We start from the raw sequence: 202,702 nt of genomic DNA, 5'->3' as shown, positions 1-202,702 counted from the left end.
GCCTGCTGCACTACATAACTCAGAACATTGCCAACCACACTGGCACGAATGGAATCTTGGAAACCCAAGTGGCAGTTTCAGCACCTGAGAGGAACATGAGAAATGGTCAAATGACTGAAGCTCCAAGTAAACAAACTCAACTAAAGTCAAATTCCAGGTTTACTGATGCACAGAAAGTGGCAGAACACAAGAGGGGAGGGAACAGTTCTAGCAAATTTCGGAAGCATGGAGTAGATAAAATAGTAGATGACAAAGCACCACGACGGCTCACTTCATTCCAGCTCCTCCAATCCAAATTCATGAGATCCACACCCAAACCACCAACGACCAACCAACGTGATGTGGGGGCTCTGGCTCCAAGAGGAAGAGGGGGAGGCTGTTGCCCCCAGAGTCAAGACAAAGAGCCTGCTTTGGACAATAGGGAGAGTTTTCATCCTAAAGGAGGTCAAGGGCTGAAGAGAGGAGGCAGTGTGAAAAATATTGTGGCAAAGTTTGCTATGGCTGAGCAGAAAGAAAGGAGAGTGGATGTACTGGGGCAACAGTCCATCAAGCCTAGACAGATTGGAAAAGGGCCCCTGCTATCTTCATTAATGGAGAAGTTCGAAACCATGGCAACCATCTATAAAGGAGGTGACTTGAGATGTTCCAATGAAAGGCCTTTGGGAGGAGTGAAACCTTCAAGTCATATCAAGCAGATTATTAGTTGTCGTGGAAAAGAGCAACAGCAGGAGCCATGTCAAACTGCCTATTCACCAAGACAACTGAAGCAGGTGACGACGACATCTACTGGACTACAGACAAAACAAAACGACTCAACCACAGATGGAGATAAACAAAGACCAGAGCAACATGGCAATGTTACAGTTGCAGATCAAACTGTGCTCAGACAAAGACAACCAAAGCAGGTCAAGATGACGTATGCTGGGCAGAAACTGATAAGAAACGATTCCACCACAGATGGAGATAAACAAAGACCAGAGCAAACTGAAAATGTTACCGTTTCAGATCAAACTGCCCACACACAGAGACAATCGAAGCATGTGAAAATTAGATCTGCTGAACAAACCCTGATAAGAAATGATTCAACCACAGACAGAGAACTACAAAGACCAGAGCAGCAAGTACAAGATCAAAATGTCCACGGACAAAAACAGTTGAAGCAGATCAAATTTACATCTGGTGGGCAACAGTTAAGATACGATTCAACCACAGATGAACAAGAACAAACACCAGAACAGCAAGTTAACGTTTCAGTTTCAGGCCAAATTGACCATGAAAACACATCTAAATCTGCTGAGCAACAGCTGAAAGGAAATAATTCCACCACAGAAGGGCAAGTACAAAGAAAAGAGCAGGCAATGAGTGTGACATTTTCAGCAAGAGAACATTTTACACGAAGAGAACTAAATCAATCAACAGCTAAACAAGTAATGGACCAGGCTTCAGATCAAAACAAGGTTCAGTGCAACTTACAAAAAAGGCAAGTTTCTGATGACACTGAACAGACCTGTTGTTCGGGAGAAGATAGCATAATTAAGAGTGCAGTTCATAGCCTGCAAAGTACAGCTCAAATTTTGAAATATGCAAGTCTGCAAAAACTTCTCCATTCGATATATGTTGACGAGTGGTCACTCCCAGAGACACAAAGACTTACACCTCAGATGGAGACCCCAGTGAAGTGGCATGAGGCCATTACTCTGCCTTGTCCTTCTGTGTGGAACTGTGCTGAATCCTCTGCTGACCAATGTTTAGTACTGCAACCCAAAGCCAGGACCACAGAAAGCCTCCTATCTCTACATCCAGAAAAGATAACCACCCAGTCAAAGGAAGCTTCTGATGTGGTCACACGATACTCTAACAATGAAACAAGTACATGTGGATCTTCTAATAGTGCTAGTAATGGGAATGGTACTCTCAAACTCCCAAGTGATGGGTTTTGTATGTACACAGCACAAACCCCTGTATTAGACAGGGAGGTGAGACAGCCAGATGCATCCGAAGTTCATATCGTTGCAACAGGTCTGCCCAAGAACTCAATTCCACAACCTGATCAAACCAGCTTGTCCCCTCTTACAGAACCACACCCAGGATATATGACCTCTGCAGTTACCATGTCTGATAATGATTTGACTGATCTCAATGCTGGAACAGCGACATTAGAGTATTTAAAAGCTCTTCAGTCACGTGTTCCTAACATCAAAGTGCAAGCGTTCGATATGGCATCACAAGACAGTCCAACAGATGAAAAATGTCAGGAGATGGAAGAGGAAGGGGAGGGAAGAGAGGATAGAGGGACCCTTGAGCACAGAGACGGCATCAATGCTTTGCATAGTTCTACTCTTTCTGAGGTCACCAAGAGCAAATCATCATTGGAGGGCAGCAAGAACTCAGGCCCAATACAATCTACTACAGAGACAGACCAGCCTCAAACAGGCGGCCACAATGAGAGACCAAAGTACAGGACCATAAACTACGGCGATCCCTCAGTGAAACAAACATATAAGCCCAAGATTATCCGTTTCACAGACACATTTACTTTCTAGATTAGTCATGTAATTCTAATCTAATTTTCCTTGTACTCTACGCTCACACAGTGAGGCATGTAATAGTATATTCAGTGGGCCTCATTTAACCACATGTTTGTACTTAATACTTATTTTATTATGACTGAACAAAGTACAAAATGAAACATGCAAATGCAACAGATATTTCATCAATCAAATATAAAATAATAATAATAAAAAAAAATGTATTGCATTAACTTATTTTATTATAAGTCTTTAAAAGTTTATTGCTTGATAAAATATGTTGAATATTAGAATAAGAGAACTGTAGCAATAACCCCATATAACCTACAGGAGTACTAAGCTGGTAGGTTGCTCTGCAAACATTAGGTACCTCTAGATACCGTAAGTCATGTGCTTGTCAAGGTTGAAGTGTTACATCACGGACCAGGCTGTGCAAAAGGAAACAACAACATTGTATTTAACAACCTAGCAGGATTTGGTCATCTGACCCAATCTGCACGTCTCAACCTTACAGTCTATGGTCTCAACATGACATCCGGTCTACTTGCAATATTGCAACAAGAAGGTTACAAAATGTTCTCCCTGACTGTTTCAATAACACAACAGGTTGGTTAAATGCTGAACAAATAGTGTGAGCAAACACACTGCAAGGAAATAAATAGGCTAGCAAGTACTTGCAGCCATTATATACCCAATGGCAGTTGCATTGGTGCGGTCTGGCCTTAAAACTGTTTTGTTACAAGAAGTTGCAACTAGTTGCATTGGTGCCTTAAGAGTTTTTTTTAGGGAGGCATATTTCCTCTTTATATTTTCATTGACAGAATATGGAATATTCTTTTGTTATTGTCATCATATTTAGTAGACAGTGAACTAACATGGTGAAGAATCTCAAATTGTTAATGCTAGATCATCTTGTGATCATCTGAGCATTACATGTTACTAATGTTAAACAAGATGAACATTCATTGCACAATGAATTTACATCTTGGTAGACTTCTGATTTAACATGAGAAACATGTTCAACAGTGACTTGTGAGTTTTTCCAAAACACAGATCATACTTAAAGATACCAGTGCTTTACATGTGTCTGCTTTACAGTATGTGGTGTGTTTGCAGCAGTATATAACCTAACCCTAACCTACATATCTGTGCTTCTAATTCTGTATGCTTTTATTTTTGTATGTTTGTAACATCAACCTGAACATGGACAATAGATGAAAAGGAAAATAGCCGTACAGTTCAAATATGGCATATTTACATAAACTAATACTTAATTCATGTGTATTGTATAGAAAAAATAGTAAAAGAAAAAACATACGACATGTTTTCCATAATTACCCACAAAACATTGATTTTATGCGAAAGGCTTCAAGGCTTGTGCAGTTATTTGTGGAATTACTATTCCTAAGTGACCACATCTGATGATGGACGCATGGTTTCATGCTGCAAAGTCAGGCATGACAGTGATAGGCAGTTGTGGAAAGTAAAAAAGTAAGTACTTCGTTACAAGTGTACATTTACTACTGTATAACTAAGTACAATTTAGAGTACATGTAGGCCTATTTTACTTATGTATTTCCATTACTTGATACTTTATACTTCTACTCCACAACATCTGAGAGGCCAATATTGTACATTTTACGCCAACAAAATCATTATGAAAAGTTTCTGCGTAGATTTTAATATTAATATTACAAAACATATCTTAACCGATTATGCCTTCCCCTATTTGTAATTGGCTGAGCTACAAGCTCAGAACGTGTCACATCGCAACATGATGAGCTTGAAGATCAGGCATTTTTGAAAATGTTGTAATTGTGGAAAGAATTTGTACTTTCCCACATTGGTACTAAGTATTTTTACGGCAATTCTTTTGTAATTTGACATAATAAACGACTCAGTAATGTTATGAATACAGAACTTTTACCGTATGTCTACATTGTGGTATATTATATTATTATATTCTTATAAATCTGAGTGCTTCTTGCACCACTGCTGATTGGAAAATCTCCCGTCGTTCCCTGCTACCCAGAAGATTAACTACCTTGGAGGAACGAGTGTCATTAGGCCTTACTTCAGTCTTCTGACAAGAGGAAGATGAAACACCAACATCCATCTTCCTTCTATCCACATGCTGTATCCCTGAGGATTAATATAATCAGGGGCGTCACAAGGGGGGGAAAAGTGGGACTGAGTTACTAGGGCCCAGGGAGGGGGGGGGGGGGCCTTCATAGCAGATATACTAGCTCTGAGCACGGCACGTGAGCTTGTAGATATGCTATTTTTGAAAAGTTGTGAAAATGTGTGCAAATCTTTGAATATATGTATTTTTTTAAGCAAACATTTGTAACGCAAATGTAGCTTCTGGGGGGTCCCTGGAACTAAATATTTTGAGATGGGGGTCCGTGGCCAAATACATATCATTTTGGGGGTTCTTCACGTGAAAAGGTTTGAGCACCACTGACATAGAAACATAGGTTTTTCAAAAAACTTTAGAAGGATTTGAAATATTCAAAGACTTGCACACATTTTCACAGTTTTTCAAAAATAGCAGATCTACAAGCTCAATTACTGCTATTTTTCAATAGTTAAAGCACAAAATGTGAGTGAATCCCTGTACCCAGGGCCCAGAATTTGGTGTGACACCCCTGCATATAATACTGGGAGGATGACAGACACAAGAAGAAATAGGGCACTGGTGCAGTGGTGGACAAAGTACTGAACCCCAGTACTTGAGTCAAAATATAGATGCTCCTGGACTGGTCAAATATTATAGCCTATACTCAATTACAAGTGAAAGATGCTCTGTCAAATGTGTACTTTATTGTACGAATTGAAGTACCAGAGTACTTGCTTTAAAAAATATGTAAGTATTCAAAAGTACATCAATACATTGCTGTACTGAACGTTTGGCATTTTCAAAAGAAATTCAAAGATTTCCATTTTTTCAAAGAAAATATCAATAATACAGTGGAGTGAAAGTATGTAAAAAAGAAGAAAAGAATACTATTTAAGTCAAATGTATTCAAAATTCAAATGTACTCATAGGCTACTCAAGTAAATGCACTTAGCTACTGTCAGCTTCCAGACGTGTGATGTGTGGCACCATTGGCACTGTTTCTCAATCTCGATGCAGTTCAAGGGCCCCCAGGCCCTGCTGGATATTTAGAGCTGTTGAAATATGTCTTATGTTTTTGAAAATGACCAAAGGGGTTCAAAAAGGATATAGTTTGGAACATATTTGGTCTTAGATGAATGAGTGTCTGTAAGTCCAAACATGATAAATACAGGCAGTGGTGTAAAGTAACTAAGTACATTTACTCAATTTTTTTATTTTTACTTCGATTCCACTACATCTCAGAGGCACTTTTTTGTACATTTACTCCATTACAATTATCTGAAAACTTTAGTTAGTTACTTTGTAGATTTTGATAATTATAACAAAACATGCATTACACTTAGGCCTACTTACTTCAACCCTATATCCATTTGAAAATAGCCAATCTACAAGCTCACAATTCGTGGTTTGCTATTTTCAAAAGATTTGTAATTATACATTTTATACATTTGAAAACGTAATGAGTAGTTTCTACTTTTGGTACTTTAAGTACATTTTGATACCAATAGGCCTACTTTTGTACATTGAATGACAGCCCATGTTGGCTTGAACCCAGTGGCGTCAGTTCAGCAAAAGCTAAGGTATGGCAACATGACTGGTGTCATGACACCAGTCATGTTGCCATAGCAACAGGCATGATGTTGATCACTATCAGTGGATAGTATATTTACCGCCGGCACAAGTACCGTAAACAACTGTCTGCCACACTTGAAAAAAGAAAGTGCTAGCCTACATTGCACCTGTGCTAACCTACTGAACCGGGGAATAAACCATTTGTATGCACGTGTGTCGTGTTTGATACCTTGCAAAGTGACTTTGCACAGGTGCGTTTTCTTCTCCAATGGTGGTTTTCACTGTTTACAGTGAAAAGGTTTTTCTCCAGTGTGGATACGCAGGTGACTCTTCAGAAACTCTTGTCACACTCTTTACAGTGAAAAGGGTTTTCTCTAGTGTGGATACGCAGGTGGTCGTGGATCATCAGTTCATCTAACCGCCTAAAAGTCTTTTCACACTGTTTACAACAGTAAGGTTTTTCTCCAGTGTGGATACGCAGGTGAGTCTTCAAGTGACCTAACTGACAAACTCTTGTCACACTCTTTACAGTGAAAAGGTTTTTCTCCTGTGTGGATACGCAGGTGACTCTTCAGGTGACCTAACTGACTGAAACCCTTGTCACACTGTTTACAGTGAAAAGGTTTTTCTCCAGTGTGGATACGCAGGTGACTCTTCAGGTCACCTAACTGACTGAAACTCTTGTCACACTCTACAGTGAAAAGGTTTTTCTCCAGTGTGGATACGCAGGTGGCTCTTCAGGTTACCTAACTGACTGAAACTTTTGTCACACTGTTTACAGATATGAGTTTTCTTATAGGTCAGCTGACTAGTCTTTACTTCTCCTGGTTGAGTTAGATTCTTGGACAATTTCTGATGACTGAAAGATTTTGATTCACCTTTGTCTCCTTGTTCCTGGCTGTTTACAATTCTGGCGATTGGCTGGAAGGATTCTGAAGGGACCTGTCGCTGCGAGGCGTTGTGAGCTTGTAGATCTGCTATTTTTGGCTAAAGTTCTCAGAATAAAGACACAAGGGTTCAAGTGGTTATATAAAAAAGAAGAAAAAAAGTTTCTATCACACAAAGATTTGGAGGACCCCCTGTGGTAACTCTGAGGACCCCTTAGGGGTCCCGGACCCCCTGTTGAGGACCCATGGCCTAATGCATATCAAACTGTCTGGGGGCCCTTGAAATTAGATTCAGAATCAGCTTTATTATCACATCACACAGGTTTACAGACTTAGGCCTAACAAAGTGGGTGATTCGTGCATATGTTACCATTGTAGTGTTATTTCCAATCGAAAAAAGAAAGGGAAGAAGAAGAAGAGGAAGAAGAAGAAGAAGAAGAATGTATAGTGAATTAGTTGAGGGCTTGAGAATGACTGCCTTTTAATGAACGCTGCACTATAACTGGTGAAGCACTGATGAAGGCAGTACTTTAGAAACGGCTGACGTCAGGTGAGAAAGTGAAATCAACCTGGCCCCTCCATGTGGGAGTGGCTTCACTCCTTTAACCCCTTCACTCTCAGCTGTCTGATACTGTGTGTAGTCGTACACACACACACACACACACACACACACACACACACACACACACACACACACACACACACACACAACACAGGCTATACCAGTAAGACACCTAAGGGGCGACCTCGCCCAAAATCTGTCTTGGCCATATATGGATTCTGTCGTCTGACATCTTTTATGCCCATGGAGATCCGGGCCCTTTTATGCCCAGAGATCCCTGCTCGGTGTATCTTCTTCTTTCGTGTATCATCTGCCATCACCGTGATGTCACAGTGATGTGTCAGCCTTTTAGTATATGACATCACTGTGTGTGATGTCACCTGTGATGTCACAGTGATGTGTCAGGGGAACCACAGTGTCAGGCGTTATATACAGACAGACAGAGATACGGTCAAGCTGTGACGGTTCACATACTAAACTGCGACCTACGGTCGCAATGAAACTTGTCTTAGTTTCCCCATAGTTTCTATTGTACAAGTTTCCCCATAGTTTCTACTGTGTCTGTGTCGCAGCTCGCGGCAAAGATTACGTTGCCCGGCCAGTGAGAGAGAGAGGGCGTGTCTACTTCACATTCCAGGCTTGATTGACAGGTGCCCTGAGCACTGTAATTTACTCCCTGGAACCAACCATCCAGACCAGATTGACAAATGAAACCATGTTGTCACGTTTTCTCTATGAAAATGGAATTAGTTATCGATTTTCCGTTTGATCTCAAATGACGACAGTGCTGCTGCTGTGCTGTTGGACTTGAACGCAGAGTAGACGGAGTCTCTCTATCGCTGCAGCCAGCAGGAGGACCAACAGGACAGGTGCATGCTATGGCTGGACTCTGGATCAAGAGTGAATAATAACAAGATTCAGGGCAGATTCGTTGTTGTCCCACGCCAGCAGCGCGGGTTTGTTGTTCATCGTCAGTGGGTCGCTATTTATTTACTAAATCAACACTCCAAATATAACTCTTCGGATTACTTTGCAATCGGTACAGCTCAGAAGAATGAAGTGATCGCAGATTCGCAGGCAGCTTCGCGTGTTCCACAACAAAGTCTCTCGCATCGAGCACCACCGCACTCATGGAGAAAGTTGCAACAGCGTCTCCGTTCATATATGGGCTAAACGTTTGGCCCACTACTAGATAGTAGTTGTGTTCATCATCTTGCATGCAGACAGACCAGACCAGACCAGGCTGCTGCATGAGACTTGAGCACGGATTTCCCACCACCACGACCGGACAGGCACACGCACACCGGCGGCCGCCTGGGATCGGGTTGCAATGGAGAGGAACGGGACCCTGCCGCCGCCGCTGCAGCAGAATAATGTGCTCAGCACCCAAAGCACTGCCAAGGACCGGGTGAACAGGTAGGCCATGAGCCGCTAACAGGCTAGCAGTGGATGGATGGATGCACGTCTTTAGTTGTAGTTAACTAAACACAGAGAGTTAACACTTAGGAGTTACAGACCCGTCACCCGTAACACAACGCACTGTTTCCCCAAACAGTGGGTCGGGACCCATGTGTGGGTCGCAGACACATTTTATGGGTCCGTTTAATTTTTTTGTTTCCAGTGTACACTGGGAATAAATCACAGTTTACACTAAATAATACAACCAGATTATTAATCACCGATAAACTTTCCGTGTTATTGATTTATTATGATGGTTATTCATGTCCCTGTCAGTCCAGACTCCAGATGAAGTGACATTCATTCCTCCTGTGAACCTGCTGTGTATCATGTAATTTATAATCATTTGTAGAGAAGTTGTACAGAAAAGGTCCCAAAGTAGAAAATGTCCCACAAATGGATAAACTGATAATGTCAACGAAAGACGTATGACATCCACCATGCTCCATGGACAACATGGGATAGCCACCTATAGCTCTATTATTGTACAGTACACACTTGCTTTGTGTAGGACATTTGACAGGGGAACATACAAGTTGTATAGCCTAGTGTTTTCACATCCATGTCAGGTTAAGTGTAGGACAGTGTTGCAGTATATAAAATGATATAACTAAGTGGCTTAAATTGTCTTATTGTCTTATCTATACTGTAGATAACTACTGTATATTGGCTAGTAACATTTGTTTCCTTCTGGAGAGTTTAAGCAGCATGTCAGATTATAGGATTACATAAGCATCTTTGAGGCTTTGGGTTGAGCCAGAGTCTCCCATGGCTTTTCACTCAGCCTGGAATCAGATTGCTGATGACTTGGTTCATTGTCACAACAGACAGACTATGCACAAAATTGCAATTATATTTAAAGAAAGAAAGAAAGGAAGAAAAAAGTGATCTATGGGCAAAATATTATACCAGATTAGTAGGGCTGTCACAAATTCTCACATTCATGAACATTTACTTTACAATTAATTACAATTGATCATCATACAAATACGTGTTGTGTGATTATTGTTTTTGGCATTGAAATGAACTGGAACATGTGAATAAAAATTACATTTCTGTTGGAAACGATTATGACGTTAATGCAAAAGTAAGTGCAGTTATCTCAAAAAGAGTGTCTCTACTCAAATATCAGCGATACCTGATTTAAGATGGTCATCATGACAAAGACTTTGGACAATCACTTTGGACAGTCTTATGAATGATTTAATGCTCTGACGGCATGTGACTTTGCTTCCTCCAGTCTGGATCCGTATGGCTTTGAGCGGTCAGAGGACTTCGATTATGAATCATACGAAGAGATGATGTCAGAGTACCTGGCTGTGCTCACTAGGCGAGCTATCCAGTGGTCAAAGCTACTCAAGGACAGTAGCAAAGTGGAAAAGAGTGGCAAATGTGAGTGTGATAACCATTTAAGTATGTTATTGTTTTTCTAGAGTGATATTCCTATGCATTTGTTATATTGTTATTAATGTACTGACATATTATCTTGCTTATTATATTGATGTGTATTACCTGCTTATTGTAAGTCGCGTTTGGATTAAAAGCGTCTGCTAAATGCCTAAACTCTAAACTCTTAAGTACATGCGTACATTATAGCTCTTTCACAGAATAAAATACTGGATTCTAAAGTGAGTTATTGTATCACCCCTTCAGTAAAGCGTTATGTACGAAAGGGGGTCCCCAATGAACATCGGGCTCTGGTCTGGATGGCTGCCAGTGGAGCTCTTGAACGGCTGGAGAAGAACACAGGCTACTATCAGTCTCTCCTGGTCGCCGAGCACGACCCCAAACTGGTGGAAACGGTCCGCATAGGTCAGGCTTTGTTCGCTCACTCATATAGGGCTGTCACGATTATGACATATACATGACGATTAATTGTCACTCATATAATTGCGATTAACGATTTAATTGTGTTTTTGTCGTTGACAATTACATTTCTGTTTGGCCATTAGGCTTTGAAGTTGCACATGGTAGATATGACACATAACCTAAATATACAAAGAAATTACTGACATATTTGACAACCTTATACTTAAAAAATAACATGATAGTGGAAATAGCTGATCTACAAGCTCACAACGTGTTGTGAGCTTGTAGATCCATTTCCACTACTTTTTGAAAGTGTTTGAAACTATATTAACATTTCTCAACATGGAAACGATTATGCAAAATAATTGCGATTAAACGATTATGTAATAATAGTGACAGCCCCACTCACTCACTCACTCACTCACTCACTCACTCACTCACTCACACTCTGTTAAAAGGTCTTTCTCTCACACTCGGTTCATTGGCACTCACTCACACACTTTCAGTCTCTTACTTTTGCTCTCGCATGCACAATGTCTTTCTCTGCGCTCTCTTTCTCTTAGATCTGAACAGGACATTTCCAGACAATGTCCTGTTCCGCAAGACGTCTAACCCATGCCTGCAGAAACCTCTGTATAATGTGCTGCTAGCATACGGACACCACAATCCAGCAGTGGGCTACTGTCAGGTAATGCTGAGCTCTTCAAATAGAAAAATCCATCTTAAACCTCAATTCATAGAGTCCACATTTACTAGATTGGCTAGATCTTGATACCTGAATTGGTCTTCCAAAGTCCTATTGTGTTAGTGGGTCATCACATTGAGGTGATGTAAAGTGCCTGCCCTGCATGGCCATGTAGGCACATTTCTGTTTTTCTGAAAACAAAGAAATATTAAGTTTGATTGTGGAAACGCTGTCAACCACGCACCACAAAATGATTTGCTCTTCATCATAACAGTTCTCTGGATACAGGACCGTTTGTACTTTCTTGTTGGGTTTCTACTTGACAGTCCTTTTTCTTTTTTTACCAAATTGTATTACATCATGCATTTTTCGAGTGAAAGACTCAATGCATCGCATTTAGACAGCATACAGCATGAATGAATAATATACACACACACACAGTGTACAAGAATTCAACCCCAGAACAAAAAGGTGGAGCGCCGTGCTGGGTGGCCTACCCTGGGCTGTGTCGGTTGTGGGTTACAGCCATCACGATTAGAGGAAGCTGTGGGGGAAATAGCATGAACCTTTTCTGCATTGTGGCGGAAGAGAACATCATCATGAGATCATTTGTAGCTAATTTGGTGGGGGGTGAAAACATGTTTCTGCAACAAGCAGTTAACATTAAAGAAAAAAGAGAGACTTGAAATGATCTGCTTTTTATCTGACATTTTGTGCCTATTATAGATCATACAGAACGAATTAGGACATCGAATTAGGACATCCAAGTAAACAGAACAAACAAGCAAACCAATCTTTTTCTGAGTGTAGAATCTTTTAGAACAGTTTACTATGACAACGCACCAGATGGTCAGAGCGTGGTGGAAACCGTGGAATATGAACAAATTGATTATCTGCAATAAACAGTGGTATTTGTTGCATTTGTGGAACCCCTATGGGTGGATGTTAAATCGATCTGTGTTGTTTAGAGGCCACTGAATGGGTGATTCAAATTTAACGTAGATTGGTAGTTCACGATTTTTGGTTTTTAGGTGAATTTTGGACAGAGTAGGAGTAATAGCAAAAAGTGTGTTTTGAAGTAAATGCGAAAAGATAGAACATCAATCTAGTTAGGTGGAAATCGGCATATATGGAGAGGTGCATCATGATCCAAGGAATCCAGGGGGAAAAAAGTTTGATTATTTGACATCTGGTTATAAAGTGGCCATGTATAGCGCCACCATGAGGTAGATTTGAATAATTTGGCATGGAGTATTTTCCATCTGTCTACTGTTAGTGTGCATGCTAAGTTTGCAGACCTGTCCAGCAGTGTTTGAGATTAGCTGCGCACTAGTCTCGCAAGGCCAGACTGTCGACTCCCGTCATACAGTCTCGTGGACCGGGGGTCTTATGATGAGGACCCGGTTAAAGCGAAAGTGAAGCCTCCTCCCCACTTCCATTTCGTTTTTAACATCACATACATTTATCCTAATATAAATAAAAATGATCTAAGCGTATTTAGCTTGCTGCTTAGCATAAATTACATTTTAGATACAAATAGATACACACATACTATTGCATATGACTTGTATAAACAAACCACCTGTGTGCATATATCAAATAGGTACATTCTTTGGGTGATAGATTCCATATACTGTTGATAAATGTACTGTAGAAATAATGTTGTTCTCCCTCTTGTTCAATTTGTTTTCCTAGTAGTAACAGCTGGGTAGTTTCTTCTATCCTGTCACCTGTTGACTTGGATGAGGTCCTGAAATATAAAGTGGCTACAGCAGTTTGTTCAGCTATTTGCCTGTATGTACTGCCACCTAGTGGTTATGGTTGCATCTGCAATGCTCACCTATAAGTCACAACATTTTAACCTGTTATAAGCATTAGCCTAATTGTTCCTCTTTTCCAGTTCAATTACATGTTATGCCACTCTTACTATTTTCGTATTAACGGATGAAGCTCTTTCAAAACATACAGCTTGCTTTTCTGCCTATAAATATAATGTTTATCATTAAAATCCCTTTCTAGAACACAGTTTACATACCTTTTCTTTTCCATTCGGGTTAGCATTAGTTACTTGGGACAGAATACGGCTATGTTTTGTATGATAACTTACAGTGGGTTTATTTAGATTTTTCTAATGAAGAGTACTGGGAAGGAATCATTTTAAACTGTGTTTGTTTCTTCAGGGCATGAACTTCATCGCTGGTTACCTGCTCATCATCACTAAAGATGAGGAGAAGTCTTTCTGGCTGATGGAGGCTCTTCTGGAAAGGATATTGCCAGGTGTGTGTTGTGTTGTCTTACAGCACCAATAACCGTATCGCCGTTCTGGTTTTGCTCTGTGCTATGAATAAACCTTACAGGAGGTCACATGGTCTTTATCTCTCTGTAGCTTAAGACCGACGTGTCTGTCTTATCTCATTCTCTCACTCAAACACACACGCACAGTTTGACGAGGCAGTCACACTGATCTGCTTCTTGTAATTAATTCAACTACCTTGTTTATCATAAAGCCTATGAGGTATTCTTTAGAGGTACTTGGTGTTTAACCAAAGTATTGAAAAATAATGAATACATAGCTACAGTAGCTGTCTAGTCTCATCAGTGTGAATGTAGCCTATAATAATTGTTTAATCTGTAGAAACTACTTTAGATCTGTCTCCTACGGCAGTTTTCAGGCCGTGACCCCAAAATAATCATATTTTAACTGGGGACCCCCCACCCTGACAAGCACTAAGAGTTGAGGCATTACATTTTGTATAACACGTTTCTATTGTGAAATTAGCAGATCTACATGCTCACACATGTTGTGAGCATGTAGATCGGCTATTTCCGCAAATTCTGCCTTTAATATTTGACGATTTGGCCAATGTTTAATTTATCATTTAACAAAAAACATTGCATGGATGCACCTGGGATGCATCCTCAGTGATGTAGCCCAAGCTCATTTGTTTGCAAAATGAATGTGTGTAGATAGATACTTTTTTTTTTTTTAAACAAGATAGATACCTTTTATCCCAAGGGGGATGTGTGTGTGTGTGTGTGTGTGTGTGCCCCCAAATACACAGCCTATGAAAACAGAAAATATATACGTAAAGTGTCAAAAGCAGTCAAGTGTCACATCACAACACAAATAGCAATACTTAAAGCACAACTTATCAATGCAGTGCCAAACAAAAAGTGTCCAAACAGTCAATGCTTTCAGCGCCTCTTTGACTACGGAGTCCACGTATGGTATCGTGACGCCCCACAAGCCCTGAAAACTAAGCTCCAAACAGCCCAAAACCCACTAATTAGGGTCCTGCTTAACCTTCCCTATCAGACTTGCCTCACCGCTACTCACCAGTTAAGAGTGGGGTGGCTCAGAGTAGATGACAGAGTACAGCAACTTGCAATGGGCCTGGTGTACAAGATACGCTACACCACAAAGATACCCATGTACCTGTCAAAATACTTTATAAACGTTAAGGATGTCTATAATTACAACACCAGAGGCAGCGCCACAGATCACGTTCAACCCAGAGTCAAATCAAACAAAGGGTCAAACTTGTTCTTCTGCTATACCACCAAAATGTGTAACGCCTTCCCGAAGGCGTTAACCGCCCTGAAAAAACACTTACCGGTGGCAGCCGTTCACAACTGGCAATAACAAACTTAGCCCAGCCTTACCCTCCCCTGACCCTTCTTTGTTTTTACCTACTGTTTGTTTTTTTGCACCGTTTTATTTTTTCCTTTTTTTCCCCTGACTATATCTACTGCATAGTACGGTGTTCTATTTGTCTGTCATTCAATGTTATATGAATATGAGATACTTCAATGGTTTCCTGTGGAAATAAGCTTAGTCTTTTCTAGGATCTCCTTTTAGTTGACCGTGTACCAGTGAACTGTACCGTCATGAAACTGTACCCTTTTCTATGCAAACTTCTAATAAAGTCTTCAATCAATCAACCAACCAATCAATCAATGCTAGTCTGTGCTACACAAGTATCTCACAGCCATGTCAAACACAAGCAATAATACTCAATACTACCAACACAACCCAATAATGCAGAGCCAAACAAAAGTGTCCATTGGTCTGTGCAAAAAAACACGAAAAGTGTGTGTTTGTGTTTGTGTGTGTGTGTGTGTGTGTGTGTGTGTGTGTGTGTGTGCACACACACGTGTGTGACTAGACTACTATAGCCCAGAGATGCTGGGGTTGAAGACGGACCAGGAGGTGTTAGGGGAGCTGGTGAAAGTGAAAGCCCCTGGAGTGTGGCAGACCATGGTGGAGCAAAATGTCAGTTGGACCCTGGTCGTGTCCCGATGGTTCATCTGTCTCTACGTAGATGTCCTCCCAGTAGAGGTGAGAGAAGGATGTATCAAAGTTGTGGTGCCCCCTAAACCACTGCTCCCGATGAGCAGGTTGGTACTTTGCATGGTTGCCTCTGCCATTGGTGTGTGAATGTGTACCACATAGACTCATTAACACATAGGGTGCCCAGGATTATTCATGATCGTTGCCATGGAAACCTGCCATTTTACCTTGTTTTGAAGGTCCAGGGAAAAAGTAATCAGAGTAAATGTATTCCGAGTATGTCCTGTTTATTTTCACAATAGTATTTTCTTTCACTTTCAGAACAGAAAAATAACAATCAGTGCTTTTGTAACGGCCGGTAGAGAAGGCTGTGTTTTAAACATGAACGTGATTTAAAAGTTAGATTAGGAGATAAATGCACTTTTGTGCAGCAGCATAACACTAGTCAACGAGTGAGCTGGATTTCCCGGTCATGTGATACTCCATTGCATTTTGGGAATTGGAGTGTTTCTCTCCACCGCGGTTGCCTTGTACAGTAGCTACAGATTAATATAGTTTACTGTACAACGCGTCGTGGGCACCGGGAGACATCGGAAAGAGTTTGACGCGTTGGCACGTAGTGGACCTCCTATGAGTTAAATAGTGTTCTGTCATGGTTGAATATGAAGTACATTGTAAGTCCCATTTGAATGGTCGAAAAGATGAGAACTAGCGCTTTTTAAATCCATAAAACGTATAGTTCTGATACTTGCTTCTGATTGGCTCTGTAAGATACTCAATAAACATACCTGGACAGCAGCATATATCGGTATCACTGTGCCAACATCGTAGCTTTGCGTCTCGTTTGTACCACTTCGCTAATATTAGTGGTGGCATGTCAGAAAATGTGAGATAATCCTGAGACTCCAACATGTTAGACAATATGTAAAATGACTACATCAGGTGAAGTAGTATTGCGGGTGGGCATGCATGCATTCCCGACATGCATCGTTACTGACTTGTGCGGCGTTAGATTATGTTATGGTTAAAACGGTCTGTTCAGTACTGTTATACTATCCTAGATAAACTGTATGATTTAGTTTGTTGTACATTCTTTGGTACCTTCTCTTCCAAAGACAGTTCTACGGATCTGGGATTGCCTGTTCTATGAGGGTTCAAAGATCCTGTTCCGTGTTGCTCTGACGCTCATCCACCATAACCAGCAAGTGATTCAGCAGGCCAGGTCACTGCCGGACATCTGCCAAATCTTCAAACAGATTGTACGCGGACCATTCGCTGATGAATGCCATACTTTCATGCAGGTAAACTAGATAGGACTTGTGCCATAAATATCAGGTTGTAGTACGTCCAGACATACTGTATGTATTCGTATTTCAATAAATGTAAAGATCCTTATTTGTACTGGGCGATCAGGCTGTCCACGACCTGATAAAAACCTAGATCTAGATGAGGTACAGTTTCATCTTATTGGAGGAGGATGTAAATTGGTAAATTCAAGTTCACAACGAACCATGATGCGACACATTGTGAGCTTGTAGATCTGCTATTTTGACAATTTCTTTAAGTAGTTAAAACCTATAATCCCATTTGCCTTTTGTCTTTCCTAGACAATCTTCACTGAACCAGGAAGTCTCTCCATGACAACCATAACCAAACTGCGGGACATGTGTCAAGCCCGCATCGTTGCGGAGGGGTCCTGATCTGAACCCTAGCCTGTCAGTCAAACGCAATACACATTCCATTTTTGTCTCCTTTACACTCCTTTGGCTTTGATTGGGTGACCTTGGAGTTTTGGAAAGACAGATGATTCTGACTTTGGGATAAACTCCCAACACCTCATTTGCACACTTTTTTAAGATTATGGTTGTGAGTGACCGATGTTACTGTCACAGTGATTGCTGCGTTTAATTTGTGTCTTAAATACACATTCAACCAATAGCATTGCATAACTGTAAATTGATTAATGGTATATACACAAAGCGATGACTATGCATTGTAAAACTTGTAGCATCATTTTCTATTTGAGAAGCTAAATGAATATTGCATAGATTACATTTGGGTACTTTCTAGACACTTGGAATAGGTATTTTCACTGTGAAGTTTGTCGTAAGTGGATCGACTTTATTTTCTATGAATCTGGTATCATGCATAAATTTGCACTTTACTCCTGATAGTGTGCTACAGCAGAGATAAAGCTTAGCAGAATGTTGTATGTGCTCTACGTAGTTGATGCCCTCAAGGGGGAATTATACACAATGTGACATCAGATGCAATGAATCAGCTTTTCAGATTATCAACGATAATTTCACATCTGAATAATTCTTTGTCTAGGTTACAAAAGGTGGGTGTGAAGTGCTGCACCTCCCTCCGCTGAATTGTTTTTTTCCTTACATCGGCTTTGACGATGACGATACCGATTATTATGTGCCAACAGAGTGTCCTTGTCACATTCTGACCGTGGAGGTGGGGGAACTGCTCTGTATTTTTTGCAAATATGAGCCGGTTGTGTGATTTCACCGATACTGTGAACCTGTCATGGTCCAATAAATTAGCCACTTCAACCTTAAACGACTTTGCTCTGAGCCTGTGGTATCTGAATATGAATACCGGTAGATCCAGAATTTCTCAAATAGGAAGAGTTTTACTTAGAGGGGAAAATCACGTCATAATCATAGAACATGGCTGGAGGGGGACTTTATGTGTGGAGTTGTATTGTCACAACTATGTTTTTCATTCCTTTACAACATTTCAGTAGCCATTGATATTCTTGGGACAGTATCAATTGTCTTGGATCACATGAAGGTTGCCCTCCAGCCAGCAACATGATAAGCACTCTGGCCTTCTTTCTGGTTTGGAGAAATGGCTATGGCTCCTGAACAAGCTTTGGTGCACACTGCACTGTAGTGAAATGCTGACCTGAATTACTGGTTATCTATACACAATTAAAGTGCTGCCCTCTTTCCTCACAATAGCGTCACTGTTCTTTGTCTGGGTGTTGTTTACAGGAAAGGCCTCGTAGCCTTGGTAAAATTAAACACGTAAGAGCTATGACAATATACAGTATTTTAAACGATAAAAGAATTTAGGCAGTCACACTGATCTGTTTCTTGTAATGAATTCAACTACCCTGTTTATCATCAGCCTATTAAGTATTCTTTGTATTTAACCAAAGTATTGAAAAACAATGAATAAATATATGTTGGCCACTATTGAAGAAATTATAAATGAAGTTTCTTTTATTGGCTTTAGTAAGATGCAAAATAGAAAACAAGATCAAAGCATTCTCTATAAAAATAAAAGATCAAATCACTACAATTGATATTAACAATCATTGGAGAGGGGAAATCAAAACCAATAATTCACTCTGAAGAATGGAAAAAAGAAAAATGGCACAATCCAATTCTATTTAAATAAATGTATAGTCTCTTATTGTATATGGCCCCAGCCATTCAACAGCATTTACACATAGCAGCAACAGATATTGTATGGACTTCGCAACTTAAACCAAAACCAAACGGTGAGAAAAGCCTCATTGCATTTACAGCAAAGTTATATTGGCTTTTATACATAGGCTTCCCTTTTCATTGCAGGATATGGGCCTCATTATTAAATGCAAAAAATACAGAGAAAATACTTTTTGTACAGTGGGATATTCATTACACTTGAGAATCTTTGTTCTAACAACTCTCAAACTAACAAAAATGTTAACTTCTTTCCTGTCTATTGTAATCAAACCACTGGCCTACTGGACAATGTCTACAGTAGTACAGTACTGGATAAGAGGCAAATAATTATGTTTTGTAGAAAAACTGTCAATTTTGCCGTTCAATTCTGACCTGTTTTGAGTATGACTCAAAACGATATAATTCGATACAAGATTGGTTACTCATAACCTTTCTTCTCTCCCATTTTATAGTCACTTTAAAATGTGACATGAAAATGTCTATTTACAAAAAGTATTTGAAACAATATCAAATAGAAATTAAAGCATGTGAAAGCAAATTAAATATATTTAAATGGGACTAGAACAGAGCCGAAGAGACAATCTAACAGGGGCAAATTTTGAACAGGAGCAATTTTGAGAAATAATATATGATTATTAGGGCTCATGTGGATAGGACCACTTTGTCCTTGTACATTTGAGCCTACTCTACAGCCTAAAACAGGGGCAACTAATTTATACCAAAAAATGGTTAGTAAAAAGCAAATATTGGGTTTCTCTTCACCATCCATGTACAGCAAGTAACAGAAAGTCAACACAAATACTCAAAGGTCACATAGGCAGTGCAGACATGCGCACACATTTGCATACACACATACACCCCAAAAAACACCGAGCATCAATCGCTTTCACTCACTCATGCATGTACTCACACTATAACCTATTCTTACACTCACGCAAACATCATGCGCCAGATACACACAAGCAGGTTCAACTGCACTACATTTGCACGTATGACAGTTCAGCTTTACACCTGAATGGATCATTCAGTCTGGTTTACGACAGGGATACTTGTGATGTGGCAGCAATAAGGAGAGTGGTCATGTCCATTCAGATGGTCTGGTATCCAGCATGGCTCCTCTTCCTGCCAATAAGGTACGCTATGAGGACAATGAGCACCAGACCGGCCAGAGCTGCTCCCACAATGATGGGGATCAGCATTTGGTCTTGGTCCATCTGACACTCCTCCGCTGAAGGAGAGAACAACAGAAGAAGTGTATTTTAAGTTGTTCAGCGAAGAACATATTTTGCTGCACATGTACATTTGTTGAGTACATGTGATAATCTATGTACATATATATTCCCTCCTGGTAGAATACCACCAATCCTCAGTTAAAGTTTTGGCAATGAGAAGCTCCCTTCGGAACAACTGGATGTTGAATGCCATGCTCAAGGGCACATTTGAGGGCACACAGGTGTTGATTGATTGAAAAGCATTATTCATATACTGTACACTTAACTAGTAAATTCTTTCCATGTTTTTCCAGACCATCACAAGGCAACTCACTGATAACCCTTAGTAACAGGCATTGGCAGCTGCTCAAAGTGGAAAGAATAGGTAAAGAAGACTAAACTAAATGACAACGTGGGAAAAGAGCAAGAATCTCTTGTGAATTGTGCGAGATTTGTAAAGAGGTGAGAGGATGGCTGTGGCCAGAGAAAAGCAGATCTACCTGTAGCAAACTGATTGGTGGTGACCCCAAAGGGCTGGACTTGCAGTCGGAAGGTGTTGAGAGAGAATGCAGCTGCCACAGCCAGAGTCTGCTCTGCGCTGCACATGTAGGAACGGCCCAGCGTACTCGGCATGTAGTTAAGGCTGTTGTTACTGGCTGAGAGTGGAGCTGGAAAAAGGGAGAGAGAATGATCAGGAGTCGGGACAATTTGATGCAGTCCAAAAACACCATGTACCTTACTAAATGTAAGCCAGGTTTATATATGACATATATGATAGTAGATTACCAGTCATATCAGGCCAGCCAGCAACCAGAGCCATGCCACTCAGGTGGTACCTTTTAGAGGTGGTATTCTGAAGATGGAACACCATGAGGAAGGAAGGGGGAGATGAAAACACTGATCAACATTAGTATGTATAGCAGGGGTCTTCAACAGGGGGTCCGGGACCCCTAGGGGGTCCTCCAAATCTTTGTGTAATAGAAAGAAAAAAAATCTCCTTTTTAGCCAGATTCTTAACTAGATTCTGAGAACTTTAGCCAAAAATAGCCGATCTACAAGCTCACAACGCCTCGCGCTGCGAGGCGTTGTGAGCTTGTAGATCGGCTATTTTCGGCAAAGAGGTTTGGTGTAGAGGGGAGAAGTATTGACAGTTCAAGTGGTTAAATATCTGAAAACACAAATTGATATGAATCCAAAATACACTGATGATTGTGCTGTCAAACAATGCAACGATATGGAACCTATGACAAGGTTGTGGGGGTCCTTGCTTCATCTCTCTCTCAACTAAGGGGTCCTTGGCCTGAAAACGTTGAAGACCCCTGATGTATAGTATAACAGAAGTTTGGCTCACTGCCTCACTCACACGCACGCATGCACACACACAAATTAGAGGCCTAACATTACCAGAGTGAAGGTAAAGGTAAGGTTGGTGGTTGTGTCCTGCATTAGCACTAAGGCTGCACTGCTGGTACCACATGATCCTGTAACAGTTGTCAGATTAGGATGCAGGTTCACAATTTCCTGCACAGTCTGGCAATGGATAGAGAAAGAGAGAGAGTAACAACTATTATGGTCTTGTATCAAGGCAGTCCATATGATACTGCAACTGTCACATTGTATTTACTGATTTTCAAAACGGTTGGCAGATATTATTTGAAACCTTTACATATTTGTTCACAAATAGAAGCTCTACACGCTCACAATGCGTAGCATCACAACTCATGAGCTTGTAGACTGTCTATTTTCCTATTGTTGATAATAATAATTTGGGATTGTTGCCCAAACGTTGGGCATTACCTTATTCTGAGATGCAGAGAAAAAAGACACGTTAAGCTGCAGTCCCATGTAGGCCAGGAGACATACTGTGCCATTGCTATTGGTTAATGAATATGTGCCCCGTTCAGGTGGTCCTGGAGGGGTCGGAACTGGGGCTGGGGTGGTTGTTGTCACAGGAGGAGGGGGAACAGTTGTACTAGTCTGATCAGCGGTGCAGACACTTTCTGAGGGACACAAAATGTTAAGAATTACAAATCTGGCTTACTTAGAAGCACATACAGTACATACTGTACACCAACCAACACAGACAAAGACACACACAGGCAGAGTGTCATACCATTAGGACTCAAATCATCCCCGAGCATATAAGCCTCCATCTTCACATCAGAGAAGGTGACGGTGGCTGTGCCCACTGGAACACTGGCGGCGCTTACACAGCTGTAGGTGGTGTTGACCCTCGCCCAAATCCCAACAGACGTCGACACCACAGTAACCACATCTACTGTAGATGGGTCAGAATTAGTATCATTAGTTACAAAGATACCTGCGGTGCGGATCATGAGCAATGTAACATAATAACAATAATAATAATAATACACATTACGGACTTAGGGATACAAGTATTATGCCAAATCCATGTTTCTTTTTTTAATTAATTTCAAAAAACTTTATTTTTAGAAAATAATTATTTCAAGAACATGTAAATCAAAATAATATTAATTTAATTGCTTGTGACTTGTGATGTCCTCACCAGAGCTGTTGGCCTGAGGGAAGACAGCAGTATCACTGAGGTTGTACTGGACTGTCAGGTTGGCCACAGTGTAGAGGCTCCCATTGGTGGTGAAGCCCAGTCCCAGGGAGTGACCCGCTCCGAACACGCTCACCAGCCATGGCGAACTGCCGTCGCTGCCGCATGAGCTCCTCTCCGTGTCCACCGTGGTGGAGTCTGGGAGTGGCACCTGTGCAGTACGCTGACGAGATGAGGGGGGAAAACTGCGTTGGTTTTGAAAGTCGGACATGATACGCATCGCTGTTGATATTGCATTTCACTAATTCACTTATTGAGTATGCAATAGCAAAGTGGGGCTGTCAGGGGGCTCCAGGGAGGCCAATTGGGAAGGAGAGGAATGTGGAAAAACTAAAACAAACATACACACACACACACACACACACACACACACACACACACACACACACACACACACACACACACACACACACACACACACCTGTATTGGTTTAAGAAACACAGGATAAGATGTTGATTTCCTTTATATTATTAGTTTTTTTTATTAAAATTCAACTCATATGATTAGGCATATTGTACCAGTTTTAAGCACTCTCGAAAGTCTCGATACAACCTGGTGTCCCTATTTTGGGTGTTCTAAAATGTTCGAACATTTTCAAAAAATAGCACACACAAAAACGAATCCAGAAGCTCACAACATGTTGCGATATGCGATGCATTGTGAGCTTATGTCGGCCACATTTGTTGGAGCCTTTGCAGGAAAGGTCTGGGAACCCCTGCACTATGACAGGGTACAGCAAGAAGGTTTAACATACCGTGCCACCGGTGGCATCATATGTGATGGAGAGGACAGCAGAAAGCTCCGCTTTGATGCAGGTGGAGTTTCCCTCCCTCACTTCCAGTGTAACAGCCTGGACGCAGCCTGCAGACACATTCAACACATGGTGCATAAAGTTACTGAACAGCCTCCATGACTGGATGCCAGAAAACATATTTAGATGTGACAAAGGCCACTCATTTTATTAATATAACACTAGGTAATACAATAAATAATTTACGACAATATTACTATTACTAACCACACTGAATTGATTGAATACATTATTCGAAGTTTGCATAGGAAAAGCACAGCACAGGACAGTACAGTACAGTACAGATCCAAGGTCTACACACTGTACAAGATCTACTCTGTAGTTTATACTATTGACCAGCAGAGAGCTGTAGAGAGCTACTAGTTGAGACTAAAAGGCCAAACATACAAACATCTTCAAAAGAAATGATTAGCCTCTAACCTCAAACTCATGCCTGTACTTAAAGGTCTTCAAACAAGTAGCACTCTAGCTTATGAGTGGAATTTGAGTTGAGGAAGTCTTCCTCTATTAGTAGACTTATGTGAGAGTTTCCAGAAGTACTTTGAATGAGTGATGAAGAATGAAGAGTGAAGGTTGTAAACAAAATTATAAATAAATAAAAGGCTTCCTCCTCTCCCACTTCCCCCCATCCTTTCCAAGCATGGCTCAGACTGGCAGAATTACAAAACATTATTTACAACCTCAGCTTACTTTCCCTGGCACTCCTACACTCATAACAGCTATTAATAGCCTATCCCAGAAGATGCCAACTCACTCCTGTGTTTGTAGCTGTTTGTGGGTTTAAAGCGTTGGGTGAACACTTTTACATTAATTGATATTAAGCATTGTACTGGTATGTGTATACAATGGTCAAAGATGGTAAAGGGATTAATTTCAGAAGGTTTCTATTCTCAAAAATATGTACAAAGATGTTCAAGCAACCATTTTTTTGTTTTATGTTTCTGAGTGTAATCAGCAATATTATAATACTATTTGTTACCAATAGGCTATTCAGTCCTCTGTTCTCTGTTGTATCAGATGTTTCACTTTGTATGAATTGAGTACAACAGGACCATAAACAAGCCCAAAATCTTTCTTGTGGTCTTCATCCTTTTAGTTGACCTTGTATCAGTGAACTGTACTGTCCTGTACCTTTTCCTATGCAAACTAATTAAGTATTCAATCAATCAATAAATCATTACCATTTGCTAATAATCTCCTAACCAAAGCGTGGGATCAATACGTTTTTATTTTGTATTTGTGTTGCCTGGTTTACTTTACTGTATGACTAGCCCAGCAGTGGTTCTCAGACATTTTCATGTCAAAGGAGTCAAGGACCCCCAGATCCCCATCTGAAAATAATGTGTGCCATGCAGAGGGGGGCTCCTCTAGACAATATTTGTGTTAATTTAAAAATTATTCAAAATTTGCAGTCTTTCAAAAATAGCAGATCTATGAGCTCTCAGTTGTGTTAAAGTGGGTAAACTAATGTGGAGTCACAGCAATGAAAGATGGGGAGAGAGAGAGGTTATAATATTTTCTCTTTCAAACAGAGAACGCCTAAACTTCTCTCTCCCTCTCAGTCTCCCCTCTGTGTCTCACACAGCTGCTGCGTGCTGGGAGAAAATATTCGGTTCGGGATTTCATATAATGGGGGATGAGATTTCCAATTTTCGTGATTTTCATGAGGTCGGGGATTCCCTATACTGGGGTTGACACTTCCAATTTTTTAGGTCGTGATTTCCGGGGTCGACACTTCCCGAGTGACTTTTCCGCGACTAAGGTCGACTTGAAAAGAGGTCGTCTTATCTGGCTACCATGTGGCTGGGGTCCCTTTGGAACGAGCCCCCCAGAACTAGCCCATACAGTGGTCCATTCTGTCTCTCTCCACCCCCTCTATCTAACGCAGCAGTAGCCTAAGCCCTAAGAAGTAAGTCATCAGACATCGTTAAAGGAAAAATTTAAGACTGTTAAAAGTATATAGGCTATATATTTTTAGCAGTCATCTCCCTTAATCTATAATAACTTAATAACGTTGTTATTGTGCTGGGGTGTTTCCTTGCAGAACGACACATCCCCTGGCCGTACGTATTTCTGTTTTGTTCCACTCTTTATGTTGACATTAAATGTCAACAGAAACAGTGGAGGGACATTTTTGTCAGGGGGAGCTCAGCCAGAGCTCTTAATTGCTCCCTTTGAACTTCAAAGGGGTTGTGCACTATAAGGTAATTGATTGATTGGGCCATAAAAGTGTCACGTGACTCACGTCCTCGTTAGTGATCTCTCTAATCAATGAAATCATTAAAGACAACTACCTTTTTGATGCCTGTCATAGAGGGGAGGGGGAGGTGGGAATGTTTTGTGTACACACAAGCTTTCCTATTTTTCCTTTAATAGGCTACAACTGCATTGAGAAAATAATGTTAGGCTAATTATAGGCATAAATATGAACCGAATGAGCAAACATCGCAGTCCTACGCGAGAGGCCCAACAAACAGCCAGCACAATAGAATCCCTCCAACATGCTGTGTCAGAGCAGAGGGCAGAATGACAGGCTCACACTGTTTATCTGGACACAAAGCGACGCTGCGGTCACGTGAAGCGCTCTTCGGGACAATGCGCGTCTCTGCCTGCCTGCCTGTCAGACAGACTGACAGTGCCTCTCTCTCAATAACACACAGTAATCGGCTGTATTTTAATCTTTTACTGTCATATAATAAGATACGATTGCCTAAAACTTATATTTAGGAAGAAGGCATGTCGACACCTGCAACAAAGCCACCACAGACCACATAAGGCAAGGCTCGCTCCCATTTCGTAATACATTTGCAAGCTTTTCTGTAAAATGTACAATAGATCGTGGCACGTAAGCCTACTTTTATACTGTCGCCGTCACACTACTAGACGTCTACATTATGACGTCGTTTTAAATGATAGGCTACAATGACGTAAACACACACACAGACAAAACACTCACCTAGAATCGGAAACCAGACGATGAGAGCGAACAAAGAGCCTGTCATGATGTTTCAAATCAAATCCTTTACGGTGTTATTAATATTAACAATAAAAAAAACAACGTGGCCCACTTTACAAACGCAGGTAGATCAGATCAGATCAGCGCGCACTTGACGCGTCGCTTCTTCCTGTGCCGTCAAATCGTAGCTCGGTCGATATTACAAAGTAACGGTTCTTAACGGTTTGTTTGTTTTTTATTCCGTTCTGGTTTAATGTAATTCTAGGCGTCTTCGTGGTCTCTGGCTGTGGAACGGCATGCTGTCTAGTCTAGTGTGTAGCAGCAGCAGATGCGATCATGGTTCATGTCCCGGAGAAAGAATGTCCGAAGTCATGTGAACCAGTGGCTTTAGAAACACCCAGCAGCACGGTCACGTGAGGTCTGAACAGTGCTGTACTGTCAAAAAGCACAATGCTTTTATACAGGCAATATAGCATGTAATGTTTTCATATTACACCTACACTCATCAAACCGGTTAATGTACTGTGTCAACGTCTCTATAATCTAATAAGTTATAACATATATAGATATAGCTAATCTTCTCCTCTAAATGTATTGTAAGCTTCGACCTGCTTGTACGGGGGTTTTAGATGATCTAAAGATGCCCATATATTTTAGATACCAAAATATATGGGCATCATTGTAGCCACACAATCACACCCGAAATATTGAGATGATTAGTAAATTGAAATCCCAGACGGGGTAGATTATATCCCTTGTTCCCTCTTGTGCTGCTTTCTGATTCAGGCCCCAGCAGCAGCATGTGAGCCGTCCCATGAAACCGGTCTGTGCAGTGGGGAAGTCAGCTGATGGCTTGCATCAATTCACGAGGGTGTGCAGAAAAACCCCTGAGGGAACGTTGTGAATGTCCAACAACTCTTATCGGGACCCTGTCACATTCTGCTTGCATATTTGATGGGTTTAAACGGAGAACATGACACTGTTATGGCAATTAGTGTTGATACATAATTACACTGAGAACAGCATTATTACCACATTGCTGAATTATCAGCAGTGTTTTTACTTTATTGAAAAACATTTAATACCCAGTTCCTACTTAACTTTATCAACATTATGCATTGCCTAGTGTCAGTGTGATAGTTGCAGGGCCCTTGGCTTTCACATGGGAGTGTTAAATAATGCTTTATTCTTCTTAGCATTAGCTTTTTTGGACTTATCAGCATATCGATATCGGTATATTAAACATTTGAGACCAAGCATCCAGTCCACATTGAGAAAAGGCAGTTTTGTGACATCCAATAGTATTATGAACCAACGTGTTTTGTAATCTTTATTGTGCATTACACCACTGGAGTCTTAACTGGCAAGCTGTAGACTCTAGAGAAATAGTAGCACAGTTGACACAAGGTCTCCCTTTGTTACTAACGGTTTGAGCTGCAGCTGTCCTAACTAGGAATAATTTGTTGTACCAAATAATTACTCCCAATTCAAGAGACAAAATCTAATTAGGCTGCAAAGGATAGGAGACATTCATTGCATTGCCAGCAAAAGGAATTAAGAGCAAACAACCCACAGAGGTGGGATTCCTTACGGTAGTCATACTCACACAGAAATAAATTCTCACGTAATTGAAAGCAGTTTGACTCACTGATCGTCGGCCATCCAGTCATTGATTCATTAAATATCCATTTATTCATGATCACTTTTCTCACTCTTACAAAGAATACAATCTCATCTACAAAAATTCAGCTCACGACACTGGACATTTTTGGTCAAAATATTAGATCGCTAAAAGGAATACCCGAGTGGCTTGACCTCTTTTTTTAAGCTGTTGCATCCCAACCCCCCCCCCCCCCCCAACCAAAGACCTCCTGCCTCCACCCCACAACCCCTCTGCCACAGTTCATTACATTGTAGCCACACTCCTGTTTTCCTTGCCATTGAGTCCTTATCTCCAAACACTGTTTCTGTCCAAATCAGATTATGATTGCCAGACACAGCTTAAAAGAAAAAGGAGAAAAAAGAAGAAGAAAAGCAAGTGGCCATAAGAACTACAAATGCTGGCCACGAGAACTACAAATAAAACTAAAGACAAACCAATACAGCGGAAAATAACTGATTAAACCAAGATGGATGGAGCAAAAAAAAAAAAGAAAAAAGAAAAAAAAGAACATAACATAACATGGGAAAGTGCTAGTTATTTTTTTTAGATGAGTTTAACAATAACAGAACTGTGCAAGTCACATCAACTGACCATCAACCCGGACCATTCCTCCAAACCCATCTCAGACCAGTTCTACTCAGTCAGGGGTGATGTTGGGTGGAAACAGTGCAGCCGAGTCTGGCCTCTCTGGGGCACTCTCTGATCCGGACATTGGGTCCAGGATCCCGGACATATGAAAAGATGGGCACCGGAGGAGAGTCGGGTGGCTGAAGGGCTATATGCTGTTTCAGAGGGGCAGCTCAAAGCTCGCCATGAGGAAAGCATGACAAGTGGTGCCACCTCAGGCAACGTAGTGGTACTGGTTAGGAGTCTCCTTGTCACGTTCCATGTAGTCTCTGTCTATAAGTGACTCAATCCTCTTCTTTAGATCACCCGGCTGTGGAGAAGAAATGCGAGACATTAATGGACTGCATGGTAAATGGTGCATTTATATAGAGCCCTACATAGATTGTGCATTACATTCATACACATTCATACAACGATGGCAGAGGAAATCGTGCAAGGCACCAACCTGCACATCGGGAGAAATTAGGGGTTCAGAGTCTTGCTCAAGGACACTTCGATACTAACTCTGGGGGAGCCCGGGATCAAACTGGGGACCTTGCGGTTCTCATCTGGACGCTCTACCGGCCACTCTACCCCTGAGCCACTGCCACATGCAGGCCCAACTCATGGTATTTTTTATCTCATCTTATTGAAAATGGATGCATGTAAAAATGGTAAAGACTGTCACCACACAAGGACATGCACACAGCCAGCCAGCATCTTCACCTCTGAACACCACATTGTGGTTTGTGTGGTTTCATCCATAAACTCATTCACACACATATAAACTAGCCAAAGTGAGCACAGGGATGCAATGCTGTTACTAGACTTGATGTCTTATTAAATTATACCACAGTGAAGATAACTTTCCATGCGTACAATAGTCAACCGTTTCTATTCTACTGTATTCTAGTCTGTGTGAAAAAAAAGAAAAAAAAAAAGAAAAAGAAAATAGGGTATGTTTAAAATTTGACAAACGTAAAAACGTCCCCCCCCCCCAATTCAAACCTTCGGCAAGAGTTTCTCTCTGACCAAGACCTGTCATCCACGTCAATCATCCCCCTTGGATTGCTGCAATTCCCTGTACACTGGAATTAGTCAGTCCTCCCTGTTCTACCTACAAGTGGCCCAAAATGCCACAGCCAGGCTCTTGACAGGTATCAAGGCTATGTAAAGGAAGGTAGGTATACATTCCATGCCATTGCATGTGCCATAGAGTACTCAGAGGCAAACTGGAGACGGAGGTTTGATGGAATGCATTGAAGTCAAAGAGAGCCAGCAGGACTAGCTTTTGAACAAATATTGTGCTGATTGATGACTAATACAGTCTGGACGTCATCCTGAATGACATTCAAAATGGAGTAGCTCTATAATTAAAAACAGCTGTGTTTGGAGGAATGCGCAGCAATGGGAATCAAACAGATGAATGTAATCAAGGTTCATTTATATTCAAGAAGCTCTGTCTATGTCATCACGCAGCACATTTTTGTTCACAGGAAATAATTAAGATTTTTCGAAACATATTTTTCATTTCACTAGGTCTTTAAGAAGAGCGATATTAGGAGACGAGTAGTCTCGCGTAGCCAGACAACTATTCCACAATCTCTGAATGCTATATAGAGTCTGGAACAGCAGCTCCCGAACGGCGAGTAATGGAAACGGGCATTACCGTTCAAGAAAATATATTTTAAAATGTCATTTCTGCTAAGCAGCAAGCTAAACATGCTTATATGATTTTTATTTATATAATGATAAATGTGTGCGATGTGAGACTGAAACGGAAGTGACGTGGGGGATTCACTTCCGCTTTCATCTCGCACTCATTTTTATCTTTCTGCTTTGCCAGACTGTATGCTGGGAGCATTTGACCAAATCGCGGAGGCAACCGTCTGGCCACGCGAGACTAGGAGACGAGGGACAGGAGGACTCAGAGATGCTTAAAGACGTCAGTACCTTGACAGGGAACTTCAGCTGGTTGAAGAGCTCCGACACCAGCAAGTTGTGGCTGAGGGTCTTCCTCATCTTCATGATGCGCACCACAGCTGCATCGATTTGATACTGTCTGTCCTGGAAGACGCGTTCTGTGGTGCTCACCTGCTCTTCCACCTGGTGGGAGGACCAACACATCACACACAGCATGAACAGACAAGCATTGCGTTGTGTGCTTGTAGTTTTCTTGTTTTGACTTTTGTGTGACACTGTTGTACGACAATGTATACAATATTGGCTTAAGTGGTTAATCAGACTAATTGATTTAGTAAATGATATATTTATGCATGTATGTACTGAAAAACCTGATGCTGAGGAGAGAAGGATGGAGACAAACATGGTGTCCCTACCGTTTCTTTCATCTGGATCTGGTTGATCTTGATGCGAAACAGTTTGTGTTTGAAGTCGTTGTTGAAAACGAAACGGTCTCCGTCCTCCACATCCTTCCCCCGGGGGTTCTTATTGAGGACGCGTGCTTTCCCACAAGCGAGAGACTGCAGGGTACGCTTGAGCTCTCCTTCCTCTGCAGACCACAGAAAATGGTAACATGAAATAGATTCAACTCACATGCAACTGCCATCAAATGGGAAATAAATTAGAGAAGAAAATTAGAATACATAATTCAATATAATGGAAAAAGACAAAGTACGGCACCTATGCCAGTAGCAGATAGGATCTCCTCCACGCTGAATTCCTCTCCCTCGTTGAACATTAGCAGCACCAGGGTCTGGAATAGTGACACCTGAAGCTCCTTCTTGCCCTGGAGAAGAACGGAATGAAACAAGTGTGGTCCAGGTCCAACTGCCTTTATAATGAACAAGAAATACCATAGAATTTGATGTGTTGTGACATCACTCGCACCTCTTTGAACTCTGTTTTGAGTACTGCATGGCCCAGCGTGGGCTGCCACTGTAGCTTCCTGCCGCTGTGCTTCCCCAGGTAGAACAGCTTAAAAACCTCCTGGAGCTTCACCATCTAAAAACAGAGACAAATTAATTAACATAATTGTGCTGAAACTTTGATTCTACCACTTTTTCTAGTCACATGTTCAAATACTGGATTCTGATTGGCTAAATTCCGGAGGTTATGGCAGAACAACCGCCGCAGTTGTGTGAGGACGAGATCAATGCGCCTCAGTGTACATCCGGGGACTTCAGGAGGTAGTCGGAACACCTTTCCCCCAACCAACATATGACGGTCGTAGCGGTCCTATGTTTACTAACGTGCGTACGACGTCGCCGATTTATTTGGATCCAATGCAATCCGCCAACTTTAAAGCCCCTTTTCTCTGAACCTATGCCTTTCTGGAAGCGAACAGCCTCTATTTACGGCCGGAACGGTCCTTCTAACTGACGTTAGCTTAGCTGTATGCTAGACATCTTTCTCTGCATGGAGTTGGCGTCATCTGGTGGTGAGTAGAAGATGTTGTTTGTGGAACTATTTGCTGTCGTCGCGGAAGTTTTATAGGCAATAATGATTGTAACTTAATATCCTTGCAAGTTACAACTATGTGTTTTCTTTCATGTATACGGAAAAAAGTGGTAGAAAAGCTATTTACCACTCGGGGTAAATAGCTTCGCAAATAGCTTCGCCTCGTCCGATCACCCCCTCACACAGGACATTATCAGAGCATAATGTCCTCTCACTCGGGGTAAATTGCTTACATACTCACTTGGGTTAACCCGTTTAGACAGGGAACGCACTATTACGCATTATTTTATGCTTTAACTATTAAAAAATAGCAGATATACAAGCTCACAGCACGGCACCAAGTGCCATGCTGCGAGCTTGTAGATCTGCTATTTTAGAAAAATCGTGAAAATGTCTTTGAATATTTTGACCTGATTCTATAAGTGTCTCATGTTTTGATGTCAGTGGTGCTCAAACCTTTTCATGTCAAGGACCTCCAAAATGATATGTATTCTTAGTTCCAGGGACCCCCAGAAGCAAAATTTGAGTTACAAATGTTCGCTTTTAAAAATATATATTAACATTTTCTATTGTTTACAGGGTGCAGGCAAGTTAAAGCATTAAATAATTCTAGGCCTAAATGCAATGGCCTAGAATTGCATGCCCCAATCATGGGCATGGAATTTAGCAATGGGCATTGCTTGACTACACAAGCAGCTATTTTCATCACGCAACACACAAATCGTACAGTATGATGAAGTATAAAATAGGTGGTTAATTTACAATACATCAGGCTTAACAACAGTAGTGTTCGATCAAGGACTTCAGTGCAGTTGGCACTAGGTTTGGGCCTTAGATGTACAGACAAAAGCTTACCTCTGGGGGCAAATGGACCTCCATGGGCAGGTAGGAAGGCCAGTAGCCCATAGTGAGGATGTTGACAGTAAGTTCTATGTTGCTGGGCTCACTCTGGTTCTGAGTGTACTGGGAGAGAAATGAATGGCTAAATCAATAATGCATTGCAAAATTGAAGTATATCATAACCTCAGAAGTCTGTAAATTAAGGCAGGTGTGTTTTTGTCCGCACACCTGTACTGAGTGGTATTACCTGCTTGAACTGGATCATAATGTCTTTTGACAGCTCCATGTCTTTAAACATCCCCTCTAGTTTGCTTGTAAACGCTGCTCCACATTCTAGAGAAAAGAAAACACATATCATAGCTTATGTTATCATCACACCACCCCAGTGTCGGTTTAATGGCTAATTTATACTCCATTGTACAAAGAAAGAAGAACTACAAGCTCATGTCTATTTTCGGCGAGTGACACCGCCTTACGGCGATGTATAAATAAATCAGGTTTGAGATTCTAACTTGCAGCAGACTGCTATGCATAACATATTTGAGAACATGAACAAATATCTCATGAATGTGTGCGCATGTATAGGGTGGAATAACAACGGCACTGAACGTGTAGTGTACGGAGAGGCCAATCCCCTTGTTCCTCCTTGATTTTTTGTTGACGTCTATGTCTGAACTTGAATTGTCAGGAAACTGTTGTACTGCTCAATCACCCAATAAAAACACAAATAAAGTCATAACACTATGAACACTGTAGAAGGAAGGTACTGGAACAAACGCAGACTGTTTAAGCCATTTTCTATTGTTTACAGGGTGCAGGCAAGAGTGACAACGTTTCGATGTCAATACATCTTCGTCAGGTCATGACGATGAGTACCTTCCTTTTACAATATTCAAGTCCCGCTCCTGAGATGCACCAGACTAGCCTAAACCAGGCTAGAGGCGAGGTGGACACTCTTCATGCTTAACTATGAACACTGTACCTCCTATGCCTCTCAAACACTGATAAGGAGGAAACGTATTCATTATAAGATGTTATGTTTATTCTGAAATATGTGGAACTGAATATTCACCATGTTTGAGTTTGGAAAGCATTGACTTCTCAGCATCAACCGAGGCACTCTTGCCAACCAGTAGTCGTTTGGCCAAATCCTTCTTGTAAAAAGCCTCAAACACATCCTTTCCTAGATGGAGAGAAATAAAAAGAAATAAAAATGCAGCAAAATGCCATATGCATGTGGTCTGTGACACTACTGTAACAGGGAAACAAACACCCTCACAAACATGGTCCGCATTTATATAGAACCGCATTGTGCAGTATAACTGCTGCATTCTGATAGAACTATGGACTAATCAAATGTTACAGATTTGGATAAAAATGCTTGTGTGATAGTTTTGTGCATTCCACATCCTGTTACACTTGCATTTGGTTCATCAAAAAGTAAAATAAGTAAATGGAAAAATAAATAACAGTGTGTACATGCATCATACCAAATTACTACTGACCATGTATGAAGCGGAAAATAATCATGATCTTGTCCAGGATTCTCTCCAGCTCTTCCTCAGTTGCCTCCTTGTTACCTGCACGCAGCTTCGAGTCCACATACTTGGCTGAAAACAGAATGACAGCCAGAGAATATATTATCACATGTTTGGTTTTATACATTTTTTATAATTAGCAAGTCTACAAGGTCCAAATGAATTTTGTAGCAGTTCTGAACTCAGGTGTAGTATTCAGGGATGCAAAAAATTAGAAAACTAATTTACTGGAGGGACCTATCACAGAATCTGTTAGGGCAACAGTTACCACAGGGAGTATTGCGTATAATTCATTGCACAGACAAGGCATCCCATGCAACATTTCTGTAATTTTTCCTCATAAAGATTTAGTGCATGTGTTCTATTTGATGTCCATCACACAGTTGTCATGCGACTTACACCCCCCAAAAACACAAGTCTGTGGAATTCAACTATTCACATAAGTCACACAAACTGAAATGGAAAGAGACACATTCGCATAAAATACAGTTGTTCGCATCCCTGAGCATGAGAAAAATCTCTTAAGTTATCCAACTGGTGTGGCTTTCATTTAATTTCTCTCTCGTTACCTACCAATGAGTTCTGCAGGTTTGTTGGGCCTCTTGTTGATGAAGGTCTCAAATGCCTCCTTCATGGCATTGATGAAACTCTCATTGCGTGCAAAGCAGCCCTGGGCCACATTGTCCATCTTGTCTTTGAAGTCCAGAAGGTCCTGCACCATGTCCTTGTCCTTTTCTGGAGAACTTACAATGTCTCCTCCAAAAGCCTGCATGCACACAAATGAATGGTATTTTGATGATGATAGATTAGAGCAGTGGTTTTCAACCTTTTTCTACATCAAGGTCCATTATTTAGTGGGCATTTGAGCGAGCCACGGACCACCTTTTGATGAGATTTAGCCTCAAACGACAAGATTTTGTCAACAATTCCATGATGTAGTGTATTGATGGTACCATAGGAGAGTAACAGGCAAACGTTGACCAAAATAACAATGCTTCTACATTGTGTACACTTGTAAATTGAGTGATGCAGATGTTTAACCATAATTTAACTCTTGTAACCGTAAGGGTTTTACACTCGTAAGGGTTTTACACTCTCGAGGGTCCATTTGGTTACTGACTCTCCATCATTGTACTGGGGACCACCTGGAAACCCTTCAGGGACCACTGGTTGAAAACCACTGGTTTAGAGAATAGTGCTGTGTAGAGTGTGTGTGTGTGTGTGTGTGTGTGTGTGTGTGTGTGTGTGTGTGTGTGTGTGTGTGTTGGGGCACAGTATTCATGTACCTTGATGTAGTCCCTCCAGAACTGCAGCAGTGCGTGGAGTCCTCCCTTGACCTTACTGAACAGCTGATACAGGAGAGCCAACTCTGTCACACGATTCCCGTCCAACAGAACGCCCAGACCTGATGGAAAAAACATAATAAAATAAATAACATTTACATAATTTATTCTTTGTGTATGTATGTTCAGTATATATCTGCATACTGTATATAAACTACAGTATGTAGTTAATTACAAATACATTATTTCAATTCTTCGCTTAACAAACTGGTCCTGTAGGCATACAGCTATGTATAAAGAATGACAGAAGACCTTTTTTCCCCATTTTCTTCTGAAATAGCTGATGTAAAAGCTGACTGTCTATTTTATTCAAATAATAAAATTGGGTTCAAGTATTAGATTTAATATTTAATGAAGTGCTTGTTATGAAATCTACTCAAGTCACATGAAACAGAGTTTATTTATTTTTCGTGAGCTTGCTGTCAACTGTGTGTTCCAAATCACAAATACAACCATATAAAACATGTTTATACACAGCCCCTCTTGATGTAGCCCTGCCCACACGAACAAATTTAGTCTCTCTGGCTTACTCATAACTGAGCACAACATGCTGCAAGCGCACAACATAAATATAAAGGAAGTCTCTTCAGCATCCTTACCCTTTTGCAGTATCGCCGTCATGTGTTCCCCTAACAACTGTTTCTCAACACAGGATATTAGTGGTTTTCTGTGAAGAGAAAATTTAACGGTATCAAAACGCAAAGTAATGCAAAGCATGAAGCATCAAATCGCCGCCGTAAATGTTTAATCTTATAATTGTTATATGCGTTATTGTATTGTACACGTCACATTTTAAAGTAGACTAGCAAATAAATATTTAAAATGTAAAAGGGTCAGTGACCGATGACAGAAGGGGTAGAATGCATTGGGTAAATGTAATTGGGCTACAATGTCATTTGGACACAATCTGCATGAGAAACATGTTAATGACAGGAGGAAAGGGCACTGCAGAGTCTTACTGGGTGCTCTGGTCAAGGTAGCTGATGACACGGTCATTCTCCTCCTCTAAGCGACGTGACACGTGATGCAGATACTCAGGCACCTGAATGCACGGACAAACACACACACGCGCACACACGCGCACGCACGCACGAAGCTGAGCAACCCATGCATTGATACAACCAGCAGCTGTTTGAATGTATACTGTAAACAAGGTGTACCTGATGAATACTTATATAAATCAGTGCAGTAAAAGAAAGAAAAAGTACATACAGTAGGCCAAAGAATATATAGGCCTCACTCACATCTCTTTCCTGCATCAACCTCTGTCCCTCCGATGCATACAGGCGGTTGGTCTCTACCAGGAATCTTTCCTCAAAGGACTCTTTATAAACCTGGACAAGAATGAATATGTATAAAAACAATGGTACAGACTGGGTCCTCTAAAGCAGTGTTTCTCAATCTTTCTTGGCTTGAGTACCCCCTTTCCCAGATTTTTGAATCCAAGTACCCAGTTTACCCGACAACCATGGTTTCCCTTATAAAACTGCAATTAAATCCATAAGTGGTATATGATACTATGACGATAACCCCCCTTTTCAAGAATATAACATCACAAATAAGAAAGGGAGTGAGAGTTTCAAACGGTGCCTCCTGAACAGATTTATTTTCAAAACTGTGGCAGTTTAATTTGGGTTAGAACTATCAGGCTCACAAGTGTCATCATTAAACATAACAGTAGATGTTTTTTCTACTTCTAATTCAATTGTAGTTGATTATTTAACTATGGATAATATTATCATGATTTATTCTTCTGTTTTTCTTTTTTGGGGGAGGTACTGCAGGAGTACCCCCTGCAGTACCTCCACGTAACCCTAGGGGTACACATAACCCCATTTGTTTTTTATTATTATTCAAAAATATTTTAAATAAACATTCCCAAAAAAGCTTGAATTAAACAAAATCCGATGATTTCTTTCAGTAATTTCATGAAGAAATCAAAGAAAAATAAAATAAATTCCATAAATTAGAACACGAATGTTTACCCACTGCTCTAAAATGACAGTATAGGACATGCCGATAATGCTGTTACCTGCAGGTCTGACAGCATGCCTAGTAGGCTTCTGATCAGACTGCGGTCCACCGTCTCTCCATTGCGCTCTAGCTCTATCTGCTCCAGAATGCCATCCACTGTGCGCTTCTGAACACCACCGTCACTTACAATGTGCGTACGAAACAGCTCTAAACCAGTGTCCCTGCAAGAAAGACACAAGCATACACACTTCCATTAGCATTTAAGTTCCAAACACTGGAATCACAAAGGTTTGGTCCACACTTATCACTGGGCTTGTGACTTACCAAATGGATGGGAGCAGAGAATTCTGAAGAACATAGGTACGATCCAAGAACAGAAAGATGCTCCGGATCATGATCTGATACAGGAAGAGAAGAAAAAAGAAATATGTACATGCTATGTTTTTTTTTGCAGTTAGCTGATAATGTTTGATTGAAGCAATGCAAATAAATATGTAGTTTTAATTTGAACTGTGCAAGTAGCTGATAAAATAAATATTGGCGTCTTAACTGTTTGCCTGCAGTGGTCCTGCCAACAGCGATTCATGCGCTTCAGGAAGGAGAGGCTGTCCAAAGACTCTGTGGGATCCTTGCTAAGGAAAAGTATTAACAGTCTGCTCTACATTCTCATGTGGACTGAGCAATTTGCAAGTTATCTTTTAACAGTATTAAAAACTGTTTAGCTCTGTGTTGGCTACATGAAAATAAAAAAAACGATTTCTATGTAATCTTGTTAATAAAAGTAACGGGTACGAGAACATTAAAAAGAGTGGTGTAACTTAAGAGAAAACTGGGCATACACTTTGATGGTTTACAGTGAGCAGAAAATGGTGTTGAAGAAGAGAGGATTGGTTGAAAATAATTGTATACGTATGGTATTAGCAAGCAATCCATGACAAGACTGCACTGTGATTTTATAGCGTTCATGTTTTCAAACTTTGCATAGCTGGCTTGTATTGCCCCCTTGTGAAATAACTACTGTAGTACTACTGTAAATTGCAATTAGTGGAATCTAGTTGCAAATCAAATATGAATACATTTCACATTTTATGTGACTTGGCAAACACAATTCCAGACACAAACAAAAAAGGATATTCTCTGAACTGGTGGATCTGGGCCTGCACATGGTCTTCACAGACCTGACGTAGCTGTTTGTACAGTGTGGGGGAGACCTTATAGGAACAGAGGTTCTCCACCGCCTTGGGGTGTTTCCAAAAGAGACAGATTATATGGCATGACAAAAACATAAAAACAGCAACATTGAACAAACAGAAGAGCGAGTACATGTTCAGCTATGGCTGGGCAATTAACTGAAAATATATCAAAACCGACATTTAAAACCAATAAAGACTTAATCTTGCTCATGTAGGTTCATCGAGAAGGTGTTTTCTAATGATATATTTTTCCTTATACTATACCAACACAAAAAAACATTCTGATAAGATATTTCACGATCGACTTGATTACTAGATCGATCAACAACTCAACCCTGTATTATACTTTGTTATACAATTGTGGTGTACAAAAAATGTGAAAATAGCTGATGTGAAAATAGCTTTTTAGGTGAGAACATTGAGAATGCAGAGCCTAATCATAACTGTTTGGCTGAAGATCTAATACTACATGTCATATTATGGTTTAAATTTGAAGGAGAGCTGGTCAGTTACTAGTAGATTCCAATAGCAGTGATGTCATTACGTGCGCGTCCCGCGTCTCTGACGCATTCACGTTGCCTAGAGACGCATTCACGTCATTGTCCTGGGGTCCCACGGACGCATCGCCTCCATTGGAGTCCACGTTAAAATAATTTACCACGTCACGAAAAAAAAAAATATTTTAAAAAGTCCACAGACGCCACCATTGTTCATGGGTGAAGGCATGATACTGTACCCTACGTTATCACAAATGAAATCCGCGTAGAAAGTCTTAAAACAGATGATAGAACTAACGACAGTGTGTGTTTGGAATCCACCAACGCCATTTTGTGCGCCGTACATGGTCACAGAATTCAATGGGTGCCTTAGTTTTAGCGTAGCACCGGGCCGCTCTCTGACCATAGTGGCACAGCGTGTTAGGTGATACACCAAGAAGGGTTCCCCCACCGAACGTGGGTTTGGCTTGTCGAGCCTGTTATCGGGTAAGCGTCACGTCATGGGCTGCTATAGCGGCCGGGGGCCGGGAGGTACAATGCGTCATCGATAGTTGTGTGCTTTGGAAGTGCATGCGTGCTGCGGAACAACGGTGGAACGCGTGAAACACTAAAAAGTTTGGTTACCTTTTTGAAAAGACAAGGGGAGAGCTAAATACAATGGGCTATATGCAGCATGGTTGTTACATCATGCTCGGGAGGGAACACTTCGACAATGCAGACGGAGCCAGGCACTTGTCCATAGTGCATCACATAAGACCCAAGTGCAATCAATAACTTTGCACGTCTGCGACTAGCTCTGGTCCATAGCGTTAGTGGAGTTCTCCTCCACTAACGCTATGGACCAGAGCTAGTCTGAGACGAGTTGAAACAACTCCAACGCGGGCTGTTGAAGCAGCGCGACAACCGTTCTCTTCCACCCAAAGTATGTGGTGCTTGAAAATATGAATGATTCCATCGATAATAATCCGTTTGGGACACAAAATCTACAAGCTTGCAGTGCAGCACTCAATAGCCAAAGTATAAAATAGAGGGTATGCGCATGCATAAAGTGAATGGCAAATCGAGTGGCAAAGTGAGTTTAACGTTGTTTAATGCAATCAGATAGGACTTTTCAGTTTGGATGTACAGTATGGGCTGTCAAGGCCAGAAAGTAGTTTTTTGCCACTCAGTAGGCGTCCCCGCATAACTTCCGGGTATGATGATGATGTCACGCGCATAGACTCTATAATTCCAGGTCTTAATGGGTTCAATGGCTTTCATGTCCTTCAGGAGAAACAACCTTACCTGGTAGAGCTCCTCCAAGTTGTACTTGATGGAGGTACTGTTCTGAATGGCGCCCACAGCATCTCGCAGCTTCAGCCAGGTGTCCTCAGTGTAGTTTTCAGCTAGTTTTGGCCTGTCTGTTGCATAAGAACGAAAAGATGTTATTGTTAACTGGTCTGGAAGTGATATTGGTTAAACAGAAAAAAGCCTTTCTTAAAATGTTAAAGTTCTATATTCTGCAAGTAATCATTGCTATTGTGTTTTTTCATTAATAGGGGTCTCCTCATCGGGAGTTCATGTCATGATTGGATAAAACTGGTATCCCGACCTGAAATTTTGGTTTATTAATGCAGCTAAACCCTCACATATTGACTGAATTAATTAAAGGTGTCATGTCACGCCCCGAAAATGTACATTTTTTCATACAGTAGGTCACATGGTTTTTGTAGAAACGGTTTGAAAGCGGGGCAGAGCCGGGACCATACCACAGAGTCAGACTGATTTACGTTTGTTCTGGCAGCGCAACAGATCACGAAAACCAGGAAGCGGCCTCAACATAAAATGTATTTTATTACTAAATCTGTGTATATAAAAATTATATTACCTCTCAGATATCTTAGTTTTTGCAACCAAGCTTCAAGCCGGCGGTCGGCAGACCTCCGGGGGATAGCGATGTTCAGAATTTCAACCAAAAAGCATAAACTAACTACTTTACATTAACAATGTTGCTAAAACTAAGATATCTGATATAATTATAATAATATGTTTTATATACATAGATTTAGTAATAAAGAACATTTTCATGTTAGGTGACTTCCTGGTATTCATAGGGGCCTTTTCCACCAAAAGAACCTTGGTTCAAGAACCAGTGCCGGTTCAACTTTCTTGGAACCTTGGTTCGTTCTTGCGAACCGGCTTGCGTTTCCACCAGATTGAACCATGATTGAACCAGAGGAACCAAGGATTCTGTGGTTCCCGTTCAGAACCAACTTTTACAGTTCGGAACCAACTCGGTTCTCGGTGGAAAAGCTCACCTCTGGTTCATCCCATAGGCAGGAGAAAGAACCAGAACCGCTTCTTTGCCGGTGGAAAAGGCCCCATAGTGCGGGCAAGGGGGACGGGCCGGCCGACAGACAGTACAGTAGAGGCGCACCGTGATGTCATCAACAATATTAGCCAAACAGATAGCCTGCTGATTTGCCTTTTTTTTGTGTGTCATAATAACCACTTTAAGGAGTTTACTCCTTCAGTAGAAAAAATATTGTCATACAGTACCATTTGACACTTTTAAAGATTTGATTTAACAACAGAATTCTGGACATTATACATAAAAAAAAAACATCAAGACCTCACAGAATGAACAGACACTTCAATGCAAAAAGAAAGTAAACGGTAGAATATGAATATGATATAGCCTACACAGGCTGAGAAGGCTCTTTTATGAACTATGTATAGCTACAATGAACATGGAGATAAAGTTGGTTAATCGTTAGCTTGGCAAATACAGAAGGAGGTAATGTATAGCTCTTCCTGAAACCTACAAGAATCTCAAGACTTCTTGTACTGTCTTAATAACAGAAAGGTTCACCATTTTATAGGAAGGAAAACATCCTAGAAAAAAATACCTGAATTTCCCTTCTGGAATCAACAGTGGTTTATTTATCTTATCTTATACCGGCCTCCATAAAAAGGGGGACTTGGCCATGTTGCACAATATATCCCTATTTGGACATGGCAAGTGAACCCTAGCTCCTTCTTGGATTCAGAATTATGCTACACAAAGAAGTACACACTCTCTAAGGAAATAACAAACAAGGGGTACTCTATTATAAAACATGCTTGTTGGATATGGTTCAATAATCTTTGTACATTGATGTCTTTGGTCCATAATAATCCTGCATTATCAGATGCCATGAGGGATGGAATTACTCACATATTTTGTAACAAATGTATAACATCTGGGAAATTGTATAGAGATGGCATAGTTTTGTCCTTTGAACTGAAGGTACAGTATAACGAGGTGGTTGGTTAATAATGCTTGAGTGTCATTAATTGGATACAATTATAACACAGATACAATTGGCTTTGTTGTGTCCTTTATGTCTGCCTGGCTGGAACAATAATGGAAATCGTCTACAAAGATGTACTCAAGGTGAAAAGGGTGCTGCATTTTTATATACGATATAAGCTCACAGTTAAAATGTAGATTATATCTGAATAATTACATCAAGATTACTGGCTTTCTGACAGCCTTCGAAGGGAGTCAAGGCGAGTACACAAAATAATTAGTTTTGTCTTTCTTTATTTAGTTGAAGGCACACCACTGATATGATCAATGCACTGACACAGCAATTTTGGAGACCAGAGTTATTCTCTGTAAAAGAGTAATGTAGGCTAAATATGTGTATTATTTTATTACATAATATTCTGAATGAATTGGCTATGGGTCCAAAGCACATTTCCAAAACCTATTGAGATACAATACTGTTATGTAGGCTACTTAGGTAACAGAGTAGAATGACATCATGTCACTAGTAAATACTACATGTTGAATACAGGACTTCTACTCTTAAAAGAGTATTTCTATATTGCAGTTGCAGTATTGATACTTTTACTTGAGTAAAACATGCGAGTACCTTTTCAACCACTGATTGTGGAGGGGAATTTGTGATCATCATGACCTATTTATTATTGACATGCCCAAAACAGGGACGCCAGGGTTAATGTGGTTATCTATAAAAGGCATCCTAGGCTGTTGCAAGCCTGTTAGCTCCTCGGGGTAATAATAATAATAATGTTTACTGCATGATGAGATCAAAGCAAACATTACCTTTGAAGTTTTTGATCACTAGTTTCTTGGAGGCTCCGGTCTTCCCGGAGGCCACAGCAGACACAGTCCTGGTCACCCCGTTGCTGTTGTGCTCCGTCAGAGCCTTCTTGTCCTGTCGGGTGTCTGCATCCATCATGTATGTGTATGTGTGTGAGGTTAGCGTTAGCCGGCTCGCAACAACACAACGCCACTGTCCCACTGCACGTTCTGTGACTGCTTGTCAAAGTCGCCTGTCCCTTCTTGCTGCCACCAACAGCTTCACCGCACTGTTGACTGAGCTCTTTGACTGACAGACAAATAAACAAGTCAACAACAACACACAAGCAACGGCTAGCTGGCTAACAAGCTCACGCTAACGTTAAACGGCAGATTTTTTTTTTGCTATGCTAACCAGTTAGCCTAATGAGTTAGCCCCCTTCCACAGCGCTTAAAAGCGAGGATTTCAGAATTACTTTTCCATTCTCTGTTGCTACTAGCTAAACATCAGCTAGTCCAATGTTATTTTTTGACAGTAGCAATCCAAAACAGTAAAAATCGACATATTGTTTATTATAATATCATCATGGCACTCCATCAGATGCTTTTAGCCATAGTAGCCAGCTAGCATAACAAAATGGCTTGTCTCGAGACAGTTCAGTTGGTCAAGTGCATGCTGGGGGAATTGTATTTGAGTTGCGTTCACAACATTCTCACACATTTTAAACCTGCACCTTAAAGCTTACTTGTGGTCTTTATCCTTTTAGTTGACCTTGTATCAGTGAATTATACTGGCCTGGTACCTTTTCCTATGCAAACTTCCAACAAAGTATTCAATCAATCAATCAATCAATCAATCAAAATTGAATAATAACTATATAACTAGTAAGACGCCTCAGGGCAACAAGCGATCTCACCTTAAAGGGAGGTCGTGCCATGTGATGTACATACAGTATATCGGGCCAGTTACCCATATATGGAGATCCATTTAGGGCTTCTGTTGATGTGACATTACAGTGAAGCCAGAGTGTGATGTCAGAGCCATACAAGTGTCAATAGCTCGTTAGTGATCTGATCTCTCTAATCAATGAAACATCAGAGACAACGACATGTTTGATGCCTGTCATAGAGGGGAGGGGGAGGGGGGAATGTTTTTGTGTACACACCAGTCAAACCCAGGATTATTTTGGCGAACGGAAGAAAAATAAAGCCTGGGCAAGCCCCCCTATAACTGTGCTGGTTCATGACATTTTAATTGTATATAAAATAAATGTAGCCGTTCAGATATCTTATTTTACATCAGTATTGTTCATTATCCATTATATGTAAATCGCTATGATTTATCACTTGTTTTCCACCGCGGATCACTTCCTCATTTACTAAAAGCGCACAGCAGCAGGAGTCACGTCCCCCTCAGCGTCATTTCGAGACGCCGGAGGACCCGGCGAGATCTGCCGGCCAGCATAGAATGTCCGCTTTAGGTTAGACTAGTCTGCCCTACTCGTATCTCCGCCACCGTTGCCCCTATCCATGCCAAACTTTGCACACACACTCCTTGGCTGCCCTCATTTCTCACATGGCCCTCTTCTAGCGCCACCATGAGGCTGATTCTTGCTAAACACATTTTTGGACACTGCTCCTACAGATTTTGTCCTAAAATCACACAAATCGGTACACAGTATCTCTAAAGTCATGTCATCAACATGGATCTGTCCCATTTCTCATATTCCCTCCTGATTGGCTACCATTGCCTTCTAAGGTTTGTGTATGCGACCTGACGGTCGCTTATCTCCCGATTAGGGAGATAAGCGACCTGGTTTAGGTGTAGTATCTGGGAGCGTAGTCGGACTAATGGGACGTCAAAATATTGAGATTTCACTGTAGTATCTGTGCTAGAATGAAGTTAATGAGATCAGACTGTCCAGCAACGGAGCTAACTAGTTCCTCACCATGATCATTGGCATCCATTGTGCTGATATCCTACACCAACTATGGCAAAGATAGCAGAGAAGTGGACACTGGCTACAAGGACCTAGGTTTCCTCAGGAAGAAGAGCTTGCTCTGTCCTTTACTGCAGAGGGCCTTAAAGTTGTCAGTTCAGTCCAGTTTATGGATCATGTTAGCTCTGGTCCATAACTCTAACAATATGGTTCATGTGTGCTACTTGTACTGTAGGTGTCCACCATCATCTCGACCTCCTCCCTCAGATAGATATGGGTGAAACCACGCTACACATTTCCATGCTACGTTGTCATGCCATCTCCTCTGCCTGAACTGTTTAGTTTTAGTTCTACCATAATATTATCTCTCATATGACTTTTCACAGCAGCCATGTTGATGGTAAACACAGCTGAAGGTAATAACATTGAGTGTCAGTGTTTGTTTCATTTAGGTTTACTCTGTTTCAGCATGGACAGCTCTTGTACAGAACCCCAGCTCTCTCAATGACTACAGACCATTTGCTCTGTCATCACATCACCTCTCATCATCTTATATTTACAAGTGGCTTAGAGGCCACGCCCACTTCAAGCACGGACATGAAGCCTCCCCAAAACGGACATGCTTGAAGCAAGCCTGATTCGCCCCCTGTCGCCACTGGGGGGCACTGTTCACTAATATATGAGACAGCAATGTGTTCACTGCTCTCTGGCCAGCCTGACACACACACACACACACACACACACACACACACACAAATAGCTAATAGTTAGCTCACAACTTTCCACTTTTCTCTTTCACCTCAATCGCAGTAACATCCGTATACACCACGTCATCGCATCACCATTTATTTTTTCAAAACTTTTTTTTTCCCAATTTTTTTTCTCAAAATTTTCTTTTTCTCTCTCAAAAAATTTTTTTTTCTCAAATTTTTTTTTCTCAAATTTTTTTTTTTCTCAAAAAATATTTTTTTCTCAAATTTTTTTTTTCTCAAAAATTTTTTTTTCTCAATTTTTTTTTTCTCAAAAAACTATTTTTTCTCAAAAAACTATCTTTTCTCAAAAAAAAACATATTTGGCCATTACACACACCACACTGCCGCAACATGGCGGTGAGGGCCGCGCAGCGGCCCGAACTCTAGACTTTTGCGGCCCGAAGGGCCGCAAACTTCTAGTCATGAAGATCTTTGAAAGACTGAAGTCCCTTGGTGAGAGACTCCCTTGACTCCCTGCCGTTTGCATACCAGGCAAACATTGATGTGGATGATGATACCATCGTCATACCTGCTCCACAGCGAGGTGGTGTGACAGTGACTACCTCAATAAGGTAAATGTAATCTAATATAGGATAGGCTGAGGGGCCCACATATCTGAGCCCTAACCTTTATACACTGCTCAAAGGGAATAAAATGTTCCCTTAATTCTTTAGGCTTTCTTTGAGCAGTACTTCTATACTCAAATAAAAAAAAAAAAAAATAAGGGACCATTTTGTTCCCTTCATTTCTTTGAGCAGTATACATACTAAATTGTCAATCAGCCTTGCAGCCCATGGGCCCCAGCCAGGTAGTCAAAGGCCCCCAGGGCACTGACACCATTGTTCCATGGATTAAAGTCTGCAGCTAAGAGGTCTCTTGGCCTCATGGATGTGAAATATTAATACATTTATGTTGATTGAGGGAGGAGTAACTTACGTATTCTCAGAATGCAGGCAGTGGGTACCATTTAGGTTCAATAGCTATATGATATGGATGGTGGTGGCTATTATGTAGTTCGTAACAAGCTCCCTAAGTTAAACTCTAGGTATAACAGTGGTTCTCAAAGTGGGATCCAGGGACCCCTGGGGGTCCTTGAAGTGGTTCCAGGGGTTCCCCTGCTAAATTCTGTGAAATTGCAAGTGTGGTTGCACTGACCCCAGGAATCCTCTGGGAAATGAATTCCGTCCCACATGAAGAAGAATTTATGTTACATGTGATTTCACTCCTGTCTTTCCACACTAAATTAGGAACAAAGACCTTTAAGCTCTGTACCTCAGAAAGGGAAGGGTACAAATGGTTCAGTTTTTTGCTCACTCTCAAGAGTTATGGGGGGCCGTAGTCGTGGTGGTCCTTGTTGAAATTAAAAAGGTTTGAGAAACCATATTGCTCTTGAACATACCCCCAACTGCACCTGCAGCCCGCAAGCGCCAATGAGGAGGTGTTTTACCCGAGCAGGGCATGCAATGCAAGAGAGAACTCACTAATTAGCAGAATTTGCCAGTCTTCCCAAAGTGAGATTTTTGGCCAGTGCATCATGTTTATTGGGTGATGATGTGTGTACTGTACAGGGTGGGACAGTGAGGAAACAAGACACGCCCATTTGTGGTGATCTTTTGGCCTGCCCTGCAGTGCATATCTGAGCCCTAACCTTCTGAGCCCACATATCTGAGCCCTAACCTTTATACACTGCTCAAAGGGAATAAAATGTTCCCTTAATTCTTTAGGCTTTCTTTGAGCAGTACTTCTATACTCAAATAAAAAAATAAATAAATAAGGGACCATTTTGTTCCCTTCATTTCTTTGAGCAGTATACATACTAAATTGTCAATCAGCCTTGCAGCCCATGGGCCCCAGCCAGGTAGTCAAAGGCCCCCAGGGCACTGACACCATTGTTCCATGGATTAAAGTCTGCAGCTAAGAGGTCTCTTGGCCTCATGGATGTGAAATATTAATACATTTATGTTGATTGAGGGAGGAGTAACTTACGTATTCTCAGAATGCAGGCAGTGGGTACCATTTAGGTTCAATAGCTATATGATATGGATGGTGGTGGCTATTATGTAGTTCGTAACAAGCTCCCTAAGTTAAACTCTAGGTATAACAGTGGTTCTCAAAGTGGGATCCAGGGACCCCTGGGGGTCCTTGAAGTGGTTCCAGGGGTTCCCCTGCTAAATTCTGTGAAATTGCAAGTGTGGTTGCACTGACCCCAGGAATCCTCTGGGAAATGAATTCCGTCCCACATGAAGAAGAATTTATGTTACATGTGATTTCACTCCTGTCTTTCCACACTAAATTAGGAACAAAGACCTTTAAGCTCTGTACCTCAGAAAGGGAAGGGTACAAATGGTTCAGTTTTTTGCTCACTCTCAAGAGTTATGGGGGGCCGTAGTCGTGGTGGTCCTTGTTGAAATTAAAAAGGTTTGAGAAACCATATTGCTCTTGAACATACCCCCAACTGCACCTGCAGCCCGCAAGCGCCAATGAGGAGGTGTTTTACCCGAGCAGGGCATGCAATGCAAGAGAGAACTCACTAATTAGCAGAATTTGCCAGTCTTCCCAAAGTGAGATTTTTGGCCAGTGCATCATGTTTATTGGGTGATGATGTGTGTACTGTACAGGGTGGGACAGTGAGGAAACAAGACACGCCCATTTGTGGTGATCTTTTGGCCTGCCCTGCAGTGCTGTGCTGTTCTGGGCTGTGCTGGGCTGCCTGGGTTAGCGGCATCAGCTGAGGCAAGAGCCAGAGAGGAGAGCCAGGAAGCTACTGTGCACAGCATCTTCCCTGGGGAAGGGAAGGGAGGTCGTGGGCAACCATTCGGGATTAATTAATCATATCCACTGTTTGTCAGTGGACGCCGGTGTAATGTTTTGACAGCTTCCTCAATCAAATGATCTGCTAACCTCCCCGTTAGCCACAGCTGAGCTCTAACTAGGTAGGTAACACTGGAACACAGGCTGACTCTGCTAATGTTAGCCTAACTAGCCGAAATATCGAGATTGTGCCAGGCAGTTAGTGTGTCGTCTACATTATTTTATGCCTAAACGTGGATTTATTTGTTACTGGAAAGAGCCATTTAACTTGACCACATAATATAACAATGTTTAGTTGACTTAGTTCATGATGCGGACAGCAAACGTTGATGCTAACTTCAGTTGAGCCTCTGCTAATTTAACTAGCATCCAGAAAAGAGTTGTTAGCTTGCCAAAATAGTTTAGTCACCCGTAGCTAGGCAAAGCATGCTTGTCAAACAAGTCCAGTAGAAGAAAATTTGCTACCAGGTTGAGCAGTTGGTAAATCTACAACCAGATAAACTTGCTGTTATAAATTGACTAAAATAAGAGAAGGTACATTGGAAGCACTATACTTCCTTGCCTCTGGGGCAGGGAAAGGATAGTAGTGAAAGTGAAATAGGGGATGTAGGTGAGTTGAAATCTTGCTATTTCTACTCTGTGGGTGAAAGGTAGCCAGTTCACCTCCCCTGGACAAGATATGAAATTCTGCATTGGGCAGTTACTGTAGATTAGAACATAAACGCTTTGCCCTCCCTCAACACCTATTGCTGAGGTAGCCTACTCTTAAAGCTTCTCTATGCAGACAAGAAATATAGAAAAAAAGCTTTAAATAGGTGGTATTGATTTGTTGTTGGATTTCCTTTAATAACACTTGGTGTTGTGACTTATGTTTTACTTTCTACAGTGTAGATGCCTTGGCGGAGATGAGTGTGAAGGCCTTTGAGCTGGTCCCCGCGGTGGAGCGAGACCTCCTGATGGGTGACAAGGCTCGCATCAATATAGAGTGTATCGAGTGCTGTGGCAAGCACCTGTACGTGGGCACAAACGACTGCTTCATCCACCACTTCCTCCTAGACGAGGTCACCTCCTCAAAGGGGAGACTGGCTTATGCTGCTCAGAAGCTGCTGCACAAGTACTTGGGCCTGAAGAAACCGGTCACTGAGTTGCGTGCCGCTTCAGCTTTGGAGCGTCTCATAGTCCTCTGTGATGGAATAGTGTTCCTCGTTGATATGGTGACGTTGGAGATGGTGCCCTCTGCGGCGGGGGGCGGGGCAAAGATCAAAGGTGTGGCAACGTTCTGCATGAATGAGAACCCAGTGAACGGAGACCCGTTCTGTGTGGAGATGGGTGTGATTTCATCCAGGCGGCGGACAGTGCAGATCTACATGGTCTATGAGGACCGGGTTCAGCTGGTGAAGGAGGTGACCACACCTGAGCAACCCTGTGCCATCAGTCTCGACGGTTACTTCCTGTGCCTGGCTCTCGCTACACAATACATGATCCTTAACTACAGCACAGGAGCCTCGCAAGATCTCTTCCCTTACAACAGTGAGGAAAGGAGGCCAATTGTCAAAAGGATTGGCAGGGAGGAGTTCCTCTTGGCTGCACCTGGTGGTCTTGGTGAGTTACTTCAAAAACATGTTGGGCTTGTTCAGATGTTAGTTGGGATTTGATCACATGTAAAAAAAAAAAAGAAAAAAAGCAAATGTTAGTAAGCGGTTAGGCTACCACAAGTTGCCAGAACAGCTTCACTGCACCTTGGCATATATTGTACAAGTCTCTGGAACTCTAGTGAAGGGATCATGGAACGCTATAGACCAGGGGTCCTCAAATACAAATCTTGAAGGTCCACAAATATTTTTTTGAAACAGGCCCGGGTCCGGGGAAAAAAGAAAACAATTACATAAATATATATATATATATATATATATATATATATATATATTTTTAAATATATTTATATTCACTTATTTTTATTATGTCGGTCAATCTTAAATAGTAGGCTAAGATACAAAAAAGTACCAACCAGGGGTTGACACCATTATTGTTCATCTTACATAATTAGGGATCCCTTTATTATTTTTTTACAATGGCTGATGTGTTTATTATTATTATTTTTTTAGTAGTTTGTTGATACAGTAATAACCTCGCCCACCAGGCTTCATGCAGTAATGGTCTTTTCCCGTTTCTTTCTTTATTAAAAGGGTCCTTAAATTATGACTTCACTGTCATCTGGGCTGGGGACTCCTCCAAAATCATTTGGGGGCCTTACTTGATTGAAGAGAAACAACCCATTAAAGCAAGGAGAACAGAATGTTCAATGGAGCAGAGATATTTTGCGCAAGTGCTCTGGTTTCTTTTAACAAACTTAACAAAACTTCGAATAATTTATGCTTGTGTCGCAACGTGAATATCGATTTGAAAACAAGGTGTCGGCGCGTCAGAGACAGGGGAGCACACACTGAACGCGGACGGCTGCGCAGCGTCACATCGTGGTATCGACGCACGTTAAAGTGCCGCACGGTAACCCCAACTGGATGCGGCGCGCTGCCACACAGCACATCCATTTCCCCCGGTGGGGAGAACCATGGGAGAACAACATCCATGCAGAAAGAGAGGCAGCCATCACGGGCCGTGGCACGTCGCGACAAACTCTGGAGATAAGATTACAATCCTGCAAACGTATTCACGTTGATGATGTTTTGCGTGAATGAAACCCCACTGATTTATAACTAGTTGCATTGTTGGTGGCTGAAGCTTCTTATTATAACTCTATGGCTGAAGCTACTGCTGTTGCTTGCTGCTCCGAAAACTTCCGCGGTCTGTAGCAACAGCCTATCAGCGCATCGTTGTCAAAGACATGACAGCCCATAATACTTTGTTGCCTGGCATCAGCCAATCAGCACGTCGTTGTCTCTCTCTCTCTCGCTCGCTCTCTCTCTTTCACACACTCAGCGCATGCAATGAAAGTGAATGAATACGAGAAGTGGAAACAAAAACGTGGAGATGTTTTTCCACTTTTTTTCTTCTTTTTTTTTTTTACTATAATTCGTCCTGGGTCCGGTTGGCGGTGCCTCGCGGTCCGGACATGGACCGCGGTCCGCCTATTGAGGACCCCTGCTATAGACCATATCACCGAGTCCATCTTGGATTGCGTCACCACATGGGGTGACAACTCGTCTGAGTCTGCTGCCTGCATTACAAACCATTGTAAACAATGGAGTGATGATCCCAAAATATGAGTTCTGTTCCACCCATTTCTTTTGACCAAATTGACAAATGGGCAGATGACAACTTCAACATCCCCAAAAGGGATGACTGTGTACAGTACAAAGACTTGCTACAGTACAAAGACTTGCTACAGTATCTGAGTGTGTAGTGACGGCGGAGCAAGCACTGCACAGATGGCAAGTCTTTGTACACAGTAAAGTTGCAACCTAACTTACCTTGAATATTGTGGTCTGATGGACATCGGTATCGGCCAATATCAAAAATCGGCAGGTATCATATAAAACCGGCCGAATCGGTGACCGGCAGGTCACTGACATAAATATCGGTTTTATGCCAATTGTGTCTATGGCACTGCACAGCATGATGCTCTGGTCCTGTGACTAAAGTAAACATTAGCAAGTAGCAGCCAGTCTACTTGATGGCAGCCTACAGAATACAGATGGTGCTGGTTACCTTTGCAATGTAAGGATATATTCCATAATCCTGTGTCAATGTCGTCTCCAAAAAGGAGAAAAAAAGCATGTGTCACCTGCTTTCCTCCTGCCTAGTCTAGATGGTCTTATTAGACTGGATATTGTGATTTTTCTTTCTTTCTTCTTAGCTAAAGAAATCGGTATCGGTTTTGGCAGGTCAGACCTTCATAAAACCGGCGGATCGGTATCGGCCAAGAATTTTGCAATCGGTCCATCTCTAGGATGTACCCTTCAATCCAGTTACTGTAGCCCTTATGGGGATGTTGACGTTGTCATCTGCCAATTTATCAAATTGGTCAAAAGAATTTGGTGGAACATAACTCCTATTTTGGGACCAAAGCTTCATTGTTTACAAAGGTTTGTAATGCAGGCTCTGACGTGTTGCCCACAGATATAAAAGCTAGATACCTCATCCATGGCTTTAGTTCTTTGGCGCGACTGGTAAAACAGGACTGGTGGAAGTGCGTAACTGTGGAAGTCACTCTGCCCCCTGCAGTTGGAAAGAGGTCTGATTGGTCTACCTAGCATTCATCCTTGAGAATTCCGGAAGCTTGCCAGTCCTCTTTCTACAACGCCCCAGAGCAGAGGAGGCGTCTACCTTTCTATGTCTGTGGTGTTGCCACCCCATGTGGCGACGCAGTCCAATATGGCCGTGGTGTGAATATGGTCTAAGCTAAGATATTCCCTCATTTGGTGTTTTGACGATGGTGGTGGAGAGTGCCAACACGTCGGCACACTATCTCCCAACACCACTGTAAGGATGAAACAGGGTAAGGGTAGAGAACATGTACAAAAAGGTATTAATACTTTTTAGTGTTTACCTTCTGTACATAGTCTAACTTTGAAATCCTGTAACTTTGACCTCTTCAATTGGGTCATGAATTATGCTGTCACTACCGTATATTGCTTTAAGCACCATGATTGCACTCACAATGTCTATTTGAGTTCTAAAATACAATATCCTTTATAGTACTATACTTAACATAGACTGATGGCAACTATGCCAAGGAAGGACCCCCAAAGAGAGCCATAGCCGCTGGCTGCGTCCCCCTATTGCGAAATATATATATTATATATTTTTTTAAAAGTGATCGGTTATTTTATAAATACTGAAAATTCTGTACAAAAATAACATGCCCAAAATAGGAACGCCAGGTTGACAGTAACTGGCACAATAATCTTTTGTACTGAATTTGAATCGATCTACTCTACTGTATAATTTGTTTCCTTCATTTTCCTCTCCTTTCCAAATTGGCCCTCGAGGCGGCCACCGATTTGAAAACCTGTGGGCTAGTGAAAATTGTCATTCCAAAATACGTTATCTTCATACACAACTCACAAAAACATTATCCTTTTCTCAACCCCCCATATACACCATCAGGAATGTTTGCCAATGCAGAGGGAGTGTCCCAGCGTGCCCCTGTGAACTGGGCAGAGAGTGTGATCGGTGCAGCTGTGTGCTTTCCTTACGTGGTGGCCCTAGATGAAGGCTTCATCACCGTGCACAGCATGCTGGATCAGCAGTTGAAACAGACACTCTCATTCAGGGATGGACACATTCTACAAGACTTTGAAGGTATCCTCACACATTTTGTACTTCCTAATTACTGTGGAAGGGCCATTTGAAATTTCAAATTGGTATGTTTCCCCTTGACAGCACTGTGCTCTTTCTGATTTTCCAAGACAAATTAATCTTAAATTTGAAACCATAAACCATAAATAATGGCGCTTCCTCTGGTAGGCCTTCCATTAGTAGTATTTAATTTAATCCTGAGCCACAAAACAAGAGATTACATTTCTCATTTGGGTCCCGGGCTGAAAATAAATCACCCTGGTCGTCCCTAAATTATTTACTCTTACATTGTAACGGATCTGTTTCTGTTCATGTTAACATGAGCACATTGATCTCTTTTTGCCCTTTTTGTCCATCCAACAGAAAGATCCATGGCTTGGATAGGAACGTATGTGTAAATGGAGAGAGAGAGAGAGAGAGAGAGAGAGAGAGAGAGAGAGAGAGAGAGAGAGAGAGAGAGAGAGAGAGAGAGAGAGAGAGAGAGAGAGAGAGAGAGAGAGAGAGAGAGAGAGAGAGAGAGAGAGAGAGAGAGAGAGAGAGAGAGAGAGAGAGAGAGAGAGAGAGAGAGAGAGGTGGTTTGACCTGTGCATTGTTCTGCATGTGTGTTTTAGGGAAGGTGATTCTGGCTTCCACTAAGGCGGTGTACATTTTAGTGCCTCTGCCTCTGGAAAGACAGATCCAGGACCTGCTGGCCAGTCACAGAGTGGAGGAAGCACTTACCCTCACAGAGGGAGCCCAGAGAAACATTCCCAAAGACAAGTTCCAGGTATAGATTGGCATAATATGTGCTACTGTAAGCACAAGCACACCGACGATCCTTTTGTTGTGTTAATACATGAATTATATAATAATACATATTTTAATGTTGTCTCCGCCAGGCCGAAGGCATGGCCGAAACCGTTTTGCACCGTGTGTACATGCGTGTGTATGTCTGTGAACAGCTAAAATGTGTTTTTTTATATATTTATTTTGTCCAAACATCACATAGATCTGTACACATTATGTCAGTAGTCATGTAATCAAGATGGCTTTGGCTCCTTCCAAATGTTTGTATTCCATTCTGATTGGCAAATATTGAACATTGTTGGCCCACAATAACCTAACCAACTTGTTGGAGACCTGTGTTCCGAGGAGCATTTTTTCCTATTTATTTTTTGTTTCGTTTTGATGTTACGTTATGTTTATATCTATTTGTGCATGTATATAATATATCTCTGCTGTGAGCAGAAACCACCCAACTCCAAAATGTTAACATTTTAACATTATAAATAGGACTTTTGTTATTTACTGTTATCTGTTCATTTACTTTTACAGATTTTGCACAAAAGAATCCTCCAGCAGGCTGGCTTCATACAGTTTGGCCAACTTCAATTTTTAGAAGCAAAAGAACACTTTAGGTAAGGGTTTGAATCAGTGTATGGTTATTTTAGTTTTCTATTCTACTTTATTCTGTTCTGTAATTAAGATTTTCATTATCACAACGGTTCTTTGGAATGCCTTAATTACCTCAACTAGTCTGTAAACTCTCTCAACTTCTCTCTGCTGATCAGATCTTGGATAGCTCAATTTGAAATGGCTGCTGAATATGAAATAATATATACAGTTTACAGACTCAGTCACCCCATTTATTCCTAGATTATTGCTATTATTATTATTTCCCACTCCCTCTCCCCCCTCATACTAACTAAATGGTTGTCTGTCCTTTTTCTGTTTTCATGTTTGTATTGTTGGTAGTGGTAATGGTGTAAATGTCTATATGTACTTGTTTTGTTCCTTGTTTTTGTCAGAGCTGCAGGACATTATGTACTGAAACCAAATACCACCAACCTGGTTGTATGGCAATAAAAGTAACTTGAACTTGATTAGATCAGTCCAAGTGGTTTGGATCTTTTTTACTCTTAGAAAATAATAATTAAAATAAATCTTGTGTACTGTATCACAACATATTATTAATAACTCAAAAATATTAAGTAATTAGGCCCTCCCTTTCTTATTTTCAGGAAGGGTCAGTTGGATGTGCGGGAGCTGATATCTCTCTACCCATTGCTGCTGCCAGCCTCGACCTCCTTCACACGCTGTCACCCTCCCCTTCATGAGTTTGCCGATCTCAACCACTTGGCTCAGGGGGACCAGGAGAAAGTACTACGATGCAAAAAGTTCCTCATCACATACTTGGGAGAGGTAAACCAAATCGAAAAGTACTGTATTTACACTTCTGATGTAACTCGCTTTGTAGAACATAAATATCGTCGTTGTCGGGTGGAAACCTTGTATGTCCAAGACCGTTCTTTGTATTTATCATTTTAAAAATGAACTAAACTAGTGAAAATAGCAGAGCACACAACGCCTCGCGGTGCAAGGCGTTGTGTGCTTGTAGATTGGCTGTTTTCACTACTTTTGTGCGACAGCCATATATGATGAAGCAGGGCTTTACTTACAAATTTGAAACTTGGAGATACGAGGTTTCTGCTCGACAGTGACGATATCTTGCTGTAGGTGCATAATTGTGAATTTGCACATTGAATATACTGTATGTTCACAGTTCTGTCCGTATCTGCATTCCCAGGTTCGGAGCACAGAGGTGGCCAATGGCTGCATTGAGGATGTTGACACTGCACTGTTGAAGCTCTATGCTGAGCAGGACCACGAGAGCCTACTGGACTTGTTGGCTTCCGACAATGCCTGTCTGCTTGCAGATAGCGCCCCCTGGCTGGAAAAATATCACAAGTGGGTATTGCAATTTGCAACTGCTACTTATGGTCTAAGATCGGGCCATTCATTGCTGTCTCAGCTAAGCCGTAATGCCGAAGGCCAGAGATGATATGTTCGCCCTTGTCCGTCCGTATAGCGCCACCAGATTTCTGCAAAACACATTTTTTTAAATGACTCCTACAGATTATGTTATAAACTTCAAGAAGATCTGTGTCAGATTTTTTAAATGTCATTCTGGTTGGCTACGATTGGCTTCCAAGGTGTGCAAGAGTGACCTGTTTTGATCAAAATGCCACAAATCATGTCCGATTGCCGTGCAACTTTTCTTGCACACTCGCAAATCATTGTGGCGCTACAACAGCCCATTTCATGTTAATTCTTGAACTATACTGTAGGTTATACAATCAAAACCTTCTTTTCCCAGGATTCCTTGACATTGCAAGCATATAGGCCCTGGCCATTTGTGCCATATTACATATTATGCCATTACACATTTCAAAACAAACCTTTTGCTACCACTACTATAGATTCCTTCCAAAACTCACACAAATTGGTACACATTATCTCTTGAGTTTATGGAATCAAGATGTAAAAGTCTACTTTTTCAGATCCCATTCCAATTGGCTATGACTGCCTTATAAAGTTTGCGGGACCTGGTTAGGGAACCCGGCCTGACGGAGACCTGTGCTCGTTTTCTGTTTTCACTTAATCAGGTTTTGAATTTATAATAAAATTAAATTAAATAGATCATGAGAAAGATAGTATTTTTAACTTGCAATTTCTTTCTCCATTCTAGATATTTTGCACTTGGACTCCTCTATCATTATAATGGACAGGACTCGGCAGCACTACAGGTATAAAAGGAAATGGTATCGTCTTAACAGGTCCTACAAAATCTGCAGTACCAATGTGACATTCTGTAATGACTTCTCCCTCTAGATGTGGATACGTGTAGTAGATGGAGAACTGCAGGACACCACAAGATCAGACTTGTATGAGTATATTGTGGACTTCCTTAGCTTCTGTGCAAATCTGGACTTTGTCTGGAAGTATGCAGACTGGGCCCTGCAGAAAGACCCCACGGTATGTAACTCAACACCTGAATGCATTTTGAAAATGTCATTCTAATTAAAAAGGGAGGGATTATCACTGTTCCTTTTAGATTGTCTTTTTTGCATCCTAAAATATGACACATGCAAATGTGCAAGTCAGTTTCACATGTGCCTGCCTTGCACTAGTATTCAGACCCTTGAATTATCACATCTTATTCAATTACAAAGAAATGTTAGCATGACCTTTTATTTAAAGACTACAAATGTATTTAAGATTACGTTATTGTGACCGTAGGTCACTATTTAGTCTGAAAACATCCACCTCATGCTCTTCTGACATCACAATGATGTTGCAAATGAATGGCCAAGACAGAATTCATTTGCACTGTCAGTGCAAATGTTCTGACATCACAATGACATTGGGCTGGCTGTCATCTTCTCCCTCTTGCTGACGTTGGCCTAGGCAGGGTTTGAATCACTCACCGTCCGGACTAGGACAATGCCACAACAATACCTAGAGAGCTCTGCCAAAAACTGGATTGTATGGGAGGGTGGCAAGAATGAAGCCTCAAAAAGAAAATTACTCATGGGTTAGGTTTCAAAGCATTATTTGTGGTGCAAACCTAATGCTGCCCATGCTTCATGAAATGCCATACCTTCAGTGTCGTATGGGAGGCTTTTCAGCAGCATAGAACTTTGCATCTTGTTTAAATGAAATCAAGAATGAGTGGAGCAAAACAGATGAAAATAAATCTAAAGAAACTGACGCTTGGGCTAGCGTTCACTATTCAGAAGGACAATGATCCCAAGCACAAGGCCAAAGCAACATTTGAGTGCCGTGATTCAAGAGCAAAAAGTTGAATGTCCTACAGTGGCCTGGCCCCAGGCAAAGTCCCCTGATTGCAATCCCATTGAAAATCTGTGGCACTATTAGAAAACGGCAGTCCACAAAGTGGCATCTTCACCAAAGAAGAATGAACAATTATAACAGCCAAACTGTACAAAGCTGGTACATAAGTAATGTGAAAAGACTACCAAATATTCATCTATGGAGTTTTGAGTATGCAAGCAGCACATTTAAATGTCCTTTAACTAGAGATGTTACCGATCAATCGGCAATGGATCGGATCGGGCCGATCAAAGCGTGATCGGCGATAATCGGTGGTTTAGATCAAAAGGTAAATTCACCGATCCAATCGGATCAGTGCATCCGATCAACCAGCCGTTCAGTATGCCCACTTGAGGCCATTTTGGGGTATTGATTTCCACAGTGCTGAAGGAATAATTAGTTACTGCTATGATAATAAATACATAGTAATGCTGGTAAATAACTATAAGGCAAATATATAAATGAATTCATGAGTGAATTAATTAATTAAAGTTAAAACATTAACATTTAGAAAATATAAATAATATATAAATAATAACTTGATCGGATCGGTGATTGATCGGTATCGGGTGATCAAACTTTTGTGATCGGTGCTCGGTGATCGGTTCCAAAAGACCTGATCGGACCATCCCTACCTTTAACATATCTAAAGTTCTAAACTGCTCATTTCAACTTTGAAAATGTACTGTTGGAGCATGAGTTTGCAATAAATAAAAATGCCAATTGGAGGGGTACCTGGTGGCTCAGCACAGATCACATGCACCTTAAGAGTGCAAAGACCCAGATTCGACTCTGACCCTAGTCTTGTCTCGCTTGTCTCCTCTCTCTGCCCTAGTCTTTCCTGTCTCTCTAAACTTACATAAAATGGCAGCAAAAAAGTAATACTTGTAAGACAGAATTTTAAACGGTCAAGCTGTATGACACGTTAAAACAAGAGTGTTAGCCTGATTATGCTTTTGTTTCTATTGTGTCTCAGATAGGTGTCCAGATCTTCACCAAGAGACCTGTCAGTGAGAACCAGTCAGGTGAGCTGAACCCTGATGACGTCATCACTTACCTGGGGAAGCACAGCCTGGCCCTGCTGCTCTACTTGGAATACCTGGTGCTCGAAAGACGGTTACAGGTATAGGAAACAGACACTTAACACTGTGCTGGACATGTATCTGATGCAGTCTGTTAGTCAGAAATCTGTTTGGATTCAAAACTTTATGAATGTTAATAAAACGTTCTCTCCATCTTTCTGGCTGTAGAAGGAGAAGTTCCACACACACCTGGCTGTGTTGTATCTTGACAGGGTCTTGTCACTCATGTCCCAGTCTCCAGCACCTGAGCAGCAGGTGACTAGGGCCAGAGAACAACTGCAGGCTCTGCTCAGGGAGTCAAATCTTTACCGTGTACAATTGCTCTTGGGTGAGACGACTGTCTTTATAAATGGCTAAAGATCTGAAGACAAATGCGTACATTTTGGACCAAGGTCCGATGATGTCCTGGAGATCTTAGTGCAGGTGTTCAGCCTGATTGTTTCTTGTTCCCTCTGTTCTGTTTAGGTAAGCTGGAGAACTCCCAACAGCTGCTGCTAGAGCGCGCAACACTACATGGAAAACAGGAAGAGCACAATAAGGCGCTGCAGATCTTGGTGCATCAGCTCAAGGACTTCCACTCAGCTGAGGCTTACTGTATATGGGCCGCTACTTCTAAAGACTCTAATTACCGACAACACTTGTTTCACCTCCTGTTGGGGGTCTATCTAGACAGAAACCTTGATGGAACCTCCAAGATAACTGGTGGTGGTGGAGAGCTGGAGATGGCTGCAGTGGATCTGCTGAACCGCCATGGGGAGGTGTTTGATGCGGTCCAGGTACTAAGCATGCTACCTGAGGGCTGGTCACTGCAGCTTTTGAAGCCTTTTTTGGGTCGTGCTGTTCGGGCCAGTATGCATACCTGCCGGACCTCCCAGATTGCCTTGGGGCTTGCACGCTCTGAAAACCTTCAGCTACAACATGACAGGGTGAGCACAACTCATTTATGATGTGACTAATTGAAATGGATGACCTTTATCTAACCCTTCTATCCTATGGATTTTCAGATTTTGTTATAGCTTGATTATTTCGTGACCTTTTTGTAGGATTATTAATCAGTCAGTCACTTAATTTCCAAGGTTATTTTTATTGTTTAACCTTCCGTTTTCTCTATGTGAATGCAACATAAATGTATTTAGTAGCCAGTCCCTTCACTCATCACTGTCCTGTAGCAATTAGCAATAATACACAAGGCCATAGTATATTATGCATGTAATCATGATATACCACAGCTTTGTGTATTATAGCTTAATACAAAGGTCTTCAACAGGGGGTCCGGGACCCCTAGGGGGTCCTCAGAGTTACTACAGGGGGTCCTCCAAATCTTTGTGTGATAGAAGCTTTTTTTTCCATCTCCTTTTTATATTAACCGCTTGAACCCTAGTGTTCATATTCTGAGAACTTTACCCAAAAATAGCAGATCTACAAGCTCACAACGCGCGTTGTGACTTGTAGATCGACTATTTTTGGCAAGAGGTTTGGTGTAGAGGGGGAAAAGAGCAGACTAAGTACAGAGTGAAAGGTCAAGTTTATTAAGTATTGACGGTTCAAGTGGTTAAATATCTGAAAACACAAATTTACATGAATCCAAAATAAACTGATGACTGTGCTGTCAAACAATGAAACTATATGGAATCTATGATAAGGTTGTGGGGGTCCCTGCTTCATCTCTCTCAACTAAGGGGTGACGGGTCCTTGGCCTGAAAACATTTAAGACCCTTGCTTAATAGATGGATATAGCTGATATAACGGCCTCACATTTTTATTGCCTTTAGAAGCCAGTGATTTCCAACAAGACCGTTTTAACCTCAAATAGTTGCTCCATCTAGAGTACCAGTAGGTTACCTTGATTACACAACAGAGACCCTAAAGTCATTCCAGACAGTGCGGAATTCCAGATCATCCATGTTATAAAGAATTAGCAAAATGTAAAAATAAAACGACTTAAAAGATGTTTTCGTTTAAATTAATATTTAGTCAATTAAATGATGATAATATTATGAATCAACTGAATATAATGTTTTCTAATATGCCATTTCTCCCAGCTGAAAGAGCGGAAAAATCCAGTGTTTGTGTCAGAAAAGAAGGGCTGTCACCTGTGCCACAACACCTTCAGTGAACCTGACGTGGTATGTCTGCCAGGTGGAGTGCCTGTCCACACACACTGTGCTGCCCAAAGAGTGCGAGACTCTCCCACCAAGAGACTGTTAACCAATAGCAGCAACCATACATGAGACTCCATCTACTAAAGCCGCAGTGAGGTTTGGCTGTGATTGGAAGTGCAACACACAAGTCTGTGACACGTTATGTTTGTGGTGGTTGAGGATTATGGAGCTCACAAAAAGCACAGAACGCCCATTACCCTGGCGAATAGAAGCAACCATGGAGGTCACTGTGTGTGTGTGTGTGTGTGCGTGCGTGTGTGTGTGTGTTAAGGCTGGGACGATATGAAAATTTGTGACAATATCGTAAATCGCGATTATCGTAAATCACGATTTCTTTTATCGCGATAATCAAAATCCATCATCCTGGGGCGGAACATTTGCCAACAAATAGCAGATCTACAAGCTCACAACGCTTGTAGATCAGCTATTTTTTGGCAAAGACATTTCATATCCACGGCTTTCCAACGCCCTATAGTGCATTGCGCAGACGTTGTACCGAGCTTCCGGCGCCGCAGCCGAGTGTGATTTACAAGCTCACAACGGGTTGCATCTGCAACGCGACGTGAGCTTGTATGTCTGCTGTTAAACCGGAAGTGTGGTCCAAATAATCTCCAGTAAACTCCCGCGGAAACAGGTGGATAGACTGAAAAAAAGACTGAATCAAGTACGTACAGTATATTATAAGTACCTTTTAACAATTATGGAGAGTTTAAGCGGTACCGGATATGCAGCTCGTCAAATAAAAGGTGAATTGACCCCAGTGCATGATGGAGGACGATATCACGATAAATTAAATCTCCACAATACAATTATTGTGAGTGTTTTTTATCACGATAAACAATTATTGTGAGTGTTTTTTTATCACGATAAACGATAATATCGCGTATCGTCCCATCCCTAGTGTGTGTGTGATGAGCTATTTATTCCAGTGCCGCTCTCTCATACACCCCTTTCACACTGTGATGTAACAAACATAAATAATTTGCTGCACCTAATCTGCATTCATAGTGAAAAGTATGTCTGAAATAAGGCTTTTGCTAAGCTGTCCTTTTCTGTGCTGGTATCTTTCATAATTTGATCATAGATGTTCTGTTTACAGTAACATGTATTCTGTCCCAAGGACAAGGACATCGGAAATACACATTTTCTTAACAAAACTACATAATATATTGTTTTCTGTCAAGGTGACTTGTTCACATTGTCTTGTCATGCCTTGCCCAATACATAAAACAAATCTGGATTAATTATGAAATGCATCTAAGACTCAAGTTAACATCATTCATCATGAAACTTATGTTTCTGTCTGTCAATTTCAGATCGGTGTCACTCTTCAGCCTAGTTTACACTTTGTAATTCAACAGTGTTGCTTGAAATGAACTGATTCACAAGTGAAAAACAATTTATCACAAAGTTTAATTTAGGCTTATTACAGTACATTACTCTGTTTCTATACTCTCTCTACAGGCCATGCTTTCTTAAAGCATTTATAAGCCCCACAGTGTCGTGCAAGAAAAGCTGATCTACAAGCTCACAACGTGTTGCATCGTGATGCAATATGAGCTTGAAGATCTGTTGTTTTTTAACTTCTGCACCCAGAACATGCCCTAAATGGGGAAGCCATGTTAAAAGTGGTTCAGAAATAATGCACTCGGTAGAGTGCAGACCTCCGCCAAGGCCTAAAAATCTCACTGGTTTGCTTGTTTTGAAAGTGATGGTGGAAGGAGAGGTCATTGGGTTACAAAAACTACAGGTTACAGTATGTGTCCTCTTGGGAAAATTGTGCACAGCAAAGTTAATTGCAATCTAGCTATTACTTTTTGAGATTTGGTGGTCAGACACTAATGGACAGGTACGAACGTAACAAAGTGAAAATGAAATGAGTCCTGCTATTTATGGCGGACACTATAATGGGCAATCCTATAGTATATTAAATGCATTACCTCAGTCAAAACTAAGCCTTATTTGGGGTTCAGATAAAGACTAGGAAGGTTAGGATATACAGCAAAGGAAATTATCTCAACGTGTAAACACAGAAAACAAAGATGGAACTTTATGGTTGATGTTCTTTTAATGATAATGTGAAACCTGATATGAACTTACATATGAAGTTTACAGGTCTGGAAAAGTTGAAAATAACATGTTTTAAACCATATATTATAAGAGATTCTCCCAAAACACACACACACACACACACACACACACACACACACACACACACACACACACACACACACACACACACACACACACACACACACACACACACACACACACACACACTCTCACACACTCTCACACACTCACACTCTCTCTCTGTATATCTGGTTGGCTTGGACTTTTATGTTCAATGCAACCAATGCATCTTACTTGGGGATGTATCAAGAAAGTGGGATCAATATGATGCTCCTGAAAGGCGTTTTAGCACAAGCATTCTGAGAATCTTTTGGTGGAGGCCTACACTCACCATACCACTGTTATGGTTTGAAATGTGTCTGCCAACCTGTGTGGCACATCTGTATCTCTTTCTCACAGCGTTTCTCTTACTCGACTATGCTTAAGCAAAAATGCTCTAAATGTAGTCACTGTATGCCAACAAGCGGAGTATACATTCATTTAGCTTTCCATCGGTCTAGCGTAAAAGGAACGTTTCATAATATAGTTTCACAGACTACAAATTATGCTTTCATTGTTGCATTTGTTTACTGTGATTGGCTATGGTCGTACCATATCCATACTTGGGGAAAAGGGTACGTCATTTCTATTAGAATACCATATATGAATTGTCTGAAATATCTACCTACTGTAGCATGGATAACCATTTAACAATAATAGCTGTAATCATCTTTCATTAATAGCCTAAAAACTGTTGTATGATCAGGCAGTGTAGACTGGCTGATCCACAAACCAAAAACAAAGGTCACAGATAAACTTAAGGGTTACTCCTACTAATCAAATAAAGAGTACTGTTTTTGGGTAGATGCCCTCTAACTAATTCACCGAAATAATTTGATCTAATATTTGTTGTAAAAGCACAGTTCTATAAACACGATAGTTATCAACAACAAAGTTATCAACAGAAATGACCTTTCCTCTTTAGACTTGAAAGGGTGTCTGTGTGATTTATCCGTTTTGCATGATTTTCCTTTTCTTGCACAATGGTATGTCATCAGCTGTTTCCAGTCTCAGTGGTGGCACTACAGTATCTCGCACAATGGCACTCCATACAGACTTGAGTAATGGAAATGAATTGTTGAAAATAATGTTAATGCTATGCAGCTGCATGGTGAGGTGGGAAATTGAGTCTTAAAAATGTTGCTTTCCAACTCTGTGCCAATCACCCATCCCAAATTCCCTCATAAATCAGCTATCATCTCAATCTTGAAAGTATGCAGGGGTGGTCATGTCAAGTCTAAAAGTTGTGTCTATCGTCCTATTTTTTTAAGGAATGTTTGGCGAGTAAATAAGAAAAACAATGGGGAGCAAACGGTTTGTCTGCTTTGTTTGTCATTCAAACAATCTTAATCGGTCCCTATGTTTAACAATAGTTATGCAGCCCATGCTGTCCATTTTAGCCTTTTGTCAATTGTACCCATTTATAGATAGAAGTCTGCCTAAATCTGGGCACATTTCTTGGAAGGTGGTTCTCAAATTGTAGATTTACTCAACATGACAAATTCACAGCATAACAACATGGCTTAACATTCTAAATGTAGCTTGCTGAACAATCCCTCCAATAACAGCCTATCATGACTTTAAATACTTTTTCAAAGAATAAATGTGGGAAGATTAAATGTATTTTATAAATATATCTACCAGTATGTATGTATATACTGTATTTATACCTGTTTGTTGCTTTGTAAATCAATGCCAATGTGGTTGGAATGTACAAACTGTAAAGCCGTCCCATTTTAATAAACATAAACTGTATGCTAACAACCCGTAGTGTAATAATTAATAAATGTTGTGCATAACAATCCATTTCTAATCAAGATAATTTCATGAGGAGGAGAGCTGCAGTCAAAAAGTAAGGATTCATCACACAGAAGCTACCACTACTGATTGAATCATGTGCCACCTGTTAGGAACCTGTTTGTGTTTTTATGGTCAATTGACAAATCTTTAGAAGAATCTTAAAACATCTTAACACACATTTTGCCAAGGTCCCTAAGGCCTAAGCAATTCATTTCGATTTAGTTGTGGATGTGATGACACATGGACAAAGGGTAAATTGCAAAGCCACTTTGAGTCCACTTACTCCTCTATTAAAGTTCAGTATGCTATATTGATAATGTAATTACAGAACTTTGGCTGGCTGATGCATAAAGCACATATGCATCAACTTATTGTTTTTATATACTAGTATTAGTTACATTTTATATACATGGTAAGGGTGCAAAGGTCTTTGAATATAAATAAATAAACTACCGGTAGTCTAGAGCAGTGGTTCTCAACCTTTTCAGGCCGTGACCCCCAAAATAATCATATTTTAACTGGGAACCCCTCACCCCCCCCCCCCACCAGCACTAAGAGTTGAGGCATTACATTTTGTATAACACAGTTCTATTGTGAAAATAGCCTACATGCTCACAATGCCTCACAGCCTCGTGTTGCGAGCATGGTTGCGAGGCGTTGTGAGCATGTAGATTGGCTATATTCACAATTTCTGCCTCTACTCTAATATTTGACAATTTGGCCAATGTTTAATTTGTAATTTTAGAGGGATTAAAAAGTCCTTCAATTGTCAATTTAGAAATGTGTAGATACCCTCTATGCATCTCAACTTTATGTTGGTTTTGTTTTGCTGTTGAGTGAGAAAACAACATGGCACATTAAGTTAATCATCTGGGGACCCCCCAAAATCATTTACAGGTTGAGAACCACTGGTCTACTCTAGTGGATCTTGAGTGTTTTGTTTTTAGAGGCTACATCTCCCCCTACTGAATATTCACTGCAAGTGCAGGCACTTCGCTTTGACACAACAACAAACGCCATCTTTAGCCGGCAGAGAAAACTAGCGAGGCAGGAGGACACGAGTTGTGGCGAGAAGAAAGTAGGTCACCCGTTTGGAAACGACATACTTAAAATACAATCCACAATCAAATCGTGTGATTTGGATCGACCAACTCCCCGACACATCGCCATTGTGTTATGGTCCAATGTGCTTGATTGGTTGGTCAACTCTAACACAGTTTTCTTGTGTGAGTCCTGGTTGACGAGACTGATCGCCTTTCCCCCACCAAGTATCGGTTGCAGCTAACGCAGGTAAGACCATGGGTAACTTAATCAACTATTTAAAGTTGTTATATCTTTAGCTGGAACTTGACTATTATTACCTAAGTTTTGTGTAACTGTAACTGGAGATCATAAATACGAGCAAGCTTTTTTTTTTTTTTTTTTTTTTTATATGGTGCGTGACGTCTGACGTGTATGATAATCGAACGTTATTCGCTTTCATATAACATAAATCGTGTAAAACCACAACCAACTGAACCAACCAACCAACAAATCCAAGTGTGGCCAAATGTTAGCTGCATTAGTTTGTTAAAGATTAATCAATCATCATTAGTTTGTAAAGATAAATGTCAAACGGGTCCATGATCACAGGATGTTGTGGTGGTTGGGAGGTGTGTCTGCTGCTGTGTAGCTCTCACAGGACTGGTTCTCAAAGTGGGGTCCCCAGCTAAATGATAGTTAGGAACCAAACACCCTCATTGGTCTGTGTAGAGGTGGATGGTAAGGAATAAGACACTGGAGAGCATGGATTCACTTCACATTGACTATTCTTTGTTAGTTCAGCTTCTCAGCACAACAGCATGGCATACACTACATGTCACTTCCTGTTACAGCCTTCTTCATAACACCTAATAGGCAGGTAAGGTACAGTGACACCAAGTGGTGCAAATAAGTAACTGCGTGCATTAGTTGTAGAGAACTGTAGGACACAACATTTCCTCTCTTTGTAGAAAAGGAAAATTCCTCTAAGGCAAAATATAAAATCAGAACCTGCACTCAGGTATAACAAACATTCTTGTCTGTACTGTGAATATGTTTAGTAAACCAGAAAATAAAACATGGTAAACATGAACTCAAAATACACTGTTTCAACTTTCACAGGTCTGAAATAACAATACAACTGTAAGACTTCTTTTTTTTCAAATACTACATTGCATCACCTTCAAAATAACACAACCAAATGAGATATGTTGACATGCTATGTTAGGAAGACAAATAGCTAATCAGTCACATATTCTTGCATCCAGTTAGGCTTCTTTCTGACACGTGATTGTTTAGGAGAGGATGGAGAGGCACTGTCAGGTGAAGCAGGAATGTCCTGTGGATGTGCAGCTGCACAGCGATCAGGAGCTAGGTGAGAGGCGTTCCATCTTCGGCCATCCTCCAGCAAGTATGTGCTTTGGGCCACCTTCTTTGTGACTCTCAGTGGAGATCCAAACTTTGGGTGAGCTTTGGGCACATGTAGAGGTGTTTTCACCCGCACACTATCCCCTTCTTGAAAAGGCGGAGTGCGTGCGCCTCTTTTTCCATCCGTATAAGCCTTCATCTTGAGTTGACGGCTTGTGACTTTCTCTCGTACCTGTTCATCTGAGACAGGGTCAGCAGGAGAGGGCGGCAGGACAGTCAACTTCGTGCGCATCCTCCGGCCATGCAGTAGTTGAAAGGGAGACACACCTGTAGCTGCATGTGGTGTGGCACGGTAAGCCATCAGGAAGGCAGTAATGGCAGGCTTCCATGGTACAGATTGTGTAATAGCCATCTGCACACTCTCTTTCAGAACACGATTAAAACGCTCTATGGCGCCATTAGCAGCTGGGTAATAAACAGATACTCTGTGATGTACGATGTCCCGTTCAGCCAGGAAAGCAGCAAAGTCAGCAGAAGTAAACTGTTTTCCATTGTCCGTGACAATGGATTCTGGGTTCCCTTGTCTGCTGAAGACTGAGGAGAGGAAGGATGTAACATCCTTTGTAGTGATATTGGCAGTGAAAGCAACCTCTGGCCACTTGCTGTAGTAGTCGGTCAGAGTGATGGCATATCGGCAGTCCCATGTAGCAGTTTCAAAAGGACCAACAATGTCCATTGCAAGCTTTTGCCATGGCCTGTCTGGGAATCGAACTGGTTGTAGTGGAGCAGGGTGTGGCATTGCAGTCTTGTCGTTGGACTGGCATGGCTGACATGACTGAATAGTAGACTGGACAAGGTCATCCATCTTAGGCCACCAGTAGTACTCTCTCAGGCGTTGCTTGGTACGCACCACTCCTTGGTGTGTCTCATGTGCAAGAGCCACCAGAGTAGCACGCAGTGAAATTGGCACAACCAGACGTGTTCCTCGAAGCACCAGTGAGTTTCCCACTGACAGTTCATGACGTACACGGAAGTATGGGGCAACGACTGGACTCAGCGGTTTTATCTTTTGTGGCCAGCCACGAGCAATCTGGTCACGGAGTTCAGAAACCTCTGGGCAAGAGTCAGCAGCAGCCTCAAAGTCAGTAATGGGCAAAGCAGCAAGAGCATCAGTGATGTAGGCAACCATTTCTGGCTCAGCATCCAAGGCAGGGTCAGCAGCTCCAGGAAGTGGTAGACGGGAAAGGCAGTCAGCAGTGTAGTTCTCTGACCCTGGGCGGTAAATCACATCATAGTCATAGGTCAGGAGCCTGGCAGACCAGCGTGCAACGCGCATTCCAGCACGACCTATGCCTTTAGTAGTAAGCAGCGTAGTGAGGGCCTGATGGTCAGTACGTAAGGTGAATTTTCGCCCCCACAAGTATGTGCGCCACTTCTCAACGGCCCAAACACATCCCAGAGCTTCCTTCTCTACAGTCGAATATTTGCGTTCCACTGTGGTGAGAGCCCGGGAGGCAAAAGCCACTGTACGTTCCACGCCATCAGTATGATGCTGGGTGAACACGGCTCCCAAACCGTAATCAGAGGCATCAGTGGACACCACTGTAGGCAGGGAAGGGTCGAAAAGAGCAAGGGCAGAACTGTTCACCAGTAGTAGTTTGATTTTCTCAAAACTTTTCTGTGCCTCACTCGTCCAGTGAAAGTCAGTGTCTTTTCTAATGCATGCCCGCATCGGCTCGGATTCAGTTGCATAGTTAGGAATGAACTTTGAATACCATGACACGAGGCCTAGAAAAGAGCGGAGGGTAGCAGCATCTGTCGGAGCTGGGGCATTCAGGACAGCTTCGATGTGCTCTTTATCAGGAACGATACCTTCAGCTGACACCACGTGACCCAGGAATCGTAGACTTGACTGATTAAAGCAGCACTTTTCCTCATTCAGGAGCAGACCTGCCTCTTGCAGGCGGTGAAGGACTTGCTTCAGACGAGCATCATGCACTGTGCTGTTGGCTCCATAGATGATAATATCATCCAGATAATTCTGCACACCTGGCAGGCCTTTGAGGATGGTAGCCATCATCTTCTGGAATGCAGATGGTGCAGAGGAGAGACCATAGGGCACACGGCAGTAACGGAAGAGTCCTTCATGGGTAATGAAAGCAGTCAGATCCCTACTTTCCTCATGTAGAGGCACCTGGTGGTAGGCACTTGCGAGATCAATAGTTGAAAACACTGCGGCTCCATGCAGAGTGGACAGCAGCTCATCAATGTGTGGAATTGGATAGCAGTCTGTAATGACAGCCTTGTTTGGCTCTCGGAGATCCACACACATCCGAATGCCTCCTCTCTTCTTTCGTGTGACAACGATAGGAGACACCCAGGGAGAAGCATCAATTCTCTCTATCACACCAGCAGCCAGTTGTCTGTTTATCTCTTCTGTGACTGCATCTCTCACAGACAGGGGCAAACGACGCAGTTTTTGTCGAACCGGGGTCACAGAGGCAGAGACTTTGACCCGGTGAACAAAATGTTTAGCACAGCCAATTAGTGGGGGAGTGGTGGATAGGTGCATCACAGGAGCATTTTGAACAGGGGCAGGAGGAGGAGGAACAACAGCACCCCCTACAATGTGAATGTTCAGTGCAATCATCAAATCCAGACCCAGTAATGGGGTCCCCTTCTCCACAACGAAGAAGGTTGCTGCAGCAGTGACATCATCCCTGGTCACCAGTGCTGAAAGGCATCCCAGCACAGGAATGGGTGACTTGGTGTAGGTAATTAAACGAATAGCAGGTGGTGAAAGGGGTGACTCACCAAAATGTTCCTCAAATACACTGCTAGGCAGTATGGACACTGGGGATGCAGAGTCCACAACCAGGTCCATGGCATGGGCTGGTGAATCTGAAGGCTGGATCTTGACATTGCATTTTATTTTATCAGATTTACAGGCAGTCTCTTGAATGCATAGGACAGTCATTTCAGGCACCTCCACTTCTCTCACTTGATGATGGGTAGGAGCAGAGCGACACACTCTGGCAAAATGTCCTTGCTTGTGGCAGGATTTGCAAGTAGCCTTAGCAGCAGGACATGAGGGAGAATTGGCAAGGTGACTGTCAGATCCACATCTGAAACATGTACGGGAGGACTTCCCAGTGGCAGCAGTAGTAGGTGCAGGTGTGGATGGTTTATGCTGAGGCCGTGGTCTGTGTGATTTCTTTTGCACTGCTTGTACTTTTAAGCTAGGTTTCTCTCCAACCATGCATTTAGCTTGTTCAGCTGCAGACTCAATCTGTGTAGCAAGCGTGATAGCATTGTGCAGAGTGAGGGTAGGCTCCAGCAGTAGTCTTTCCCTAATATGGGCATTTGTGACATATTGAATAAGCTGATCACGCAGCATCTCATCAGTCTTATCACCAAAGTCACATGTAGATGCAAGCTCTCTGAGAGCAGCCACATATTGGGTAACAGTCTCATGTGGGCCTTGTGCTCTTTTTCTGAATGTATGACGTTCCACCACCACATTAGTCATTGGTGTGAAATGTGCCCTTAATGCAGTAACAGCAGTATCATATGTATCACCTGTATCTGGCAGTGAGTGGAAAATCTTCTGTCTTTCTGTTCCAAGGCAATGAAGCAGGACAGCTCTCTTTCTTGCAGCAGGCCATGCATTCCCAGTTGCATTTATGACCAGTAGATAGTTGTCAAACATTTGCATCCATGTCTTGAATGGTATTGTAGGCTTCCCAGGGCATGGCAAAAATGGAGCAGGACAAGGCACATTTACAGCCATCTTTGCAAAAAATGGTCAAAAATAGTCCTCTGTAGTCGAAGTATAGCAGGTGGGTTACCTCGTCGCCAATTTGTAGAGGTGGATGGTAAGGAATAAGACACTGGAGAGCATGGATTCACTTCACATTGACTATTCTTTGTTAGTTCAGCTTCTCAGCACAACAGCATGGCATACACTACATGTCACTTCCTGTTACAGCCTTCTTCATAACACCTAATAGGCAGGTAAGGTACAGTGACACCAAGTGGTGCAAATAAGTAACTGCGTGCATTAGTTGTAGAGAACTGTAGGACACAACAGTCTGTAACTCACTCAGTGTTAAATTAACATTGATTTTACAATATAAATTGGGGTCCCAGTGATAGAAATGCCATTAAAATGGGGGTCTGTTTAATGGTCAAATGTGTCAAATTAATGTCAAACTGGGGGCCCTTGAAATTAAAATGTTTGAGAACCACTGCTAGAGCTGTGAAAATCTTCTCTCATGGGGTCCCTGGCATATTTTTCAAATGGGTCTGTGGGCTAATAAGTATCAATGTGGGGGTCCTTGACATGAAACAAGTGTGATGGTGTAGTTCTCATAGAATTGTAAGTTACAGATTTACTTTCACCATCAATCCAACACACACTCAGCGACACACACACACACACACACACACACACACACACACACACACACACACACACACACACACACACGTTTGTGCATTCTCACAGACAGTGTAAAATGTTTAGATAGGTCCTTTGTTATGAGATCAACTTTTCTGTTGTGCCGTGCTATGTTTGTAAAGCCCTTTATAGGCATAGCAGCCATTCAGAATGTGTGACATGGTTTCTGTAACAAGCCCTGTGGTGTGATGCAAAAACAATGAGGTGCATGGGTGGATGGGGAACCAGAGGGAAAGGTTGAGTCTGGTGGGAAGGATCTGTAACCTGGCTTTTACAGTAAAAGTGATAATGTCCTCAATCATTGAGAGCAGTGTTCCTGAGAAATGAATGGGAAACAGGGTGATCAGCATAGGGAAGACATGCATGTTTTCCCTGGAGTTAAGAGTCCAGTCCAGTGTTGTTGTTGTTATTGCTGATGTTGAAACAGATCCAACAGGGTCCTCCTGAGGAACAGGTGATTGTGTCTACTGTAGGCAGTAGGCACTGCTGCTCTAACATAGGAATACACAGAGGACAACACTAGCTGGAGCACTCATCCAGTGTCATTTGGACTATGCATGCACCTCATGGTACTTTAGCACCACAAATGGACTAAATTCAAAGCTTCAGACCTCTCAAAACATACTGGTCAGGTTACTACTTGGCCCCAAGCTAGCACTCAACTAACCTGCTCATTATGCTAGGGTGGGATGGCTCAGGGTAGAGGACAGAGTACAGCAACTTGCAATCGACCTGATCTTGAAGATACTCAAGAGAACAGTGTCACCTGTACCTGACAAACTACTTCAGTAGCGTGAAAGAGACTGGCACACCAGAGGGAGTTCCACTGATCTCGTTCAACCCAGATTTGGCGCAAACCACAAACATGATGGGATTAAATGTGTTCTACTATTATGCCACCAAAATGTGAAATGTCCCTACCAACAAACAAAAAGTGTGACTCCTTAGTCTTAAACTCCTTCTACACTGCCATAAAAGAGCACCTTAAAAAAAGTATAAGCTTAAAGGAGTAGTTCACCCCCAAAATGACTTTTTTTCTATTGATTACTCAGGCCATGGAGAGTAGAGTTCAATAATATTTTTTGTTTTTTGTCACAAAATTTTGATTCGAGTAAATTTACCCCCATTGATTCCGGATGGTGACCCGTTTCGAAACGGGTCACCATCCGGAATCAATGGGGGTAAATTTATTGTTATCACATTTTTGTCTTAGGAATGTGACAAAAACCAAAAAATATTATTGAACTCTACTCTCCATGGCCTGAGTAATCAATAGAAAAAAAAGTCATTTTGGGGGTGAACTACTCCTTTAACACCAGAAATGTTCTTTAAATCTTTAAATGTTTGATGAATTGAATACACTGCACCATAATGGAAACAAGCAAGCCCTTTGTGTCCTTTTAGCATCATTGTATAATCGTACCACAGTACTATTTGCAAACTGTTAATAAAGTATTCAATTAGGCAATCTCACACACACACACACACACACACACACACACACACTAGGGATGGGACAATATGAACATTTCATATCGCGATTATTGTGACCAAAGAAATCGCGATTTACGATATTATCGCGATAATCAAAATATCCCCAACCATTATCCTGGGGCGGAACATTTGCCAGAAAATAGCAGATCTACAAGCTCACAACACGTCGCGTTGAGACACGTTGTGAGCTTGTGGATCGGCTATTACAAGTACGTATATTATTAGTACGTTTTACCAATAGAGGATTTAAACGGTGCCGGATATGCAGCTCGGCAAATAAAAGGTGAATTGATCCCAGTGCATGACGGAGGAGGATTTCCCGATGAATTAAATCTCCACGATACGATTATCGTGAGTGTTTTTTATCACGGTAAACGTTAATATCGACTTATCGTACCATCCCTAACACACACACACACACACACACACACACACACACACACACACACACACACACACACACACACACCAAGGCTTTAATAGGTGGCTGAATCTGAGCACTCCCGTTTGATTCCTCTAGAATGAAGAGAGGTGTTCAAAGGAAGGAGGAGGAAGATGGCGGAGGCACCAGTGTTGAGCCTCAGGGTGGAGGAGGAGGAGGAGGAGGAGGGAAACGCTCCTGCAAGCAGAGAGACAAGGAGGACGAGGAGTCCCTGGAGGAGCGGGTCTGCTGGGAGTGTCTGCCACAGGAGATCCTGCTTCACATCTTTAAGTACCTGCCTCTGCTGGACCGTGCTTTTGCCTCTCAGGTAGGGGTGCAACGATTAATCGTAATTGAATCGATTATTAAATTAGTTGCCAACTGATTTAGTAGTCCTCATCGAATCGGCAACTGATGGGTTATTGTTTATATCCCATTAGAAAGTAATCCTTTCCCAGAAGACTCAGCTGCCACCCACAGAGTAAAACCACAGTCTGTCAGAGTCAAAGAATATCCCATGTAAATATCCCATAATGATTAAAGATTACTCCCACACAAGAAAGGAGACCACACCAGTGCAAGTCCGTTTTTCTGTTAGTTGTATTGAAAGAATAGTTCAGCGTACAGTACAGCAAGTCAATAGTTCACCCATAGTTGCTTTCTCCTGCCCTAATAGACAGTTGACATGATTGTATATAGTTACTGTAAGACAGTAGGATGGGTCCTGTCATAATGATGTAATATCGTGACCAGTGATCACCTCATGGGCGGAGATGACCTTTATCAGTGGACAGAACACAACAGAGTTGTTGACATGATGGTGTAATCTTGTTGTTGATGGCTTAAAGATGGTTTACCAGTTAAATATCAGACACTTGTACAGTGTCAAGGCTGTTGGAATAACAATGTTAGAATGACAGGGTTTTTGTTGGAACATAGAGTGACAAACAGCACAATTAATAGATGATCTATCATGTACAGTAGTTTGACCTTTAGACAAAATTGGTACAAAATATTTTATTAATATTATATTAATGTATTAATACTGTGCAGGAATATAGGGTCAAGAATAGGGATGTTAATCGACTCATTATTTGCGAATCGACGGGTCGAGACCGAAAATCGAAGCGTCGATCGATTTTTTTCACTTTTTTTTATTTTATCTTTTGGAGCAGCAGCTGAGAGGAGAGCACAGCGGCACATTACTTTAAGCAAAACAACTTATGCAGCTGCACCCATCATGTTTAGAACTTGCATCAAAGCCCTAATAATGATAATAAATGATTGTTCTTCCTTGCGTTAGCTTGGAGTCTGTTCTTGAGAGACTAGAAGCGGATTGACAAAGTCCATGGAAAGTAGCGTTAGCGAGCAGGCTCAGGCTGGCACCCAGGCTGTGTATCACACATGGAGGTTTGGTCTGCCTTGCTCTCCCTCCCCCCACTCTCCACTCTCTGAACGCGTCCTTTGCGTTGTGTTATAATTATAGTCAATCTTGACAAAATCATCGCACACGACGGCAACGCTGCCATTAACAAGCAAGCTTTCGTTTCAAGCATGCACAAGGCAGGAGGTAAACACATCCAGTCAGCGCACACCGCTATGAAGCGTGCACACGATCAGATCAGCAGTGTTACTCAACCAGAAGTCAGCGGAACTGACTAACGCCGCATGCATGCGAATCTGCGTTGGATGCATGCACTAACACAGACATGCACTCGTCTCCGACACAGACACTAACACCGGTCCTCTCACATTTGGAAAACATTAACGTTTTTGAACAAGTGATTAAAACATTTTGGGGGGAAAACCTAAAAAAAATAAAAAACTATTTTTCAACTCATCTTATTTGAGTCGCGTTGAGCATGAGTCGAGAATTGAGTCGATCTTCGATTTTATTTCACATCCCTTGTCAAGAACCAAAAATATGACTATGACTTTATTTTTAAATTACCTACTTTAAAAGTGTACTGTTACCCTTTGTGTAGCCAAATGTGTAGCTATTTTTGAATCAAATGTATGTCAGAAAAAAAGGTATTTATTTTGTCGACAGCTGAGCAAAATGTAATAAATTATGTATTTTTGAATGTATTATTCATCTTCAATTTATTAATTTATTTCTTGTCTAAAACATGTCTAAAAGAACCTCAAATCTAATTAATAAGGTAATGGCTGAACAAGTGCCATAATCCGATTAATCGTTTAAATAATCAACCGATTAATGGATAATGAAAATAATCATTAGTTGCAGCCCTACTCTCAGGCTGAGAGTAGGGCTGCAACAGGTACCCATTATGTCATTATTATATCAACAGAGTGCTGCGGGAATTACATGTTTTATGTTGGATAACCTGGTTGGCATTTTACTCCCACCATGGGTTCCCACCGTGGATTTACAATGGAGTTTTTGCATTGGGTTTTACATAAGCTCTGTAACAAACAAAGGCTTATGTTGTTAATTCAATGAGATAATCACCAATAAACACAATTTGTATGATTTATTTGCCATTTGCACATAAGTAGGCTACGCAGGGGACTATGTTTTTAGATTACTATTTCTAGGTATTTGGTGTATTGCCTTCTGCTGTGCTTGCTTATTGTCACTCTGGATTAAGAATGTCTGCTAAATGCATAAAATGTATAATGCCCATAGTATGAAACTCTTTCATTTTGGTGATGCACCGTGCATGTTAAAATCATTCTTTCATTTAAAAGGAAAAAAACAAAAGGTAATTTGCTTCTACGGCTGCCCTCCCGTATAGGTGTGCCGTGGCTGGAACCATGCTTTTCACATGCCAGAACTGTGGCGATGCTTTGAGTTTGAGTTGAACCAGCCAGCCAGCTCCTATCTCAAGGCCACACATCCAGACCTCATCAAACAGATCATCAAAAGACACTCCAACCACCTACAATATGTCAGCTTCAAGGTGAGACGAGGGACGGAGTAGGATGAATGAAAATAAATGGAGGGATGGGATAAAGTGTATGACATAGTGGGAAGGTGATAGAGGTTAAAGGACAACTTTGTTTTTTTGCAAAGAGGGTTCATATTTTAGATTGTAATAGAGCAGTGAAGTCATGACGCGACTTTCTCATCCCCCGGTTCATGGAAGTAATTTCTCTATGGAGAATAACATTGGGTCATCTTAAAATCGTCTCATATAAGCATTTTGTCGGGGAGGTGGCTCTGTATGGTTTATTATAGTCATTCACTCATATTTGATAAAGCCTGTTTCTAGCGAAAATGTAACTAATTCGGCGACACTAACATTTTCTCATCAGTTGATTCTTCATATCCATTTGAGTCAAACCGCTTAGATCATTTGTTCATGTTTGGAACACAGTTCTTATATGACGCAATATGAAAAAAGTATGGGAATTCAGAATGGGAGGAAAAAAAACGTGAACCAGGTAGGATGGGTAAATGACGTCAGACTTCACTGCGAAAAGAAAAGATGAGTGTAAAAACGATTTTGATTTCAATGGTTGGGGACATGCGTACAAGGGTCTAAATATGTCTTTTTATACACAAGAAACCCATTCCCAAGATGCACCGCAATCTTTCATAGGCAGATGTGACTTATGGGGGCTAGTAGTGTTACTGTAAATCAGGGGTGCCCACACTTTTTTGACTTGAGAGTCACTTTTAAAATGACCAGCTCAACATGATCTACCCATCCCAAAAGTTTACCTGAGGGGCCTTTGAAATAACAGCCCTGGCGTTAAATATAAAACGCACTTGAAATGGGAAATAGTGGGAAGAAAGGTCTTCATCCCATTCTGTATGGAAGTGGTAGCTTTTCCACTCCTGAAAACAAAGCAATTTTGCCTACTTTAGAAGTCATAAAGTGACAGATGCCAAAAAGAGAGGTCTTGTATTCTTTATATTTAAATCTTATAGGGGCCTGTCATGTGGACTACCTGAACAGACTGTGTGATCTACTGGTAGATCACGATCTACCTTGTGGGCACCCCTGCTGTAAATAGTAAAAAAGAAAAAGCTAAAACGATAAATGAAGACATGTTAACGTTCTTCTTTTCTCTAATTACAATCTAAAATATGAAAGCGTGTTGTAAAATAACAAAGTTGTCGTTTAAGGAAAAGGAAGGGACATTTGCAGTCCAGGGTGGTCTCTCCTCAGTTTAGTAACTCCAACACTGAGTGGATGAGGAGACATTACTATTTTACTGTATTGTCTTCCCCAAGGTGGACAGCAGCACAGAGTCAGCTGAGGCAGCATGTGACATCCTCTCTCAGCTGGTGAACTGTTCTCTGAAGACTTTGGGGCTGATCTCAACAGCTCGGCCCAGCTTCATGGAGCTACCCAAGGTAAGCTGCAACTGACGCCATCGTCAACACATTAGTATGTAAACCATCGTATGAAAAGTCATCCATCATGTCTGAGTACTTGACCACATTAACACTTGCATCCCTATTTTGGGGCGAATATTTCAGATATTTAACAAATGAGGTAGACAATGTAGATCTGCTTTTTGTTATTTGCATTTACAGCCTGAGGCACATTAAGTCCTTGTTATACAGTAGAATCATTATTATTGCTTATCATAATGCAGTGTACCTCTCGTGAGCTAGGCCAAACAAGAGACCAATTTGAGGTAAATGGGATGACCATAATCATACAGACTGTGGAAGAATAGGCGAGATGAGAAGCAGAAGATGCTGCTGGATATTCAGATGTAGGGAGAATACACAGGCCTCTAGTTTAAGGGCAGCAACGTGACATTTATGTTTATCAATAACACAGTTGATGGGTTGGGAAGATTGACAGCAGCGGTAAGATACAGCTTGGTGCTAGCAGACTAAAAAGGTGGCCCTAATGAAAAGGCACAAGCCACCACAAAAACACTGGCTTTTATTGTATTTTATAAGGCAATTTGATTATCAGTCTGTGGCTGTGCCCTATCCAGTTAAAGTGATTCAACAAATAAAGGAAAGCTGGACATAATGTCAATTACGTCCAGGAACGTGATAAGAATTACGGCGGTGCGACGCCACGGCCCCGTTATCACGTCCAGGGACGTGTTCGCTGGTTACCATGATTACCAGGTAAACAGGTGCTGCGGCGGCCGCTGGTGAGTGAAAAAAAACGTCATATCCCATGATGCAACTCGGCCGCCATCATCAGGAAGCGTGTAATCCTGTAGGCTCCTATTCATTGCTGCTGCAAAGAAACGGTTTTATCTCAGAATTGACTTCCAAAAAAACGCTTCGATCGCCGAGAAACGTTTTTTTTCACGGCGACACTGGGCCGCCACGGTTAATTTCTGTGTGAAAGTAAACACTCCGGTCTACATCCGGATTTAGTGAATTTCTACAACATGGACACGATCGTGGCTTCCGGGGCTCTACAAATTAAAGCGCAGTGATTATTTGGCACTCTGTAGCCAAATAATTACAAAAGTAATGGCATCCCAAGTGTTAATGGGTTCAAATAATGAGTCACAGACGTGTATTGTTGTGTGTGTTCAACAGTCTCACTTCATCTCAGCGCTCACAGTGGTGTTCGTCAACTCCAAGTCACTGTCCTCTCTGAAGATTGATGACACGCCCGTAGATGACCCCTCCCTCAAGGTCCTGGTAGCCAATAACAGTGACACGCTCAAACTGCTGAAAATGAGCAGCTGTCCTCATGTTTCACCTGCAGGTATACTGACACTCAGGGGCGTCACAAGGTGGGGGGGAAAGTGGGCCTGAGTTACTATAGGGCCCAAGGTGGAGGGATCTTAATTATTTTATGCTTTAGCCATTGATAAATAGCTGATATTCAAGCTCACAGCGCGGCACTGAGTGCCACTTTGCGAGCTTGTAGATCTGCTATTAGTTCCGGGGACATATTTCGAGATGGGGGTCCGTGGCCAAATACATATCATTTTGGGGGTCCTTCACATGAAAAGGTTTGAGCACCACTGACATACAAACATAGGTTTTTCAAAAAACCAAGGATTTGAAATATTCAAAGATTTGCACAAATTGTCATGATTTTTCAAAAATAGCAGCTCTACAAGCTCGCAGCGCGGCGCTGTGAGCTTGTATATCTGCTATTTTTCAATAGTTAAAGCACAAAATATGAAGTGACTCCTTGTACCCAGGGCCCTGATTTGGTGCGACACCCCTGCTGACACTGGAGATTGGAAGTAAAGTGGAACGTGATTAACTCTTTCACTTAATGGTTTTCACTTTCACGTGTCTCAGTTCACACATTCATTAATGTAAGAGTTTGTTGGACAGGAGCCTAGAATTCCACCTGCATCTATTTGCTACATGGTTGTATATGAATAATTAGTTGTAATTACATAATCTTCAAAATCGAGTTTTGTGCTGTTGAAACTATTTCTCATCCTGGATGCCTGACTGTGTCTCAGTGGCAACCGGTCTACACGCCGGAAAACCTTCTCGCTTAGATTATTCTCCGCCGACCTCGCGCTGACCGCTTGGTGGAACGGTTCTAGTATTCTTGTATTTGTTTTACTGAGGATAAGGTTAGATATAACTTTAGGTAAAATATAGGTTATTTTGTGTGCCCAGTAGCCAGAAGGACAATGCCAGATATGGCTTGGCATTATCCAATGTGTTATCCAGTGTCCTGGGCAGTATGACATTATTGACATATCATTTCTCTGGTCAACATCCTTTGTACAGACCTGCAGTGGAGCACATCTCATCACGTGCATTAGTTAGTTCATGGGATATAAACAAAAACCCATCAGTGAAAATACACATTTATATTTGTATATCTTATCAGTGGTTCGCTGATCCGACCAATATGTCTGAGTCATAATGTCATGCCTAAACTGTAAACTGTAATGTCGGGGGCTTTGTCAGTGCACCCGTTGTACTTGTCTGTCTATGCCCATATATGGAGATCTCTGTATCTGTCGGTGCTTGTCCCTTTTATGCCCATATATTTAGATTGCTGATCAGTATATACCCAATTGCTCATATATGGGCATGCCTACTTTTGTGCCCATATATGGAGCTGACTGATTTGTTTCTGCCGAGATCTCTGTATCGGAATGGGAATACCTGAAAAACTAAAAAGAAATACAAAAATAAAAACAGTAGTGCTCATTTGTCATGAACAAATATAGCTGAAACATGTGGGTTTAGGCTTGTATGCCTTTTTAACTCATTCGCTGCATTTTAAAAATCTTTTTGAAGTGCCAGGATGCCCCCAGTCTCCCTAGACTTCCATGTAATTCATAGTGCACGGATCATGCATGCTCATGCATAGATCATGCACCACGTATGTGCACACCGTACACGGCTTTCAAACAAAAAAATCCGCTTGGAAATCCGTTCAGGCTTTCATGATCAGCAGCCATTATGTTTTCTTCAAATGTAAACAAACATGGCTGCTATGTTTGAAAGATGGGGTTGGTATGGGGGCCAAACATGCAATTTTGCGATCGCGATCATGCCACATTGCCTAGAAGTACGTCCAAAAATATTTAAAATAAATACATAAATAATAAATTAAAAAGAAAGAAAAAAATGCCCAAAACTCGGGTGTTGCAGCGGCGGGGTACGGAAATAACTCTGGAAACTCGGGAGGGGGCAGCAAATGAGTTAACTCTACTAACATTTCCTCTAAATCCTAGGTATCCTGTGTGTAGCGGATCAGTGCCACGGACTGAGAGAACTGGCCCTCAACTACCACCTGCTGAGCGACGAGCTGCTCATCTCGCTGTCGTCGGAGAAACACGTGCACCTGGAGCACCTGCGCATCGACGTGGTGAGCGACAACCCCGGCCAGCACTTCCACACCATCAAGAAGAGCAGCTGGGACGTGATGGTGCGCCACTCGCCCAAGTTCAACCTGGTCATGTACTTCTTCCTGTACGAGGACGAGTTCGGCCCGTTCTTCCGCGACGAGATCCCCGTGACGCACCTCTACTTTGGCCGCTCCGTCAGCAAGGACGTCCTGGGCCGCGTGGGCCTCAACTGCCCGCGCCTGGTGGAACTGGTGGTGTGCGCCAACGGCCTGCGGCCGCTGGACGAGGAGCTGATCCGCATCGCGCAGCACTGCACCCAGCTGTCGGCCATCGGCCTCGGGGAGTGCGAGGTGTCCTGCAGCGCCTTCGTGGAGTTCGTCAAGATGTGCGGACACCGGCTGACGCAGCTCTCCATCATGGAGGAAGTGCTGGTGCCAGATAACCGCTACGGGCTGGACGACATCCACTGGGAGGTCTCCAAGCACCTGGGCCGGGTCTGGTTCCCAGACATGATGCCGACCTGGTGAAGATTCCATACGGGTAGAGGGGGAGATGTTATGTGTATAGGTCATAGCTGTGTTTCTGTCTGATTTCTGTCAAATTTCAAGGTCTCCCCTTAACTCTGACAGTGTACAAATGGAACCAAATGGACCCGTCAGGGTTCATTTGGTCCGTTTGTACACTGTCAGAGTTACAGACTTATATGGGTCAATTTAGACCCCCCTAAAGGAACCCACAGAGTCCCTGGAATTCACCTTGAGAACCATAGGTTGGGGTTTTGTATGTACAGGTATGTGTATGCATGTGTTACTTTTGAGTGAGTTTGTTTGGATCTTTCCCATGATCCTTACCTCAAAGCAAACCATTTCTTTCTTTGTTTTCCCCCGATTCAGCCTTCTGTTCTTTTCTAACCATCCTAGAACTGCCTGTCAACAGTCGCTACTTGTTTTGATATCATCATATGTGGAGAATAACGTGTTTGAGAAGACATGGAGCATAATCCTAGTCCTACCTAACTTCACACAGCAAAATCCTGCCTGTTAATTTAACAATGAGAGTGTAAAGATGAAACCATAAGGTTTATATTAACACCTAAGATGTTGCATCACTACACATTAAAAACTAAATTGTATATATGTAAATAGATGTATTTAGATCCCATCCATACCATTAAGCACTTTGGTCTCAGAACCCTTTGGAAATGGACACATTAAGTAGGCAAATGGGTATCTTTACAACACAGTAATAAGATACATTTCATTAGGGACAGAGTGATGTTCTTCAGTGTTCTAGAACTGACTAACTTTGACCGTAATGTAAGTCAGTGACCGATATGTGTGTACTGATGCTTTCCTATGTTTGCTATATTTCTGTGTTGCCCAACTAGGGTTGCAATTGGGTGGACATTTTCCAAGGGGAAGATATGCTCGGGGAATTTTGGGTTACAGTTAACAGTTTGTGTTACGTTTGTGACATTTACTGTCATCAGTCACCATGATGATATGGTCATATGAGCATGTTTGTGCCGTCCACTGTCCACAGACCCACATGGGATATACTTTGTTTTAATATACATTGGTGCCGTGACCCGGATCGGGTTTCTCCGTGGGAGGAGGTCAAAAGGGGGGCCAGTGTAGCAGAGCTACTCACTGTCTCAGCCTGATGGCCTCAGAAGTCTTAATTATTTGGCAAATTAATTCATATGAATTATTAATGGACTGGTTGCTATTTTCATATTACATGGTAAATACAGCAATATTATATTCTCATTTGTTCCCATGGAAAGTTTCCACCTTGAATATTCCTGGAATTTTGCAACCCTATGCATTACTTTCTCTCTACCAGTATACATGTCAAAGGTGTTCTGATACAAACAAGGCAGAGCATTTATTTTAATTCTGGAAATGTCATAATATATTTTATATAGCTATCCCACTGATGCACTTTTTTGTCTGTTGGAGGATCACACTTTTGGTAAATGAAGCTACAATGACATCAAGGCGTGAAAGCAAACTTCTCTGGTTGTCAAATCATTTGTCCTTTGGCACACATTGTAAAATCTTCTGTGTTAATTTAACTCCCATACAGGTCCATTTGGTTAAAACTGAACTTTCAAGTTACAAATGGATAAATGAACCCTGAGGATTTTACTAACTATTGTGTCGGTCTTTGTTATCCTAAAGAAATACTTAAATTGAATATTTGTCTAGTGATGCGCTCAGCACTGAGATGAGTGGATCAAAGTAGTTCTTTTCACATCCTGAATGTCGTTAATATTTTATACTAATTTGTATAATATTTAGATTCCGCTGAAAAGAGATCTTGCTCAACAGCAAAGCAGTTAGTCCTGCTAATATCACATGCAGAATAATCTGTTGTAACACTAAAGATTGCTACATCTATGCTTTCAACATTGAAGTCTCATCAAAATGTTTTAGGTTTGCTTACTGAAACCATTGAACATGATGGGTGAGAAATAAGGCATTACGTAGTACTTAAATGGTTTGATTAATTGCACAGCCCCCAAATACAAAACAGATCATTTCTTATCGATACAGTTCCAGACTGACAGAGCTTTATTATGATGTACTACAGATTCAGTGTGGCAGTGTTTGTCGTTTTTGTGGAGAGAGCTGCATTTTGAGAGAAATGCCTGCCTAGCATGTTAAAATACCTGCTTAAATCCATTTCATTTAGCCTAAAATAACTTTTAGGCAAAATTTTTAGAAGAGTTTTAAATTAAAACTATTCAAACTGCATCAAGAAAGGATCGCTTTACCTAGCAGGCCTTGTTTATCACAGTTTCTAATGCCAGTTCATTTTATAATTGATATCCTCATTTGAGATGCAGTTTTTTTATGATGTAAAAAAACACACACCGTATATAAACCCACATAAAATCAGTTTAGAAGTTTGAATATGGACCATTTATAAAACGTATACTGCTTAAATCATCATATTTATTTGTGTTCTTAGATCTATGTACGCTAAATGCCAGATGTCAGAAGCTGCTATACAAGTAAAGGATGTTGATAGATTCATATGCTTTCCTTTTGTTTACAAATAAAAAAATTGTGAATATGACTGATTTCTGAGCTTGTTCTTACTGTTGCTAGATAACAAATTAGGAATGTGGGTCAATCAATGATGGTAATGTGGCTTTATATGCAATGTCATTTAAGTACCAAAAGTAAAGGAACCTTTTGTGCGTTTAAAGTATTTTGTGCTTTTAAATTACTTTGGTAATTCTGTGACAGTTTTATAGCATTTGACATGGCTTTACTTCTATCGCCTCCCTTAGGCCAAAATGTTCATTTGCACTCAAGATATTTCAAAATCTAAAAAGCGGATTCCCATGAAATATGCTGAATGCATTCATGCTACTTAATGAACCATAACCATTTGAGTGACCCAATGTTTGAGCTTTCATTTATCAGTGTAGCACTGTCTTCAAGTCAAAACTTCACCTTTGTGCACAAGATGTCTCATAACCCAGGGGTCTTCAATGTTTTCAGGCCAATTAAGGACCCCTTAGTTGAGAGAGAGATGAAGCAGGGACCTTTTCATAGATTCCATATAGTTTCATCGTTTTGACAGCACAATCATCAGTGTATTTTGGATTCGTATCAATTTGTGTTTTCAGATATTTAACCACTTGAACCGTCAATAATAAACTGGACCTTTCACTCTGTACTTAGTCTGCTCTTTTCCCCCTCTACATAAAACCTCTTTGCCGAAAATAGACAATCTACATCTGCTATTTTTGGCTAAAGTTCGCAGAATATGGACGTTGGGTTCAAGTGGGAAAGGAGGGGGAAAAAGTTTCTATCACACAAAGATTTGGAGGACCCCCTGTAGTAACTCTGAGGACCCCCTAGGGGTCCCGGACCCCCTGTTGAAGACGCCTGTCACTTATGGATGAACCCAACTCAATTTGGTGACCCCATGACCTTTGCAAAATGACTTGACTTTAAAATGTGACGCTATAACAGCTTCACTCAACCTACACCATAACAAAATAAATAATACAAATTTACTTGAGTAAAAGTACGAAAGTATTGGCATCAAAGCAGATCTACAAGCTGTGAGCTTTGTAAGTTTAAATAGGGCTGAAGTGGTTAACATATGTTTTGTAATAATTCAGATCTACAAAGTAACTAGTAACTAAAGTTTAAGTAATTGTAGTGGAGTAAAAAGTACATTATGTGCCTCTGAGATGCACAGTAGTGGAGTAGAAGTAAAAATATTGAAAATCAGAAATACTACAATAATACAGTAAAGTAAAGGTACCTTAAATACATTATGGATGAAATGGAAATCTTGGTCTACATTGCAATTTCCATACAAAACTTTGATGTGAGTGAAAATGTATGTTAATTCAGATTCAGCATGATCACAGATGTTCGAAAAGACAGCTGCCACACTGAATTATTTAACTGATTACAATATAAAACGTCAAATCTAAAAATGCAATTGCCTATCTAAAATAAAATAATGTATTAAGAAAATGCTCTTAAAATATAATCATAAGTTAGAGGTTTGAGGGATACCAGTAGCGCTCCTGCTATCTTCTTTCTCTATAATCATAAGTTAGTTGGGATTTATTGAAATAAGAAACTTAAGTTATATATCAATCCCTATTTTGAAATTGAAAAACTGCCATATTTCTCAACAGTTAGGTTAGGTCGCAGTTACTATCAAAACCTCCACCGGCTGTCTGTCCGTCAGTCCGTCCGTCAGTCAGTCTGTCTGTCACGTCACGTCACACTTTTGCCCTACTCCGCCATCGTTGCCCCGATCCATGTGAAATTTTCCACACACACTCCTTGGCTGCCAAACCACAACCTTCAGGACCCCCCGACCCCCACGGACCCCCAGGGACCCCCTGCCACCGCCGGCCAAATAGTGCAAAAATGACAAAATCAACACCCCAACTGGGCTGCTCACGGGGAATTCCCGGGGACCACCGACTCCTGCTGCTCCAACAGTCCTTCACCTTCATTGGTTTAACTTTGCCCCGCCCCTCCCCTCATTGTCCAAAACTTTATTTGGCTTTACTCATCAACCGTTTGTCGTGCAAACTTGTGGGTGGTGTCAATTGACTTGATTAAGAGTCCTTCACCTTAATTGGTTTAACTTAGCCCAGCCCCCTCCTCTGATTGGCCCAAACTTTATTTGGCTTTACTCATCAACCGTTTGTCGTACAGACTTGTGGGTGGAACCAATGCCACTTACAGGCCTCTTTGTGTATACTTTGACCTGACGGTTGCTTATCTCCCGATTAGGTCGTCTTACTGGTATTATTGAGATCCGAACAGGCTGTATACCATAGTTGCAGAGGGCCACATTTCTTCCTACAAACTTTATTCGGTAACAAATGTATGCCAAGTGTACAAAAAACAAAACAAACAAGCAAACTTGTTTTTACAAAATTGACTTAATAAAAGATACACAAACTATAACATAACAAAGATACATTAAATAGCATGGCTTCCTGTAACTTTACCAAATAAACCAATAGTGCTCCCAACATCCCAAACAGTGAAGAATGAACATAATACCCTGTGTTCGAAAAATGCAGCCATCTCTGAGTGCACCCACTGCAGTTTTTCATTCATAATTTATACATAATTTATACTCTGTCGTACGACGTGTTAATGCGTATGTTACACAGGAGAGGTACAAGGTATTGAAGAATGAAGCAGGTCAACAATGTAAAGCTATTCAGTGTATAGGTTGTCAGCACTGGTGTGAGAATGTGCTCACTCAATACCAAAATCTTTAATATATATGTATTATAGCTTCAGAGGAACTGGAGGTGGGTTCTTCATAGGAATCTCTGCATACTCTAATACAACATTTGCAATGGAAAATGCTCACTTAATCTTAAACCTTAAAACCTTGTCCTCATATAAATACAATACATTTTACAATACAATTCTGTTTACTGTTCTGCATCGTTACATGGACTGTAATGAGAACAGTCGACAACTAACCACCATACAGTATATGACTAAACTGAAACATTTTGTATTAAATTAGATAGACATCACACCATGATACAGTGTTTAGCTGCACACTGTTCACATTACTGAACAATCACTGTAACACTGTTAAGATATATAGCTTGATTATGACCGGTCCTTAAATTACCGAAAACAATTAGAAATGATTATTATAAAAAACAAAGTATAAGGACACACACACACACACACACACACACACACACACACACACACACACACACACACACACACACACACACCAATACATTATGTGGAAACTGTCTCCGCCAAACTGTGTACATTATGTGGAAACTGTCTCCGCCAAACTGTGCACAACACACTCCCTGGATGCACTGGCGCCTGATTAATAGAGCAAAGGGGAGCAATGGCTCCCCCACATCTGCCGGTCGGGGGAGCCCGGCCCCCCCTCCCGCCAATTCAGAACCTCTGCATGCACATTCCCACTATGTCAAGGAACAAATGCCACCCTTTTCACATTGGCCTGTTATAGCGCCACCAGCAGGTACATTTTTGGAACAAAATGCCTAAAATCATGAATGCAGCGTCCGATTGCCTTGAAAGGCCAGAGAACACATGGCACCCTTTTCACATTGGCACATTATAGCGCCACCAGGAGGCCACAATAACCTACCTGACCTGGCGGAGACCTGTGCTCGGAAGAGCGCTGCTTCTAGTTTCTCATTATATAGGCAGGCTAAATAAATTCCAATAAACTGTCTGCTTAAATTGAAATGAGACCCACCTAAGCATAACCCTAATTACATTAAATAAATAAAAACAACCCCAGTTTTAGAAAGAAAATGGTTAGAAAAGACTAAAGCAGTACATAAGTGCTCCATAATTATTCACAAAATAATAATAATTCTAAGCTTAATAATAATAATATTATAATGGAATAAAATGTTATTTCATGACACAATCTAGACTAGAGAAGGCTATAGATAGGCTAGTCGTCTGGCAAGAGAAAGGCAAGCCAGAGAAGATTTGGTTTCATTATCATGCACCTGTAAAAAAGCATGAAAACTTCCCCCCCTGCCATTTCTGTTTCCTCATGTTCTTGCAAGCGAAAATAAATTAATGGTTGAGTAATTTAACATAAGAGGTATAAAATGGTGCAATTTTCTCAAATGGAGAACATGTCCATTGGAAGAGAGAACATGTCCTCTGGGCAGGAGAGCTAGTCCACTGCCTTACGTTAGTTAGATTTGTAAGTTCACAGGTTGTTGTGACAACTGATGAAAACCGTCAGGGTAGAGGACTCCAAAGATCCATATTATTATGACAATGCCCAGCACAGCTCCATTCTCTTGAGCACGCGGAGAAGCTGAAATCGTTAATAGTGCATCAGTATATGTACAATTTTACAGATTACTTTTCTGATACTACACATACATAAGACAAAAAAAGGCAATACAATGCATGCACAGTAAAATCCTCTCAGTGTTATAACTGAGTGTACAAATGTAACCACATGCTGCCATATAAGGAACCATTTGGGTGCATTTGTATACACTCTGAGATATAAATGGATACATTAATCGAATGTTGGAATACACCTAACATTATACCATTCAGTTTCTCACCGTTCCTTGCATGTGTTGAAATGGGGCCTGAGGTGACAGTGGCCTCGTCACTCACTGAGGTGCTCTCTGTGTCAGCCCTGCGACGTCTTCTATTGGTAGTGCTGGAACAGTTCTAGCCAATGAGAGAATATACTATCATGTATAGTTTTCTTAAATGATTTTGGAGACCTTTACAGCACTTTGCTAAAAATAATGTAATAATTCCACAGGAACCACCCTTTATGTATCTCATATAAAGGAGATACCCGCACAGAGTACACAACTTTGATGTTGGCCTACCAAAGGTATGGCACCCAGCCCATATCTTCAAAGCCTGATCCAACCCTACAACCCACCCCTCCCACTGACTCAGATCAGCCAACACAGGGAAGCTGACAGAACCTTCGCTAAAACATGCGGGACACCGCGTCCCAGACTCCTCTCCCTTCTAGCTCCCAAACTGTGGAATGAACTCTCACTCTCTACCGTATCTCCCGCCTTAATCTGAAGACTCACCTCCTCAGACTCCACCTTAGCCTGTAGCACCTTGCAGGCTTATTCAAAGGATAAAATGTAATTAGATAGCATGTTATGTAGACAGATGCCAGGTCATTGACCTGACATCCTATAGTGTGTATGCTTTCAACGTACAGATTAATGATTTTTTGCTGTGACCGTAGGTCACAAGTTACTATGAGAAACGTCACAGCTTGTCCGCGTGTAGACGTGTGTGTACACATTTTTCCAGTCTATGGGTTTGCCGCTCTGACATCAGTTCTGACATGTCACTGTGACACTGTGGTTCCCTTGACACATCACTGTGAAATCACAGGTGATATCCCAGGTGACATCACCCATGTAAAAGTCCATATATGGGTATTCCCCAGAATCCCTTTTATGCCCATATATGAAGATCCCTGAAGATCCCCTGGCCAGATGGCCAAGACATGGCATATTTTTGTGGCTGGTTAAGATATTGATCTCCATGTATGGGCATAAACTATATTGTATGTTGTGATGTCATGGGAACCACTCTAACAGAATCCCTTTTATGCCCATATGGAGATCCCTGATGTCATCAATATTAATCCCATATCTAACAGATATGGGAATGCCTATATATGGAGGAAGACAGCCTATATCTATGTGGCCGGTTCGGACAGGGATCTCCATGTATGGGCATAAAAGGGATGTACTATACATTACATGGATCTCCATATATGGGTAATGGTCTGATATAAATCACTGGCCAGATGGCCAAGAAATGGCACGAGCGCATGTCGCCCTGAGGCGTCTTACTAGTTTATTCTATTGTTACACTGATGACAGGTTCTTGGTTTACTTATAATCCTAGAATACAATTTCTATGCATTTGATGTATTATCTTGTGCTGTCCTTGGTTGTTGTAAATTGCTCTGGATTAAGAGCGAGCTGCTAAATGTCTACATTGTAAATTGTATAACAGTAGTATTCTTCTCACTAGCATTTGAAAAAGGATCACTATAGACACGATTTAGACAAGATTTACAGTATAGAACACGCTGGTGTATAGGCTAGTTTATATTAAATGTTAATACAGAATAGTAGGGACTTCATGGCCACTGTTCAACGTGTTAAAAAAGGGTTAAACAAATGATTAAACTACACCACAAATGGATCTCTGTAGCATAGCAAATGCAATCTTCAATCAATACATGTTCCAGAGAACTACTACAGCAAGGAGACCAAAGTATACCTGAATGAGGGTGGAGCACGTGCTGCTCTCACAGAGTCTGGTGGCACAGTGGATATAGAAGGTTGACAAGGACCTGTTCTCATGCTGGACAAATCTGAAGGTCTCAAAACTGAAGCGAGCCTCCTGCTGCAATCCATTCACATGCAGTATTGTTTGGTCACCCCGATCACAACTGTGGGAGGACATTTAAACCTCCTTTATGGGTTTTATGTAACAAACATCTGCCATATTAGCACACAGCCATATTGGTATGCAGTGTTTTTATCTACTTTTAAAACTAAAGGTTAAGTGAAAGACCGGACTCGATTTTCCCCTGCTCCAAATTAACCATAAAACCTACAAATACTAGTCTAGTTCACTAGGGCCAAATTAGATTTTCTATATCACAGAAAAGGTAGTCATTTTATATCAGCCTGATATCTAAAAGAAGTCAGCCGTTCCATTAAATGAAGGTTGATGCACTTACCCAAGAAAGAGGTTATAATAGGTGCTACTCATAGGAAAGGGGGTAGGCGTGGCATAACATCGGTCCAACACAACATTGAATCTGTGGGGGAAGTTTGTTGCCATCAACAAAAGGTTATATCAAAGAAATAAATAGAAACACCCATTATTTACCATGTTGTTTGGTGTATCAAATAAAAGTACAATCAGAAGCTAGATGTTTACAATTGCAATTACTTTTTACATATACAAAAACATAGTTAATAATGTACATTTACTGGATTAGGCCAATATCAGTAAATTATTTGGGATGTTTATTTTTTGAAAGCTTAGACCAGGGGATCTCAAACCTTTTTGAGATCCCCTGTGAACACTGTGAAAATAGCCGAACTACATGCTCACAACGCCTCGCACTGCGAGGCGTTGTGAGCATGTAGGTCGGCTATTTTCACAATGTTCGCCTCTTGCTTACTTAATATTTGACAGTTTGGCCAGTTTGGTATTAAAACGGTCTTGAAAGTCCTTAAATTGTCATTTTTTAAAGGTGCAGTTACCCCCTGTGTACACTTATACTGTATGTTGGTTTGCCAACGCACAGTATTTCCGTTGAGTGAGAAAAGAATTACATTAAGCTAATCATCTGGGGACCCCACAAAATAATTTGGGGACCCAAGTTTGAACCCAAGTTTGAGAACCACTGGCTTAGACAGTCAAGCTTTTAGCAGGTGCTGAATGTAAATTAGAATCACCACAAATATGTTTGTTGCCGGAGATTGGCAGTTCACAGTCACACTGGCACGTGGTTGGACGGGTGGCCTTTGGCCGTCCGGCATGGTGGCAATAATGACAATAATGTGAGTGTGAGGTACCTATTTGTGAGGTTGGAGGCCTTCACCTCTACAAAGACCCTGGTCTTCAGCTCCAGGCCTTCGCTGGGGATCTGCAGTGGGTTTGTGTAGGTGTGTTCCTGGAAAAGTACACGTTTTCTACTTTTCTTATCAATTCCTCCTCACATTTAGCAAGATTTTAGTTCTAAGGTTTTAAGATCACACGATCTTAAAAGAGATTTCCATACAAAACAATCAGTGCATGACACTTCCAATACTTGCATAATGTGAACATATTCTAATCTTCACTGTGCTCAGATATTCTGTATAAAATGGGCTACAGTGAACAAGAAAAAGTGATTTGGTGCACCGTGTTAGACACAAAAATAAGAGGAATCGTACTTTTAATGTTAGCAAATGAAATGTAACTGTGATTTGTGGAGTTTCTATTGCAATTCAGAAATCCACTTAAACATTGCTGATAAAGCAAAAGCCTTTTTCCTTGTATTTCCATAAAACATTAATCTGAGAACTTACTGAGAAGAGTTGCATGCTCAATGTGCTGACGAAACTCCCATTTTTGTCCTGTACTGCCAGGCTTACTGAGGCTCTAATGGGCAGAATACATTATATTAGATTTCTGTCTCCAAATACATGAGTCCGATTCCAGGGACTGATTTATTTTGAATACATTTTCAATTCCTCTGGCCCCATTCCCTTTGGATGATCAGAGGTACCATATACAGTATGAGTTGCTGGAGGGCCACTTACATCTGCATCTCACTCTTTTCAACCAGGTACAGGAGTGGATAGCAGCAGGAGAACTTGTACAATATCGCTTGGAGGTAGGAGATGTTTCTGCCACTAGTATCTAAGGAGTTTACCACGCCTTCGATGTTGAGGTACTGGATATTGGAATAGTCAGAGAGGGCTCCTTCACCCTTTTGCTTAGTGACCTGTTAGATAAAGAGAGATAAAAAATATGTATTAATATTTTTTACTTCTGGTATAGGCTAACTTTAACCGGAAGGTAAAACATTAACAGCCTATGTATGAACAATGGAATGTTTGGAATGCACATTGGATCCAGGGTACATTGCTAACATTCAATACAATTGTCAATCATTTGTTGTTGCACTTGTGGTTCTTGCATGTTGAATGTCATCTGAACATACCGTCAAATCGTTGGCGCAAGTTGTAACGGCCCTCAGTCCGATTGAATACCTGATAACAGGTGGGTCCGCCGTCCAGTCAGTGGTACCTTTGCACTCAACCCTGTCCTGAGAATTGAGGGCCATCAGCGATTCGTTGTATCCATTAAAGTAGGCTGGACACAACAGAACCTCGAGCTCCACACTCTCAGAACCACAGAAGACATTAATGTCTGTAGGAGCTGAGAAAAGAGTACAAGTCATCATTTTCATTCATATAACGTACAGTATGAGTTGAATCAGTATAATGGTGTTATTTTTCCTTTTAACCCCATTAAGTGTCTCTTTTCTGGGGTGAACATTTGCCGTAATTTGTCAATATACAAGCTCACACAACACGTCAGCTATTTTCCAATGGATTCTTTTTGTATTTTGGACGTTAGGGATAAATTAAGAAAATAGACAAAGTTCTATAGCAATACTATACTCAATGAAAAATAATGTTTGCAAAATGTCTGTGATACTGTACGGTATATGCAAAAGGTGAAATTCTCATAGCTTCCCCAAAACACCCGGGACAACGCTCCACATGTCCAAAACTCTACTCCAGAGGTTCCCAAACTTTTTAGCCTGTGACCCAAAAGAGAAATATTGTTTGCCTGGGAAAACAGCAGAAAACAGCAGATCTACAAGCTCACAATGCGTTGCTTCACTCTGGGTTGTGAGCTGGTAGATTGGCTATTTTCACGACTACTTAAACATGTGTTTCCTAATTTTTTTAATTTCTTCGATTTTTCTTTTATTTATTCATGAAATTACTTAAACCATTGCATTTTACTTTTATCATGAAAATGTTTTGAAATAATAATAATTAAGGGACCCATACAAATGTGTCCGCGACCCACAAATTGGGAAACAGTGCTCCACTTCCTCCTGCTCCCAAGCTGTGGAACAAACTCCCCATTGCAATCAAAACTGCAGAGCACTATTTTTTCCGTAATCTGAAGACTCGCCTCTTCCGACTCCACCTTACCCCTTAGCACGTCACTCTCCCTGTACCCCCCACCCCCACCTTATGCTTGATTGATGCTAGCGACTAGGGGTGTAACGATATAGTAACTGAATCGAAAAATCTATTTTAATTTGCAATGATCTACAATATCCTTGTGCAAAAGCATACTGTATAACGCACCGTTTTGGCTTTGTAACATCTCGGTATCGTTTTACAAGGCAGATAATTAGTATCGAATCGTTTTGCAATGCAAATAATTGATTGTATGGAAACTAAGTACTTGTGCCTTGTATTTAGAAATTTTAAGAAGGAAAATGAAAAAGAGGGGTTTAATTACTTTTCCATTCCATATAGCTACTCTTGGTCTATCAATAAATGTGTGTAATCTCTGTGTTCATGTCAAGGTGCGGGTTTGCTAGAGAATCACAGTGTTTAGCCTACTTATATCCATAATTTTCCCTTTTCCCTTAAAAACATGCACTATTGACACGTTTCACTCAAATTTAATTTCTTTGCTAGATAGTTACTATATCCATTTTAAATCATTGAATCGAATCGTATCGTATCGCCATGAACCAATATCGTCCATGTATCGTATTGTCAACCATATATCGTGATGCGTATCGTATCGTTGTAAAAATGTATCGTTACACCCCTACTAGCAACTGATCTGACTACCTTGTAGTCAGGCTCATTGATTCTCATGTTTTTGTTACTCAGGCTTGTTTTTCTTGACCACAGAGTTAGAATGTAATTTAAATAGCATGTTATTGAAACAGATGCTAGGATATTGTCTTTTTTACCGGGTATCCTATACAGTTTAAATGTACAGATTAGGCCTATTACGTTGATGATTGTTTGCATGCGTGTGATTACCTTTGCTTATTGTAAGTCACTCTGGGTAAGGGCGTCTGCTAAATGCCTAAATTGTAAATTGTAGGCTTATGCTAAACACTTATTTTCTGCATAATAATAATAATAATAATTGAAAGCTCTAGGAAAAATCTGGTGAGGGAACCGCCTTAACTTACTTCCGGATATAAGACTTTAAATATGGTATACGCCACGGTATGCTCAATAATAACATACACCTCATTCAAATTCATCCCTAGTATTCCCTGCTGCCCCTTTTCTTTGCACAGATTACTCTGGACTGCCACATAGGCAGATTTAATCAGCCAGTTATGCGCTGATCTGGTAAATGATTCGAATGTTGCTTTGCCGTGGAATTTCCCTTCAAGAATATGAGGTATCAATGTATTTAAGCCATAGTCTTAAATACATTCATGGCATGGTCTCGCTCAAACCAAATGTTGAGTGAACATGATATAGCTTGGACATAATCCTGGGTTTTCTTCCAAACACTTGCCTGTAGAACCAGACTGCAAATCCCTTTATGTGTTCAATAACAGAGCAGAAGCACATTTGACAGTGAAAGCAAATACTTCTCAAAATGTCAACGTTGTCACTGTTGGCTGCTATTGGGTTGCAGGGTAATAAAGAGAGGAGAGGGGGAAGGAGGGAATGGAAAGTCAGACGTATAGAGGAAAGGCTTTAGGTTTTTACTGACCAGGCTGCCTGAAGGAAGGGTGTGTGAGGCAATCATTCTGAGCTTGGGAGAGATGGAGTACTGCAAGAAGAGCCAGCCACATTGTCCTCAGACTAGTGAAAAGAATCAGGGTAACCCATATATGAGACATCTGTCTGAGAGAGATTAGTATTGTGCTCTATACATCAAATAGAAGCTATATCATGTAGTAGAGTAGTAGTAGTAGAAGAAGAGTATGTTGAACTTGCTTTATGCATTGGCTGCACTTAGTCACGAAGCATAAACACAGTAGCAACAAAAACACCAACACCTATATATCTACCGGTATGTGTGTGTGTGTGTGTGTGTGTGTGTGTGTGTGTGTGCGTGCGTGCGTGCGTGCGTGCGTGCGTGCGTGCGTGCGTGCGTGCGTGTGTACTGTGTACATGTACATGTATATACTTAAGTTAAAAATATCTTTGTTATTTTTGTTGAGCAATATGTTGCTGAAGCATAAATCAAGCTTTAGTCTATTACAAACATGAATAACCAGTAAATAAATTACACAACAGTTGATTCTGATCCAGCAAATTGTTTGGCTGAGGGCCATGTGAGGTGAGGTCATTATAATAACATCACTAAAGTAAAAACAAAATGAGACTTCAGGAGATGGAGGGTGGAAAGGTGATACACAAGAGCCACAACATTGTCTTCAGATTGGGGGAAAAACGTAAGGTAACGCCAATGAGAAATCAATCTCACTGTGTTTCTATAGAGCACTGATTACATAGGTTAGACTTTTAAGTCACATTGATAGCAGCCATATCAGTGTTTAGTAAAGAGTATAAACTATTGTATATAAGCAACAGAACACTATTTGATGTTATAACACACTCTCTTCTGTTCTATTGCTTCAGTAACATACACCACCTTTCAAAACTAGGCTAAAAGGATTCATGTTAAAAGCAATACATCTAAGTCACAAAACCCTATACATGAAAAAGAATGATTCTGTAATAAAAGCTATGTATATAAGAAGATAAAAAAAGAAGAAGAAAGGGACGATCCCAAAACACTTCAATCAAGAACAATAACAAACAAGGAAGATATCCACATTGAGAAGATTAAAGAATTCATAGACTGCAGTGATTGCAATAATAATTCAAATACAATAATTAGAATTGGTAAAGACTGATGTACGTGTACAGTATACTGGTATATGTATTAAAGAGATAAACATTGTTTTCTAGTCTGCTGTTTTCTGCAAAGCATGGAGGCTCTAATTGTAGACACATAATACAGCAGCCTACAGTATTTATTTGTACTATTTTAATTTAGAGTAAGAAATATTCACCACCGTCTTTCCTTGAAACCCAACTAACTCTAGTGTAAGGCTCAGATTGGAGAAATGGTCTATTGTCCTGTAGGTCTGAATGCTGCTGCACTCCGTGATAGCAGAGAGGCCAAAGCAATAAAGCAATAATAAGACTATAACTATAGCTCTCTATAAGCTAGCTGTGGTATCCCACTAGATAATCCAAACATGTCAAATTAAATAATCACACAAGTAAAACGTGTCTTAATGTGTGAACTATTAATGGCTAACTTTACTTGTTACTTTATTTTCCAAGGTGAACAGCACGTACAGCTGTACTTACCTTGTGTTGATGTCCACTGTTATTATCCACACTTCCACCTTGCTGTCAGTGTGGAGCTCTGCTTGTCACTCTGCTGTTGCCATCATAACTTTAAGCTAGGCTATATATACTGGCCTCTTTTCCAACAAATTAGAAAGTTTGGAGGAAGAGGGGGAAGGAACCAACATGAGCTGCTTAATACTATAGCCCAGAGCAGGATCATCTGACAGAGAGGGAACAATGGCTATTGTCTTTGGTGTGGTTAGACATACGGTACACTATCATGTAACATCACATTACAATTTACCATTAAGGAAAGTTATGACATAACTTGTGACAAAGCAGTTGTGACATAATATTTTACTCAAGTACATAGCCGCAGGGAATTCTGTTTCCCCAAAAAGTTAATATTACAAGAAAGATAATACAGTTCTTATTTCAACATTATTTGTTAGATCTCAATCTCAAATACTGGGTCATGAGGGTAAACTTATTTGGATTCAGCTTCTCAACATTGTACTAGCAACAATAAGAACAAATAATTTCACACATAGAAAAGTGTGCTCCTCAGAGCACAGGTCTCCACCAGGCTGGGTTGCATACCCAGGGCCCGCAAACTATGGAAGTCATAGCCACTTGGAATGGGATCTGAAAAATCAAACGTATACATCTTGATCACATGACCCCAGGGATAATGTGTACTGGTTTGTGTGAGGTTTGGACAAAATCTGTAGGAGTAGTAGCAAAATGTGTGTTTTGAACGAAACCCAAAATGGCGGAAAATGTGGCGCAAAAGTGGCCATTATTGTATATAGACCGATTTCTCAGAGCAGCAACCATAACAAGCGGCACATACTGTACAGTGTGTGTGTGTGTGTGTGTGTGTGTGTGTGCTCGGCTATGTGCCGACATCGCAGCAACACGGCAGCGCTCTGGAAAAAGGAGGAGACCGAATCCAGGGATTTTAATTGTACAAGCTACCGCCAAGAGTTTTTGGCCAAAATGTTAAGTGGCCTGTTGTAGCGCCACCATGAGGCTAATGTGAAAACTTTTAGGTGAAGATTCTTCCTTGGCCTACTGTGAGTGTGTGTTCCTATGGTGCTTCCCTGTCTTCATAATTTCTAACTTTTATTTCTATCTGTGTATATAAATCATATATCCCCTATTGAATCTCTTAATTACAATATTGTTTATGTGAAGCAGTTTGTTGATGCTTATTTATTGAAATGATAAAAATTGCTATTGTCAAAATTCATTTTGCACTCTGGGTGTCCATGATTGTATAATTAATCAAGATTATATGGTAATATAATCAGTCATTTGCTAACATCTAAGGAACCTTGGGAGACCCTGTCAACTAAGTAGGGTTTAAGTGGTCAAATCAAAGCTGATGCCCTTTTTTGTTTGCCCTGTCCTTTTATTTTTCTCATTTTTATGATTTATTTTAACATTCATAAAAAATGCATTCCAAATGTTTTACATTTGTATATAAAGATAGATGTTATAAATGTATTTATTTTACGCTGTCTTCATCCTCCGTGTCTTCATGTTTTACTTTACTTTAAATTGCCTTGTTGTTGAAATGTCCAACAGACAGGGGCGTCACAAGGGGTAGGAAAGTGGGACTGAGTTACTTGGGCCCAAGGTGGTGGAGGGGCCTTGATTATGTTATACTTTAGCTATTGAAAAATAGCAGATATACAAGCTCACAGCGCGGCACCGAGTGCCGCGCTGCGAGCTTGTAGATCTGCTATTTTTGAAAAGTCATGAAAATGTGTGCAAATCTTTGAATATATGTATTTTTTAAGCGAACGTTTGTAACTCAAATTTTGCTTCTGGGGGGGTCCCTGGAACTCAATATTTTGAGATGGGGTTCCGTGGCCAAATACATACCATTTTGGGGGTCCGTCACATGAAAAGGTTTGAGCTCCACTGACATAGAAACATATAGGTTTTTCAAAAAAATAGCAGATCTACAAGCTCGCAGCGCTGCTATTTTTCAATAGTTAAAGCGCAGGGGCCCCGCAGTGAATCCTTGTACCCAGGGCCCAGAATTTGGTGCAAAACCCCTGCCAACAGATACACTTGCCTTGCATTACAGAGAGACACAGAAATATACATTTCTTCCTCAGGCTATCAGAGCTCTGAACAAATAACTCAACTGCCAGGTCAAATGTCTTTAACTGGAAAACCCCACTCACACCATTAATATATTTTTGGACAAACTCATTTCATTTCTTTTTAATGTTTGTCTCAGAATTGCTTTAGTTCACAACATAACATTTACAGTTTGCACTACGTATAGACTTTTGTCATCCGAATGCTGCATTCATTTATAGTGTATATTATGCCGGTTGCTATTCATCCATTCATGTAATTTGGCTTCTTTTATTTTTTTCTTCTTTTTTTGTGGCTGAAACATTACGATATTGTTTTCTACCTCACTGCCTCAGTAATCCAGGGAAGGTACCATTCGAAATTCGAAATATGATATACAATGTCAATATGTAAATTGTAAATCATATGCCAGTCTATGGTCATTCTCTACCACAATGGCTGCACATATTGATGCTGTTTTTGTACACTTATCAGTTTATTTAAATGTTTTACATTTTACACACATGCACTTTATTAGTTATTATAGTATCCATATATTCTAACTTTCATTACCTTACTTACACCTTGTTGTTTTATCATTTTGGATATTATTAGCAAAGCCTGGCAATGCCACTCCAATAATTCACTGCACATGAATGTGTGAGCAAAACAGAAGTTACACGACCCCTTTATTGTCAATGGCACAATTTTGATAACATATGATGCTCACTATTTTTTAGGTCATACAAGAGCCACTTAGATGACGCTCGTGTTCACAGCTCTGTTGGTGCCAGGGGCTACTCTTTATGAAATGAGGTTTCCTGGACCCCACCTGCGACGTAAAGAGGCACACCCAGTCACACAAAACCTCCTAATACTGTGAGCGTCACTTGAACTATGGAGCCCCTCATCTCTTTGTGACAGTAACAGATTATCTCAGTTATTGGCCTTAGTGACATAAATAGTCAGTAGCCTATTTTAAGAGCTACCTTCGTTATTGGTGTTGATACATTTAGTAGTTAGTTAGTGTCCAATATATTAAAGAGTGAAATCTCAGTACTATTAATCAGGGTATGAGCCAATGAGCCAGCCAATGAGGGAGCAGAGTTCTCTGTGAATGTGTTGCACAATCAGTCACCTGTGCTGTCAGGGTCAATACATGTTTTAAGGTAGAGAGTAGAGGATCATGTAAGGACAGCAGTGTAATTGATTTTTTGAAGTTGGAATTATTCTAGAAATTCTGATCTGAAATTGATCTCTAAAAACTAAATGAATTATGCTCACAATCTTTGTCTTGGCATAATAGAATCTTTCTGCCTCAGATTAGTCAAATTGTTCCAGTTTGCTCTTCTAAAGCAAAGTGTTTGATATTAATATTACTGACATTTATAACTAAACAAAAACAAATGGCCTGTACTGTATTCACTCTCAAGTCAATATATTTTTATTTTCCTACTTCAGCTTTGGACTTTTTGGTTGGGCAATTGTGTTTTTAAAAGTCCTTATTTAGGAGCAACGTAGAGTTGGGTCTTGGGTGTAGACACTGTCCATTAATTCCAGTGAGCCTAAAAGCACAAAGGCATTTTTGACACCTGATTCATTGAAAAGCATCGGTGCTACCTTTCGGAAGCATAACGTCACCACAGAATTAAAGACTCTGTGGCACAGTTGGCTTTTATAAATTAGTTCCTGAAATGTTATCGGCAGGTAAAAATGCATGCATTTGAAAAGCTATTGTCTTTCAGCAAGTGTTTCAACAATAAAACATACACCAAACATCTTCCAATCCTCACAACAGCAAAGGTCCATAACTCCTTTGATAACTCACTCTCTATTTACCCTTGCAGTGACCCTTGCTATTTACCCCTTTGTTTATATTATACGAACACAAAGGTAATTCTATACAGAACTCACTCCCATCTCACATAAAAAAAGCAGCCACCCCCTTGCCACGTTTAAAACCATTTTTAAAACCCACCTATTCAGACTCGTATTCCCTACCTAATCCCCCCCCCCCCTCCCTCCCCCCCGCCGCCCCCTTTTTTTCCTGAGACCCGCAGCAAGCTATTCTTCCTGAGGAGGCTTAGGCCATTCAATGTGTGCAATAGGCTCCTGCAGATATTCTACGAGTCAGTAATGGCCAGTGTCCTCTCTTTGTTGTGGTCTGTTGGGCTGGGTAACATCAACACAAGGGATGCCATGTTAACAAACTGAACAAGCTGTTGAGGAAAGCTAGTTCCGTGGAGTTAAACTGGACAATAATAAGGTGTTTGCAGTGTGGAGGATGAGGAGGAAGCTGGAAGCTCTGATGTGCTAATGAGAATGGGGAGTACATTCAGCCCACCCTGGCCACAATATGCCATGTGAATGGCATGAACCTGTAGACACCGGAAGTGGCGGAAGTGCTGTGGTTAACTGAAGTTACGTCATGCGTTGCAGTCTGTTTAAATACGCCAGCGAAACAAAATAGTTTGTAGCTCTTAATAGGTGTCCTTTGTCAGAATCCATGTTTTTGTTTGGATATTGTTTATTACGAGTGCAACCGAAGGGTCGGGAGAGTAGAATAGTTTTTTTCGCCAGCAGGGAATTCACCGCACTGTGAAAAAACAATAACATCCGATCAAATTCTGCCGGTGGAAGTAGCACCGTTCAATGCCGTATCAGCCTATGGTCGTAACCAGGCTGTTCTCTTCGCAGATGAGTAATCCTGGCTACGTGAGGCTACATTCAGCCACAGACCCATCACGACAGTCTGTATATCCATTCATAGGCGATAGCCAAGTCAAAGACTCTGGCGTAATCATGGACTCAGACCTAAATTTAAACAGCCAAAATAACACAATCACAAAGTCAGCCAAGTATCACCTCAACAAATATAGCATGGGTTAAAGCAGGATCTAGAAAAACCTCCATGTGTTCATCTTCAGTAGACTTGATTAGGCTACTGTAACAGTCCCTAAAAAGAAAGTAGAGCATATCACTCCAGCTCTTAAGTCCTGACACTGGCTCTCTGTGTGTTAAATATTTGTTTTAAAAATACTATTGTTGGTCTATAAAGGTATAAATGGTTTAGGGCCAAAATACATAATTTTTTGATTGCACACAATAGCCTGATGTCGGCTATAATGTGTTTCTCAAATAAACACGAAGGTACTGAAGGGGGTACTCAAGAAAATTTACCCCAAAAAGAAGAATAGAGGTATTAATCATGCTAATATTGTTCATAGTTAAATAATTGACTACAATTAAATGAGGAGGGTAAAAAACATGTACTGTTATCTTTAAGTTTTAACCCCAGCATCCCTATTCAGGGTTCACCAAAATGAATAAATAAAAAAAACGCGTCATAACGTTGGGATGCGTTGTTGTGAGCTTGTAGATCTGCTATTTTTGGTGAAAAGAGTTGGTGAAGAGAGTTGGGGTAGATCAGGGGAAGGCAAACTTTATGATCAAAAGAGGATCTTTTTGGCCAAAAACTTATTAAATATATGTTTGGAGCCACAAAAAGATGTTTGCTTTATATATTAATTTGTGCTTTTTCTGGTCTTTCAATATTACTTTTTTACTGTTAATTATTTGTATTGTTTGCTAACTTCTCAAAGCAGATCAAGTACACCAATAAGCCAGCATGTGTTGGTGGTGAAAGCAAACAACATATCCAAGCATTCATATATTCTTTATTTTCCTTCAATAATTAGTTTCTTATTTTTATCTGGTCTCTAGGCAACAACTGTTTTGTGAGAATGTTAGATCAGTGTTTCTCAAATGGGGTACGCGAAGGTAGTACTCAAGAAAATTACCCCAAAAAGAAGAATAGAGGTATTAATCATGCTAATATTGTTCCTAGTTAAATAATTGAATACAATTGAATGAGGAGGATAAAAAAACATGTACTGTTATCTTTAATGATGACACATGGAGAAACTTGATATGAGCCTCAGTTGCTAACCCAAATTACATGGTACCAGGCAACTGGGATGGCTTTTAAAGTTGAAGTTATTGACATGAAAACCGTTTGATTTTATATTCTTTGGATGGGGGGCTTAATATTATATAGCGTCATATACCACTATTTATGTATACTATAATTGCAGTCTTATAAGTTTTATTTTATTGCCGGGTAAAGGGGGTAATTGGATTCAGAAATCAGGGAAAGGGGGTACTCAAGCCAAAAAAGATTGAGAAACACTGGATATCACTGTATCTTCCCAGGCTGGCCTCCCGCCATTGCATTTCCATGTCAACTATTATACCTTTAAAATAGTACATGTTTTACGTCAACTGTCTTCTGTTATAGTGAAATGCTGTGATATTTTAGTACACTACACATTTTTGATCTCATATACTTGCAGACAGATAGATTAAACTTCCTGTCTGTACCTTCTGTAATGTTTAGCGTCATCCATCACTTCAGCACTATATGGTATAATTGAACTTTAGTTCACAGGGTGTTTCCGTTCCCTATGTTTACATTCTTGTATAATGTAAGTATCTTTTTCACATGCATCCTCTGTTGTGACATCTTAACCCAGTTGTCCTACTGACCAAAATCAATACCAAGGAAATGATTCAGCTTTCCCAAGTCTTCTATTGCAGTTTTGACATCCATCCACGGAATATGATGCTGTGGGACGGATTTCCATGGAATTTCTGTGGAATCTCTATATAAATGTATTGTACTAGCGCAGCGTTTAAATATTGGGCCCTTTCCCTGTATTTTGACACTTGTCATGACTTTCCTCACCGGAAACATATTCATTTACACATCAGTTTTTTCCCCTCCTCACTCTAGGTAATGTCAGACGTCTCTCCACCTACGTACAGTATTACAGTTTTTGATTGATTGATTGAATACCGTATTAACAGTTTGCAGATTGTACAGAGATACGGTTTACAAGGATTGTTAAGGATAACACAAAAAGCCCTAGGGGCTTGTTTACAGCCTTCTGTATTCAATTCATTAAGATGTAGAATTTGGTACCAAATATAATCTAACAAAATATTTTCAAATAGGAGTCTGTGGCCTAGAATGTATCAATTTAGGGATCCTTGGCATGAAAATGTTTGAAAACAACAGTGTTACCGGTAAACCATCTATTCCTCACTACAGATGCACTCTACTGCAAATGTCCTATTAACATACAAACACCTAGCCATGTCAAACAGGGTTCGCCAATTTCATTTACCAGTACCGTTCTGTAGAGCTGAGGTCTCTGAGTAGCACTCAGGCAATCTTTCCAGGCACCATTTTCAGACCTGATACAGTTAATCTTCCTGTATGAGGCAGTGTCAGTATAGGGAACTTCTAAGTTTGTTTCACTGAGTCCTGTTATTTTTTAGAAAGCACACAGACATAGCCATAGCCATAGCTACACACTGGCTATGTGAATGATAACGCAAACCTATACCTGCCTGGGTATGTGTTATTGTTCAGACTCTCCCCATTACTAACACTATCCCTAACCCTAACCACACGCATAGCCACGTAGTCGGAGTGATGGGACGTGAGACTGACCTGTGCCCCTCTACCTGCCTGTGAACTCTGGGTCTATTGTTCACGCTAAATCTGTGTGTACTTAGAGCTGCTTTCAGTCTTTCTGTTTCTAGTTTGGACTAACTTTCCTTGAGTTCACACATCACAATAAAGGATAGATTTGTTTATTTTACTATATATTTTTTTAAAGATATGTTTTTGGGCTTTTATGCCTTTATTGATGGGATAGTAGACTGACAGGAAACATGGAGAGAGATGAGGAGTGACACACGGCAAAGGCCGTCGGGATCAGGAATCGAACCAGCGACACGCTGTCAGGATACACTGAGTCTATGTGGTATGCGCCTGGACCGGTAGGCCTGCGGGCGACCCTGTTTATTTTACTATTGATTGTCATACAATCTACCACATTCTTACTTTTACTTTTTTTTACAAAATTACAGTGACCTAGAATCTCATGCCTAATTGTCTGGATACTGTAACATCCCTGTGGCAGTGGAGCAGAGCAGATCTAGGTGCCTTCTGTGGTGGGGTGGCAAGGATGTCTATATGATGTATTGTATATCATCTCACAAGCACATCTACAGCAGGTCAGGTAGGTCAAATGTACTAGCCACAGGCATTAGTGAGTATCAGGTGATCTAATCCTGTTGCTCTTTCTGTTACAGTGATATGGTTCCCATGAAAACAATCTGGATATATCCAACTAATCCAAGAAGCTATGGGTTAAAAATAAATGCCCATATGATCTCTGCAGCATAATAAAAGCAGCCCATCGTGAGTACAGCAAAAATATCGAGATACAGCTAAAATGAAATGACCCTTGTCACACACAGCAACAAGAGACTGTGTACTATATAATAGCCAAATACAAGAGACACATTGCACTGCTATAGAATGTAATGATTGCAGTATAACACAATAGAATTCTACAGTAGCTTTGTGTTTCCTTCCAAATTGAAGACCTACAGTATGTAAGCAGCTCGTCACTATGACGGGGATGGGGAGTCAGCTACTGTATAGACAGCTACGAAAAGTTTTAAACGTCAAAGTAATGTGTTGCTCTCAGGTGGTTAGGGAGGACATTCCACAGCATAGGAGCAGCTGAGCAGAAGGACCGGTCTCCCATGGTGTGGAGATTATAGTCTTTTTTGAGTTTTTGAGTGAGTTTGAATTTCCAGAGCGGAGGGAGCGGGTGGAGGTCGAGGGTTCAATGAGTGCCTTTAGATAGGGGAGGTTGGTGGCTGCTGTGGCTGCACTGATGGGTAAGGAGGAAGACCTATCCTGAAGGAGACGGAAGCCAGCGTAGGAAATATGAACATGTTCATATTTCCGCATTCTCATCAGGATCCTAGCAGCACAGTTCTGGATGTACTGTACTGGAGCTTCTGGATGCTCTTGCTAGGGACCCCGATGAGAAGTGCGTTGCAATAGTCAAGCCTTGAGGAGTCTCAGGCGTGAATGAGTTTTTCAGCATCTGGCAGGGTGAGTGTGGGACGGAGTCTAGCTTTGCTTCTGACGTGGAAGAATTATGTTTTGCACAGGTGTTTAATGTTAACATCTCTCTTTCATTTGCATTACAATGAGAGTTTCTATGCCAATTCTATACACTAACAGAGAAATCATGTTAAATTGTAGTTATTATTATGACGTGAGGTGAGTGGGTGATGAAATCCTCGCATAAATTGCAAATCAGTGCCAGTGAGTCCACTCGTCTGTTGCAGTCGAGTCTCAATTGCTGTGTGGTCAAAGGTCCGCCTTCATTCCCATGAAAGCAGACATAATTAGCAGCATTCATTGCATTTTTCTGGCAGTATGGGGCATCTTCTGATTCTGAATGAACTACCAGAAACATACTCACTGCAAGGGGTGTCGAAGTAATGTTTGAGAAGTAAAACATTTATGAGAAGTCACACAGTTTGCACCATATGTAATCTGCTTTAGAGACTTTTTCCTGTATCTAAATCTATGGAATGTTTCTGACATCTTATTTCCCGGCTTGATGCTTGAGGGTTTTACTGTTGTAATGTTTCTGCAAGCTGCGAGCTGTAAAGTTACAGATCTGTTCCTGTCCAGATGTCCAGGGCTCACCTTTTCTCATCAGATGGCCCTTAGGGTCAAGGGATGGGCTCTGAGTTTTTCTCTGCTATTTTAAGATTCTTGTTGCTTGTTTGTACGTGTTTTTGGGATGGGCTACTTGTATAGGGCATATAACAGTGAGACCTTGTTGTATTGTGAGCCAGACCGGGTCTTCCCATTGCATTTCTCTGCTACATTGAATAGTAAGTCTCCTATTTTGGTACCAAAATATAATAACTGATTCATTTACACTCTGAACTGTTGTCTTTGCCTTATTGTGTCTCTTATTTTGACCGAGTCCCATCCAGATTTCCATGACAGGGGAAAAGAAAAGAGATGTTTACTTGGCTATCGTGCTTCTAAGGTTGAATATACTATGAAAAAGTATTCAAGTTAGTTGGTCGACAAAGACCCAGTGATTGTTTACTAGTACGACAGAATATTTATTATTCATCAGTGTTAACTCTGTATTTTCATATTCTGTTTAGTTGTCTGATAAGAACTTGTAAAGTTTTAGTATTTCATCCTATATGAAGCCAGTTAATAATTGATCTCTTAATGAATTAAATACAGAGGACACAATAGAAACATGGGCCTTTTGTGTTATCCTTTTAACAATCATTGTACATCGGTACTAATTGCAGAATGTTAATAGTATTTAATCAATCAAAACCTGAGCCTGTTATTGAAACTGGATTTTAGATGGTGGTTTTATACTGTGTAAATCAACCCTGTGAGACAGATTTCTTTGACTCATTGATGCAAAGTAATTCACAGACTGTGAACCATTAGTCTGAAACCTAGTGGCTAATGTATTGACAAATATAAATGCCCAGAGTTAGTAACACTGGTGAATGTCTGCATCTGTTTTCTTGTCACTTCCAGCACCATGGCGAACGCCCTGGCCAACGCAGCCTGTGAGCGCTGCAAGAGTGGCTTTGGAGCGTCTGAAAAAATGCTCAATAGTAATGGAGAACTCTACCACGAGCATTGTTTTGTGTGTGCTCAGTGCTTCCAGGAGTTCCCACAAGGAGTCTTCTATGAGGTAAGTCAATTAAAAAAAATAAAGAAAAAAAAGCGAATTATTAAATTATGTAGCCTATCTTTGTCTGTTTTTAAATGTGGAATATGTTTTGTTTCTGTGCAGTTTGAAGGCAGGATGTACTGTGAGCATGATTTCAAAATTCTCTTTGCCCCTTGCTGCCATCAGTGTCGTGAGTATCACACTACTGCAACTGCACGCACGCAGGCACGCACGCAGGCACGCACGCTCGCACGCACGCACGCACGCACGCACGCACGCACGTACAGAAAAAGTACTCAAAACACTCATAGAATAATTTAGAAACCAAGGCATAAGTTGAGAAGACCTCGCCCTAAAGGGTGAGGTTGTGCCAATTCTTGGCCATCTGGCCAGTGATGTATATCGGACCAGTTACCCAAATATCGAGATCCATGTACTGTATATACTGTAGTACATCCCTTTTATGCCCATACATGGAGATCCCTGTCTGAACCAGCCACACAGATATGGGCTGTCTTCCTCCATATATGGTCATTCCCATATGATATTGATGACATCAGGGAGCTCCATATATGGGCATAAAAGGGATACTGTTAGAGTGGTTCCCATGATATCACAACATACAATATATTTTATTTCCATACATGGAGATCCCTATCTGAACCAGCCACACAGATATGGGCCATGTCTTGGTCATCTGGCCAGTGATATATATCCATGACATCAGGGATCTTCATATATGGGCATAAAAGGGATTCTGAGTATTCCCCAGAAGTCCATATATTATATGGACTTTTAAATAGATGATATCACCTGTGATGTCACAGTGATGTGTCAGGGAACCACAGTGACAGGCGTGACCTCCAGAGATACACGGATACGTGGACGGAAGACATCACAGTGACATCAGAGCATGATGTCACAGTGGCAAACCCATAGACTGTAGAGATGTGTACACGTCTACACGCGGACAAGCCGTGGCGTTTCTAAATGGCTATGGCTCAGCCATAACCACATAAGGAGTTCCCAATGCATTCAGCTACGCCCAACATGTCATCATGGCATCAGGTGCAAACAAACCAGTCTGCTCTGTTGGCACAAAAAAGGCATGTCCATATGGCAATTGGGCATATACTGTAGCTCCAATTGGAACCTCTCCATCCGCTATTTAACTCTGACATGAGTCACGGCGATAGCAACAACGGTGCCGTGTTATTCCGGAAGTTGTGACAGCAGAGGCATTACTACCTCCCCTGGTCAGATGTTGAATTTAATCCAATACAATGAAACCAGATGTAATTCATTATGTGACCAGGGATGGCAGCACCTCAGTCTTCCGGGTGATATAAACACAATGAATAAGAGCGGGAAAATTATGAAACTGTCTGACTAAATATGCGGTTTAAAAACTTGTTTCAAACTGTAGATTTTCTTGGCCTCTAAAAAATTTAACATCTGAGAGTTAAACTTTTTGGATATGATGTGCGGAAAAAGGTAAGAATCATGTATCGGAGTGAACATTCACCGGAGATTTCCTATTTTGCTAGCTATAGCTTGGAACCTCATCGTGGATCGGTGGTGCGAAGTAGGTGTGAGCCCGAACCTCTAGATACTTAAATGAGGTATTTTTGTCATTGTCCCAGGTGACTTCATCCTTGATGGTCGTGTGATTAAGGCCATGAACACTAGCTGGCACCCTGAATGCTTCTGCTGTGAATTATGCAAGGCTGTGCTTGCTGACGTGGGATTTGTTAAGAATGCTGGCAGGTAGGTTGTTTTTTATTTGTATTTTTATACACAAGCAAAATCCCATGGCAACCCCATAATGCATTACAATAACGATCACAATACGAATTTTGGAATGTTATAAAGACTGGACTGATGCTGTAGATATTGAACGATTTAACCACTTAAGCCATATGTACTTTGTTGATTAGTGAAAATAGCCTATCTACAAGCTCTGCTATTTTTGTTATTTTTGAACATGTGTAAAAAACAAAATCCATTTTTGCCTATAATGATGTATACCCGACATAGCGGTGCCAGGGTGAGTGGTTAGATTATCACAAAATGATGTAGTCACTGTCTTGGCCCGCCCTCTTTAGGCACCTCTGCCGTCCATGCCATAACCGAGAAAAAGATAGAGGTGTGGGAAAGTACAACTGTCATAAGTGCCACGCCATCATTGAGGAGCAGCCACTAATCTTCAAGAACGATCCCTATCATCCTGACCACTTTAACTGCAACAACTGTGGGTGAGTCTTACCAGTCCACTTGTCCATACATAGACCAACAGTACGACTTCGCCTGTTTTCAACCTGTATAGTTGTCCCCCTGACTCATAGGAGGGCTGGGGACAGACACCTCAGAAACCCGTACCAGTGACATCATCGTTATGCAGATTTCAAATTAGATTTTATTATTAACATGAGAACAATGGCTTCCATATGTCATGCTACATCCAGGAATAGAAACGATGGCCGGCGCTGAGTCGTCCTGACTGTGATGTTGCAATGTTTGGCCCGGGAACTCGCTCGCTTTAGCTCGCTCGGTTGTGCCTCTCGTTCGGCACGCCTCTGACAGTGTCCAATTGGAAACAGCGTGGCTCCCAGGAGGCCACGGGCCCTCGGGAACCGGGTGGACCCCAACAAGTCCCGTAGAAATCATGTTTTTCCCCACACACATGAATTAAATAATCACAACATATACTGTAACTCCCACATTCCACAACGTGTTTATTGAAGCGGCCAGCTGCTTAAAAACATTAAAATAGCTTAATAGATCTGCTCGAAACAGTTTGAAACATAAAAAAAGAAGAAGAAAAAAAGTGTTGTGACCCATAAAAGATTGGCTCTAATCGTTTGTCCTTCTTTAGCAAGGAGCTGACAGCTGATGCAAGGGAACTGAAGGGAGAGCTCTTCTGTTTGTCCTGCCATGACAAGATGGGTGTACCAATCTGTGGGGCCTGTAGGAGACCCATCGAGGGACGTGTTGTCAATGCCCTGGACAAACAATGGCATGTGCAGGTTGGTGAGAGAATAATACTAGATCATTCTTCTTGTCCATGCCTAATTCATTTGATGGACTGAAAAAAAAAGAAGAAAGAAAACTATAAGCAGTGCTCTTCCGAGCACAGGTCTCCGGCAGGTCGGGGAGGTTATTGTGGCCTCCTGGTGGAGCTATAATATGTCAATGTGAAAAGGCCGGGGTGATGTGTCTTCTGCCTTTCATGGCAATCGGACACTATTTGCATGATTTGAAGCATTTCGTTCCAAAAATTTGTTTTGCAAAGGTCGAACTGCTGGTGGCGTGATGCTATTAAAGGCCAATGTGAAAAGGGTGGCATTTGTTCCTCCAAGGTGGAGTCAATAATTGATTCCAAAATGTGCTTATTTCTTTCTCTAGTATTAAGTATTAAGTATTGAGGGTCAGCCTCATTTGAGTCAGTAAAAATTACTACAATATTGATTTTTTCAAGGCATAAATAATCAAGAATTTAGTTGTTTAGGGTATTTAGATGTATTTAGGTAATGAATCAGAATCAGCTTTATTGTCACATCACAGGTTTACAGAAGTAAAGGTAAGGTGGGTGAAGTTTGTTTTGTGCATCGAAATGTACTGTGCATGATAGCCTACTTCGTTAGTAAAAAGAATAATGTCAAGCGTGTGGCGACCGCATAATCCACATAAGGTAGACTGACACTGGTATAATCCGCAAAAAGGTCCATGTGCAAGAGCAAAGAAATAAGTCAAGTCACTTGTCGGTATAATCTAAATCTAAATCCGAGTCACTTAGTAGGTATAGGTCCAAAGAAAAGCAAAGGTCTGATACCAGATCAGTGTCAGTGTCTATGTTGCGTTTATATTTAGGTATCATTTTAAGAGAACGGTCTAACTAGGGCTATATTGTTTATAATAGAGCATGAATTAACTGGAGACCTGTGCCTTGTGGCAGAGTGACATCTGTAATGAGAGGTGGTATTCTTAGTGGCAGGTCAATGGTGGTAAGTACCTGAATGCTTCCAGCCCTGTCTAATGTAGGCTGCTGTGTGCTTGTGTGTGTTTACAGCATTTTGTGTGTGCTACGTGTGAGAAGCCTTTCCTGGGTCACCGCCATTATGAGAGGAAGGGCTTGGCTTACTGCGAGACTCACTATAACCAGGTAAAAATCTGTTTTGGATGTGTTTAATCATGGTAGAAGTACCGGTAGCTTGTGTCATGTAATCGAAAAATCTTGATAATTGACACTAAACAATCTGATCTGTGTGTACCTTGAATTACCTCATAGAATCATGTGTAATGTCTGCTTTATAAACATATAATCTATAATATCTGTGTTCAATTCTCACCCATAAAGCTCTTTGGCGATGTGTGCTATCACTGCAACCGTGTGATTGAAGGCGATGGTAAGGATCAACCTGACAAAACTATAGTTTGCATATTATTTGTATGCAGTACTAGGGCTGAACGATTTAATAATTTTCAAACAGTTATTTATTATTATATTAATTATAATCATAATATGCAACGGGAGCGAGACTTACCCAGTGTTTATAGCACTGCAGCAAATCGCCAAAAACAACCGATCCAACAGTATCACAACACGTGTAGATCTGTGTTGTCTATCTGTCGGGCAACACAATCGGAGTAATAAATGAGCATATTGATTAGTTGTTGTTGTCCTCTCCAGAAGCGCATTAAAAGTTATTTCCATCAGACCAGTTCCAACAAAGTGATCAGATAATGAATCTTCGCGTAATCATTATAAGCAAAACATCCTTAAATCCTTAGACAGAGATTAAAAGCCGGCGTTCAGTTTGCCGTAAACTAAACTTTCAAAGCAGCCAAAGGTACGGCTCCTCCATACCTCCAAAACCTGATCAACCCCTACACCCCCACCTGTTCACTCAGATCAGCCAACACAGGGATGCTGACAGAACCCTCGCTAAAAACCCCATGACTAAAATCCACTCGTCATAGACAATTTGCCCACCTGGCCCCCAAATTGTGAAATAAACTCCCTGCCGCACTTAGACTGTAAGAGACTAGCTTCCGCCGTGGACTGAAGACTCACCTCTTTAGACTCCACCTAAATCCATAGCACTACTGTAACACTCCCCTTTCCTCGATGACCACACATGAAGCTAGATATTTTTTAGGTTTTTAGAGATGTTTTTTACTGATTAGGTGCGTGGTCTACCTATTTTTTTTCTAGATTGATATTCCTATGCTATGCATTTGTTGTATTGTTGTTGTTGTTGTACTGACATATTACCTTGCTTAATATATTGATATATTGACGAACATAAGTCGCTTTGGATTAAAAGCGTCTGCCATATCCATATGTATGTTCGTATGAGTACAGCAACACCAGCGCACCCTGCATCGCCCAATCACACTGGGTGTGATTTTAAATGTATTACAGCAGGGGTTTTCAAAGTTTTCAGGCCAAAGACCCCTTAGTTGAGAAGGAGATGAAGCAGGGACCCCCTCAACCTTTTCATAGATGCCATATAGTGTCATGGTTTGACTGCACAATCATCATTGTATTTTGGATTCATGTCAATTTGTGTTTTCAGATATTTAACCGTCAATTCCTAATAAACAAACTAGACCTTATACTCTGTACTTCTTATTTCCCTCTACACCAAACCTCTTTGCCAAAAATAGACGATCTACAGTAGAAGCTCACAACGCCTGCGAGGCGGTGGCGGTGTGAGCTTGTAGATCTGCTATTTTCAGCTAAAGAATATGGACACTTGTATGGTAAATCACACCGGTGTGATGTCATCTCGGTGTGATTTACAATACAAAGCCCAAAATCAATCCTCCAGTTCTAGGCAACGCAGGACTTTTTTTTTAATTTATTGAAAATGGGTGGTCTTCCCCTTTAATATAAAATATATCTATCACACAAGATTTGGAGGACCCCCTGTAGTAACTCTGAGGACCCCCTGTTGAAGACCCTTTTATTACAGAATGTGCAATGCCCTCCCCGAACATTTGAGAGCCCACAGTCTACCTACGCTTTTAAAACATGGACTAAAACACACCTTTTTAACAAAGTATTTTCAAAGTTTATAGTTCATTGTTTTCTATGCCTTAAATTTAATCAGTTTTTAATCAACTTTTTAGGCCAAGTAGGGTCTTTTGTTGTCGTAACTATTTTTTATGCCATTGTTTTTAAATACTGTAGCACAAGGGATTTGTAAAAATGGAAAGTGCATTACAAATAAAATGTATTGTTATAATTATTATTATACTTATTATTATTATTAATACCCCAATACATTTTGAAGTGAAGCTTGACTTTAAAAATGTAGTGGTCAGAAAAAAAATCTCCAAATCGTTCAGCCCTATGCAGTACCTAGTCATCGCAATACAGTTGTATAAAGCTGTCCTCATAGGTTATTATTCACTTGTAAATCATTCCAGCTCAACTGTTATTATTTCTTCTGTCAACCAGTGGCGTCTGCCCTGAACAAAGCCTGGTGTGTCAGCTGTTTCTCTTGCTCTACCTGCAACACAAAACTTACCCTCAAGTAAGTTAAAATGGCACAAATTCCTTCTCTCTCTACGACTGATCTGATCTTGACCTTTATTTGGATGTTAATCCAGAGTTGAATTGGTCCTCTCTGTTTTCTGTAGATGTTTTGCTTCACTAGTCTACCTACCTCCTTGCACTTAAATTCAATCAACTTCTCCTCCCTTGTTTGACTGCTGTCCTTGTGTTTCTATTTTCCTGTCTGACTTATCTTCCTCTCTGATACTCTTCCTTACCTCTATGCCTGGAACCTACCCCAGAGAGAAGCCAGTGTGTAAGCAATGCTATGAGCACTGGGTTGAAAAATAGCAAACTGTCTTAAGTTATTTTCAGAAGTTGAGTGTGTGTCGATAAGCCTTCCAATGATTTTAAACCACTTTAATATCAGAGATCATGTATTTGCTTGTGGATGTAAGGTTTTATGTTCATGGGTGAATGTGTGGGTGTTTGGGTAAGATATAAGCTAGTTCTATTCAGGTATTGATATTGTACTTTCTTTCTCTTTGTGTTTGTAGGAACAAGTTTGTGGAATTTGACATGAAGCCCGTGTGTAAGAAATGTTACGAAAAGTTCCCTCTGGAGCTGAAGAAAAGGCTAAAGAAACTGGCAGAAGCTGTGGGACGCAAGTAAACCTCTGCTCTCTACACAAATCGGGGGTGTCGCTGCACAGTAAATTCCAGGATTTGCTGTGTTGTAAAAAAATGGCAATTGTGTATCAAAATGTCTTAATTATGTCACCTGTCAGATGATATGACATTGTCAATTTCTTGGGGATATAAAAGTAATGCCAAACAAATAGGTAGGCCTACTATATTCCTTCCATTGAAATTAGCCTCGGTGAACATTGTTTGACATGCCTCTTAATTCAGATTTAATGCATTCTTGTATTTATATTTTTTACAATTTAAAAGCTGATATAATATATATGTTATGCATTCAGCAACCCTTTTGGTAACACTTCCTGTGTCGACCATGTCTATAAGTATTACAACATTAGGGGTGATGTTATTTTTATTCACCATAAACATTCACTATTTTTGGTGCGCTACTGCCAACTAACTATCACACTAGTATGCTACTTTCATTTCAATGTACAGTATGATGAACTGTTGTTCCATTTTTACTGATCAAGTATTCCAAATAATAGTAAAGCAATCCTACTACACATTTAACAACACTGTCTGTCTCAATACATTGCACTCCTCCTCCATGGCCTACCTTACAAAAATCTACAATTGCAATTCCCTTCATGTTAAATTGTTTTTATTACATAACATATTGGTACTCAGGGACGTGCTGGGCCCCTGATTCAGCCCGGGAAAAAAGAGTTGCAGAGGCCCTCATTGCGCGCTATAAAGAGAGATCTCTCTCTATAGCGCTGCTGCTTCTACTCAAAGATTTGCCATTTCAGATCATGACAAAGTGACAAGCCAGTGGGCCAATTACATGAGTTATATTTCGTCGTTGTCGGGTGGAAACCTTGTACGTCCAGAACCGTTTGTGTTGTATTTATCATTTTAAAAATGATTTAAACTAGTGAAAACAGTAAAAACTAGTGAAAACTTTTGTGCGACGGCCTTGTATGATGAAGCAGGGCTTTGCTTTGTGAAAAGATTTACAAATTTGAAACTTACATATACAAGGTTTCTGCCCGACAGTGACGATTTAGTTTGTTGGCTGCCCAGCCCCCAAAATGGAACGAAGGCCGACGTTTTTTTTTCTTTTTTTTTCCCTAATAACCAGCCTTGGCCGGCCAGGAATGAACCGGCCGTTCGGGAGTTGTCCGGCTTTTCCCAATGGCCAGCACGTCCCTGTTGGTACTCCTTACATTTTGGTGGGTTCTCCGGCATTTCTTCTGTTGCTCCTGCTTTTTGAGCGGTGGTCACAACGCTCCTATACGTGGCGGTGTGTGTGGGTCTGTATGCGTCCGTGTCTGTAGCCTGCAGGACCTTTTATGACCACACATGTTAAGGGAGGGGCGCTGTTGTTCAGGATAGGCCAGGCACACTCACACACAAACGTTCAGGCCAGGCCAGGCGCGCGCACACACACACACACACACACACACACACATACACACACACACACACACACACACACACACACACACACACACACACACACACACACACACACACACACACTCTCTCTCTCTCTCTATTGGTGAGCAAGTGTGGCTCTCTCACTCACTCACTCACTCACTCAATTCAATTCAAAAATTCAATTCAATTCAATTCAAAAATGTAATTTAATTTAATTCAAACACACACACACACACACACACACACACACACACACACACACACACACACACACACCTACACACACACACACACACACACACACACACACACAGGGAAGGGTGGGTCAGCAAGTCTCCCCTCCCACATGCACACACACACACACACACACACACACACACACACACACACACACACACACACACACACACACACACACACACACACACACACACACACACACACACACACACACACAGGGAAGGGTGGGTCAGCAAGTCTCCCCTCCCACATGCACACACACACACACACACACACACACACACACACACACACACACACACACACACACACACACACACACACACACACACACACACACGACCACCGCTCAGTTCACACGGGTGTGATTTTTTACATGCAAGCACCATTCTATCCCTCTGTGCATACCTCATAACCCAAACTCTGTACATAATTTGCTTGCACATATCCTCGAACGGTTAAGGACTAGTGTAAAGAACGTACAAAAGCAATATTTCACATAACATTAAATTATATTAATTAACATTATAATTGAACAGGGTGAACATTCTTGTAAGTATCTTTTCCATGGAAATTGTGTGGAATTTCTATATGAATGTATTGTACTACCTGAGCTCAGGTAATTGTTCTGCACCATTTTCAGACCTGATACAGGTAATCTTCCTGTATGGGGCAGTGTCAGTATAGCCAACCAAGTTTCTTTCACTGTGTCACTGTTATCTTTGAGCGGTGCCTCAGTGCTCCAATGCTTGACTGTATATCTGCGGTGTGTGTAGGTATGTGATGTCTGTATGCAGTATGCAACAGCTGCAATACCGCTGGGTGACCAAGTGGCGTTCTTGAACACCCTTGACATTAATGGACAACACAAGAATTCATATAGGCCTATATAGCTTAATGAAATGAACTGCTCAAAGGCACCGCTCACTTCACACTGGGTGTGATTTCTTTTTAGAAAGTACACAGACACATCAGGCATCAGTGAATGATAACACAAACCTACCTGCCTGTTAACTCTGGGTGGGTCTATTGGTCATGCTAAATCTGTGTGTACTTATAGAGCTTATAGAACTAACTTTCCTTGAGTTCACACATCACAATTTAGGGTAGATTTGTTTATTTTACTCTTGATTGTCATACAATCTACCACATTCTGTACTTTTTGATCATCATCATAATTACAGTGGCCTAGAATCTCATGCCATGTCTGGATACTGTAACATCCCTGTGGCAGTGGAGCAGAGCAGAGTCTAGGTGCCTTTTGTGGTGGGGAGGCAAGGATGGCTGTACCATCTCACCATCAAGCACACCTAACCTACAGCAGGTCAGGTAGGTCAAATGAACTAGCCACAGGCATTAGTGTGTATCAGGTGATCTAATCCTGTTCTTTGTGATGTGGTTCCCACAAAAACAATCTGGATATATCCACGATTCCACAAAGCCATGGGTTAGAAAAGAAATGCCCATTGTGATCTCTGCAGAATGATAAAAGAAACCCATCATGAGAAGAGCAAGAATATCGAGACACAGCTAAAATTAAATTACCCTTAATGTGGTGTGTATTACGAATTTGACTCAACAAGCTGAAGGACCTATAGGACTCCACACCATGCTGGATCTTGGACTTCCAGGTCTTCCAGGTGTTGAGGATGGGCCCCTCAACACAGTGTCCTGAGCGCCCTCCTCATCTCCTTATACCACCCATGCCCCAACTTGGTGAGGAGACTGAGCATGCCAACAACACAACAGTGATATGCCTTATCATCACTGACACGGAAAGATGGCCAACAAAGAACCTCTCTCCCAACATTGGCCTGACCAAGTAGCTGCTCGTGGACTACAGGGAGAGGCTTTACCCCGATCTGCATCAATGCGTCTGCTGTGGAGAGAGACAGTCATTAGCTTGTAGTTTCTTGTTCACATAATGGGGCTTTTAAGCTGTGACATCATTTTGTAGTCAGACCTCCAAGCAGATTTATTATCAATATCTGTCCCTCGCTATTTCAACAGATCCGAGACAAAAATAGCAACTAAAGTATAATTCTACCACTTTCCTTTCAACAACAAAGAGAAGAAAAAATAGTAAATAGTAAAAATAGTAAGAAGATTAAAGGGCGCTGGGGCCTTTTGGCCCCAAAAGTTCTCCTCTGCCTACAAAATGATGTCAGACTTAACAGCCCCATAATCACCATGGATCTCTCCTGGGATGAGCACACTGGCAATGTTGTGAACAATGCAGAGGAATGTCAGAAGAAGTTCTGCATGGGCCCAAGATCCCTATGGCCCTTCTACCGAGAGAAGACTGCATGCCTGGCAAGGGAACTGCACTGCTCTAAACCAATGGTTCTTAAAGGACAACTTTAGTTTTTTACAACATATTTTAGATTGTAATTAAAGAATATAAAAGATGAGTGTTAAAATTATTTCATTTACTTCTTTCTAATGTTTTAGAGATTCTTATTTCAGTGGTTGGTGGCATGCGTACAAGTGGCTAAATATGTCATTTTACACAGAATAAGCCCATTCCCAAGATACAACGCAACCTTTCATGGTTGGATGTGACTTATGGGGGCTAGAAGTGTTACTGTAAATAGCAATAAAGAAACTGCTGGCTTATTGTGTCTAAAAGATATATTTAGCCACTTGTACGCATGCCCCAATGTGTACGCATGCCCCACATTTTAGCACGGTAAACACGATAAAACAATAGAATAGCAAATGAAAACATTTTAACACTCACTTTTTCTTTTCTCTAATTACAATCTAAAATATGAACCTTTGTTGTAAAAAAACAAACAAAGTTGTCCTTTAACCTGTGGGTCTTGACCCCCAGGGGGGTCCCCAAATTATTTTGAGGGGTCGCCAGATGATTAACTTAATGTGCAATGTTGTTTTCTCGCCCAACAGTAAACAAACCAACATCATGTTTAACTTAAGTGTAAAGAGGGTATATTATATATTTGTCTTGATGCTACAATTCAGAGGAGTTTGAATTTCTGAACAAATCTTGAAACATAATGCCCCCTTTCTTATAAAGAAATTGCCTAATGACATCCACAAAACTAGAAAAATATTGTTCCTTCGAAACAATTGTGGGCTCGCTTCAAGCCAGAAAACAATGGCTATAAAAGTACAAAATGTCAAGATCGCAGGCAGTGCTCTCTTTGACGTTACTGACGTCAAAGATTGGTCCATTTTGTTCCAAAAATGTGTTGTGCAAAAGTTGACCCGCTGGTGGCGCTATAACAGGCCAATGTAAGAAGGGTGGTATCTGTTCCTTGACCTATTGGGAAGTGCTTGCAAGATTTCACGCACATTGCAGGCTGTGTTCATGATTTGAGGTGTTTTTGGCTTTGGCCACTTTATCGCTGCTTGCAGCTATATTCATTATTATTATTATTTTTTGTGTGTGTGCACTTCATAGGCATATTAGATAAAGGTCCTTAGATTGTGTGTAGAATGTTTCATGCAAATTGCAAAAAAAAATCCTAACGGGTTTAAGCGTTTCACAAACTGCTCAAAATGATATAGCGCCCCCCTTTGGCCAATTGGGGTAAGATTGGTTTTAGTGATATTTGGACTAACACTCTACATCTTTGCCAAATGCCATGAACATGTTACTTTGCATGTATGATTTAGAGGCAGAAGAATAATTTGCATAAAACTGCAATATTCATTGAATTTATTTAAAAAAGCATGTTTCAATTTTAAAGAAATCCGATCTGACAGATCTTTAGATATCGGTCCAAAGTTCACGTAAAAAAAGTTTTGTGCACGTGGAGCGAAAATTCCAGAATAAAAGCAGGTTTACGCTTTTTACAAACTGCTCAAAATGGCGGAAAACCGAAGGGCGGAGCTTACTTAACAACGACACAGATGTCTTCCGCTCGAGTCAAAGCACGCGTGTAACAAGTTGCATGTCTTCAAACGAAACGAGTCATGACTTATGCCCGTTTGAAGTTTGAATTTTCAAACGCTTCGTATAGTGCCCCCCTTTGGCCGATTGGAATAAAATTGGTTTCAGTGATACTTTGACTAACCCTCCACATCTTTGCCAAATGCCATGAACGTGTAACTTTGCATGTATGATTTAGAGGCCGAAGAATAATTTGCATAAAACCGCAATATTGATTGAACTATTAAAAAATTATATTTCACTTTAAAAGAAATCCGACCAGACAGTTTGACCGTATTGGTCCAAAGTTCATGTGAAAAACGTTTTGTACGCTTAACGCAAAAATTCCAGGAGGAGATAGATTTTTACTGTTTATCATATAATTCCAAATTGTGGGAGATCTAAAGGTCAGAGGTCAAAAGTCAGAGGCTAAAAGTTGTTCGGCATGAGGAGACGCATACGTGTATACAGATTTCATGCCTGTACCTCAAACACAGCATGAGCTATACCTGTTCAAAGTTTGCACTTTCGAAGGCTTCCTACAGCGCCACCATTTGGCCGATTGCTATAGAAAATAATAGCACACTTCGCCACTGTAAACTGAACACATTGATGTTTTTATTTTCATTTTCTCACTAAGTATGTAGGAGTAGAAAGGAACCGAAGTTTTGAGGAGAACTTGCTCTAGTATATAAACTAGAAAATGTGCAATTTGGGAAATTGCGAGTGTGGTTGCTCGCCCCGCCCCCCTCCCACGAGTTTTGCAAGACGATTATGTTGTCACGTCGCTCCCGAGATCGTTTGTGTTTCATTTTGAGAGGGTCGTTCCCCCTGAAAAACGCGTTTTGGCACGAAACGGTTACGTTTGGCGCGTTTGTGGCGCCCCCTAAGGGTCGAAGTGGAAATGCTTTTGGGGATTTGTTGAATATCCCACCCGCGACTTGTGGTTAAAATTTTGTGTTGACTGGATGTTTCGTTTGTGATTTATGGCTGATTTTTGCAAAAAGGGCCCCTCACGCTAAATTTGGAAGCCTGTTACGGACGAACGGTATGGACTATCGAAATATCGCTTGAATATGTTTATCGCATGGGTCCAGAGATCATCTGTACCGATTTTTGTGACATTTGGAGAAAATATGTGGGAAAAGGAGCAAAAAGTGTGTTTTGAAGAAAATTCAAAATGGCGGAAAATCTATCCTGACGCAAATGGGCGTGGCCTATATGGGGAGATGCGTCATGACCCAAGGAATCCAGGGAAAAAAGAATTTTAATTTTCCGACCTACGGTTCAAGAGTTACAGGCCGAAACGTAAAGTGGGCTGTTATAGCGCCACCATGAGGCTGACTGACAATATTATTTTTTATTTATTCCTTGAACTGATTATGCATCTCCTCTCCAAGTTTTGAAACTGTAGCCTCTATGGTTTGCGAGAAAAAAAAGAATTGAATGTGAGTTTTTGCTATTCCCATTATAAGTCAATGGGGAAAATTAATTCACTAATAAATTAATATCAATTAAACGATACAACCTTTCTCTTAGCAAAATAATAGCACACGATTCCCGATGAAGCCGGTCGATTTGACATATGGCGCGAGTGTGTGGCGCAAAAACTGTGGGAGGAGTAGGGCGTCAAAATAAAGTTTATCTACCGGAAAAATAAAGTTTCCCTAGGACTATAGTGTGTTGCCCTGTAAGGGCAACCACACTAACTAGAAAAGCAGTTCCTGCAGAAACTGCGTGGGCTCGCTCGAAACTGTTATGAAGTAATAGTAGAAAATGCATTTAAGCGCAAGGGTGTAAAAAAAAGTTTTTTTTTAAAAAAAAATTTTTTTGAAAAAAAAAACAATTTTGAAAAAAAATATTTTTGAAAAAAAAAATTGAAAAAAATTTTTTTTGAAAAAAAAAACTTTGAAAAAAAAATTTTTTTTTTTGAAAAAAAAAAGTTTTTTTTTGAAAAAAAAGTTTTTTGAAAAAAAAAAGTTTTTTGAAAATTGGTATGGAACTGCCGATGGAATTAGATCTACAAATCATGGAGATGGGACTGGTTCTAGAATTAGATCTACAAATCATGAGGATGTGACTGGTTTTAGAATTAGATCTACAAATCATGTGGATGAGCTACAAATTATGGTATGGAACTGCCGATGGAATTAGATCTACAAATCATGGGGATGGGACTGGTTTAAAATTAGATCTACAAATCATGTGGATGTGACAGGTGATGGATTTAGAGCTAAAAATTATGGTATGGAACTGCCGATGGAATTAGATCTACAAATCATGGGTATGGGACTGGTTTTAGAATTAGATCTACAAATCATGTGGATGTGACTGGTTTTAGAATTAGATCTACAAATCATGTGGATGAGACAGGTGATGGATTTAGAGCTACAAATTATGGTATGGAACTGCCGATTGAAATAGATCTACAAATCATGGGGATGGGACTGGTTTTAGAATTAGATCTACAAATCATGTGGATGTGACTGGTTTTAGAATTAGATCTACAAATCATGTGGATGTGACAGGTGATGGATTTAGAGCTACAAATTATGGTATGGAACTGCCGATGGAACGGACGACTACCGGCTCCGCCCCCTCCAAAAGCTGCCTCCGCCACTATCACAGCGTGCCGCTATTGGCTTCATTCACTTCAATGGGAAATACGGCGGATTGTACACACATTTTACACATTAAATATTAATTCCGTTTTGGACCCAGAGCTTCGAAATCTCTTCCAATCCATCAACAAGGCCTGGATCTGCATTGGAAAAAATATTTAGACCTTTACACTTTTAAAACAATACGACATAGGAATATATAAGGTCGCAGCAGAGGAATAATGGTTGCTGGACCACAGAAAGCCGTTTCAAACCAATTTAAAAATGAATGGACTGTATTGGCCTAAACGACAATAACCCATGACTACAAACACCTTATTTGTTATGTTAAATAGCAACTGATATGTAATGTACGTCTGTGAATGTCTGAATGAACAGGGGTAGCGACGCGAAGTGTTGTATTTCAACTCTGCTTTCGACTGCAGGCTGTGGGTAGGGGCGTCACAAGGGGGGGAAAAGTGGGACTGACTTACCAGGGCCCACGGTGGAAGGGCCTTAATTATTTTAGACTTTATCGATTGAAAAATAGCAGATATACAAGCTCATAGCGCGGCACTGAGTGCCACGCTGCGAGCTTGTAGATTTGCTATTTTTGAAATCCCACGATGAAGAACATTCATGTGGGCCCACAGCGAATCCTTGTACCCAGGGCCCAGAATTTGATGCGACACCCTCTCCCTCTGCGGCTCGGCACCTAAACTTGTCAGGAATCGCGAACATTTCACGCCAGAGATATCAAATGTTATAGATAAGATTTATAAGCAATCGGCATGATAAGAAACATGTAGCCTACATTTGAAGCAGTTTATTCTGGTTGGTTGTTTGTGTAATGGAGAGTAATAGCCTCTAAACTAATCAGTGAAAAGTGAAAACGGCTCTGTATAGGTCCAGCAGACAGGCGATTTCCTCATTCTGCTGTTGCGTCCTTATATATTCCTTTGTCGTATTGTTTTAAAAGTTTAAAGGTCTATATATTTTTCCAGTGCATATCCAGGTCTTTGTTGACGGATTGGACGAGATTTCGAAGCTCTGGGTCCAAAACGGAATTAATATTTAATGTGTAAAATCCGCTGTATATCCATTCAAGTGAATGGTGCGGCTGTGATTCTCGTCGGAGGTCTCGGCGGAGAGGTGGGGGCGGAGCTCCCGGTAGTCATGAATTAGATTTAAAAATCACGGGGATGGGACTGGTTTTAGAATTAGATCTACAAATCATGTGGATGTGACAGGTGATGGATTTAGAGCTACAAATTATGGTTTGGAACTGCTGATGGAATTAGATCTAAAAATCATTGGGATGGGACTGGTTTTAGAATTAGATCTACCAATCATGTGGAAGTGACTGTGTGTGTGTGTGTGTGTGTGTGTGTGTGTGTGTGTGTGTGTGTGTGTGTGTGTGTGCGTGTGAGTATGCATGTGTATGTGTGCATACATGCGTGCGTGCGACCGTGCGTCCATGTGTTCCCTGGACCACACTTTGAGAACCAGATAAATAGCCGATCTACAAGCTCACAAAGTTACACAGTGCAACTTATTGTGAGCTTGTAAATCATGTGAGACCACTGACTCAGCACTGTAATTAAAGTTAATAAGGAGCACCTTTGCTTCTGAGCTGTAGAACTGTTTGTTCAAGATATGGGCCATATCCATTGGTTTGAATAGGGAGCGCAAGTGTACGAACTGATCGCTCTCCCGGAAACACGAAAAGTTGAAAACACATAGTCTTTGCTCGGGGAGTGGCTCGGTGAGTGGCTCTACGAACTTTGCGATTCTGATGTTAAAAGAATCAATAATGTGCGCATGAGAGCAAGCTAGAAATGTTTGGGGGAAAATAAAAAAATTCCGAAAACCAGAAAAAAAATGACTTCGACCCGGCACTCAGAGGGCCATAGATGAAATTCTGTAAGTCTCTGTTTTATTTTAGTCGCACTTTACGAAACACGACGAGCGTGGCGACAAACGTGCCAAAAAACATGCATAAATTTTGAATATTTTGGCCGTGAGGACAATACATTCACAGTAAATCTGGGAACAAGAAAAAATCGCCTCCACTCTAGCCTCACTCTAGGAATGGTTTTCCCGCCAAAAATACCCCCAAAATACCCCAAACCACTCTACCTTTGGACTGCGATTGTGGAAGAACGGTATGACGTTTTCGAATACCGTTTGAACCATGAAGAAGTCCAAAGGCGTGTGAGCGTTTTTCAAGTTTGAATCGCGTTCCTACGTAAAAGTATGCCAGAGTAATGAGGCTAGAAAGTTTTGTGAAAAAGTGAAAATTTGAAAGTCAGATCCCATTCATTCTCTATGGGATGAAAGATTTATGAATAAAGTTAAATATTTCAAACAGTATAAACTTTTAAATAATTTCGAAAACAACAATGAAACTTCAAACCTTGCTGAACATTTCAAAGTTGGAACGAAGTTTTTATGTTAAAGTATGAAAGAGTTATAAGAGCACAAAGAATTTGCACCAGAAAAGTGGGCACTTTTTTGCATAGACTCCCATTATAAGGAGAAAAAATAAAAGTTTAAAAGTTAAATATTTCCGAAAATATGAAATATTTTGAAAAGAAAAGTACAAGCACACATCACTGTAGAAAGCTGAACATGTTGAAGTTGGAACGAAGTTTGTAGCACAAAGTGTGAGGGAGTTGAAAGTGGACGAAGAAAGTGTGGAGAACCTTGGAAGTTTTAAATAAATATAAACTGGGGTATAACAAGCTGGACTCGCCTTCAGCGAGCCCACAATAATGACAATATCTAGAGTGTGCTCGCCTTATAGGCGAGCCCACAATAAGGACAGCAGGTTGGAAGTGTTGAGGCCGGGGCAATCATCATCACTTTATGACCATAGACCGTAGAAAATAGAAATAGCATATAACACACCATGGCTCTATCTATCCCATATGCCATATCATATTCATATCCCATATCATCCGTGTTTGAACGGATGTTATGAGACACTCCCTGTGTGGTAGGCGAGGTTACTGAGTCCCTGTGTGTGGGTGGACCCCCAGCCCAGTGAGTCCATGGTGCATCAGCAGACACAACAAGCTACTGGCCCTGGGACACTTGCCTGTTGCCAACTTGCCAAATGAGCAAAACAACTGCATGAAACAACATTTACGAAATTGCGGTGCAAAGAGGTGATGCTGGGCGTCGCTGGAATGACGGGCAAGTACGTTACGTTTGATTTTATTCTATAAAACTGGTATACTAAACCTAGTTTTAGTACTTGTGGCGTTAGCAAACGTAAGCTGCTAGTCTAGAGTAGCTAATTTAGCGTTAGTTTAGTCTCACGTCACGCTCCAGTAGCCTGTAAAAAAGGGAACCATCAAACGGGCGCTTCCCGTTTACTATTTACGATAACTTGAGCCAGCAGCATGCAACTAGCAGGCGTGTGGTTTCACAGCAAGCTGTAGTCCCTGTGCTTGCTAACGTTAGCCTGCCGGCTAGCGATGAAATCCTAGCATAAGGATGCAAATCAGTCGAACTCATTATCAGTTGAGTCTCGAGTGGTGTGTGGTCAAAAGTACAAAAGTATTGCCATCAAAATGTACTTATAGTACCAAAAGTGAAGTGACCCATTTTCAAATCTTTTATGTTATTTTATTTTATTTATTTTTGACTCATTGATTTCAACCAGTGGTACTTGAGGGCGTTCCTGTCAGGTGGTCCCCAGCTAAATGATGGAGAGTTGGTAACCACAGGTTCCCACGGTCATGAAATTCCTGGAAATATTTTGAAATTAGAAAAATATTTTTCCAGTACTGGAAACGTTTTGGAATTGATCAATAGTCCTGGAAGGTCCTGGAAAAATAGCTAGTATGCATTGTCTTTGGTTATTGATTTTGTTAATATACCTCTGAAATGACAAATTAAACATTGGCCAAATTGTCAAATATTAGAGGCAGAAATTGTGAAAATAGCCGATTTTGCGAGGCGTTGTGAGCATGTAGATCTGCTATTTTCACAATAGAACCGTGTTATACAAAATTCCTCAACTCTTAGTGCTCGTCAGGGTGCCGGGTCCCCAGTTAAAACATCAATTTTCCCTGAAGTTGTTGTAACAAGCACACTAGCCTGATAGCCAAGGGAGAGGTTGACCACATCTCCCCCCAACATTTTAGGGCTTAAAGGAGTAGTTCACCCCCAAAATGACTTATTTTCTATTGATAACTCACGCTATGGATACTTGAGTTCAATGATATTTCTTTGTATTTGTTGCATTCCTAAGACAATAATTTCATTATAGTAAATGTACCCCCATTGATTCCGGATGGGGACCCACAAATGCATTTGGGTCCCCATCCGGAATCAATGGGGATACATTTATTGTAATCAAATTATCATCTCAGGAATGCGACAAAAAACAAAAACATCTTATTGAACTCCAGTCTCCATGGCATGAGTAATAAATAGAATTTTGGGGGTGAACTACTCCTTTAAGCGGTTAAGCATGAAAGAACCTTGACCCTGACCCAAAATCACAGTTGCCTACCTCAGTACCAAAAAGGATTGGAGTTCATCTTCTAACCTCATGTGTATTAATACCATTTGGGTGAATGCCTGCATCTGTTTTCTTGTCACTTCCAGCACCATGGCAAACGCCCTGGCCAACGCAGCCTGTGAGCGCTGTAAGAGTGGCTTTGGAGCGGCTGAAAAGATTGTCAATAGTAATGGAGAACTCTACCACGAGCATTGCTTTGTGTGTGCTCAGTGCTTCCAGCAGTTCCCAGAAGGACTCTTCTATGAGGTGCGTAGCTTTATTTTATTTGTTTAAATAGCAAATTATTAAATTACCGTTATGTAGCCTATCTTTGGCTGTTTTTAAAATGTGGAATATTTTTTGTTTCTTTACAGTTTGAAGGCAGGAAGTACTGTGAGCATGATTTCCAAATGCTCTTTGCTCCTTGTTGCCATCAGTGTGGTGAGTATTACACTACTACTACACACACACACACACACACACACACACACACACACACACACACACACACACACACACACACATACTGATAAAGTACTCTGTACACTTAAAGAATAATTTAGAAATCAAGGCATAACCGTGGAGAAGTCTTGACTCATACATCTTCCTATATTAAAATTAGCTTAAGGGAAGACCAGCGGGCGGGTGGTCACGTTCATGTCACTATGCCATAACCACATGCAGTTCCCAATGCAGCTACGCCCAAAGAGTGTGTTGTCTAACCTCAACTTGTCTTCATGGCATAAGGTGCAAACAAATCAGTCAGCTCCTTTATATGGGCACAAAATGAGGCATGTCCATCCATATAATAATGGACATGCCTCTTTTTGTGCCCATAAATGGAGATCTCTGATGTCATCAGTATATGCCTTTTGGCATAAGACCGACAGATACAGAGATCTCCAAATTAGTCGGATCGGTGGTGCTTTGAAGGTGTGTGAGGGCCACAACAGTAGTGGCCTGAACCCCTAGTTACTCTAGTTAAATTAGGTATTTTTTTTCGTTGTCCCAGGGGAGTTCATCATCGGTCGTGTGATTAAGGCCATGAACAATAGCTGGCACCCTGACTGCTTCTGCTGTGATATATGCCAGGCTGTGCTTGCTGATGTGGGATTTGTTAAGAATGCTGGCAGGTTGGTAGTTTTATTTAAATATTTATATACCATAAAATCCCATGGCAACCCATAATGCATTACGATTACAATCGCACCTCAAAAGCAGAGACACAATTCGAGTGATGCTGTAGATGTTGAATGAGTTAACCATTAAGCCATACATGTATGTACTTCGTCATATGATGAATAGGGAAAATACTGTAGCTGATCTACAACATGTGTAAAAAAGAAAAAGCGGTGCCAGGGGGAAAGTGGTTAAATTATCACTTAATGGTGTACTGTCTTGGCCCACCCCCTTTAGGCACCTCTGCCGTCCGTGCCATAACCGAGAGAAAGCTAGAGGTCTGGGAAAGTACATCTGTCAGAAGTGCCACGCCATCATTGAAGAGCAGCCGCTTATCTTCAAGAATGATCCCTATCATCCTGACCACTTTAACTGCAACAACTGTGGGTGAGTCTTACCAGGCCACTTCTCTATACAGAAAATCTACCATTGGGTTAAAGCAGGGGTCTTCAATGTTTTCAGGCCAAGGACCCCTTAGTTGAGAGAGAGAGAGAGAGAGAGAGAGAGGAAGCAGGGACCCCATAACCTTTTCATATATTCCATATAGTTTCATTGTTTGACAGCACTATCATCAGTGTATTTTGGATTCATGACAGTTTGTGTTTTCAGATATTTAACCACTTGAACCGCCATTGCCTAATAGAATTGACCTTTTACTCTGTACTTAGTCTGCTCTTTTCCCCCTCTACACCAAACCTCTTTGCCTATTTTTGGCTACAGTTCTCAGAATATGGACACTAGTGTTCAAGTTGTTGATATAAAAAGGATTGGAAGATTTGGAGGACCCCCTGTAGTAACTCTGAGGACCCCCTATGGGTCCCAGACCCCCTGTTGAAGACCCCTGGGTTAAAGGACGACTTCACCCGTTTTCAACCAATCTTCATATAATTGGTCCGCACTCATGTTCATGATAAAATGGTACCATTTACATCGAACTCGGTCTGTCTCATAGGAGGGCTGCGGACACTCCAGAACCCCGCATTCCAGTCATTGTAGGCGACGTAATCGTCGGGCAGATGTCAAATTAGATTTGTATTAACGTGAGAATATTGGAAATTTGGCATCTCCCCAGTCTCTACTTCCCAAACGAAACGTAACACATTTTTAATAAACGTTTACTCAAGTTGTGACCCATAAAAACAAGTTCTCCTATCCAAAAGGGGTCATGGCCCTATGTTTGGAAACTCCTGCTGTTGGCCATCCATCTCTGAATCTTGTAACATTTCTGTACAGAGAAGCCATCTTCTCTGCTGAAGGATGGAGTAAATCGTTTGTCCTTCTTTAGCAAGGAGCTGACATCTGACGCAAGGGAACTGAAGGGAGAGCTCTTCTGTTTGCCCTGCCATGACAAGATGGGTGTACCAATCTGTGGGGCCTGTAGGAGACCCATCGAGGGACGTGTTGTCAATGCCATGGGAAAACAATGGCATGTGGAGGTTTGTGAGAGAATAATACTAGATCATTTGTCTTGCCCATGTCTAATTACTTTGAAAAATAATTGATTCCAATATTTGCTTATTTCTGAGGGTTAACCTCATTTGTCAAAATGTCAAAATGACTACAATTTAGTTATTCTACTAATCGTTCTACGTATCGTTTTAAGAGCAGGTGTCTAACTAGGGCTATATTGTTTATAGAGCGTGAATTAACTGGAGACCTGTGCCTTGTGGCAGAGTGACATCTGTAATGAGAGGTGGTATTCTTAGTGGCAGGTCAATGGTAATGTTAAGTACCTGAATGCTTCCAGCCATGTCTAATGTAGGCTGCTGTGTGCTTGTGTGTGTTTACAGCATTTTGTGTGTGCTAAGTGTGAGAAGCCTTTCCTGGGTCACCGCCATTATGAGAGGAAGGGCTTGGCTTACTGCGAGACTCACTATAACCAGGTAAAAATCTGTTTTGGATGTGTTTAATCTTGGTAGAAGTAGCTTGTGTCATGTAATGGAAAAATCTTGCTAATTGACACTAACTGATCTGTGTGTACCTTGAATGACCTATCATGTGTGATGTCTGCTTTATAAACATAACATTTGTTTTCAACCCATAAAGCTCTTTGGCGATGTGTGCTATCACTGCAACCGTGTGATTGAAGGCGATGGTAAGGATCAACATGACCAGACTTTGTTTAGAATATTATTTCTATGCCGAACTAGGGCTGAACGATTTAATTGTTTTCAAACCGAAATCACGATTTGAAGCTACGTGATTAACTGAACCTTTGAATGCCTAGTTAGTAATGTTCCATTGCTTTTTAAATGTATTACAGAATGTGCAATGCCCTCCCCGACCACTTGAGTGCCCCACAGTCTAGCTAGCCCCACAGTCTAGCTAGACTAAAACACCTTTTTAACAAAACATGTTCTTAGTTTTATCTTAGTTCTTTTTTCTATGCCTTGAATGTAATCAGTTTTAATTTACTTTTTAGTCCAGGTAGGGTCTTTTGTTGTTGTAATATTTCATTTTTTTCTGTTTATTATTGCCATAAATATTTAATTGAAGCTTGACTTAAAATAATAATCGCAAATAAAATCGCAATCGCAATATTGGTCTGAAAAATCGCAATTAGATATTTTCTCAATCGTTCAGCCCTATGCAGTACCTAGTCATTGCAATACATATTTGTATAAAGCTGTCCTCCTAGATTATTATTCACTTGTAAATCATTCCAGCTCAACTATTATTGTTTCTTCTGTCAACCAGTGGTGTCTGCCCTGAACAAAGCCTGGTGTGTCAGCTGTTTCTCTTGCTCTACCTGCAACACAAAACTTACCCTCAAGTAAGTTAAAATGGCACAAATTCCATTTCTCTCTCTACGACTGATCTTGACCTGTATTTGGATGTTAATCCAGAGTTGAATTGGTCTTCTCTGTTTTCTGCTGAGGTTTTGCTTCACTAGTCCTACTAACTTCTTCCTCCTTGAACTTAAATTCTACTCTTCTCCTTCCGTCCCTTCTTTGACTTCCCTACTTGTCTTTCTATTTTCCTGTCTGACTTCTCTTCCGCTGATACTCTTCCTTACCTCTATGCTTGGAACCTACCCCAGAGAAAAGTTTGTGGAAATTGACCTGAAGCCAGTGTGTAAGCAATGCTATGAGCACATGCCTGAAGAGCTGAAACGCCGCTTGGCCCGACGTGAGCGTGATGCCAAAGGCGGCAAGAAAAAACCTACCATCTGTCTGTAGCTTTCTTTATTCTTTTTCCTCTCAGCACTCTTTCATTCCATTTCCATCTGTTGGTTAGTGCCATCTCTACCTTTCATTGTCATTTATATATTTTTTTATTTTACATGCCGTAGGAGACAGAACATTTGTTTAGTCCTTCAAAAACATCATAAAGCTCCATTTCAAGTTTTGAATAATAGCAATATCACATTTGATCCATGTCCAGAGTACATACTGTAGTACAAAGATTTGGAAATGTCCACATTAACTTTCCAGAGAACGGGAAGCTCATGGTCCTGGCTGATGCATTTCTTGACACGGAGGCAAAACTCTGCACAACACTGCTGCAGTTGTAGATGCAGAAGTGCCAAAACTAAAGTCAATAAAAGCTGATGGAAAGCATGCTTTGTGAACTATTTATGATAGAACATAATATTATAAAGACATGTCTGTCTGCCTTAGGGTGGATCTTAAATTACCTTTTTTTGATTTTCTTGAGTCTCACCCCCCAATTATGTTCCAATGTACAAAAAACTGCTTTGGTTAAAATTTGGTTGAATTTCAAGCATATTTAGAGGTAGCTCAATCAAGTCAAAGATGGTACATTTTATTGGTCAAAATCGAATTGCACTGCAGGCACATTTAAGTTATACATTACACATTATTCTTATACTAAGCACAGAAATTATATTTTTTAAGCTTACAAATCTAAACACAAATCTGATTACATGTTTGTCATATGTCAAACCAGAATTAATGTATTGTAGGAAATAGCAAAGCAAAGAATGACAAATTGCTATTTTTCATTTAACGTGCACAATGACATGTCTTTATTGCACACTCTTCAATCATACTCACAACACACAACAAGCACACAGCCCCACTTCCTTGTTTACCCCCAAAACCCCCGAAAGTCACTGCAGTATAGCAATTCAGTAGTTACTGATCAATTAAAGTTTGTTTACGGCTATCGGGAGGGATACTTGTGCCGATGGTTCTGCACAATTTGCAGCAAGTATTGGAGTTGGGACTCATCTTTAGTAATGAGACCACAATATTCTTGTATTAGGGCAACCCCACGCTCTGCATGATCATTGACAACATTCATCGCCTTCACTACAGCCAGAGCTTCTTGGTAGTCCACCCTGGGCTCCCACTCATCGGGATCAACGTCAAGGAAGTCATCTGGGAGATCCATCATTTTGAAAAGCACTTCAATGTTCTTCCTTGCAATTGTTCCAAGGTCAACAGTAATTATCTTCATATGCCCCTGTTCATGATCTTCATTTCCATCTTTCATGGCTCTCACCATCAGCCTCTTCGTTTGCACGCTCACTTGACTGTCAAACAATGCAAGTCCGACGATCTCTGGAGCCAAATACCATAAGTGATTGGAAAACCTTTGAGAAGCAGCTTTAGACACCTCAGCATTTATTGATGAATATTCCAGCAACGATTTTAACAGCTGCCAAGTCATTTAGTGGAGCGCTGACAGCAACAGGTGCCATCATCCATGCCTTCACATAATTGCAAACTGCAAAAATGCACAAATCCATGCATGCTTTTTCTTCCCTGAAGGTCAGTTTGAATTGGCCATGAAACATCCAGATCTTCATACAATAAATAACCTTTACCATCCAACGGGCATGATGGGTAGCTCCTGGAGCTCTGAACCGGATACCTCGAGCAGCGAGGTATCCGGTTCATCAATAAATGCTGAGGTGTCTAAAGCTGCTTCTCAAAAGTTTTCCAATCACTTATGGTGAACAGGGGCATATGAAGAGAATTACTGTTGACCTTGGAACAATTGCAAGGAAGAACATTGAAGATTTTTTCCAAGGTGCTTTAAGTGGGAGCCCAGGGAGGACTACCAAGAAGCTCTGGCTGTAGTGAAGGCGATGAATGTTGTCAATGATCATGCAGAGCGTGGGGTTGCCCCAATACAAGAATATTGTGGTCTCATTACTAAAGATGAGTCCCAACTCCAATACTTGCTGCAAATTGTGCAGGACTATCGGCACAAGTATCCCGATAGCCGTAAACAAACTTTAATTGATCAGTAACTACTGAATTGCTATACTGCAGTGACTTTCGGGGGTTTTGGGGGTAAACAAGGAAGTGGGGCTGTGTGCTTGTTGTGTGTTGTGAGTATGATTGAAGAGTGTACAATAAAGACATGTCATTGTGCACGTTAAATGAAAAATTGCAAATTGTCATTCTTTGCTTTGCTATTTCCTACAATACATTAATTCTGGTTTGACATATGACAAACATGTAATCAGATTTGTGTTTAGATTTGTAAGCTTAAAAAATATAATTTCTGTGCTTAGTATAAGAATAATGTGTAATGTATAACTTAAATGTGCCTGCAGTGCAATTCGATTTTGGCCAATAAAATGTACAATCTTTGACTTGATTGAGCTACCTCTAAATATGCTTGAAATTCAACCAAATTTTAACCAAAGCAGTTTTTTGTACATTGGAACATAATTGGGGGGTGAGACTCAAGAAAATCAAAAAAAGGTAATTTAAGATCCACCCTAGTCTGCCTATACTGTGAGTTTCCTGTTTTTAGATTTATCATGTTTTTGAAATGCAGCAGTTTCTCAATACTAAAGCTATTAGTGAGGTTGTGCTATGCATAACCATGAAAACAAATGATTATAAGATCATGTGTTGTCTTGTGAATGTATGGTATTATGTTCATGGGTTCCTTTGCTAAATGTTAGTTGGTAGAAAGAGGGCAAGATATAAGTTATTCGTTAGAGGTCGATTCGGTATTGATATTGTCTTTTCTTTCTCTTTGTGCTTGCAGGAACAAGTTTGTGGAATTTGACATGAAGCCTGTGTGTAAGAAATGTTACGAGAAGTTCCCTCTGGAGCTGAAGAAAAGGCTAAAGAAACTGGCAGAAGCTGTGGGACGCAAGTAAACCTCCGCTGTCTACACAAATCGGGGGTGTCACTGTACAGTAAATTCCAGAGTGCTAATTTTACTGATGTAAATTAACACTCAGAGATTTGCTGTGTTGTAATTAACAATAAAACCTCCAAGTTGAAGGCGGTTGTGTGAACACGCGAAATAGCTTAGAAAGTGCCCAATATTTACAAATATATATTGTCAAAATGTATCATTACTAAAATGTCTTAATTAACCTGTCACCTGTCAGGTCATACGTTTTCATGTGGCCAGATGATATGACAATGTCAAGTTCTTGGGGATAACGGTAATGCCAAACAATTGGGTACTATATTCCTTCCATTGAAATTAGCCTCATTGAACATTGTTTGACATGCATGTGCCTCTTAATGCAGATTTAATGTATTCTTGTATTTTTTTATATATTATTTTTACAATTCAAAGGCTGATATATAATACATGTTATGCATTCAGCAACCTTTTTGGTAATTCTTCCCTTGAAGCCAATGTCTAAGCATTATAAACATATAATGCATTATAGTCTCAGAATAAAAACACTGTTTAAATAGTTAATGTGGACATTAATCACAACATATTATAAAGCATGTTATAAAGACTTACAGTATGGTCATAAGGGCAAGTATAAATGGTGCATTTATGTAGCACCTCTCTACAAAGCCCTTTACAATGTATTGTAATTGGCTTATAACACTGTATAATTCTAGTTATAATAACTAATACAATCACAAGCATTTTATAATGACTTGTAAGGTCAAGTAGTATTATTTTGATATAGCTCTAATACATGTCGAGCTATTAATTAACAGAATGTCTTATCTGTCTGATATCTGTCTGTAGTAGTCTGATACTGACAACACAGACTGGCCTGTACATGGAACACCATTTATATATGGGCATAAAAGAGAGCCAGACAGACACAGATAAGATATCTCAATATAATGTATGGACATGAAACGGAAAAAAACATGACCTAAGAAAAAAAAAGAATGGTAGACAGAATTCAAGAATTTCCCAGGTAAACGTTTTGGCTAATTTGAACAAACATAACGGCTTGGAACTCAGTGACAAACGATAGTAAAGAAAGACGGTTATAAAAATCATTGGAATTAAACATGGTCCTTTCTGCATACTAAGTCCATGTCCATGCACGCACAAAAAAGAAATGGACGCCAATGGTGACTATTCTGCCCAACGGGCACCGGTCTAGTTATAATAATTTTACAATGCATTATAATCACGGTTGTAATGCATAATTTATAGTGTAATTATAAGTCACTATACATGGTGATTGGGTGCTCTAAGTTAAGTGACAACTTTGCATTACATTTTATGCAAAATAAAGTTTCTGTCTACACCTTCAGGAATGTCATTACTTTACTTAAAGCACCCAATGACATACAACAGTCTTTTGCTTTTGGTACTGTATTCCTAAACCCTGTATGTTACTACCTGTTTTTTCGTCAAGCTTAGATGTGTATCTTCTGTTTCATACTGTGGTACTGAATTTTCCTTGTGTGCTCAATAAAGGACTATTTATCCATGGCCACTTATAGTAACATGCACTATAGACATGAGCTTCATTGGAGGTGTTACAACTTTTCCTTTTTAAAGAGATGGTATATTGCTTATAATATTTTTGAATGGCTTTTGACTTGTGCCTTGAGTATATGAAATATGTATTTAAGGGCAAGTTCTGTGATTTTTCAACCGGAATCCTACTGTTCTATTCTGAGGACCTGACATTCTGACCCACTACTTCCCAATGTATGTTGTGTCTCTCAAGAGCTCACTTTCAGTGGTGCTGGAAAATCTCTGCCTGCCAATGTCAAGTCTTTTAGACTTTCCTGGGCTATTGAGAGCATTGGAAAGAGTTCACCTACAGCAGACTTTCACATCCAACTCTAGAATTCAGGAGGAAAAATCTGCAAAACTGTCCCTTCAATATCAATTTGTTTTATAACATTCCTCTAGACAGATATTTCAGATATACACATACTGTTATGCTGTTGTATCTTCATTTCATCTTCCATTTGCCTTAATCAACATTAAAGAACATACAAAACTAGTATTTCACTTGTAATGAATTAATAAACTCGACTACATGTAGTTTCTTCTTCAGGGATCTTTTTTTATGAGTGCTTCATTTTGCTTCAAGTACATGCAAATGTCTGAACAATGGCCTCAGAACACTGCTTCTCTCTTCAAAAATAGGTTTAGTTGGGAAAACTCATTATTTTCCAACAATGGCCAGTTCACAATATTACAATGTTTTAATTGCTTAGTGGTTTGCAAACTTTTTAGGCAGTGCACCTCCCTACACCCTGACTTGGTTGATGTACCCCAAATCCTTAAAAACAATTGATGCCATATTTTCAGCCACATTGAAGAAGAAAAATAAAAATGCATTCATTACAATTATTTCAATTACAGCTGAAGTGAATTTTGGGAATCCCCGGCCTTATGGTAAAGAAAATAGTCAGTTAAATTATGCCAGATCCAGCCAGCGCAACACAGCCACCTCGTGAAACTCCGGTAGGAAGTGTTGATCAAATGTGTGAGAACATTTTGTTAAACTGTATTGCCTATTTCTCGCCTGAAGTATTTTCAAAAACATTTTTTGTGTACCATTGAGCTGTAAAATTACATGGTGTGTTTGTATCAGAATCAATCATTCAGCCAAGCCATGTTGACTCTGCTTTCCTTGAATAAACGAAACATGTTCAGAGATGTATCACACACATAAAATATAAAATAAAATACACTTGGAACGATGATCCCCTTATTTATACAACAACAGAAATACTATTAACTGTTTATATAGTGGCATATCAGGGTTTTTTCAGTAACACAATGAATTAAATGAATTATTCTTGCACTGTCCCAGTCAAATCCTTTCAAAATGTTATATTGCATTAAAAAAATCAGAATCCCAGTATTTTAATCAACTGACTAAACATGTAGATCTTCATTAAGCCAACCGGCAACCCTATAGCAGCTGCCTTTTTGTGGAAGATTTTAGTAACCTGTATTGATGCAATAAATTACATGAACCCACATAACATATTTACAGTAATATAGTGCTTTAAATGGCACATTAAGTGAGACAATGTCTTAATGAAGGAAACGCAAAATAAAATGAGTGTTTTGAGTTTACACAGTTTTAAAGGGATAGTTCACCCCAAAAATGGTAAAGAAAATAGTCAGTTAAATTATGCCAGATCCATCCAGCGCAACACAGCCGCGTCGTGAAACTCCGGTAGGAAGTGTTGATCAAATGTGAGACAACATTTTGTTAAACTGTATTGCCTATTTCTCGCCTGAAGTATTTTCAAAAACATTTTTTAGCATACCATTGAGCTGTAAAATTACATTGTGTGTTTGTATCAGAATCAATCATTCAGCCAAGCCATGTTGACTCTGCTTTCCTTGAATAAACGAAACATGTTCAGAGATGTATCACACACATAAAATATAAAATAAAATACACTTGGAACGATGATCCCCTTATTTATACAACAACAGAAATACTATTAACTGTTTATCTTTGTGGCATATCAGGGTTTTTTCAGTAACACGATGAATTAAATGAATTATTCTTGCACTGTCCCAGTCAAATCCTTTCAAAATGTTATATTGCATTAAAAAAATCAGAATCCCAGTATTTTAATCAACTGACTAAACATGTAGATCTTCATTAAGCCAACCGGCAACCCTATAGCAGCTGCCTTTTTGTGGAAGATTTTAGGAACCTGTATTGATGCAATAAATTACATGAACCCACATAACATTTACAGTAATATAGTGCTTTAAATGGCACATTAAGTGAGACAATGTCTTAATGAAGGAAACGCAAAATAAAATGAGTGTTTTGAGTTTACACAGTTTTAAAGGGATAGTTCACCCCAAAAATGACATTTTTTATCGATTACTCACCCCATGGAGACTTGAATTCATGGATATCTTTTAGTTTTTGTTGAATTCATAATCCAATAATATGAGGAGACTTCAAATCTCAATCTCATTCAACTGGTAACCAGGCTGTGAGTAGACAGATGATGAGTAAGGTGAGTGGCTCTTAGCTGCTGTTTCCATTGATGATGATTGCTCACTTGTACCTTCTTTGGTGGGTGGAAGCTTGAGGGAAAGCCTAGGAAATGCATTCTGAAAGAAGTCCACTCGCCAAAGGTCATTTGAAGGAGCAATTTGAGATCATCTGCATCTCCGAAAACCAATGCAGGGCCGTCAAGGTGATTGCTTTTCACAATATCAGCATATTTCTCTGGAAAATCAAGCCTCTTCAGCTAGATGGGGACAGAAATGATGATGATACTTTATTACCAAATTGCTACCAAATTTGTTGTGCATGATTCATCGATGCACAACAACACCGAAGACAAAACAAGCAAAACAAAAAACGAGACATGTTTTCTTGACAATATAGTGGTGTTTTTTATGACGTGTTTGGCTTGTCGGACATCAACATTGACATTTGAGTATCAATTTACAGTGTATATCGATGTATATCTACATTTCGTTTTGTGTATTATTTTTATATGATCAATACATAATATGTTATATTAATTTAATATTTCCTCATCGGTTTAGCTGCTTTTATCTGATTGTTGCTGTGAAATAACACGAAAATTATTGATTATTGAACGATTGATTTCAGAACACATTTGTGCTGCCTTGGCAGAGGTCTGTGCCCTACTGAGTGCTTTTGTTTGTGATGTTTGATAATCGATCAAAAATAAATGTGTCCCCTGGATTCCATTAGTGAGGTACCCAGGGAGAAGTTAGGGGTTAAGTGACTTGCTCAGGGACACTGCGACACATACACTGGAAGAGCAGAGGTTTCGAAACCGGCACACGTCCAATTCCTTGACAGCCTCTACCCTTTCAACTAGATCCGTCCATAATAATGAGTATATCTCAATATGTATGTGATATTTTAAATAATTCTGACAATGCTGTATCTTCCTGCTATGATGACAAACAACATAAATGATGAATGAGATTGTGGTTGTATACACAGTGTAGCCCATATAAATAGAGATAAAGTGCAGCTTCCTACCTCTTCACAGACATCTTCCACGCTCATTTTGATTCTTGTTTTGATTGGCAGAGGGGCTATGGTCCTCATGAAGCCACAATCTTTCAGTCGGGATACCCCTCTGATCTGACTCAGCTCCTTTCTTATTGAGTGGTCCAGGTTGACCGTTGATGGTTTAAACGTCTCTAAATCCTTTATGTTGAATGGGAAATCCACTCTGAGGAACTTCTCAAACATCTCAGGATCTCCGTCCTGATCCAGCAGGTCCTCAATCTGTTCCCTCATCAGATAGAGTTCAGCCCTGGACTCAGTGAAGACCTGCCATAATGTCTTAGACGTGTCAGTGAGGGCCTGGTTCATAGCATCGATTTCAGCTCTTTGCACGTCATCTTCTATACACTGCAGTATCCAGCTGAGGCGGCAGGGCCAGTGATTGGCCAAGACCACCCAGGCTGCAATCTGCTCTGGTGGAGGAAGCTCTGTCTTCATGGCCTCCATGATTACCGTAGTCACGCGGATGGAGTTGATGATCCTTCTCATAGACATGGAGTCATCTAAGACGTAGTGGTCTAGGTTATTGTTGTGACTGCCCAGGACGCTCTCAAAAGCAGAGTTGATCAACCTCTCCACTTCATCCTCTCTCAGCTGCAAAGCAGCAGCGGTTTGTTTAATGTGTTTTTCATCTATCAATGGAATGTTTGACTCGATCGTTGTTTGCACTTGTTCCATTGAATATTCGTTTATGGAGGGGTGTGTTGTATCCCTAGTCATCTGTTTATTTCCCCGCTGGATGTCTCCAGTCATTTCAGAATGGCCTTGGCTGAGGCTGTAAAACACTTTACGCCTCGAAATATCACAGAGTGGAGGTACCGTGAAGGACAGAGTAACGATGCGATTTAAGAACGCATATGCTCTGTCCTCTTTACTAAAGCAGCCATCTGCGAAGTTCACTTGCTGGATGAGCACTTCTGGGTTCACTGCCAGCATGGAAATAAAGGGGCTGTCTTCATCTGAGAGGAGGATGTTGATGGCATCCAGGACACCCACGATTTTCTTTGGGGAGCAGCGGTCCAAGTTAGTGATCTTCAGCACGACGCGGATCCTCCTCCTCTCAAACACCTCCATGAAATGAACAAAGCAGCACAGCAACCACATCTCCTTTTTCACCTCATTCATGAAGCCCAGCTGGTTGCTGATCCGCTCATTGTCCATCCCCCTCCTGATCTGGTTGTTGTTTATGACCAGGCTCTTGACCAACTGGAATGTGAATCTCAGAACACCTGCAGCAGGGACTCCCAATGCAGCAATGGCCAGGCCTTCCACTACACTAACCTGAGATTCACCTGCTTCATCTTCTCCACCCGTTTCAACCTCTGCTTTGGGGAAGCCGAGCATCACAAGGAGCACAACCATGACCACAGCTACCAGAAGGATGGCAAGGAAGAGGAGCCACAGAGGGAGGCAGCAGAACTTCTTGGACCTCCATTCTTTCAGGCCATCTTCCACAATCTAATATGTTACGAGCAAACAAATAATAAACAAACAAAAAAAGGAAGACGAAAGAAAATGTTAAAGCTGAATACAAAATCCTGTCTAGAGTGACACAATTGTACCCACAGATTTTAAGACAAGGTAAATGAGCGACCTTTTCCTTGATCTCCTCCTCTTCATCATGCTGGGCCACACGGTAGAGTACCAGTGGCAGTTTCCCAAAGCTCTCCTGCATGGCCTCAAACAGGCGTATCACCAGGCCTGCCCACAGCAGGTCGCTGCCTGCAAAATGCCAGGCACTGAAGTGCACATAGATGAACCTGACATTCTGCCGCCCCTGGTTCTCTTCGGTCCAAACAGGCTTATAGAAGAGCAGTCTGCCGATGACAGCTAGAAGACCACCAAGGGAGAGCTTGGCAGAGCGAGGTTTCGATCTTCCCTCATATTGCTGCTCTGTCCTCAAAGCTTCTTGCTCCATGTACACTAGAGAGAGTGATAATGACAGTTATATGAGTAAAGTACCCACACACACACACTGTATGCACATAGACACACTCTCACGCGTGCATACAGTACACACACACACACACGCACACACACACACACACACACACACACACACACACACACACACACACACACACACACACCACACACACACGCATGTGCGTGCACACACACAACGTGCGCTTGCGTGCATGCATGCATGCATGCACGCACGCACGCACGCACGCACACACACACACACACACACACACACACACACACACACACACACACACACACATATTATGAATACTGTATATCTATCATATGCCCAGCCTTTATTTTCCTTAGGGGAGGGGGGTGAGAAAAGAACTGAGAGAGTGATAAGCTTGAAAGATTAAAAGATGGATAGTCTCTCTGCCCACATACCCTCTATGTGTTTGAGGATCATGTTGATTCGACTTTGACATGTAGAGAAGAGTCCCACAGTTGCTGGCGATGAGACTTTTGTAAGGGTCTTGGACAGTGCATAAGCATAGACATCATCTTACAGGCACGTTTGCAAAGAAGAAAAGGGAAAAAAGACAGGTTACTCATTGACACTCTGTCACTTATTCATAGAACCTTCACTAAAACATCCACAAAGAAGTTAGAGTTACACTGAGAAAACGCATACTAGCTAGAGCTACAGAACTCAACTCACTAACATCTAAATGAATGTTTCCTTAATTCTGCTGTACTGTACAGTAGCCTCCTTGGAGACCTACTTTATCAGTCATGGACACCACATGCAGTTTTTGTTACAGTAAGTTACAGCTAGGAGACTAGTGCAAATGTAATTAAGAGACAGACAAAAACAATCACAATTTTGAGCCATATAGAAGCGTGCACAAAGCTGTGCATTGTACTGTAGTCTGTACTAGGCCTATATCCTGATTTACAATTTGTCTATGGCAAAACAATGTTCTGGATGTCTTACCTTTTGTAAGCATGATGACTGAGTCTGAGCTGTCACAGCAAATGGAACTGTGTAATCTGAGTGTAGGGAATAACAAAGGTGGGAGCGTGAAAGAGAGAGGGGGAGGTGCTGTGATAGTACATGTGCAATTGTATAACCATAAATACTGTATGTGCTCTTACAATGTTATCCCCAGGTACCCATATCATACACAGACTTACCTGATAACGTTATGATTTTAACTCTTGAGATTGATGAGTCCTGTAAATCCTTGCTGTTGGTGAGATGAAAAAAATAAAACATTGAGCCAGTTTTGTAGCATTAGCAAAGGTGTGGTGAACTTTATACCCTCAGGGCTTCAAATGCTGTAAAACTTTATGATACTGATAAGGTAGGCAGTCTCTGGCCTAGTCTCAGGCTCATGGGCCCAGGATCTGGCCCTGTTTGTGAACCTTGAAAGAAGCATGAAAGAAGCTGCATCATCTCTGCTATCTCTGGAAAGGGGAGGAAATGGCTTGTGAGCCACAATAAGGTCATTCCAGGACTCAACATCTCACCCAGCTTCTCTTTGGTCATTATTGGTCCCACAGTATTCACTCCTGGTCTCAACCATGTTGTCTTCCTGTAAATTATTGTTTATTTAAGCTCTACTTTATACTTTGTCATATAAAGGGGTTGCAAAACTAAAATGCAAGCTGAATTCCTGGTTTGAATTCACTGAACTGCTTTGACATGTATGGACATGCAGGGCAGGTGATCTGCCAAAGCAGACAATTCTATTCCCAGCAAATGTTTTCAAACTGCAGGACTTCATAATATAATTCTGCTGCCTAACTATGTTTAGTCACAGTGGGAAACCATTGAGACAAATGTTGTGCACACATCTTTATATGCAAAGTTTTCGATTTCTACACAAACTTGATTTATGGACCACTATGCATACTTGAGATAATGTGTGCATTTATTCTCAAGGTAATTTACTGTAAGTGATATACAGTATACATGTATAAAGGGATAATCAAGTCGGATGGTTACCAAACTACAGTAGACTAATTAACTCTGGTTTGCCTCTGCAGAGTGCATTATGTTGTGATAACTGCAGTACGTTTCCTGCATATATCACCGTTTTCTTATTCATATTTTGTGTCAATAATATTGATAATATTCTTTAAAGCCATACTGTGTAAGTTGCCCAACTAGTGGTCATTAGCCCTATAGCAAACCGCGGTCGCGTCCGCGTCTTTCGTCCGTTTTTCGTACCTTCAGACCCCCGCGTCTGCCTCCACCTCGCTGAGATCTATCTTTTAAGGGGTCCCTTGTTCCTGTGCGTTCAGTAATTCCAGAGATACGGACTCCTTCACCCTGCCTGGTAGGCGAAATTACCTAGAGAAGGGATGGTACAAACGGGCGACAACAAATATGGCTGCCATAGCGACCCCACTTCAAGATGCGCTGTGATTGGCCGGCAGTTGTATAACCCTCGCTGTGATTGGCCGGTAGTGTGATGACGCAATTTTGGCGCGAGATCCGGTCCACGGCAAGGATCTCAGTTTACATATAGAGAAGGCTTTACAGGCTGAAATTCACGGCGCGGATCTTCTAAAACTTTTGTGATTTAATAGTTAGGAGAATTTTAAGATTTGTTTTATAAAAAAAGTTACATAGTACAACTTTTTAAAGAGCTGGCCCTGTAGATACTCTGCTGAACCTTAGAGTTCATCTTGCCACCTACAGTATTATTGATTATGAGAAATCAATCAATCAACCAACCAACCAATCAATCATATTTCATACATTAGGTACAACTTAAAGCACTTCACAGAAATTAAAGATTAGCATGAAATGTGGGAGCCCTAATCACTCTGTCTGTCTGTCTGTTTCAAATGTCCTTCTTTTTGTGACCACTACTGTAGAGTAGGCTCTTTCTGAGTTCTAGTTTTGTAATGCCCCCCAATGAATAATAATGATAAAAAAAGGATATCATCTTTATCAAACAGTATTGTTTGCATGTAAATGATTTACTACATGCCTTGAGCTGTATCTCTGGGCTGTTTCATAAGCCACATGGTTGGCATAGCAATTCATTTAGAGCAAATATTTGATGTTCCTCTTAATAGTGATGTCCTTTTTGCCTTTAGATATCTCACTATTTGAAGTGCCCGTAGACCTCTAAGCTACTTAACCTTCATTGAATGAATCCTGGCTTTATGTGGACATACTGTGTGTGTGTGTGTGTGTGTGTGTGTGTGTGTGTGTGTGTGTGTGTGTGTGTGTGTGTGTGTGTGTGTGTGTGTGTGTGTGCGCGCGCGTGCATAATGACACAATGATTGATTGGACTCTGTTAGAAGACAATTATTTAAAGTGACTGCCAACAAGTGAACAATGGGGGGGGGGGGGGGGGGGGACTTGCTTCAAGGACATAGTGATAACTGTTGCAGGGCATACTGAATATTGCAGGGGTTTCCCAAACACTGGGTCGGGACCCATTTGTGACAAATTCTTATTACAGTAAATTCATGAAGAGATCAAAAGAAATTCCATAAATTAGAAGACAAAAGTTAAAGAAGTAGTGAACATAGCAGATCTACAAGCTCACAACGCGGTTGTGCGCTTGTAGATCTGCTATTTTCATTATTTAGGTCCCGGGCAAACAATAATCTCTCAAAAATCGAATCTCTCTTTTGGGTCTCGACCTGAAAGGTTTGGGAACCAGTGAGTTACAGTAGGCTATAGGTCTGTTTAAACTCATTTAGCGGCCCTTACTTTATAGGGTTAAATTGCACAGAGCGCCGGCATTTTCTTCCATAGGCCGCCACTCTTATTTTGAAGGGCCGGAAGGAGATTGTGCTGATTTTTCGTCACTTTACTTTCTTCAACTTTCACCCGGAACTAGTTCCGGGGCAGTGTGTAAACAGATCAGGAAGATGGATGCCTCCATGCGAGTGCTAGTTTAGCAAGTAAACATGCCAGCCTTGGGATCAAAATGTATTTTTTCGAGTAAATGAAGTCTAAAGATTGCAAGATCAATGTTTTTTTATGGAAGCGCTTCACTTTGCGTGCACGCCAACGTGCGATGTAAACACATCGCGGAATTACCGATGCCAGATGGATAGGCCGGACCGCAAGGTAAGCCCTGCCAACTTTACTGTATACAGTATATATCGCGCCTATACGCGGGATCAGCACTCCGGACATCGGTAAATATTTTGCGAGTATACGCAGGATCAGCATTTACCCCTACCCAGTTCTTCATGCACTGTAAAATCCTCAGTGTTCATTTAACTTTGAGAGTATACTTGGTCCATTTGGTTACATTTGTACGCTCTTTTGAGTTATAAATGGACAAGTTAACACTGCAGAGTGTGTATGGCATGTGTTCTATCATGCACAAGCTTTTCAAACTACCGTTGTCAGCCTTGCTGGTTTGACATATACTTCTTTCTTTTTTTGCGTTTTAGACTATTTTTACCCTTCACTGCTGTCACACTTTAAAAAAATCTAAAACACCATCTCCATGTTTTAATTGCACATTATGCACAATTTATGTGAGATTGTATATTCCATCTGTGGTATAGTGTTTTGACACGCACGCACGCACGCACGCACGCACACACACACACACACACACACACACACACACACACACACACACACACACACACAGCCAACCCCATCCACAAACAATTGTGTATAGAGATACCTCTTTATTTTTAGGTCAGCTTTTGAGATGGAGTTTAATTAGAGTGTGTCTGATTAGAATCATATCAAGTGCTTGGCCTGGGGCGGCTAACCCTCTATTTACTTGGCATACCTGATTGTTCAACTACTTTAATTAACTTGACTATGGTGCCGTGAGTGTGTGTGTGAGAGAGAGAGATAAAGAGAAAGAGAGAGAGAAAGTGAGTGAGAGAGTGAGAGAGAGAGAGTAAGTAATTGAGAGAGAGAGAGAGAGAGATACTGTGAGTGAGATGAGAAGGTGATTATGGTGTATGGGTGGTTGTGTGTGCGCACACACACACACACACACACACACACACACACACACACACACACACACACACACACACGCGCGCGCGCGTTGGGGGGAATAGGTGAGGGTCCTCACTATTGCTTAGCCAGAGGTCTTTTGCAAATCAATGCAGAATGAATTGGATTGGATCCCACCCTTCTATGAACCCTTTACCATAGCCATGCCTACCCCTTTGTCACATTGAGCATGCAATTAAGGTCAATAACACAATCTTCATGGTTAATTGAAGATAGGTATCAAATGCAAATTTGATTAACTATATGAGATAGGCTCTAGATGTGAAAATCACTGCTAAAGGCAAGTTCAAATTAAACTGATGCCTTGATGTGATGATAATTTGACAGGAGAAGCCTCCTGTTGTGTCTGGGAAATGTTAAACACGTTAGACACCCATGGGTAACTAACGTCATATCATCTGATTTTGTGTGGTACACAATTATTGTGTGGTGCAAGATGAGAACATACTAAGCATACCAATAACAAATATATGCCCCATAAGCATACCAATAACAAATATGCCCCATGATGATGTGCTGTGATTTAAATCCATAGCTTACTGTAGGCTATTACACAGTAAAATCCTCAGTGTTAATCCATTTCCAAGGCCCCCAGTAACCAAATGAATGGACCTTCTCAGTATCCTTGTGTAAGTATAGTAGCTCCTAAGAAGTATTCTAATATAACAGCAGAGGGCGCTGGAGCACTGCACGTGAAAGCAGGCCAAAGATATCCAGTGCACTCTGTCACACTTTTCCTGAGCTATTTGGTATGTGTGGGACCAAACGCAACAGTGGAGGAGGCGTTTATTGTGTCAGCGAAGGTGATACTCAGCGTAGCCCAGTGTGGCGAGCGTAAGAGAAAAAAGGGGTGTGTGTGTTAAAACGGGTTAGGGGTGGTAGTGGTTGTTGGGGTTTGCTGCTGATGAGCATTCAATGTTAAACAGTAACCGAGGGGACTGAATCCTCAGGGCTTGTCCTATTGGATTTCATGGTGGAGATAAGCAATTACACACCCACAGACAGACACACATACCCCCTTCCCCCCACACAGACACACACATACGGGCACGCAATGCAATATCATCTAATATATCGTCACTGTCGGGCAGAAACCTTGTATCTCCAAGTTTCAAATTTGATAATTTTTTCGCAAGGTAAAGCCCTGCTTCGTCATACAAGGCCGTCGCACAAAAGTAATGAAAACAGCCGATCTACAAGCACACAACGCCTGCACCGCAAGGCGTTGTGTGCTTGTAGATCGGCTGTTTTCACTATAGTTTAGATCATTCTTAAAATGATAAATACAAAACAAACGGTTTTGGACATACAAGGTTTCCACCCGACAACGGCGATATTTTCATTCTTTGTCCATTGCTCCTGGGCCTCGATATTGACATGTCTTTTGACACCAACATGGCCCTGACCCAGCACACGGCCTAATTGGCAGGAGACTTCATGTTGGTCCTTTCTATTGATCAGTCACGTGACTATATATAGCGCTGGGTCACAGGGAGAGGCTGCATGCATGGGAAACTAACCAGCTGCTATATCTTTGAAAAACTCACTGCTCCTTCCCTTGACTGGGGCTGCCGGCCAGAGGGTGAAGATGATGATTACTGCTGCTCTCGACCCTACGGGTGAACGGCCCCAGATCCTTGACATCTATCTGATTCACACATACTGATTGTCTGTTACACTCGCCAAGGATGAAGGCCCCATCGAATGGAGGTTGCTGAATGCTTTGACCCCCCCCCCCCCCCCCAAAAAAAAAAGTGCTGCCCGCTTTAACCACATTTACCCTGGCGTCGCTATTTCAGGCTTGACTTTGTTCTCAACTTTTTGCATCTTCAACTTCAGAAATTGTCAAAACATTTTTAAAAATGTGTAAAACATTGCCGATCTATAATCTCACAAAGGCCTAAGACCCATAAGACCGCCTGCCATAAAGGGAGGGAGATGAAAACCATGGCTTATTTGACACCGCTGTGGCAGATACTAGAGAAAACAGCAGACAGACATGAGATTGCTGAGGAAGAGCTCTTCAGGGGCATTAGTTGAGTCAAACAATGTGCATGCTAATCTCGTGTCCATCACCGCAAAACAGCCCTGTATACCTTTGCTTTCATCCCCCGCGTTTCACATTCATCCTCGATCACCATTCTTGTGCTTTTCTCTTCTCTCTGTCTAAGATCTTTTCTCTTCGCTGCCTAACTCCCCTTCCCTTCTTTCATATGCCTGTCTAGCCCTTTCAGTGTAATGCTTCATTTGTGCTCCGTTGGATGGCAGGTCGAAAATACCACATACACGCGCTCACAACGCATTGCGGAGGACATGCGTTGTGTTGTGAGCTTGTAGATCAGCTATTGTTGGCACACGACACTGTTGTACCATGAAGTATAGGGCTTAAGTCAGTTTATATTCCAGTATTTAATCCTCTACTTCAGGGGTCTTCAACAGGGGGTCCGGGATACCTAGGGGGTCCCCAGAGTTACTAAAGGGGGTCCTCCAAATCTTTGAGTGATCGAAACTTTTTTTCCCTTTTTTATATTAACCACTTGAACCCTATAGCGTCCATATTCTGAGAACTTTAGCCAAAAATAGAAGATCTTCAAGCTCACAACATCTCGCGCTGTGAGGCGTTGTGAGCTTGTAGATCTGCTATTTTCGGCAAAGCGCTTTGGTGTAGAGGGGAAAAAGAGCAGACTAAGTACAGAGTGAAAGGTCAAGTTTAGTAAGTATTGATGGTTTAAGTGGTTAAATATTTTAAAACACAAATTGACATGAATCCAAAATACACTGATGATTGTGCTGTCAAACAATGAAACTATATGGAATCTATGAAAAGGTTGTGGGGGTCCCTGCTTCATCTCTCTCTCAACTAAGGGGTCCTTGGCATGAAAACGTTGAAGACCCCTAGCCTGGCTTGGCCAGACTATATACAGTACTAATGCAGCTAAATAACTGCATTATAGTATCCCCACCTTGTTTTAACATGGGTGGATTGTTTAGCTGTGCTAGGCTAGAAGACCCCTGCTCTATATGCATGCACCCCCCCCCCCCCCCCCCAGATGCAGGCAAAACTCATGTGAGGAATGTGTGTGTTTATGAGGCCTGCCGTACAACATGCTCCCCCCTCCACCTCTTATAGGGCTATACATGTTTCCTTTGTGGGGGAAGCGCTGAATTCATATTCTCCAGTGCAAGGTACATTTCCACGGTATTACCATTATGATGCATGACAAGATGCGCACATTTCCATTCTCTCTGCAGCGTGTTGCTGGCAGGCGTTGCTCACAAGGCAGAAACGAGCCCACCTGAAATGACGAGGTGGTCCAAAGCCTGACACAGTGGTGTCCTCGTCAGGGGTGTTGCACCAAATTCTGGATTCACTGCGGGCCCCCCATGAATGTTCTTCATAGGGAACGTATTATTACACGTTATTTTGTGCTTTAACTATTCTGCCCTACAAAGGCAGAGTGCAGTAACTACGTTTTCGAATTTCACCAAAAAATGGGTTTAAAAGTGTTACAGCTTATCAGCCAAATGAGATAAGGATATAAAAGTGATATTACACTGATTGTACATCTGTTCTTGAGGTAATTGTTCATCCCCCAATATCATGAAGGCTAATTTGACCGTTGGGCGACACAAATAAGTCGGTGTGTCCCAAAACGTAGTTACTGCACTCTGCCTTTGTAGGGCAGATGACAAATAGCAGATATACAAGCTCACAGCGCGGCACCAAGTGCCTGTAGCTAAAGTATAACATAATTAAGTAGTAACTCAGTCCCACTTCCCCCCCCCCCTTGTGACACCCCTGAGCCTGATACAGTGGTGTCCTCGTCCACTGTTTGGCCTTGGACAGTCTCTCTGAAATTGTTGTGTTATGTCCACCCTCGGAAGGCCACACACACACACACGCACTCACGCACACACTCACGCACGCACGCGCAGAGCCTCCTGTTTTATTGTCAATATCAGCCAGCTGTGGGGTTGTAGGGGTTGACAGCGGCTGGATTGCAGGGGTAAAGATGATGACAGCTCTTGCAGAGATACTAGAGCAGTGTCCTGGGAGCCCCTGGAGGTTGTTATTAGGCTGCTATGAAATCTGCTCCCCATCAGAGCTTCACTGAGGAGGAAGGGAGGAGATGAGATAGTCCCATGCAATGGCAATGCAAAATACGATTGCTGAATATTTCCCACTCCCTCCCTCCCCCACCCTCTCTCTCTTTCTCTCTCTCACACACACACACACACACACACACACACACACACACACACACACACACACACACACACACACACACACACACACACACACACACTACTGTATCTCTCTCTCTCTATCTCACACTATATCTCTCTCACACACTCTCTTGCTCTCACATACACACATGCACGCACGCACGCAGGCACGCACGCACGCACGCACGCACGCACGCACGCACGCACGCACACACACACACACACACACACACACACACACACACACTTGCATGCTTGCACGCACACACTGATCCCCTCAGAGTGGTACGGTACAAGCTATTTTCCAGTCTCCACACAGCCTACAGTCTGCCTGTACTTGCATGAAAGAATTGCTTCATCAGATCAGAAAGGAGTCTAATCTTGTTTTATTTTTATTTTTTATGAACACAGACGTTTCAAGTCAAGCATAAATGCCTCACATCCTAGTCCTGACACCAGAACCCATTCTGAAGGTTCACAAACCCAATATACTACTGAACAGCGACCAGTCATTTCAGGATAGCCATGAAAACAGTGCAGTTGAATTTATGAACAATATACACTCGCACACATGGACAATGTGTCAACAACCAAACACACAAACAGCATCAATATCAGTCATTTCAGAGGGATACAAGGCAGAATTCTGTTCTATTAATAGAACATCTTCATTTCAGGGCAAGGGTTATGTTTCTTTTGTTCATTTGATGACATACAAGCATATATTGTGTATTGACTGCCTGTAATTAATGTGTCTGGGGATTTGGGCTGTATAATGTTACAGAGCATAATGCATGAAATTCCATGTTAATTCACCTGGATGCATGCATCTACACACGCACGCACGCAATGTAGACATCTCTACTCATTGCAGAGGTGTCAGGATAAAAGAGAAATCACCTCTAATCCAATGTAATTTGTTTTTTCTTTTCTTTCTCGATGCTGCCTGTCTGATACAGAAGTACATGCCAGATTTGCTCGTCTCATGTTTTTCGATACACCAGCTATTGAAACCACCGCCAGACTGGAGAAAAGGCAGTGGGTGGACGTCGAGAGCTGGTGTGAATAGAAATCAGATTTTCCGAGGCATGAATCATTTAAAGTGACTCTCACAGCTCATTCTAAAGCTCTTCTGTCAGCTGTGAGAGAAGCTCACTTTAATCCATTGTCATTGGGCGGATTAATTTGCATAATTCCACTATTGTGGCATCCCATGATCTTCCCCAGTCTCCCGCTTTTTTTTGGCCGTCATCACGCGGCGAGGAAATCTCCCTGCTATGTGCTATACTCCCACTTGTTGCTGCGTGGAGAACGGCGTGGAAAAGCAAGAGATGTAGGACACGGACGAGAGAAAAGAAAAGAGGGGGGGAAAAACACTCTGTGATGTGAGGGAGTAAATCAGAGGGCGTCGGGATGTAGTCATGATGAAGAGAGAGAGAGAGAGAGAGAGAGAGAGAGAGAGATAGATAGATAGAGAAGAGATAGAGAGGGCGAGTAAGTAGAAGACAAGGGGAGAGGACGAGAGAAAGATGGATGGAGGGAAGAGAAGAAGCTACACGTTCAGCGGATTGAATACTGAGCAATTTTCTGTTATTACGTTTTGTGATAGCAAAACGTCTTTACCTAGCCCCTGGAAATCACTTTGGCAGTGACGTCAGAATGAAAAGTGGATAAATGTCCCTTGATGATAAACGCGGGCGGTTCTCTCGGCTGGCTCCACGTATTCTATTGGGCGCCGCCCCCGCTCAGCGTGCAGATCATGTGGAATCAACTGCTCCTCCTTCCGTGGGCTTTGCTAGTTACTTTTTAGCCCCCCTTGTTTGGTTTGGGAAGGGCGATAAATTTGTCAGAAGGTGGATGGGCGGGCGGCACGAGGCTTTCTCCTCGTATGTAGTGCACTTGCCATAGGATAGATGTGGAATCGAGCACCACTGCCCACTAGCCCTCCCTCGTTTGTGCCTCGGCACAAGTCGCCCTCCCTCGTTTGTGCCTCGTTTTTGCCAGACCCAGGGGGTCGGCCTACATAAGGCTTTGTCGGTCGGTCTGTCGGTCGGTCTGTCGGTCCCTCTTTTCCTCAGTGTGCCTGTCCCTCTTTTCCTCAGTGTGCCTGCTCATCTGCCCCTCCCTTCCCTTGCTCGGCTGATTGCCTTGAGTGCCGTCACCTGTACAGGACCAGCTGAGTTGAGTTGGCTGACGAGCTGCTGACACTATAGATTCCTCAGCCCATCTACAAGCTCACAAACATTTCCAGCTGCTCAGCCTATACAATCCTGTGTGTTCATGTGTTAGTTCAGTGCCATACTAGTCAAAACAGCCGATCTACAAGCTCACTACGCTTTGTTGCTGAGACTATAAAATCCTGTGTGTTCATGTGTTAGTTCAGTGCCATACTAGTTTTCATTGCGGGTCTGGCACGACCAGGTGACCTGGTCTAGTTTCTCTATACTAACATGAATCGGTGTAAACCTCGCTGCCGTAGCAGTCAGTTCTACAACGGCAGAAGGCATCTCTTCACGTAGCGCTCACAACGTCGAGATCAGCTGATTGATTTTACTACTGTGGACGCATTTTTTGCATGAACTCGGGTTATAATTACACTGTATTGTTATTACTGCTTTTCTCCTTTTTTTTGTGAAGCAATCGTGATGTTTGTTCTTTACATGTGAAGCACTTTGAGCTGCAGTCTCTGTATGAAAGGTGCTGCTATATAAATAAAGTGTGTTATTAGTGGCCAAGGCCACGAAGTGGCAAATGGCCACTCATTGTTATTGGACTTCATCATTATTAGTGGCCAAGGCCACGAAGTGGCAAATGGCCACTCATTGTTATTGGACTTCATCATTAGTGGCCAAGGCCACGAAGTGGCAAATGGCCACTTATTGATATTGGACTTCATCATTACTATTACTAGAATTTCGGGCCCCCTTCGGGGGCCCTCAAATCTAGAGCTCGGGCCCCCTCCGGGGGCCCTCGCCGTATACCAGCAATCAAATTGATTTGTCCATATATGGAGATCTCTGTCGACCGCTATTTTTTGCCACAGAGATTTAAACAAATGTATATATATACACACTGTATATATATATATATATATATATGCAATGTAATCCATGCAGACGAATACAGGTCCAGTGGACAGGTAACCAATGTTGTTGCCATCAATGTTAAATAGGCATTTGTTTCCAAAGTGTGAAGTTGTTTGAAGTAACAATGTGTTGTAAGGGGTGTGTCTAATACAATTAATATCAAATATCTAAATCTGAATCAAGCAACTGAAAAACTGTCTTAAAGGGGTGAAATGTATATGTATTTCCCTGTATTTATGAAGGAAATGTACAAATGAAATGTGATTTAAAATCAAAAGGAAATACATCTAAATACATCTGTATGGTCCTCCTTTGGGGGTCCTACTTTTAAAGTAAAAAACTGTTAAAAACAGTTCTACACAGCGGCAGAACCGTTTAGGCTTAATATAATAGGGTTTATATAAAGTATGATGTCTTAATCTTACATTGGGAGAAAGTTCTTTCACAGTCACTCAAATCTTTCCTACACATTTTTTTTTTTTTTACCGATGGGGGGAGGATGGAGGGAGGATGGGAGGGAGGAGGGGGGTTGGAGAGAACAGTATAGGCCTACACCACGTCATCGCCTCACCAATACTTTATTAACGTCTGTTTATATTATATGCAGTGAACGCAATCATTGTCACCAGATTCTATAGGTCAACATTTGCGGTGTAACAGCCCAGTACGTTCGCACGCACACGCACGCACGCACACACACACACACACACACACACACACACACACACACACACAAACACAGCTTGACATCGACAGAGAGAGACAGGGAGAGAGAGAGAGACGGCAGGGATATCTTTTACTTTTTAGCATGGTGCAGTCCTATTCCGCGAAAAACTTCACTCTGGTACCAAATGGACTCGTACCATACGCGCTGTGTGTGCGCGCACGCGTGCGTGTGCAACAGCATATAAACCTTGCGTCTGTCTGACATGTTTCCTTTTCACGGCTTTGAGTCAACACACCAAAACATTGCTTCATGAAAGTGGATCCAACGGCAGCTGTGACTGTAGAAAACAACACTTCTTCCAATCCTTATTGCTGGCGATCATTGTCCATTGATCATTGTGAAGAAGGCTGGAGTACTTTTACTTGTTGAATTGGCGACTTTTTCTTTGATCATTGTGAAGAAGGCTGGGCTGGAGTACTTTTACTTGTTACTTTTGTTGGTCTGTGTTCGGGGACGTACCTGAACGCATGTGTTCCTCATGTTTTGACACCAACAATGAAGATATTGTTCTAGATATTGTACTGCTCATAGAGAGGTCTGCTGTGTTAACGCTTAGCTGCTCCATCCCCTCCCCTCATTTCTCTCTCTCTTCTCTCTGTCGCGTCCCTCCACGGCACGCTGTTAGCAGCTCCCCTCTCCCCTCCTCTCTCTCTCTTTCTCTCGCTCGCTCGCGTCCGTTGCTGCACGCTGTTAGCTAGCTGCTCCCCCCTCCTCCCTCCCCTCATCTCTCTCTCTCTCTCTCTCTCTGTCTCTCTCTCTCGGTCCCTGTAACCTGATACTTTGCTGACGAAAATTGCGTGGCAGTACCTCTGGGGAAAGATTTGCATACTAAACCCACACATTACTTTTCTACAAAGTGTGCATCGTGCAAATACAATAGCTTCAGGAGAAGCTGCTAGGAACATTGGGGTAAAAATGCACGATTTTTGTGCAAAAGGTGGAGTCTTTAGATGCAGTGTAAATGTGATTCTATCGCGCAGGATGCTTAAAAATAATTGAAGAGGTTCGCTGTCTATTATGGTCGTGGGATTATTATTATTCCGCCACTTTTTCTCTAGTGGCTAGACCGTGCAGTCGCTTTTTACGAAACTCGGCAGTATGGCAGAGGACTATGCCAAACGGCTAAAACGCGAAGCTCGCAACAATCGGCCAAAGGGTGGCGCTGTAGGAAGCCTTTGAAAAATGCCAACTTTGAACAGGTGTAGCTCATGCCCTGTTTCAGGTACAGCAATGAAACCTGTATACACTTATGCATCTCCTCATGCCGAACAACTTTTACGCTCTGACTTTTGACCTCTGACCTTTACCTCTCCCACAATTTTGAATTATATGAAAAACAGTCAAAATCTATCTCCTCCTGGGATTTTCGCGTAACGTGCGCGAAACTTTTTTTACATGAACTTTGGACCAATGCGGTCATCGCACAGCGGCCGGATTTCTTTTAAAGCGAAACATTATTTTTTAATAATTCACTGTATAATGCAGTTTCATGCAAATTATTCTTCTGCCTCTAAATCATACATGCAAAGTGACACGTTCATGGCATTTGGCAAATATGTAGAGGGTTAGTCCAAATATCACTGAAAGCAATCTTACTCCAATTGGCCAAAGGGGGGCGCTATACGAAGCGTTTGAAAACTCAAACGTTAAAGGGGCATAAGTCATGCCTCGTTTCGTTTGAAGACATGCAACTTGGTTACACGCGTGCCTTGACTCAAGCGGAAGCCATCCGTGTCTTTGTTAAGTACGCTCCGTCCTTAGATTTTCTGCCATTTTGAGCAGTTTGTAAAACACTTAAACCCGCTTTTATTCTGGAACTTTCGCGTCACGTGCACGGAACTTTTTTTACATGAACTTTGGACCAATATCTAAAGATCTGTCAGATCGGATTTTTAAAAAATTTAAACATGCTTTTTTAATAATTCAATGAATATTGCAAGTTTTATGCAAATTATTCTTCTGCCTCTAAAACATACATGCAAAGTAACATTTTCATGATGGACTACTGTAGAGGGTTAGTCCAAATATCACTGAAACCAATCTGACCCCAATTGGCCAAAGGGGGGCGCTATATCATTTTGAAAGAAGGCGTCAAGTACATTACATGAAACTTTTTCTTTTCTTTTTTTTTTAAATGACAGGTCCATTATATGTGGCTGCCGTAGTGTAGTGGTCAGTGCCTGTGCCTAGTATACGGATGGTTGTCAGTTCAAACCCCACATCGGGTTGAGTTGATGTTAACATCCTGGATGCCCATGGCATGTGCAAATGTCAAACTCTTTAATGTTGACACGTCTGATCTAACTCCAGATCACGTTCATGTTTAAAATGAGCCCCACAACTACTGTAGATTTACATGAAACTTTTTCTTTTTTCTTTTCTTAAAAAAAAAAAATGACATGTCCATTATGTGTGACTGCCGTAGTGTAGTGGTCAGTGCCTGTGCCTGGTATACGGATGGTTGTCAGTTCAAATCCCACATCGGGTTGAGTTGATGTTAACATCCTGGATGCCCATGGCATGTGCATATGTCAAACTCTTTAATGTTGACACGTCTGATCTAACTCCAGATCACGTTCATGTTTAAAATGAGCCCCACAACTACTGTAGATTTACATGAAACTTTTTCTTTTTTCTTTTCTTTTTTTTTTTTTAAATGACAGGTCCATAATGTGTGACTGCCGTAGTGTAGTGGTCAGTGCCTGTGCCTGGTATACGGATGGTTGGCAGTTCGAACCCCATGTCGGGTTGAGTTGATGTTAACATCCTGGATGCCCATGGCATGTGCATATGTCAAACTCTTTAATGTTGACACGTCTGATCTAACTCCAGATCACGTTCATGTTTAAAATGAGCCCTTCTCTACCGGCCGTTTTTTTTCTGTTTTGAGTAAAAGAAAATATGATCACTCGAAAATGTCAGAAATACTCAGATTACATTTACTCAGATTGATTTCACCCCAAGCCTCCAAAATATAAAAAATAAATCAATAAAATCAAAGCACTCAGCCTACATAGAACTTTTTTTTTAAACAAACATGGTTAACAGATCCTGTGGCTGCCTAGTGTAGTGGTCAGGGCATATGCCTTTCATGCAGAAGGTCGTTGGATCGAATCCTGCTTGGGGTTTATATAAGCATAATACCATGACATTTGGTAGACTTTACAGTTTGGTTCCTTGAACAATGTCTGATATGGAGCCTTCCTATAAATGTCCCCCAACCCCCCTTGATGCGTATTTTAATATCCGCCATTACTAAATAATGTATTTTTCATCATAAATCCTGAAACAAGCATTATAATACAAACTGTCATGTCTACACCTATGTTGTGATTTTCAAGGATTGCAATGATATCATGTACCAGCTCCAGTGGCCTAGTGGTTTGAGTGTCTGCCCTGAGACTAGGAGATCTGGGTTCAAACCCAGGGCGTGTCATACCAAAGATTCTAAAAAATGGGACCCAGTGCCTCCCTGCTTGAAACTCAGCATCAAGGTTTGGATTGGGGGTAAGTCCCTGCGACATACTAGTGTCATGTCCAGGGGGTGTACTTGTACATCAAGCTGCCTCATGCTACATAAACAGGAGATAGGCTCCTGCCCTGTGAGACTCATGACTCGGCCGAGTCATATGGTCTTCATGGCTTGGCAAGGCTTACTATGTACAGTATCAAACTGGGTGAATAGTATCACAGTATTTTATGTCTGTTGCATATAGTATTTTGCATACATGTTGTGTAAAGGTCAATTTGTGCTTTTACCTATAACTCCCCCGATTAGTGTAAAACTTTGTATGCACACTTCCCAGAGGCCAAGGAAAAACATGTGCCCTGCATTTTTCACATCTGCCACCAGAAGGCCGAAAACACATTCTTCGATATTACTCCTTCAGATTTTATCAGAAAATCACACAAATCAGTACACACAGTATCTCTACAGTGATGTAATCATGACGGAACTTTTGGCCTGTTCGAACTGTGTGCCAAATTTCATGTTTCTTTCATAAAGTGCACGATTTTTGCCTGAAACACTCCCACTACAAGAACGCGTGGCACCCTTTTCACTTTGGCCTATTATAGAGTCACCACTAGGCCAAAAAACCTACCTGACCTGCCGGAGTCCTGTTCGGAAGAACACTGCTTCTAGTTTTTCTTTGATGTCTTCTTTGCTTTCCGTTGATGCCTTTTTGCTTTCCTGCTTTTTATGCCTTGGCCACTTTATCGCTGCTTGCAGCTATATTTTACATTTATTTTAGTCATTTAGTACCACTAAATGACCCTGTATTCAATATTTATTATAAAGCATGGTCAATTTATGAGTCTTCATCCAAATCTAATCTACATGAAATCTACAGGTCAAATTACAGTGAAAGAGACTGCGAATCAAAGGAATTTTCTATTGAACGTTGTTTATCTCCATCTACAGCAAAATGTATGTGCGACATGTTCAACAAAGACAATAAAGTATAACATAACAAATGTAAGTATAATAATTATAAATGTCAGATGAAACGACCAGAACTAAAGAATAAACATCGAAGAATCAATGGGTATTTAATGGGCATACAGATTTCAACATTCAAAATGTTGTGAAACATGAAACATTTTGTCAGGGTCAAAACTCAGCAAATAAATATTTTACATTCAAAATGAGTTACTTAAGAGCAGGTGTGAAAACCTTCCTAGATCCTCAGGTCACCTCTCCTAATCTCCTCCCCCGGCACCAAAGATCAACAGTAACAGAATATTCACTTTAATGATGTGCCATAGTGTATATCCATACATGTATTCACTGGATAAAGATATGTCATTATTATAGAGATATGTTCATATACTGAAACTAACATAAAGTGAAGTTATTTTTTCATCAAAGATTGTTGTTTTTATTTGTGTAAGGTTGCATGGGGCGTGTCTGGGGGAGGAGGGAGGGGTGGAGCACATTGTGTTAAACTGTGATTGGTGCAGAGATGGTTCTATTGTTCTCATTGACCAATCTTATTCGGCCTTCTGGTGGCGCTATAAATGACAGACTCTGCCGATTTTACACTAATCGGCATAATTATTGGTAAAAGCACAAATTGACCTCTACACAACATGTATGCAAAAGACTATATGCAACAGACATAAAATTGTTCCAAAGAACTCCTCAAGGTTTTTACTCAATTTCTTTATTTTCCTTTTTATCTTTTTATGGAAACACTTCAAAATGCGAATAAACTTTCATTATCCGCAAAAAGAATTATCCGCTTGAAGGAGGAGGATTTTGAGGCTTAATCAAATAAACTAAATGCGCTTAAGTGAATGGAAATGGGTCAGACAATAAATGCGAATAAAACATGACGTTCTGGTCCCTATCGTCCTCCTATAACACTTTCCCCCTCCGCTTAATTAACGTCCATTGTATAGCGTTAGCCCACAAAACAAACCGGTTGTTACACACAGAGTGACCCTTCGTCATCACACCGTGTTGTGCGTGGAAAAAGTGGCCGTACAAGCTCACAGCAGCTCGCATCTGCGACGCTGCAGGATGCAGTCTGCCCGGAGGACTCAACCGGCCTCGGCTCGGGGACGCCTGCTCTGTGCTCCCGCCGGCCGCACTTTCTCTGCGGTGGTGCGTCACGACAGGCTCTGGCGCGAACCGTTCGCTCCTATCCCAACGAGAAGCCGTGGATGAACTATGACACTCGTCTGAAGTTGAGAGAGCGCCGAGCCGCCTTTCAATCTGGGGACGAGGAACGCTATAAAAAATCCAGATACGACCTGAGAAAGGCGATCAGAGACGCTAAGAGACAATATAGGGACAAACTGGAGAACAACTACAGTGGCTGTGACGCACGGCGTATGTGGAGAGGGCTGCAGGCGATTACGGATTACAAACCGAAGCCGGCTGTTATTAACACCTCGGACTCTCTACCGGACGAATTGAATAACTTTTTCGCCCGCTTTGAAACTCACAACACAGACCCAGTTACACCGGTGTGGGGAACACCCGGTGCGGTGGAGCTGCAGGTGACACAACGAGATGTGAGTAAAACTTTTAAAAGCGTTGGGACTCATAAGGCGGCCGGCCCTGACGGGATAGCCTCACGTGTCCTTAAGTTGCGTTACGACCAGCTTTCGGGGGTCTTTACTGACATTTTTAATATGTCCCTGTCATTGTGTGTGGTACCGTTGTGTTTCAAGGAAACCATAATTGTACCCATAGCAAAGAAAAAACCTGTCGCCTGTCTTAATGATTATCGCCCTGTGGCTCTGACCTCTGTTCATATGAAGTGTCTGGAAAAAATGGTTATATCACATATAACGCACATTATCCCTGCCAATACTGATCCACTACAGTTTGCATACTGTGCTAATAGATCAGTCGATGATGCTATTTCTCTCGCACTACACATTGCCTTGAAACATCTGGAGAAAAAGAACTCTTATGTCAGACTACTCTTCATAGATTATAGCTCTGCCTTTAACACGATTGTACCATCTAAGCTTGTGTTGAAACTCAGGGGTCTTGGTCTTGGCAGTAGTATCTGCAACTGGCTGTTTGACTTTTTGACAGGCAGGCCACAATCTGTACGAATAGGGAACAAGCATTCATCTAAGATATTGACCAGGACTGGAGCGCCCCAGGGCTGCTGCCTCAGTCCCTTGTTGTATAGTCTGTTCACCTATGATTGTGTTGCCAGGTGTGGCAATAATTCTATTCTCAAGTTTGCAGATGACACCACGGTTATAGGACTAATATCCAACGATGATGAGAGGGCCTATAGGAGGGAAATTGAAGAGCTAACCCTATGGTGCCAGAATAACAATCTCTCTCTAAATGTTAGTAAAATAAAAGAGATCATCGTTGACTTTAGGAAGTCTAAAGTCAATCACAGTCCCTTAACCATAAATGGTTCACCTGTAGACATAGTGGACAGTTTCAAATTCCTGGGTGTTCACATAACAAACTCACTCACATGGTCTCTAAACAGCAAAGGTATCCTTAAGAAAGCGCAGCAGCGATTGTACTTTCTGAGGCGCCTCAGGAGATTTGGCCTGAGCACCAAGGCTCTTGTAAATTTCTATCGCTGTACCATAGAAAGTGTTTTGACAGGATGCATCACAGTGTGGTTTGGTAACGTGACTGTTCAAGACAGTAAACAGTTACAGAGAATTGTGAAGAGAGCTGCCAAAATCATTGGCACAGAATTACCACAGCTACACACAATCTATAACACACGCTGTAAGAAAAAGACAGAGAACATCTTAAAGGACAGTAGTCATCCCGCCCATTCCCTGTTCTATCTCCTCCCATCCAAAAAACGTTACCAGAGCATCTCATCGCACACCACCCGTCTCAGTAATAGTTTTTATGCTCAAGCAATCAGGTTGCTTAACGAAGAGATGAAAGCGAGACGTAGGTAGTCATGTGCACTGTACGCAGTTTTTAAACTGTACACAGTTTTTGTTGTTTTTTTGGGTTGTCTTGGGTGACTTGTTGTTGTCTTGTTGTTGTGGGTTGATGTTTTTGTGTGTAATAAGGCTGAGAGTGCTCCTGGCACAAGCATTTCATTGTATGTCTGTACCTGTATGGATATGCATGTGACTAATAAACCTGAACCTGAACCTGGGTCGGGATGCGTGTGCACTGTGTGCAAGCTCGCGGGAAGTGTTTACAGCACGTCGGTTAGACTGACCCAGGCAGGATCTCCCAAGAATCGCATTTCACCAGTTTAATGGAAACAGGCTAAATTCGCTTTGTCTTAAAGCGTATTTCTGATAATTCGCTTCCCTAATTCGAATAAGTTCATGGAAACGCCACTAACTATAGTCAGTAGGCTATATCAACAATAGGCAGATCACACCTGAACACACTACTTCACACATCATGTCCAGGTAGAGATCAATAGACCGTTTGTCAGCCTTCTGATTGGTCCCTGAGACTCCCTGACTGGCCAACCAGAAAAAAACATTCACTTTTTGCTATCGGGGGTGGAGTTTGTGCAGTGGAGAATGTTGCTTCAGCCTTTCAAAAACTGTCCGCAGTGCGCGACACGGAGATCGGCCGGTACGGTGATAGCGACGGCAAGCGTCAAGCGATCTCGCTCATCATAACGAATAAGCTTCAACAAACTAGTTCACATGTACCTTATCAATGGTCTAAGAGTCACGATTGGGTACATATAATTTAAATGGGCAGAATTACGAAAAGCCAGCCTATTATGTGAGGAGAAACATTCTCTCTGTCCTCTTCCTAGTACCCAAGATGCAATGCGCTTCTCTTTCTATCTCTGATCCAGAGGATTAAACTAATTAAAACATTTATTTTTCGGGGGAAAACTACTGTTTTGCTATGTAATTACTGTACCTTTTTCTTCCCTTTTTATTAATATCACGTAGATGTGTTTTTTGTGGTACTTTATATAGCTGTAATGAGGCTATGAAGGGAAAAAAATTCCCATCCACTACCACTATAAAAGAATCTGCAAAGAGGATTCTGTCCCACTGGGATTAAACAAATTAAAACATATATTTTCGGGTAAACCCCCTGTTTTGCAATGTAACTACTGTACCTTTGTCTTCCCTTTTTATTAATATCACCTAGGTGTTTTTCCTTTGGTACTTTATATAGCTGTAATGAGGCTATGAAGGGGAAAAAAATCCCATCCACTTCCACTATAAAAACAATCTGCCCAGGGTTAATGTCCCATCATAGTAACAGGGCAGAATGGGGCGGGATTTACAAAAGGGTTTATTGCAATGCAAATGCTATAGGCTGCTGTGTCCACTCCATGCTAAATAGGCCACTTCTGAACATGTTGTGTGTGGGTCAATGCAGACATCATATGTTTAAAAAGACATATGATGACTCATACAGGGGAATACCTGCTTACTTGTAAAGTTTGTGGAAAGGGTTGCAGTCAAAAAGGTAGTCTGAAAACATATACAGGGGAAAGACCCTTTACTTTCACCCCTATCCCTACCCCTAACCCTACCCCTACCCCTACCCCTATCCCTATCCCTATCCCTATCCCTAACCCTACCCCTACCCCTACCCCTACCCCTAACCCTATCCCTATCCCTATCCCTACCCCTAACCCTACCCCTATCCCTATCCCTATCCCCATCCCTACCCCTAACCTAACCCTACCCCTAACACTAACCCTACCCCTACCCCTACCCCTAACACTAACCCTACCCCTAACCCTACCCCTACCCTTACCCTTACCCCTAACCCTACCCCTAACCCTAACCCTAACCTTACCCCTAACCCTAACCCTACCCCTATCCCTATCCATATTCCGACAAATATATAAACTACAATGATTCACACATCACATATTGCAATTATTTAAACAACATAAAACATATCACATTATCACATCATACACTAGACATGACTTTACCTGTTATCTGTCATGTTACAGATCAGCCATTCTGTGCAACAAACTGGCTAAAGAGGAAATGCACAGGGGATTGGGAGGGGTTGGTATAGGTGAGGGGCGGGGCTGACAGTGGGAGGGGTTGGTATAGGTGAGGGGCGGGGCTGACAGTGGGAGGGGCTGGTATAGGTGAGGGGTGGGGCTGACAGTGGGAGGGGTTGGTATAGGTGAGGGGTGGGGCTGACAGTGGGAGGGGTTGGTATAGGTGAGGGGTGGGGCTGACAGTGGGAGGGGCTGGTATAGGTGAGGGGTGGGGCTGACAGTGGGAGGGGTTGGTATAGGTGAGGGGTGGGGCTGACAGTGGGAGGGGTTGGTATAGGTGAGGGGTGGGGCTGACAGTGGGAGGGGTTGGTATAGGTGAGGGGTGGGGCTGACAGTGGGAGGGGTTGGTATAGGTGAGGGGCGGGGCTGACAGTGGGAGGGGTTGGTATAGGTGAGGGGTGGGGCTGACAGGGGGGATGACAGGGGTTCCATCACAGCATATTTGACAAATTTGACTTCAAAACAAAATATAAATTAAAGCCTGATTATAATAACACTAGCTCGGTAATTACTCAAATTTAGAATTAAAAAGTTTGCAATATATGTGAGATCTAAGCAGTTTCTTCACAATACATCTCAAATCTAAATGTGGCATCAGATTGCCCATGTAAAAAAAAAAATACAAAAGCATATTTGATCCCAGTTTGTACCTGTTGTTTACACATAGTTATACTTACCAGTAAGACTCCCTAATCGGGAGATAAGTGACCGTTGGTCGCTTATCTCCACAAATAGGCCAAAAGTTTGTTTTACCAATTATCAAGACATACGGGCAGTTGACAGTTTGCCATGGTTACTCATTGAAGTTGAATCTCCATATGGAGATAACCTACGCATCACACTAAGTCTGACCTCACCAGCCCATATTTGGGCATGAGCAACTTATGTCTCCATATATGGAGATATGATGACATCACACAGTCCTCAGCCGATGATGTGGCGTGATGTCATACAATACACAAACGAGCCCTACAGTATAAAGGGGCAATTCTTGCCAGGAAAGAAGCATTTCTTCGACTCAGACCTTATCGCCAGGGTTGGCTTATAGCAGCTGTCGGTAGGACCATATATGGATTCTGTTAGTGTGGATCTCCTAACAGGGCATCATCTGGGATACCATCCCTTTTATGCCCATATATGGAGATCCCTAACAGAATCCCTTTCATGCCCATATATGGAGATCCCTAACAGAATCCCTTTTATGCCCATATATGGAGATCCCTAACAGCACCCCTTTTATGCCCATATATGGAGATCACTAACAGCTAACAGAATCCCTTTTATGCCCATATGGAGATCCCTAACAGAATCCCTTTTATGCCCATATATGGAGATCCCTAACAGAATCCCTTTTATGCCCATATATGGAGATCCCTAACAGAATCCCTTTTATGCCCATATATGGAGATCCCTAACAGAATCCCTTTTATGCCCATATATGGAGATCCCTAACAGAATCCCTTTTATGCCCATATATGGAGATCCCTAACAGAATCCCTTGTATGCCCATATATGGAGATCCCTAACAGAATCCCTTTTATGCCCATATATGGAGATCCCTAACAGAATCCCTTTTATGCCCATATATTATGGAGAAATCCCTGCTCTGAGTATCTGACATCAGTGTGATGTCACCTGTTTATGCCCATATATGGAGATCCCTGCTCTGCGTATCTGGTTGCTATGGTAAACAGTTGGTTGCTAGGGTAAAAAAACATGGTTGCTATGGTAAACAGTTGGTTGCTAGGGTAAACAGTTGGTTGCTAGGGTAAAACCATGGTTGCTAAGGTGGTTGCTAACGTACACTAACAAACCAGCAACAACAGACTGTTGCCACAGCAACGTTCACAAAGGTTTGTGTACACATGTGGTGTGATGTCATACTGATGCGGAGATATGAGCAGGGCAAAGGTGTGACGTGTGACGTGTGACCGACGGACGGACGGACGGACGGACGGACGGACGGCCGGTGGAGGTTTTCATAGTAAACTGCTCCCTGACGGTCGCAATAAATTGAGTTCAGCCTGGCGCCCTGGCGGCCATGTTGGATTTCTCAATTTTGAGGCATTTAAGGACATTTTTGAGCTTCATATTCAGCAAATTCGGATTCAGCACCCCTTAATACTCCCAGAACTGTTGTGTATAATAAATATTCGCAAAATGCCTTCGGGGTTCTGATTTTCTGAACATTGATCCTGTCTATATAATGACACAGTGTAACTGACTGTGTTTCTTGATGTGTGATCTTGTTGATGAATCATTTTATTGATACTGTGATGATGATTAAATAGACTTAAAACAGGTCATTCCTAGTATTGGGTGTCATTTGTGGCCCCATGACATCCAGCATATCTTGTGAAATAAGCAAAAGTATGAAAATACAAAAAGCTTATCTTAGATTGTTAGGTTTTCCACATAATATAAAAATGATATGTACTACTTATAAAATAATCACTTTGGTTTGAGTAGAAGTAATAAATGCCATTTCCCAGATCATATTTACTCAGCTTCAGTTACAAATATAAGTAATACAATTCAAACAATATACGTATTTGACATCATGAATTCTAATGTTTCTCACAAATGTCATTAATTGTGATTAATGTATTTTTCAAAACTTGAAATTAGCGTGTGTTCCTCAGTTTTAAATGATCATTAAAACACAATGGACACAACAGTGCTCTTGAATGAGTGAGTCTTTATTGACAACATGAATATGAGCATTATGGAAGCTCTTTAATGTAATGCTACCAGGACCAGTGGTGGAAGAAGTACTCACATTTTTACTGGAGTAAAAGTACAAATACCTTTTACAAGTACAAGTTACAATTTAGACATTTAGGGCTCTATTATGAACCAGGTCTTATGCCTTATGCCTTAACTTCTTTGCCTTTTTTTACTATTTAGTTTTTGTTTTTTAAATATTTCAAATAGCTGATCTGCAAGTTCACAACGTGCAGATGTAGATCAGCATTTGAAGTATTAAAAAATGTTTTTCAAAATAGTGAAAAAAAGGTAAAGAAGTTAAGGCATAAGGCATAAGACCTGGATCATAATAGGGCCCACACTCTTATCCACAATGACTTACAAGTAGAACCACAATGTAGAAATACTTTGTTAGGGTTTGTTTGTTACAAGATACACGCCTGAAAAAGTACAACGTTATTGTCATAAAAACATACTTACAGTACTCATTATGCAGAATGGACTGTTTCACATTTTTTATTGTTGTCAAAATCTTTCAAAAATAGCAGATCTACAAGATCTACAAGTTAGAAGCATTGCAACACATTATGAGCTTGTAGATTTGCTATTTGGGGAAGAATGTATGTTTATGTATTAATACTGGAAATCTACAAAGTAACTAATTAACTAAAGCAGTTTGATATTATTGTAATGGAGTAAAAAGTACAATATTTTCCTCTGAGATGTAATGGATTGTTAAATTAAATATTAATATGTATTTTGACTGCAGACCCCATCTGAAAAGATTTAGAGCCAGAGACCCTCACGAGAGAAGATTTGATATTTTATATTAATCCACGTTATTAATTATTTTTAAATAGCAGATCTACAGATCATCAATTTCTGAATATAAGTATAGTTAAATGATGATGATGATGATGATGATGATGATGATGATGATGATGATGATGATGATGATGGTGATTGCAGTAAAAGTATGTGTAAATGTTACTTAAACAGAGTATTGTAGTAAATGTAGTCAGTGAGTTTCCATCAGTGTCAGTAGCAGTGTTACATAGAATAGAGCAGGAAACCACTGAATGTGTTGTGATTCCATGAGTCATCATAGAGCCTGTGACCACTAGGTAACCTCATGTCTACTGTGTCTCCCTGCTCCATCTCTAATATCACTGCATTAGAGACGTATTCCCACTGTCCATGATTATCGTATCCCCAGTTAGCAATGAGTTTCTGATTATTTTTATACATGTAGATGAACACATTCTCTGATGATCCATAGGTAGCAGCAGTAAATCTGAGGTAATAAACTCCTCTGATTGGAACACGAAAAAAACCTGCAGTATAGGAAACACACACACACACACACACACACACACACACACGCACACACACACACACACACACACACACACACACACACACACACACACACACACACACACACACACACACACACAGACAAACAAACAACAACACACACAAAACAAACACAACAAACAAACACACTCTCTCACACACACACACACACACACACACACACATACACGACAAACACACGCACGCACGCACGCACACAGTATACGAAACACACACGCACACACGCACGCACGCACGCACACACACACACACACATACACACAGGAACACACGCACGCACGCACGCACGTACGCACGCACACAAACAGTATACGAAACACACACGCACACACGCACGCACGCACACACACACACACACACACACACACACACACACACACACACACACACACACACACACACACACACACACACACACACACATACATACACACAGGAACACATGCACACACACACACACACACACACACACACACACACACACACACACACACACACACACACACACACACACATAGATCATGTTGACATTTTAATCACTGTTAACTACTTACAGATGTGCTTGAAATTATTCAATCCCCTCAGAACAGATTGTTGATTAGTGAAGCCACTGTTCCTTGGACTTAGAACTTGTGAATGTGAACGATGCTCAAAACTGTACTTTTTGGAACATTCAGTGTTGTTTTCCTTTTTTTGTAAAAAGCAATAATCTCTTCTCTGAACTTTTCTGACCATTCCTTAAACTTAGCCATGTTTCTAAGGCCGGCTACAGACCTAAAGGCACAAAAACGAGTGCGTGACGTGTGGGGGAGGCGGGGGGCAGGCACAGCGCAATGCATTCCGGATGGGAGTCGAGTGGTTTGAAGTCGAGTGCGAGTCGTGTGGTGTTGTGTGGTTGCGTCCAACTTGCTCACGACTCGCACTAGACTTCAAACCACTCGACTTCCATCCGCAATGCATTGTGCTGTCTCTGCCCCCCGCCTCCCCCACACAACTCTCACTCAACTTGTGCGTTCCAGTCTGATTGCAGCCGAACTGCTCTAATCACAGTCAACAAGTCAACAAACTTCTAGTCAGGCCAGATTGCACATCTGATGCAACTATTTAAGCCCTTGATTAGACTATTGCAGTTGATTTCAGGTGTAATTAAAAGTTGAATAATTGAAAGTGAAAGTGGCGTTGAAAGTGGTATTTAGCATTGAATTAAAAAAAAAAAAAAAAACACACCAAATGTTACCTTTGTTGAGCTATTTACATTGTTCTTGTATGATTTATTTATTTCATTCAGTTGTCAGTTTGTGAATTCAGCCAATAAATCAGATTTGCAGAGGGGGGTTGAATAATTTTGAGCACAACCTTAAAGGAGTAGTTCACCCAAATGCATTTGGGTCCCCATCCGGAATCAATGGGGGTACATTTATTGTAATCAAGTTACTGTCTTAGAAATGCGACAAAAAAACTAAAAAAATATTATTGAATTCAAGTCTCCATGGCATGAATAGAAAATAAGACATTTGGGGGGTGAACTACTCCTTTAAGCTCTCTCTCTCTCTCTCTCTCTCTCTCTCTATCTTTTTTTTATACATTTGAAAAAAGCTGATCTACAAGCTCACAACGCGTCACATTATAGCAACATGTTGTGAGCTTGTAGATCAAGAATGTTTGAACATTTCATCTTGTAATGACACAGCAGAGTTAACCCTTCACATGCTGTTACTGATGTTTTCACAGAGATGTAAGTTGTGTCATTGTTGGTGAGAGATAATTGAACATGTAATTAACATAATCACTTAATGTAGCCCAAAGCTCATTAGCATAATTAATGTAATCACTTAATGTAACGCTCATTAATTGAATGTAGAGCTCATTAACATAATTAACGTAATCACCACCTACCTGTAGATGCATTGTAGGCGTTGCCGATGTTAGTGTGAACTCTCTTATAAACCAGAGTGGTATCAGAACTAAATGGTCCAACATATCCACCACCATCACCCACCCTTGTCAACCCAGCAGAGAAGGCCACCTTTGGTTGGTCTGTCAACACAAGAGCATTATCACATTATTTATATGATTATAAAAGCATTTATAATACTATTATCACATTATTTATAATTGTGACTAGGTCTGGTACTTTGTGCCTTATGTCATTTTCATTTTATCTAAGCTTTCATATGATGTATCATTTGTTGAAATTGGAACATATTTGAAGAAGTTATGGACATTCTAAACTTGTTCCACCATAAAAACCAAAGTGGTTAAAAAGCCATCAGAAAACTAGAAACAGTTTGACACCTCCGGCCAGTCAGAAGTGGGTGTGGCAATGGGAGGGTCAATAGGTACTTAAAGCTATACTGTGTAAGTTGCTAAACTAGTGGTCAGTCGCGGTATTGCTTTTTTCGTCCGTTTTTCGCCCGTGTTTCGCCCGGAGTCACCGCGGACCACCGGAGCGGTGCTGCAAACCACCGCAACCGATACGAATCCATGGAGTGGTAGAACGTAATTTTCTGAGCAGGATTTGGGGAATAAGAGGTTAAGAATCCTTCACCATCGTAAACACTGGTTGCTGAGGGAAGCTACTTCCTGAAGAGTCGGTTATTGGCCGGTAGTGTATCATGTGTGTATGATCTGCGATGTGATTGGCCAACGTATACACAACGTATACAGATGATGCAGATTACGTCATTTTGCCGGGAAATCCCGCCCGTCACTGCTAAGAAGAGAACATATAAAGAGAAGGCTTCAGAAGCTGAAAATAACGGAGTGGGTGTTCTAAAACTTTAGCGATTTAACAGTTAGGACAATTTTAAGATTTGTTTTATAAAAAAGGTTACATAGTATAACTTTAACCACACCCCTAATCACTCCCCCAACGCTAAACCACCCCCACAAGTTAGCTGTCAACGACCTAAATTAGATAAACTAAATAAACTAAGGACATTTAAGTACTGTATTTAAGTACACTTTCTAGGTATTTGTACTTTAAAATTTGTACTACTAAAATGTCAGTACTTTTACTCCTACTCCACTGACCACTACATCTCAGAGACAGATATTGTACTTTTACTCAATTATAATTATATTAAAACTTGAGTTACTAGATTTACATTATTATTATTACAAAACATAGCCTACATTATACCCACTTCAAAATAGCAGATCTACAAGCTTCACAATGCGTCGCATTGTGAAGCTTGTAGATCTGCTATTTTCAAATGGCAGAATTGTTTTCATTTTACGCTCTCAAGAGTTAAATTATTGCTTATCATCTGCATTGATTAATTTGTAAGAAGTCAACACAATTAGATAATGTAGAAAACGTGTTCTTTTGATTAACATTAAACGATTATAAATTATCAATCAATTACATTTGAAAAACACAAGCCTGTTTTGGTTTCTATTTACGTGCAAGGCTTATATCCGGTCTAAAGCCCCCCACTGTATCTGCTACTTTTCACATACACATACATACACGCACGTGAAATGTTTCCGTATCCTTTCTCCTCCGGATGTTGATGTCCACACTCGCCACGTTTTAGTTCTGTGACACTAACCTTTACCCATAATGTCTAAATAAAACCACAAACACTGGTTTCAGGCTGGCTAACATTATAGTCATGGAATATAAGCACCATTTCCTTGTAGCGATCCCAGGAAATGGCAAATGTAACGCTCTCTGTGTTAACAGCAAGACAACAGCTTCGAGACACGCTAGCTAGCTAGTGAGGTTCCTCACTTTTGTCATCCACAATCGTTCGGTTGCAGGGCTCCGAACACTTCTTACCTTTTGTGAACATTCTATCAAATAAGTAAAGGTCCTATGCCGGTCTCTCATCTGTTTATTTCTCAAGCGTGGAAGAAAATCGAAGCAGCGTGTTGAAATAAAGTGTTTATATCGCTCATTTTGTCAGCCGGTCCCATGTTTTTTTAAACATTCCGGACTGGTCACGTGGTATAGACACGACCAATTAATAGTGGGGAAAATAATGCACCAGCTGACAAAATCAGCGATATAAACTCTTTATTTCAACACGCTGCTTCGATTTTCTTCCACGCTTGAGAATTAAGCAGATTTACTTTTTGGACAGAATGTTAAGAAACGTTAATGGGAAGAAACGTTCGTGAACGGCAGGGCTTTATGTTTTACTACAGACGAGAGGCTGAGCTGTGAGATACGCTATAAACCAGCGTTCGCTTCGCACAAGCGACGACAGAGTGCGCCCGGCAAGCGACTCAGATCACGATGTAGGCTATACATCAAAAAATAAATCCTTCCAGAATACTGTCTTCTGCTAAACGATAACATTAGCGAGATGAAGTTAGTTGCTGAGAGTGTTTACACACTACAATCAGATGCACCACGCTGTATGGGCGGTGCTCAAAGCGTGTAATTCAAGACTGCATTCTCGGAGCGCAATCTCTCCTCCCCCAAAAAAACACAAATAATTCCTTCCAAAAGCAGCCTAGTTTAACATATACAATTAGCCATTTCATTACCTTAAAACAACCATCTTTTGACATGAAACCCTTGTTCAAGATTCGAACTGTGTTGATATGAAAAAAAAAAAAAAAAAAAAGAAAAACACACAAAAACAAAATCGACTTCATTTTCTCACTTTTCCACTGTTTGAAAATCGCCGACATTTGGACGTTTTCAACAGCACTGGTCACATATATCTTATTATTGCGACCGTCAGGTCGCAGTTTAGTTGCGACCGTTAGGTCGCAGTTTAGTATCAAAACCTCCACCGGCCGTCCGTCCGTCGGTCACACGTCACACGTCACACCTTTGCCCTGCTCATATCTCCGCATCAGTATGACATCACACTGCTGACATCAGTATGACATCACACCGTACACAAATGACCGCAATCAGTATGACATCACACCGTACACAAATTACCCTTATATAAGACCGGCATTATCTACCGACAGATTAGTAACAAGATGTCAAAATCGATTTGTGTACGGTGTGATGTCAAACTGATGTCAGCAGTGTGATGTCATACTGATGTCAGCAGCTATGTCTCTATATATGGAGTTATATGTTGTTCGTGTCCAAATATGGGGCTTGTGAGGTCAGACTTAGTGAGATTCGTCGGTTATCTCCATATATGGAGGGATGTGTTGGTTATCTCCATATCTGGAGATTCAACCTTCAACGATTTTGACATCTTGTTACTAATCTGTCGGTAGATAATGCCGGTCTTATATAAGGGTCATTTGTGTACGGTGTGATGTCATACTGATGTCAGCAGTGTGACAGGATATAAGCGACCAACGGTCGCTTATCTCCCGATTAGGGAGTCTTACTGGTTGATAATACAGTATTTATGTGATGTATGTGACTTTTTTTGTGTTTGTTTGTTTTTTCGGGTAGAAACATTGTAATTTTTGAGCGGTGGTCACAACGCTCCTATACGTGGCGGTGTGTGTGGGTCTGTCTGTCTGTCTGTCTCCGTGTCTGTATGTAGCCTACAGTACCTTTTAGGACCACACATGTTAAGGGAGGGGCGCTGTTGTTCAGGATAGGCCAGGCACACTCACACACAAACGTTCAGGCCAGACCAGACCACACACACACACACACACACACACACACACACACACACACACACACACACACACACACACACACACACACACACACACACACACACACACACACTCTCTCTCTCTCTATTGGTGAGCAAGTGTGGCTCTCTCACTCATTCACTCACTCACTCAATTCAAAAATTCAATTCAATTGAATTCAATTAAATTATTGCGCAGCCTCCACGACCACCGCTCAGTTCACACGGGTGTGATTTTTATGTAAATGAATTGACATTCAATGTTTAACAGGAACGATAAAAGCTCATATTGAAGTATTTGTTAACACATTATTTATATCATTAAGTGTGCCTGCCATGCAATGGCAAAACACTTATTGTAATCCGCCATACTTAGTTCATAATCTTCCCGCAAATTTCGGCACGTAATAACTGCCGCACAATTTGCCACCCCCGCAATATATACATCAAAACGTGCGGATCGGCCGGGAATGGTGTGCTATTCATTTTCTTTCCGATCCGCGTTACCATAGCGACGTAATTCGCAAAAAACGACGCCCAAAAATGCCATTGACTTTGAATGGGGGACACTGAAAAAACAAACAAACTTTGGCGCCACATTACTCTGGCATACTTTTGCCTAGCAACGTGATTTAAACTTTAAAACGCTCACACGACTTTGGACTTTTTTCCGGCCAATAGAGACGAGCTGTAATTGATTAAGCCCCGCCCCCTCTGTATTCCTATTGGCTGGGCTTTAAACATCCATAACTCCAATTCACAGCATGGTACCGTCTTGAAAGTTGGCGTCTGGACTTAAACAGCCAATGAGGACTTATTACTTAAGCCCCGCCCCCTTTAAGCCCCCACCCCTATCTTCCTATTGGCTGAGCTTTAAACAGGTATAACTCCAGTTTGCAGCATGGTAGGGTCTTGAAACTTGGCGTGAGTATTAACCCTTTCAAAGCCACGGGGAGCCCCTTAATGTTAAAACCGTACTCTATCGCACATCCCAGCGGGGAGTCTCAGCCACGTCGTACTTTCCCGGACTTTGTCATTAAAACCGGAATAAATGATTTTGATCCGAAAATCGGCGATCGTCTAACCTTCCCTAGTCACCACTCGTGCATTGATAGCTCATGGCTGGGCTGACATGAAGCAGAAGTGATGTCATTGGCCTTTCCTTTTCCAAGGCACATTACCCTATTCGGTTACTGTCTGTACCCTGGTGCTTCTACAGCAGCCATGCTAGGGGCTATGCTAGCGAAAATTTTCAGTTCTGCTTTTGAGTCACACATGGACTATTTGCGGGGACATTTACGTGAAGGGATCGCGCACGCGAAACGCACAGGGAGATCGATGATCGGCCAAAACCCCCATTCTATCCCAACGGAGAACCAGATAATCACGGTGAGTTTATGACCTGGGGGGGAAAAAAAAAGAAAAAACAACGGCGCTGTCCAAGAAGGAAGGGCGGCGGGGTCATGTTTATAAACATAATATTATGTCTCAGATCACAATACAATAATAGAAATCTCAAGGCTAATCTACCAACCACCATTCTATTTCGGACGGCAAAGTGTTAAGATGGCCAATAGGAATGATCTGTAATTGTTTAAGCCCCGCCCCCTGCCTTCCTATTGGCTGGGCTTTAAACGGCCATAACTCCACTTCCCAACACGTTACTGGTCTCAAACTTGGTGGGTCCCACAGTCCCAACGGCTAACTGCTACTTTCACTAATGCTAAGCTAAAAATACTAACGTTAACAAATGCTAACAAATGCTAATGCTAACAAATGTGACTAGGTCTGGTACTTTGTTCCTTATGTCTGCATTGGTCATTTTTCTTTTTTGTACAGATTACCAACCCAAAGTGCTTAAAAAGCCATTTGAATGCAAGGAACATTTTGACACCTCTAGGTAGCCAGAAGTGGGTGTGACAATGGGAGGGACAATAGGTACTTACCTACACCCCTAAATCACTCCCCCCAAGTCAAACCACACCCACAGTGGTATAGCTGTCAACTTCAAATTTACTTTTATTCCACTACAATTATTTAAAACTACTATTTAGTAGTAGACCCGTGGTAATATATTGTGCTATAGTGCTTGCAGCCATGTCAGAAAGTGGCCAGTGGTCTTTTCTACCTCCTCCCCTCCTTATATGCTCATCCTGTCATTTTCTTCTTTTTTTTATTTTTCACTAAAATAGTGTATTACAAAAGAAAAAGTTTTTACAGTGTAAAAAAAAGTCTATTACAAAAGAAAGTGTTTACAGTGTACTCTTTAACGTCGGCTACGAAGCTTGCGGAGCATCTTCTGTACACAGCTAAAGCAGACAGCTAAAGCAGAAGCACGGTCTTCTACAGTTTGGATCAATGGATTTACACGTTTTCTTATAGGAGCATTAGCAACACAGAGCACATTTGCAGCCCGTTTTGTAGTAAGAACGTGGGAAGCGGCGGGCGGGCTTGCAAAACACACTTTTTAGGGCACTCTAGCTCGGACACAGAATGGAGAAACTTGTCCGTTCATGGGCTGCAGTGGGCACACTGCAGTGTAACGCTCTCTGTGTTAACGGCGACTGCTTCTCATAATAAACAGCCAGCACTAGCGCGAAGCTAACACTATAGCGTATCTCGCAGCTCGGCCACTCGTCTGTAGTAAAACATAAAGCCCCGCCGTCCTCGAACGCTTCTTGCCTTTTGTGAACATTATATCCAAAAAGTAAAGGTCCTATGCCGGTCTCTCATCTGTTTACTTCATAAGCGTGGAAGAAAATCGAAGCAGCTTGTTGAAATAAAGTTTATATCGCTCATTTCGTCAGCCGGTCCTTTGTTTTAGACACGCTACCTCCCCTGGTCACGTGGTATAGACACAACGAATAATAGAGGGGAAAATAATGCACCGGCTTACAAAATAAGCGATATAAACTCTTTATTTCAACACGCTGATTGGATTTTCTTCCACGCTTGAAAAGTAAACAGTTGAGAGAAGTGTATAGGACCTTTAATTTTTGGACAGAATGTTCACAAAAGGTAAGAAGCGTTCGTGAGCGGCGGGGTTTTATTTTTTACCACAAACGAGAGGCTGAGATGTGAGATACGCTGTATAGCGTTAGCTTCCCACTAGCGCCGGCTGTTCCATTACGAGAAGCCATCATCGCCGCGTCTTTCTTTGTGTGCCCGAGAGCGACTCAGAGAGTCAGATCAAGACGTATAAATCAAAAAATAAATCCTTCCAGAATACTGTCTTCTGCAAACCAATAACATTAGCGAGATGAAGTTAGTCACTGAGAGTGTTTACACACTACAACCAGATGCACCATGCTGTATGGGGCGGTGCTCAGAGCGTGAACACGAGTGAAACCTGAGGAACAATGGATTCCGTAGGCCAATCGAAACGCTATGCAAATCTAAAGAGCTGACTTCTCCGCCTCCAGAAACGGTCTGTAATCTCTCCCAAAGTAAGGCAACTTTACTACACCAATGTTAACATTTGGCAACCTTAACAAAGATATCTTATGAAATGAAAACCCTCTAATATATTCAAACTGTCTTAATATAAAAAAACGAAAAACATAGCAAAAAATAAACCAATCTTATTTTCGTATTTTCTGACTTTTAAAAACGGCGACATATGGGCCTTTCCACCAGCACCAGTCACAAATGCTATTGCTAACAAATGCTAATGCTAAAAATGCTAATGCTAACAACAACTGCTATACAAGGTTGCACACACTTAGCGAGCTGCAGGCACACTTAAAATTTCTTAGACAAATTATTTTCTAGTTATAAAACATTTTATTAAACTATTAATTATCACATTATTTATATCATTATAACAGCATATCATTGTTGTCGGGCAGAAACATCACATCTCCATATTTAGACTTTTTATGATTTTGTTAATTAATATCTTACTTCATCATACAAGAGTGTTGCACAAACATTGGGAAAATAGACCTTATTCACACCGCGGCCATCTTGGATCACATGACCACATGGGGAGGCAGCCTAAATTACAAACCATTGTAAACAATGGAGCGATGGTCCCAACATATGACTTCTGTTCCACACATTTCTTTTGACCAAATTGACAAATGGGCAGATGACAACATCAACATCCCCAAAGGATTAAATAGAAGAGATATCTGGATTGATTATATCCATGGTAATGCACCCCATGTGGTCATGTGATCCAACATGGCCACGGTGTGAATAAGGCCTATAGCAGATCTACAAGAACTTTTAGATTGTCTATTTTCACTATTTAAAATAAATAATAAAAAAGGAATGGGAGCACGGGCTCTTCCACTTTTTTATCGACACCGCTATTTTTAAGAGAACTTTAAGTCCTTCAGCACCTGAACGTATGTAAAGTCACTAACATAGTGTAATGACTATGCTGTGAAATAAGGTGGCTCTTAGTTATTTCTAGATGTCCATCTGTATCCCTCTAACGTAGTGTAATGACTATGCTGTGAAATAAGATGGATCTTACTTATTTCTAGATGTCCATCTGTACCCCTCTAACGTAGTGTAATGACTATGCTGTGAAATAAGGTGGCTCTTATTATTTCTAGACGTCCATCTGTACCCCTCTGGACAAAGATGTCTGTACATGACTTACTCTGTTGTAAAAGTCCTAAGTTCAGCTTCATAGGCTGTTTGTGCCGCAGGTAGAGAAACTACCGTGATCACAGTGTGAACCAATCTGCTCTCTACCTGACCTCCACCTCAGACACAACAGTAAAACCAGCAACGCCCCACAAGCCTTCATTCTGAAAGCAGGGGCCCGTTTCACGAAACCTAGATTAGAGAATAGGATTTTTTTTACTGAAGTTAGGTGGAAGAACGCTGCTCTGGTCTTCGGTGCCGTGATTGGTCACGATCTAGGAATCTACGCTCGACTGCATGGTCTTTTCAAGGAAAACATGAATTCAGCCTGCCTTTATAATACTGGTTTGACAAAGTCTCCTTCTCAGCCTGGCTTGATGTTAGTGGAACAGAATAAACCAGGCTTTATGGAGGAGGAGTTTGTCAAGTCTGGATTGGTCTTAAATCCTGGCTTAGTTTATTCTATATTAGTGAGATATCCCCCAGGTCACTGTAGATATTGTAATGTCTGGAACGGATGTGTCTGTTTATTCACTTTCCCTGGTATGTGGTGGTTTTCATTGGACAGAGGTGTTTGGGAATGTTGTTGGAGTTTATATTGTTTAGATAGTTCAGGTGGACTGACACGGTTTTAAAGAGGAAAAGGTAGGAGGAGTTATTGTTGTGCTCCTCAAAGGACTGTTGTTGTTTTGTTTTGGATTAGATAGGTAACTCCTTCATGCCTCCATTAGACTGTTCCAATAGGGATTAAAACGTGGAATTCATTTATTTTGAGTTATTCTCATCATTACACTTTTTTAAGTATATTGACACTGATCATAAAATAACCCAGATGACTATAGTATCAGATTTTAGTTCTTTGTGTATCTGAGGACAACAGCAACATGTAACGGTTTAATACCTGCAAACAGTGTCCTCAGTTCTTCAATCTGGTGGTCACTTTCATTCAGCCCCGTGGACAGCTGAGCAAGCTGGGCTGAAATCAACACAGCATTGGTATTAGATCAGTCATACTTCATAGATAGAATACTCATGCAGTTTTGTGTGAGTGGGTAAGCTTTAGATAAAAGTAAATTACAGTATCAAAACTATTTAAACATTGTTAACTGTCAGAAAGTCTATAATCAGCCAATGAAATAGACAAATTAACCAGAATAGCAAACAGGTATGCCACCTTCCAAACTGAACACTCTGGACTAAAATATGCACAGAGCCTATAAAGGATTTATCAACCTTAAAGATGGGGTGCCATGATTCCCCCACCCCACCCCCCCAAAAAAACATGATGCAGGTATTATGATTATACTAGGAGGAAGATCTTTTCCAAAAAGGTGTACAGAAAGAGTTAAAACTAGAAGCAGTGCTCTTCCGAGCACAGGTCTCCACCAGGTCAGGCATGTAATGTGTTTACATAAGTCGGCCTCCTGATGGCGCTATAAAAGGCTGATGTAAAAAAATGCAGGGAAAAGGTTTTACCTTGGCCTCTAAGGAGTGCGCATACAAAGTTTGACACTAATCGGTGGAGTTATAGGTGAAAACATGAATCGGCCTGTTATAGCGCCACCATGAGGCTGATTTGATTTTTCTTAAGTGGCATTTATTCCTCTGCCTATTGGGAATGTGCATGCACAATTTCACCAAAATCGCACACTGCGTTCAGGATTTCAGGCATTTTATTCAAAACTGACCAATCCTGCAAACTTTGAAAGCCAGTTTTAGCCAATCAGGATGGAATATGGAAAATCTGACACATCCATGTCGATCACATGACTGTAGAGATACTGTCTACTGATTTACGTGATTTTTGGACAAAATCTGTAGGAGTACTGGCAAAAGTTAGTTTTGCAAAAGTCGGCCTCCTGGTGGCGCTAGAACAGGCCCATGTGAAATATTTGGGGCAGAGGTTCTGAATTGGTGTCGAGGGAGTGTGTGTGCACAGTTTGGCAGCGACCGGGCCAACGGCGCCGGAGATTAGCTGGTAACGGACAAACGGACGGACGGACGCACGGACGGACGGACGGACGGACGGAGGGGAAAACATACTCTCCCTCAGCCTTCGGCTGGTGGAGACAATTAGGTTCTTATGTGGCCACACCCACCAGTTCATTAAGTATTCCTGGTAGTGATGCGCGGATTGACCCGGTGCCCCCACCCGCCCGCCAACCCGCCCGCATGCGGGTGGGTGGGTCAAGGTTTTCAGACTCCATTGGCGGGCGGCGGGCGGGCGGGTTATCACCACTCTCATGTGCAAAAAATAAATAAGAATAATCACCTGTTCTTATTTGCCTTTTATTCTTAATAAGAGAAGGCCTATAAGAATAAGAATACTACGCTTGAATACGAGCACGACGAGCGAGTTTTAAAATGCGCCAGAGAGGAGCGAGGTTTCTCCTCCGCTCCTTGGTGCGAGGACCGTCCCAATTCCGCTCCTGTTGGGGCCGCGAACCACATTTTGCCAACATTTGACACAACGTGAGCACAGCAGAGAAGATGCACAAACAATTCAGCGCGTGTCGCTGATCAGGATTTCGCTTATATGTCTCTGTCATCCACACAAGTCTGTTTATAAATAGCCTACTTTGTGTTTGTCGGTTAAGTTATATAACCAGCCAGTCAACGGATACGATTTGAAACACAACTTTCGCAAGTGAGACGGATTTTTTGACTGAATGAACCAACCACGCTCACCTCGAGACTCCAGTCGCTCCCATCTCTCCAATCTGGTGATTAATCAATAACCAACAGGATTTAATATTGTCCGTCTTTTGCTGTCTGTTTGAAGTGCGAGGCGCTGTATAAATATGATTGACATAAAACCTGAAACGCCATTCTTACCCCGACGATGCCCCAGAGAGAATGAACGTCTTTGAATGAATGTCTTTTAGGCTAAACCCCAATTTGAACAACACGTTTGTTTATTTAGCCCATGACAATATTGTGCTACTGTAGACCTTTCTGTAAAGCGACTTTGGGTACTTTGAAGAGCCGTATAAAGATGAGCTATTGTGGAGATGATATACCATCTTTTTTTTTAAATGCAGGTTGAGGCACCGCCTCTTTAATACAACATTGTTCCCACTTTAGACCAGAATGGTTAACCGCTAATAAATGCACAAGGAACTATGTTTAATGATTGTAGCTTTTAGCAAACTCTAAATAAACCAGTAAGACGCCTAAGGGTGACCTCAAAGTCACGCAGGACGGAATTCAACGGAAGTGTGATTCGAGTTGTGGTTGGTTGTTTAAATTGGACTGGTTAAACTGACACAATATGTCCATATATGGGCATTCCCAGATATGGGCTTTATATTGATGGCATAAAAGGGATTCTATTTTATGGGTGGTGTCAGGCAGATTCTCAGAAAACAAATTTGCCAAAATGCATTTGGTCCTTTCGCCAGGCACCTTCGCTGTGGAGAAGAGTTTTTTGTTTTACCTACCGTTGTTCCCTATTGAGCTTGGCACATGTCCTGGGGAAAGCTGCCCAGATCACACGTCACACATGTCTTCTTATTTTTTCATTCTCAAAAAGCACTGTAGTGCATTTGAAACTGCATTGCAGTGCACATCATGGGGTGATCACTGCTTGCCTCCTGTTTTATTTTATTTTTGTTTATTTTGTTGCTGAGTGAGGTCAGCAGACAACAGAGATGGGAAGTAACGAAGTACAAATACTTCGTTACTGTAACGAAGTACATTTTTCAGTACTTTGTACTTTACTGAGTAATTATTTTTCTGGGTACTTTTTACTTTTATCCGTTACATTTTAACACAAGTATCTGTACTTTTACTCCGCTACATTTTCAAAACAGGCTCGCTACTTTGGTTTTGTGTTAATGTTGCGCCGATGCGTGGCAGATCAAACAAAATGATTACAGCGCTTGATCATCATTCTTAGAGGCTGCGGTGACGCTCTGCTGCTGCCTGGCCAGAGTGAGAGTCATTGTGTCAAGTAGGAAAGCACCGGTCTATTTACTTCCTGCAACTAGACTACCAAATAAAACTAATCATATAGCCTACATAACATAATAGCCTAATACCCCATGCTCTTATTTTGAAATCCACGATTTTCATAGGAAGAGGAAGAAAGGTGGTTTAATTCTACCATCATGCTGTAAACCATTCATCTCGTCACAGCTTTCAAACATCAACAATTAATTCACGTGGATTATAACTAACTATGGATTATAAACACAAGACTTTGGCCATATGCTGCTCCTGTAATGCACACGCGTTGGAAATGCGTTCTTTTTTAACCTCCGAAGCTTAGGTGAGTCAGTGCAATTGCTTTTTATCTCATGCTGGATAAAGTTCTGTATGGAAAAAGTGAAACGTTCTGCAGACTCTGCACAACTGTAGCTTCGGTCATCTTTGCCTCGCAAAAGCCTTTAGCGTGTGTGTGTGTGTGTGTGTGTGTGTGTGTGTGTGAGAGAGAGAGAGCGCGCGCGTGCGTGCCCTCATGCACGTGCATGCATGCATTTGTTTGAATTGATTGATTGAATACTTGATTAGCAGTTCGCATAGCAAACACACTCCTGTATGATTATCATCCATACAGTCTGTATGGCTTGTTTACATTGGGGTCCTCTGACAGACATGCAAAACATCTTAAAGTATAACAGTCAGAAATCTGTCTGTCTGTGGATGTGAGATGTATTATAATTATAATTGAACAATGAAAACGACATTCTTATTAGGAAACCTTATCTGTATTTTAACATCAGTCATAATGGTGTAGGCCTATGGGTTACAAAATCGTGGGATATACATATATTTTTTATAATAATAATGATTGTTCTTGGAGAGTCAAATATTATCTATAACTGGTACTCAGTCTAAAAAAACACTGCTGCATTTAGATTTCACATCATAGTAGGAAACCAATTCTGTGCCAGTTTTAAGACGTATGTTTGGTGGGGATCTTTTAATTTTAATATCCTTAAAATTCTAGAAATATACGGTAAAAATACTTTTACTTTTACTTTAAAAGTACTTTTCAAAGCACGTACTTTTTACTTTTTACTTGAGTAATTATTTGGAATGAGTACTTTTACTTTTACCAAAGTCGTTTTTTTCACAAGTACTTTTACTTTTACTTAAGTACAGAACGTGAGTACTTTTCCCATCTCTGGCAGACAAAGTGACATGAGTGAGATGAAAAAACCTGGGTGAAATGTGCCAATCTCGACAGGAAACAACGGTACCTGTCTGGCCTATTCACCGCCGTTGAAGAGCCATTTCGCCTACCCTCAATTCTGCGCCGCAGGTAGAGAAACTACCGTGATCACAGTGTGAACCAATCTGCTCTCTACCTGACCTCCACCTCAGACACAACAGTAAAACCAGCAACGCCCCACAAGCCTTCATTCTGAAAGCAGGGGCCCGTTTCACGAAACCTAGATTAGAGAATAGGATTTTTTTTACTGAAGTTAGGTGGAAGAACGCTGCTCTGGTCTTCGGTGCCGTGATTGGTCACGATCTAGGAATCGACGCTCGACTGCATGGTCTTTTCAAGGAAAACATGAATTCAGCCTGCCTTTATAATACTGGTTTGACAAAGTCTCCTTCTCAGCCTGGCTTGGTGTTAGTGGAACAGAATAAACCAGGCTTTATGGAGGAGGAGTTTGTCAAGTCTGGATTGGTCTTAAATCCTGGCTTAGTTTATTCTATATTAGTGAGATATCCCCCAGGTCACTGTAGATTGTAATGTCTGGAACGGATGTGTCTGTTTATTCACTTTCCCTGGTATGTGGTGGTTTTCATTGGACAGAGGTGTTTGGGAATGTTGTTGGAGTTTATATTGTTTAGATAGTTCAGGTGGACTGACACGGTTTTAAAGAGGAAAAGGTAGGAGGAGTTATTGTTGTGCTCCTCAAAGGACTGTTGTTGTTTTGTTTTGGATTAGATAGGTAACTCCTTCATGCCTCCATTAGACTGTTCCAATAGGGATTAAAACGTGGAATTCATTTATTTTGAGTTATTCTCATCATTACACTTTTTTAAGTATATTGACACTGATCATAAAATAACCCAGATGACTATAGTATCAGATTTTAGTTCTTTGTGTATCTGAGGACAACAGCAACATGTAACGGTTTAATACCTGCAAACAGTGTCCTCAGTTCTTCAATCAGGTGGTCACTTTCATTCAGCCCCGTGGACAGCTGAGCAAGCTGGGCTGAAATCAACACAGCATTGGTATTAGATCAGTCATACTTCATAGATAGAATACTCATGCAGTTTTGTGTGAGTGGGTAAGCTTTAGATAAAAGTAAATTACAGTATCAAAACTATTTAAACATTGTTAACTGTCAGAAAGTCTATAATCAGCCAATGAAATAGACAAATTAACCAGAATAGCAAACAGGTATGCCACCTTCCAAACTGAACACTCTGGACTAAAATATGCACAGAGCATATAAAGGATTTATCAACCTTAAAGATGGGGTGCCATGATTCCCCCACCCCACCCCCCCAAAAAAACATGATGCAGGTATTATGATTATACTAGGAGGAAGATCTTTTCCAAAAAGGTGTACAGAAAGAGTTAAAATTAGGTTCTTATGTGGCCACACCCACCAGTTCATTAAGTATTCCTGGTAGTGATGCGCGGATTGACCCGGTGCCCCCACCCGCCCGCCAACCCGCCCGCATGCGGGTGGGTGGGTCAAGGTTTTCAGACTCCATTGGCGGGCGGCGGGCGGGCGGGTTATCACCACTCTCATGTGCAAAAAATAAATAAGAATAATCACCTGTTCTTATTTGCCTTTTATTCTTAATAAGAGAAGGCCTATAAGAATAAGAATACTACGTTTGAATACGAGCACGACGAGCGAGTTTTAAAATGCGCCAGAGAGGAGCGAGGTTTCTCCTCCGCTCCTTGGTGCGAGGACCGTCCCAATTCCGCTCCTGTTGGGGCCGCGAACCACATTTTGCCAACATTTGACACAACGTGAGCACAGCAGAGAAGATGCACAAACAATTCAGCGCGTGTCGCTGATCAGGATTTCGCTTATATGTCTCTGTCATCCACACAAGTCTGTTTATAAATAGCCTACTTTGTGTTTGTCGGTTAAGTTATATAACCAGCCAGTCAACGGATACGATTTGAAACACAACTTTCGCAAGTGAGACGGATTTTTTGACTGAATGAACCAACCACGCTCACCTCGAGACTCCAGTCGCTCCCATCTCTCCAATCTGGTGATTAATCAATAACCAACAGGATTTAATATTGTCCGTCTTTTGCTGTCTGTTTGAAGTGCGAGGCGCTGTATAAATATGATTGACATAAAACCTGAAACGCCATTCTTACCCCGACGATGCCCCAGAGAGAATGAACGTCTTTGAATGAATGTCTTTTAGGCTAAACCCCAATTTGAACAACACGTTTGTTTATTTAGCCCATGACAATATTGTGCTACTGTAGACCTTTCTGTAAAGCGACTTTGGGTACTTTGAAGAGCCGTATATAAAGATGAGCTATTGTGGAGATGATATACCATCTTTTTTTTTAAATGCGGGTTGAGGCACCGCCTCTTTAATACAACATTGTTCCCACTTTAGACCAGAATGGTTAACCGCTAATAAATGCACAAGGAACTATGTTTAATGATTGTAGCTTTTAGCAAACTCTAAATAAACCAGTAAGACGCCTAAGGGTGACCTCAAAGTCACGCAGGACGGAATTCAACGGAAGTGTGATTCGAGTTGTGGTTGGTTGTTTAAATTGGACTGGTTAAACTGACACAATATGTCCATATATGGGCATTCCCAGATATGGGCTTTATATTGATGGCATAAAAGGGATTCTATTTTATGGGTGGTGTCAGGCAGATTCTCAGAAAACAAATTTGCCAAAATGCATTTGGTCCTTTCGCCAGGCACCTTCGCTGTGGAGAAGAGTTTTTTGTTTTACCTACCGTTGTTCCCTATTGAGCTTGGCACATGTCCTGGGGAAAGCTGCCCAGATCACACGTCACACATGTCTTCTTATTTTTTCATTCTCAAAAAGCACTGTAGTGCATTTGAAACTGCATTGCAGTGCACATCATGGGGTGATCACTGCTTGCCTCCTGTTTTATTTTATTTTTGTTTATTTTGTTGCTGAGTGAGGTCAGCAGACAACAGAGATGGGAAGTAACGAAGTACAAATACTTCGTTACTGTAACGAAGTACATTTTTCAGTACTTTGTACTTTACTGAGTAATTATTTTTCTGGGTACTTTTTACTTTTATCCGTTACATTTTAACACAAGTATCTGTACTTTTACTCCGCTACATTTTCAAAACAGGCTCGCTACTTTGGTTTTGTGTTAATGTTGCGCCGATGCGTGGCAGATCAAACAAAATGATTACAGCGCTTGATCATCATTCTTAGAGGCTGCGGTGACGCTCTGCTGCTGCCTGGCCAGAGTGAGAGTCATTGTGTCAAGTAGGAAAGCACCGGTCTATTTACTTCCTGCAACTAGACTACCAAATAAAACTAATCATATAGCCTACATAACATAATAGCCTAATACCCCATGCTCTTATTTTGAAATCCACGATTTTCATAGGAAGAGGAAGAAAGGTGGTTTAATTCTACCATCATGCTGTAAACCATTCATCTCGTCACAGCTTTCAAACATCAACAATTAATTCACATGGATTATAACTAACTATGGATTATAAACACAAGACTTTGGCCATATGCTGCTCCTGTAATGCACACGCGTTGGAAATGCGTTCTTTTTTAACCTCCGAAGCTTAGGTGAGTCAGTGCAATTGCTTTTTATCTCATGCTGGATAAAGTTCTGTATGGAAAAAGTGAAACGTTCTGCAGACTCTGCACAACTGTAGCTTCGGTCATCTTTACCTCGCAAAAGCCTTTAGCGTGTGTGTGTGTGTGTGTGTGTGTGTGTGTGTGTGTGTGTGTGTGTGAGAGAGAGAGAGCGCGCGCGTGCGTGCCCTCATGCAGGTGCATGCAATCATTTGTTTGAATTGATTGATTGAATACTTGATTAGCAGTTCGCATAGCAAACGCACTCCTGTATGATTATCATCCATACAGTCTGTATGGCTTGTTTACATTGGGGTCCTCTGACAGACATGCAAAACATCTTAAAGTATAACAGTCAGAAATCTGTCTGTGTGTGGATGTGAGATGTATTATAATTATAATTGAACAATGAAAACGACATTCTTATTAGGAAACCTTATCTGTATTTTAACATCAGTCATAATGGTGTAGGCCTATGGGTTACAAAATCGTGGGATATACATATATTTTTTATAATAATAATGATTGTTCTTGGAGAGTCAAATATTATCTATAACTGGTACTCAGTCTAAAAAAACACTGCTGCATTTAGATTTCACATCATAGTAGGAAACCAATTCTGTGCCAGTTTTAAGACGTATGTTTGGTGGGGATCTTTTAATTTTAATATCCTTAAAATTCTAGAAATATACGGTAAAAATACTTTTACTTTTACTTTAAAAGTACTTTTCAAAGCACGTACTTTTTACTTTTTACTTGAGTAATTATTTGGAATGAGTACTTTTACTTTTACCAAAGTCGTTTTTTTCACAAGTACTTTTACTTTTACTTAAGTACAGAACGTGAGTACTTTTCCCATCTCTGGCAGACAAAGTGACATGAGTGAGATGAAAAAACCTGGGTGAAATGTGCCAATCTCGACAGGAAACAACGGTACCTGTCTGGCCTATTCACCGCCGTTGAAGAGCCATTTCGCCTACCCTCAATTCTGCGCCGCAGGTAGAGAAACTACCGTGATCACAGTGTGAACCAATCTGCTCTCTACCTGACCTCCACCTCAGACACAACAGTAAAACCAGCAACGCCCCACAAGCCTTCATTCTGAAAGCAGGGGCCCGTTTCACGAAACCTAGATTAGAGAATAGGATTTTTTTTTACTGAAGTTAGGTGGAAGAACGCTGCTCTGGTCTTCGGTGCCGTGATTGGTCACGATCTAGGAATCGACGCTCGACTGCATGGTCTTTTCAAGGAAAACATGAATTCAGCCTGCCTTTATAATACTGGTTTGACAAAGTCTCCTTCTCAGCCTGGCTTGGTGTTAGTGGAACAGAATAAACCAGGCTTTATGGAGGAGGAGTTTGTCAAGTCTGGATTGGTCTTAAATCCTGGCTTAGTTTATTCTATATTAGTGAGATATCCCCCAGGTCACTGTAGATTGTAATGTCTGGAACGGATGTGTCTGTTTATTCACTTTCCCTGGTATGTGGTGGTTTTCATTGGACAGAGGTGTTTGGGAATGTTGTTGGAGTTTATATTGTTTAGATAGTTCAGGTGGACTGACACGGTTTTAAAGAGGAAAAGGTAGGAGGAGTTATTGTTGTGCTCCTCAAAGGACTGTTGTTGTTTTGTTTTGGATTAGATAGGTAACTCCTTCATGCCTCCATTAGACTGTTCCAATAGGGATTAAAACGTGGAATTCATTTATTTTGAGTTATTCTCATCATTACACTTTTTTAAGTATATTGACACTGATCATAAAATAACCCAGATGACTATAGTATCAGATTTTAGTTCTTTGTGTATCTGAGGACAACAGCAACATGTAACGGTTTAATACCTGCAAACAGTGTCCTCAGTTCTTCAATCAGGTGGTCACTTTCATTCAGCCCCGTGGACAGCTGAGCAAGCTGGGCTGAAATCAACACAGCATTGGTATTAGATCAGTCATACTTCATAGATAGAATACTCATGCAGTTTTGTGTGAGTGGGTAAGCTTTAGATAAAAGTAAATTACAGTATCAAAACTATTTAAACATTGTTAACTGTCAGAAAGTCTATAATCAGCCAATGAAATAGACAAATTAACCAGAATAGCAAACAGGTATGCCACCTTCCAAACTGAACACTCTGGACTAAAATATGCACAGAGCATATAAAGGATTTATCAACCTTAAAGATGGGGTGCCATGATTCCCCCACCCCACCCCCCCAAAAAAACATGATGCAGGTATTATGATTATACTAGGAGGAAGATCTTTTCCAAAAAGGTGTACAGAAAGAGTTAAAATTAGGTTCTTATGTGGCCACACCCACCAGTTCATTAAGTATTCCTGGTAGTGATGCGCGGATTGACCCGGTGCCCCCACCCGCTCGCCAACCCGCCCGCATGCGGGTGGGTGGGTCAAGGTTTTCAGACTCCATTGGCGGGCGGCGGGCGGGCGGGTTATCACCACTCTCATGTGCAAAAAATAAATAAGAATAATCACCTGTTCTTATTTGCCTTTTATTCTTAATAAGAGAAGGCCTATAAGAATAAGAATACTACGTTTGAATACGAGCACGACGAGCGAGTTTTAAAATGCGCCAGAGAGGAGCGAGGTTTCTCCTCCGCTCCTTGGTGCGAGGACCGTCCCAATTCCGCTCCTGTTGGGGCCGCGAACCACATTTTGCCAACATTTGACACAACGTGAGCACAGCAGAGAAGATGCACAAACAATTCAGCGCGTGTCGCTGATCAGGATTTCGCTTATATGTCTCTGTCATCCACACAAGTCTGTTTATAAATAGCCTACTTTGTGTTTGTCGGTTAAGTTATATAACCAGCCAGTCAACGGATACGATTTGAAACACAACTTTCGCAAGTGAGACGGATTTTTTGACTGAATGAACCAACCACGCTCACCTCGAGACTCCAGTCGCTCCCATCTCTCCAATCTGGTGATTAATCAATAACCAACAGGATTTAATATTGTCCGTCTTTTGCTGTCTGTTTGAAGTGCGAGGCGCTGTATAAATATGATTGACATAAAACCTGAAACGCCATTCTTACCCCGACGATGCCCCAGAGAGAATGAACGTCTTTGAATGAATGTCTTTTAGGCTAAACCCCAATTTGAACAACACGTTTGTTTATTTAGCCCATGACAATATTGTGCTACTGTAGACCTTTCTGTAAAGCGACTTTGGGTACTTTGAAGAGCCGTATATAAAGATGAGCTATTGTGGAGATGATATACCATCTTTTTTTTTAAATGCGGGTTGCGGGGCGGGCGGATTCGTTGATTTATATATTGTTCTGCGGCGCGGGCGCGGGCGGGTTACGTTTCGCGCGGGCTGTGGGTCGTGCGGGTTATGAAAAAAAGCTGACCCGCGCATCACTAATTCCTGGTTGTCATGGTGGGTGGTTACCAAGCTGAAGTTAGCCACACCCACAGTGTTGGGTGAATGGTAAAAGGGGAGTGGATGATTCTATGATGTCGTTTAATCACTGTTTTTGGAACGGCACTTTTGACCCACAAGGTGTCAGCCTCCCGGAAGAAACGTCAAATACAAAGAGAAAACATAAGTGCTCATAATAACCACACCAGGGGGTCTAATGAAGTACTGTCAACCTCCTAGACACATGAAAACCAGAAAAAGTACAAAACGTTGGCACCGCCTCTTTAATACAACATTGTTCCCACTTTAGACCAGAATGGTTAACCGCTAATAAATGCACAAGGAACTATGTTTAATGATTGTAGCTTTTAGCAAACTCTAAATAAACCAGTAAGACGCCTAAGGGTGACCTCAAAGTCACGCAGGACGGAATTCAACGGAAGTGTGATTCGAGTTGTGGTTGGTTGTTTAAATTGGACTGGTTAAACTGACACAATATGTCCATATATGGGCATTCCCAGATATGGGCTTTATATTGATGGCATAAAAGGGATTCTATTTTATGGGTGGTGTCAGGCAGATTCTCAGAAAACAAATTTGCCAAAATGCATTTGGTCCTTTCGCCAGGCACCTTCGCTGTGGAGAAGAGTTTTTTGTTTTACCTACCGTTGTTCCCTATTGAGCTTGGCACATGTCCTGGGGAAAGCTGCCCAGATCACACGTCACACATGTCTTCTTATTTTTTCATTCTCAAAAAGCACTGTAGTGCATTTGAAACTGCATTGCAGTGCACATCATGGGGTGATCACTGCTTGCCTCCTGTTTTATTTTATTTTTTGTTTATTTTGTTGCTGAGTGAGGTCAGCAGACAAAGTGACATGAGTGAGATGAAAAAACCTGGGTGAAATGTGCCAATCTCGACAGGAAACAACGGTACCTGTCTGGCCTATTCACCGCCGTTGAAGAGCCATTTCGCCTACCCTCAATTCTGCTGTCAGACTGTCCATGTTTGCATTATTCATTTGTCATTTGCCATGTCCATGTGCATATCATGTTGCATAACCTATATATTTTACAAACCGTTTTTCACTATAAAGCATAGCAGAAGAATGATAGTCTTCCAAATCAAATGCTATGATGTATAGCATCGAGACATGACCTATTTGTGCAATGCACATATCAATTCATTAATTATATTTGGACGCACCTGATTCCAATAGCTCTAATCTGTATTGATGTAATTACTATGGAGTGCATAGGATAGCCGTGTGTAATGGTCACCGTTTGACAGGTAACACCAGCTGTCACAGTCACTATAATAATTAAATGACAAAGGGATAACATGCAAACATGGACAGTCTGACAGCAGAATTGAGGGTAGGTGAAATGGCTCTTCAACGGTGGTGAATCGGCCAGACAGACTCTTCTCTATGGCAAAAGTGCCCGTGAAAGGACCCCAGAATTCCCAGATATGGGCTTAATAATTGATGGGCATAAAAGTGATTCTATTAGTGTGGTTGCGCTAACAGGGCATCATCTGAGAATCAGATGTAGAGAGCAGGGATCTCCATATATGGGCATAAAAGGGACAAAGACGTAATTAATCTGCAAGTGTGACCCTGTCGCGGCAACCACACTGGTTAAACTTGTGGTTGGTTGTTTAAGTTGGCCTGGTTAAACTGACACAATATGTCATACGGACAAGATATGCCGGTTTTCATAGTAATACCTCAAAAACTGTGGTAGTAGTGCAGTAAAGTTTTGGTTACATAAAATTAATTACTACATTTCAGGCCCCTGAGCAATGTTTGTCCCATGTTTGGTGAGGATCGGATTGACGTTGCACCTGCACCTTTTGTGCAATACTGGCGTTGCCTCGAGCAAATCAGAATAAACAGCCACACTAATAGTCAGGGAATATCTTCAGAGAAAAGGTCCAAACCTTGAATAAATTCCTCACCAAGAAATGTCCAATGTGTTTGTAAAGGTGCCTAGAAACACTGAAAGACTGAAATTCCTAACCCTGAAATTCCTAACCCTAACCCTGCTTGTCTCCTGTGAATTGTTTTTTTTTTTTTTTTTTGTGTTTATTTTCTGTTTATTTCGTTGATGGGTGAGGTCAGCAGACAAAGTGATGTGAATGAGATGAAAACACCTGGGTGAAATCTGTATCGGTATGCTTGAAGTAGAATGTGAGGGTTCAAACTAGCTGTTTTTCATGATTCAGAATCCATTGCAAGCATTTGTTTTGCACGAAAAACATTCCTTGGGTGGAAAACTGCCCCCACGAAACTGTGAAAAGTGACGACTCATCACTAAGCCATAGGTTAGTTAGTTATTTAGTTACTTTCATTTATTGTCCACAGTGTGGAAATTTGTCTTTTGTCTTATACAATTAGACAATAAAATTACAGATAAACAGCAACAGACACTTACACACAAAACAAAAAGAAGGACAACAGTGGCATATAATGTGAAGAAACAGACAGATCAACGAGACATAACATCATTCAATGCCTTAATGGCATTTGGAATGAATGACTTTTTTGTTAATATTACGGCTACGGTGTGCCCAAGCTGTTCTATAGCGTCTACCAGAGGGAAGTAAATCGAACTCCCTATGGAGTGGGTGAGGGGTCATTTATTATCTTGACAGTTTTTTTCCTAAGCACTTCAAGATAGGCTACACCTTAATTGTTTTTTCCCTATGATTTTTGATGCCAGATTTACTGCAGCTTCCCTCTACATTGTATGTTAAGATTACCGTACCACCTTGCCATGTTGAAGGTTAAGATTCCCTCTATGAGGTTCTTATAAACCGTTTCCATAATGCGCTTGCTCACCCTGAAGGAGTTGAGCTTGCGTAAAAAGGTGGATACGTTGGTTACAGGATTTGAAAATATAGTCAGTGTTGTCACTGAAGTTAAGGTTGCTGTCAATTATAGTGCCTAAATATTTAAAGTTGTTTACTATCTCTACATCGTGTCCCTTAATTGTAAGGGACACGATTGTAAAGGTTTGTGGAGCTGTTTTTAGCCCAAGGAATGTTTTTTGTGCAAAACAAATGCTTGCAATGGATTCAGAATCATGAAAGTCCCCTACTTTGACTCCTCACATGCTACTTAATGCATATTTATTTGTGTGTGTTTTTTTTCCTGTATAGTTAAGTTAATGGGACCCCAACTTTCAGCATCTGTCACAGATTCTCCTAGGGAAACTGAATTTCATTCTTTGTGAGATGTGTTTTAGACACATTTATAAACACATTGATGAAGATTTGTATTTGGTAAGGAATGTATACATGGTTTTCTTTTAAGATATTCCCTGACTATAACCAATATGTATTTTCAGAGTTTTCTAACAATGAAAGTACAATACCTTCATTGTTTCTGTTCACTTCCGCCACTCGACGCTCACTTACATTCAGCCTCATTTCGACGCTGGACAGCTGAGCTGAAATCAACAAAATATATTAACATTATATAATCACTCATTAATACTCATGCAGTTTGATTAAAACACTAGTAGAGTTTACAGTTAATCTGATTTGAGATAAACATATTTTTGAATTCTCTGAATATTCATCCAACGTTTCACTCGGACCTTCATCAAGAAACATGCCTGATTTGATTCAAAGAATTCATTGAAGAAAAGAGTCAGGCGACAGGCAACATGCCTGATTAAAGTCTGAGTTGTATCAATACAATTTTGTAAGTGTAGACAGAGTGCATTCAAGTTCTTTACTCCAACGCACCGGTCCCTCTCGTATGTGTGCAAAAGGACTTGTTTCTTCAATTAATTCTTTGAATCAAATCTGGGTGAGGGAGAGATTTATGTTGACACTGAATTCATGGTTAAAATAGACACACGCACACACACGGACACAAACTGTGGGAGTAGTTCTAGCATTTTAAATACGAAGTCACAATTTATAATTCACGCCTTTAGCAGACACTCCAGAGCAAACAAGGGAAACACCAGATAATACATCAAATGTTAATACATCAGATGACTGGTTTCAGATTTAAAATCTTTGTGTATCTGAGGACAACAGCAACATGTAACGGTTTAAAACCTGCATGCAGTCTCTTCAGTTCTTCAATCTGGTGGTCACTTTCATTCAGCCCGGAGGACAGCTGAGCAAGCTGGGCTGAAATTAACACAGCATTGGTATTAGATCAGTCATGCGTCATACATAGAATAATTATGCAGTTTTGTTTGAGTGGGTAAGCTTTACATAAAGTCAATTACATTATCTATAAAGGATTTATCAACCTTAATAAAACATTGTTCCCACTTTAGACCAGATAGATTCAAAACTTGTAGTTTAAATGATAAAATGTGAATCGTTAACCGCTAATAAATGCACAATGAATGAGCCATGTTTAAGGATTTTAGCTTTTAGCAAACTATAAAATATTTAATATAGTAGCACTAAATGTGCATGCGTGCATGTGTGCGTGCGTCTGTGTACCACTAAAACTGTGGGAGAAGAGCAGTAAAGTCTTGGGTTTATATACTGTACATGACCAGTAAGACTCCCTAATCGGGAGATACGTGACCGTCAGGTCCGCTAGTAAATGCAAAATGAGACATGTTTAAGGAAAATCCAAACCTTGAATAAATTCCTTACCAAGACATTTCTTAACTAATGTGTTTGTAAAGGTGTCTAGTAACACATCTGACAAAGACTGAAATTCAGTTTCCCTAGGAGAATCCGTGACAGCTGCTGAAAGTTGGGGTCCCATTAACTTAACTATACTGGTTATCAAAATAAATACTGTTGTTTCCTGTTGAAATTGGGACATTTCCTGGGGCAAGCTGCCCAGATCACACGTCACACGTGTCTCCTTATTTTTTTCACTCTCAAAAAGCGCATGCAATGCTGTGCATTTGAAACTACATTGCGGTGCACATCATGGGGTGATCACTGCTTGCCTCCTGTGAATTGTTTTATTTTTATTTCTGTTTATTTTCTGTTTATTTCGTTGATGGGTGAGGTCAGCAGACAAAGTGACGTGATTGAGATGAAAACACCTGGATGAAATCTGCCAATCTCAACAGGAAACATTGGTATGCTTGAATTAGAATGTGAGGGGTCAAACTAGGTGTTTTTCATGATTCTGAATCCATTGCAAGCATTTGAAAGCTGCCCGCACGAAACTGTGAAAAGTGATGACTCATCACTAAGCCATAGGTTTGTGGGGTTGTTTTTAGCCCAAGGAATGTTTTTTGTGCAAAACAAATGCTTGCAATGGATTCCGAATCATGAAAGTCCCCTACTTTCACTCCTCACATGCTACTTAAAGCATATTTATTTGTGTGTGTTACTGTTTTTTCCTGTATAGTTAAGTTAATGGGACCCCAATGTTCAGCATCTGTCACAGATTCTCCTAGGGAAACTGAATTTCATTCTTTGTGAGATGTGTTTTTAGACACATTTATAAACACATCGGTGAAGATTTTTATTTGGTAAGGAATTTATTCAACGTTTTTTTTTTTTAAGATATTCCCTGTCTATAAAACCAGTATGTATTGTCAGAGTTTTCTAACGATGAAAGTTCAATACCTTCATTGTTTCTGTTCACTTCCGCCACTTGACGCTCACTTACATTCAGCCTCATTTCCACGCTGGACAGCTGAGCTGAAATCAACAAAATATATTAACATTATGGGTGCGTTCGGAAACCCGCACCGGGTGTGTGCTCAGTGAGTGCAGTGGGCGTGACGTTGTAGAGTGCGTTCAGTGTGGCTTATTTACGAACAACCAGTTTTAACAGGCAGCTGTGTGCTTTTTCACTCTGAACTCTGAAGGTAAACTTTCTGAAAAGCAGCAGTTGCTGAGCATGCTAACGTAACGTTGCTATTAGGAGATGTAGGTATAATTCACAACATTGGCATAGGCCTACCTGCTGTTAATTTACATGTTGATGTGTGTGAAACTATCAAGCCCAAACGACCAATTAAGCTGCAAGTGCTGTATTTTGCGGTTATTTCCTCCATTGTTCAAAGCTGAGAATCATTCGAGACACGGCCATGAAAACCAACCAATCAGAACACCGCACCACACCACCACACCGCCAAACCCCATCTTCTGAGTAGGGTTGGTGAGTGCGTGCACTCAACACACCAGTGCGCCGCGCATTGGATTTCCGAACGACAACGCACCAAGTGCACCGAATAAACAAACGACAACATGGCACACCAGTGTGTTGAGTGCGCATTTCCGAACGCACCCTATATAATCACTCATTAATACTCATGCAGTTTGATTGCGACCAAAGGTTGCATATACTCTGAAGAACCGTGTCGCTTGAGTGACCTTCCTTCCTTCCGTATCCTCTGAGTGACCTTCCTTCCTTCCTTCCGTATCCTCTGTGATGTCAGTGTGATGTCAGCGAGTTGTGACATCACTTCCTGTACAGGGCGGCTACACGAAATGTGGATAACACTATATATGGAGATAGTCCAGTCCATCATGTCATATGGGACTACCGTCATAGAAAGTAGCCATTGTTAGGCCGGAGTCAATGGCTGTCTGTCTGACTGTCTGTACAGGAAGTGATGTCACATGACATACTTTTTATATATATATGTAAATATGGGGGCGTCTGTGTTAAGAAATGGAGCGAAATTTGTTTGGCCTAAACATGGAGATGTGGAGAACACTAAATATGGAGAAAGTCAATTCCATCATGTCATATGGGACTATCGTCATAGACAGTAGCCATTGTTAGGCCAACTCAATGAACTGAGTCAAGCTCAACGTTGGGCATTCGGACCTATACATGGAGAAATGGAGCAAATCTGTTTGGCCTAAACATGGAGATGTCATATGGAACTACCGTCATAGACAGTAGCCATTGTTAGGTCGGAGTCAATGGCTGTCTGTCTGAACGTCTGTACAGGAAGTGATATCACATGACATACTTTTTATGCCCATATATGAGTCCTTCTGTACCACATCTCCATGTTTAGGCAAACTCCACACAGAAAGGCCCTATCGCCAACCCAACCTAGGGTGTGAGCGATAGGGCCTTTCTGTGTGGAGTTTGCATGTTCTCCCCGTGTCTCCTAGGGTTGATACCCTCACAAAAACATGAACAAACTCCCCCCAGAATGACAACAACTAGAATCGTCAGAGAAACGCTGTGGTTGGCCAGATGGTCAAGAATTGGCGCGACCTCGCCCTTTAGGGCGAGGTTGCATGTCACCCTGAGGTCGCATTCCACCCTCAGGTGTCTTACTAGTTAAAACACCAGTAGAGTTTACCGTTAATCCGATTAATACAGTATCTGGCTTAAAGTCCTGTTCGCAATTTGGTGTTAGGGGAGTTTCTCACCTGAACTGAGTCAGTGGGTCCCTAGACATGAAAAATCACCGAGGTGCTCGTCCGCCACAGTGCCACGAGTGGCGCAATGGCCATGTCAAATATGGCTGCCATCGGCTATGATGAAAATCCAACTTTTCTGTTTCTGGGTGTATATGCACATGTAATACCTCTATTTGGACTAATTGTGGTGTGGGGAATTCATTTCTGATATTGTTTTGACCATTTTGGGTGATTTGGACCTCAAAAGGTTATGGTCAAGGTCATTTTGCTATTCCGAAGACCGTGGGCCATAACTTGGCCATTGTTAGGAGTAAAAACAGGTGCAGTAGGTCTAAATCAACTAATGCTGACATGTATAATTCATTTCTGACATTGTTTTGACCATTAAGGATCATCTTGTCTTTGAAATATCAATGTCAATGCCATTTTTCAAAAACGATTTTGATCATTACTTGCACTTTTATAGTATTTTTTGTAAGTTTGTCACTATTTTATTGTAAGTTTGTTTTGTTTATAACAAAAGACATACTAGTGACAAATACAACAAGTAAACATCCACATTTAACTTTAAAGGGGGGTTTTAAATGGGTGTTTAAATGAGCAAATAAGACTATTTACGAATAAAAGTGACAAATCACACAACAAAAGCACACACAAAATTAAATAACAATTTCCCTCAAAGTGCACCATATTGTGATTGTGTGCATCCAAGTTAGTATGATGTGTTTTTACAGGATGGATTTGCCATTGTTCCATGGCAAAATATGATGCACCGATATCCATCAGCAAGGCAGCCATATCCTCGAGAGTCGAAGTGTTCCTTGCATCCATCCATGTTCCATTGGTTCTAGTCTTTCCTCAGGTTCCTTGGCTGTTGCAAGCAGGTGGCAAGACATGCACTAGAAAGGTGCCTTGTTGGTATCAGCAGTTGTACTTCTCTGCAACCAATGCTGTGTCTTGTTCTGTCAAGGTCTTTGCCTCTCCAAAGTGTGTTAGATATTGTATTTGGTCAGAAGCCATAGCTGCATGCTTAGTCCCCACCTGGCCCATGCAGTCATCTCCAGTTTCCAAGGCATATGTCCCCTGATCACTGTCTTGGCTAGTGGTGCTCCAAGATGAGAGACTGCTTGATGCTGTAGAAGCATGTGCCGCTGCACACCTAGTGCCATACTGCTACCAGATCTACTTAATCCCCAGTGCTTGGAAGTATCACTACGACAACTCTCTGGGGTCCACTCATAATCCTGGCGACCCATTATTCCCTCCATTAGGTTACGGTTATGGGTAGGTTTAGTTATAATAGGGCCAGTTGACTCCACAATCCACATGTACCAGCAGCTTGGTGACAGCCTCCTCAATCTAGTTCAATCTTTGGGATCTCTTCACCTCCAGCCCCTTTTGCAGGGAGCCACTCATCATCATCAGAGATAACAGACGCACCCATCCCTCATCAACTTTACAAATTCTGGGTGTCTGAGGAGAACACACAGCTCTCCAGCTGTGTGTTCGGAATATGGTGTCCATTCAAGCTTGTGGCGATGTAGGTAGAACGGCTGCCTTGGAATCTGAAGGTTCCAGGGTCGATTTCTGGCTCCTCCTGCTTATTTGTCGAAGTGTCCTTAAGCAAGACACTGAACCCCTAACTGCTCCCGGTGAGCACCTTGCATGGTTTCATGGTGTGAATGTATGTGTGAATGTGTGTGTTAATGGGCAAATGTGAAATATATTGTACAGTGCTTTGGAGAAGAGCACTATATACTGTAAATGCAGTCCATTTACCATTATCAGCTCTGTTGTCTCTGTTGATGATGTCGCTAGTGGAGAAGAGAACCCAGACATCTTGAATAGGATTGAGGAGGCTGACACCTGGTGCATGTTCAGCCTCCATTATAACTAAGCCTATCCTAACCTTCACTAACCTAATGGTCAGAATAATGAGATGTCGGAACTATGAGCGGACCCCAGAGAGTTGTTGTCTCCTTCACATTACTGCTATATTACACCCCATATTTCCAAGCACTGGGGACGAAGGAGATCTGGCAGCAGTATGGCTCTGGTGAGACTCACTTCTACTGCATCAAGCAGTCTGATCTTGGAGCACCACTAGCCAAGACAGTGATCAAGGCACATATGCCTTGGAGACAGGAGATGACTGCATGGGCCAGGTGAGGATTAAACATGTAGTTATGGCTTCTGACAATATCTAACAAACTTTGGAGAGGCAAAGACCTTGACAGAACAAGACACAGTATTGGTTGCAGAGAAGTACAACTGCTGAGAACAACAAGGCACTTTCTAGCGCGTTTCTTGCCACTTGCTTGCAACAGCCAAGGAACCTGAGGAAAGACTAGAACCAATGGAAAATGGAACAGGACATGACATAAAGGCTTGTCCTGTTGTCCAGGACAAGTGCCCATACTATGGAGTGGAGGGAGCAAGGGGGGTCATTAGCCGTCCTTTTGTTATTATTTCAATGTATGACATTTTTATCCGGACAAGTGACTTT

At 41.2% G+C, this 202,702-nt stretch overlaps 9 protein-coding genes across 10 annotated transcripts; 5 read left to right on the top strand and 4 right to left on the bottom strand.

Moving 5' to 3' along the window:
- Window positions 1–8,492: 8,492 nt before the first annotated feature.
- On the top strand, window positions 8,493–18,821 carry grtp1a (growth hormone regulated TBC protein 1a). Its single transcript, XM_080729550.1, has 8 exons — window positions 8,493–9,084; window positions 10,367–10,518; window positions 10,780–10,938; window positions 11,499–11,623; window positions 13,801–13,897; window positions 15,787–15,959; window positions 17,027–17,212; window positions 17,519–18,821. Exons 1-8 carry the CDS (start codon window positions 8,999–9,001, stop codon window positions 17,609–17,611), a joined length of 1,071 nt encoding a protein of 356 aa, XP_080585676.1. The 5' UTR covers window positions 8,493–8,998; the 3' UTR covers window positions 17,612–18,821.
- Window positions 18,822–19,125: 304 nt separating this feature from the next.
- Window positions 19,126–27,290, bottom strand: lamp1a (lysosomal associated membrane protein 1a). Of its 2 annotated transcripts, none has more exons than XM_080729857.1 (9): window positions 26,939–27,290; window positions 23,926–24,032; window positions 23,114–23,333; window positions 22,700–22,864; window positions 22,384–22,586; window positions 21,991–22,116; window positions 21,373–21,439; window positions 21,087–21,254; window positions 19,126–20,603 (listed from the first exon to the last, which is right to left on the bottom strand). In XM_080729857.1, exons 1-9 carry the CDS (start codon window positions 26,982–26,984, stop codon window positions 20,464–20,466), a joined length of 1,242 nt encoding a protein of 413 aa, XP_080585983.1. In that variant the 5' UTR covers window positions 26,985–27,290; the 3' UTR covers window positions 19,126–20,463. The 2 variants fall into 2 exon arrangements, with proteins under 2 accessions (XP_080585983.1, XP_080585984.1); XM_080729858.1 differs by having other exon boundaries at window positions 22,700–22,861.
- Window positions 27,291–28,835: 1,545 nt separating this feature from the next.
- cul4a (cullin 4A) lies at window positions 28,836–44,691 on the bottom strand. Its single transcript, XM_080729972.1, has 20 exons — window positions 44,106–44,691; window positions 41,297–41,412; window positions 39,457–39,560; window positions 38,873–38,942; window positions 38,647–38,720; window positions 38,381–38,543; window positions 37,593–37,682; window positions 37,308–37,390; window positions 36,948–37,015; window positions 36,292–36,410; window positions 35,579–35,771; window positions 34,973–35,077; window positions 34,540–34,650; window positions 33,715–33,800; window positions 33,483–33,590; window positions 32,058–32,171; window positions 31,851–31,956; window positions 31,547–31,719; window positions 31,161–31,313; window positions 28,836–29,538 (listed from the first exon to the last, which is right to left on the bottom strand). Exons 1-20 carry the CDS (start codon window positions 44,239–44,241, stop codon window positions 29,443–29,445), a joined length of 2,268 nt encoding a protein of 755 aa, XP_080586098.1. The 5' UTR covers window positions 44,242–44,691; the 3' UTR covers window positions 28,836–29,442.
- Window positions 44,692–49,497: 4,806 nt separating this feature from the next.
- On the top strand, window positions 49,498–66,638 carry tgfbrap1 (transforming growth factor, beta receptor associated protein 1). Its single transcript, XM_080729220.1, has 13 exons — window positions 49,498–49,706; window positions 50,471–51,186; window positions 54,652–54,846; window positions 55,455–55,609; window positions 56,158–56,240; window positions 56,844–57,024; window positions 57,410–57,570; window positions 58,352–58,409; window positions 58,495–58,638; window positions 60,473–60,619; window positions 60,747–60,906; window positions 61,044–61,504; window positions 62,621–66,638. The coding sequence occupies exons 2-13, from the start codon at window positions 50,490–50,492 to the stop codon at window positions 62,807–62,809; spliced, it is 2,631 nt and encodes an 876-aa protein (XP_080585346.1). The 5' UTR covers window positions 49,498–49,706; window positions 50,471–50,489; the 3' UTR covers window positions 62,810–66,638.
- Window positions 66,639–67,744: 1,106 nt separating this feature from the next.
- Window positions 67,745–86,212, top strand: LOC308289045 (F-box/LRR-repeat protein 3-like). Its single transcript, XM_080730580.1, has 6 exons — window positions 67,745–68,002; window positions 75,574–75,802; window positions 78,234–78,398; window positions 79,679–79,801; window positions 80,966–81,137; window positions 83,092–86,212. The coding sequence occupies exons 2-6, from the start codon at window positions 75,575–75,577 to the stop codon at window positions 83,730–83,732; spliced, it is 1,329 nt and encodes a 442-aa protein (XP_080586706.1). The 5' UTR covers window positions 67,745–68,002; window position 75,574; the 3' UTR covers window positions 83,733–86,212.
- A 3,965-nt stretch (window positions 86,213–90,177) lies between these two features.
- LOC308288825 (zona pellucida-like domain-containing protein 1) lies at window positions 90,178–95,214 on the bottom strand (the record flags this gene model as incomplete). The annotated part of the gene is made up of 8 exons (XM_080730302.1): window positions 90,178–90,185; window positions 90,815–90,926; window positions 92,529–92,700; window positions 92,995–93,075; window positions 93,842–93,939; window positions 94,337–94,409; window positions 94,571–94,755; window positions 94,975–95,214. The coding sequence occupies 8 exons, from the start codon at window positions 95,212–95,214 to the stop codon at window positions 90,178–90,180; spliced, it is 969 nt and encodes a 322-aa protein (XP_080586428.1).
- A 14,469-nt stretch (window positions 95,215–109,683) lies between these two features.
- On the top strand, window positions 109,684–116,995 carry LOC308288087 (LIM and senescent cell antigen-like-containing domain protein 1; the record flags this gene model as incomplete). The annotated part of the gene is made up of 9 exons (XM_080729430.1): window positions 109,684–109,842; window positions 109,945–110,011; window positions 111,465–111,588; window positions 111,927–112,076; window positions 112,697–112,847; window positions 113,891–113,983; window positions 114,179–114,227; window positions 116,288–116,363; window positions 116,881–116,995. Exons 1-9 carry the CDS (start codon window positions 109,687–109,689, stop codon window positions 116,993–116,995), a joined length of 981 nt encoding a protein of 326 aa, XP_080585556.1. The 5' UTR covers window positions 109,684–109,686.
- Window positions 116,996–128,200: 11,205 nt separating this feature from the next.
- Window positions 128,201–139,026, top strand: LOC308287885 (LIM and senescent cell antigen-like-containing domain protein 1). The gene is made up of 10 exons (XM_080729212.1): window positions 128,201–128,344; window positions 129,763–129,922; window positions 130,030–130,096; window positions 130,668–130,788; window positions 131,072–131,221; window positions 132,120–132,270; window positions 132,625–132,717; window positions 132,881–132,929; window positions 133,532–133,607; window positions 136,808–139,026. The coding sequence occupies exons 1-10, from the start codon at window positions 128,316–128,318 to the stop codon at window positions 136,920–136,922; spliced, it is 1,011 nt and encodes a 336-aa protein (XP_080585338.1). The 5' UTR covers window positions 128,201–128,315; the 3' UTR covers window positions 136,923–139,026.
- A 1,909-nt stretch (window positions 139,027–140,935) lies between these two features.
- nkpd1 (NTPase, KAP family P-loop domain containing 1) lies at window positions 140,936–151,106 on the bottom strand (the record flags this gene model as incomplete). Its single annotated transcript, XM_080730301.1, has 7 exons — window positions 140,936–140,968; window positions 142,005–143,492; window positions 143,629–143,957; window positions 144,390–144,506; window positions 144,940–144,995; window positions 150,513–150,613; window positions 151,062–151,106. The coding sequence occupies 7 exons, from the start codon at window positions 151,104–151,106 to the stop codon at window positions 140,936–140,938; spliced, it is 2,169 nt and encodes a 722-aa protein (XP_080586427.1).
- Between the last annotated feature and the right edge of the window lie 51,596 nt (window positions 151,107–202,702).

The sequence above is a fragment of the Nannobrachium achirus genome (assembly GCF_963921795.1).
Source record: "Nannobrachium achirus genome assembly, chromosome: 7".
Lineage (NCBI taxonomy): Eukaryota > Metazoa > Chordata > Actinopteri > Myctophiformes > Myctophidae > Nannobrachium > Nannobrachium achirus.
The sequence above is the reverse complement of the archived record's forward strand: the minus strand, read 5'-3'. Positions and strand labels throughout refer to the sequence as shown.

What these genes read in the sequence shown, in the direction of transcription:
- lamp1a (XM_080729857.1), bottom strand. Translation starts at nt 26,984, where the DNA reads ATGACAGGCTCTTTGTTCGCTCTCATCGTCTGGTTTCCGATTCTAG. An exon ending in TTACCTTTACCTTCACTCTG is followed by an intron (nt 21,440 to 21,990) that starts GTAATGTTAGGC and finishes TTCCATCTTCAG; the next exon opens with AATACCACCTCTAAAAGGTA. An exon ending in CACCAATCAGTTTGCTACAG is followed by an intron (nt 20,604 to 21,086) that starts GTAGATCTGCTT and finishes TCTCTCCTTCAG; the next exon opens with CGGAGGAGTGTCAGATGGAC.
- LOC308289045 (XM_080730580.1), top strand. Translation starts at nt 75,575, where the DNA reads ATGAAGAGAGGTGTTCAAAGGAAGGAGGAGGAAGATGGCGGAGGCACC. An exon ending in ACCGTGCTTTTGCCTCTCAG is followed by an intron (nt 75,803 to 78,233) that starts GTAGGGGTGCAA and finishes CCTCCCGTATAG; the next exon opens with GTGTGCCGTGGCTGGAACCA. An exon ending in GCTTCATGGAGCTACCCAAG is followed by an intron (nt 79,802 to 80,965) that starts GTAAGCTGCAAC and finishes TGTGTTCAACAG; the next exon opens with TCTCACTTCATCTCAGCGCT.
- LOC308287885 (XM_080729212.1), top strand. Translation starts at nt 128,316, where the DNA reads ATGCTGGGCGTCGCTGGAATGACGGGCAA. An exon ending in GTCGCTGGAATGACGGGCAA is followed by an intron (nt 128,345 to 129,762) that starts GTACGTTACGTT and finishes TGTCACTTCCAG; the next exon opens with CACCATGGCAAACGCCCTGG. An exon ending in CCGTGTGATTGAAGGCGATG is followed by an intron (nt 132,930 to 133,531) that starts GTAAGGATCAAC and finishes TCTGTCAACCAG; the next exon opens with TGGTGTCTGCCCTGAACAAA.
- grtp1a (XM_080729550.1), top strand. Translation starts at nt 8,999, where the DNA reads ATGGAGAGGAACGGGACCCTGCCGCCGCCGCTGCAGCAGAATAATGTG. An exon ending in CAGCAGTGGGCTACTGTCAG is followed by an intron (nt 11,624 to 13,800) that starts GTAATGCTGAGC and finishes TTGTTTCTTCAG; the next exon opens with GGCATGAACTTCATCGCTGG. An exon ending in AATGCCATACTTTCATGCAG is followed by an intron (nt 17,213 to 17,518) that starts GTAAACTAGATA and finishes TGTCTTTCCTAG; the next exon opens with ACAATCTTCACTGAACCAGG.
- cul4a (XM_080729972.1), bottom strand. Translation starts at nt 44,241, where the DNA reads ATGATGGATGCAGACACCCGACAGGACAAGAAGGCTCTGACGGAGCAC. An exon ending in TATTTTCCGCTTCATACATG is followed by an intron (nt 34,651 to 34,972) that starts GTCAGTAGTAAT and finishes CTCTCCATCTAG; the next exon opens with GAAAGGATGTGTTTGAGGCT. An exon ending in CCTATCTGCTACTGGCATAG is followed by an intron (nt 31,720 to 31,850) that starts GTGCCGTACTTT and finishes TGTGGTCTGCAG; the next exon opens with AGGAAGGAGAGCTCAAGCGT.
- tgfbrap1 (XM_080729220.1), top strand. Translation starts at nt 50,490, where the DNA reads ATGAGTGTGAAGGCCTTTGAGCTGGTCCCCGCGGTGGAGCGAGACCTC. An exon ending in GGCTGCACCTGGTGGTCTTG is followed by an intron (nt 51,187 to 54,651) that starts GTGAGTTACTTC and finishes ATACACCATCAG; the next exon opens with GAATGTTTGCCAATGCAGAG. An exon ending in CCCTGCAGAAAGACCCCACG is followed by an intron (nt 58,639 to 60,472) that starts GTATGTAACTCA and finishes ATTGTGTCTCAG; the next exon opens with ATAGGTGTCCAGATCTTCAC.